Genomic DNA, 288,358 nt, shown 5'->3' on the forward strand with positions numbered 1-288,358 from the left:
GCAATAAATTCACAGTACCTGGCAATTCTTTTTAAGTGCTTATAGTTTTAGATTTAGGGGAAAAAAAGAAGATTTAAAGTTTAATACAGGGAAGGAAGATTCCATCTTACAACATCCTCTACCACGCCATGCTCCGTTCTGGTTACAGCCTCAGGCTCCTGTTTCCTATAGCACCTTCTATGCCCATTTTGGTGCCTCTGAGCCTTACATGTTTCATGTCTTCTCCCTTCTGTGCCCTTGTATTCCCTCACCATTTCTCTGCATGCTATCTTTTTTTTTGATTACCTCCTAGTTCTTTAGACCAAGATAGCTGGATAGCTGATCATCATCCTCTTTGTTCTTTTACCTTGAAACAATGTATATTTATTTACACAAGCTACAAAACTAGTCTCATAACTTTACATTTGTTCCTGTTTGTTTTTCCTTTGAGATTACCTACGACATACGGCATGTGAAATTTGAGGGAAACTGGCTTGCACTAGTAAAGCTGAGGTGTGGGCAATGAAACTGCTCTGAGACAGGGAGATAACTTCTAACATAGTTACAGCATGCTGTCTGCAGTTTCCTAATATATAGCTGGCTGTAGAAGCCAACACCACAAAAATAATTCTGTGAGTGTTTGCAAAATTATATATAGCATGAATTTGTTTTATATAGAAACATATTTATTATATGTTCATGGAAAGTAAATATGAGTCAACAAGACAAATGCAGGTTTGCTTGTGTTAATGCTTGAGGAAAGATAAGTTTAAAATACTGTTAAGGATCCAAATATCTAAAGCACAGAGATTATTCTCTGTGGTTATTATGTGTCAGGAACAAAAGACTGGTAAACGCAGAATTAGTAAACTGGTAAATGTAACACACTGATTGCTTTTACATAATATGATACAACTTAAAACAAATGATCAGTGTCTCCACAAATCTCTACCAGTGCTTTTCCCCAGCGACAATTAAATAGTATAACAGTATCCTTCACAGCTAGGAGCATGCATTCACAAGCAATGGCTTTGTGATAAAAGTACATCACATTTTAATTCTGCACCCAGATACTAATTTTTAGTGGTCTACTTTTTTGTAAGAATGGCAGCTTGAGCAAGATTATAGCAAGACAAAAACAGGAAAGTTTTCTGAAGTTTCTAATCTTGCATGCTTGATGACAGATTCAAAATCCTAGTGGCTTCCTCAAGCTAATCTTTTGTTCTAGGACACACCAGTCAAAAAAAGAAAATAATGCCATATGAATTACTTGGTCAATTTGTGCCATCCAACCCAATTTGGTTTTGAGGTGTAATCTCACCAAAAACATTTTCTAGTTGATCCACTAAGACTTTTTAAATCCCTAGGAATATTAAGCAAACTGAAAAAAAAGCACCTTCGAAGAAACTGCAATCTAAATATTCCATGAGAAGAAAATGAAGCAATGTCCATAAAGAAAACGAGCTGTTGAAAATAATTTGCTTAATTCTAGTTAAGATTTTCTCTATTAGTTCATATATAAGTGGGTAGGTAAGCAACAATACTGATGCAGACAGGATTTCTGCTTTCAGTAAGAAAATATCCCTGTATCATCTTGTTTAGCTGAGAAATAAAAGAGACCTTCTTTTATTCAGATCTTGTTATTTCTTTATCACAAGTACACTGGAATAAGGAAAGTTGCTTTTCCCATAGCTCTGAGGCAGAAAGAATGGGAAAATGTAAGGCAACTGTTCTCTGATCTTCATGTACATCAATTACATGCAATAAATTCCCTGCTGTTTGAGCACAGACAGAATCTCAAATGCACATATACTTTGGCTATTAGAAAGTATAAACCAAATAGTGATAAACAGTGACTATTTGTTGTTTAGATTTATTTTCTGAGTAATATAACTGGGTGAAAAAAACAGCCTAGTATTGAAGGATGTATCATTTTTAATCTCACTGCTTTGGCTACTTCCAACATCAGATAGAGTGTCATATTGCAATAATTCAAAGATCTCTCTATTAGTTTCTCTAAGCCTTTAAAGTAAATGAAGCTGTTACAACAGGAAATGTTAGACATGTTCTCTAATTCTCCTTAGGTCTCAGACCTAAATTTATTTTAAGGAGGAATTCAAGATAAAGTGCATTTTACTTAAATGCATTAGTCTTTTTAACCATTATTGTTTGATACACTATCTGAGTATTTTTTTCTTTCCAATGCTTGTAATAAAATTGCTGTTGCTCTCTTTCACAGTTCAGAAGTACTAGCAGCAGCATACGAATACTGTGAACTGCTACTTAATATTACCAACTTTGAGAAGTAATATTCGGTAATTACTTACATCCAGCGCTTAAATATATCCTACACTTAGAAAGGGTTAAGCAGCTGAATCAGCTGTAACAGTGTTTCCTAAAGAACAATAGAAAAATCATTAGTGTGTTAACTGAAACAATACCATACTTTTCTCTCTATTGTTTAACCTTTTGTCCACATTACAAATATCTCAATGTAGTTCTTATCTGTGACCTTGAGGGACTGTAGCTTTATCAGTGCTTCCTTTTAGATCACAGATGACCTTCAGCTGATATCATTGAGCCCTGACCTGCCTCAGTGATCTGCTCACACTGAATACATATGCTGAGCAGTGCTGGTGTGTGCAGTAGGGGTAAGTGAATTATTTACAAAAATTTGAGTTGACACCTTTTATCAAATGTGGAAAGATGAAGACAAAACAGCTGCTATTGCTGTCGTAAGCAATCTGCTGGTGATTGAATAAAAGTGTCAAGAAAATGGCTGCTTGATGGCCTTTTGTTCTCTCTCATCCAGCTTGATGTTAGTTTGAGCTGTCAGTTAGGAATCACGGCACAGTGATTTATCAATAGGCTGAGTGACCTTCTATTTTAGCTAGTGCTAGAGTGAGAAGACAGCACCCTCTACTGAGGGCAGGCTGCCTTTCCACAGGCAGAGCTATTATTCCTAGCAGCCAGTTATCACTTTCCAGCAGCAACATGAATCTAAAATAACATTCGCCTTTTTTGCCTTTGTTATATTTTTATCGACTCTGAAATGCTTAGCTGGGAAAGCTCAAAAAAGCTACAAACTGCAGGACAGATTCACAAGCTTTCTAACAAAAGGGGAAATAATAAGTAAATCAATCACTGGTGCTCAGTCAAAACAAACTTGCTGTAATTAGACAATGGAACGTGGAAATACAGCGGCTGCAAGACAAGGCCAATTTGTGGCTTGGGTTTGAAACGCTATGGTTATCTCAAACCAGATAATTCATGCATTACTTTCATTTATTCTATAGCTCCCGTTTTTACAGCTGTGTTCTCTCGCAAATATTCTCGCATAATAAACTGCTGTCTCCCATGAAGTTTTGTTGAACTTCGGGGACCGAATAAGCCCTTGGAGTGTTTGGCACGCAGCACATGTTTTTTCTAAGGAGCTGCTCCTCTTCCTCCCAGCACACGAGCTAGAAGCAAAATTTCTGCTCTCACTGGCTTTACAGTGACAATTGATCCCAGCAGAGGTTTTGAACTTTTGTCACTTCAGCCTATGCTTTTTGCTTCCCCACACGTGATCTTTCTGCCCCCCTCCATCCCAGACCCAGTAAGGGCCGACGGCAGTCTCCGAGGGGGTGCAGTTTCGGGCAAGGGTAGCCTGCAAGGAGCCAGATCAAGCTCTTTCTTCCCTTCCACTTTTGCCATGTGCTCGGTTTCTACTGCCCCAAGAAGGGAAAGACCCAAGGTTACCTACCACCATAGTATGCCTCAGTATTAGCAGCTAGCAAAGACATTTCTGTCAAAAATTGCTTTCTCGATCAATTCACACTTCTTCAGCTTCTCTTTATAGGTTTCAGTTAAATTTCAATTTTGCTCAGTTTTTCTTTTCCTTTTTAATAGACTTCTTTTCTCATGGTTTGTGGGACCAACATTCCTGCACTAGAGTGAGACAGTGCAAGGCCCCTCCTTCAAGTCTGGAGTAGAAGAGATCTTTATGGCTGTTATCAGCTGAAAATGGTAATTGTTGATACTATTAAACTTTTGTTTTTGCTAAGGCTAAAGTAATAAGTGATTTTTCTCTTGCCTTTTTTCCTTCTCTCTCTCTCTTTGTTTTTTTAGGACTCAGTTACCAGCTTTACACACACACACACACACACACACACACAGCCTTTTTTTTCTTAGTAGTGGAGAAAAAAGTGAGCCAGTGACTCAGAAGGGCTAGTATTATTTCCTCTGTGCAAGTACAGCTTAAAAGTAATTCAGTGAAAACAACTTTTCTTGCAAACTGCTGTGATAAGTAACATTTAAAATCCCAGCAGCTGCCACTGCAGTGAAACAAGTTTTTAATTTTTCTCCTTTTTGTTAATTTTGCACAGCAGGACAGTTTTTGTGTATTTGTTTCATTTTTTCCTTTTAGGGCCCACAAGTTAAACATGTTCATAGCTATGGAGTCCGGCTCAACACTCACCTATGCTGCTTCTAACCAGAGAGGATGATCCACATGAGAGCAAGTGCACCCTGGGTGACACAACAGAAGCACAAGTAGAGAGGACATCAGAAAAAAGTCAGGAGTAACTGAAGCCTGGGAATTACCTGACACTGCCATGGCCTGGGTGACTCTGTGAAGGAATTACAATGAAGCAAAGAAGTTTTGTGCATATTCTTCCAGGGCAGATCCCATAGTTAGACTTATACAGCAAGAGATTTTCACTGACCTATAGACCCAGATTCCAGGGCCAGCTCAGTCCTTGCCATTCAGTCCTAGGAAAGAGGACCCTTGGTGGCACTCAGTTCCTCAACTGTGTGAGTTTGGGCCTGATTAGGGAAACTCAGACTGAAGGATACCCTTGGAAATGCACAGAATATCCCAAGCTGACCGGGTACTAGAATCACAAGAAATATTTTCCTTACAAAGGGACATGAATTTCGAGGACTCTGTCCTAGTCAGACTGCTAAGGGCAGGTGTAGCCAGCAGTTGAATAAGGGGTTCATGTTCATGTTATTTCATTAATATGTTTTTCAAAAATTTTTTTTTCCATTTTTCCTTCATAGCAATTTCCTTCTCTTTCCTGGTCTCAGTTTCATGGACCTGATTTTCCCTTTTCATTTCTATCAAGTCAGAGCCAATGATCTGAATGCTCTGAAATCATACAGTTATGCTGGTGCCAGCCTGACAGAAATGAAATCAAACAATGGCCAACATTTTCTAGGAAGACAAGTGTCCTAGCTGAAGCAATCCTTTTGCTCACAAGATGGCTTACCAGCTCCGTACCCAGAAACACCTTGCTGGCTCGTTTGAAGGTTATTGAACTGCAAGCTGTGCATAGGTCTTAAAAGCAAACTTCTTTAGATCATGAGAGTCTGTAATAGGACATAAATGGACATTTCATCTATGAAATGTCTGCTTATACACTGTCCTCACACCACAGCTAATGCATCAAAACCTGAAATGGATTCTATGTGACAATTTATTCCCCTGGTTACAGAAAATGATGTCTTGTATTATCAATAGATTTTCTATAGTACTTACATGTTCTACTAAGATGTCTTGCAGACTTGTACTGTGAGCTTTATTACCCATTTATATTATTTCAATAAAAAGTGTTATAATATTATATATTTTCTTGTGTTTAAATAGTCCTTCATTTAATTTCCTTGTTGTTTAAGCACTCACATTATTTCTCTCATGCTTATAAAACTATAATAGCTGAAAAAAAATGAGTGTTGAATGTTCTAGCTGCAAAGGTCAGCAAAAGTATAAAGGGCGCATATCTCTCTATGTTGTTTGGGGTCATTTTGATGGGGGTAGTGTTCATATGTTTAAACAGTGATATTGATTATTTTCATAAAACATACTTAGTATCTTTCATTGAAGGATCTGAAGTCATTATAAAAGTATTGATGACAAGCACAACTCCCCAAGGAGATGAAGACTTCTAGGGTGTCTCGCCTGAGGCTCCGAGAGCACCAGGGCTCTTCTCACAGTGGGTCCCAGACTTGGGATGTTGTTTGTGACTGCAAGATGAAGCCTGCAAGGACATAGCAAGACAGTTTTGCAATGGAAGTGGAGGGAGGACTGTTTAAAGCACAGGTCCAAGCAGACATTTCTGGGGACATTTACATTTAGAAAGCAATTAAACTCCATTTTAACTTTGGAGACTTTCACCCCCAAAACATCTACCTCAAATGTGCGTGCATTATATGCCTCTGAAAAAATGCCAAAAATGCTTTAAAGAGAGTAAGATTTGACAGATTAATTCCTGAGAGATTCTATCCATACGAGACATGCTCCATCACCATCAAAAAGAACCTCCCTTGCAATTAAAATTGGGGCTTAGATTGTCTAAATGTAGGTGTCTATACTGCAGCTGTCCCCTGTGTAAGGTAGGGTTTTAAGCTCTCATTACCGTCAGTGGAAATCTAGGACCCCATTCAGTTACCAAATATATGTGTCTAGCTCCTTTTCAGCTGCCCTAAGGTGTCCAAGACCTCAGCATCTGGTGGGAAGACAAAACACAGGACCTATGGGAGACCTGCAAACTGCTGCAACAGCAACTGGAGGCTGGGCAGGCAACTGAAATCTGTGCAAACATGACTGAACTGAGCATCATGGACTGTTATAATTAGATGCTCTCAACTATAAATATAATGCGAGCTTAGAAACCTACCTCAAATGCAAACCTACCTCTTTGCAAAACTTTCCTAAATATTTCCTAAATAGTAGTGAGTTCCCTTTCACAGCACCTCTGGGAGATGAGTGTCATTATTCCCATTTTACAGTAGGGAATAATCACACAAAGAATGTGGAGCCCAAAGTATTCACTAGTTTGGGATGTTCAGTTTAAGAACAACAGGATCAAGTATTTACGAGCATGTAGCATTCTACAATAAAATTACAATTTATTTCAATTTCAGTTGTGAGCACTTATCACTCTTTAAATCAGACTCCAGACACCCGTAACACAAGAAACACACAATTATTGACCACCTGTTCAGTGACTTTCCAAGCATCCCACAGGAATTTCCTGACAGATGCACAGATAGAGTAAAATTCCCTATGGTTGCATTCAGCTCCCTTAACCATGACACCTTCTTTTCTTTTTTTGCAGTCTCTTATCTTGGCCACTATGCATGGGATTATTTCATCAAACTTGAACCATCTAGAAGTTAGCCCAAAGCTGGTTGTCATGTCTCTCTGTTGACAATAGAGAGATTGGCTGGATCACTAAACCTCCTCTGTAAAAGATAAAGGAGATGGGAGAGTAGGTGCCCATCTTTTCTTACTGACTATAGAGAGATCCCAGACTAGCTTAGAATAGGCACCTAGCATTCAGAAGACTAACTTCTGGTAAAATAAATCCTTTCTAGTATAACTTTTATTTTCTTTAAGAAAATAAATAGACAACAGCATCCTTCAGAACAAAAACCTGATGAATCCCAAGTGCAGGTTCACACTCTTAACTAAATACAGTAAGAGTTATGTATGTGGATCATATAAATAAAAATGGTTTCATAATGCATATGTCCAGTGGAGGCAAACTAAACGATAATCGCAGCTTTATATCAGTCTATGTAGCTTCTGAAAGTAGTTTAGTCACATTCTTTCAGCAGAGGTTTTGCAAGTAAAACCCTGTTTAACTCAGAGAGGGCATGTCCTTGTCTCAGTATTTTCTGTCATCTGTTATGTGTATTACTGCCTGTATTGTCACATTTTGTGATAACAATAAAGGCATCCACATTCAGTATCATTATAGAGGGTGTAATTTTCAATCCACAGACAATTAGTGCAAATTCAAAGCCCAGGTCCAACTCTTTGCATGATCAATAACCCATACATTTGACAATCCACAGCATGGCTAGATCACCTAGCTTGAATCCAAATTTTAGGGGTCCAGTAAACCAGTCCTACCATAAGTGCCTACGTTCTCTCTCTAGCTAGCAGAGAGAAATAGATGGTTTAGAGGATTGCTCCAGAGGGCAGTTCTGCCCACATAAATCTAGGCATCTGGATCTTACTCCACACCTGGAGGCCTGAGTCTGACCATTAGAATAACAAAAAAAGAAGTGCTTGACCCAGCCTTCTCAAGGAGAAAATCATGTTGAGCATATGTTATTGACACAACACTGAAATCTGTTGATAAATTCTGGTGCTTTGGAAAAGGCTGTCTCAAGATGCCATAACTGCTGACAAAGTCACAAAACGGATAGAGAAGCCAGCACAACCTTCAGAAGAGATGACAACTGAATGTCTGGAATGAAGGAGATATCCAACTTCAAACAAAAGTAAATGTGTGCTGTTCATTTGTCATTACATCTCCTATGTGGCTTTTGCAGCTTGGACAATTTACAGTTGCTGTATCAAGTGTCTTATCCAATGCCATATGTTGCCTTTGTACTTTTACTGGTATAAAATGATATGGTGTGCTCTCCAACAGAAAGATTTTAGAACATTGGCACAGATGTAGCATAAAAGTAAACTAAGGTATGCTGGTCTGAACATCTGCTGCCCCTCAAGATATCCACAACTGACTGCACAACAACCAGGTGTGCAATATCAGCTGTGAAGCTGAGGCATATCATCTGCATAAAGTGATAGGCCACAGCTGCAGGCTATCTCCTGTGGCAAAGAATATGTGCTCATGCCACCAAAATCAGAATAATGCAGCACAGCACAAAAGGTAGGAAAGCTGGTAAAGTGTTCATAGTGGGTTCCAGCTGAATATCTGCAAACACAATGCACCACAAAACCCATCAGTTTCTCACCAGTGAAATCCCCCAAGCTGACTCTTCATATATCAGAACAGTGGAAAACTTCATCAAACGCAGAAGCAGAGACAGGTAGGCCTTGTCAGGATTTACAAAAGACTCAAGAATGTAGCCCATATCCAATACAACGTTGTCTCTGTGCGCTCCATTTATTTTCTCTAAGACTGTACAAAAAAGTTGCAGCCAGAGTAATTCATTTCATGGGTTAAAAAAGTGAATCTTTCCCAACCTACAATATTTTTTATTTCACATTGTCTTCAATCTCTTCATGTGCAGGGATACTTTTCTGTCTTAAATCTCATGTACGTATGCATCATGACTTCTTCATAAAAGGACTGTTGAATAATATGTAAATTTTATGTTGTAATGAATTGGGTCCTAAGATCTTTAAAGGTCAGACACCTGATATAATACATCATGTTCTTTAATATCAACTACAAAATAACCGTAATAAATTTTGCCTCTACCATATCCTCACACACTGTTACCCACAAAGAAGCACCAATGGAAATGTGTCATTTGTCAAAACATGTAGGGAAACTGACATGTGTACAAGTAATTTTTAAAGTATTGCTAAGGTTAGGTGTAGTTATGCAAGTTACAAGGTTAACTTTAGAGGGAAGTAACACATTGCCAAGCCTGTTGCTCAATTCCCTAGCAAAGTCATAAAGTCACAAGGCTTTTAAAGACAAGATTCACATCTAATGAAATGCCTGTGAATTAAGACTAACTAACACAAGCTAGACACATGGCAAATTGAGATTACTGCTATTGATGGGGAGTAAACAAAACAAGAAGCTGTAACCAGAAAAACAGCTCATATAGGCACAAATTCAGTAAAGCCTTTAAGGACACACTTTAGGCCTAGAAGTTTAAACGTGTTTAAATACCTCACTGAACAGGAAAGGCATAGGCATATGTTTCAATTTAAGCACATGTTTAAATATTTAATATAAGAGGTATCAAGCAGTTTAGGTTCAACACTTATTTCCTTAGTGGAAATAACACCTATCTACCTTAATGTGCATGGGAGGAGAGGTGGAAAATATGTGAAATATACACCAGAATTCACATGCTGTTATGACTGGACCTGACTCCTTGGGCACACTGCAGCACCACCTGGTTTTTGTACTCTGCAATCACACAAAACTCCCAAAAGGGACAGAACAATCATAAAAAAGCTTGTGGCTCACTGGCAAAGTTTGACAAAGATAATGTGTGAGATAATTTACTGCCTTTTCACAGACTGCACAGGTACACAGCAAAGCCAAGAGCAAGCAGTACGGATACTTGTGGCTTTCTTCTGCAGACCAATTTGCATCTTCCATTCCTGTCTTTGAAATATGAAGGTAGTGGACCAGTTACAAGGTATGTGAGTGGCAAAACCACTGAACTATACTTTATAGAAATAATAAAAAATAGGAAGATCCCCTGACCCTCTTGAAGACGGAAGAAGGGAACTCAGGAAAGGATTGGATCGTTTCAGCACAAGAAAATATGTGTCCAGCCATGGGTAGCACTATCAATAAGGTTTTGACACTTAAGAGGACTTCTTAAGACAATAAACAGTTTGTTTTTGTACAATGACCAGCATAGTAAAATGCTAAGAATCTAGCTTATCTTCCTTGTCATCTAGCATGCTGCTCTTTGTATGGCCGGTCTTCCTTCCACTGATAATTTGAGAAGGCTTTTGCTTCAGACTCACTCATTTAAATTGAGATGCAGCTGATGCAGGTATCTACGCGAGAGCTGGGTGTCCAAGTTACAATCATAGTCAGTGGAAAGATCAGGGGCTCAATTCAGTTGCATACACAGCAGTTTCTAGTGCCACCGGAGCTGCTCCAGAGCATCCCAGCGAACCTCCTGCTCCTCTCCAGGAGGTCTCACCTGAAACAGAGCTAGGCAAGCACATGTGGGCAACTGAACAGGGCAAGTGACAACAATGGGAGCTTAAACACCAATCTCACATATGGATGTAGCCGTGTACATTTAGATAACGCTCTGAAGGTGAATCGCACACTTTCTCTTCAGTAAGACCTAGTTATCCAAGACCAAACTGTAAATAATAGCCTCCAACTAGACTGTCCTCCCGCTGAGAATATCCAGAACTCCACACCTCAGGGATGGTGAATGAACAGGCTCTACTTAAGTCAGAATGAATCAATGCTTCCTCATTAGCCATAGAAGAAGCCCTGATGACCAGCTCTTGGACAGCTGAAGCTAGGAGGAATGAAATGGATGCTTAATTTCATGCACTTCTTTGTTGCCACTCCTAATATATTAATATAATTTTATATTACTGATCTGATTCTATGGAGTTACAATTACGGTCAATGGCAGACAAACAGCCCTCGAACAGAACGCCCCTTTGAACGGAAAAAGTAGAAGTCCCCTTCGACCTTCTAGCAGTGAGACCAGAAATGCCTCAATAGAATCAGCATGAGAAATAGGGAAAATCAATGAGATTTCTCAGTCTGTATATTAGAGCGATTATACTTACTTACCGTGGAAGTCTTGCGAATATTAATCTGTTCAAGTTTGTGCAGCACTTTACAGAAAATGAAATGTGCAAAGTGTTACTTTTATACATCTTTCCTACGGCACTGCTTCTTCCTTTGATACAGGCATATAGCTAGCATGTATTAAAGAAAGAAGAGTTTCCCCATTACTGTAAAACAGATGTATAATACAGGGTTAGCACCTGAAGAATATAATTCTAATTTTGCCATTTCATAAAGAAGCCCTAATTCATAAATGTTAATAACACTGGGGAGTAACAGTCTTTCCCCTGGAGAGAGATTAGACCTTATATCATATTGTATATTCTTGGACACAGTTAAATCTGTCTTTTATTATTATGTATGTTTGATGAATTTTTAAGTAGATTCCGTTCCCCTTATGGAAAATATTTTCACTTACATGGAAAATTGGGATTTTAATATACATGGTACAAGGATAGTTTTTTAACCATTAACATTCTTGTTATTTTCTTTAAGGCACTGCAGTTCACTGTCAAAGTGTGTATATTTATGGCAAGTATTTTCACTCACACCATAGTGATGTTTACCACAATGTGTGGTGCACAATTTTCTAAAACATTTTTCAACATTTTAAATTAATTCTAATATAGGTTTATCAGTTCCTTGTTATGGTGCAGAACTTATATTAAATTCTGTGATCCATAAAACCTTTTTTTGAATGACACATAGTTTAGTTTTTCATTTAGAGGCTATAAAAGTGTTCACAAAAGTTATGTTGGAAAAAAAATGATTGAAAGTGCTAAAACACTGTACAGAATATAAAATCCTTTCATAGACTTTTTATGACACATGAAACATGAGTCTTAAAGGTTTAATGTTTCTGACTTTTATACAAGGCTTTTTAATTCTTGATTCCAGTTATGGTTCTGCAAATGAACTGTGACATTAAAAAGAATCAGGCTGGAACTGCCTCAGCTCTCTCTCTAGATGAGTTTCTCCTGGCCATGAAGGGTTCACATAATCTGCCCCACCCTGCCCACGTCTGGTTAGCACTAACTTGCTTTAGCAGCAGCGAAGTGTAAATCTTGCACTGCATTAAATCTGCTTAGCACATCGCATCCTACTCAAATTCATCATTAAGGTTAGGTGGGCTTATAAATTATTAAGAAGGGTGAAGTGTTACTTAATTTCCCTTTCTCTTAATATTTAATAGTGTGCTACAACAATTGGGCACGTGATTTAATTGACTGAATACAGAACTAACACTGATACATGCTCCAAATAAAGGGAGACAAAAACAGTTATTCTATTATGTTCATAGGAGCAAAGAAACTTGCACTATTGGGACCAGCGGAGGAACAGATTCTCACACCTTGCAGCAGCTAAGAGAAGCTGAGTGTTCACACGTGTCTATATAAAACCACTCTCCCAGCTCAGCGGATTTTCTGGACTGTCCACAGGAGTCGTTTCACACAATTTCTGGGCCCTTGTGTGGGTAGAAGTGTCACTAGATGGTAATTGTATGTGACATGCTCATGGCGAAATGCCGCAAATGACCAGGTTGGCGCAGGCGGCACAGCACACCAAGCACCTGAGGAATATATGCTGCCTTAGGGGCTGCTATCCAGGGGAAGGGCTGCAACCTTAGCCTCCTTGAAGCCATGTCTGCATAGGTACTTTGGATAAACTTTTTTTTTTCCTGAAAAGCAGGCCATTTCCATTGTCCCAAGGGTCAGTAAGGCATGAGAGTAGGTTTCATCTGACCTGGACATTTGCAGCTGCCTTTTTCAACATCTGTATCTCAGCAAGTTGTCTATACAATCAACATGGGAAAATAGGGTGTGCTTCATCCCGTCCTAAAACAAGCATGTTAGGTCATTAGCAGTGCCTATTTCTCTCCAGTGAGTACACAAGGAGCTAGGATGATGAGGTCAAATGTAAAGATAGATAAGGGTGTATAAGAGAGCTCCTGCCCTTCGCGTCACCACAACCCGATGGCACCCAGTTGAGAGATCAGTGCCTGCATCCAGTATCGCCATCCCTTGTCTCCATGTCCTACTGAGAACAGCCCTGGGCTCATGCGGAAATGTGCTGGGGCATATCCATGAGAGCTAACTGGTATGGTACCTTGGTCACACAAGTGGGCAACAGGGACGATTCTGGACTATGCTTGAGACCAAGCCCCAAACCCGTTTAGTTTACTTATATAGCCACAGTCAGAGGTTCCAGGTGAACAGAGTTAGATAAGAATATTCCAAGTTCTAACCTCAAAAATGCATACAAAATTGTCACTACAATTCCACACAAAACAGAGCATTGATTGAGACTGAATATTTGAGAACAGGGACACTTTTTCACTGGTACACTTTATTAAATAATGTTGCATTACTGGAAAACAGGCCACCCCTAAATTGTTAGAATTTCTATTATCACAGTACATAGGACCCCATTCATAGTTCAGATTCACATTGTACTAGGCAATGTGCAAAAAAGAATAAAAAAGGCTTTTCAAAAGGTCTTTGCATCAGATAAGGCACTGTTACACAATATCTTTTATAAGATTACATTCAAAATACTGTTGTTTGATTTTTTAGCCTTAGAAAACACAAAAGCAACAACAAAAAACAGGTTTCATTTTTTCCTATGCTTGTCAGAGAAGTAAATCTAGACTGCTGTTACTCAATAGGATACCTGGATTAGAATACAGGTACTTCTGGCATTGTAGCCTAATACTGCAACCACTGCTCTGTGTTACCTTTCTCATATTTCACAAACCTAGTCAGAAAGCACAAACAGAAAAAACTCACAAATATTTCACTGAAATATTTCCACTTCTTTTGCCTAAGATGCTTTTTTGTGTGCACACCTATTTCTGCTATTCAAGATTGTACCGTAAAATCTATTTCAATTTCTTTTACAAAAAACAATTGGCAAACAGATTTTCACAATATCACTATTGGGTTCTATTAAAGCTCTATATATGCTGCTACCTACATCACAACAGAACAGAATGCCTATGTATCCAAGTGCACAAATTACCAGCATTCTGCTGGTCCTTTGCCATGTTGGATGCCTTTAGCTTGTCAGTTGATGCAATTGCAATATTATCAGTAGATGGCATGACTGTCTGGAATTCAGTACCAATTTATTTTTGGGCATGATGGAATCAAAATATCCATTGTAGATTCTCATGCCTGCTTTGTACCTCATTACAAAATTATTATAGCTATAGCTATGCACGCTTAACCAATGTCACTGCTGTACACGCTGACATACACTAGTGGAAGGGAATCTCACTATCCTCTACAAGGCTCAAAAACCTCAGTAAGGGTTTGCTGGCTTTTTTTTTTTTAATTCAATTACCAAGTGGTAAAAACACATTTACAGCAAAAGTTAATAGTGCATGATTGTGAAACAGCAATCTAGTTCATGAGCACTGTGTCCAGCAAATGCTATGAGCAATGTGATTCAGCTGATGATGAAGAAAAATCCACTGCTCTTACCACAGTACATTGATCTATTCCAAACCAATTTTGTAATTCAAAAATTTGCATCATTCTCTCTGAAGATTTGGCAAGCCCATTAAGGGCACAGGGGACAGAGACAATTTATATCAATATTGGAAACTATTCCTTATTTTCATTTTGCTTTTTAAAGTTTTTAATTTAGCCTTTGTCTAGAGAATGTGCTAGAGCTGTGTTTGTAGGCAGAAATATTATTTTTACAGTGTGAATGAGAAGAAAAAAAAATAAAAAGCTGTAAAGTGTCATGAAAAGCTGTCTGCAACAAGGGTAATATTTCTCTCCTGACAGAAAAGCTCCGTGTTCTTTTTCCAAAAACCCTCACTAAACTGAGAAGCATTGATCCAGACATTTCTGTTGCTTCCTTGCTCCACAGGTTGATTACAAACTTCCTGAAAACTCAGAGAAGTTATAAATTTTCAAACAAGAGAAAAGCATATCGTTTATCCATGCCTAATGTGCAGCAGAACAGCATTTTAACTTACCTCATACCTCTCCCACCCACCATTCCCTGGTGGAAATCAGGACAGATTACAATGAAAAGACACAGAACTATAAGATAGCAAAGAGACTATTTTGCATTGAAAGAAGAAAGTTAATTCCTTGCCAAAATTCAGTAAAGGTGCCTTACCTGCCTGAGTGTTTAAAATAAACTATTTAGAAAGAGTGCCACAGATATGTAATGAATTACAGGTGAGAGGAAGTATGAGAGAAAAGTAAGAATAACAGCATTAGTTAGGAACACAGAACTAGAAGGAATCACCTGGGTTAAGTCCGCTCTTCTTCTATCCCAGAGGATAAATACTTGCTGCATAACCCCTTTCATAAATGCTCACTTGGCTCAATCTTTTTTGCATCTCCCTAATATATTATCTCTTTTACCATTTGTTTTCATGTCTTTAATTATACTTCCCTCCACATATTCTTTAAATTCATGTTATTCTAAAATTCTTTCAAACTTAAGTTTATATACAATATTGGAAGGCTAAACCAATAGGTCTGTGGCTGCTTGAATCTTTCTTTCCCACACATATTTCCCAAATTTAGGCATTACATTCGCTGTTGTCCTGTTACATGGTACCATTCCTAATTCGATAGATTGATTGAAAGCTATTGCTACTGGGAATATGTTGCCTATGCTTTCAGAATTCAGTTTAGTTCTGTGTTTCCTTCTTTGAATGTTCTTTTTATCTATCATTCACAGTTTCTGCTTGTTTCTAAAATTCTTTTCAAGACATCTAATCTTTCCTGTCAGATTGGGATATTTTCCTACACGTCTTCCTGTGTTCTTTGCATACAAACTCCAGATAATTTTTGTATTTTTAACTAAAGGAAATTCCAAGTCTCCTGTAGATTTGAGTGCCTGAGTCCATATGTAGTTGACTTCATTAACTAGTCACTTGAGTTTATTCAAGTTTGTCTTTTTTAAATTAAGATACTCAGCTACAGATATACTTTAGCTTATTCTTCCATGGAATTTAATTTGAATCAAATTGTGATTGCTTGATCCAAGACCAGCTCTTCTATGATGTTTTAATTTCTTATTGAAACGAAGTCTAAACTAGCACCATCTTTTGTCAGTTCAGGAACAGCTGGTTGGTACAAAAATTGTTAGTACAGCAATAGATATCTAAATCAAATATTACAGCAATGAAAGCACCATTTCATGCTCAGAGAAATATAATGTTAGAAATTATTAATGGCACTGCTGTGGTCATGATCTGGTTTTGTATGCAGAGGTAATAACTTAGCCTAACTAGTGTGGCTGGAAAAAGTGAGCTTTTGGACACATAAGTTGTAGAATGAAAAGAACAAAACAGAAGCATTGCGAGGATACTGATGTATGCATAACCTGAATAGCGCATGTAGTTCTGGACCCCCAGTCTCAAAAGGAGTATAGCAGAACTAAAAAAGAAATTGAGAAGAGTTGAATTGACCAGAATAATAACATATAGAACAGTTTCCATGAGAAGAACTAGCTAAACTAGGATCCTTCAGCATTGAAAAGATATATGAGAGGGATGTAACAAAGATCTATAAATCCTGAGTGGTGTGGAGCAAGTAAGCTGTTGCATGTTGTTCCTCCTAGTAAGAGGCTCAGAGGGTCTTACATGAAACTAACAGATCATGCTGTCAAACAGAGGATGTTTTTTCTTATAGTACATGGCTAAACTGTAGCACACCTAGCCACCAGAATTTTCTGGATGCTTAAAGGTTCCTTGGGTTCAAAAAGCAAATGGACAAATTAAAAAAAAAAAATCAGTCAAAGTCTAGCAAGCACAAAAACATGACCTTGGTCTCCGGAAGTCCCTGAGCTGCAAAGCGCTGGAAGGTGTACTGGGCAAGTGTCACCGTGTGTGCTTCTCTAGGCACTGACTGATGGCTATGTTCAAACACGGGGCTAACTGGGTTTCTGCTTCAACTCAATACAGCCATTCTTATATTACTATTACTACCACTCAATTTTATTACAATTTGGCTTCAAATGTATTTTGGGAAAAGTAACTCATAACTTTTGTTAACTGCAATTGAGGACTTTACACATTTCCAAACCTGATGAAATGTGTTTATATCAGACTCCTAGTTCTGCACCAGAACTTCCCTTATCATCTTTCTTTTGTATCATTTTGGGTCAGATTCCATATTTCCCTCTCTCCAGGAATCAGAGAAGATCAGATGTACGCTTCATGTGGGAAGCTGAACCTATAGGGTCACGGCTATAGGAGCCAACTAACAGAAGCCCAGAATTTCCTTCCCCTGACTCTGCACAGCTTACCACCCCCTTCAATATTAATCTTTTCCTGAATGATATTGTAACCTGTATATATCATTTTAAATACTGAAGAAACACACAAATTCTCATAAATATGGTGCCTGATGAAAGGCTGCTATTGCCTAGTAGGATCTGAGTCTTTCCCATGGTGCTGATCTATTTTGCTTGCAAAAGGAACTGAATTGATGTCAAAATCTCCAGGCCTATTCCAATGCATATCTACATCCACAAAGTGGAAAGCATGTTGGTTCTTGTGATAGTGGCACCGAGCTGACTAAAATAATATCCTTTTCACTGCCATTATACTAACACAATACAATTGGGAAATCGCTAGAGTCCCTATATTTAATTTTAGTGCCTCGGCAAATGATCCTAATAGCCTAATGGCTAGATGCTGCTGGTGCTAATGCTGTTCAATTGACTAGGTTTCAAAGTGTATCAATGAGTCTTTTAAGTATCCACCAGAGCTGTAAGGTTTCAGATTACAGCTCTTAAACTATATGGGATCTCTAATGAAAGAAGGAGAAAAAAAAAAAGGAATTGATAAAGTAGGCTAAGGCAGCAAAGTCAGCAAAAATTGTGCGGGCGATCTAGCTTCGCTCCATAACAGGGTGAGAACATAAATTACATTTGGTCAGTAAATAATACACCTGGGAAAGTAAGCAACAATGCAAATAATAATCCATTTTTTTAATAATTAAATCTTAGCTAGGCTCTCATTCAGTCACAATGCTGATTTTTTTATAGAACCATAAATATGATCATGGGATTTGTAAAAAAAAAATTGCCTTGTAGCATTTTATGAAAATTAACGCATATCCAGTATTGATCCTGATTTGTGCATGTTAAAACAAGCTTCCTTGGGTAAAATTTTCTTAAAGTCAATAATATGCTGTAATCTCATATGACACTAATAAAATAACACAAATGACAATTCATTTTTGTTTACTTGTCTCCTCTTTAATGGATTGATAAATTTTGTTAAAAGAAAAGAAAACTAGATCTTGCTGCACAGTAGGCATATTTATAAAACAGTTCTGATTGATTTTGGGGGTCATTTTTGAAGAAACAATCAATCTCCAGAATTCTTACTTGAACATATTTTAATGGCTTTTGATGTATGTTGTGCATATCACAGTCACCCAAAATGCAGCACTGAGGGTCCTAATCCAGCAAACACTTTACACTTGCTTCCTCCAAGCATGCAAGCAGTTCCACTGAATTCAGCGAGACACAACTGATTTCACACACTTCAAGCTGAGCGTGTGTTTATAGAGTCTAACCTAGAAGGAGCTAAGACATTACAGAAAACAATTCTGTCATAATCAGAGTTTATCTGTGTGTAATGCTAGCTCTATCTACTTTAAATTGCCCCAAATTAAGGCTATGGCTATTACCACTCCTCAGGTAGCAATATTTTGTAGCATCTTGGAAGCAGAAAAGGAAACGGTGCAAGTGCTGTCACAGAAGTGCTTAAAACTACGTGAGACCAACAGAACAACCTTGAGCCCACTCTTCTGCCAAAGACAATATTGCATCTCCTCAGTTATGGGTGAGAGAGAGAAAAAATAATTTAATTTACTCAACCTGTACAAACTGCTAAGGGGGAGTAGTGTTCAAGATGTTGAAATGCTTTTGAATTTTGTTAGTTAGGTCAAGTATTTTCACAAGAATAATTACTGGTGTCGGTGTATATTTTGGTGTTCACATGACAGAGCTAAGAGCTCAGCAAATGGTAAACAAATTAAAGTCTGAATAGGGTAACGGTACCAACCTGTCTTTTCAGAGCGGAGGTGGGTTTGGAACAGCATGCACTGAGTACTCATAAAAGAGTAGTTCTGCAAGCAGCAGAACCCAAATTCTTTATTTGCGTTACAAGGAAGAGTTCCCATGCCAATCTTCTGATTTCTAACAGCAAAACGTTCACTGCAGCTAAAAAGTTCACCTTGCCGCAGCAGGCACATTAACACACACTTCTTTGTCTGGATTCAAATACTTCTTGGGCAGGTGACAGTCCTCACACACACCCATGATGACATAATTCTCATTTCTTTAGGAAAAAAAGGCTAAAAAAGCATTTTCTGGACCAGACTGTAAAGCGCCATTGAGTTCAATAGAAATGTCCACAGACCCAGTCTGTGGATAAGTTGGCTACCCCTTTGCATTGACTAATGTCCAGACACCCAGGTTCCTATGACATTGTGTTCAGGTATCCCTTATCCCACAGTTCCTGAGATTCAGAAGTGACTGAATAATACTAAACAGAAAACAAAACAAAGCAAAGTTATTTCATTTTCTAAACACAGCCTCCTCATTTTTCTTTCTTTAAGCTTTTAATTTTCTAAGGACTGCCTTCATAGGTTTTGTACAGCAGGCGGGATATTGTCAATGCCTGGCAATTTATTAATAAAGAAATAGTAGTTGTTACAAATGAACAAACTCATAACAAATTCATAGTGCCACTACTTCTGAAACAATCTAGGAATGTTTTTTTAATTGACAAAAATGATTGAAAACGTATTATGTGTAAACCATATTGATATAGCAAATCCCACACCATCTAAATTCCAATTTAAACTGGTAAAGTTCTTTGGCCAACCACATTTTTGGCATTGCTCCTCCATAGCAAAAAGAGTTCACTCCAGAGACGGATTAACCTATACGCGTTCTGATACCTGTGGGTATGCATTCACTGAAATAACCTTCTGCCTCTTCCTGATCCAGTTTAATAACACAGATTATTTGAATTAACATTACCTAAGGACTGCTGTGCTTTGTTTTTGCCCTAAACAGCCCTGCTTCTCTGCTTAAGCTCCTAAAAATTCCAGCCGGATCTCCAATGTTCATTAAAACAAACACTGCCAATTTTATTATTTGCAGTTCTGACATCTCTGCCCTGAAACAAAAGGGGAGATTGTCTGCTACAGGAGACACCTGGAAGGTGCACAAAGTACAAAGGCCAGAATTCACAAGAGTTCTCGGTGTATGCAACAAGCAATTACTTCTGCTTTTGATTGGAGACTGTCAGCTTCAAACATGAGGCATTCTTTGGGAAGATTAGTCCAAATTACATTTTATTACGTTGGCCCGCTTGGATGGCCTAAACTTCATCTCGTTCTGATTCTAATGGAATTCAACCAAGGGCATTAATATATTGTTTATGACATGTTTGGAGCTCTTGTGTTATCAGCCTACATTCATGAGAGGAGCTTCAAACAGTATCAGATAACAGTGAGCTGGATGTTGGATGTTGTACAGCACAGGGGATTTTATCATCTTGTTGAACCAGTGGCAATGATTAAATTAAACTGTCTGAACAAAGCTTTTGCATGTCAGACTGTTGAATGGCGAAATGAAAGAGTGACACACTTCAAAGATCAAGGAGAGAGCGAGCTGGAAAACCATAGTTATGTAACTTCTTATTTGCTATATTGAATACCTGAACCATTGGCTGCCTGGGCTTTTACTAGCAAATAATCCGAACAAAACATTTTGTGCATTCTAGCATGAATTTACTACATCTGAAAGCCAAAATGCATACCAAGGTCTCAAGCTGTTGTTACTTCTCTCATCTCAGGGGGCATCACGCTGAATCTTATTAGTGTTTTCCTGCTGTATTTTGGTATGTTTCCTACCATATTTTGGTAAAATTTCCAGAAAGCCTGATTTATACCAATTTCCCTTATACCTTCTTTTCCATATTTGTAAAATCTAAAGGCATGATTTTTACATCTGTACTAAAATGAGCAATATGAACATCCATAATTTCATAGACACCAGCACGACTGTTTGTGAAAATAAAAATCATTCATGCAAGTAAGGGCCAAAATATCATGAAATGCAAAATGATTAATAACTTACATTACTTTTTAATGAAAAATAAAAAAGGGCTAATATAGAAAGATTGATTGAAAGAAAAGAAGGAAAATGACCTATGTGCCTCTCTTCCAAAGTGTGTGATTTCTGAAAATAATTACTTTTCGCAAATTTCATTTGGATATGTAAGTGTTTTTGAAGTGTACAACATGATTTACAGTACAGTATACCACTTGCTAATATTTTTGGTAGGAACCCAGATATCTTCTTTCTATCAAATCTCACATAAACAAATACTACTACCATTTCATCTATTACACTGCAATCTCCATAAAAAATGGCTTTATTCTAAAATCCCAAATAACAGAGCCCTAGATTTAAAATAAATAGGCTGAACCAGAATGCAATTTCTATCACAAGGCTTAGCTGAATCTTCATTGAGGATGGATTATTGGCTAGGTATTCAATTTTTTCTGTATTCATTACTAGCATATGTCAAACTTTAAGAAACAGCAGGACTGTTTCCTTTCATTTTATGCAGAACCCAGAACAGGTCTTGACCTTGTTCAGGATGTTAGCATAATATAAATTATCATTTTTTATCAATAATAATTTCATTCCATTACTTTACTTTGCACACTTAACCATGCTTTAGTATGCTTTCTGCATAAATAAAAAAATTTCCTTTATTTATACAGCAAGATTAATTTGTTTTCATGCGCAAAAATGAAAGCATCCTCATTTTTATCAGTGCTGTGACTTAGAAAGCATCTTCTTCAAAACTTGTAGTGCTTTTATTTGATAGTAATATTCTTCCTTCTTGTAGAGCCATAGTGCAATGACATCCATTAACATTCAGAACTAGAGAATGCTTTCAAATTCAAATCCACTTGAGATGGTACAGTAGCAGAAATGGAGCCTGAGGGAAAGAATTTTGAGAATAAACAGAGGACCAACCCATTAGAATATTCCACTGTGTATATCAGTTTTTATAATTGGGGATATGTATGTGTGCTTACATGTTTGTATTTCTTTGCAGTTCTATGAATAAATCAAGATTTAATATTCAGGGCAAAGAGTGCAAATCGTAGATGTTTTAGTGCAATACAGTCTTTATACAATAGTAGATAGCTGTCTAATCATTGATTTATGTTTGAGCATATATATATGTGTGTGCTTATGTAAGAAAAAATATATAACTTTCCAGAGATACCCGTTTATGCTAGACATTCCAGGAATTTCAAGCTGTGATTCATTATATGTATACACCCTACTTTTTCAGTCTTTCTCTGTTTTCATCATTAAATGGCACTACATATGAGACAACTTAAGAGCCATGCAGCATAAAATGTTGTGCTTTTTTAGAAAAAGTAATTGTTAAATTTTCTTTGCAAAAAAGAAATATTGTTCATTCCCTGAATGGAAGAAGTGCAGGCAATCTAATCAAATAATGTAACTGCTTTACTAAATAACAAGTCTATTTTTCTATTTTTCCAAACTATATTTCATGTTAATTTTTCAAATAATTATACCTAAAATAACTATTAAAATGCTGCTTTTAGTATTACACAAGTTTCTAGAGTGTGCTGAGATGAACAGCATTTTAGCGGAAGGAATGCAAGATGCTTTTCACTTTAATTTTAGTTCTGCTACTAGAGAAGGCCAAAAAACAGGTCTCATTATTCATGCACATATTCATGTAAGACAAGGAGAATGTGACCCATGTTGTATATCAAGTTACTAAATCACTCTGTGTTGTAGGGTTTTTTTATCTAGAGTATAGAATAAAAAGGCATAGTACTATGTTCATATGTATTTTTATTGTGTATATGCATATGTACATATGCACTATGCTTTGGAGTTTTATTCTTTTGCTTGCCTAATATAGGTGTTAGCAAGCAGGGTAAAGCATTGAATAGCCATCAGATGATAATAGTAGTTCAGTATTTCCTTTGGTGTCTTTTGATTATAATGTGACTTACTGACACTTTCTAAATTAGATAAACTTTCAGAAGTTTGTAGTGTAAGGTCCTCAGCCTGCAAGTATATACATATAACCAATCCCTCTGCACTCAGCAAAAATACTACATGAATACTGGTAGTTGAGTCTGTGAGGATGAAATTAATCTGATCAATAGTACAAGCCTGTGTCTAATTTAATATAAATAATTAGCAGATTAATATGATTTGATTTATCCATAACAGTAGTCTAGAACAGGTCAGACTGTGCCCGAAAAATGCATCTCTCCACCAACAATCAAGTGTGTCTATGGCAACTAGCTCTGTAGTAGACCTCAGTATGGTAAATGTGAAGTCAGTTAAGGTGAATTGTCAAGCTAAATATCTACAAAGACAGGTTCTAGCAAGAGGAAAATGGCTCTCCATCCTGTACAATTCAAATGTATGAGAATTTTTCTGTAGTTCACAAGGGAAAAATAAATATATTCAAGAGAAGACTGTAATCCAAAGGGAGAAGATGAATGCTTTCATGGGCTATATATGTATAAAATAATCCATTAATGTTCTTTGAGCCATTCAGTCCTTTTATAAATAGGTTTGCTTCAAATAGTAATAGTTTACTAATGATTTTCTAAACAGTGGAACCCAATATATGTGTTCTCCTGCAGATATAAAATAGAAACAGTGTTGTACTTCAGTGGTACAACATACCATGGAAATATTTCAGTTTCAGGAAAAATGATATTTGGGCTTCTTTCCCTATATTACTATGGACTTCCAAATGCTGCATAATTGTCTGGGGAAAGCCGCTTGTGAATTTCCTTTCTCCATCATGTTATTCCATACAAAGTCATGCAGACACAGGCTTAAAAAGTCTCGTATTTGCTACCTGGTAATTCATTTATTTAAGCCAGAGTCTTCATGCTTCAAACTAGTATCAAAACGGTGGAGTCTCATTTATTGAGTACAAGCCTCATTTAAGAGAGCGCTATAAAACATGACTTCTTGCAGCAAAAGGATGCATTCCTTCAGCTAGAATGTCTGAGGAGTCCATTCCCCTTCCTAACACCTAGGAACGTATTAATTACTCTTAAACACAGCTGTTAAAAGCGGTAACGCACCAATATAAAGCAAAGATGAAGGCAGTTAAGAGTGTGCAGAAGGAGCAAGGCAATATTTTACGGTCTAAACCTTGTGCTTGTGTTAATAGTTGTGGTCGGAATCCATCATCATGCATCAGCGCACGCCAGGTCGTATAGGAAGGAGGCACTGCTCTAACTGGCAGCCATAGCACGGATCAAAAGACCAGAGTGATATGCTAATTTGGCTTAAGATGAATAAGCATGTCAGCTGCAGCATTTTATGTAAAACAGAGCTTGTGAAGCTTTACAATCAGGTAGACACCAGAAAGGAATTACAATAATCCACCTTGGAGGTGACAGAAGTACTATATGGATTAGCATTTCAGCTGCAGCCTGAGAAAGTATTATCCTCCACCCAGCACCAGCAAACACATACATGACTAAAAAACACATTGAGGATGGCATGTAAATGACTACTAAAGAGCACAAAGAGTGAGATGACTACGATTATCTCTGGCAAAGGGTATGGAAAAAAATGTGGCTGCAGGCAACACTGGGAATCCACTGAAATACTTATACGTGGCTTTTATCTCCGTAGTATCTGAAACACCTTTATTTGAACGCCCTTATTCATCAGTGCGTTTAAACTGGCAACTTGAGATATATCCAGGAGAGCTAGTGGTACAACTCATAGCACAGGGGTGCAAGAGATACTAGTTCCTAAATTGCTCCAGAATGCATAGGTGGTTGCTGTGGTCCCAAAAGGGGTAAAAGGGTTATTCCCCCTATATTTGTTCCTGACATGAACGATACATTTTTTTTTCTCTTTCATATATATTTTGAGAATACTGTGTAACAACATTTCTTACCTCTTTACATAAAGATTACCATTTACATAAGAAGATGTAGTGAGACCACAAGTATTGTAGTCTCACTGCATGGCTACCCACTTAAAAAATGGCAAGTCACACAGAGAGCAGAGCAAGCCAGTGAACCTGGATTTGAAGTGGCTACAAATAAGCTTGTTTCACTTTCCATTTTAAACATTTGCACTCTAGGAAATACTTCTACAAATCTGGCTGTATGGTTAGGCCTCTATCTTCAGGTGAGATAAATTGTATTCTGTGCTGCTTACAGGGCAATTATTCTGGGCTTGGCTATAAAACCTGAAGCTTATGTTAAATGTGTATATTAATATTCTTGTGCTTCATTTTGTATTAACAAGGATTTGTCCTAGTGTCAGCGTACCAAATAATATTTCCTCAGGGAATTAGGTTGGACATGGTGCGATTCTAACTTACATCGTTAAGGGACTGCAACAGATAAAATATGAAGATTATGCATTTTGATAAAAGAATATATTTTTGCTTTGCTGGGATAGGTTATACCCAGACAGGTGTTTTACAGGACATTCCCCAAGAAACCGATTATCCTAATGCTAGTGAATGCCAACAGGCATTTTAATTGAGGAAATATTATCGCACATTCAGTGTCAAGTAGTTTAATGGTGTTTAACCAGGTGCTAAATAAGTGTCAAATACTAAGCTCCACACTTATAATACACAGGTTGGAAAATAAAGATTAAGCAGGTATATTTCACATGGTACATAGCCAGGCATATTCCCTGTACTGACTAGCAAATAAATAAATAAATAAATAAATAAGGCTTAAATGTACCGAATCTAAACCTGTGGAGCTAGATTCACAGCTTTGCTAACACAAGAAAATCATTTTACAGGAAATATGCAATGCAAACCCCACCAAAGCAGAAGGTATAGTTGCAGTGGCATTCAATATATTCCTGCAAAGTTTAGGCTTTATATTAATTTACAAAGAGCAGTTCAGTAACTATGTCAGTGTGCAAGCTGCACCAGCTTCATTACCCAGCCATGTCATTTTACTGCCGTTGTCTTTGCCAGTCCTCTGCCTTGCTACTCCCCTCCATGTGTCACATTTGAAACTGGCTTGCAAACTTTTTCCGACCTGAATCAGAAGCTGCACTGCATTAAAATAACTTTATCGCTCCTTTTCTTTCTTCTTGATTAAGATAAGGAAGTATTATAAATCTCTCCCTTTCTGTCTGACTCGGATCAGCAAATAACAACAGCATTTTTTCCCTCATATTTGGGGATTTCAGAACTCTTTAAATATTGGTAGGCTGTATAAGAGTTGGTTAAACTTCTTACCCTCCAGAGAATGACTCTTACTTTCCAAATGCATTTTGGGCAATCGAAATGCAGAACGTCATAATCCTAATCACCATTTAGGCTGCTTGGTATTTGTAACGTTTGTAACCCGAGCGTAATGTTTAGCTGGTTAATAGGCAAAAGCTTTGCATTGCTATGATGCCTGTGAAAAAAATACTCGGTTTGTGACAGATTTGGGCATGGGACAGGCTATACTACTGGCAGGGAAAATATTAAACAAATAACAAGTATCTCTTTCAAGGCCTATTTTTACATAGTTTACTCTAGACAAAAGAAATAAGTTTTTTGCAATAGTGCCATCTGGTGACTTTCAATAATGTGACACTCCAGTCCCATACAGTAAAATAGGATTCATTTTCAATGGTTATAAATGACAAGTTTGTAGCACAAAAGATGCCAGAAATATTTAGAAATGTCTTCATTCTCTTTTTGACTGGTAAAACATGAATTAGTGTAATGGATATTGATTGTTGGTTTGGGGTCAGGGAAATGCTCTGATTACATTCTGTATTTACAAACAGCAGTCAAAAGAGTAAGGCATACAAAATTATAGAAAATAAAAATACAAAAAATACATCATGTATTATATACATACACACATATACTTGGAACTTCAAAACAGCTATTTTGGTAAAGTTAAGGAAAATAGTGGTGTTGGAAGCAAAACTTAGGCATGAGACAACTAGTCCAGTGATATATATTTTAAAATATTCTTGAGAAATAAGAGAAATTTTGAAAGAGCACTAATTCATTCTTTTGAAAGGGGAATTGTGATGACCCAAGTAACTTAAGGCCAGTATGCATCACATAAACCCAGGGAAAATTAATGGAAAAGCTAATAAGCTGATATGGGATTCAATTAATACAAAATTAAAGGAATGAATGTAATTAATGATGGTCAACATGGTTTTGTAGAAAATAGGTCTTGTTAAACAAAACTTACTTTATTCTTTGATGGGATTATGAATTTGGTTTGTAAAGGGAACTGCATACATTTGGACTTTCATAGGGAGTTTTGACTTCAGGCTGCCTGACACCCTGTTTTTTAAAAAACGGCCTATGCAGTTTCAGTAAAAACTCCTTTCACAGGATTAGGAAATGGCTACATCTTCCAAAGTCCTGTTTCCAAAAGGAAGAAATTGTTGAGGCTTGTTCTAAATAAAGACAGGCCATGTGCATAAGCACACAGCTATGGCCATATCACATCATGCAAGAGCACACGCATGCAAGAGCACTTGCTCTGATTTTAGCAGGGTGCTGCAAGGTTCAGTAGTTGACCTGATACTGCTTCACCTCTTCATTGATGATTTGTAACTAAATTTAAAAGTTATTGCTGATATAGTTTGTAGATTACAAAAAGGCAGCACAAAGGCTGGCAGAGTGGTGAATGTAAAGACAAGACAGAAAGAAGGATTTTGAACCAGTCACTAAGGTGGGCCAGTTCAAATAAAATCCATTTTAATGTAGCCACATGAAAAGTTAAACAACTAGGAACAAGCTGGGCCATACTTAAAACGTGGAGGACCATGTTCTGCAAAACAGTAACTCCAGAAGGGACTTAAGGGATCACTGAGAACACGTCATTCAGTGGGAGCATGTGATTCTGGAGTAAAATAGTGAATACAACAGAGAGATCTCATCTCTGCATACAGCGTTAGTGAAACTGCTGTGAGATAAAAGGGAAGTCAAAAATAAGACAGGCTACAAAGAAGACAAGAATGAGGGTGGAGAGCAGAAAAATATGTTACAGAAAGGAAAATCCCTTCAGGTTATCAAAAAGAAGATGGAACGATGACTTGATTATGATAGCTCCCTCAGGAGAAAATCCCACATACTAAAGGGTTCTTTAGTTAAGAAGGGAAAAGCATAACAAGCAGCTGTGTACTGAGCTCAACGCAGATAAATTAAAACAAGAAATAAGGCACACAAAGTTTAATAGTGGAGATGATTAACTATGGAACAAACCAACAAAGGAAGCGGTGGATACATTATCTCTATTAATGTCTTCAACTCAAGAATAAATGTCTTTTTGGATATGCTTTATCTAAACATAAGTTATTGAACTCAGTAGAGAGGCTGTTGGGTGAAATTCAAAGGCTTGTGAAATACAGGAAGTCAGAGTAGATGATCTAATGGGAATATTTGCAAAAACTAATCTTAGCCTCAGGATACTAGTCTCCTTGGGTTACCTCTTCAGTCAATAGAGAGTTTCCTTTAGAGAGCAATTCAGAGACGGAGAATAACTTTAGTGCTATGATTTGTCCCTCTCCCCTGAAAGCTTGCCTCTTTCCACTGACTAGAGCGAAAAGCAGAGGTGTAAGGGTGGCTATCATCTGTGTTTTTCACTAAAAGGCCACCCCTCCAAAATCATAATAATTATAGCATTACAATATTACTAAATATTGAGGGAAAGGCTTAGTGGGTGACATGGGGGGGGAGGGCCTCTCTTTTCTCTAATTAACCCTTCATTAACCTAATCTGATTACGCTGGGAGCTACAACTTGCCCCAGAGAGAATACTGCCTATGGTGTAGCAGCTGAAGATGATCACGGTACTTCTTTCCCACTCCCTTAAACATTGTCATTTCAGAGAACTGCATCCTTCCTCCAACCCTGTCTTGTTCTGGAGACCATGGGCAAGCAACTGCTCTGGGACCACATTTGGTGGAGAGAGGAACGAGCTCCTGGCCAGAGGGCAGGTGGGATGATTCAGTCTGCCTCTCCTTCCTTTCCCTTGCTACTACTGGTAGTGGTAGGAATTCCCTTAATTCTAGAGGCTGCAGTAGGTATTTTTAAATTATAATGCTAAAATGGTATCAGCACATAAACATATCCTTACCAGGGAGGCATATCTTCCTAGGCTAGAGTGAGCCAGTTATTCACCTTCTATTCCCTTCATTGTTCCTTCTTGTCTTAAATGCTGTGAAACGCTGAATAACTGCCAAGAAAACCCCCATAAATACAGAAGGGGAAAAGCTAAAGTGGTTATGAACCACAGAGGGATGCAGAACTTCCTTTGGTGCAGTTTGTAAGACACCTTATGCAGCATTTATTATTCTGAATAAAGGAAAAAAGATGTCACTACAGATTTGCTTTCCATGCTGAAAACTCTCCCTGTTGTGGCTATTTTAGTACTATCATATCCCATTCTAGTAAGTTAGATGTATAAAAGACAAAATTTTAAGTGTCTAAACTTCAGTTTTCTCTTTTGTGAGCCAAAGTCATGCAACCAGTGGCATGCTTTTTTCATTCTTCCTTCTAGTTTTAAAATGTCTTAAAAAATAAATCAAATTGCACCAATCCTTCATTAAACTGAAATTGGATCCTAAAATACTGTTTATCAAAATCCAACCAAAACTAATAGAGGGATATTGTCCAAAGCCCTAGCAGTGGTTGTAAATGTTTGTCTGCCATCTAGTGGAATATGTAACAGGTTTCAATAACATTTATATTTATTCTCCTGCTTTGTGTTTTACAAATATTGAATTAAAACAAGTAGAGAAATAAGCATGAAAATCATAAACAGTAACAGTTCCCTCCTTATAAAATTCTTAGGCAACTAACTTGAATTGCTTCAAAGACAAAATAGTCTTTTTTAGTGGATGCAAATTTTTGTGATATAAATTAGGTTGTCAATTTGTTATTGGGGAAGCTGGATAGAAAAAAATGAATATGTTGAAAAGCAGGACAAAGCTCTGGTTTTTTTGGTTTTTGTTTTTTTCCCCTGAGATATCCAGTAAGTTTTTTGGGGGTTTTTTGGGCCAAACCTATAAATAGAGGCCAAATATGATTCAGATACCTAGTATTTGACACACCACAGCACAGTAATAATAAAAGGCAACTAAAGGTTGAATTTTTGAAAGAATGAAAGATATCGCTGGTATTTTCTGACAGCGTTACACACAAGATTAGCACACATATGCCAGTCCGTTGCCTACCTAGACTGCACATTGTAATGCTCCAGAGGTACCTGAGAGGTACATAAACACAGAAGTTTGTGCAGCAGGACACAGAACAGATTTGGTCATGCAGAGTACTGTGCAACCCCAGTCTTTCTGGTAGTTGTGCACGTATTAAGACCAATCAAAATAATTCAGTCAATCAAAACTATTTTCTGGAGAAAAATGAGCTTTCAAGAAAACTATTTACTGAAAAATGCCTGATTATCTTGGGATAATACTGTAGAAACTACTGCTTAAAAACTGGAAAACACTGAACTGCAGAACATGGAACCCCTCTAATGAGAGATTTAAAACTGGGGGGAGAGGAGAGAGGAAAACGGCAAATTGTGGCAGGCGTAGCTGGCAGAAAACCCAGTTCACAGAAGAGGAATGGGAGCACAGCACACAAAATGACCAAATATAACAGCATTTTGAATGAATACCTTTGGAGCTTTGGTAAAAAAAAATTTCATATGCTATTATTATTCCTTAATATTTTGATGAAGGAAAACAACCTACTTTTAACTCCAGTGCACACCCACAGGAAGGCTAAAGGATCTGCCCAGACAAAATTGTTTATGATGTCCTCCATTCAGTCACAGTTAAGATGAACAACGTACATATCCATTGCTGGATGTGTGCAATACTGGCTTATGGCCTGTATTCTGCTGTATTACGCTATTCCACTAACTTCAGTAAAATATCACATGGGCGAAGTCAATGGTGAATGTGGCTCAACAGGTCCAAAAGCAGAATGGTAACTGAAATGCCATCTAACCAGAGCAGGTTTGGGGATTTATTACTAATGCTGTTCTCAGAGTGAAAGGCATAGTCCTTGATATCACCTTGCAAATATAGGCCAGATTATCAGGCTGCGTACGCGCCATAGACATTTTTCTGCCTTCTGCGTGAACCCAGTTGTCCTCAGCCTGCGGGAATAAATAGCCACGCACAAAACTACGCCTGAGATGGGTTTCACACAAACGCTGAAGCTAAACAAAATACTCATCTTTGAACCGGGAAAGTATTGATTTGAAAAGATCCTGTGTTGTTGTTGGTGGTGGTTTTTTTTTTTTTTTTTTTTTTTCCCCTGTTTGTATCCCTGAACTAGTAGAGAATAGCTAGATATCTTCTACGGCCTAGTGAAGATATGTCCAGAAATTTTTGCTCGTAGCTTTACTTTAAAATGTGTAAGGTCAGTCGGTGCATGATTCCCCTTTAAATTCTTCCTTAAAACTTATATACACCACAGTATATAAGGGATATATAAGCTTGTAAGGGATTAATATCTTTTCCTTAAGTTAACACTTTCTTTATGACGCTTGTATCTCATCTAAAGTCTTAAACTTAGTGTTTAAGGTGCAAAGCGATGTAAAACCTAACTTGTTCACAGTTCTGCATTACACATTGAAAAAAAACAGTGCCGTGCTTTGAGCGTGACACACGTCCACTGCTCAGAGGAATGAAACTGTTTCTCTGTCCCTGCTTAGCTGACCCCTCTCAAAATTATTAGTCCTGTTCACAGTCCTGGCCCACTGCCCAACGACTGGGGCACCAAGGCCAAAAATCACTGCGACAGTTGGAAAAAAAAGAAAAAAAAACTTGTACCAGTCCTGGGCTAAGGAGAGGAGAAAAGAGCAGCCAGTGCCTTGAGAGAGACGCAGCTCGTGAGGGCAGTCGCTGCACCGCCGGGCTCCCCCTCCTGCCCCGCCACACAGCCCCATCGCGGCCCAGCCTGGAAGATCACCCTCACCAGTTACCATCTTCAAACATAACTAATTTTGGATCTGTCATACAGATAATCAAATAAAATCAAACTGGGATGCTCCTCGGACTCTTCTCCCTCCCAGTGGCCTTCTGCCTCCTCCTTCTCTGATCAGGGTCCTCCCTAATTGCTTCCTTTGTAAATTGCTATACGTCCGTGTTCCTACTGCCCAGTTCCTGTATTCTCCATCTTCTTTAGTGAAAATTATGTACAAGCATTAAACTCCTATTCAACCGCATAATGATGTCATTGAGTTCTTCCAACAGCTTTCAGAGATCTGTTTTTGTGAATTGTTTTTTCATTATACATAAGAATCAGAGGTAGGAAAAAATGAATATTTACGCGATGATAATAAAAGTGCTCAGACTCAATATATTTTAGGTTGCCAGTTTAGATTATTAACAGTTTTTTTATCAGGTAACATTTAAATGTCCCAGGAACTAAGCTTCCATTTATCTTTCTGACAGAAACATCACTGATATTTATCCTAAATATTCCTAATTTTCATCACATTACTTTTACTTGGAACTATTTTACACTCCCCTTCACAGACTCTAAAGTCAGAAGAAACCGCTATGATCTCCTGCACAGAGATGCTGTAGTCTTTTCTCCAGAAACGGGATTAAACCATCCATACCCTTTATAAGCATACTTAATTTCATTTTAACAACATCAAGCAGTAGTGAGTTTGCTGTTTCTCTAATAGGCTGTGTCAGTGTTTAGTTACCTTCATTCCTGGGAAGTTGTGCCTTTTTCCAGGGTATAATTTGCCTAATACCAGCTACTGACTCTGATATGTTTTGTCTGTTCGATTAAAAAATGTAGCTATCATATTTCTTTCCATGTTCAAGGACATATACATGGTGATTATGTTACTTCTCGACTTCTCTTTACGAAAATACACAGATTGAGTTCTTTAAGATTCATAAGGCCTGGTCCTCCAGTCCTGAAACAGTTTTATGGCTTTCATTTAAATTATATTTTTGTTTCCACAGTTTTCTCAAAGTATCAACACCGGGCCTGGAAGCAGTAATCAGACAGTACTATGGTTTGACTTCCTTACTTCTACTTGGTAAACCTATTTTCTGTATCAGAAAGGACCTCTTCTACAACTAAGAAATGCTTCCTGAAACCCTCACAATGGAGCAGTTATTTCTCATGGTTCCAAAAATTCTTCTTAAGGTAGTTTTTCAAGAACTGAGACTTTTTTTTTTAACATTCTTAAAGGGTTTTTTTTTTATATTATACCCCAAAATATAAAACAAAAGAAAACAGGGAACTACACAATACGTTTGTATTTCTATTGAATGACGCCAATGGTATGTTTGAAGTGCAAAGGGATATGATACAGGGACATGTGAGGGTGCAAGGTCTGCCTGCTGGGCTAGCACTGTAGAACAGGTGTGGGTATAAAGGGAACAATACCTGGCACAGTCCTGACTCTACTACCTACAGGAGTGATCCCTGAAATGATCTGACCGTAAAATGGCTCCTGAGTTTTGTCTGAGGAGTCAAAAGATATCCTAGGAGTGATCTGTCATGCATGCAGCATGGACAGTCAGGAGACCAGCACCTGGGAATTGAATGAAAGGGAGTATGATCCAAAACAACACTGGAGATGCGCCCAGAGTCTCCCATTTTCTAAGCAGAACTTTCATTTCTGTTTCCCAGAAATACTCTCTGATTTAGTTGCATTAGAAGACATCCTACTGAACTGGGACTACTCAATCTGACCATTCATATTACTTCTCCAGAGTAATTTCTCAGTTTGCTTCCCTTTTTATCCTCCGCAAATTCAGAAAGCAATGATCTCCCTATTACCACGTAGCTTAAGAAAAATATTGAACTGTGCTGAATAAAGAATGAATCCCTCCAGTACCTTACTAGCAGTTGTCTCCCTTACCGATTTCCTTCACCATGTGTTAACTGCATATAATCCAAGTGTTTCAATCAAGAATGTCATGCAGTACTATGCCAATTGTCCTGCATGAATTCAAGTATACTACATCAGCATCATCACCTTTCACACCTAAACTTATAAATAATAATAAAAAAACCTAACCTGCCACCCTTTTCAACCAAACAATGTTCAAATGGAATTCAGTATGTTGTCTTTTATTCCTTGCTGATAAAAACCCAAGTTCACAGATTCACTATTCACTAGTGCTGATTCTAGGTCTTCAGTTCTCTGTTCACTTCTGCTCTTTTAAATGTCAAAATTACATTTTCAGGCAGGCATTTGGTTCTTCGGAATTCTCATTTTTCCAAACTTTAATTAAAAGTCATACTTTTGGTTCAAAGAACTAATCACTTAACTCCTTTGGTTACATCTGCAGTACTAAAACCATCCTTAGCCCCAGCTCAGGCCACAGGTAGTAGTGTATGTTCCCACACTTCAGCATTCTCTCTCTTTAGGGCAGGCTGGCTACAACCACACTACATAGCATTTTGTCATTTGGGTCAGTGCTGATCCTTAAAAGGTTATTTTTGTCCATTTTTGTGGTTCAAAGTATCTGAAGTAATGAGGACTGTGTGACTTTCACAGCATGAAACTGTAAGTGTGCTTTAGTCTGTGACATAAAAGTATACAGGAGTGTTTGAAAGTGAAGTGCTGGAGAAGAGTGCAAGCACCCAACCTGGTGCAGGCTGCAGGGAGCAGTCCTGGGAGCAAGCTATACCCACAACAGCACTCACACTTATTTCAGACAGAACTAGTCAGTTCACTCAAAAAGTGGGTCTAGATTAAACCAGTATTTGTACAACTGGAGACCAGAAGGTGGAAAATAGTTACCAGACAAATATGTACGCACTTTGCATGGATACAGTTCTATTAGGTCAGGTGTCTTGCCCTGATGATCATCACCCAGCTTTTTTTTTTTCCCCCCCTCCTCATTTGTTTTTTTCCCCCTTGTTTGGTTAACAGACTTTCTGGTTACCCATGTAAATGACTAAGGACCTTGAACTCCCTAATGTTGATGGAGGCTTCAGAGCATCTTGTCTTCTTGTTCCACTATTCTATAATCCCCTACAAAATTATTTTCTTACTTGTTTAAATTTCTAAAATGTAACTATATAATTAAAATGCCACATATCCTGCTCCTTACTTAAAATGGTGTGCTCTCTGTAGGACTGGATGCATAACTGTACTTAAGCTCTGACAGACTTTCTGGAAAGGCAACAGCATTTTTAAGACAATGTTAACTCTTCCAGGTTCCCAAGTTCCAGGCTGTTTTTATCGACTATCTTACAAAACATGCATTTTCTTTGAATTATTCTTTACTATAACAAAAGGAAAGCACTCTATTAATTTCAATGTTCATCAATAGTGCAAGTATTTGGACAAAACTGATATATGTGACACTAAATATATTCAGTTTAAGAATGAGGAACTAAGTACTAGGCAAGGGTGGATTTTATTCACGGTCACCGAGAAGTAATGGGAATAAACAGTCAGTCCTTCCAACAGGTCAACAGTGGTGCTCCACAGTCTTTGCTAAGTCATGTACCGTTTAACCTATTCATAATTAATCTCAAAAAAGGGACAAATTGACAAAGTTTGCTGATGATAGTGTTACTGAGGGTAGTAAGACTACAGGCAGATTGTGAAGAACTGCAGAAAGACACATAAGACTGAGTGACTATGAAATAAAATGGCAGATGACATTCGTGGGGAGAAACAACCACAACTTCACATATTAAACAATAGCCTTTGAGCTTACCATTACCACTCAAGAGTAAGACCCTTTGGTCATGATAGGTAATTCCATGCAAACAGCTCAGTGCAGACTAAAAAAAGCAAAGTATTAGGAATTACTAGGAAGGAAATAAAGAACAAAAGACTAAACAGGCCAGTAAATAACTGTGTGGTCTGTCACACTTTGAATACTATGTGCAGTTTTGGGTCCCTTCTTTCAGAAAATAATATTTTAGACCCAGAAATGTTTCAAAGGAAAAGAAACATAAAAGCTGTGCCATGCCTTTGGGCAGCCAAGGAACATTTCAACTAACACATTTCAGTCTGGAAAAGAGGAAGTTAAAGGGGAATATGGTATATATCTACAGAATCATGACCAGCGTAAACATGACAGGTAAGGATTCATCATGTAGCAAATATTACATTAAGCTAGTGAAAGTCAGGTTCAAAATAAACAAGAAGTGTTTCTCTATGCAATGTACATAGATTGCTAAAAGCTGTTATTCAGGAAGCATTTTTGGGCCAAGGGAAACTGGACAAGTACTGCAAAAAGCAGCACTGGGGATTACTAAACAGACAAGCCTTTAGGAAGCTTAGGAAAGCCTAAAACTGAAGACATTTTTGGAAGCTGGGAAAAAAGGAAAAGTACCAGGTATGCTTGCACTGTTCTTATTCTTCCCTAAATACCTCCTTTTTGACTACAAAAGACAGGCTATTGGGCTAAAAGAACCTTTGGTCAGAACCTGTATAGCTATTCTTACATTTATCTTTTCAAGATTTCCACCTGGAGAGACACTTCTATGTTAGAAAAGGTATGTAAGTAAATAAGGAGCATAGATGAAAAGCATATGCCATTTGCTTGACTTCTTAAGAGTTAAATGTAGTAGAAGGTTGTGTGTTACAAATGCAACATAAGGCTTCTCAGCCATCAATGCTAAATTTCAGTTCATGTTTACTGAGTGGGGATGCTAATGAAACCATAGACTTTATTTTTATAGTACAGAGCCATTTTTAGTATGAAACTTCCTACCAGAGGGATTTTCCTTTTTTCTTCCCAGGAAGAAAAAGAAACTATCTTGTGTATTTTTTATTGGCTGTTACCCCAAAGCAAAAGCAAGTAGAGGTTCTGTTACACCAAGTCCCTAAAAACATTTGTTCTGCTCAGTATATTGAAAATAATTTTGCAAAGTATGCTGAGGAACTTTCTAGGCCACCACAGATCTGCCAGTTTGAAGAAACTGTCTCTCACTGCTTTCAGCCCAAATATTTGTTAAGTATCCAACCTTAAAAGCATTGCATTTGATTTTGTAAATATGAAATATTAAGTAAAAACAATGTTACCATTTAGCTCCATTTAATAGTGAAAATGATGCGTTTTTTGCTTTACATCTGTCACACTGGGTTTTTGAAACATACCCTGCTTGTATAACTCTGTACAACAACTCTACAGAGTGTATAAAACCAGTAAGTTTATACATGGAAAAAGGGCAAATGCAATTTACCCAGACAGGAACAAGAATTAAATATATTTTTTTCTAATATTGCATTTGCAAGTTGGTGTTAAGCATTTCAAGGACACAACCTGATTTCGAGCTTTTCCCTAAGTATAATGAAAGTTAAAAATACTACTGGAAATATATAAATGCAAAGTGATCAAGACTGTGATCTCAAGGGAGGTCATCAGAAGCAGTTTAGCACTCAGAAACCTGGTGATGGAGGAAGAGGGAGGAAGCACTAAAAAGAACATGCCCTCTGGCAGGATTTCAGAATGATTGTTTTCAGCGTATTTGCTAGTTTACAGAAAGCTTTCAGAGTTTGTTTCATAAATGATACTACTTATGAAACCCCCAGGCTGGTTATCGAGAAGCTTTATTCTATGCTATCCTATGCTTCCAGGACCGTCTTTCTGTAATGATGCTTTTGGCCAGGGTAACTGGAAATAATGGTAAATGATGTGGTGTTATATATATATTTTTCTGTTCTCTCTGCCAGCAATATGAAGCATTTTGCCTGCTTAATCAGTTTTTGTGGAGTTGTGACCTCCCTAGAGTTCATAAAATGTAAACTCAAAGTACAAAACCCCTTTTATTCTCCTCAAATAAGAAGTTTGACTTAATATTCCAGGTTCATTTCCATATGCGCTCCACCCTATTAATCTCAGAGGTTACTTTAGGTCCCATTAACAGCACTACACTTTGTGATCAACCATGAAGCCATTAATGCCAACAAAAAATTTGAAAAACTTGAACAACAGCCGAGTGAATACAGGAAAAGGAAATAGTTCTTATTAAAAAGTATAATTCTTGGATGCAAGGATATTGCACTGGATGGTAACATGATAAACAGTTTACTGTATATACTGTAAACACTTATTTGGTATCAGTGAAGATTCTTACTGCTGAATAAGTGGACATTCCTATATCAAATGACTGTTTTAAACACTTAGCTCTCATCAACTAGATCTGACACCCCTCATATGTGCTTTGACTAGAATATAGCCTTAATATTTTAGGCTATATTTTAATATTTTTAGTATTCAGAACACAAATATAAACTGTCTAAAGTGTATAAAATACTGTGTACTCTAGAATTCAAATTTACATACATCTCAGCATGTACTGAAGCTCCTTTCTGATCCAAGTTGAAAATCCACTTTTCTCAACAGTGTGAATTAAAAGGACAATGCAATATCCTCATTATCAAAAGTGCTTTATTTCTTACTTTCAAATGGAGACTTAAGTCATTAATTTCCTATACTCTAAAATCAAGTCAGGAAGGCCTTCATTTGTATCTTGTCCATAAAGTAAAGCTAAAACTGTACATGTAGTTTCACATCAATGCAAAGGATAAAAACAGAATAGATTAGCACTTCTAAAGGATGCACTTACAAGCTATACTCATTATAACTATGTGGCTACACACTGCTAAGTTTAGCAAGTGTGCAGTATTTTTCATGGTTTAAAAAATACTGGATGTAGAAGAAAAACAATAGCACTATGTTTACACGTTTCACAAAAATACCATGTAATAAAGAGTAATGAGATTATTGGTGGGTTTATCTTATTAAAATGTTACAATAAAGCTATTCTGTACATCATCCTTTTCAAGAAGATTACAGAAACATTCTGAAACCTTCACACACACTAACTTCATTTTGTATTTCTGATAGCAGCCAATCTTCAAATCCTCTGTTAATTCTACAGTTTGGCATTCATCTCATGAAGAAATCTTTTCCCATGTCAGCCTGTCATGTTTTCAGCAGCCTAGAAACAGAAACACTATTTACTGCAAATAAGCCACCAAAAGTAGACACCACGTAGATAAAATCATACATAAAGTCTTTTCTTATGGCTGTTTTCATTTGGCCTAAAGTACTTAAAGTCTAAAAACAAGCTATTAATAATCTTTGTAAGATGTGCAGTGTTGTTTTCCAATGAATACTTCTGTATATTTTTAAATACTGTCAACTCCCATTAGCCTTTATTAACATAGCCATTACTTGTTTTGCCTGTGTTAAATTTTGTGCATACTGTATCTGAGCAGCCTGTATATTGGACATTTTGCTCTAATGCATTCAAAAAGTACTCAGATGCGCATAATTTTCCTTCAGTTTACTTCTTTATGCAATTTATAATAATCACTACTCCCATTCATACCAGCTAAATTTACACAAAGCTTAAAAGAACAATATTAATCAAACAGCATAACTGCCAATTATTCAAACACAGTTGGCAGTCAATATTTTTGTTACTGTGTGACTCTAAAACCCCAATCAGTTGGCTCCAACATTGGAGACAGACATACGTAAATTTTAAGCCAGTTATGGGACAAACAGGCAAAGGATGGCAACGGGAATGACAAACTGGTAAAAGGGAAGAAACAAAACAGCTCCCACAAATACTTATACACACATAGTTAAACACATATATGCACATCTTTAAGCATGTACATGAATATAAAATATGTATGAATAAACAAGAGTTAGAAATAAGGGCAAAAACTGAAGAAAAAAGGTGAAAAATAGACTTGACTAGCATCCATCTAGTCAAACTCCCCCAGCTGAGTTTTGTAAGCATCAGAACATAGTCTTCCAGAAGATTTCAGAGATAGACTAGATGTAGATTTCCCCTCCACCACCACAGAAAGCAGCAAACATAAGAGACAGCAGAAAATAAACCATGATGTTTAGGTAGACAGTAAAGAATAAAAATCCTTTTGTTTTCCTGGGTGTCTTTTTTGAGAAGGAGGGGAGGGCATTACACTAATTGGCTTCTCTACAGGGAAATGCTAAGTTTTATATGTATATATATATACATATATATATACACACACACACATATATATGATATGCTCTTTGTATTTGAACAGATTCAAAGCACTGGTTAATGTGGTAAGAGCAATGGGTGAAGACTACATTAGCAACAGCAAGCTGCATGAACTTGTAGACAAGTATTGCTCCATATATTATTAGGCCATGAGGACCCCAATGTTGCAGAAATGAGATGTAGGCTGAAGGAGAAAGTAGGGATCTAGCTATGCCATGACAATATGGATGAGACAGCAAACGGTGGCCAAAAATGCCCAGAATACAACTCTTTCTTATACTTTTTTATAAGAGTTAATCTATATATTTCTAAAAAAAGTACCATTTCTTACTTCATATTATGTTCAGTCATATTGATTGCCTTTAAGGATAACAGTTCATTTCTTTGTTTTAAAAAGGCATCTTACATCTTAAAGTAATATTTATATGCTGAAGTAGCACATTGAACATAGGTCTGATTTTCTTTTGAAAACAAGTTATGTACTTTTTAAGCAACAGAATTACCTTTAGAGCTTCTGTAGCCTTACGCAGTTCTTTAATAACAGATGATAACGCTTCTGGATTTATCCCCTGTTCACAAAGCCGCACACAAATAGACAAGGTCTCCATATCCAAACCAGTGTTTAATAATCTTGAAATCTCAAATAGAACTGTGACACAAAAAAATGAAAATAATTTAGTCCCTACAGACCGTGAAGTTTCAATGCTCAAAAATCTTATTCATCAACATTTAATTTCTAGAGTAGAATCTGTGAATAAGGCAATTAGTGGAAAACCCTTGCAGTTTAAACCTCAAAAAGAACATTCATATTCAGCTTTTCAGTGTAAACCAGAAGCCACAGCTTCTAACTATAACTTAAATATCATACTTTTCTGGTTCAGTGAACTTAATCCTTGATAATGTTTTTTGAGAGACTTAAAAAAAATTAAGTGAGAAATTCAATAATTAAAGTGCTTGACAGTAATTCCTTATAGTCTACCTTTTATGTAGTATGTGCTTTTGAACTCTGGATACTTACTGGAAGTCCTACTTAAACAGACTGGAAGTCCGCTCTTAAAACCTAGGAGAACATCAGGAGTTTTCTCACCCTTCTCCTTCAATATCTGCACCTGGCTTTACCTCTAGCACTAACATTGGGTTAAAGTAAGCAATATCACTTGAACTTTCCATGACATGATTAAAAAGCAGCACCAAGTGTCAGTATTATTAGACATTTCGAAGGAGTCAGTGGAGTTCCAGGTAGCTTTGTGCAGGAAAAAAAAAAAAATCCTCTTCCATTACAAACTTTCCCCTAAAGACCCCATATTTTTTAATCTCGTCTACAGCTTTCATTATATGTAAAACAGTACAGTTCATTGAGATTTTGCTTCTGGAGCTACAGTAGACTCCATCCTGAAGCTACATCTCCAGCAATACCGATTTACTTTGTACAAATACCACTTACACTGTTTCTATGATTGAGCAAACCTCTCCAAAATTAGAAGTAGAAAGTGAAGTAGAATGTCTTTCTTACCATATCAGCATGGCAAGTCACAACTGTTCGCTTCACAGCTATGAAAACACTCTACTTCAGTATATCAAACACTGTAGCATAGCCTCAGAGTCACACCTATTCAGGCCTTACTAAAGGACTAACACTAGGCCTGAAGTACCCAGTCAACTCCACTGAAGCCACAGGGAAATGGCAGGTGCTATGAAAAAACCTCTGACTTCCACTAAATAAGTATGACAATGCCTCCATGAGCAGTTTGGATTAAGAAAACATGCATGTTTAAGACATGAAAGCAATTAGTCAGACCAAAGCCCTAATTACAAGACACAAAGCTTCCTTCTCCCCAAGATGGTTTTTAATTCCCATGGCTTGAAACCAAACCATTACAAATATATTACACATGCATTTCCTGCCCACATGAAAGCATCTTAAACATCCAAATAAAGCAACAATCTATTGATACATTTGTAATAAAAATAACACTGAACATTAAGTGATATAGAACTGATGAAGTTTTATTACAAAATTTACTAGGCATGTGCTATATGATCACTAGTTTCTAATAGGAAATATCTTTAGATGTTGAGGCAGCATGTTTGGCAGGGAGATGTATCAGAGTTTCTCCAAGAAAAAAATCTGAGCTCTTAACAATTCTTTTTTTTTTTTAATGACTCTACTAATACATTTGCTTCCGCTGTATGTTCTCTTTCTTATGCAGTAAGTTAAGCAAGATCCAACATAGACTTTTGAACAGTATAAAGGTCCCCAAAATAATTTAAGAGTTGATTTTAGAATTGAGTGCAGTAGGAGTTCAAGCATGAGAATATTTTTGAAACTCCCTAAAGTATATCTTTAAATATCAAGCATATAGGGAAGCCTATTTTTAAGTCAATGGAAGTTATTTTTCTTCCAGAAATACCTGACCTCGGAAGGAGATTAAATTGTGAATGCCCATTCTAAATAAAATGTACATATTACACAAAGCCTGGGCTCCCAGATTTAAAGGCTAGTACATTTTGACAACAGTTTTCAAAAGTCTTATTTTGTCTCCAATTCTGCATGCTGTCCCTACCACCTAAAATATCCCTGCAGAAATGGGGAAAGGGCAGGTATCAAGTACAGGCAGGAAAACTTAGTATCACCGTCCTTCACAAATAAACGTCTCTTCAGCTGCACAGAATGGTCTCAGCCTCTTGAAGCATCAAGACAGCTAGTAATCTAGCTAATCCTGCCTTGCCTCCAGTAGCAGGAAGCACAAGCTGATAGCTCAGTGGCTGAGCTGTTTTTTACACTAGTGCAAAACTCACAAAAGTCTTTGCTGAGAAATCCTTATTAACAGTAGCCATAACTGGATAACAAGGGAAGAATGTAAGAAAATAACAAAGTGATACCTCCCCTGATACCTCCCCAAACCTCTAGCCCCTTATTAAAGCATTTTTAAAGGGAGTCTTTGTATTTAACAACCCTCAAAGGATTTCTTGTTTGTAAACTTTCCAGTCAACCTGAAACACATGTAAAGTTTTGGCATCTGTTCCAATGAATTCCAGTTTCACAATTCATTAAGAAACACCACCTGAACCTGCCACCACCTGGCTTTTATGCCCCATAGTTGGGCTGGAAAAGACACTAACAACCGATCCTTATTCACCCTACTGATGCTGCTCATGGCTTATAGATCTCTAAAATTCTCCACTATTCCGAGTGCCATTTCTCCCACACTGTTCACCCATAAGAGTCAATTTTTTTGTTTCAGAAGCTATTCCACAATACTGGCTGCCCTTCTCAAAACCTCTTCCAGCACTACATAGCCTTTTTAAGAACTACATATTGAACTCACTGCTTAATACAGGGGCATAATAATGCTCTCCGTTTTGCCCTCTGTGATATTCCCCTACTAATTTAGTTTGCATTTCTGACAATAAAAGAACAGCTACCTATTACATCCCACAGAAACACGATATTGGGGTTAAGATCAGTTCAGAGGCTGCCATGCTATACACAACCCATAAGAGTTGGCTCTTTTGTTCCCTTCCATGTACTTTCCTCCCCCTAGTTCAAAAAGATGCACAGATACTGTAGCTTATATTAACCATTTCAACAGACAAGCAGAGAAACAGCAAATATATTTTCAAAAAAAATTATGCTTAATAAAATGCTTAATAGTTAAACAGATACACAAGGTCTAACAATGCTAGTACTACATGGCTGCAGTGTTTAAGACGCTATGCGTTACACGAAGTAAAAAAGAATCGGTTGTATGCACGAAACCTCTTCACAGACAAGACAGCTGTTTCAGTTAAGAGGCGGATAACGGCCCAGCAGCCTACGGAGCGAGAGGCAGACAGGCAAGGAGGCAAAGCCGATGAGTAGCGAGCTTTGCGACCCGCTCGCAGAGGCCAGGCATCGGCCGGCGGCCCAGCAGCCGCCCAGAGGGAGCCCGCCCAGGCCGGCGCGGCGTGAACACGGCGGCAGCGGGGGAACAGGGCGCCCCGGCAGCGCGCTGGTCGCCCCCCCGAGCGCGGCACAGCCGCAGGCACGCACCGTCCATCGTCTCTCGCACCGCGTTCAGGCTGGCGGCATTGCTCGCCATAGCGGCCCCGCCGCGCCTCGCACCCTACCCGGAAGCGGAAAGTGCCCCGCTCACGCTAACGGTCCCTTCCCCTCTTCCGTCACAGGCCCCACCCCCCAACACCACGTGACGCTTTAAACCGAACTCGCTCCCTTGCTAACAGGAAAGGCGAGAGAAGGATTTCGTTCGAATTTGTGGAGCGGCTCCCTCGGTGATTGGCCCGTTCGAGAGCGGAGGAGCTCTGCCATTGGCCTGGCGGGCCAGGCCGCGCGCCGTGATTGGGCAGCGAGGTCGAGGAGGAGGGGGTAGTTAAAGAGCCGCCCGCGAGCGGCGGCCGCGGGAAGCTTCGATGTAGGGAGAGCGTGAGGGGCGGCGGCGGCGGCTTCCCGGCGGCTTCCCGGCGGCTTCCCGGCGGCTGCGACAGGTACTTGCCTGCCCGGGCTGCAGCCTCGCGTCGCCTCACCCGGCTCCGGCTGGGGAACGTGGTGGGGGGCGGCGGGGCCCCCCGCCGTGGGCCCTTCTGCCCCGTCCGTTGCGGGCGGGAGCCGCAGCGCCCCGGGGCGGCTGGGGGCGGGCAGGCGGCGGCGCCCCTGCCGGGGCCCTCAGGCGGTCTGAGCTCCCGAGCGCAGCCAGCGCTCTCCAGGGCTTCGGGGCCTCCCTTTCCCTCCTCGCTCACCTCTGGCGCGGTGGCAGTGTGGGGCCGGCTCGCACTGAGGGGCAGTGGGGGGGGGGAGGTCGTCCCTGCGCTGCACGCGCTCCCGTAGGGCCTGTGCCTTTCGTGTGAGCTGCCTGCCAAGGATACATCTGGCTTTACCGCCGCTTTGTTTTCCCTCTGTGTGTTTTGGTTTTATTCTTTTTTAGCTTTTTTTTCCCATTATCGCTGTCTCATTTGGTTATTTTCTATTTATTTTTGTTTGTTCTCTATATTAGCCTTGCTTGTCAGCTTCTCAGCTCAGCAGTTTCAAACCAAAACTAGTTTCGGTTTTATTAGCCTTTTGAATGTTTATGACTCCTTAAAATGATCGATCATCTTCCCCCCCCCCTTCTCCAGGTTGACCTTAAAAAGTCATAATTCTAACTTCCTTTCCCCCCTGTACTTCTATGCACAGCTCTGCGTTATGGGTGACACGAAAGAAGCTAAAATGCAGATAACGCCAGAAACTCCAGGACGAGTTGCAATCCTGAACCCTTTTGAAAGTCCAAGTGACTATTATACCCTTCAGGAGCAGATTGTCTCCAGTCCTTCAATCTTTAAGTCAACAAAATCCTCATCTGTAAGATCTAGTCTTCAGTTGTATAACTATACGGATATAGTACTAATATTTTGAAATACATTGAAAAACTATATTTAGTGTATTTTTCACAGACTAAGCCAAAGGATTTTGGTGGCATTAAAAAAAAAAAGAGGCAGGGCTCTTCTGGTTACAGTAGTATGCTTTTTTTAATACTAACATTGTGTCACTCAGCCTTCCTTCCTTACTGCTAATACTGTGATTTTTTTTTTCCCTCCTTTTACTTTAAACAGTGCTAGGTGTAGCACTAGATTAGCATATATCTGCTAAAAGCCAAAAAGTGTTGGAAAAAGTAAATAATAGGCAGTTGTTACAAATAAGTGTGGTTGCAGTACTCTTGTCCCACTTAACAAGAGTGGAACAAATGCAGTTCCTGTTTACAAGCTAAGCAGGATGGATACAAGTAAAAAATAATTTCACTTTTAGTATAAGCTGTTTACATACTTATGGAATCATGTATTGATTGTGTAGATATAGAATATTCTAGCTGTAAAATACATTCAGGTGAAAGCACATAGAGTGAAAGCATTGGCTGTTCTACAATTTTCATTGTTGTTTTGATAAGCAGTGAAGGCAATGCTGTGCAGATGAAACTAAGACATGTTTGGTAGGTAAAAATATATATTTTTTAAACTGATATATGACCAGTACTTTGTAGTTAACAATATTAAGTGAAGGGGTAAAGCAGCTTTATTTCCAAGTTTGAATTGGTTTTTGTTCTGAGATATATATTTTGCATTGCCCCAAAGTGAGACATTTCTGGATGTGCGTGGGGCTGCAACTCCTAAGCCTCCTGGGAAATGTAAAGTGAAAAAGAATGCTGCTATATTATTTTAATATCTTGGATTAGGTAGTTGACACTGGGTTTTCTTGGAAACACAGTTTTGATCGTGGCCATCTAGAAGCAACTAAATTTTAGCCCATGTGCTAGATTTTTAGTAGATATGTCCCTCAGAAATTGAGGAAAAATAAATAAGTAACACCTCAGTTTGTAAATATCAGCTACAGTCTTCCATTTCATATTATCTTGTGAATCATTTTAATACCCCTACCAAGAACAGGAGGCCTGATTGACTTATTCATTTTTATTTTATTAAGTAGGTCATTTAAACAGATTGAGACCCGTATGATTGTCTTTGATGGAAAAAAATTATATGGAAGTTATGGTTGCATTGTTCCATAGAGATTTGTGCCATGTGGTTTTATTTTTATCTTTTTAGACTAGCAAGCATTAAGATGTCCATTTCTTTTTTTTAGACACCAGGAAAATTTAGATGGTCTATTGATCAGCTTGCTCTAATAAATCCTGTGGAAATTGACTCAGAAGATGTTCGACGCCAAGCAATGTATTTGAGTCATGCTAGGTAACTTACCATCTGTTTTTATGCAGTTAAGAAACTTGAATGCTATAATACTATTCTTTTGTTTTGTTGATATTTCATGCAACATTAAAGACCTTTTATTCAATTTTTTTTAAACATAGCAGCTATAATATTTAGATGAAGCTGCCTCTGTGTTATCCTTTTTCTGATGTTATAATCTGCAGATCCACTTTGCAGTTTGAAAACAAGCCAGGTACAGCAGTCAGTGGAAGCAAGAAAAATGTCTTGCCAATGGCTGTTACCTAGGTGCCTCTCTGGCTTCTTGTCACAATGCAATTTATCTTCCCAGAATATTCCATATTGAGACCTGTGAAGAGCAGTTCCTTGGTCTTTGAGAGTGCTGCAGAAGGGTAGAGTTTCTGGGAAAGCTAGACAGGACAGCCAGCACCCTTTCTGAAAGACCCAGATAGGCCTTAAATAAGAGGGAAGACCAATAAGCTTTCCTCCTTTGAGGAGATGATGATTGCTGGTTATTTGAAATAATTAAGGGAGCAATCTTTGATCTTGATCTCAACTCTTCTTTCTCTGAAAATAACTTCCATGGGGAAGACAAATAAGTAAGTAAAACAGGCTTGGTATTCATGACTCATATCTAAGGATAGTGTTGCAAACCAATAATGCAGAATGACGTGTCCAGTGAGGGTAGAGGAAGGCAAGTATTCCCATGCATTTCTTAGATATGAACTTGCACAAAGAATTACACATCATGGAATGAAGAACCACAATAACAGAATAATAAAACAGTCATTTATCCTATTTATGCCTAACTTTCGGGTCCTGTATGTGAGATAAAGCACAGATAGAAGGCTGGTATGGGCAAGGGTCTGCTGAATATGCCTATTTTTCTTACCATCTGTTACCATTGTGCCATTGTCTCTTCTTTTGAACACGAAGATGTATAAGAAGAGATAAGAATTTCTTGCTACAGTAGAGATATAGAAAGAGTATAACTGTCCTCAGCTGTATCTGTGGGTCCCATGTCTTAATGTCACAGTGTTTTTCCTAATGTCTGTGTAGGTTCCCTGGCCCTTCTCTGGCAGCCAGTTGTTTTATGACACTTAGGCTTTTTATATGTTACAAAGCTGTGTGTGTTTAGGGAGTTGATTACATTGTTGCTGGAAGTCTATTAGAACATACACAAGCTAATTTTAAATTAGATGGCTTGGGTAAGAAATCTAATGATGGTCAGTAGCATGGCTGGTATTTGTAAACATGCATTGTGTTAGTGGGCCCTTTCAGTCTGTCCCATAATTTCATACTTGCTGTGGTTTTTATCATTTGATATGACTAGAAAGAGGCTAGTTTGTGTATATATAGATTTGCTGTGGCCATGCTTGCTTGTTTCAGTGTAGATATAGGCTGAGATGGTTTGCTACTTAGTTATTTCTCTTAGTTACAAGCTGTACACAGTTAAGTGCTCTCATATATATATATATATGTATGTGTGTGTGTGTGTGTATATATATATATATATACACAAAATTTTGTATGGCAAATAATTTTCATCTCATAAATACTACTATTTTTGTGGAAACAAAAAAGCATCACAAATATAGCTCTTGATAGTGAAAGTTCCTGATAAAAGAATTCACTTGTCGAAGCCTATGCCTGATGCTGTGCAAGCCATATACTGCATTTTGATAATGCTTATTAGCATATTGTTTTCTCAAACAATTAGTTGCAAAGAAGAACCATAAACAAAAGAAATATAGTGTGCAAATACCTATAAATGTTTTGAGCTGTTAATTTTCCATTATTTAAAAAAAACAGTTTGGATAGCAGCCCAGTGTGAAAGCTCATGGGTACTATGCACAGTCTTGAATATGCATCACATGTAGACTTAGTTCCTTGCAGTACTACTGTTTTCTTGAAATAGGCATCAGCTATGTGCAATGCTTATTGTAGTAGCTAAAAAATGATTAGGAAAGCCTTCTAGCAGGCTACCTTAATTATTGAAACAGAAATGCATTTTGCTAACATGACAGCCTTGTCTACAAACTTTCCTCATTCGTTTTAACTTATACTGGTAGAAATCAAGTGTTTCTAAAACTGAATGCTATGCTACTATATATAAAGTATATATATATTTAAAAAAAATCTACACTGTGGCTTGCATACTGTGCGCCATAGTTGTAAGTATACTGTTGCTTGAAGCTGTATACAGGTCTAGCTTAATTTTATTCCTGCTGACTGCATATGGTCTTTTATTTTGTTATTTTCCTAGAGATACGCCCTTCAGAATGAGTCCTCTCACCTGCAGTGTCAGCCTAACACTTCTACTCAGAGCTGTTTCTCCAGTTCCCTTGTTTCTCCTCTGCAGCCTAGCTTGTAGAGATGCTTACTGCTCATGATCCACTACACGTAGAGAAGCAATGATTCCATGCTTATTCTTTCAGTACAATACATGCATTTTGTACGAGTATAGAACTGTCAATAATAATGTCTTTAGCCTCGTCCAGGCAGACATAGTTGAAATTTGGCATATCCAAATATTGCAGATCTATTCAAAATATGATTCCCCTTGAAGAAAGAGGGCTGTGAGGTGAAAGTTTTTGAATATATAGGTACATCTATATGTGTTTGTGTAGCAAATAATGTCTGTTATTTGACTTCTAAATGTAGGTACTTCAAGTGTAATTCAGGCATAATAACTATGCATGAAAGTATTGGGTGATTTAACTTTTAAGGTGATGGTGAATTATTCAATGCAAATTTTTTGTGGTTTGTAAACTAATAGTAACTGAAAGTGAGACTTGAAGGCGAACATTAAAGGCAGTATAAATGTAGAATCTCACAAGTTGTTTGAAGAAGGTTGAAGTGGCTACAAAACTTTTTTTAACTTTTTTTTTTAGTTAGGCTTCTTGGTTTTATTTTAATTGTTATTTTTGGAAAAGTGTAAGGGAATGTATCAGCTGATTCAAACCAAATATGATATTGTGTGTTGAACTGGAAGACCAACCATTTGAAAGGGAGAACCTTGTGCTGGGAAAGTAGGCTGTGTCAGGAATTTATAAGTATGCAGATTTTCTTCTAAGAATATCTTTTGTTGCTCTTTTATTCCTTACAGCTTTTTTTTTTTAATTCTGCTTGATTTTATACTGAGATTCTTTGTAAGCCGCATCTCGTTGCAACTTTAAAAGTAAAATGTATTTATATGAAAAGTTCTGTGTAACTATGTGGATTAGTTTGGGAACTCAGTTATGACTGAGTTTTGTTCAAATAAAAATACTTGATGATACAAGGAATAAATATAAGATCAGAAAATCTGTACCTATAAAGGTAAAAAAAAATTTCTGAATGTGAGGCTTACTTCATTAAAGTAATTATCTCAGTGCTTGTGTGTTTGTCAATTTACAGTGCAAAGTTACTGCATATAAAAAATACTGTTGTAAGACTTATGGTCTAGTATAGTTTCATATATCATATTTCACTTAAAATCTGTAAGATAACATGGATGGACTTTACATTTTTTAAAATTGTGTGATGGCTTTGATAATTCAGTTATTTTTCATTTGTTTTACTTAGAATTGATAAGGAGATGGAAGACAGAAGGCAAAAAGCCATTGAGGAGGTAATACATTTTTTTTATGCTATCAAATGTTGGTTCATTTTAGCCACTTACATTAACAAAAAAAAAAAATCCATGTTTATTACAGGATTTCAAAATTTAGGAACCTATTATATTTTACTGGTAAGTAAAAAAATAATTTGGCATCCTCATCCATTGCAGTTATAGTTGGAATCCATGTTGCTCTCTATCTTCTTTCATACACCTATTGGTCAAAATAGGAGATTATGTATCTTTCACGTTGGTTAATAGAAATGTTGCTGTAAGATAACTCTTACGAATCATTTTTATTTAATGATTGAACAAATGATAAAAATAACAGTTAAGTATTTTGTTTTCTCAGTAACTGTTAGTGTTAGGTGGTTACCACTGTCTTTTATTTGTCACACCCTTGAAAGTAAATCAAAATCTCTGATTTGTTTGTTTGTTTCTTCCAAAGTCTGTGTAGATGGAGGCAAGAATTTCTTTTTGCAGGATAGCTCACTTTTTTTTGGTTGCTGTTATTTTTAATTTTTATCTTTTACCATCCAGTTGTTTAGGAGAGACTGAAAAGGAGATTGCTTCAAATCTTCACTATAGAAATCTTTAATGTTGTTTCAATTTCAACTTAAAAAATAGGTCTTTAATAAGCAAGTCTTCCTCAGTGTTATTGACCTGTTCATATTATGTCATGTTAGTATCTGTTTTAGTGCCTATAAACCAAAAAAGTTCTTTTATGATTCTATAAAGATGCTATGTAGCTGGCCTGCAGCTAAGATATTCTGTTGTTTTAAAGCTGCATTAAAAAGGATATTTCTTCTTTGTGAAGCATAACCTAATGAATTATGTAGCTGAATGGTTTGAAGCAATGTCTGATAGATAAAAATTATGCCTTTACTAGTTGGATGTTTTAAGCTGAGTTTTAAGCATTTAGTGCGAGAACAGGATTTGCCATGTGTTTCTTAAAGCTGTGTAATAGTGTTCATCTCCTGAACTTTTGGTTGTTCCTTCTGGATGCAATAGCTGAAGTGGTTTTGGCTCAAACAAAAACTGAGTGTAGGTGCCAGTACTCATAACTGTTTTGCTGCTAACCACTCTAGCCAAATATACCAATAATATCACCAAAAACCTTGATAGTCCAGGTTTTTTTTGGTACTGCAGTGTCTCCCTAATGCTTCTGTGAAACAGCTCAATTGTCGAAGCACAACAATTTAGCAAACTGAAGGTTTGAAAAGAATTATGTTAAATTAGAGTGCAGTAATTATATTGGCATAACTGTAGGGACACAATTCAGTTTTATGAACAAGTAATTAAAGCGTTAAATGAAATTGCTGTATAATTTTCACTCTGCAGGCTTTTAAGATCTCAGGTGTGATATATGACCCTGAACATGGGGATCCTTTTCAAATCAAGTTATTCTTCCTTAACTTCTCTGGGCTTGAAATATTTAAATGTATTTTTGGTGTAAGGGATAACCTTCTTTATAGATTTTTTTTTTTTGAGATGGAAGAGTTAAAATTCTTAAAATATAAATCTGTAAGTAGCAAAAGGTATGACAGAAGTTTGTCTTGTTTGGGGTGCTAATCTAAATTTGAGTCTGCTTTTTTTCTTTTAAATGCTAAGACCAATTCTTTCTATTCTACTCTAGTTTTTCACTAAAAGACTCATAGTTCCTTCTCCTTGGACTGAACATGAAGGGAAGCAAGTTTCTCAGTTTAATTCAACTAAATGTGAGTTGTTTGTGTGTCTACCTTGAATTCTCTAGCTTTTGAAAAATTAGCAAGCACAATTTTTCAATCTCAATTTAAATTTCAAGAACAAGTGATAAAAGATGGCACAATGGTTTGGTTTCTAGCTGTTCTCCTAGTGCTTTCTTCATTTAAAAATCTGGTATTATTACCAAATTTCACATAATTTCCACCTTTTTGATCTTTTGGATTTTGCTCTTAAATCTTTTTTCTTTTATAACTTCCCTTGGGCTGATTTAATTTATGCATACAGCATTGCTACTTTGCTGGTAATGGCCAAGTCTTCTACTGCTCTCTTCTCTCTTAATATTTGTAGCTCTGATTTATTATTATTATTATTATTATTATTATTATTATTATTATTCTGAGTGCTTTTCTGCCAATACAAATATATGAGAAACCAAGTTCCATATTTTTCTATAAATTTTCATCTCTTATGTAAATTCCTGTTGTCCTCTCAGGCTTGCTGTCATGTTATGTAGGGTTGTGAGTTTTCTGAATTAATTTAATTTACTCCATTATTAGTTTTTATTACTGATGTTGTTGTTATTAAGTTTTATACATAACCAACAGAGCATATGCTAAGTGGATTAGAAGCTGGATAAATGTCAGCTGTGAAGTATTGTTTGATAGGAAATTCTTTAATAGGCATTTGGGGATTTCTGCAAGACTGGAAAGAGACTTAAAAGTGTTAACGTATTTTATCAAGGGGATAAAATTTGCAGATAAATTGAAGATAAATTTTGATGCAAATGGTCATATAAAGTAATTAGAAAATTTGTTGATAGTGTTCCATTAAAACTTTGTGTGTATGTAGTTTTAAATGGTCAATTTTAAAATCTTTGCTTCTAGAGCAAAGAATGTAGGCCACAATCCTAGAGTGGGAGTTATTTGTGGCAGAGTGAGCAGCATGCTAAAATGGGCTAGATCTTTAACCATATAAACAGGGGATGGAGTGGTAGTTTCTTCATCTTTGTCTTTAAGTCAAGACTGCATGATTTTCTGGAAATGTCTTTTGCTTAAACGGAGCTTGTTTGGCTAGGAACAAACTCGCTGCATTTTAAATGTCTTATAGGAGTTCACAGCAGACCATATGAATTTGGGGAAAATTGATGCTACTTCACTAAACGTTTTTGATTAGAAAGGTGCTGAAATTCTTGTAATCAACTATTACTGTAACCTTTCTGTAATACTCTTTTCTAGCTCTTCTAATTTCTCTCAAAGCTTGATACAAAAATTTTGCGTAATTGCACTAAATGTTCTAATTTACTGCCGTTACATTTTAAAACTCTATATGCAATGCATGTTTCAATTTAAGTTTTTATCTATTTTACAGGCATAGATCTAAATAACATTTCTCCAATTGGAAGACAGCTAACTTTGCAGCCTGGAAAAAGCAATGGTTGGTTAAAAGCAATGTCTGAAACTAGAGGTTTTCTTTGAAGACAAATATCCCTGTTTTTTTTTCTTTTGGTATTTTGTTTCAAGAAGGCATTGAATTTTCTGTAGAAATGTTTCTGTAGAAGTGTTCTTGAACTGTGTGGTGATAATTTTAACATGTATTTCTCATAGCAATGCAAGTCTATTACATTGTTTCTCTCATGTTTTTTAGAAGCAAAAACAAAAGGTCTCTGTTGTAGACTGTAGAGTGCATTTTTTTCCAACTCAATGTATGCATTTTTGTGAAATAAAAAACAGTGAATATAAGCATTAGTTACATTTATGGATAAATTACAGTTTGAAGACACCTCTGATGTGTTTGATCATTTTGGGTTAGAGAATCTTGATTCTTTTCTGCCCCAAATAAATAGCTGACATCTTAGGATGCCTTTTAAAGTTATTTCGTTTTACTTACATACATAATTTTTTTTCTCTTGGTTACTCTGATCTTTCTCCCGGTTCATTTTGAAACCCACATTTCCTCAGAGGTCTCTCTCTTCAGTTAAGAATGCCTCTCTAGAGGGTTGTATGTTACAACCCTTTTTGCTTGTCTCTAGGCCTGAGTGTGCTGCATATAGTGTTGCCAAATCAGAATCCTAACCCTCATTAACTCTCTTCTTTATTGCAACTGTAACTTTTAAGTAGCTCAATTGCAATGCATTTTAAAAGTGAATTTTTGTTTCTCTAGCTTTACTAAAATGTCAATGTAAACTAATTTTGTTGGTTTTATTCATTGCAGCTGCTTGTCAGACAATACTGTCTTTGCCCGTGGATTTTAATTTAGAGAAAATACTAGGTATGTTTCGTAATATCTAAATTTCATTATGAATGTATGAATAGAAAGTTTGTTTTATTGTTGTCTTTGGTTAGAAATGAAAGATCTAATCAAATATGGGAAACCTGTTGTGTGAATCGTAGTTTAAGTGAGTGTGTTCTTCTAAATAGTTATTGCTTTTTGCGTGGGACATTTGGCCTAAAATTGACACGACTAAATTGAGTGAAGACATAAAGACAAAAAATTATGTGGAGTGCAATTGGAAATTGATTAAGAATTATGAATGCAAAAAAGTTAGTAAACAAAAGAGTTTATTTGTTTTTTTAAAAGAGTGCTTGCTTAACTTAGAGCTCGTCTACTTGCAGATTGCTGTCTGCAGAGCTCATAGCCCAGCCTTGCCTTGAGCAAAGCTATACTTTATTTCCATGCCTTTAATTTAATTTAAGCTTTGGTGGTTGCTACAAGTTGTGTGGTGGTTTAAAAATAAAAAAATAAAAAAATAAAAAGCTGTGGCTGCTGAGGAGGAAGACAGATTCCAGAATTAACTGTCTGATTGTAACTGCTACATAAAGAAATTGCTGTCAGCTTCTCGGGCAAGAGGACTGGAAGCCTCTTATGGTTCAGATAGGTGAATAATAGTATGGACAGTTCAAGAAGTTTTTGGCTGCTTGCTCTTATTTCAGCATTCAAGTTTTCAACCCCGACTCTGCTGGTTAAGCTGTTTGTGAAGTTGGGTTTAACTCAGTGAACAAAATTAAAACAAACAGAAAACTGGAACTCTATCTGTTGCTTTAGGGTTTGGCCTTAATGAATGTTGCCATCAATGAATAGTTTGTAAATTCATGAATTGATAACTCTCTTCACGCACTAGAAATAAAATTAGAATAGAGAAACAAAAAAATTTGTCACCATAAACATCAAAGCACATGGAAGACTTGAAAGAATCTTGTCTTGCTTAGACAGTATAATAACCCCCTTTAACATTCAAAATAAGAATACAGTTTTGGAAAAATGCCAATAAGTAGATACTAATCAATATGAAATTGTTATTTTAAAGAAAGCAATAAACTTCAAAATTAGAGCATGACAGGCAGAAGTGGGACCTTGGTAGGCTTTAGGACAGAAAGGACTTTTTGTAATGATTAACAAGTGGTCCTTAGTAATGTATGGAGTAGGTACCTAGATTATAGTTGCTTGTTGTATTTGTCAATTGGATTAAATGTTTTAATTCAGTTATAAATGCCTGCTTAGTGGAAGGTTTATTTTCTTATATTCTGAACTTCTATCTGTAGATCTCATCTAGTGTGCTTTCTTATATACTGATCCATGGACACAGTGTGGACTTAGAGCTCTGTTGTAAATGATTATAATAGATTTCAGACCTACAGATCCCAAAACTTCTGACCCTATTCCAGAGCCTTTATAATGAAGAGAAAAGGAAATGGACTATATTGAGCATAATGACCTTGAAATTAAGAAGGGATTGACTATATGCCCCTGGAAAGTGATAACTACATGTTGCAAAGAGGTCACTGGTAGAAATTTGTACTTTTAAAACATCCAGTTTAAACATCTAGTTTAAATATGATTATCTGGTGAGACTGTCTCTCTGTTTAGCCAAAACTTTTCTGATGCAATTTTATTTGGAAGCTCCAGTAATATGCAACTTGCATGATTTTCTGTAATGTTCTCTTTACAAAGAATGGAGAGAGATACATGCATCTCACTGACTGCACAGGAGGGAGTCTAGGTACTGGTTCAGATGTTTACAGCTATTCTCTAGATTTTCAAAGCCAGCAGAAGAGTTTCCATTCCAAAAAGTATAGTGGCAACACACCCCTAATAACAGAAAAGACATCTGAGTTATTTTGATTCTCTGTAAAGAGGTAGCCAAAAGGAATTCATGGATAATTTAAATTACAAGGGACCTCTGGAGGTCATCTTGTCCAACCTCTAGCTCAAAGCAGGTCCAGCTTTGAAGTTTCATTTGGTAATAATAAATAGTTTTAGCAGATATAGTCAGGATTGATGCTGACCCCTGGAGTAGTGCTTTTAGTGAAAACGTTCCCAGCTTCTCAGGCAGGGATGTACATATAGCACTAATGGTTTCCATAAGCACAGACACAATGTATTATTAAGTTCAGGTCTGTAGCTGGAAAATTAATGCCAGAAGTCTATTCAATTTCTAGGTTGGCATTATGGGTTGTGGTGTTTTGTTTTGTTTGGGGGGGGGGGGGTGTTGAATGGCCAGATGCATAGTTTTCTCAGTTACACGTGAAGGAAGAGTGATTGCCACTGTACTTAGGCTGACCTATCTAAAATAGAGCTCTCAGCAAGATCAAAAGAATGGGTTATAAAATGAGACTAGGAAAAGCCTTAAGAAGCAGTAACTCGTAGACTACCTGGAAGGTAGAATTCATTAAGATTTCATCATCTTCTATTTGCTCTATGAATGATACAACTACAGAGGCAGCCATTGACCAACGGAGCATCATAACACAAAATGAAGCTCAGCTGTACCTAAACAGGATAGTTGCTTTATAAATAGCAATTTTTATCATAGTTGATGTCATAGTGACAGCCTGTCTTTCTGGGAATTACTTCCAAATGAGAGAAGTATTTGATTTTTAAATAGTAACATGCAAAATATTCTTTTCAGCTTGGCTAATGCTGTTAGAATTAAGCCACACTGTAACAGAATAGCTGAAATACGTTAAAGATGGCATCCAAAAAAGTTCTTACTGCCATTTTAATTTGGTTTATTTTTCCTTCCCAGAATTACACTGTTCAGGGAGGATTTCCCTGTCTACCATCTTTAGAGAGGAAAAAGGTGTTACTCTTGAACTACTTTCTATTGCTAATGTAAATCAGGAGTATGTATCTTAAATTTTGATTACAGGTCAGCATTGCATCATTAATAAAAGTGATGTTAGATAAATGTTTTTCATCTTCCCTCTTTATCTGGCATCTTTTTGCCAATATCATTTTGAAAAAAATGGCTGTTTCAGGTCATTCCTATTCAATCCATGTCAAAATGCAGGGAGGAAGGAGAGGATGTTTGCATGCGCTTGGATCATAAAAATTCTTTTCCATTTTCAGAACTGTGGTTCCTGGACTGTGCAGTCTAGGTAGTTTGATAACAACTGTTAAGTGTTGTCGTACTTGTATTAGCTTGATATTTGTTACAACCTTTGTGGTCAGGAAAAATGTTCTAACATTTTAGTAGAGTTTTTGTGGGTTAGAGGGTGTTTTATAACATTTTCTGTCCTTTTCAATGTTCAATGAAGCAAAAGTTACTGATCTTTTAATTTTAAATCATTAACTGTATGCAAGGGTCAGGTTTCTTCTTCCTGACCCTTCCTTGAACCTTTGGCCCCAGATTCAGCACTCATTTATTGTAGAAGAAGGGAGCAGGACTCTCATTTTCTCACTTCATTTGGAAACAAACTTTTTCCCCCCACACACTTTCAGGTGAATATTTTAGAACTGACGAATTCGCAGATCAGTCTCAGGAAAATCTGAGCTCTTCTTCACTCAGAAGAAAGTTGTTTTTAGAAGAAAATGGAAGTGTATCTGAGTGTTTGTCCCCTTCTCTGCAAAGTCCGTGCAGTAGTCAGCCACTTGGAGTGCTTTGTTCAATAGATATATCTCCAGTCCGGTGCAGAAGCCCTCTGGAAACATCTAGTTCAGTAAGTAGCCTTTTGGGGGATGGAGGGATGAGAGTGTATGTCGACTTAGCAGATACAAGAGGAGTACTTATGGCAGGCTTGTACCAGTTCTGTGTTCCAACAGGCTTCACAGGATGAATTACCATGGTTTTAGTAAGTTACAGCTGCTCGATGAGAGAATAGGTAGTAAATTAAAGTTTCTTCAAATTCCAATTTGAGAATACTTACGTGAATGGAAAATGTCTTGAAAGAGTATATATGAATATGATATATATGTATCACTGGTTATTTTTTATCACATATCAAATTATTATGTTGTGCTGCTATTCTTTTGCCTAGAAGAGATTGTGTTTTAATATATACTGTGCTGAAAAGCAAAGAGGAATTGATTCACAGTGCATGTAGCTTAAAGCATCTGGAATCCTTTTTTATGGTTTTCTATATACGTTAAGATTTGCTGAGAACATATGTGAGATCATTTCTTCATAAAATGTGTATATCGAAAAAAGGCCTGTTTAAATCCATGAATTACTTACTATCTACAATAATAGCTGATATGAACAGCTGATGTAATTGTTTCCCTTTGTTTGTAAACTCTTTTGTGATGGAAGAAATGACTCGGGATAGCCCTGTATGTTTGTTTAAAAGAATCTGTAAAACATGAACATCTGAACATCTTGGTGACAAAAGTGTGTTCTGAAAGCCTGGAAAGAATAGCACTGAGCTTTTCTTTAACTGAAAGTATGAAGAGCAGTATTTTTAAGGTGTTTTGTTTTTGTTTGTTTTTTTTTTGAGTTGTATGTAAATAATTTTCTTTGGATAGTTACTCCTGCAAGTCAGATTTTGCCTGTTAGTGCATACCAGTTGTGATTTTCATGTTTCATGTAAAACAACAAAGCCCAGAACTTCTCTAGGAAAATTTTCAGCTTTGTATGAATATGAAAAAAAATTCCTTACTTTCTTACTTCTTTACTTTAAAAGCAAAGTAAACATCTGCATTAGGAGCTCAATATTGAATAACAAAACTGCTATGCTTACAGTGCCACATAGACGGATATAGTCTTTGAGTTTAGAGATTCAGCAATGCAAGACATATTATAATACAAAATGGATTTGGCAATTCAACACAATCTCATGTTAAATGAGACATTGAGCTGATAAGCATATAATCTCTCTCTCCTCCTGTTGTAAAAGCTCTGCTTCTCTGTATAAGATCAAAACTATAGCATTTAAAGTCCAAGTGGTGATTTCTGGCAGATAACCATGTCATCGGCACCTGAAAATATGCAAATGCCATAAAAGGTATTAGGTCTATAGAACAAATTTCTCCATATCTTTCCAGTCCTTATGTCAGTGTGTTGAGCTATGATATTTTATAGATGTGGAAATGTTGGCAATGGTTGGGGTTCTTATCACTTCAGATGTTCATGCTGTAAGTATCCCTGAGCTGCTTGCCCCCTACAGAGGGAACAGGCAATATAAATAGATGTTTGAACAGAGTGCTGGATGCACTTTTTTCTTTCCATTGATCAGAGAATATAGATGAATAGATAAATGTCCACATAATGTCTCTTTTTAAAATTAAGTAAGAGGAATCCTACTCCTGGATAGACATAGCACAACTAAACTGTTTTTGGTGGTATGTCTTCATCTGTTTGGAGGCAGAAGTGCATGCAAAAAAAGCTACTCCAGCAAGTGTGAGACTTTGCTATCTTTAAAAAAAAAATCAAAACAGAACAGAACAACCTCACTATGGTAAACTACTGAAGGATTCCTATGACATAGTTATACTGCTAAAAGTGATTTTTTTGCAACGTATACTGAAGCAAGACCACAACTTCTATTCACTTTTCATAAGGAAAATTATTTTGTCAGTGTATGAGCTAAAAATTTCAGAAAATGTGGATTCCATAAAAATATAAATAGTGGGCAGTTTTCATCTGCCATGATATGAGTAGAAAGTTGGGAGATGAAATACTTGCATGTATTTATGGATAACATGAATTCACTGATTACAGTTCTTGTAGTTTTTTAAATACAATAGATAATATAGTTTTACTTGATATTATTTACTTGGTATTATGTGACAGTTTGGGTGGATTGCTCTTTCCTGTGTTGAGTCATAAAGTGCAAGTAAAAGGTTGCAGCTGGAATATTTAAACTAATGTTATTGTACAGGATTAGTTATTCTCAGTATTGCCATATTAAGCATTTTAATCAAAAAACTCCTTGTATATTAATCTAAGATTACACTGTGGAAAAAAAAATACATTTTTAATTTTTATTGTTATTGAAGGGTCAATTTTCCTCCAGTCCTATTCAAGGAGGAGCAAGGGCTTATAGTCTGGGGAGCATAACCAGTCCCACATTTCCAGAGGGGTCCCCTGCGCATAATGGTTCTCCTACTTTTTCGCCAATTGCTTTCCATATAAGAAAGACACCATTGTCAGGTATGGCTTAAATATATGTGCATTTTTCTTTCTTGATTTGTCTATTCTGATTAAAACAAAACAAAAAAAAACAGGTGTGTTTTTTACTTCATCACTGGAACTTTTTTCTGTTCAGAGGCAAGGTAGTGGGTCTGGCAAACCAGCATGCTTGTTCTGTATGACACATTTGCTGTTTAGCAGCAAAATGTCATACTTATTTGAAACAGTGAAGTGTATCTACTTGCAAAAAACAATTAAAACTTTTTGAAAAAGGAATTGAGACATCATAGGAATGAACACAATGTAAATTATTAATCCTGGTCTGAGGAGAAGGTTTAAAGCCAGGTGTCAAATCTAAGACAGGTCACAGTTCTAATTTAGCCCCATCTGAAGCATTTTAATCTGGCAAAGAATGTTTAGCTTCAGTTTTCAAATCGTGATTCCCCAAAGATGATTTGAAAGGAACTGATTTAACCAGCAAAGAAATCAGGATGATTTGTAACCTTGTCATTTCTCTAGAAAATTTCAGCATATAATGCTTCATACATTGCCTGGAAAGACTTAGGCCATATTTATGCATAATTTTGTTCTGATGAACCTTGTGGTATTTCAATACAATTGCACATAGAGACTGAGTAGGTGTTTTCCTACTTGTTTGATTTTCTTGAAAATTTTATTACTACTCAAAAATTTTGTGAATGCATGTGTTTATATTTATTCTGAAAAACGCCACAGAACCAGCCTGCATCTGTTTTTCTGCAAGAGCAGTGTGGTATTGCCGTTTGAAAATGCAAGGCCTTTGACACAGCAAACTGAGTCATAGGAAACAAGTTTGATGGTAAAAATGGGTCTAGAACTTGCCTTTATCATTGTAGGCTAAATATTTTTTTAAGAAGTCTTTGGAGCTGGGAGGCAGTGCTCTGAAATGCTATGTAGTTGCCTTTAATTATTCTAAAGACCTGTAGGCTGTTGTAGGGCTTTCAGGATGCTGGCTTCTACTCCATCTTATATCTAATTGAATACTTCTTTCTTTTTTTTTTTCTTTTTTTTTTCCCTCTCCTATGAACAGACCAAAGAAAATTTACATTTCGTTCTCCGGATATTCCTTCTGCTTCAAAGAGAATGACACCCCCAAGTACAAGAAGTCCTTATATAGATGGTTGTTCTCCAATTAAAAATTGTTCTCCTATGAGGCTTGGAGCATGTAGAGGAACTGGCCAGTATCAGACTTCTCTCATTAGAATACCATTTACTGTTGAAAATCACTGTGAGGAGGAGGAAGACAAGGAAAATGCATCTCCAGTAGAAGCTCGGTTCCCAGAAATGGATAATGGAATAAACTTATGTCATCAAGATGGTGATACTTTTGTGCGTGGTACACATCTAGTTGTTGCAACTGTGTCTATTGCACCAGATCACTCAGAAACTTGTGAACAAAGGTTGTCATCATTTCAGGATATAGAAGGCCTAAAGGAAAATAATACTGTAGATATGGCAGATGCAGCTGAACTGTCAGATGAGAACACTTGGATAAAAGAAACAATTGGCAATAGCAATGCACCAATGACCAGCTTTATGACGGGACTTACTTTCAGTATTGAGAACTCTCGCATGTGCATGTCGCCTCTTGCAGAAAGCAGTGCAATTCCTTGTGACAACAGTAGTATTCAGGTAAAAATAAAAAATTTTTTTTCTTATCTGTAAAACCAACTTGGCATACTATCATTTAATTTGTCTACCATTCTAGCCATAATTGTCTGGTTTCTCTTACTGGATGTGGCACACAGGTTGTATTGGGATTTTTTTCCATCTTTTCTTTTCTCCAGTGGAATTGGCATAACAGTTATAAATGATTTTTGTGTTACTACATACAGTAATAGATTTAACTTAATCCAAGCTACTTGAATTCTGGCTGACCTGTTTACAACCTGCTTTTGTTACTAACGGATATATCTACTTGGTTTGTGTGATTAAGTTGTGTTAATGAAATGTAAGTCTTATCAGGTATGAGAATTTGAAAAGTTTATTAGCAATAAATTGCTATACATTTTAAAGCTCTGTTTCTTGCTTTTAGGTAGACAGTGGCTATAATACACAGACATGTGGAAGCAGCATTATGGATACTGCTGGGGCTGAGAACAGTTGCAGAGAAACTGATGTGAATACACATGTGTTTCAGAATAAATCTCAGCTTCTCAGAACAAAGGTAGGAGTTACACTGTAGAACAAAAGTGATAGCTTTTCCACCTACAGCTTCTATTCCCTATTTTCTTCAGTTTCGGGAAGTTTGAGACAGACTGTCAGGCCAATAATGAGCCAGAGAGCATGTTCATTTAGTTGCATTTCAGATATGTGGAAAACAAGGAATAAATGCAGGATAAATAGAAAACTGCCCACAAAATTAATGTGTTGTATGACAGTGGCAAAGGTAGTTTCAGGGAAAACTGAGGTAAATGCATGAAAAATACGTTGTGATGTTGCTTATGGCTTTTGATGCATGGTAGTCTGTGGCCCTTATTTTTGTTTCTGTTGTTCTTACTGTCTTTCTGTTGCCAGATTATAAAAAGATTCAAGCAAGCCCATTCAGTACTGATTTCATTTTTGTATCTGGGGTGTTAACCACTTCCTTCCTACTATCATCTGGTGCAAAGATGTTTCATGGTAGAGAGTGGATTGAAGGTGTCTCATAGACCGATAACATCAAAACTTGACTCTGCTTACCTAGGAATTTGATTAGGATAGTTGTGCCCTTACAGGAAGAATAGGTACTTTTTTTTTTCCATTAACTTCCAGAAATACCTATTTCTTCTGAGGTCTTGTTCCTCAGAAGTCATCCTGTTGGACATAGGTTCCACAGGTGAGTGTATCCATCAGAATCAAATTCCTTATACCTGTCCTGGAGGCTCCCCAATGCCATGCAACTTTCCAGATATTACTAGAATAAATTTTCCCTCTTACGATTTCCTCCTGCTTCCTCTGCCACAAACTGAGTAGGTCAGGAAGTTGCTTGCATCCTGTACAGCATCTCTGATTCTTTAAGATATATTGTCCATGTTTATACTTTGACCTGTTTTCTTCAGCCACTGTTGGTCTTTCAATTACTAGATCCTGATTGTTAAGTCCAACTTTATAATTTGGATGAGGATTTAAGTGTGAAGGCATTTAGTGCTTCTTGCAACTTTCACAACAGAGAACCCACAGAGAATGGAAAGAAAAACATGGATTTTGCTGGCCAGAAGTATCTAGTTGGCTCATTCAGAGCATGTGTGCGCTAAGAAAATACTTTTGCTGACAGCACATCTTAAAAAAAGTGAGGAGAAAGCAATGTCTTTCATTTCTTTTTCATTTCAGAGTGGAGAGATGTGAGGCTAAGGCTAACTGTGACCTGAAATTTGCAGATATTAAGTTTGGATCTTGTTCTATTTGGGGAACTTTTATGAAAATGGTGTTAAAATAAACTTCTCCTTATCAACCTAGGAGTGTTCTGTTTTAAAACATAAGGACAATCAGTTGCTGAGAGCAAAATCTCCGGAGAAGCAATCCTGTTTTCATAAAGCAAAAAAGCATAATATAATATTTGGTCAAAATGCAACTTGCAACATTTCTACCTGGAAACATAACAATGAAAATCAAATTCAGGGATTTCACAAAAATGGTATGTAGTTTTCTGATTGAGAACTTAAATTGTGTTGTATAATAACTGTTTATTGTATATTACCTTAGTTACCTGGATTGTATATACTCTTTTGCTTCCTTAATACAAGTGTAATGAATTGTCTGGTATATATCTGGGGAATTTATAACTCATTTTGGTTTTTTTCAGGTCCCATTAAACACATTTATTAGTATCATTAAGTGATCCATTTGAAAACTGAGAATGGCTAGACTTGCTTGGTATAAAGATATAGTGATTTTTTTTTTCCTAAATGTGTTCCTTCTGTGATTAGAGGTAGATTCTTTGAGGAGGTATGTTGTTTTGAAAGTTTGGATATAACTTCAGCTTCAGGAGAAATACTTTGGACAGACTGACCAAATCCAGTGTAACTTGTATAGGAGCTATTGTAACTGCAAAAGCGCCTACATTTTAAGACACAACGCCTAAAGGTGTGAGGGAAACTTTTCTCTGGGAGAGAGGGTAAGAAGGGAGGATCAGTTTCGATTTGGATGGCTTTTTCCCTCATCAGGTTCGTTGTTTGGCTGCAGGAGTACTAGTACTGATATCAAGAAAACGTCAGTAGACGGGAAGGAACTGCTGGAGATATGAGGAGAGTGGGGTTGGGGAACAGGATGGGGACGAGTGCCTGTCAGTGTCAGCCTAAAGTAATGGTGAGGGAACTATGGCATGATTCTCGCTAGGAGAGAATAAAACTAGTTCCAGAGCTAGCTCCCTGTACCCTGCGTATGTTTTAAAGTAGGCTGCAAACTGTTAAAAATGGGTGTTTTGATTTAATACTAGGCTAGTCCTTTTAATTAAGGTTATCTTGGTGAACAGCTGAATGAAATTTCAATTCCAGTTATGGAAGTAATGTATATTTGCACAGTTAAAAAAAAAAGTTCAATTATCTTAGTAATAAGATAAGCTTTATGACAGAAGTGCCCTTGGCAGTTCTTTGAATGTTTTGGGGTTTTTTTCCCCCCTGGTTTGAGAGAAACTAGGAAAAGGACAGGTGACAGAAATTTCTTATTAGGAAAGTAGTATCTCTTCCCTTTAAACAAGAAGTTCTTAATCCTAAAAGTGTATATTCATTAGTTAGCTTTATCATGAGCTTAAATAAGATATACTACTGGTTACCTTAATCTTAAATGATAGTATTATTAAAGTAATTGTATTACCACTCATCTTGAAGATCACCTGACTCCACTAATGTCTCATAAGAGCACTGATTACCAAATTGATGCTTTGGTATCCTTTCAGAAAAACACTAGCAGGTACTATGAAGTTAATTGGTCTTAGTACATCATTAAGGAAAGTGTGCAACCTTTCTTCTATTGAAGTAAACAATTACACTTCTATTTCACTCTTGCATTGAAGTCCAAATTCTATTATACCTGCTTACAGAAATTATTAACATTTTTAGAATAGAAATACAGAAATAGAAATAAAATTTTTAAATGCCAGTTATTGCAAAAAGCATTAATAAAAACAAATTATCTTGATAGTGTCAACAAAACTGTCGATGACCAGAAGTCATGGAATGAGGGGGTCTGGAAGCCCCGACCTCCTAATCAAATCAGATTGGGTAAAATATGGTTGGATCTGTTTAAAAGAACCTTTTGGGATTTATGGATGTGAATGGGGAGGGGGAAAAAAAGAAAAAAGAAACATTTGGTTTCCAGCCCTACTGATTCAGAGTGGAAGAAAAGAGAGAAAAGGAAAACACTAGAGCTCTACAAATGTATAATTGTGAAATTTTAAAGTAAGCTTTGCTGGATTCATCAAAAAGAAAAGTCCATTCTACTAATTGTTCCAGTTGAAGTGGTTTTTCTTTCTTTTTATAGCAAGGATATCCAGTCCCAGGATACTGGATGGAAATTCTGCCTCCTATTCTGTTCAACAACCCACAGAAGTGCCTGTATCAAAGTGATTAGAGCATGGCTGATGAGTAGGTTTTATACATTAAGCCTGAAACAGAATCAGTATGATCCAAATTTGGAGGCAACTGACAGCATTTTAAAAAAACTTCGAAAGAGGAAATATGAACAGTATTTTATGGCATTAAAAAGCAGTGTCAGAACTGAGACTTGTGTACAAATGTTGTATGAATAGAGCAGTTCTTCAGAAGTTGTTTCATCAATACCTTACCAGTGATGGCTTTGGAAACAGTAAACTTAAACAGGGAAACACCATCAATAAAATGTCATTTAGTCTTAGTTCTAACATTGCAAAAAAAAAAAAAAATTAATTAATTTTAACCAACAAATCTGAGATGGATTATTTTTACTTCCATAACAATTTAATCAATATTTCTGTAATATGTTTTTGAGTAATACAGGGATTGATAATTAAACTAATGTCCTGATGAATTATCTATACTTGATCTTGAAACTGTGCCTTACTAAAACCTGGAAATACACTGAATTGGTAACTTTTAGAGAATTAATTTTGTAAACCAGTTTGGGTAGAGAAGAAACGTATACTTCTGGAAGAATGAATGAGTTGAATAGGGCATTCAAAATGTTCTTGGCTTTAGTTTATAAGGTTTGTAGTTCGAAAGCAAGACCCAAATTCTTGTCAGAGATTTAAAGTTATTTGTCACCTTGCTTCTTTTCTGTTACCCATGATAATTCACTTAACAATACCTAATCAATTGAAAGAACAAACTTCCAGAATGTGCAAAGGATTTATTTTTTGCAAGTGTGAGAATTATGAATACTAACACCTGTCAATGTAAAGGAGGAGATAGCAGGGTAGTCCAAGTTATGACCCATTTCTGAACTGTTCTGTGTAAGATGAGTGATTAAAATGTGGTTTTATTTTTTTAATTAAGCTTTTTGATTCTTTGTAGTGGTATGTTCAATGATCAAAGGCTTTCAAAGTGGTTTCAAATAAAGCAATCACTAAAATACTTAATTGCACCCTTCATGAGTTTTTTCTTAAAAGTAAGGGAAAGTTACCTCACTAACAGGTGAAATGAGATGTAAGACCCCTCTTCCCCCCCCCCACCATAAACTGTATGTGTTGTCTCCTGTTTTACAGTCTTCAAATAGATTATAGCAAGAAGGAATTGGAATTATTTATTTTAAACATAATAAAAAATATGCAAGTCTTCTTATGTAATCTTCTGATAGAGGAAATCTACTGTATAAATTATTGTGGAATCATTTGAACATTTGGTTTCTCTAGTTTTACTTAATGCTTTGGTTGGCACATATTGCACAAAATGGCCATTGTTTACATTAAATTAACTTCAGTAGTTTTAACAAGAGTCTTATAACATGGATAATAATTGTAAATTGAGTGATGAAACAGAATAAAGACCTGTCTCTCTCACATACCTAGGTGGTTTGTATTTAGTGTGGTGCTAGTTTGCAGCATCTTTCGTTTTCATGTTGCTGTCACGTGTGTATGTGTGTTTGGGTGTGTTTGTGGGGGGGAGTATTGGGAACAGGGAGAGAGACTGGGGACAGGCAAAAGGAGCTCCAGTATCTGGCAAGCTTTTGCTCCAGTATAAATAGTTCAATAGTGGTTTAACATTCTTATGTTCTATGGTGTTGAATTAAAAGTGCAATGCCAATTATAGTGCTCCATACATTTTTTTCTTAAAACTAGATTTTACTTTTAAGTGTCAGAATAAGCCTTTCAGGATAATGGTGCCAGGATTCAGAAGTGTCTTTCATAGAGTGTGTTTTTTCTATTGCAATTAGTTAAACATGTTAATTGTCTCCTTATGATGCCTTTATAAATACCTACTTTATAAATCTGATCAAATTCTTTGTAATGACAGCAGTCAGTGAACTGAGTAAATGTTGCCAAGTGGCAACCATATAGTGATCATCTTTGAGCCATTGATTAAAGAAACCACTGAGGAGTGAGTTGCTAGTGTAGAAGTTCATGAGTTATAATTCTTGATTAAGAATCAAGAATTCTTGATTAAACAGTCCTGGAGATTCCTGCAGAGCATTGGTGACAACTTCTTGACCCAGGTGGTGGAGGAGCCAACAAGGAGAGGTGTGCTGCTGGACCTGGTACTAACAAACAAAGAAGGACTGGTGGAAGATGTGAAGGTTGGGGGCTGCCTTGGCTGCAGTGACCATGAGATGGTGGAGTTCAGGATCCTGTGAGGAGGCAGCAGGGCACCAAGTAGGATCGCAACCCTGGACTTCAGGAGAGCAAACTTTGTCCTCTTCAGGGACCTACTTGGAGGAATCCCATGGGTGAGGGCCCTGGAAGGAAGGAGTGTTCAAGAGAGTTGGTTAATATTCAAACATCACTTCCTCCAGGCTCAAGAGCGGTGCATCCCTATGAGTAGGAAGTCAAGCAAAGGAGGTAGGAGACCTGCATGGATGAGCAAGGAGCTCCTGGCAAAACTCAACCAGAAGAAGGAAGTCTACAGAAAGTGGAAAGGGGGACAGGCCACTTGGGATGAATATAGGAATGTTGTCAGAGTATGCAGGGATGCGACGAGGAAGGCTAAGGCCCGTTTGGAATTAAATCTGGCTAGAGATGTCAAGGACAACAAGAAGGGCTTCTTCAAATACATCAGCAGCAAGAGGAAGACTAGGGAAAATGTGGGCCCTTTGCTGAATGGGGTGGGTGCCCTGGTGACGAAGGATGCAGAGAAGGCAGAGTTACTGAATGCCTTCTTTGCTTCAGTCTTTACTGGTCAGGCCAGCCCTCAGGAACCCCAGACCCTGGAGGCAAGAGAGAAAGTCTGGAGAGAGGAAGACTTTCCCTTGGTGGAGGAGGATTGGGTTAGAGATCATTTAAGCAAACTTGACACCCACAAATCCATGGGCCCTGATGGGATGCACCCACGAGTGCTGAGGGAGCTGGCGGACATTATTGCTAAGCCACTCTCCATCATCTTTGAAAGGTCATGGAGAACAGGAGAGGTGCCCGAGGACTGGAAGAAAGCCAATGTCACCCCAGTCTTTAAAAAGGGCAAGAAGGAGGACCCAGGGAACTACAGGCCAGTCAGCCTCACCTCCATCCCTGGAAAGGTGATGGAGCAGCTCATCCTGGAAGCCATCTCCACGCATGTGGAGGAAAAGAAGGTGATCAGGAGTAGTCAGCATGGCTTCACCAAGGGGAAATCATGCCTAACCAATCTGATAGCCTTCTGTGATGGAATGACTGGCTGGGTAGATGAGGGGAGAGCAGTGGATGTTGCCTACCTTGACTTCAGCAAGGCTTTTGACACTGTCTCCCATAACATCCTCATAGACAAGCTCAGGAAGTGTGGGTTAGATGAGTGGACAGTGAGGTGGATTGAGAACTGGCTGAATGGCAGAGCTCAGAGAGTTGTGATCAGTGGCACAGAGTCTAGTTGGAGGCCTGTAGCTAGCGGTGTCCCCCAGGGGTCAGTCCTGGGTCCAGTCTTGTTCAACTTCTTCATCAATGACCTGGATGAAGGCACAGAGTGCACCCTCAGCAAGTTTGCTGACGATACAAAACTGGGAGGAGTGGCCGATACGCCAGAGGGCTGTGCTGCCATTCAAAGAGACTTGGACAGGCTGGAGAGGTGGGCAGAGAGGAACCTCATGAAATTCAACAAAGGGAAGTGCAGGGTCCTGCACCTGGGGAGGAATAACCCCATGCAGCAGTACAGGTTGGGGGTTGACCTGCTGGAAAGCAGCTCTGCTGAGAAGGACCTGGGAGTGCTGGTGGACACCAAGTTAAGTATGAGGCAGCAATGTGCCCTTGTGGCCAAGAAGGCCAATGGTATCCTGGGGTGCATCAGAAAGAGTGTTGCCAGCAGGTCGAGGGAGGTGATCCTCCCCCTCTCCTCAGCCCTGGTGAGGCCACATCTGGAGTACTGCGTCCAGTTCTGGGCTCCCCAGTACAAGAGGGATGTGGCACTACTGGAGCAAGTCCAGCGAAGGGCCACAAAGATGATTAGGGGACTGGAGCATCTCTCTTATGAGGAAAGGCTGAGAGAGCTTGGCCTGTTTAGCTTGGAGAAGAGAAGGCTGAGAGGAGATCTTATCAATGTGTACAAGTATGTGAAGGGAGGGTGTCGAGAGGATGGGACCAGACTCTTTTCAGTGGTGCCGAGCGACAGGACGCGAGGCAATGGGCACAAACTGAAACACAGACACTTCCATCTGAACATGAGGAAAAACTTTTTCACTGTGAGGGTGACAGAGCACTGGAACAGGTTGCCCCGAGAGGTGGTGGAGTCTCCTTCTCTGGAGATATTCAAAATGCGCCTGGATGCAATCCTGTGCAATGTGCTCTAGGTGACCCTGCTTGAGCAGGGGGGTTGGACTAGATGATCTCCAGAGGTCCCTTCCAACCTCAGTGATTCTGTGATTCTGTGATTAAGATTTTGGTAAAAATCTGTAATATCTGGGATTGCAGTTTCTCAGCAGTGTGAGCTAGGAATTGGCACTAGCAGATGAGTAGGTCTATGGTGCTGAAGCTAAAAGGAAAACTGTTGTAATTCCAAGCAATTTGGAGGACAGTTAGCTGAAATGAACTTCCAGAACTCTATAGCTGCTCCCTTGAAGAAAGCTTGGTCTCCCAAGTCACTGTGGTGGGAGTTCAATGCTAAGTCAGGAGCATTCTTAAATTACTTTAGTCCTCACCTCACAGCACACAAAATATGACTAAGTTGTGACTAAGTAGCCAGATGAACTAAGCTTGACCGTAATGATGCAGTCCACCAAGGCATAAAACCTTTGTTTTCCGGGAAATTCTAAGTAGTGAAGTGCAACCAACGTCTTGGCAACATAGGCTAGAATCATCACCAAAACTTTACTTGTGTGCACTTCATGAAGTTGATAGTTTCCACCCTTATATTTAAGGCAGTTTATTTGTGGCTAAGCAGCAATCTTAAATTGCCTGAAGTTCTAGGACAAAGACTAAACACACTTATGGTATGGCTTATCTCTTCACTGTACACTGTGTGCATGCATGCACACATGCCATTAATCTAGTGTGAGAGAAAACTTTCTCAGAAGCTACTATAAGTTTACAGAATTTATCTTTTAAGAGCAAATTCTGTTCTCTCTTCTTTAGTACCTCAGAATTGAAAGGAAAAATTTTGCTTGTTACTGGCCTTCTTAAAAGAATGCAGTGAAGACAGAAAAGACTGATTTTTGTTTAGCTACAGTGTTTGCTGCTGTCCAGCCTTTTACAAAGAGGAGAGCTTGTTAATTGTGGTGATGTACCCAGCTGAAAATTTTGTGACTACTCGGGCACCTGCAGCAAAATTCTTCATGGGCTTACTTTTAAAGAACATAACTCAGGTTGTTCCTTGCTACTAAGCTATATAGGTTACCTTATCAGGATATTATCTTCAGAAATCCTTTATCTTACTGTTACTTGTAACTTTTATTAGCAACACCTTTTTTTAACTGTTTTCTATCCTAACAGCTTTGTGCTTTGTTACAGAAGGGTACAGTTAATTATTGTAAGGTTACTTTTGCCAGCTGTTGAATTCAGTTGCTTTTATCTAAGAAACTGAATGCCTAATGTAAATCTCCTAGCAATGATATTCTTGCTTTCTCCTTCTGAATGGTTATACTTTCAATTAGCTTCCTTGGATAAATCATGATCAAAGCGGTATATTAAATGATTGGCAAAAGAATGGTGAACAAAGGATGTAGAAGTGAGAGAGACTGAGTATTGCTGTGGTAGAGATGGGTTTGTTTCATTTTAAACCCTGAATCTTACCCCTTTGAGCATGCTGGCTCAAAACGAAAAGAGAAACTATCAAGCATTAGCAAAGTCTAATGGTTTACAGCATTACTGTATGGGGAAGGCTGCTGCTTTCAACCTGTTTTTTGAAAGTCAAGGTGTTTATCTTACCATTACAAAGTAACAATGGCAGTGAGTAAATTTACAGCAAAAATTGTTCCACTGAATACAGCAAACTGATTCTTGAATGTCTTCCACTAGTAGTGGAAACTTCTATGAAATTGATGTTGAGGAATACATAGTTGCTACAGTGCTGTATTCAAAAAAAAAATCTACATTGTTAGAGGTCATACAGGTACTTAATGCCAGATTTAAGAAAACAAACAAACAAAACAACCAACATCCTGGGAATATTCCTTCACTTTCCAGAAGTATTTATTTTCACCCATAAGACAAACTATAGACATGCTTGATTTGAAAACAAAATGTGCTCTTGCATACATACATGTACTTGTAAAAAAAAAAAAAAAAAATTTTAAAATCCAGAGTTCTATAAATTATTATGTATTTGAAAGTAAACATAAAATCTGTTTCTAGCAGTTTGTTTGTAAGGAAAAATATGTAAATACAAACAATTCATGTGTGAGTTTTTAATAAAATTCTATCCAGCTATTTTTGTAATTTCTTTTTCTTTTTCTCTGGTTCATTGCTGACACTTGCCTCTGTAGTTGGATTTGCAGGCACATCTTTTCCTGGTATCTACAGTAACATAGAATTAAAAGTCAGAAAAGTGTTAAATCAAAATTTTAGCTTATACTATATATATTTTAGAAATTAAATAGTTTTATGTTATCCTGATAAAACTTATAGAGGGTTTGTAGAAGTAAATTCAAAGACCATATCAACATCAGCAAATTCTTATAGTAGTCATCCAAAAAAGGGGTCTGCCATCATAAAACTATCACAGCTGAAGTAAAACCTGGGAAAAAAGTAGGGAGTTCTGTACAACAAACAGCACTCCTCCCCATTAATTTATTGCTACGCTTCTTTTGCAGCGGGTATGTCATAGGATTACACAGTGCTTTTTCAGTTGTTTTGCCATGCCTTAGCTTGCAAGGAAGTGGTAGCTGTGGAATGAGAGATGTGAAAACAGGACTTAAGGCAAAAGGCAGATTGAAGTTCTGCTGGTATCAAGCACAGCACCAGACAGTCTCAACACGTAGTTGGGGACACTGCATAGGGAAAAGGGATGTAGATTCAGTAGAAACTGGAAAAACTTGAAATAAGTGGAAGACAGACTCTACCTGCAATGAGAAGAAGCTAGAATCTAAAACAGTTAACACCAGAGAGATATAGCATTAGGATGTTATAGCTCTTACACCATTAGTGATAGATACTTTTACATGGTGGAAGTTTTAAGAAAGGACTGACATTTATATACCTCTTTATGCTCCTCAAAGAGCCAGCAATTGTACAGACTTCCCTGGGTGCCCTCAGAATTCTGAGCTACTATCAGTTACACAGTAATTTACTGGAACTAAAGAGAGTTCTACTGAGTTTTTACAGTTAAAAAAACAAACAACCCCCCCCCCCCCCCCCCCCACACACACAAAAAACAGAACTGTGAAATTCAAGAGATCTTCAGCAAATCTTTAGCAAATCATCATCTTTCTCATCACTGGAAATATAAAATTTTCAAGAAAAAATTTAATTCAAATTTAATTTAGAATCCTTCATTCTTTTCAAAAGTCAGTGAAGTGAAAGCAGATCTGTGTTTTGTTGAGAGCAGATATGAAGCAATCGCTACACTCTGCTGCTAAATATATAAGTTAAATCTTCAATTGTACTGTAAGATTACTGAAGGGTAATATATTTCAATGAGTCACAAAACCTGTGCCTTACCTTTGGTTCTACCAATACCATGCGAATTTTCTGATGTTGGATGTTAGAAGCATCTAACATAATGTTCACTTTAACTTTGTCAAATATACGGAATGTTGTGTCTTCCACAGTAAGTGATGGTACCTAGAAGTTCAAATTTTATATAAATACTTACTGCTTATAGTGCATCTTATTTTTATAAAAGCATATTTTTATGCAGAATTTTTAATGTTACATGCTAATAAAATTAAGACAAATTATAGTCATGAATGTCCAGTGTGTCCTGGTACATAGTATATGTGATTTTGCAGTACTTATTCAGATAGTTAGGTATCAATACCTAACCTTAATACCTACCTTACAGAAACCCCTTCCTCCTTCAGAACCTTTTTTATTTAAACAGTCTTATAAAGATGACCATGGTGGCAGTACAGATTCATTTAATAAACTTGTTTTTACAGAAGACTCCACTACCCTCCAAAGCCAGGTGGAACAGATTTTAGTCATTCTGATCAGTTACCAAATCAAAAAATAAAGGTAATTAAGAACAAACCTTATAAAGCATACCTCACTGTTGTAATCAAGTCTTGGTTTTGTTTTATCTTTTTCTTCAAAAAAGACTGTTCCTTCTAACCCGTATTTGGGAATCAGGACCACAATTGCGTTCTTTCTTACAAATAATATATATGCGTCTTCATTCACCTCTCCTTTGGTTTTGAAGAACAGCTACAATGAAAGTAATATATAAGAAGAACACTATAACATTCTCTTATGGATTATAAATAATATTGGCTTATGAAAGTAAAACATTCATGAGCAAATACAAATTATATGTAGTAATCATTACAAAACTTACATTAAAGCAGATTCAAATAATCCTATAAGCTTTTTTATAATACCATTGTAATATTAAGCATTTACCATATTTATAAAAAACAAAAAGTAAAAAATTCTCAAGATGCCATTATGCTTATTTTTTCCAGAACTAGCACTGTAATTTTGAAGCTTTTTACCAAAGAAACAGCACTCATGTTCTTAATCATTCCTGCAGACTTGATTTGTTATTGCCATACAACGTACAATGCAATTGCTATGACTCAATATTCCCCTCTCTTCCTTTAAAAAGAACATGAATTTTCCACAGTTAATCCTCACATCTCAGAACTACTTACCTGTGTATGGAATGCAACAGATGCTCTTTGTGCATACTGAGCCATTTTATGTCGGTAATTGAGATTTTTACAGAGATCTGCTAGTTTGTGTTTATCTGTAAGTTCTGGGTATGTACTGTCTGCTCCTATAGCCACTGCCAAAAGCCGATGTACTATAATGTCAGCATACCTGCAAAAAACAGATTAAATGATTGATGATGCATCAAAATGCTTTCTTAAAAAAAAAAAAATCTGAACATTATTTAGTTCTTATAGATGGTATGGACCAAAAAGCCTTTGTAATACTGATAGTCTGCTGCTAACTCTGTGTTAATTCAAGATCACATTCTCTTTGTTGACCAAAGATATACTCTGCTGAGGCAGAATGGACTGTACTGCTTTCTTCTTCATCTAATAGTAAAGAATTTTTATGCTTTACTACGAGAGCCCGTATTGTTGAAGGTTTACAAAGATGAAACAGCCTGATTTTTGGACTCAAGAATGATGTTTCACTGTGGCAGCTTAAGCCGCTCCCTCTTCCCTTTCACATGAAGTAGGCAAATTCAGTGTAGATTGGTACTTCAGTACCGTAGATCTTCAAAGCATAATTGCACTGAATTTTCCTGGTAGGTAACTTTTATTAGAACTTGAGCCAAGAACTTTTGAACAGGTCTGTTAGGAACTGAAATTTACAGTAAGGACACTTAGAAGCTCCACAAATTATCCACACGTATTGCATAGGAATTTCATTCCCCATAAGAGATTTCACTTGAAATGTTTAAGGAACAAAATAAAATGACAATTATTTTATTTAAAACTTAGCTATTTCTTGGTTTAAAAAAAAAAAAAAGTAAAAATAAACCAATTTTTAAGAGGCACCTTAATATGTATACTTATAAGCAATTTCATTATAATGTCTCAGGGAAGTAGTAAGTTTTCAATTAACATTGCTTTTATATGTAAAATGCAGTCTCCTTACAAGTTTACATTATGATAATATTTTGCAACACAGTTCCCACCTGAAAATGACTGGCCAAGTTCTGCCTCAGTCTCTTGTTGACTTATTAATCCTAAGTGGTCAAAAATGCACTTTTATGCCAGAGATATGCATTAGGGATATATTGCTCAATCATTTTTAACTTGTGAGTCTTTATCAGATCTTTATCAGGAATAGTCTACCTAAGAGTATAGAAGGAGTTAAATGAAGACAGATCACCACGTAAGCCATTGCTTTTCCAATTCAAAACTGAAGAACTTACGTAAAGTAACTGAACAGAAACAGCATTTTTTTAAATGGAAAACAACATAGTGTAAAATAGTACTTCTTAACATATAAATCACTTTCTCTTTTGTCCCCTGAAACTTTTCTAAAATAAAAGTACCTTCTAATGGGTGAGGTAAAGTGTGTATAAATAGGTGATGCTAAGCCATAGTGATGAAAATCATTATCCATTCCAGAACAGAAATAAACAGCTTGCATCATGCATCGAGTGGTTAAAATTCGCAACAGTGTATTTAGGTATGGGAAAGCAGGAGACTCAGCTTTGTCTAAAGACTCAGCTAATGCCTTTGCCGAATCTGTCTTAATTTCCAAATTCTGCAGGGAGGGGAAAAAAAAAAAAAAAAAGTCAGGCATTAGTGGCAAATCTTAACAGAGTATAAGCAGCAATACAACAGCTAAATCCACATTGATCATAACAGCGCAAGTATCATACCAGCTAAATTCTGAAGCATAGCCGACCTAATGGAATGGCATTATAAAAACCAACCAAACCAAAAAAAACCCCAAACCCATGCACATACCTCTCCCTTATTTTCATTAGTGCTCTACACATACAGTGGAAGGCTAAGTCAGTAGTCTAGGAACTCAGAAAAGGCAGAAGTTCAGAACTAAGAATCATTTTATGCTAATATTAACAAGGTTATCGTTTCTTTTAGCTAGCTTTTTTCCATCCCTTTACTGAATACTAAATCAGAAAGGATATGCAAAAATAATAATAAATGGTAAAACTATGGGGTGACCCACAATTATATTTCATTTGTACCACATTCAAAAATTTTCATCCAAGTACAATGTAAGCACTAATCAATCTTGTATTTCTGCCACAGAAGTTTTAAAACATATACTCAGAAAAATGACCTGTAAAACTGTTAGTATATGGCATTAAGCTTGTTCCATGTCGGCCAGTGATCTTTGTCAAAGTACAGATAGTGTGAAAATAAAACACATTTTTAATTTCCAGTCCCACAGAGTCAGTTTCATCACAAGATCAGTAGAAAGTTCTTTCCTTCATGCACTGGCAACAAAAGATTGTTCTACAGATCAAAGTATGTTTTTATTATGGTAAAGTAACTGAATGTTTACCAATAAAGCATAACAAAATTTTACCCCCCAATTGTATTGGTTCTGTCATACGAGTAGATAAAAGTAACTTTGGTTTTAGAAAAGGTCCTTTTCTATGCAGAGAAATTTAGGCTTCTGAGAAAAACAGTACTTTTTAAAATCATTTTCAGAATAGAAGGGAAATCATTATTCCAGGTATATAGCAGGGGAAAGTGAAATGGGCTGGGTTTTGTTCATCTAAAATATTACAGTGGTAAAATTTAGGAGTTTCTTGTACCTAGAGGGGGAAAAAAAAAAAAAAGCAGGGGTCGTGGGGGACAGAGTTTCAGGGAAAGGAATTTTTAATGCATGATCGTTAACCTACTCTAAAAGTTTAGCTCAAATGAGGACTACAAGGAATCTCAGATAGAAACATCCTGAAATCATTTTCCATTTCAGGCTTTGTAATTAAATCAGACTTTTTCCAGGCTATAACAACCTCTAGCTGATCTAAGGAGAGGATGGAAACTATAAACACATCTGAACACATTTTCTTACTTCCTGACTTTAACTGAGATGTGTTATTTGATGTGACTGACCAGTTTTTAAGTAGATCAATAGTGTATATGGAACCAGCCAAAACCAGGTTTATAAAGCACATCTGGCTTGGAGAGGAGAAACTTTTCAAAGCACACAGCAGTTACAATACAAAAGACTCAAAGAGTGTTTTGCTTCCTTTACCTGAGAAAGGGTCTTTAAAAAGCACAAGACTGATCCTTTCATCTCGAGATACAGATGCGTTGCTGCAAGTACTAGCAGTCTCAAAATATAGCAAATAATACACTTTGAAAATAATACTTTCCAACACTTATTCTTTGGAAAGCAGCTAATCAGAAAGAAAGCACAGCTTTTCATAATTAACTCACTTCATTAGTATAGTAAAAACTTGCCTTAGACTTTGCTGCCTTCACAAGTATGTCATAATTTGATGGGGGAGGAGCAGGATGTTTTCGGAGCAAGGCAAACTCTGAGAACTCATCATATATTTTTTGTGCTACAGAGATATTGGCAAGCAACATGAACTCTTCAACCATGGAATTTGTTTCTCTATCAACAGAAAATATTTTGTATTGTTAGAAAAGCATTAAATTATAAATTTGCTTTGAGTGCCTAAAGAAGAAGCATTTCCCCATTCTGACAATATTATAAACAGTAAACTCATGTTTTTGAACTTTTATACAAAACAAGTAGGCAAACATTTTTAAGCATAAAAACAACATAAATATTTATTAAGTTTCAAATGCTGAGAGGCAGAATAAAAAAATGCAAAGAAATACTCAAAAAAAAAATCACAAATTATATTAAAGAAAAGTGCACTTTAAAATGGCATTGCTATCTCCAAAGATACCATCAGCTAAGTCTCTTTATTTCTGCTGAAGTGATTTAATAGTGCTGTTCCGATATCAAGCATATTAAGTTTAAAAGCACCATGTTGCACAGCATAAAGTTATGAAAGTACAGATAACGGAGGGTAGATTTTGGCACAGAAACTGAGTAGTACTGAGAGAAAATAAGTATCTAGCTTCAAAAATTTGAATCACTAGCTCCCTTTCTAAACTCCTTTGTAAGATCCTCTGTACCACTCTGCACATGTGCAGTAAGTGCTCTGCTGTTGCTGCAGGACACCAGATTCCACCTCCTCTCCTTTGTTACTAACATTAGGAGAGCATCACAGATAACTCAGTGGGACAGCAAGAGTTAGGAACCTACCATTCCATTAAATCAGTAGTAAGGACTTAAATTCCTAAATGAAGCATATAGTTAAGGCTTGGGATATAAGAGATTTTACCAGTTTTTATACTTCATAAATAGTGTAAAATACACAGAACTGACTTTTCTAGGATTATTGTCCTGCACTAGTATATAAACTTTGTACACCCTTAAGTGCAAATTAGCTACTCAAACACCCCTTTCCCTTCAGTTACCTCCCTGCCCCAAATTAACCAGCTGAGGAAAATAAGAGGGCATACTTAAGCTCCTTAGTTTGTAGATCAATGGGATCGTGAGTTTCACTGTCCATGTGGAAACGAACTTCTGGTGAGGAAAGTGTTAAAGCTCTGGAAGACAGTAAGTGGAATCAATGAATTACAACAAAGCAGAAATGGCAACTAGGTTGCAGGCCTGGGAACATCATCAGGGTTTGATAGGAAAATGTAATTTAAAATTAGCAGAAATTTAAAATAAATATTTAAAGTTAGTGTTCAAATTAGCAGAATGTACAGTGTTGGCATACCTTAGCTAACTTCACAAATTTAAAATGCTACTTCTCTAGTTGTGTTTTTATAATGACTGCATGAGATCCATATTCCTGATTTGTTCTGCCAGAAGAAGGAAAAGTTAGCATTCTCAGTTTATATTTTAGGGGGAATGAAGATACCTATGTTTATCCAAATCAAAATGGCAAAACGCTTTTCTTTCAAATGTTTTTTACTGGAAAATAGACACAAAAGAACATTATAAAGTTTGACAGCAATAAATAGCCAGAAAAGAAAGGAAATAAAAGGTAACGGAGACACTGAATAGATTACCCATTATCAATTCTTTTCTTCTTCAGAATTTTTGCTAATTTGTTTAGTCCACGTAAGCTGGTAGTAACATCATCATTCATGCCTGCTGAATCAATTCTCATCTGTGCTTCAGCATATGTGAGAGATGCCTTGAAAAGAAAAAAAATAAAGACAGCATCATGCATAATTGAATAATGAACAGCAGAACATTCTTCTGTCTTGCAGAAACTGCAGTGTATTGTCAAAGCTGCTTCACAGCAATATGAAACTTTACATTCAACACCTAAATGCATGTCATTCTCAAAGACTAATGGTCAAAACAGGACAGATCCATGCAAGATATTCAGAAACAGCAGACATTTACAGTGTTTATGCTGATTATAAAGGTAGTTTATATGTTTGAGGTCTGATTTTCAGGAATGTTAAGCACTTACAGATTCCTGTTTTTAACTGAAAAATTATGGCTACCTGGTATATACAAACCATGTCCAGTGTATATCAACAGATTTATACTTAATTTCATAGCAAAGTAGCTCCACAAAAACATGACAACCTTGAATGTTTTGATCGTGTCCTGTTCTTTTAAATATCTGCTATATTTTAGGATTTAAGAGTCTTTTCTAATTCTAAGAAAATATAAATCAATCAATAGATAGAAATAAAGGAAACCTTAGTATCAAGCCTATTGATCACTGCTTTTGTAGAATGGTATCCAGCTTATTTTTAGAAAGATAATAATATTAATGTGACTAACCTTGGAATTAATAACACTCTTTGTAAATCTGGTTTTTAGAATTTCAGCCTTATGGTTCATCTCCCATATACATGAAAATGCAAGCCTATGAGAGAAAAAAATTATTAAAATCCACATATACACATTTGAAGTTTCTTGTCAGGATCTAAGTATGGATCATTTACAAATACCTGTCCACATTAGATCTCAAGGAACACAAGTTGGAGCTAAGTAACTCTGGAACCATATCAATTCTCTGCAAAATAAAGGATAAAAAGTGTGACTAGTTATTTGTTTTAATTTCATGACTTTTAACACAATAGAAGTTTGGAAATAATGTTATTGATTTTTCCATCACGAAAATGAGGATAAATACATTTTCAGATTTCTGAAAGAAAAGTATGCTACTTCCGAGGAAACTCATTCCAGGATCTATTTAATTATCAGTTGTTTTAGTCAAGATATTCCTGTAGAGAAATTGTGGTCTGTGAGAAATAAGTTATATTAAACAGGACTAAATGTACAGCTGAAATGTATACAAATCATAGGCAACAAGAGAGGTTTAGCTATCACAAGAAAAAACAGTAGAAAGGGCAAACCCAGATCATGTTTTGCAATTTCAGATCTGTATTAAAACATTAGTAGTCCAGTTTCAGAACTACATGTTATATATGCTTCAAACATAGGAGTTAAAGGAGATATTCTCTATTAAAAAATAATAGTATTTCTCCCTTTTGCTGAGCAGTCTGACTGACAGAAAGCACATTTGTTTTGATTAAAAAGTATGCAAATTAAATGCAGCCCAAATGATTCTACTGTTTTTAGGTTGCAGATAATGTCTGTACTCCCAAGAAATGAAAATAAAAGCAAGGAAAAAACCCAAACTCTTTATTTTACAACAATCCTTTTATATAAAAAACAATTACTTTTTCACACAGATACACTGTTGTTCCACTTTATATAAAAAACAATTACTTTTTCACACAGATACACTGTTGTTCCTCTTTTTGCTGATTCCTCATCCAAAGCATTTCCTGGTCGAATAAAATGACTGACATCTGCAATATGTACACCAACCTAAAACAAACAAACAAAGCATGACATTATGTATTTTATGAAACAGAAAAAAAAAGAAAAAAAAATCACTCTCAACATGAAAGAAACTTTCTAAAATCTCTATTTACAATCCAATTTACCCATCTCCAGTTACCTCCAGCATCTCCTATATTTAGTTATAGGAATATTTAAGTTATATTTTACTCATATTAAAAAATGAATAGTTGAAGCAATTATGCACAATAAGGCATGCATATGTTTAGTGAGAAGTTACATTTATTAGCAATGCAACTCTTGCCTGGGGGCCCAATTAACCTCTTCATATCCTTCAAGGCTCACTGCAAACCTTTTTTGCTTTTCTCTGTTTGCTAGCCCTTCAGTTTTGGGATTCTCTGCTATTATAATTGCAAATTAGTTTGTAACAAAGAAAACCTGACTAAATCAGAAAAAAGGGGAGCAAAGAGATGGTTTTAATCCACTATTTTTATTCCTAATGGCTCATAGTGACAGTAGAGTTCATACACCTGCTTCAAATTATGAGAAGTATCCTTTATGGATTTCAAGAGTGAAACAAATAATTCCATGATTGTTTTTAAATCATTCTTTTCCACAGTCACATTACAACAGTAGCTTCACTCTTTCTTCTGGTGATTCCTTATCCTAGCTGTAGATGTCCATGTTTATAGAATTTATATACAGCTTTAGCTGAGTACGTCACATTCTCACACTACATAGACAGAAACCAGGGTGAATTTAGAAGACACGGATTCAATTCTCACCTTTGATACTTGTCTAATGCAAGTCAACTCCCTTTCTTTATTCCTATCTCACAACTGGGCAAACATCATTAATTCCTTTTATAACTTATCTGGAGCTTTGCTCCTGTCATTTCCTATTGTCACTGCTGCACTGTTTGAAGAATAATTAATGACTCATTTGATAAGAAAACAAAATACCTCCAGATTTCCATTTTCTAGTTCTCTACAATGTAATGCATCATCAATATCTGTACAGCCAGGAGGATCCACACTACAAACACACAGCTGCCTTAAGTCCTCCCTGTATTTCATATCCTGAAATTAAAAAAGGAAAAAATAAGTTTAAGACCATATTATATATCAAAGTAAAAATTATCATTTGAGAAAGATACATTGGATAAGATTTTCCAAAGCAACTAAATAATTTAGGTTTGCTAGACTAGACCACTAACTTCTATACAGCTAACGTTAGAAAAGATAAATCCCTCCCGTCAGTTTCCAGGCTCAAAGAAAGTTCCCTGATGGTATTTTTTGTACATTCTAAAGCAACCATTTCCCATATTTAAGTTACTAAGGATAACTTGAAATTCACTTACAGCATTTAAAACAAGCTATTCTACAAACACCAATTTTTAACAAACCCTGTTTTTTTTTATAATTTCTTTTGTTTGACTAATTATTGGATTATACTGGGATATCTTATCTTCTCAGAATATCTAGCAATAACATAAGGACTGCCACATTTGGTTAGAGAAGTTACCCAGCAAGATGAAAAACTCTTAGAGATGATCTTACAATTGTTTGAATTGTAGTCTCTCAGGCAGAGAGGAACTTCATGAAGCTCAACAAAGGCAAGTGCAGGGTCCTGCACCTAGGGAGGAATAACCCCATGCACCAGGACAGGTTGGGGGTGACCTGCTGGAAAGCAGCTCTGCCGAGAAGGACCTGGGAGTGCTGGTGGACACCAAGTTAATCATGAGGCAGCAGTGTGCCCTTGTGGCCAAGAAGGCCAATGGTATCCTGGGGTGCATCAGGAAGAGTGTTGCCAGCAGGTCGAGGGAGGTGATCCTCCCCCTCTCCTCAGCCCTGGTGAGGCCACATCTGGAGTACTGCGTCCAGTTCTGGGCTCCCCAGTACAAGAGGGATGTGGCACTACTGGAGCAAGTCCAGTGAAGGGCTATGAAGATAATCAGGGGACTGGAGCATCTCTCTTATGAGGAAAGGCTGAGAGAGCTGGGCCTGTTTAGCCTGGAGAAGAGAAGGCTGAGAGGAGATCTTATCAACGTGTACAAGTATCTGAAGGCAGGGTGTCAAGAGGATGGGGCCAGACTCTTTTCAGTGGTGCTGAGTGACAGGACGCGAGGCAACAGGCACAAACTGAAAGACAGGCAGTTCCAACTGAACATGAGGAAAAACTTCTTCAGTGTGAGGGCGACAGAGCACTGGAACAGGTTGCCCAGAGAGGTGGTGGAGTCTCCTTCTCTGGAGATATTCAAAAGCCGCCTGGACGCGATCCTGTGCAACGTGCTCTAGGTGACCCTGCTTGAGCAGGGGGGTTGGACTAGATGATCTCCTGAGGTCCCTTCCAACCTCAGCGATTCTGTGAGTCTGCGATTTGCCAAACACCAATTTTTATGAAAACTGTAAGATTTTATTATCTTAAGATGTCTATCCCCATCAAACACAGTTTTAGCCAGGAAAAAAGAATAAATAAAAAAAAATGTGGAGGCCTTGTTACCATAGGAAACTAGGCTAAAAGCCCATCCTAAGACACAATGGTTTTGGACAACTTTTCTCCTCTATTTTATATTGCACAGCGATCTCCAGGAATGTCATAAAAAATTACAGTTCTATTTGAAGACGGCAGCACAGTAATTATTACAATAATTTAAAAATGATTTTCATTACCTTTTCTGTGATGCTCCATGGCATTTTTGGTAGGAAACTAAGGACAGCCTGGGAGAAAGGTTGATGGGGAACATCATGTTCGAGTAGAAGAACTTCTGTCTCAGTCTCTTTATCTCCTGCATTTCCTAAGTTCTTTACAAAATGACCCTAAGAAACAATATATATGCATATAAAGTCAGATTGTTTGACTGCTCAAAAATATTTAATTATTTGAGATGATTATCCCAAAGGTTATTACTGTATTAAACTACATAGTAGGAGTCATCTTTCCTTTTTCAGTTACTTTCTCATCTTAAACATTTCACTGACTCAGTAAGTCTGAACTTTGTATTTCCCTCTCTAGAATCTACTGACTCTTTTCCTGGAATAGTATTAAATTCTCCACAGATAAGACTACAAAAATTGTAAAGGTGGCAATTCAGTTTTTCCAGGAAAAAAAGAATTCCATAAGCAACAGAACAAATAAGGTCTAATTTTCTATGGATTTGTGTTGTCACACATCCTACTCCCAAATACCATATTAATTCTAGTTCCTTCCTCATGTCTCTCATCCCCTGCAGCAATGCTGCACTTGCCTTAACACTTTTTCTATATATTCCAAGTTCCCTCCATATCTCTAACACACAAGAGACACCTGTGCTCTCATTCATTATAAGCTATGCACTTGTAAACTAGCCAACAGGTACCCCTTCAAAACCTAATTATTATTCAACACGAACTGAAACTAGTGCCCTCGTTTTCTCTTCTGTCCTCTTGTTTATTTATAAAAAAAAACTTTAAAGAACTTAATTATCTATAACTCTGCCCCGTTGGCAATTTAACTGAATTTGGCCAATGTGTTTAACATTATTTGCCAGAATGCTAATCAATGAGTGGGATGAGCAGACAGAGCCAGAGCAAAAGCCTCATTTCTAGGATTCCAGGCTAAAACAAGGCAGTCCCTAGTTTGTTTAAATAAAGTACCTTAGTTAGCACGTATATATTTACTGAAGAAGTTGAGGACCAAACTTTCTAAGTATGATAAAGCATAGCCGTTTGGGGGAGGGGAGGAGGTAGGAGTGAACTAAATTATTCAGGGACTTCCTTAACTTGCACCAAAGAATGGTACTCAAATCAAAATTAATGTCAACACTTTTTGAAGTTACTCACTATTACCAATAATAACAAACACCTTACAAAAATTAGATAAATAAAAGTTCAGGAAAAAAAACCCTGCAACTTACATTAGGATACCTGGAATTCCTGGGCCAACCATCAATAGCAACAATTATTCTTTGTCCTTCCAATGTATCTGCTTGTCTAGTTTCTATTCGAATGCGAGGAATTCTGCGATCAGCTGGTGTAAACAAATGCCGCCTTGCCTATTAATAGATAGAAAAAGGAAAAAATAGTTTCTAATCTAAAATACAAATTCTGCATTTATAGTTACTTGATTATTGCCTTACCTCTTTGATCTGTGATTTAGAAAGCATGCCACAAAATGGTCTCCAGTTTCGCTTTATAATGCCCACTACTTTTCCTGTAGGTCTCAGCATGTTTTTGTTAACAGAAGCCTTCAGCTAGAAGAAGGGGTTAAAAACACAAAACTGTATTTGAACTCATTAAGTTAACATGTTTGACTACAGCAGATTTCTCAAGGCACAGTGGTAACATTTTATGTATCGCTATAGTGCCATAAAGTATATTATGACTTCATAAGCAGAACTATGCCTCCCCACCCACTGTCCTTTTCACAACTTTCAATATTTGTAGTACATAACATTACTATTTTTTTTTTAACCTTTATATTTATGGACATAACATGAGAAAAAAAGAAGAAAATGGTAGAAAGAGACTCTGAAGAAATTACATCTTCTTGTACTGTCTCTGCTTACCCTCCAACTATCTCCATTTTCTCTTCTCACTGATTCTTCCCGTAATTTTTTAAGAGCCTTTCTATTTATGTTGCTTTGGCAACCATAAAGAAATGCAAATATTTGTTGGACAGGGTACATGTGAGTGTGCATGCAAGTTACTGCAAGTAACTAAAGAATATTTTGCAACTGGTTCCAAATACATGCATTCACCTTAAAAGCTGATTCTCATTGTGATACAACATCTGCTCCTATTCCAGCAAATCCTAATCTGGACATCAGCATATAGCTTTGCATGATTACTTGATTACTCCTCAGTAACTTTTGGGTTCATGTAGTTTAACAAAATAATTTGGGAACTTATGACAGGGATTAACCCCCCACCCCCAAATTACAAAGTATATATTTTATACATAATCACGTATTTAATGCAACTGTGGGACTGTAATAAACGTTTATGTTCCCAGAAAAAAAAAAAAATCTGTGCTCACAATAGTTTTTAGGAATCAGTATAAAAGAAAATTTATAAATCTACAGCCTAGCAACACTCTCAGGGTATTGCAGATTTCATATCTCTTTCAACATAAGAGTCAACTAAAAAAAATTAACATAAGACTCATCTTTCTTGTTAAAATTACCAAGTTTGAAAGTTTTGAACAAGCTCTATAGAACATCTCTTTTCTGTGACAACAAATCTTACTCATACTGTAAAGAAGAGAGATAATGGGGAAAAAAGGCACAGATAGTATAAAATAGAAAGCCTCTTGTTTATTTCATACAATGTTTTCTTTCTCCTCTTCATTTTCAATGTCATCTTCATTCTGGCTGTCATCTTGCAGGACAACTGAGGATGGTGCTACCCATTCATCTTTTGCCAACAACTCCACAGCTACAATATCTTCATGAACTGCTCGATTTAAATGTTTAAGTCCTTGTATAATTATCTGGATTTTTTTTTTTAGAAACAAACATAATAAAACAAAATAAACAATAAAATGCAAATATTCAAGGCAACAGTAACAAAAGACACAAATCAAAGCAGTAGAATAGATGAGAATACACACACAACAGGCTCTGCATGCTAAAGAACATTTTATGGCATGTTTGTAATGCATTTTTCCTCTGCCTAGGTTTCTTTCAGTACTGATGATGTTATTTCAGGATTCCAATTTTCTCTATAAAAACAGTTGTTTTCCCAGACATTTCTTTTTTTCTTTTTTTTCTTTAATTCAGACAACCCTTCTAGTTTTGCAGGTTAGGGGCCTCCACAGACTGCTGGGAGATATGAATAAAAGAAATGGAGAGCCAGAGGAATGCTTCAGAGAGCAAGACTTTCTGCTCCAGCTGCTACCAGAAATAGGGAGGGAGGAGACAACTGCTGCAGCCTGGAAATGGTGTCTGTACAACAGTACCAGCAGAGAACCCAGTAAGCAGAAAGCAGGGTTAGATCGCTTGGAGGGGAACAGCCTGTCTACTTATCCCCAGGCATTAAAATAGAAGGGAAAAAATGCAAAAGAAGCCCCCAAGGGCTTGCCACAGTTCATCTGAAAATCCTCCTACAAACTTGTTTCTCTGCCTTTCACAATACAGTTCAAAACCAATTAAAAATGAAATAAACCGTGCTATATCCACGTTAATTGAAAAACTCATGACAACTAAGATTCAGCTTTAATTTATCCAATACTTTATTGAAACACAAAGTACGCCTTTAAATAAAGTTTTCACTTTTTGAAAGGGGTATATTGCATATTTCAGTAGTCGATATCCAAACAAACAAAAACAGAGGAAACAAGTAATGGCAGAAAAACATGGAAGAAGAAAAACTACTATAATACTCATTTCCAACAACGTATGTCACCAAGAAAGAATTTTATTTTAAGTCATTACTAAGGCTGGTTAAGGTTCATAGTGTGAAGTTAAAATGCAAAACTCACCTCTTTGTTTTCTTCAGCATCTCCATGAACCCAAACAGTAGCTTCAAGATAATTATCTCTGCTTGCCCTATAGGTTCCTTGGAGGTAAATACCAGATTTTATTCCTTGCTGTAATTTGCTAAGAGGAAGATGTTCCGGAAAAAATATTTTTCCACTCTCTATTTCTTTCTTTAAATAAAAAATAAAGTTTGTCAGTCCATTTCATTTGTAGTTATTCCAAAACTGAGCTCATGAACATGAAACTCAAGCTAGCAAACTTCAAATTTGTAACTATGGGTAGCAATGAATATCCACAATAAATAAAAATGACTGTTAAGTAGTAAGGTAATTTTTCTAATTAAGCATAACAGTACAAAGAACATAGAAGCATGACAATGCTGGGAACCCCTTTTCTTTCCTGTTTGCTTGCAGTTGCTTAAAAACATACTGCACAAGTGACATATGCTTTTACGTTTATTTGAATGTACTGTCTACAGTTATATACTTAGCGAAGAAAGTACTAGCATAGTACTGCATCATAAACAGTACGGCATACAATAGGAGCAGCTATATGAAACATCATGAAATTACATTACTGTGACTAAACCTTGGAGGTAGTCAGACAATCAATTAAAGCTGAACAAAGTTCAGGTAACCACCAAAAAGATCAACTCAGCCCTCCACTTTCTTCCCACTCTTACATATCCCACTCCATTTTGTTAGAATTAGCTCTGATGGAATAAACCTTCAGGGTTTTTTTGGTAGGGTTAGTTTTCAGCTGTATCAGTGTTATATGAAAATTTAAACCTTAGTTATGACAAACATGATGCATATGGAAAGAGAAGAGGTAGTAAACAATTTTTGAGCAGTAGCCTGCACTTCTATCAACTTAAGTAACCATAAAAACCAGAACTTCTGATATAAAACACTTCTGAAAAACAATAAATTAACACAAGCTTTGAAACAACATACATAAAACAAGTATCTAAATGATTTGCAGTCCAGGTTTTCATTTTAGTTCAATTGTTTCTAACACTTTTACTAAAATACGCTTCTAGTCAATTGTTACTGGTTTTGTCCTCACATCCGAGTTGTCTAACGCACCTGGCTTTTTGAAAATAACTAGCTGATACCTCCTAATAGGTATATAAGTAGTTCTTAAAACAATTTCAATATTTCTCTTTCTTTCAAGATGTCAGAGTTCAACTGTGAAACAGGTAATGAAGTCCAGAGTCTTCACTTTCTAAACTGACACTAGTAGCCCCCAATAGAGTCCAATCTTATACCGTAAACCATTTATGATTAATTTATTTTGTATATAAAAAAATAAAAACATACCCCTTCATCAGATATACAAGCAAGACGATCTACAAGATCAGGATTAGCCATCAAGCTTTTTATATACTCCTCACCTACAAAAGCATACACATAAATATTTATGCAAGAGATGCACACGATTTAAGTACGAGGACACTACTGGGATTATGTACCTCAGCAATAAATTAAACAACCATACACCACTTTACTTACATGTATAAGCAGTTATCCCTTCCTCCAGAGCTTTCTCTTTATTATTCCTGTCATTTGTTAGAAAGATAACTTGGATGTTCTCCTCATTTTTCATTTTCTTCAAGTGCTCATTGTACCATTTTACTGCTACCCGAATGGCTCTGTCATTGCGGTCATTAGAATTTTCTCCTTGCTCTTGCTCTATGTATGTTTCTCTAGAAAGAAAGAAAAAAAGAAAAAAAAACCCCAGCATATATCGATTGTTACAAAAAATTTTTCAGACTGAAACAAGATTGAGGTGCCAAAAGAATCACTGCTGTACCAATTTTTATGGTATGTGTAACATTCTACAGGCCAAGGAAGGGTCAAGAAACAGGAGGGTCAGGAAAAATAAGAAGCATTCCTTTCTAATAAAACCTTCTCACTGACGATTGAGGAGGACTGCAAGGAATTCAAAATGAACAGTTAGGTAGACCTATGGTATAAGAGCAGTGGAAACTACTTGAGAGCACAAATAAATTCAAATTTATTGCTTCTTCATTCCTTACAGCTTTCTGTCAAAAGATTTTTGAAACCTGCAACAGACTGAGCTGGCAAAGTTAATAAAGTATTGGGATATGTTTAAAAGGGACAAAAAACCAGAAAGGCATTATTCCATTGCTTAAGTTAACAATCTTGTCTGTAAACTTTATTCAGCATTTTAGCCTCCTTTCATAACAAAAAATACACATAAAAGAAAAAGAGCTCAGAGGAGAACAAAATGCTCAATTGGAATGACTCTTACAGGGGATTCCAGGAAAAGCTTGTTCTGTTGGCTACAAAACAGGTAAGTGCTCCACAGATCTGACTTGGAGCTGTCTTCTATTATAACTTCTGTATAACTTTGAGCAAGTACACTTTCTCACATACAACTCAAACTCAGCACTAAGCATTATTTTCAGAAAAGTAGCTTAGTAAGCTGTACTACAGGCCTAGTCCAAAAATTACTAAAACCGATATTGATTACAAGGGTTTTTGGCACAGACATATGGCACCTAAATCAAATAATAATTAATATTTTCATTTGCTAATCAAGAAGGATATCAAATGAATGCAATGGTTCAAAAATTTACTTCCAAAACTGAAATGTTACCATAGTAACAGCTGAATACAGGAACAATAACAAGGTTATAAATATTTTGAACTTATTAGCTAACCAGTGAACATTCACAATTCAAAGTTTCCCATTGGTTATAATGCAGCATAACTGCTCTTATACTCTTGGGAGTGCAAGTGAGAGAACGTTTGTCTTCTGACACAGAAACTGCTTGGCCTGAATAACTAATATAGTCAAGCAGATGAGAAATCTAATGTTTCTATAAAATGGAAAAAAAACAAAAACAAATAACAAATCAGTGGTTCCTGACTTTGAGCTCATTTCCTAACACCTAAAATATTTTTTTGATAACACTGAAAAAGTGAAAAATAACATGCAAAAGACCTGTCAGTCTTTTTTTTTTTCCACTCTGGGATTTTTTTTTGCCCTTGATTAGAACCATCATCTAGATGACTGTTTGCAGTTAAACAATAAAACATTTCTGCTAACCTTTTTTTTGTTTTCCTATATACATGTATATATTACATGCATATATATATAAAATATGAATATATATATATATGTATGTACGTATGCATGCCTATATTAATTATAAAATGAAAAAGCACCTGGATCAAGCAAGTATTTCCCAACAGGATTCCTTAAAAGTCTCAGTCTAACTTTGTTTACCTAGTTTCACATTTTCCAGTTCTGTTTCCCAGGTTCCTTTACTGGCCATTGGTACAGCTTTATTATACCCCACTGCACACCACCTTACCGATGATGTTCATTGGTGAAGGAATAGAAATGTTTTTCAGGGTTTGCAATCATGTCTCTAACTCGCTTGTATACTGGTGCACTCCGATTCCTGACTTCTTGTAAAACCGTCTGTAGCACAATGACATTTTTAATAACAGGATCTTCAAGTATATCAATCTGAGGAACAAAATGGAAATGAATCAAAATCATTATTTCCAGCTGATAAATGGACTTGAAATATTTGCTTGGTTCTTAATGCGTAAAAGCTAACATGAATAATGAGATGTGTTGTTTCTCCCTTTTCTTCTCACTGATGGTAAACTGAAGAGCATATTAAGCAGCTTCCTCCTGCTTGTAGGCAAAATGTTCAAGTGTACAACCTGAATTCAAGTATTCCAGCCTCCTGGTGACATGAATTTTGCTGGAGATGAGGACACACTCTGACTCTCACAACTCTGACTCCCACAAATGCAGCCCCAACATCTGCAACACTCCAGTCAAGTTTATTAAGGACTGGTCTACACTGGAAATTTTGTTCCTATGAACTGGGTTATTGCAAATTATAATCTCTGTAAACAAAACACATCTATGCACAAACTGACAGTAATCCAACAGAATATAAACACTGTCTGTCTTCATGAGTAATGCAAAACTTTGTAACAGCGGTCAGATATTATTTAAAGCCAACACAGACACACCTTTGCATTTGTAGGCTTAAGTTTTCCACAAACAACCCCATTGTTGTGCCACAATTTTAATTTCCACATATTCACATTAACCAAAATTCTGTTTGCTGCCCTTCACCCCTTTTGAAGCCCCAATTTCTTGAGGAAGACCACGATTGGTAGCTCTTTTTGGTAGCTCCCGACAGCTGTGGCATGTGATAAAGGCAAATGTACACCAAAGCTACATGCTCTTGTCTGGAGAAAAGATATGTGCTTGATTTCCTGGGCTTGTGTCAAGGAACTGTGAAAATCCAACTCCAAAAAACAGAGAAAACAATAACGCATTGAAGGGCATGGCTAAAAGAAATAAAAGCAATGTCAGGCCAAGCTTCTCCACCTCTGATGTTCCAGAAGACAATACTATGACCTAAAAGATTTAGAGACACGTTCACAGGGCAAGAAATTCAATGTTATTCTCTGTACAAGCTGGATGACTAGGCCAAATCTTACTGTTGCAATCCTGTTCCAATTGCTAGGTAAAACCTATTCTTGCTGTTACCAAGATTTCTTAATCCCTGCCGCCCTGGTTCATGGCCATGTACCCTGGCATGTTCACATTCGCAGACTGCTTTACAGCATATACAAACTTTGCCAACAGACAACAAGAAGTCCATGGATAACAACAGGCTGAACTTGCTGTTTTGTGAACAAAATCCTTACTGACAACTTCTGGGAAGGGTAACTGTCAGAACACAAGCGTCATGCACCTCTCCTAAGCAACCAATACTAGCATGAATTACCTCCTGCCTCCAATGTCTGTACAGGGCAATTCTATTTCTACAGATGTATTCAGAAACTGGGAGAGAGAAATGTCAAACACCAAGCTTGGGAATTCACTGTCTCACAGCCTTGAGTTCTATTGCCTGCATCGACTCAAACCTTTGCAGCATTAATGATGGATAGCAGAGAAAAGCTCATCCCATGCTTCCAGGGTGGTTGCTTTGTTGTACGTGGGATGTTTCTGTAGCCTTGACCCATCACTTGAAATCAACATCACACTGTAAAGAACCCAAGCCTACAACCACCTCCACAGAACGTAAGAGGTATTCAAGAAAGTTTAGGTTGACAAAAAAAAAAAAAAAAAAAATCAGCTGAAGATCCTGATCGCTGCTTCAGAGTCCATTCATTCTCTTTGCCTGACTTTCCATAACCATATCAGGAAAAGAAAAAAAAGAGGAAGGAAGGGAGGAAGGAAGGGAGGGAGGGAGGGAGGGAGGATTTTTCATTCCTATCGTTCAGGCCAGAATACCAATACCAGAATAACAGAATATAATCCAAAACCACGATGTACTTAGCGACGCTGGAGGCCTCCTCACCACCCAAGCGACGGCAGGGAAAGAAGACACGACCAGTTCAGGGATCAGCGGGCACGGTGACGGGGACACACGAACCGTAACTGCGCCGCGCTGCTCAACGCGCCTCTCCCAGGCCGGACGGGCCAGGGAGCTGCCTCATCCCGCCCCAACGGATCTCGCTAAGGCTCGAGCCGGCGGGAAGGCTCCACAGGGAGCACGGCCGCCGCCGGGAGCCGCTGACCTGGTGGAGGAGGAGGTTGGTGTCCGGCAGGAGGTAGTGCGGGCCGGGGCAGAGGTGGCTGGCGGCGCCGGCGGGCCGCGCCTCGAGGCCGGCGCCGGCGGGGCGGGCGCCGCAGAGGCGGCAGGCGGCGGCGCCGCAGGGGATGTCATCGCGCAGGTAGTGCTCGCGCACCACCTTCACCACGGCGCCCGCCCGCGTGCGCTTCAGGAACGTCCGCGAGGTCAGCATGGCGCCCGCCGCGCTGCTTCCAAGCCGCCCGCCGCCGCCACTCGCCGCTACCGCCGCCACACGGACTACATTTCCCAGCATGCGCGGCGAGGCGGGAAGTCCCGTCTCCCATCATGCCGCGCGGCCGAGCGCGGGAAAAGGCGCGGCGGTCGCCTTGGTGAGGGCATCGCCCGGCCCCGCCCGCCGCGAGGAGGTGGCCGGCCGCGCATGCGCCGCCGGGTGTGCGGCGCCTGGCGGAGGTGAGCGGCGGGCGGGGGCGGGGGCGCGGGCGCTGCGGAGCGGAGCGGAGCGGAGCGGAGCGGCCGTTGGTCCCGCTCGCGCCCCTGCTGTAACGATGCGCGCGGGGGGAGGGGGGGCGCGAGGCGGGCCCGGGAGCCGTGTGCTGTTACCGGTCGGTCCGCGCACCCCTTCCCTGCCGCAGAGGTGGGTACAGTGGCCCGCCGGGACGTACCGAGAAACTCCTGCCGCGATTTCCCTTGGCAGCGGGAGCGGGGAGGTGCCCTGCGGAGGCGGCAGCGTCCCGGGTTACCCCTCCCAGTATACCTCTCCTGCGGCGGGCTCCGCTGCCCTCGGGGCCGGGCTGCCCAGCCGTCTCCGGGCGCAGTGCCCCCTTCTTCTGTAGGTCTTTAAACAAGATCTGGCTCGTGAATTTATAGAAATAAATAAAAGCTGTGCTCTGCACCAAGGGATGGTAAAGGTGTGGGGGGCAGTTAGTCATCTCGCTTGCAGTGCTTTTAGAAAGTACTGGCAGATTAACCTGGTGAGAATGATGGGAACTACTTGTATAAACAAATAAAGGCGAGCATCAAAGTGTTTCTTTAGATGTTTTTTTTAAGCTACTATTGTCCTGCCCTGTATTGGATGTTCTCTCACGTTGTATGCCTTGCATGGGTCTCTGCAGTCTTCAGTGTGTGTTCTTCTGACGGTGTGAAAGGCAGGTGTGCATCTAAACTTAACTATAAAATCTTACTCGCAAGCTTGGTTCACAGAAGTGCTTGGCTTCGTGCAATCAAAACCCTTGTTAGTGAAATTATTTAGGAAGTGCCAGAAGTAGAGTCCTCAGAAAACTACCGTCTTTAAGGCTTTTTAAAATGTTTTTTTCCTAGGTGAATAAAAAAAAAATGTTAACACAATGCTGATAGGTTTTGCTTAATGGTCTTGTTTAACTGGTTAAGAATTTTCATAATGCTTTAATGCTGTTCACTTAATTGTTTTGATTTTTTGCAGTTCAGTCTTCAGGGGGCTCATCTGAAAGTATAACCAAAAAAAAAAAACTTTTGCAAATGGTGAAAGAAAATGTCACATAAAAGTGCTGAAGAAATCAGGAAAGTAAACATCTTTAGCTCCTTGGAGTCTGAAGATATTAGCTTAGAGACCACAATACCAACTGATGATGTTTCCTCCTCTGAAGAGAGGGAAGGTACTGTTAAAATCACTAAGCAGCTGATTGAACGGAAGGAGTTGCTCCATAATCTTCAGCTGCTTAAAATAGAATTATCTCAGAAAAACTTGATGATTGACAACTTGAAAGTAGAATATCTGACCAAGGTAAGAAATGTTATGTGTCATTCTTGACATAATCTTTTTTGGTGTCTGGTGCTTTTAAAGTGCTTTACAGACTTTAGTTCTCAAAAGGATATCTTTGAATTGCATATGGGGCATTCTGTTTTTTTATTTCCATTTAAAAAGAAAAAAGTTAATGGAGGAAACAGACACAGAAGACTTCGTGGTCTTGTCCAAGGTGTTATAAATGGAAGAGGTGGGATTGAATAGGATTCTAGCTTTTACTTTTCTAAAACAGAGGAAAAGGACCTGTCTGCTTACTGAAATGATAAATGATTTTTGTCCTTGATATAAGAAACTTAATGGGTTGTTAACCTGAACTTGAGGAACGCTGGAAAAAATCATCTGAATGCTATTTAGTGGTCTGTCAGTGAAGAGATGGCTAGAAGATAATGGCATGCTAATAGTAGGAGAATCTGTTGTATCCAATTTCAGTTAAGATGTGTGAAAATAAAAAAGGTGTAAAAACACTGCCACATTTGTGTGCAGACCACATTTACAACCTCCTGTACACTAATCGTGGTTTGCACTGGCCTGTCACTCTAAACTTAAGCCTAGTTTGAAATTGGTTGAACTAATAGCTATTTGACCAAAAAAGATCTAATTGGAGAGTGAAGTCTTTTATTATGAGTTCATTAGGGCAAAGTCCATATCGTGTTTTATGGAGCCTTAGCATATTTAGAGGTTTTGTTGAACAATCATGTTATACTTCTCAGGGCATGGGGCTCTCAATTTTTTTTTCTTTTTAAAATGCCTAATCTTGTTGCTTTTATCAAATAATTAAAAATATTAACAAGATAACTTTTTTAAATTTTATATTTATATTCTTTATATTTAGATTGAAGAGCTAGAAGAGAAGCTTAATGATGCAATCCATCAAAAGCAGCTATTGTCTTTAAGACTGGATAGCCAGCTGGCGTTGCAGCAAGAAGATGCTAGGTATGACGGAAGTAAAACAACAACAAAAAAAATTCAGCTTTAATATGTTATTGACATGAATTCATATTAAGTTGCATTAATAAAATGTGATTATTATGAACTGCTGGAATAAAATTACTTTTGCAGATTATATTGGTATTTCCATTCTAAACTTCTAGCTTATGGCTAAATTTGAATTCAGTACTCACTTGCTGAGGTTTGTGCATTTGTTTTGTTTTTATTAATACCTGGATTCAAAATCTGTTTGAAACCTGGAGTAAGAATTTTCTTAAAAGCAGTAAAGAGCACAAAGAGTAAGTGGAGGAGGAAGACTCTCCTTCAATTTAAACTGAACTTTTAATAACTCTATAGCCTGGTAGATGACTTGAGAAAGGTAAACGGAAAATGTTTAGCAGGCACTTTCACTTCCAATGAGGATTGTGTATTGGTCAGAAATGCTTTCTGTTGCTCAGGTAGAAACTGATTTTTCTTCTTAATGTTCTGAAATATTCTGAACTGAATCATAACTGAGAATAGCCTGGCTAGCAGGCTCCTTCAAATTATTTCATTAGTTGTTTTAACACTGTAATAGGATTGTAGAGGGAGAGCACTACTTAATAGTTTCATGTTACAGTAGAGGACACACCAACTTAAAGGATGTGACTAATTCAAGTTTGTATTCTGTAGTAAGCCTGGAGTAGTTACAGGGCTGTGAAGTCAGACCTGAGATCAGTTATAGCTAAGTCTTTCAGCTAAGAGCAACTGCCTGTCAGAGAAATGTCTCTAATTCTGTATCCTTAGTTGCACCAGGGTGGAATTTCATGTTTGCCTATATTTGAATTATCTGAGGAGTACTCAGTTTTTTGTTTTTTTTTTTTTTTACACTATCTAATGTTTAGCTGACTATTAAAATTGATAGATATAAAAAGTTTGAACTATTTTCCTTTTCCAAATCCTTTCACTAGTTGTCTTGCCTGTCTGTTACTTCAGTTTCCATCCCTGTTTAACAGAATCTTACACTATGTGCAGAAAATGTCCTTGTGTGACTGCTTTGGTGACTTATAGGGTTCTTTTTTTTGTTTGTTTTTTAAATAATGGGGCAGACATTGTCTTGTAGTAGTAGCAGAGTTAATATTTTGAATATTACTTTTTAAATAACCTAGACGCCATTGCTTTTTTTGAAGAACAGCTAAATTTGAATGAATATTTTCAAGAGTTACAGCTAAAACCTCCAAGAAGCGTAGGTCAGTCACTCTTGGTTCAAAAACAACAAAAAAAAGTGAAGTGTCTCTAAATGAACATCTATTTCTCTTGCTATATAATACCTTGTCACAATAATGACAGTTAAGTGTAGGTTTTTTAAAAAGAACCCAACTTTGTATGTTACGCTGAGTAGAAATTGAGAATGAAGGGATGTGTGTGGAATAGATAGTAAGCATGCCTACGCTGAAACTTGGGTGGCAAGACAGAAATTGAAGTTAATATTGCTTTATTTGGTGATTTACTAGTTTATTGGGGTTTGTATGGTTTTTCAGCAAGAAGATTAAGCTTTTAATGGATAAATTAACACTAATCTATAAATTAAAGTCAGCACATCTGGGGATTAATTGTCACTCCTCAGGTTCAGCTTGGTATTGTCAGTGACTTTGGGCTATAGTAAAGCAAAACTTGACTATAAAGCTTTTGGCCCCTTATATGGAGTCTGATACTAGTGACTGTGTAACTGTGGTGGTATACACTCCTGGGCTAATCTCCCTCTGTAAGTATTCTCCCTGTGTAAATGGCTCTTTTGCTAGGATGTTGTGGAGGTTTGCCATTTGCATTAATCACTACTTCGTGTCTTCTATTTTCAAATCAATCTTAAAGAAAACATCAGGCTCTAATGAAACAAGAAATGGAAACCATTTTATTGAGACAGAAACAGCTAGAGGAAACGAATCATCAGTTAAGGGAGAGGGCAGGAGATATTCGTCGCAGCTTGCGAGACTTGGAATTAACAGGCGATTGCTATGAGAAGCTCAAGTCTCTTCCTGAAGACCAGCTTTCTATTCCTGAATATGTTTCTGTGAGTATTGTTTTGTGTCAGTTTAAAATATAACTGTAAATTGCCTCTTATTTAAAATCAGAGGGACAAACCTGTAGAAGTCAATCCAAACTTCTAGAATTCTTATTTTTCCCCAGCTGGAAGTGAAGGACCTTTTTGCAGATGTGCCTATGAATCAGTCCTTTATGACTGGATTCCAATAAAGAGAAGAGCCTTCTAATTCCAGGCTCTGATGTCTTAGTAGAACAACTGTTGATGTATTTTAAGAGGGTGAAACGAATGGGATGTTTCAATTAAATGGTTGGCAATGAAATGCTGATGATGTGAAATAAAGCCAACTGAAAATAGGGGTTTAAAATTCAAGACTTGCCAGAACCACAAGTTAAGAGGGTTCTTGCAAAGACTCCTTCCTTTCTCTCATGTTTTTTATTTGGCCCTTTCCTATTTCTGACTACATGCAGGGAATAAAGTATACCTTAATTTTTATTTTCTCGATTTGAGAAGCTTGTTAATTACAGCTCATGGGAAGATTGGTGAGAGGAGGGCTCAACTTTCAATAAAAAGACAGTGCCTCCACAGATTGCAGGGCATGCCTGGAACATCCTGACTCACTTCTGAGAATGGAGAGAAGGATTTAGACACTTAAAGATGCCTCGGTTCAACAGAGTATTAGCAGTGTCCTTATCTATAAAGCTAGCTATTAAGGGAGCTGTAATTACTATAATGTTCAAAGGCTTAGTGCATTTGTGAAGGTATAAATATTATGAGCGTGAGTGCTCTTTTGCTGGATGAAAGCCATGGTATACTGTACTCTAGATATGCACAGGAAAGTGGAATTTATCATCCTTATCTAAAGGGAGAAATTCTTGGGAACATCTTTTTCAAAAGTTTCAAGACTTGGACTTTGAAAGTACTTGGAAAATTTTAGGGCCAAGTGATAAAACAGGAATGCCTAACTTGGGACCTATTAGGTCACTACTCCCTAGCTGTCTACTCTATCCCCTGCTCTCTGCACAGGTATTTGAGCTGTTCATCACTGATTCCTGCACCACCACTGTTAAAGCAGACTTTTAACACAAACTGGAATCCATGATGGCTAGCTTGAATTGGTGTGGGAGAAGCTCTAGCACTTCAGGAGTTGATTGATAGACAACTCAGAAGCCTGTGTAGCAAGGCAGGACAGATAGCAGGAAACCTTGCCAGCTGCTTCAAGTGTAAGTGAAGCTGTTGCAGCTCAGCACACTTAGATTGGATTTGTGAGTAGAAAGGAGTCTGGAAAAGATGTTAAGCGAGAGTGGTCTGCTTCTACCTGTAATCTACCTTTCTTTTCCTCTTGCATTCAACCAGTCAATGCTACTTTTATCTCTGACCCAAACTGCACTTCGCTACTTAGGTGTTCAGTGATGCCCATTTCCTCCCCCACAGGGATGCGCATGTCACTTTCTTCCTTTGAAGAAGCCCCTTTTTGGCAAATTAAATTTTTCCAGGAGAAGAAATGCTAGAGGTGAACTCTTTTCTCTCAGCTTCTTTTGGCAACAGCATCAGTGTGCTTACAGGCACTAGGAGGCTACAAAGCTGTTCTGCATATCCCGTCTATGCATCCACTTGGTTTTTGAAAACCAGGCAAAGGACTTTTAGGAAGAAACTAATTTTTCTAATGCTATTTTCAGCTTTGCTTTCCTAAAGAGGAACTGTGTATTTCTCAGGCAATGCTAATACTGGATTAAACTTCTCTTTGGCAAGGAAGAATTCTGTTTAGGGAACATCTGAGCAAGAAATTTCCAGACTTGAAGATGAAGACTCTTCCCTTGCCCCCCATTTATCAATGTTGAAATCCTTTTATGCCTGAAGGATAAAACGCCTTTTATCCTTCAAGTAAATGTATATATAATGCTTACATTTTATTCGAGAGCCAGTACACCAGACTAAGTGCAGGAAGTATTAAAATACAGATTTTGTGTATAAGGATATTGCAAGTTTAAAATAATAGAATTATAACAAATGTGGGGTGTTTTTCAGTTGTTCTTCCACAAAGGGGTGCTATGGTGACACGTTAGAGCAAAGACTAAGCAATGTTTATCATGGATGATGATGAAAGAAAAATGATCTTTTAAGTATCTTTTTCTTGAAAATGTGGTTTTGTTTTGAACTTGCATATATAAAACATTTATGAAAATGTTTTTAAAAACAATATGTAAAGTTTCAAATGGCATCAGGCCACTGAACTAGTAGAAATTGGTTGCTTGGCAGTTGAATCTCTGAACCTACTCAGTGAACCTGTGAGCCTCTTATTTGCTCTCCTGTATAATATTCTACATCTACCTTTTAGGTTTATTTAACCAATTCAGTCTTTGGAAAAGTCTCAATTGTTTATTCAATTTTGAGTAAGTTAAAAAGATAAGTAAATCTTGTCGTCTTTTTCCGATCCCTAAAGAAAGTGAGTTGTTAAAAATGATATCTACTAACTCTATTAGTTTTAATCACCATATCTTTCAGTGACATCATTTTGCTAACAACAGCTCATTCTTTTCTTTAAGAAGGTAATTAAATGAAGTTATATGGAATTAGCTGATTCAGGTAACAGAAGTCCAATTTCTTTCTCCACTCCCCCACCTGTCTCGTCCATTGTCAGCTTCGCTCTAGTTTTCATCAAAATGTGATGGGTACATTCTAAGATGTTTATAAAAATCACCTAGAAAACCGTGACTTTTTTCCTTATAGTATATCTATGTAAATTCATAATTTTTAGGATATGTAATTGTCCCTTAAATTCCACGTCAGTGTTTTTTTCTTTTTTGACTTGACAAGTGGCAATATGTGCTTCATCTGCTGAGTTACACAAACGCTTATGGGCCAGCAAGCAAGCTAAATAACAGACAAGAGTTGAGCTTGTGCTACAGCCTTCCCCTCTGTTGTTACATTAGTTTACAGTTTTTCTTACCATGGATTGAGTTTTTCTTGGGAAGGCTGTGCATATGTTTATCCTTGATACCTGTATCCCCTCTGTCATCTAGGTTTGAAACTGGATAATCGGTTTTAGTTATTGGGGTTTGGGAGGTAAAGAGACAGCCTGGTGGCATAAGTCAGGTGTCCTAAGGAATTCAGGTTAAAAATACAAAAACTTTAGGGAAAAGCTACATGTAGTTAAAAAAAAAAAAAGGGGGGGGGGGAGAGAGAAGGCAGTGCATTAAACAGTTACCAACTGGAGAGAATCAACCTTTTTGTTTCAGGAAAAAGAACTTTACAATTTTTGTGACTGCTGTTTGACAAAAAGTTAAGAGGATTTGATTGAAATCAAACTACTCAGTTTCAGAAGTAATCAGACAAGTTACAAAAGAATTCAGATATAAGAAAATTGTACTCGGCAGAAGCTATAGTTAGAGATTTGTCATACTTGCTCATTGTATAGCATGCACATTTCTGAAGTGTGCTTTTTTTTTTTTTTTTAAGCAAGTAGGTGCCTGTTATAGTTCAAGTGTAAGCAGGCATGCCAACAGATTTTTCTTCTTCCACACAAATAACATTAATGAACTTATAATAAGGTTGAACAGTTTTGGGGGGAGGAGAGTTGGAAAGAATCAGCAAAAATAGCTTGACTATTTAGTTTCATGGAAACCCATTAACCCATTAGAAACAATGGGATTTCACAGATACAGGTGAGAAAAATCAAATATTTAAGGAATAGAATACTGCAAGAAAAATAATAATACATTTTAGTAATGTATTGCAATGTAGATAATATACAGTTAGTTCACTTCTCAGAACAGAAATACAATTTATATTTTGTTTAAACAGTAGTATCTGAGTGGAATTTATAATTTGGTATTTTCAGAACATGAACAAAAAAGTTATCACATCTTATCTTGGGTCTTACTGGATTCTAGTTTCAAAAACCTATCACTTATGTCCTTTCTTTTATTCATTTTATGAGTAAACTTAGACACAAAGAATGCAGTATCCCTTGTTGCCATCTTAATTTTTTTTTTTTGTAAGATAACTATGCTTTAGGAAAGCTTGCATTGTTTTGTTAAAAGCTAGCTTATAAATGTAAAAGTATATTCTATTTTAGCTTATGTTTGTCTTGCATCTGAAAGTGAGAATGAAAAATAGATCTTGCACAACAAATTCAAGCAAGTGTAATCCTCAGAGAACACAGTATTTAGATTGTCTAGTAAGTAGTATAGTGTTTTTCTTCCTCTCTAGTTTTTCTTACTCTTTTGCCTTAATACTGATCTTTTAGTAGTATTGCATGCTTGGCTTATTGTGTAAAGCAAACTACACTTGTATTTACACCACAAATTTCCGTGACTCCTGTGTTTTCTAGAATTGTATGCTGTCAGTTATAAACAATATACCTGGACACTTTGCTGCTATTTACAGTTAGCACAACAGAGACCCTCTTTCTTTCTGCATGGAATTGTAGTATTAGATTGGTCTTGAACGCTTTTAATCTGTTTTTTTGCTTGTAGTCCTTTTTTATCATATATCAAACTATGTGAGTGATGGGGGGGAAGCTAGTGGTAATCTTCTCATGAAGATAATGCCTGTCAACTTTTTTTCTCACTCTCCAAAATAAACATTTCAAGTTATCAAATTAATGTGGGAGTAATAATCTGAAAGAGCGTGTATATTGAAAAAGCTCTCTTTCCTCTTTTCCTGTTTGTCTTTTACTGCTAACTCTATTTTTACTACAGCATTTCCTGATTTGTTCTTGTTTAGTAGAAATGTGCTGAAAAAGTTAGTTACATGATGCAACTGAACCTATATAACAGTGTTATGCTTGGGGTGGGGGGAGTAAGGGTGTTTCACTTCCTCCTGGCTATATGTTACCTCCATTTCCTTTGCTTGCTTTAGCATTTCTCTGGATGAAAAGGGAGCAGATTTAACATGCTGAACTGGCAGAAACAAAACTAATCTCTCTCCATTGCTCACACCCCCCAAAAATGCATGTTGGTTGTAGGTGGATTGGGTGTAGCAAGTTGGTTTACTGCTAATCAGATAGGCTCTAGAGTTGAAACAAGGATGAGGAAGGGACCATATGGATGCTTACGTCAGCTGTAATTTTTTAATTAGGCAGCCTGACTGGAAGCTGCTGTAGTTGAACATATATGTGCATCTTTACCTTTATTTTTCTTTTTCATTAGTTGCTAAACACAGATTAGTATTTCTTAGCTGCTTTGTCAAAGGCTGAAGAAAGCTATTGTCTTTGCTTTAAACAATCAAAAAAAAGTTATATGCACTAAAAATTGTTTGTAATTTATTGCCATAAAATGGAGTTTACTTGTTTGGGGATTGTAATAGTGCAACTTCGTTAGTCTCAATTTTTGAATATATATTTTGTTCTTTTAGATTCGATTCTATGAAGTAGTGCATTCACTAAGAAAAGAACTAAATGATCTACAGGTGAAAAAGGAAAGCCTAACAGAAGAACTAAATGGATACAAGGCCCAGCTGAAGTGTCTGACAGAGGTCTGTGTGCTTTAATTATGTCAACTGAAAAAAAAAGTAAATATTTCTTCAGCAAAAAATTTATACTCCAAATCATTACTGGATACATATAAGATATAATTTTTCTGGAACAGAAAACCTTTGAGTCTTCTGGGTGATGGGGGAGTGCTATATACAATATACACTACCCTGCATGATTTGCTGTTGAGATTTCTACTGATTTAAGATAGACTCATACCAGCTGTATCCTGCTTTTTGAGGGCAAACTTCAAGGGAGTGAAGGTGAGGCAGGAGATCCCTCTATGAATAGCTGAAGACACAATGACTGATGTAGGTTTTTGGAGATGGTGGTATCTTGGTGGTAATTTGCCTCACCTTTTGTTTTAACAATGTATAAATTCATTTTTTAGAATTCTTTTTATATTTTAATTTTCTTATTTCTATTTCTCTTAGAGACTTTATCTTATCTAAATATATTTCATTTTTGTTTTCAAAGAGTAAAGAAGTTGAAAGAGATATTTTGAGAATTTTGTTTTTAAGATATTTAGCAATATTTATTCTATCCTAACTCATATATAAAATACAGCTAGGATGTTGATTAATTTTTTAGGTCGGTTTTGCACGAATCTGGAATTGCAATAAATACATTCTGAGTAGTTGAAACTCTTACCTAAATCATGGTTGACAAGGGCTTAGATGCCACTGTCATTTTACTATTTCTGAAATTCTTATTCTATTACTACATCTTTCTTCCTTGAAATTTATTTATGGAATAACTAGGTGTAAAAAGAGATTCATTTATACAGGGCTATCTTGTGAAATTCTTAGTATTTGCATTTTTTTTATTAAATTCAGCAAAGAAAAAAGTAGTTGTCAAAATATCATGCTTTTATATACTTCAGTATTTTCTGCCTTCATCTTTGATCACAATAGAGCTTAATTTAATGATGCTAACTTTGATTTATGTAAGCACTTTCCTTCATTGTATGTCTAATGTGCTCTGACTTAAAAGTCTACAAATCCGCCTATAGAATTTTAAGATTTGAGTGATATTAGTATTAATTTTTGCTGCAGCAATTTAACTGGAGAGTAGATAATAATCTTGTGTTGGAATCTATTTTCTTGGTACATTGATGTTCTTTTCCTATTTGAATTTCTGTAGTTTTGTTCCTTCTTAACACATGGCGGCAGTATTGACCTTTCCAACTGAATTATTCTTAAAAACACTGTGGATTTCAAACTTTGATGTTGATAATGAGAAAGCAGCAGAACATTGCCCATACTGAGTTGTGGTGGTTGTGTTTGGTATTCCATTTGCATAGTTATGCTTAAATTGAGAGATTAGTGAGAACGAATACCACATTTAAAAAAAAAAAAAAAAAACAGACAAGAAATCCAGGTGTTGAAATGTCACAAGCAAAAAGGGACTTACAGTTAGTAACGAAGATGAATCTTTAAAAATTCTCAAGTTTCAGATAAGATCACTTACTATGATTCTTCCATATGCACTTTCTAGTTAAAACAAACCAAACTAAGTCTTCTCCTGTTACGTGTGGAGAGATCATGTTTTGGATGTTGAATGAAATGTGACCCGATACGCAGTATTTTGTGTATGGACAGATTTATGCATCTGGGTTTCGCTTCTAGCAATTTCACATTTGACCCAATGGCTTGATGAGATTACTGTTACAAGGTACCACAGCTTGTTTCTGATAATAAGGTAAAAGGAGCATCATCAATGAGTAAGAATACTTTAGCATCTTTAATATACTTAATAGACTAAAGCTAATATAAACAAGCATCTCTTGCAGCTTACTAAGAAATGGTTTCAATTTGTGCTGTTGGTGTAACTTATGCATTTGAGCTCCTTTGGTAAGCTCAAACATTCCTATGAGGAGAATCATCAGTGGGAAATAAAGCTCAATTTCACTCATAGTTTTATTTAAGCTCTCATATCCTTCTACTCTTTTGTGACACTCTACATTTCATATAGATGGAAGTAAAGAATATGTTTAGTTGCTGAAGTCTCTTCTTTGCCTATGATTAAATAAATATTATGTTCTTCTTTGAATCCTTCTACTGGTTCCCCATCCAATATTCCTTAAAATTTAAGCTTTCTCTAATAGTTAGTATTTCTGTTCACTATATAACTTATCAACAAAGTGTTTGTTCTAGGTTTAAGACTTTTTTAATATTGCAGATGATTTATTCTTCCTTTCTAATTATTTTTATATTATTATCAAGTACAAATAACATTAGCACCACCCTCTTTGGAGATAAAATACTATAATTTGACTTTCTTCTGTCAGTGTATCACCAGGAGCTTCCCAGAAGCAAAACCAGCTTCTGATGAGGGAGTTACCTTACTGAACATTCGTATCCTATTTTCAGGGTTATTTGGTTCGAAAGTGGTTAGAACCTTCCTTCGGATACAATTTACTTTTTTTGTCCCTCTCTGTCAGGGCTAAGAGAGTCAGAGAAGGCAATTCTGCATTCCTGTGTAGGAGGCATGGTTCTAAATGAAGTATTACTTTATTTTGGCTGCGAGTTGCTTGCCAATATCTTTTCCCGGAACTCAATTTTGATACAGTTTGTCTTTTTATCGGAGCTTCTTTAGTTATAAATTGTTCTGTATGGTTGCCATCAGGATTCACAATCTAATCTATAGTTTGACAGTTATCTAAAAGCTATGGTTAACTTAAAGTCAAAGCTGGGCCTTACGTAGATCTCTTCTAATGCCTAGCCTCTGAATCAGGATTAGAAACTGTTAGGTTTTGCTAGCTAAATCTAATTATTTTCTGAGATAAAGATTCCCAAATGGAGGAAAAACATTTGTATAGTCTTCAAAGAATGAACTAAACTATTCTATCTGAAGGGCCTGTGGACGCTAGATGCATCCAACTATTGCAAAACTGAGACTACTATTTTCGCTATAGAAACACAGTCCTCCTTAGGATTTCTTTAGAAGGTTGCACGTCTGTAATTTAAGACTTCGCTCTAGAACCTTTCCGCAGCCTCCAAAAGCTAATTCTTTTGATTACTTGGCATTTAAATCTCTCTGGAAAGGACAGATGAGGCCTTAGTCTTAAGTGAGATATATGCCTGCTTTCCTTTATTATTTATCTTTTTCTTTGCAACCTTTTCTGAACAGTATTCTACCAACAACAATTAGCTTTGGGCAGCAGTTTGATGTTTTCAATACTCAAGAAAACTTATGAATCTATTAAAGTTCCCTTTCTATCTGGCAGCCTCCTATGTTTCTTGATATATAGCTGTGACTTGCATAGACTGCTGGTTCTTGTTGACATGGATCAACTGGCTTAATTCTGTGTTTAATGCCATGCTTTCTCCAGGATCCTTTTCACTGAAGTGTAGACTCTCTTCAGGTCAGATCCAGAGATAAGGTGCTTTTTTTTTCTACTTTCATTTGCAGAAGAGGTACCTGGACCGAAGATTTTTTTTCTTTCCTTCTTTGCAGAACTTCCCCATTTTGAAGAAAAAAGTGTCTTGTTCTCATAAAGTAGCTCAACACTTCTGTTTATCATTTTTAGTGGCAGATAGTGTCCTGTCTACAATCCTTGACAGGTTACAAATTGCATATCAACATACTAGAACTTATTCATCCAGTTATGTATAAACTTCTTCCTGACATTTGGGCAGTTTTGTTCAATTTTTTTGGAAAAAAAAAAAAAAAAGTTGGTCAATAATATGTTGGTCAATAATACATGCTATGTAAACAGATGGAGGCAAAGTACTGTCTTTACTAAGGAGCAGCAGCTGATCAGAATAACTTCAGGGAATTGTTTATAACATTACAACACCATAGTAGTTTTATACTTGCCTAGGATTTAATGTACCTTAGAATACGAGCAGAAAACTGACCTGTTTGAGTGATCCTTTAAAGATGAAATTCTTTTAAATAAGCTTCTAAAAAGCAGGATTGCTTCTTCCATAGGCTTATTTGTGGAAGATATGAAGAAGTAATGCTACTTCTGCTTCACTGGATGACAAATCTATTCATTTCTGTTGTTTATCTTCTTATCCCTAAAGGTTTTTTGCAAGATCAACTATTCCCTGTCATGTATTCTGTCTCATTAGCTTTGTTCAGAAAATGTCATCCAGTTTTTGTACTCAGAATTTACATGTGTTTGTTTCAGTGACTGCTATAAACTGCTATCCATTCAAGATGCAGGATAAAATTGAAACCTAATACCAAAAAACTGAGGTCTGTAATTGGATCGTTAGTTTCTCTACCCGATTTGGGATTTAAATGGTGCAGATCAGGCAAGCTCAGAATGCTCTCACTTGAAACATTCACCTATCAACAGTGCTGGTAAATCAAATGGAAGCACTTCTTGGGAGGGACCACTCTGCATGAGCTACAGAAACCGCCTGTACTGGTTACTATTGGGTGCCTTGGACAGCTGTGTTAACAATTTACTTAAACAACGTTTGCCTGCCCATCTTATAGGACAGGTTCATTTGTTCTGACAGTCTCATCTGTCTGAGTTGGCACTCTGTGTAACAGTAAAAGTTGGTAAGAAACTGAAAAAAATCAAAATATTGCTGGCAAGATTGCCATGGATCATGCTCCTTGTGAATAAGTACTGTATGTCCTTTTAATTTTTTTTTAAGGTTTGTGGACTTAAATTGGTTATTTTTATTTATTGGTATACTTTCCAAGACCTCATTTGTGTCCTTGAGTACACTCTGTATTTTGATCCTTTTAAAAACTCCCTTACTGCTTCAGTAGGACAAAGCTATTCATCAAAATTTCAAGCTCTCTTGAAGATAAATTGAGAAGTAAAGCTGTTCCAGTGCAGAGATCTTAAAATCAGTTCAGAGTGTGTGACTGTTATAAACTAAAGTAACTTCACCCCTATCTAAATAATGCTTATTCTTACTACAGACAGCTTGATTGCATATATTTAAGACTTACGCAGAATTCTATACTTCTATAGCAGTATCTGCTACCTGGAAATACACATCTCATGATTTCTTGTGTTAGCCTGTAGACTGAATGTTTATTAAGGTGCATTGTTACATTTGTCCTGTGATAAAACATCTCTGACACCTAAAAGATGAGGCAATTGGAAAACTGACCTATGCAGTGTGTTAGTATTTGGGAAGTATACTGAATCTAAAAATATTTTTGTTTAATTATATGCTTAACAATTTGATACTTTAAGTAAGTCTTAGTATCACTTTTAAAAAGTAAATTTGACTCCCTCCCCATCCTGTGGAATTATCATATTATTACAGGAAAGTCATAACTGATTTATTGGATATAATTCAAATTCTATTTTAAGTCTCAACTGTTAGAAAGGACAAATTTTGTAGGTGTTTAATTGTTCTGATAATTGGTGCTTTAGAGCTATTTTTGTCAGATTTGTCCAGAGGCCTGCTTGGAAACACATCCACAGTTCATCAGTTTTATGGTTTAGGTAGTTGTCTTCTAGGTGCTTCTGTGGGTATTATTGTAAGAGCTTCAATAGCTCACCCTTTCCGCAAAGGAAATGTGCGTTCTAATATGGTATTAATAGAATGTCAGCAGCCATGGTATTAGCAGCAGAATGGCATGGGATATCACAGAAGAATCATATCAAAACTTAACTTCCAACTTGTGTTTAATTTTAAAGTGTCCTTACCAACGTACCTTATTGAAAGATGAGTTGTGCTTTCACCATCTATCAGGGTACTTGGACTTTTGCACCCTGTATTACATGTTTGAAATTCTAACACCTTAAAACATCTGACAAATGCTTTACCAATGTGGCAACGCCATCCTTAAAAATACTGGGTTATTAATGACTTTAGAATATGACGAGAAGAAACAGTTTTCTGTAGTCTTAATTTGTTTAATGTATATTGTTAATTAGGGTAGACAAAAACAAGCCATATACCAGTACATTAGGTTGAATAACAACCGTGTGTTTAGATTATATGTTCTTACAGATTTGCCATCCAAACTCTTCAGGAAAACTGAGTGTTTTATTGGGATTTTATTGTATTTTTAATTCTGAAAACTAAATTTTTATATTTGTCAGCAGAATAGTTACAGCATGATTCGTAGTTCAGTGAGCTTCTCTGTCATGTCTTATAAACATTTAGGTGCTTTTTTGAGAAGGTGTTCTGTCGGTCTATCTGTTCATGGTGCCTGTGAATTTTGGTCAGTGTTCTTTCTGTCTTTCCATCTCTATTGAAGAGTATTGTTCTGGTATTTACTCCTCTTACAAGCCATGTTTAGGAATCACTCATACATCTGTATAAAATATAGCTTTCGGTGTATTTTGAAAAATTATGCACCTATACAATTGCTTACTTGCTGCAAAATAAATTTATTGTAAGTGATTGGTTCTGTAGTCATGTCTTAAGGTAGTCTTTAGGCAGTAAGCAAAACTAGTCACTGGAGGTGAATGCAAAACCTGTCTGGGTGATGTCCCTTGGATATAACCAGATGGAGTTATTAGTTATCAAGCATCCACTATCAGTTACCAAGCATGCCACTTATGAACCATGGCGGAAGAAACAAAAGTCAGAGTCTTCTGAGAGGACTGTTTAAAAACTATATGTTGATTTGAGTATTGGAGCTTATGGATTACAAAAAATCCTTGAAGGGGAAGGTTTGATCTCTGAATGGAACCTTCTTCAGGGAGGAAATTACAGTTCAGAACATGCTTGACTCCAAATAAGAAATTTGGAGCCGCTATGCAGAGATAACAGTTAGTAAGAGTATTTTGCCACAGGATAGAACAGAAACTGAGAGAACTATGCACACGCCCTGACAGCATGTACACTTCAGTTTTAATATTGTGTGGTAATCGGACATGGGTTTTGTTTTTTAAATGTAATCTGTGGATTTTGTAAACTTTACAGGTAGTAATCTTCCTCTTGCTTTTAACTTATAGTTTTGCCTAGCATTATGTGCGATACAGAAGTGCATGATAAGCCGCTACTGTTTTATACTCCCAGAAATGATGTTTCTTTTTTTTAAGAGGCACTCCAAGAGTGAACAATACTAGCAGCCAAAGACAGGATTGATGTGTATATATTGAAATATAAGAGAGTTCAAGATGCTGTTAGCTAATTTAGAAAAATGGTAATACAAAGTGTCAGTTTGGAAGGAGGCTGGAGTTAGGTTACTAGGGAAAATGTCTGGAATGCCTGGATGCTGGGGGTATTCTCAAGTCTTTAATGAGCAACTGTTACTGTCTGTCAGTTTCCTGTAATGTAGGAGGATGTGCATTATTTTAGTGTGGTTTTTTTTTTTGCTTGGGTTTTTTGAAGAAATTAGTAAGTGCAGCATTTTGAACAAGCAAATAGTGTAAGCTTTGTGAAATTAAATACCTAGTTTGTAGAGAAGAATCAGATGAATGGAGTAAAGACCTCATATTAAGGTACGGTAATCTCCTATTCCCATAGGATAAGAGTACAATGCTTAAGAAGCTACCCCTTTATCTTCGAAAGGAATGACCAGTGTTTTAGAAGACAAATGCTTTTTGTGCGTTCACTTGTTCTAGTCTTTTTTTTTATGGTTCTCATAATAGTCTCTCAAGCTGTATGGGAAGGAAGAAAGGAGAAAATGGAAATTAATGCTGATGAGTGAATAAGTGCTCTTTTTCTTTTTTCCTTTTTTTTCCTTAAATGGACGAGAAAGTGTCTTCACAAGTAAACTTATTTGAAAATATTGTAAGGGTGGCATGACTGTAGGTTTGTAGACCACCAGCAGTACATTTGAGGGTCAGTGATGTATGAAGTTAGGCAAATGGACAAATGCATTAGGAAAAAATAGGTATGTTAATCAACTATTTAGAATAAGATAAAGATAAGTTCAGTGTCAGTATAGCTGCTTACTTATTGATGCCTGCTAGATTTCTAAAAATTGAGACAAATGAAAATACTACCACTTGAATATTTGTAAGTAGACTTCACAAAACAGTCTGTGACTGCTGGGGGGGGGGCGGTGTGTTAAATATCAGTGTAGCTGTTGTCATTTTAAAGTATGTGTTAACTTTTAGAGCTGTGAAGACGAGAGGAGGATTCGGTCAGACCTTGAGGTTAAATGTCAGCGTTTAACACTGGAACTGTCTGATACAAAGCGGATGATTCAGCAAGGTGATTACAGACAAGAGAACTATGATAAAGTAAAATGGTAGGTATCTCTATAGTTCAGGTACATACGAGTATTAACAGAACAAATCTCTAGTTCAGTCAGTCAAGGTTGCAGTTGCCCACCTCAAATATTTTTCCTTACTTGGATCCACTAATAGTTCAGTTATCCAGGATTGATATTCAGTCGTGTGGAATATCAGAGTCATAAGATGAGCAACACTGAAATCTGATGCATACGTTTATCTTCTTAAAAGCTTGTACTTAGGTACTTGCTGTGTTTTCAGAGTCTACTAGCCTGGCTGCAACTTAAGTAGGATCTGTTGATGCCAAATATCTCAGAACAAACACTATTTTTTACTAGTTTAATAGCTATCATCTAACAAGCAGCCCTGTGCCCTACTATGTGCTACCTGCACAGTGACATAAAAGGGAGTAGGACCTTGGGAATTAATATTAAGCAACTTAAAGTACCTTTGTAAGCATAAGACTGAAAGGTCTGTTACGAGAACCCTTAGTCAGAGAATCTTAGGTTAACTTCAGCAGCTTGATTTAATTGCCAGAATTTCCAGCATGTCTCTTCATTTTTGAAATATAAGTTTTGGAGTTCTAGCCTTTGCTTTGAATGCTGACCTCATAACAACTGCAAAACAGTGAAAATGGGCTTCTTTTAAGTACATGCATACACACATACTTCAGTCCAGCTTGCAAATGTCCTTTTCAGTGTGCTTGCAAGTTCAAGAAATCAGAGCTTTGGCAGATTTGTTGGGGAATGGCTCAAAATAAAGATTCTGAATAGAAAGCAGCTTGTCAGCTCCCTAGCTGTTCATATTGAACGAGCTCAGGCACGTTTATTGATCTTTACTGTGCCTCTAAGTCATTTAAAGGAGAGTCTGTCTTTTGGATAACTGTTCACAGCCATATGTACTAAAACAACCTTGAAATCTATCTGGAAGCTTGTTACAAATAGGATGGATGGATGCTATGGTTTGCTTCCCATGTGCAACTGCATCTAATAAGTGGATTGTAATAACTTTTTCATGTGAATGGCCCCAGTGTTTGACAGTGTGTATTAAAATAGTCTTGAGTTGAAAAAGGCATGAATAAACGTGCCAAAACTATATTTGAGAGAGTACGTTGTATTCATCAGAGTAGGCACAGATGAAGGGGAGGGGGAGAGCGCTATTGGCATGCTTGCATGAGGATATTTGGGAGCACTGCAGGAATTAATCACTTCCAGGTTTATTTCTGAGTAAAACTGTGGGTTTAAAAATCCTTTGCAAACTATGTCAAATCTTCTAGTTTTGGTAGACTACAAGGTATCTCAGTTTTTTAACACTATTAATATTAAAATGGTTAGCTTTCTTTCAGACTGCAAGCTCATACTGGCTCATTCATTCCACTCTTCTGACAGGGTCAGATACAGACATAGAGCTGCTGCTTTGTGCATGTGGAAACACTGTTATTCCGGACACCAACATAATTTTTGCAGCTGTGTCATGTATATTTTAAATATGAGCAGAGTAGTATAATTTCCTCTGGCATCAAGGGACTGTATATAAGGGAGAGGCGCAACTGAGAACAACTGTCCTTTGGTTTCTGTTTGATTAGGAAGATGGGAATGAAGTCACTTTAGTTTTTCGTCCAACTTTAATGTCTGCAAAAGATTCAAGGAAATGTTGGGGAAAGAGCATCAAAAGCTTGGCAAATTTAAAAGGATATACAAGGGAATTTATAATCTATTGCTAAGAGGAGAAATGTATAGCCCAAAGTTGAACTAAAGAAGAATACTAAGAAGAGGATGCAGTAATTTTAGGATAGGAATTTAGGATTATTATATTATAATTTAGGATTATTGCTTAAATACTTCAAAATGAAGAAAACTTTCTCATATAATAACATGCTGTTGCAAGTGATAAGAACTAAAAAACGTATTATCGCCTGTGATAATTGTCCTGTGAGTAACTGGACAAAAAAGTCGGTGTCATGAACCAAAAGAACAAAATTCAAAATTTGTAATTTAGTCAGCCTTCATTTCACTCTATGCAACTAATAGTTTCACTTCATTTTAACAGTGAACGAGATATATTTGAACATGAATTGTCAGAACTCAGAAGAAAATATGAAGTATTGGAGTTATCTCACAAAGCGCAAGCTAAAGAAAGAAATGACTTATCAAAAGAGGTAAACTTAAAGTTCTTATTTCAGTAATAATTTAGTTTTTGACCTTAGGAATCTGATTGTTTGCCTAATCAAATCTTTTGGGATCTCCTGTAGAATCATAGAAAAATTTAGGTTAAAAGGTCCTCAGGAGATCGTCTGCTCTGACACCCCCACCTCCCCCACTAGAGCCAACTTAAATCGGGTTGCTCAGGCTTTTGTCAAGTTTTGAGTATCTCCAAGGATGGAGATTCCACAACCTGTCTGGGCAACCTGTTCCAGTGTTTGACCACCCTCTTTGTGAACAAGTTTTTGTAATATCTAATTAGAGTTGTTGCAGCTTGTTTCTCTTGCCTCTTGTCCTGTCACAATGTGCTTCCACGAGTCTGGCTCTGTCTTTCTATATGTTCCGATTAGATAAGTGAAGACTGCAAAAAGATTACTCCCCTCCATCCCTCTCATCTGAAGGCTGGAAAAAAAAAACAGTTTTCTCAGCCCCTCCTTGTACATCATGTTCTGCAGCCCGTGACCAACTTGGTGGACCTTTTGTGGACATGCTGCAGTGTGTGAATGTCTGTCTGTGCTGGAGAGCCCAAAATGGGACACAGCACTCCAGCTATGGTCTCGCTAGTACTGAATTCAGGGCAGTAATCATTTTCCTCAACTTGTTGTCTGCACTGTTGCTTAATAAAGCCTGGTAGGCAGCTGGCATTTTTTTACTGTGAGGGCACACTGGCTTATGTTCAGCTTGTTCAACTCATCTTTACCTGTCTCCAAACAATATCTTGCCAATTTGGCCATAAAGTTATTATGGGAGACTGTTGAAAGCCTAGCAAAAATCCAAGTAAATGACATTCACTGCTGTCCCCTCATCCATGGAACCAGCCTTCTTGTCATGTTTATCAGGCACAATTTGGCTTTGGTAAATCCATCCTAGCTGCTTCCAATCACCTTTTGCATGGATATGACTTCCAGGAGGATTTGCTCCATAATCTTTACAGGAACTGAGGTCAGACTGACCAGCCTGTAGTTCTCTGGATCTTTCTTCTTGAAGATGGTTCCCGGTCATCAGGAACCTCTCCCAACTGCTATGATCCTTTAAACTGGATAGCAACCCTGCAATGACATTTTCCAGCTCCCTCCACATCCATCAGGTGCTTTCCACTTTTTCCTAGGTTTATGTACATCCCATTTTTCTGGGTCTCTAGCTCAATCTTCCTCTGCTTCACTCTTCTAAGCTCTGCTGCTAGGCTCAGGAACCTGGGAGGCCCGAGAGCAGAACTTGCCTGTCAAGGCTGAATGCTGCCAATATGCTCTATCCTCAAAAGAGGGCAGAACTATTTATAATTTATTTTAGCTCTTTTGACCACAACTGTAATTAGTAACAGTAAAGCAGAGTTACTATATGGATTATGTTTAGCTATGTTCTATAGATGTCTAAGAAAAACGTACATGTAGCTTGTTTTCTCTGTATGTCTCTTAATAAAGTAATAGATTAACTCTTCCTTCACCTGTCCTTTAGAGGTTAATATTGTGTTAGGAATAAAGCCTAGTATTTAGGACCTCTTCTTTCTATGCTTCCACTCCAGTGCTGCTTGCTTCATAGACAGGAACGTTTACTAGGTTGGTTGGTTTGTTTGGTTTTTAAGTGTTTCAATTGGTCTTTGCAAGTATTTCTACTGGGAAAATGACTAAAAGCCTCTTCAGACACTGAGGGTTTCCTTTTTTCTTTTTTTTTTCCACCAGTTTTTGTGGGGGGGAGAGGGGTCCAATGAGTTCTAATTCCAGTCAGGTCAGTCACTTTTTTCAGATCTCAATCATTACCATTCTGCTAGCACTAGTATTTCACAGGGGAATATATCTCTGCTCCAAAGACACTCAAAGAGCTAAAGACCTGACAGGTTGAGAGGGAAATGTCCCTAGCTGCACGCCCTGTTCATTAATTCATTCATTCAAGAGTCACGATGGTTCAATAATGGCCCCCACCAAGCACATGTGATAACTCTAGGGTCAAGGAACTAGGCAGAGAATGTTTCCCTATCCATTGCCTACCAGTTCAAGCTTCCATTTTTCAGTATCTGTTATCACAACTTCTGTATCTAAATTGTTCACAGGGAAGATTGCTTCACTGAACCCCCAGAATTAAATTATTCTCTGTAAGTAAGCTAGTTAAGAATGAATCCTCCAAAAGTGTCAGAATCACTAAGGGATTTTTTTCTTTGTCTGATATAGGTGTGCTTTTATAACAGCTATTTTGGAGGGAGAAAAGGACTTACTGAGTCTCCAGAAAGAAACTTCTGTTTCTGTCCTCATTAACTAATTTGCAGATGATTTGTAGTGCTATATCCAACTTACTTGGAGAATAAGACTATTTTTTAAGCTGGGTTTATGTATAGAAAATCTTCCCAGGAAGCACAAAAAGGAGTAAAGGAACAGTCGATCGGTTGTTCAGAATTAGTTTCCCTATGTGATACAGAAGGGACACTGCATGGGGAGGTTGTTCTTGACTTCTGTATTTGTCCAGGCAAGAATCAAAGGAAGGGTCTTTGAGTGTTAACGCTTTGGTAACTGAATAAATAAGACCGTTCACTCCCCAGAGGATTCAAGGGAGGTCATGTTCTTTAGGGTCTCTATATTACACAGAATCCCAGAATGTTTGAGGTTGGAAGGGACCTCTGGAGATCATCTAGTCCAACCCCCCTGCTCAAGCAGGGTCACCTAGAGCATGTTGCCCAGGGTTGTGTCCAGACGGGTTTTGAACATGTCCAAGGAAGGAGACTCCACAGTCTCTCTGGGCAACCTGTTCCAGTGCTCTGTCACCCTCACAGTGAAAAAGTTTTTCCTCATGTTCAGATGGAACTGCCTGTCTTTCAGTTTGTGCCCGTTGCCTCGTGTCCTGTTGTTGGGCACCACTGAAAAGAGTCTGGCCCCATCCTCTCGACACCCTCCCTTAAGATACTTGTACACGTTGATAAGATCCCCTCTCAGCCTTCTCTTCTCCAAGCTAAACAGGCCCAGCTCTCTCAGTCTTTCCTCATAGGAGAGATGCTCTAGTCCCCTAATCATCTTTGTAGCCCTTTGCTGGACTTGCTCCAGTAGTGCCACATCCCTCTTGTACTGGGGAGCCCAGAACTGGACGCAGTACTCCAGATGGGGCCTCACCAGGGCTGAGGAGAGGGGGAGGATCACCTCCCTCCACCTGCTGGCAACACTCTTTCTGATGCACCCCAGGATACCATTGGCCTTCTTGGCCACAAGGGCACATTGCTGCCTCATGCTTAACTTGGTGTCCACCAGCACTCCCAGGTCCTTCTCGGCAGAGCTGCTTTCCAGCAGGTCACCCCCAACCTGTACTGGTGCATGGGGTTATTCCTCCCCAGGTGCAGGACCCTGCACTTACCTTTGTTGAACTTCATGAGGTTCCTCTCCGCCCACCTCTCCAGCCTGTCCAGGTCTCTCTGAATGGCAGCACAGCCCTGTGGTGTATCGGCCACTCCTCCCAGTTTTGTATTGTCAGCAAACTTGCTGAGGGTGCACTCTGTCCCTTCATCCAGGTCATTGATGAAGAAGTTGAACAAGACTGGACCCAGTCCTGACCCCCGGGGGACACCGTTAGCTACAGGCCTCCAGCTAGACTCTGCACCGCTGATCACAACTCTCTGAGCTCTGCCATTCAGCCAGTTCTCTTAATCCACCTCACTGTCCACTCATCTAGCCCACACTTCCTGAGCTTGTCTATGAGGATGCTATGGGAGACAGTGTCAAAAGCCTTGCTGAAGTCAAGGTAGGCAACATCCACTGCTCTCCCCTCATCTACGCAGCCAGTCATCCCATCATAGAAGGGTGTCAGATTGGTTAAGCATGATTTCCCCTTGGTGAAGCCATGCTGACTACTCCTGATCACCTTCTTGTCCTCCACATGCTTGGAGATGGCCTCCAGGATGAGCTGCTCCATCACCTTTCCAGGGATGGAGGTGAGGCTGACTGGCCTGTAGTTCCCTGGGTCCTCCTTCTTGCCCTTTTTGAAGACTGGGGTGACATTGGCTTTCTTCCAGTCTTCAGGCGCCTCTCCTGTTCTCCATGACCTTTCAAAGATGGTGGAGAGTGGCTTAGCAATAACGTCTGCCAGCTCCCTCAGCACTCATGGGTGCATCCCATCGGGGCCCGTGGATTTGTGGGTGTCAAGTTTGCTTAAATGATCTCTAACCCAATCCTCCTCCACCAAGGGAAAGTCTTCCTTCCTCCAGACTTTCTCTCTTGCCTCCAGGGTCTGGGGCTCCTGAGGGCTGGCCTGAGCAGTAAAGACTGAAGCAAAGGCAGCATTCAGTAACTCTGCCTTCTCTGCATCCTTCGTCACCAGGGCACCCACCCTGTTCAGCCAAGGGCCCACATTTTCCCTAGTCTTCCTCTTGCTACTGATGTATTTGAAGAAGCCCTTCTTGTTGTCCTTGACATCCCTTGCCAGATTTAATTCCAAATGGGCCTTAGTCTTCCTCGTCACATCCCTGCATACTCTGACAACATTCCTATATTCCTCCCAAGTGACCTGTCCCCTGCAGTATTGCAGATAAAACAGTGATTTTAACTACTACTATTAAGGTAGTACTCCTCTGTCCAATTTTATAGATAGACATAGAGGTTCATTTCTTTCTTCATGTAGTAAACTATGTCTCTGTTCACTGTGGATGCACATATAACCTGTTACTTTGAGGTGGGGATGGATTTTTTTGTTGTTGTTTGGGGGGGGGCAGGTTGCTTGTTTTGTTTTAAGATACGCTTACACCTCACCTTCTATGGTGCTCAGTGGACAGATGGAGCATGCCTCTAAGAGTTTTTTTTTTTGCGCTATGAATTTTAAATTGCTTAACAAGTTGCTTCTTGTCTTCAACTTCATTATCTTTCTCAAGTAACTCTTTTGTCTTTTTATGGCTTAGATGGGATGAATTCTGTCTATAACATATACAGGGTGTCTTTATGGCTTTGGTCTGGGGGATGTATTTCTGATAAGCGATTCATCTACCACTGTCTTAACTTGGCATGTGACATCACCAGGAGCTTAAACTGCAAAATTTCTTGAAGATGATAATGGTACCTTTTGCTATCAGAAGCAAGGAGTTAGACCACTCAGCACTAGTGACCATATACTCTGTGGCTGCTCTTTGACAATATTGATCTCCCATAGGTGGAGACCACTGTCTCCCACACCATATTTTTTGGAGTGGTAAAGTTGACTAATCTGTAGCTCAGGAAAGCTGTTGCAGAGGCTCGCAAGATGATCATGTTTCTATTTTTGCATCAGTTCAGTTATCTGTAGCAACAGCATGCTAAACGAAAGTCAAAAGAAAGCATGCATGACCTTCTTTGCTCTTGGTACTGGTCTGGAACATCACCTTGTCTATCATAATCATGACATACTTCAGCCCCAGAGCTAGCAGTTTCACCATTTTTTTATTGAACAGTAATGACTCTTGGTGCCTGTAAACTTTCCACTGTTTCTGAGAAAGTCGTCCCCAGTATGATGACCAGTTGGCCCCAAAACTTGGTATGTTTCCTCTCTGATTCAGTACTATATTCTGATCCTAGTTTCTGTTTTGACATTGAGGAAGATTAAGGAAGATTACCTCTTTTCAATTACTAATTATCAGAAATAATGAAAATCCAGAAAATTATAATCTTAAAGTCCTTTTTTTGAATAGAGCTTCACCTACTTATAAGAGCATGTTAAATGTAAGTGTAAGCTGAGGTTTTTCAGTTCAGATGATATGCAGAAGAGAGTTAAAATGAAAAAATAAGTGTGTGGGGGGTGGGTTAAATGCTTGTTTTGAAGTTTATGTTGAAGTATTCCTTTAACCCCTTTTATAGCTGGCAACCTTACAACAGTCCCTTAACTTGTTGCAAAAAGATAAAGATTATCTTAATCGCCAGACCATGGAGCTTAGTGTTCGCTGTGCACATGAAGAAGATCGTCTTGAAAGACTTCAGATTCAGCTAGAGGATGCCAAAAAAGCTAGAGAAGAGATGTATGAAAAATATGTTACATCCAGGTAAAATACTGTGTTCACTTCTATCAGTAGACAAATTACTATTTTCCCTTGTTTCTTGGACAAATCCCACTTAAAACTTGCTGACTTTAGAAGAGCTAGTTTCTATCTGTGTAACTAGAAACAGTAAGAAAGCTTCTGTTTTTTTTTAATGTGTATTTATGTATTGGGAAAAACTGCTTTAAAGTTTTTTTTAAGTTTTGATATACTATCATAGCAGTGAAGAAATCCATTTCGAAAGTTTATGGCAACTATATTCTTACATGTATATAGAAATTTTTTGAGGTAGTGGAAATAAAAAACTATATTAAGCACACATTGCACTTTTTCTTTTTTTTTAAATGAACTTTATTTAGAACAATAATACTAGAAAGACATATTCTATACAATCTTTGGAGTGTAAAATATGTTTAATTTTAACAGATGTTTAAAGTAGGACGTAGTATGCAGTTATAACTTTCACATCAGCTATTCGAGCAATCAGTTTTTCATATCTCAGGTTCACTTGCACACTCCTTAATGCTAGCCATGAGAAATTAAGCGATCATTGTGTGCTAGCTGCAGTAGTAAATAGTGTTAAATTCTTATGCTATTCAAACTGGTATATGTATATGTTTGGGATGTTGAACAGAAAATACTATTTTATTCAGCTATGTGTCAAGCTAAATATGTAGTACTATACAATAAAATTTTGTGCCCTCATATAGATTTTTTTTTCTTACTAAGATTATCCAGATCATGTTATTTCCTGACACCTAGATGCCAAAGATATCATTTTAACGTACATCCAAAAGTTGCATCAAATGTTTGCCTGTGTGGCTGTCCCTAATACAGCCATCTTTCTGGTTAGCAGTGTCCCTAGAAAAGCAGCTGTGCTCTGAGTGAATGTCCTCTAGAGACAGAAAGTGTGGAGTAGGCTCAGTTAATCCCTCAGCTGCTTCCTTTTGTTTGAATTGACAAGATGGAATGGAGACAACATTTGTATATTTTGTGTTCTTGCATAACTGAGATGAAATGCACTATATGTGACTCTTCTGTAATACAACTGGAAAGACAAAGTGTTGTCTAAACGGAAATATAAAAACACTCTACTGAAGCTATCAGTTATGGAGTTCTGTCCCATATTGCTTATCAGAAGTCTTTTTAATATTAAGGATTTTTCCTTTACTACTGTCACTTTTTTTTTTTTAATTTACCTTGTGTGGATATACCTCAGAACAGTGTTCAGGTTAGAGATTCATCTGGAACTTCTTCATTTAAATAAATCCTTAAGGCTTGCTTTTAAATTGCGGTTTAAAAAAATCACGTAGGTCTGAGCAATCTTGCTCTAGAAATGTATTTGTAAGCATTGACTCTTGTAGCTAGATTCCTTTTTCTAGAAAGCCATTGTGAAACCTATATTGTATAATAATGAGGCAGAGGGGCTTTTAAAGAGCTCTCTTCATTTGAGGAACCTAGGAAGAGATGCATGTAGGTTGACTCTACCACATCTGGGGATACAATGCAAGCCTGCTTCACTATCCTCTGAAATATCAGAGGGATCTTGGTCTCTTGTGTTTTGATGCCAGATAAAGAGAAATTGTGTGACTCATATTACCTTCAGAGATCTTGATGCTATTACTGTGATTCTGTGATGTTACCAGATCTCTCTAGACATTAATGGTACTGTTGATTCTATTCATGATGTTAATCTTCATAGCACAGATATTAACTGTAATGGATAATCTAGGCGTATCTGCTCTCCTCTAGTGACCATTATTGTCTTCTGCAGAGACATTATGGCTTAGTAGAGAAGACAATGTGTATTAAGCATCATGTGTATTGAGCATCATGTATGGGATTGTATTGCAACCTGGGCAGCCTAGTTTGTATTCATGGTTCTGCTGCTGAAATATTGCAGAAGCTCTCCCTTCTTTGCTTGCCCTCCCTCCCACCTCCCTCACATTTTTTGTGTGCATCTTCTGAGATTGCATTCCATAGTGGGCATCCCTGCATATTCAGCAGTTTGAACCATCCCTCTCTCAGGTCAAATATCTACAATTACAAGTTTCTTGTGCAGAGCTCTACAGAATTTGATCTCTTTGTCAGAGAGATAAATTAGAGATTGCAACAGGGAGAGCAGGAGAAAATTGTATCAACTAATGGACATTCTACACTCCTTATAGCTACTTGGAGGAGACACCAGTTTGGGCTGTAAGTTTTTATTGACTGCATTTTGAAGAATTTGAGGCGTTTTAACGCTCACTCCACATCTGGATCTCTTGTGGTCGTTGTAGTTCATGAATAAATTAGATAAGGAAAACAAGCCCAAATTTTTAGGAATAAAGAATTATTCACCTTCTGATCGCCCTCAGAACTGCCAACATTGGGGCATATTTAGCTTAGTTAGAAAATGTTACAGATTTTAGGAAACTGAGGGATTAGGTTCCCTAACCTCTAAAAAGAGAGGCTGCATATTTGGTTGAGATTGGGGCAAGGTTAATGCCAACAAGTCATAGCTACAGTCCTTGGGAACCTTTAGGGAAGCACAGACCAACAAAAAAAAATCTCCCTTTACTATTTTGAGCACTTAAATTACAATCTGTACCTGCATTAAGAGATGCTCAGATCATGTCTAGTTTGTTTGGAGTATAAAGCCTTATGGATAATAGACCTGGAAGGAAGGTCATAAAGCTAGGAGAAGAGGACAAAACACAACCTGATAAGGCAAAAACGTTTTTAGTTACTGCCCAAACAGACCATAACAGTTGGTCAGGAATAAAAATGAAGGTTGTTTGCTTTATAGCAGCTCAGTTGGTGTTCATTAAAAGGCAGTGATAGGCAGTCAAGCTACACATTCAGAATATCCCCTTTTCTACACCATTTGTTTATGTTAGTCATCATAAAGATAAGTGTGATGTTGAACTGTCTTCTGGTGACATCACTGTGGGTGTTCAAGACTCTTTCAGATTCTTTTAACCTTCCTCAGTAAACTTTCTTGACTTTAAAACAGTCTTGCAGCAGGAGAGGAGGTCAGTTGTAGTTTCCACAATGATAGAAATTTCTCTTTGGTAAGTGGTAATGGTAACAGAAAATCTTTGCTCTCTAAATAACAAGAAAATGATAGTGGTACTTGATTTTGCATATGAGAGTTGTATCCCAAGGTCCTGAAATTCAGCATTCACTTTTTTCTATGTATTGAGCCACATAGCACAAAAAGAACACAGAAAACTTCTAATGGGGACCTTATATTTCAGTACAGCGTGGATTTTTTTGTTTATTTTTGTTTGTTTAGATTATCAACTTATTCATTGTATCAAAGATCTTTACAAAGCATCTTGCTAGGGTGTGGCACACTTGATAAAGGAAGGGAGATAAACTTACCTTGACAACTCAGATGAAATTCAGTGTGTCAATAAAAAGCAAACAGGAAAAACTAGACAGCTCTCATTCTGACATATTTAGATATTTTCGGGCTTGTAGGTAACATGAAATTTGGCCAACTCGGAGTACAGAATTCATAGAAGATGGGCTACCACACAATTCGGAATCCAAAAGAATCTGAAAGACTTTACTGTGGAGAATGTACTTCTCTTCATACGTATGCTTTTATTTCCAAATGTGTAATTTCTGTTAGTGACTTCACTGCTGATTATTTATTCTTGAACCCCAACTAGAGGATGTAAAATTCAGCATGCCTTTGCTGTTAAGTACTTGCAACAAAACTATGTGGGATTTTTTTTGTTTGTTTGTTTTTTCTCTGGGGGAGCGGGATAGTTTTGTAGGAACAACTCTTTACGGGATTCCTTGTAACTCCAGGTTTGTTGGCTGCCAAAGTCACAGAAACGTTGTCAATATTAATATCAAGTGAAACTTTTTTGTGCAGGAATCTTCTGATATTTGCTGCTTTAAAAACTTAAATAAAATAATTTGCTTAAAATACTTATTTGTCACATTGACAAGATAAGTATCCAGATATCATTTTTAGCTTCACAAATCTACACAGCTTATGATCTTCAGCATTTGCCATCATGTGTTGCCCCCACCCCCCTCTCCAGGTGTGGTGAAAATAGTATACAACAAAATCTTGTAGCATGGCATTATTATAAGTTAATTTACCATTACCCAGTGATGAAGCTAGAACAGTCTGCAAAGTGAGGACTTTTTTTAAGTGGTTAATTAATATGAACACTCACGTATAGGCTGACAAAGAATTTTGGCAAGTGTATTAAGTGTAATGCTGCATGATGACTCAATGTCAAATTACTTTAATAAAATAAAAAAACCCTAAGCAATATGCCATGAAAGATCTTAACTTATTCATGGTTAAGTTTTCAGTCTTAGTTTTAAGCTAATATGTATTCCAAGCAGATGAGGGGGGAATGAGTGAAAATTAAAATAAAATGTAAAACCGAGAAGTGCTTTGCTAGTACAGCTGTACCTGGAATTTTGATATTTTGGCCAATGTAGTAGTAATGCAGTTCATAAGAAATTCCTATTTTTTTATTTATTTCCAGAGACCATTATAAAACAGAGTATGAAAACAGACTGCAGGAGGAACTGGAACAAATAAGATTGAAAACAAATCAAGAAATTGAGCAACTTCGAAGCACCTCAAAGGAGATGTATGAGCGTGAAAACAGGTAGATAAAATGCAGGAAATAATCTAATTAGGGCAGAAATAGCCAAATATTCCCTTTTTTCAGGCAGAAACTGGTTGACTGGCTTCTTGAGGGGTGATCAAAATGTGGGAATTTAAGTTTAGTTTTAAAACTGAGAACCTTATAAAACTAATACAGATAGCATAATTTTTCTTTTGAAATAATGATTGACATTTGACATTGTCAATAAAAAGAATGGATTGTTAAAATGCATCTTCTAGATAAACTTTAGTGGTTTTGAGCTTACTCAGATGAGTCTTGTTTGTTAATTTATACAGAATATGTTGGTTTATCTCTCATAATGGATGGACAATAGTCCTGAAACTTTCAGGCAACCAGAAAGGAAGGAGTTGATTCAGAAGGTAAAGCAGAAAAATTGAGGAAAACCCATCGAAGATAGATTTATTTTTAAAAGGTATAAAAGTCTGAGATTGTTTACAGCATTATGATTTACAACACTACTGGTTTTCCTCTAAATTATGATAAAATCCTCCTTCAAGAAGGTCCTGGTCCTGCAAGAAACTGCATACTAAACTTTGTGTGCATTCTCGATGAATTGCATGGAATTGTGTGCAGTGTTAGGCACGCATGTAAGCCTGTAGGGATCTAAGGGCTTGGACTCTTGGTACTGTAATTTTTTTCAAGGGATTTTTTTTTTGTTTTTTTTTTTTTGTCATTACATGTTCCTTTTAAATGGGAGGAGCACTTAATGACTCATTATTAACTCATTGTAGGTCTCCTGAAAGTGACTTGTGTGGAGAAGGAGATGACTGTAGTAAAAAGATATTTGTGTCATCAGCGTCTCTTCTTTTAATAGGTAGTTTTGTTATTACTCTGAAGAGGGAAAAATGAGGAATGTGACTCCTGCTGTCTGTCTTCCATTCAACTGAAAGGTTCTAATTTAAAAAAAAAGACATCATTTTATAGTTTTGCAAGTGTGAATGAAATTATATATATGTGTGTGTGTGTGTGTGCGCGCACATCTGCACCACTTCCTGTATGCAAAACTAAGTTGAATTACAAAGAATGATTTGACTATTGGTGGATATCTGAAAAGTGTCCGTATATTGTTGAGGAATCTACCAGAGGATCCTTTGTTTGTCTGGAACCAATTTACAGAAGTTTTGTTCCTCGTTTTGAAATAATTATTTCTAAAATGCAAATTTATTAGCCTTAATTTCATATTTTGTGGGGGAAAAAAAAAGATTAGCCTATGCTATCTCTATAGAATTACTGAAAAGTAAAAGTAAAAAGTAAAAGTATTAAAAAATTCTGCCGTAAAACTGCTTTGTAGTCTGAGGTGCACCTCAATCATGAGATGTGCAACCCCAAACTGGGAGCAAAGCAGTTTGCAGTGAAAGTTGTATGATGTGATGAGATGCTGATTGACTGTGACTGAAAGTAAAGCTAAGATTTTAGTTTCATCTTCAAGCTCAAAGCATGGAATGACGAGACAGCTGAGCTAATGTGACTGAAAAGAAAGTTCTTACTCCTCATCTCTTTGCCAAGCCTCTTAAGCCTGATGTTCCCCTTGAATTTGGTGACATTTTACCCTTGGATGAGCCAGTTCAGGAAGCTGAACTGAGGGGGGAAGGGGAATCCAATAAAAAGGTGATACTTAGTTTTATTTTATTTGGGATTAGTTTCACTTTTCTGGTTGTCAGCATTGGCTATGTCTCCATTAGCAAACATGAGTGAATTCACAGAGCTACTGAATGTCTGCATGAGGTTTTACTTAGGACCAGATAACAGCTAATCCAATAACCTGGACACTATTTAGTAGTTTGAGCATGTTAGATCTCTCCTTGAGCACATCATCTTATTTCTGTCAATTTGAATAGAATTTGGTTTGTGTGCTCTAGAATTGTTCTGAGTGGCAATTGTTGAGAGGTTTGCTTCAAAAGCTAATGTAGATGCCCTTGTACTTCTGCTTCCCCTCCTCTGCCCCTTGTCCCACCTTTTTCTTCCATACAGGCTCATAAATGTGTAGATAGTGATCCTGTCCCATTTTAGAGGGTTACGCTCACTTGTATGGTAGGCTTGCCAGACACCTGATAATCCAGATGACCTGTAAGTGTAGCTGTTAGATATGCTGGTTTTACCTTTTAAAATCAGAATTGTGTATAGTTTTCAGATCATGTGAATACCTGGCACAATGTCACTAATGGCTGTCCTATCTCTATTGAAAGTATGTAAACAGATACATAACTGGGTCTCATTTGCCTTTTTTTATGGTTAAATCACATCTGTGATTTTCCTCTTGTTGACCGAGTGTACCTCATTGTGCCTTTATTCTTCTGTAGCATTTTCAATTGGCAAGCTATTCAGTTAAGCAAAACACTTTATTCTCTAAATGTGTGACTCTACTTCTTATACAATTTAACTTTTATTCCATTTCTACGACTCTTCAAGATACGACATTTCACTCCTCTAACACATTAATGCCCTTGACCTCCCACATGTTTTCTCTTAGGCACTTAACCATTATATAATTCTTAGGTTGATTCTGATTAATTAATAATTTCCGATGCATATGTATTACTTAACTGAGTCCAGGTAAGTATGGTTGATGACATTTCCTTAGTCTAGAAAATAAAGTCCTTTATCCAAAAAACATACACGGTTAGTGTGGCTCAAATGACCTAGGATAGCATTTGACATGGACTTAACAATTCTCCTTTTACCTCCATATCTTCAAAATTTGCCTTATACTCTAATTTCACTTTGCTTTAAGCCAGTTGTACTTCCTGAAAAAGCTCCCGTGGTGTTTTGGGGGTGTTTTTGTTTCCTGTGGTAACACAGGTATTACTGCATCTCCGCAGCAAATTCAGGTGAAAATCAATCTGCTTCCCCTGCCACCCCCACACAAAATCACTGCACAGCCACATAAATGAAGCGTGCTCATGGCATTGCTCAGGGGCAGGAAGAAAAAAACAACTGAAGTGGGCAGAGCTTGTTGCATATACATTAATGTTTCAGTTCAGATGAGGAATGTGGTTTTGAAGTGAAGCTCCCAGTTATCGCTGTTTGCCATGTTTTTGCTCACATCACACCTTGCGCTTGCATTTGCACTGGATTTCTTTTATATGAAACTAAATTGAAAGGTGTCTCTAAGAGAGCATCTAATACATCACAAATGGCAGTGGGTGTCCAGGACACAGGAGCAAACGTTTTTTTAAAGTAAAATCCTCTGAAGTGTTTATAGTGTAGATGTCAAGTCCTCAACAGCCACTGTTTTGCTCTGCAAATCTGCTGTTGCTGTGCTGCGCTACTGAATAATGGAGATACAGCAGATGAGCCCTAAGTGGTAGTTTCAGTTTATTAGGATGTTATACTACAGACAGACTACAGATTAACAGACTGTTACCTGTGTCATTTTTTAACACAAGTATTACAAGTGTTAGTTTTCATTCATATGGCACTACTCTGACTTGTATAAGTGAAATAGGAATAAGATAGTTTGCAAGTCTTAACTGATCCTTGGTTAATAAAAATTTGAAAAAAAATATTGATTGCAACAAAACATTTATGGTTTAATTTATGGTTCTCTCTTTGCAGATCAAAAATTATGTTAGCAATAAAAGACACCAGTGATGTGCAATAACCTACGTATGGTGATTAACTAGCCGAATTAGTTATATGTCGAAATAAGGATTTTATACCTAGCTAATCTCTTCTGGCTCTATCGTAAAAGTTCTTAATCTCCTCAGTTACTAGGAGGACATCATTTTCCTAGTTATTAAAGAAGTACTAAGCAAAAGTATTTGAATTATTAAATTCTGCAAAAAAGTAATTTACATTTCTAATATTCTGACTTTTTCACGTATTTCTACAAATGGATGGGTGGTTCAATCATTGTTTTCAGAACAGGCCTCTATAATGGATATACATATAGATAGGCCCCCTACTGTTCTAACAGGATTGGGGAAGGTAGTGTTAAAGTCAAGATCAGTCAATAATACTCTAATCTGAGAAGTAAAATAGGCTTCTTCCCAACAGATTCTTGATAGATTATCTTTTTTTGTTTCCTTCAGAAATTTGAGAGAAGCAAGAGATAATGCTGTAGCTGAAAAAGAAAGAGCAGTTATTGCTGAAAGAGATGCTCTAGGAAAATATGATCAACTCTTAGAACAGTAAGTATCTCTTAAAATACATGTCAAACTGAAGGGTTAAGTGTATTTATATCAGGAAACTTTTAGGGAGGATGGATGACTGGTTGGGCTTTCTGCAAAGAATAAATTGTATGACAAAAATTTGGTTTAAATGAAGTTAGAAATCTAATTTTAGTTTGTTTGTTTTTTCCTTTGCCAGTGCAGTAACACTGTGAATGTTTGATTCTTTTCCTTCAATCCTGTAAAGACATGCAAACATAATTATGCATCTCATAGCAAGAAGGTGTAATTCACAGTATGTCTTATCTTCCAGTAACCAAGCTCTGAACACTGCTGTTCTTAATTTAGTTGAAAAAATTGTTGAAAATAGAAAGTAATCTTTTCCAATGATTTCAATGAATACTTTTTGTAAAGTGTGGCTGGAGAGCAGTAGTTGTGAACTTTTATGCTTGCTACATGCTTTTGTTACTGTTGCCTCTACCCAGTCTTTCATATCCAACATATAAAATGTGTCTATACAGTTTTATTTATGTATTTATAAGGAGAAGGAAACTATGACTGATCCTCTGCTGTTTACAGGTAGTTTACTGTCCTTCTCTGCAGCACTTTAGTTTTACTTTTTGTAAATTTAGAACTGTTTTATTAACTATGATAAATTATGAGGTGATTCAGAACTATGGACAGTAGTCAAAGCTGTTCAGGTTAAGTTTGTTACATGTCCGGACTTAAATTATGTTTAAACAACATCTTTCTCAAAAATGGAAAGGTCACTTCATTAAGCAATGGTGCCATGTAGTCACCTACCCAAAGTAGCTGATGTGAATTTTTTTGTTTGGACATGTTTTTAATTGCAAATAGTAATCTGTTAAAATGCTGTTAACTTAAGCATGGACATGAATTAATTTAAGCCTTTATTTTTTTTGTGCTGAATCCTAAATTACAGTGGAGGTATTACTGATGAATTAGCATTACCCCAGCATAGGTGCAAAGAACTGAAAACAGACAACACTAATTAGTCATGCAAAATAATAAGGGTGGTTCTAGAGTAAAATAGTTGGATCAGAGTACCTGTTGTCCACACTATGCATTTCAGGGGTTTGACTTCAGGTTAATTCTAGTTTGGTACTGTGGGCTGAATGTTTGTTAGTGTTTATAATGCATTGTAGGTGTTCTTGGATTCTCAAAAAGGAATTCACTTAGCAAACTCTGAAATGACTCCACAATGCAAATCAAAGTACGTTAAGTGGAGGCCATCAGGAAATTTGTGTCAAAACTGATCTCTTAAACCAAACTAAAGTGCTAATGGAAATCCACCCTGTGTTTCCTTCTGATGAGACTCCTAGCTTTCACTTTACTATGATATGTGGGAGATTCAGAAGAACTTCCAGTTAGATATCGAAAATAAATGTAGCCAATGATAATTTGAGTATGCACACTTCCTTGTTTTTTATTTTTATATCAACTTTATAATTGTTACTGTATTTATTTTTAAAATTAAAAACCATGTAGGAAATATCTTTCAGTTCTGTTGTATTCCCACTCATATCATGTGTCCTGAGGGGGAAGGATACCCTGCAGTTAGAAACATAGGAAAACATTTTGCAGATTTAAAAAAGTAAGCTTTATGGGGGGTGGGAGGGAACCCACAAAATTTATTAATGTACCATGTCATCTCCATTATTGATACACCACGCCTTTGTCGTTCTGTAGCTTTTTGTATTGCTAAACTCTCCAGTTAAGTAAAGCTCTCCTTTCATCACTCTAAATAATGTGATTAATACAGTTTTGGGGATTCAGAAATGTAGATTATTCCTCAGATTATGCTTTCTTTCTTTTCTTTTCTTTTTTTTTTTTTTTTTTTTGGTCTGACTGAAACTGGATTTGTTTCAAAGCTTAATGCTTTTGTATTTCTGTTCAGGAGAATAAAAAACCCATACTTTGCTTTTTTTAAATGTAGGTCTCTCACTTTAAAACTCCCTTTTAACCATAGTACAAGTATCAAGACTGTGCCTTTTTCTGCATTCCAGATGTGCTTAATTACTTAAATGAGCTGCAAAGTAACAAACTGCAAACTGACATGATGAAATGGAATAAGTGCCTTAATTTATAAGGTCCCAAATCTTGAGGTTACTATGGCCTGAAAATGTGGTTCTGTGGAACAAAAACTTTCATAATATAGGCAAAACCCCCTAAGAAAAGTGAAGTGAATACCTGTGAAGGGAATACCTGTGTTGTCCAATTCCAGATTTAAGTGATTGTAAGAGCTAGTTCTACTTTATTGAAAACAAGGTGACTCATCCTAGTTGCTACTGGTGTCATAATCTGTATAAACAAACATGTTTGAAAGCTTCAGAAATATGTGGAATGTTGACTGGCCTGAATGGTGGTTAAGTAAAGCCCCTGGCAAATCTTGTGATCAGAAGTGTAACTAATACCCAATTTTCTAGTCAAGTGCAATTATTATCATTTTTCTCACTGATGTTTTTAAGATGACTTTTTGCAAACAACTGTTTACAAATGCCAATCAAATACTGAAGTGATAATACTTGTGTTATATTAATAAAGAATCTGCTGTTTCAGCCTTAAAGTAGATCACTGTATGACATGAAGACATAATTTTTGTTGCTCTCTTTGCCATTAACAGCTGTAAGTTCTATGTGAGAATGTATATTTCATTTACCCATGGCAGTATAAGAATTTACTGACTTTATATTTTGAGTTAAACCATGGTGCGTATGTCACACTTGTGTTCTAGAAAATTGATGTCCAGGTGGAGACATTTTCAGTTCATTTTAAATTGTTGGTAGTGTGATTATGACTTTTAGCTAATTTTTAAAGCTATATTGGCTCAACTGAAAGTGTCTCAGGGTTGAATCAGGCACACAATTCTATAATAATTTGATCTTCTACTATATTATGATGTATAGATACTAAATATGTTCTAGTTTTTCCATCTCAAATATTCCTGGAGAATGCTGATGCTGACTGCTAATCTCTTAATTAGTTCCCTTTCCAAAAAAGATAATTGAAAAGCAGAAGAAATGCAGCCTGGCTTCCTATTGCTTTTTATTAGTGGTTAAATTTTCTAGTTTCCAATAAAGGGCAAAGTCAAATTGATATGTTTTGTATGATGGGGTGTTCAAAGTGAACTCTAATGTCTAGTATGGGGTGAACTCATACAAGAGTTTTGCCTCAGGGGACACCTACTAGAGCCATTTCTTGTCTTTGTTTGTTTACTTCCTTTAAACCTTAAAGAAGCATCATTTCTTTCTCTAGGACTCCACTGCTCTATCAATGGAAGTTGGCTAATGATTTCCAAAATTACTGGGAACACAAGGGGCACTTTTGGGCACTTGCAGTGGGCACTGTAACTTTAGAAAACCTCAATTTTATTAAAAAAAAAAAAAAAAACCTATTGGGATTTAAAATTCCTGTCTCTCCTGTCTATAGGGTGTTAAGATATTTCTAATGTGTGCGGTGGTTTTTTTTTTTTTTTTTTTTTTTTTTTTTTTTTTTAGCTTATTTGAATGTGCACAGATGTTCAAAGGAAACTTTTAAAAACTATAAAGCTTCAAAAATTGTCATAAACTGTTGGATTTAGTAAAGTCAGGATGATGGCTACAAAAACAGCTTTGAGGTTTGTTGTTCAAAGATTTCAAAGGACCTTGGATTATTATGTAATAATTTCTGGATTAATGTATATAGCTCAGCTATTTAAAACTAGTATATGGATAATCTGCAAAAGGAAAAAAAAATAGGAGTATTTTTAATGTTTCTATTTAGAAGTACCTTTCTCAAAAAAACAAAAGAATGAAAGTCGTTGAAATTTGTTGATAGCAAGTGTGTTATGGTTTGCGGGTTGGGAGGAAAAAGTGTGCTAGTGTTTACCTATTTAATGTTTTTCTCTTCAGTCAGCTGCAAGCCATTTACACATTTTGGAGACCTCTTCCAATCTATCCATGAATTCTTATTACTTGGATCCTTTTTTTTTTTCCATTTTTTTTGTTCTTCATATTTATGCTATTTGTTTTTAGGACTCATTTGAAAGTGAGGTTAGTCTTACCTAACTTCAGTCATCTGTCTTAATCTTTGTAGATTATGGAGAGGGGTTGATCAATCCTTTTCATAAAATGGGTGTTTAAATTAAGTGAAATGAAGATTCCTGTACCTTCCCAATAATTGCAAATGAGTCTAGAGGACTATCTTAGATGAGAAGATAGCTGTAAATGCAAAGGAGCATTTATTTATTCAGTAAATTTATCCAATCTCTGAGTGTGCAGGAATCTCATGATTAGATTAACATTTATTGCATTATACATTTGTTGTTAAAAGAAACATTAAAATTAATTATTTGCCTTTCATTAGTATGTTTTCACAATCTTGATGTTGCTGACTGCAATCACAAGTTTCTAATCGTAACATGATTAAGTCGACATATTTGTGCACTGGACTTATTGCTAATACTTAAATAAGGGCCTATTTTCTCTTCAAGAATGTTTGTAAAAAATGAAGTTTTAAATAAAAGAAGATGTATGCCCTAATTTCTGGCCAAAGTATTTCTTATTGCTACAGCTGCTATAACCCTATATAAAACTGACTGCCACAGCCCTATACTCCCTAGGCACATCTGTATTTTTCGTGGTTGCTGCTTATGTGTATGAAGAGCTTTGGAATCCCTTGATTTGAAACACTGTAGCTCTTGAAAATTACCATCACTTTGCGCCGTCAGTTTGAATTAACTTCATTAGTATTTTCTAAAATACTTCTTTTGGTATAATTTTTTGTTGCTGTTTTATTCATTGTGACTTCTATAGTATGATTTGTATATGTAACTTTGACAATGCCTAGGATTCATATCAGAATAAAGCTGAGCCCTTTCCTGTCATTGTTAGACCTTACCTAGATTTCCGCCCTAATCAGTGTAACTACAGGTTTCCCGTTAAAAAAATACAATGATCTCATTCTCCTGATGAAAAAGTTGATTACAAGATGCAGCTAAGAGGGTAAAATGTAGATATCATGGAAACTACTGAAAGACACCCCCTTGGAAACTAGGAATCAATGCAAAGAAGGCAGTGAAAGGATGAGGAATAATATGATGAAGAAGAAGAAAAGCTCATTTCCAGGAGATTGGGTCTGATTCATTTCCAAGCTGTAGAAGAAGCAATGAAATCCTTAACAAAAACAATTCTGTGTATCAGTGACTTCCGCAGAAATGGTTAGGAAGACTCTTAAGCTTTTTTTCCTTTTCTTTTGAGCATACATTTACTAGGACTTTATGTCTTAATGGGTCATTTTAAGATGCTCTCTAAGTTCACCATCCTTCTACTATGTTTCTGCATAAAAAAAGTCTGTCATATCTCGAAACCTACTTCAGATTGCATTATAATGGGAATTGTCTGCTCAATTATCTGTCCAAAGATTCTTTCTGCCTTGCATGTATTACCTAAGTACTTTCCTCAAGATGCCTCTCTGACTTCATAAGAACCAAAAGATTCAAATCAAAAGTAAAATACACTGAGCATTAAAGATTAAAAACTGATAGTTTGAATTTGGAAAGCCTGAAAGACTAACATTTTTTTTTCCTTGGGTTAGAGATGACTTTTTCTGGTATGCCAGAGACCAACATGCTGGCTGTTAATTTTGGCACCTACTGTATAGTCATCAGAAATGAGATTTTCTTTCTTTTTTTTTTTTTTTTTTTTTTTTCAAGTGGTGTATAAGGAAAGCTTTCTGTCGAGCAGATGGCTGCTGGACAGATACTAATGAGAACTTGATGTCCAGGGATCTGTCCAAAGAATCTTTCCCGCTTCGTTAACATTTTGATGGGATCAGTGCATTATTAACTATATCTTCCTTGTAGAGCCTAATGATATTGGCAGCAGAGAGCTCAGCATAGTCTTGACTTGAGCTGTATAGGTATTTATATTTTAAAACTTAGAATTCATGACTTTTCAGGGGTTTTTTTATTAGCTATTTTTTTCCTGGAATCATTAACCAACTGGCAGCACTCACAGAAGTAATGAAAAATACTGTCCTAGAAAAGAAGACAGATAGAAGAATATTAAAAAAGGAAAAGTGAGTTTAAGTTCTTTTTCTAGTTTCTCTTTGTGGAAGGCAGTTTGGACATGTTAGTGAAAAACTGTTCAGAGTAGGCTTAAAGCCTTGGTATCTTCATCCAAACCAAGAGTATGTATTCTTAGTACTTTAGAGACTGGCTTTGGAGACTGATTGCTATATTTTCCTCAGTTAATTAGAATGCACTTTAATAACCAAACAAAAGGAGAAAATGTAGTTAGCTGATTTGATCAAATATATTGTAGTAGTGTTAAGAAGCCTGCACACTTGCTAGGGCATGCCTAGCAGTCCTTGGTTGTTCACTAATAAGGATTTCAATATTTGAAGATAGCATTCCTCCAGAATGAACAGCTTAAGTGCTGTAACCAGTCACCTTGTAACTGTCTTGAATAGTGTGTTCTAGGCAGAGAATTATCAGTACCAAGATTCATAGGAATGATATATTAGGGTGATGGCTGGCCTTTCTAAGCTTCATTACATCTGAAAGGCAGGCTTTTAAGTTTGCTCTGTTATCCTGGATGATATAATCAACATTTATATGTATAGCTCTAGAAACACTTTCATTTAAGTTTCTCTTGCCCCAGTTCCTAGGAGATAATTCTAACATAATAATATCTGAAGGATGGTTTGGGAAGATTATAACACCAACACATCCTCATATCATAAAGAGGTTTCTTAAGCTTGTAAAATACATGTTCTCATTTTACCTACTCATTTTCTGCTGGCCAAAATCCTTGACCTTAAGACTTGAAGATTAGTAAAGGCAAAATGTTAAAATTCTGTGATGGGTGTTATGCTGAGTACCTAAGAAACTCTTTACTATTCTAAGTCTCTAGGATTTTTGTGAGTGTGGGAAGATTGAAAATGTTTTGGTGTCCTTTAAGAACAACTTCCAAAGCAGTTAAAGCTCCTTCAAAGAGGCATTTTATGATATAAGGGTGCTGCTGCTTGGTTTTCATGTATTTCTTGAATTCTAGGGGAGAAACTTCCATGGCAGTCCATGATTGTGCTATGATTGTTAGTATCCCTCGCATATACACACACTTTTGTGATTCACTGCATACAACTTCTCATTAGTGATGAGTCCTGACAGGATGAGTGAACAGTAGCCTTCTGGAACTCTTTGCCAAGTGATGTTTTGGATGCCAGAAGTTTACATGGCTTCAGAGGGAGACTGAAAAAGATCCAAAATAAATTTGAGAATTACTTAGCATGTAGAAGTCATATCCAATTCAGGAAATTCTTGACCTAGAAACAGTTGGATTGTAGTGGGAGAGGATTAGGAAGAAATATAATGTCTGCAGACACTTTTCTTGCTCTTCTTGAAACGTGCTTTCCAGCCACTGTTAAAGACAAGATTTTCAGGCTACACAGACCTTTGGTTTGATACATTACAGCTATTCCATATAGGACAGAAGCTGTAAAACACAGTGAGAAATTTCTAAACTTACTTACTGTAGCTAAATAACTGTTTTCTGTCCATTTGAAAAGTCTAGACTGGATGTAATGATACATGACATAAATGAAAGCAGTTTTCTAAAGGTGAATTTAATGTGTGAGGGTGGGGGGTTTTTTTTCTTTTTTTTTTTTTTGATTGTTACATATATCAGTTTGGGTTATGTATGCAAATAACTGTTTTCTAGAGTGTTTCTAAGACATCTGTGCTTGAAGAATTAAACTTCTATGTGAAGCCCCTAGCAACATTAGGCAGCTAAAAACAGTAACCCTTCAATGGCAAATGCAAATAGAAGCTGCTTATAGGAAATGCCAAGTACACAATTTTTAGAATAGAGAAGGAAAACAAGTCATGAATAGCCAGATGACCATGAATAAAAGCAATAATTGTTAGTTGCATATGTCTACTAAAACTATATACTATAATTCTTGTTCAGAAGCTAAATTCTTCAAAGCCTGGAATCTTGTTTTCTGTATGGCTGTAAATATTTTGATAGTCACATGATGTCTGTTTACATAATACTATGTTTCAACTTAATATAACCATAAATTTCTTCCTTTAATAGTCTATTGTAAATAAGATAGCATATCGTAAATAGCACAACTGAAAATGCAAATCATTGAGCAAGCATAGGTGTAGGGGGGTGACTGTATAGCCTGATATGTAGCTGACACAAAAATAAGCACAAAAATATGCATGTGTGTTTAAATATACATATATATATGCGAGTATACACAAATCATTTGTCTCAAGTTACTGTGATTTTCAGTCACTTGTTTAATGCTTATAATTTTCTAGCATTTCAGCAAATGACTGGGATTATGAACGTTCTGTTGTATGATCTGACTTCTTTCACTTCCTTATTGCATTAAATGACCCACAGCCTTTTTTATTATTACTATTTTTAGGTGTTGTGTTTTTTTAATGTGGGGTGGTTTTTGTTTTTGGGGTTTTTTAAAGGTTTTTTAATTTTTTTTTTTTTTAAGTTTTTGCCTTAACTGTTATTCAAAATCGTCATTCTGTTTGTGAAATCTGGCATTGAGACCAGTCTTTAGATTGTCACTCCAACTTCTAGTATTCTATTGTTGGATGTTGGGTTGTGTAAAATGCAAGCATTATTGGCTAGAAGTTATAAAGCAAAACCAAAAAAAAAAAGTATGTATCATAATTCCTAAATTATGAATGGTAGGTCTTCTGTAAATGGTGTTTTATATGCATGTTTTCAAGGTGCTTATTTTCATATAAAAGTCAAAGCATCTTGACAAAAGAGTAACTACAGTTAAGGACAAACTAGACCATTACCACTATAGACTTCTTCAGTCCTGGTGCCTCAATAACCATGAGTTTTTAGCATCAGTGGGTGACTACCTTTTGGAAAAGCATGTGATGCTGTACCGTTATCTGGCCAATGAGCTCTTGAAGAGCAGTTTGACTAAATAGGTGTTTCTGTGGTCTGAGAAGAATACTACAGTTTTTTAATCTCATGGACTTCCTAGTAGACTCATGGGAGACTGAACTTGCATGGAGACTAAATTTTTTGAGAGACATCTCTAGATTGAATTTTGGCCAGACCTTGTCTTCTGCAGGATCTCATGCAAACTATTGAGAAAATGTTATGTCTAATTGGAAGCCTGTCTCTACCACTCCCAGCCTGGTCTTCACTTGCGTGGTGGTGATACCTGTTTCACATAAGTAACTCTTATGAATGGGGAAGATGCCAACACCCTGCTCCAGAACTGAGCCGGTCTATTTGACAAGTATTCTGTAAGCAAAGGACCCTCATACTGTTTTTATAAACACGCTACCAGACACTGCATCCACTGATGCAGCCAAGGTAGTTTAGGCTGTAAATTACAGGAAGCTGTTTACCTTTGGCATTAGTCAATCCAGCATTGAATATGCCTAATTAAACTTAATCATACTGATGACTTCCCAAAGAAGGAGGACTGTATGTTATTTATATGTAGCGCTAACAACTAATGTAACCACCATTTCAGTCCTTGCTGAGCAGAGAGGATGGATCACTTCCCTTGACCTGCTGGCAGTGTTATTCCTGATGCAGCCCAGGATACCATTGGCCTTCTTGGCCACAAGGGCACATTGCTGGCTTATTGTCCACCAGGACTCCTAGGTCCTTCTGTGCAGAGCTGCTTTCCAGCAGATTGTCCCCCAGCCTGTACTGGTACATGAGGTTATTCCTCCTTAGCTGCAGGACTCAGCCTTTCCTTTTTTTAAACTTCATGAGGTTCCTCTGTGCACATTTCTCCAGCCTGTCAAGGTCCCTCCAAATGGCAGCACAACCTTCTGGTTTATCAGCTGCTCCTCCTAGTTTTGGATTAATAGCAAAGTTGCTGAGGATGCACTCTGTCCCTTCATCCAGGTCATTGATGAATTAAGTTAAACAGGATTGGACCTAGTATTAACCCTTGGAGGACACCGCTGGTTAACTGGCCTCCAGCTAGACTTTGCACCACCCATCACAACCCTCTGAGCTTTGCCCCATTCAGCAGTGGGCCTACACAACAGTGGAGCCTAGTCTTCCTTTTGTTACTGATGTATTTATAGAAGTGCTTAACATCCCTCACCAGATTAAATTCTAAATGGGCTTTGGCCTTCCTGGCCCCATCCCTGCATACTTGAAAATGTCCTTATATTCCTCACAGGTTACTTGTCCATGCTTCCTTTGTATATTTCCTTTTATATTTGAGTTTTGCCAGAGCTCCTTGTTCATCCATGCAGGTCTGCTGCCCCCTTTGCTTGACATCCTGCTTATTGGGACAGACTATTCTTGAGCTTTGAGGAGGTGATCCTTGAATATCAATCAACTCTCTTGGACCCCTCTTCCCTCTCGGGCCACATCCCATGGGATTCTTCCAAGCAGGTCCCTGAAGAGGCCAAAGTCTGCTCTCCTGAAGGCCAGAGTTGTGATCCTGCTTTTTGCCCTGCTCCCTCCTCTCAGGATCCTGAACTCCACCATCTTGTGGTCACTGCAGCCAAGGTTGCCCCAACCTTTGCATTCCCAATGAGCCCTTCCTTGTTTGTAAGTACAGGGTCCAGCAGAGCACCTCTCCTCGTTGGCTCCTCTATCACCTGTATCATTGATGTTGTCACTGATGCTCTCCAGGAACCTCCTGGATTGCTTGTGCCTGGCTGTGTTGTCCTTCCGACAGATATCAGGGTGGTTAAAGTTTCCCATAAGGCCTAAGGCCTGCAAACATGAGGCTACTTCTAGCTGTCTGTAAAAGGCTCATCAGGTGGCCTATAGCAAACACCTGCAACAATGTCACTCATCAGCCCTTTACTTATAATCCTTACTCAGTCAACCCATTGTCCTCTCCTAGGCAGAGCTCTGTATGTTCCAGCTTCTCTCTTGCACAAAGGGTGACTCCCTCCTCACTTTCCTGTCCTGTCCTTCCTGAAGAGCCTGCATACATCCACTGCAGCATTCTAGTCATGCGAGCTATCCCACCATGTCTCCGTGAAACCACCAAAGTGAATCTGGAATCAGTGTCCAATGCCTAGTCAACCAGGGTGCAAGAGCTTGCTAAAACGTACCTGGATTCTGGATACCTGTAGCGTGGTCATGCGACATGTTAGCAGCATTTCTACCAATGTCACATAGCCACAGTGATACTGAGATGAATCACATTTGGGTCATAGGGAGACTGAAAGGATTGTAGTACTTTGAGTCATTTGTGATATCAGTGAGTGTACAGAGGCATACTTTTATGTTAAGAAACAATTACTTAAAAACAGAACTTTAGCAAGACCTAAGTGAGAGGGGAACATTTGTTCTTGGTGGGCCTCTGAGGGGAGCTCTCTGTGAAAGCAGATATCCTGGATAGCTGATGATGATTAGAAAGAGGATTTGTAAGTCCATGGTAGGAGAAATGTGGTGGGAAGGAGTAAGGACAGAGAACTTAGGAATTTGAAGAAGCCCAGCAGAGGTGGAATGGGTGTATATGAAAGAGTTGCAGAGGAAGTCTTCAAGCAGCAAAGTGTTTTACTAGTTCTCCTTATTCCCAGATAAAATCAAAGATGTTACTCATACGAACTTTCACTGCCCATCCCTTTCTTACAGTCCCTGTATGTTAGTAAGCTTTTTTTTTTTGTTAATTAAAAGGAAACTGAAGATGACTTTGCACAGACAATCCTGCATAATCCTTTTGTGAAACATGAAGGTAGGGGTCATGTGCATGCGCGCCTCATAAGTACTCCAGAAGCAAAAGATTGCCATAGCTTATGCCAGCTTCTCACTCACAAAATAAATATTCATATGGGCAGCATAACTTGAGGAACAGCTTATTGAAGGTAGGTAACCTCTTTTTCCATCAAGTGGCAGTATAGTTGTAGAAATAAGCATACTAGAGATATAATTTAGGTTCCTCTGAGGTGAGGCTTAGGCATTATGTAAAGTACTTACACATTTCAATCACTTTAGTCTTTTCATAGTGTTTAATTTCATAGTATGTGTAAAATGTAAATGTACATACTTGCACATGTAAACCTATTTTTATATCTCTTCTAAAATGTATATACTAGATGTATTGTCAAAACGCTGCAACTCTTAGCTGATACTTTAAAAGAAATGCTATAGTGTGTATATATACATATATATTCTAGCTTAAGCTTTGATGTGGAATTTGTCATCTGGAATGGTTTTCATGGATATTCTACTTGCTTCATGCAAGATGTTCATTGCCACAGGCAAACAAATATAGAAATGCACTGATTCATCCTTTTGTAAATTTTGCTGAATATTCACTATGATTTCTCCAGGATCTTAACATTCTTCCTCTCAGCAATGTAATCTACACTGTAAGCTTCAAGATGGTTCAAAAAGTTGCATGTTCCTATTTTACCTTGGATATGTTGCTGGGGTCACCAGAATTGGTTGGGTGGTGGAGCAGAGGGGAAGAATTTGTCCAGTTCAGATCCCTATGGGAAGGGGAAAAAGTCTTCCTAGTGCAAAATAGTATTGTAAGTAGATGAAATTAACTGTAAGCCCTAGTCCTTCTCTTGGATTCATACTCCCTAACTTCAAGCAACTTTCAGAGTATGCTTACTATGGATTGTTTCTGTAGCCAGTAGAGGAAAAACAGTGTGATCCATCTAACTCTTGTATGCCTGTGAAATGCCCAAATACGTGGAGTAAAGCCTAGATTCATACCTTAATTCTAAGACTTTGAGAGCTGAAACTGTGTGAGGAAGTATTTTATCTTTTGATCTGATGCATGTTCATCTAAGACATTTGTTTTCACAAGTAGTGTACTTTTTGGAAGCTTGTGGGGCTATATCCTTTATTACATTCTGTTCCCAGTTCACAAGTTGTGAAATATGGGTCTAATTTCTGTTTATGTCAGAGTTCTGCATTTTTTTTTCAAGTATTCTATCCACATAGATAGAATAAGCTGGTTAAATTTCAGGTTTATTTTCTTGGAGCCCGTCAACTACCTCTTTTCAATACAAGAAGAAACTTCTTAAAGTAGTGCATTTGCTACAAGGTATTTGCGTTATCAGAGTGTACAGATGAACAGAAGGTAGTTTATGTTTTCCAAGTTAGAAAACAGCTACCTTATGGTAATTTGTTTGCTGGCCATTTTCCCCTTCTCCCCCTCTCTCCCTTTTTTTTTCCATAAATAATCAAGTGCTGCTTTTGTACTTTGTCTCAAATGGTTATCTGTTTATACAAAACTGTATTAAACAGTTTTAGTTTATCCATTAAAGTAAGCAAAATGATAATTGCAACCTTTTTTACTGCTGAATTGCTATCTCTTGTCAAAATTCATTTGTGAATCATTTTTAAATATACTCTTTACATTTATCTTTGTAAGTCTCTTTTGTAATGCCAGCTGTCTAAATCTGTTCATAAACTTCAGTTAAAAGAAACATATTTTCCATGATTATTTTAAAATATAATGTTTACTGGAAGGGAAGTCTAGTGAATTCCCACAGATGAAGTGTGAGTGCATTTCTCCCACTTGTAAATGAGTTCTTATTTCCTACAGCACATATTCTGGTACCACAATGAGTCATTTTCAACATGTTTTAGTTTAGCTTCTAAAACATTTAAAAACTTGGCAGATACATGTAAATGAATGTTACATCCAGTGTTAGAAACTGCTTCCAAGTAATATTTTACTAATATGTTGACTGTGAACAGATCTTTCAGAGTGCAGAAGTGGCCTTTGCGATAAGCCTAAAAGCATTTGCACAGTTCTTTTTTTTTTAATTTCATTATTCAACCTTGGTATATTTCATTTTAGCCATTCTGTAAAATAGGGAGAATACTTTTTTAAAGGATTCTAAGGCTTATAGACAAAAGCGTTGTAAATGGAATATTTTAGCCAGGCAAGTGACAGCTTTCTTTTTGTATATGAACTGAATTTTGCAGTTTCATGTTGTTTTAGTTTACAACAATACAATTTTTGAAACAAATTGTCATCTGTATTTTAATGATATTTTTATGGTTATATATTCTATTCCACACTTTAATCCATTCCTTAATATGTTACCTTGATGGTATAAATATTAGAAAGAACTTGAGATGAAGTAGTTAATATGATCAAAAGGTACTTAAGAAAAATAGAGGTGGGGTGGGAGGAAGACAAGACTACCAGTGAATGGCAACACTGTCACCAAACACATTCAAAGGAAACAATGCAATCATCAGTGTTTCATTTGTGAGAAAGTTTATTTATTATTTAAAATATATTTGTTTTTTAAGATTTCCTATCCTGGCTACTGGTATCTGGAACATAAGTTTTCAGCTCATCTTAAGAGTAGACATCTATGTGTGGCTCAACTGGCTACATCAACTAGAACTTGCATACCTTCCTCACGTGTTGACACCTGTGCTTAGAAACACACTTACATTTCTGCACTCTGGATTTAAATTTCACCCTACATTTTCTGCAATTATTGGCAGCATTTGTTTTGTATACTATAATATGCACAACAGGGATTTCTTTGCAAGTCTGTGATTATTCGCTGTCCCGACTTTAACCATCTGTATGTTGTCTGCAGTGCAACATCATGTTATCAGTAAGTTGTTCTTACTGTAATAACCACTCTTAAAGATCTCTTTTTATTAGACTCAGAAGAAGATGGAAAAAACATTTAAAATATTTAAAACTTGGGTTGCTAAGATTTTCATTTTAAAAGTTTCCTGGAATCTCTTTTCCCTTAGTTGTGTGGAGTAACATATATAGGAAGCCTACTTCACAGTCCTTCTCCTCCCCCCTCCCCCACATTGGTCTTACATATATTTAACTCTTCTTCAAGAAGAAAAAGGGAGGGAGAGGCTAGGTTAGGGAATCAAGAGTCTAATTATTTTGTTAGACAAAGTGCAATACAATCTCCTCCTTCCATTGTGTGTAAGTTTTGTCATGCTTTCAGAAGGCCGATGATAAGAAAAGCAAAGGTAATAAGGAAGATGGGGGGTGGTGAAATACATAATATGAAGAAAAATGATAAAAAACAAAGGAGATAGCAGATGTAAAAGTTTTACTTGGTGGGATTCATCTGAAGGTGGAATATGTAGTGCACTTTGGGAGTCCTCCTCTTTGGAGGAGCAGTCTAAGCCAAGCAAAGAAAAACAGTTGCATGAAGGGATTGTGTGGGAGGAAGGGAGGGTGTTGGTTGATGGTAGTAGAATGTGTTTCTCTTTCTGCCCATCCACTTACTTCTGTATAGCTATTCCTAGTGGTGGAAACTGTAAGTTTTATTGAAGTTAACTAATTTACATGCATTTTGGTTACTACAAAGTGAACATCTTTCAGTTTTAATGTTTTCCAGATCATTGTTTGGCTAATACTTAACCAGAGCCCTTGAAAACCCCTTCTCAGAGTTCTTAGTTTGTACTGCTGTTGCCGAATTGTCTTCTTTCTGAAGTAACTTTTTACTGTTAGATGTTTTATTACTTTGGATGAGTTCAAGCACAAATTTCTGAGAAAAAGCAGGTAAGAGCAACGTGGATTTGAGTCCAGCTTTTACTGTGGCTGGCATCAGTCTTGTCTAAATTTAAGTGCTGGTACTGTGATGAAATGAATCATTTCTGTAAGGTACCTGTTCCTCTCTGTTAACTTATAAAGAGAGTCTATATGACTAGCTCAGATGTAGATGCCTACCTTATAAAAATCTGAGGCGAGGCGAGGTGTATCCTACCTGTCCTTTTTGGGTGAACTGAGTTCAGCATAACCTGGTTTTTCAAATTCACTTTTTGGAGCTTTTACACTTTACCATCATTCTTAGTGAGTCTTCTTCCCATGGAGAAGCTTCTACATTTAAGCATGTATCGAATGTTGATCATAAAATTGAATGATTTTGTTGTGAGGTATGATAACCTTTATTATTGAACCCTGCTGTCTTCCATGATTAGGAAGGATTTTCAGTGACAGAAGTTCATTGAGATTATGCAGGTCTACAGTTGTGATTATCCTCTACAGAGGATTAGGCCTGGTTAATGAAACCACAGAATGTGAGAAGACAACATGCTCCTTTAAAACTTTCAATTTTAGCTGTCTTGAAGATACTCTTAGAAAGTTCACACCCAAAGGAAGGGGAAACATGTAATAGCGTTTTTTTAAAAAAAGGAGAAAGGACAGAAAAAAAAAAGAATAATAACCATACTGTTTCTTTAATATAAAATATATGCAGATCTCTTTGGGTCTAAATGTATGCCAGCACTATTAAAGTATTTCATAACTGGTTAAAATGCAATTCATTATTGATCAGTGCAGATTTCGCATATGCCAAGTGTTTTCCGACAGTTTCTCATGCTGATACCTAGTGGCAAATTTCACTTTACTAGGCTCCACTGAAGTCTTAGCAATACCTCCTGTTCTCAAGCACCGCCTAACCTCAGAGACACTTAAAATCGGTTTGCACTCCAAGTTGGAGCACATCTAAATAGAGGTCCCTGTGCATGCTTGGAAGTCTCCTGATTTGGAAAGCTAAATGCTTATTTTGGTGTTAGTAGAGAGTTGCCTGAACTCTGCTCAAGTCCCTGAAGGGCCTGTTTTTATTAGATCATGGCTAACTCATTCAAAAGCGTTGAGTTCACTCCAGAACACTGTCAGAAGAGGACGTAATGGCAAGGCCTGCCTCTTTTGTAACATCTTAGTGCTTTGAGCGCTTGCCCAGGAAGTTCATGACTGACGTCCTTTCTGTCCTCAGTCTCCTGAATTATTTTAAACAGCTTTTGATGTTACCTGGAAGTTAATGTCAATTTGCCCAGAATTATTGGCAGCAAGTGTTGATGCACGTAATGCATGTTTTAAGCAAAGTATCAGAAAAGAGAAAAATTAAATATACTATTTTTTGTTTTTGAGAAAGCTAATCACACAAGTACACATATCATGAAAATAAAATTTAAATAAAACTTTAGAAAGACTTTTTTAGCTGTGTTAATTACCTTTTTGTATTTCTTTTTCCATTATAAAAATAAATTCTACAAATGTGAATATTGGCAATGAAGTTAAATGCAAGGCTTATAAACATAATTCTGAGAGTGAGCCTTCTGGATGATTGATTGTTTTGCCATCACATGTAACAATCTTTTCATAAATTAAGCTCTGTGACAGAAGCTGTTCTTGGATAGAATTTTAATATCTGTTCTAAATTTATTTTTTCCTGGTTTATAACCAGTAGTCCTGATGCCAGCATTAGTCTTTAAATATCTGTTGTTCTTCCCTCTTTCTCATCTTTTCACTGCTAATCAAATCTTAGTCAGCCTTTATTTTCCTAGATTGTAGCTTATCTCCCTTCTTATGAGATAGATTCTTTGTTGTCTTGAACATCCAAGGGGCACTTCTCTGCATCTGTCTTAATCTTGACCAAATCTTCCTTCAACACAGCTAACTGGAATTCTGAACAATGCCCCATATAACTTTCTGCAGTATCTTGTGTGATACCCTCATTTCCACTAGATGTACCTTAATGCTTCCTGGAATTGTATTTGCCTTTTGTATAGCTGGATTACATTGTCAGTTTATTTATTTTGTGATCATGTAATGCATTTAGATTCTTTTCCTCAGTGCAGTCTGTCTTCCAAGTTTCTGGATCCTGCCTAGAAAGAGCCAGCACCTCGGGTTTCCTAGCTGCGCTCTAAGTCCTGGTTTTGCATATGCGTTCTTTGTTTTTGTGATTATGCTATTAATGGAAGAATCTTTCACACTGCTCAGCAAATCAGAGAGGCACATCATTCTGTAAGATGTGCAATGTTGTTGCCTCCAAATATTGAATATGAGGTACAGCTGACCTAAGTGTTGGTATATTCAGCATGGGTACTGTACATGAGCTACAGATGTCTAAGATATCATTATAGTCAATGGAAATCTGGTAAGCACAGTCAGTAGAGTTTGCAGAGTTATGCAGCTGACCCAATAAAGGTTGCTGCTTAAGGACTGTGAGGAACAGCCCTTTTACTGTAGTGACTAGATTTCTGCCAGTCATAGTGGGGACTTAACTTGCGTGTGGATGCCTAAGCCTTTCTAAAGTTAAGTTAGTTGCCTACTTTTGTGGCATAACACCTTAGTCACTGAACAAACAAAATTACGGAGAGTTTAATGTTTTTATTATCCTTCCTTTTCATGCTTCTACTCACAACTCTACGGAAAAGAACTGTTTATAATATTGGTTTTGTTTTTCATGTTGTTATAGCAGAGTATTTCTGTTCTCAGTTTTCTTAAATGTACACAGCTGATATAGTGATAAAATGGTATAGACAAAAAATGGAGTCTTTACTACAGTAAAGAAGATATAAATAGTTCTATGGTGGTGTAGTAAAAGATAATGTCACATGAATGTCAGGGAATCTCTACTAGCTTAAGTCCTACAGAAATTTCATAAAGGAAGCATTTGAAGCATTTTAAAATTGGATTTAGCAAAATTTGGTGGATGTAAAATGCAGCTATCTTATGTTAGCAAGATAAGAGTAGATTGGCTCTAAGTAGGTTTTATTTCTTCTGTACTTTCTATTTAGCAGTTACTAGTTTAATTATAATGAAAATGTTGACTGAGGTTAATTATGTCTTTTAAAAATATGTAAGTTTTAATCACATTTGATTTGCTAATTACCAGTCACATAAATTACCCTTCTCTGTTTGTCTTGTTAAATAGAAAATAAACTGATCCTTGAAAATGCCTTTTTAATACACTCCTGCTTTTAAGAAAACAGTAGTATAAATTATTTTAGAAGTTCAAACAATAGTAAACATTATGCTCTATAGCAGATGTCAAAAGACCGTATTTTCTCTAAATTAAGTTTTTATATCATTAGGTTTTCCTTCCACTTGCCCACTACTGTTTATTATTGTACTGATATGTTATAGCTTGTCTGTGTAACAGCATAGAATTAAACAAGTTTAAGCATCAATTCTTAAATTCCCTCTTATGATATTAGTACTTAATATTTTTTTCCATAATATTTGCACTTCCAACTATTTTGCACTTATTTGCCTTGCCCTTCCTACTCCTCTCACTGCCCAACAAAATAAGCCTTTTTATATTCAGATTAATGCCAAGATGCCAGCAATACAGACTATAATGTATGATTCTAATTACAAACAGTGCATTAATTGGTGTGTCAGTGCACTCCTATGGAATGACTAATTCAGACAAGTTTATATATGTAAATATATGACCATTGAAAAAGGTTATCTTTGCTAACTCATGTGTGCACATTTGAATATAAATTTTCTCTATTTAAATATGGTTAGAAAATAGTCATTTTGTAATTACTGCCACATTAATTCTAACATACTTAATGGTCCTCTTAAAAACAATCTTCTGAAATTCTAAATTTTTTTTTTTGAGAATTAGAACCATGATATATTTCCCAAAATAAAAATTAAATTCATGAAGGAGGAACTCCTAAAATAAGAAAAAATATATATGTTTTTAAAAAGTAACTGAAATGTGATTGTGCTAAATGAAAGAATAGTTTTACTAGTGTGACACTGATGCATATAAATGTTTTTCTAGATTTTTATGAAAATTGTGAGTTCTAGCCCTATGGTGATTTTAAGTCAGTTAGAAATGTAGAATAGGAATTGTAAGTGCCATTAGAGCCCTGGAAACTTGAGTTCAGAGAAAGAATGGTAGCAGAGTACTGAGGATTGTTTACTTTTCTTGTTGTAATTCAAAGTATAAAGTCTGATTAAAAATATTTGCGATAGCAGTAGATTTTTTTATAGATTAAATCCATAAAATAAATGTGTATACAAGTTACAATTCTCCTTCTGATGCATCCATTTTATTTAATTACTTTCCTCTCTGCAAAGCTTGTCGCCCTATTTTTTGTCTTAATAAGAGTATCAAATGCTGCAGTAGACTGTTTATTAATCACATTGCATGCCTTATTTGATCATGATATGAGAGATGCATTGAATTTCTTTAAACACATGCTTTAGATTCCTATAGATCTGTAGTACAGTTGTTGAACATACCCTGCATTTTTAAAGAAGCAAAAAAAAATTGCTCGCATTCATAAAAGAGCTTCCAAGCCAAGAATGACAGATGCTGTTGCAGCTGAGAAATGAAGTGTTTTAGGAAATGACTCAAACGGAAGGTAACTTAGGTCAAAGTAAAAAAGTGAATTTAAGATGCCTTTATGTAGACTGGAGGTAAGGGTATTTGAGGTGTTAATGATGGTTATACAAACTGTCAAGGATTATATTCCCATTCAGTAAATCTGCAATATCTGAATGAAAAAAATATGTCTGGTTTCTGCTTTTATTAGTTTCAAATGCACCTAATTTCTTGTATTCCTCATTTTAAGTGAATATATTTGCTAAAGTTTTTAATTGTTTGTATTTTTATATTGTAGAGTATGTGTAAATGATAGTATACCAAGGAATGGTGAAGAGGGGAGTTGTCTGTACATAATCCAAACTTTTGTGGCAGGGGTTTGACTGTCCTGTGCCAAAGCAACATATTTGTCCTATTTTAATGTTGACATGATCATCTAGAGTCTTTAAATTCATTCCATATGCTATACAGAATAATTCACATGAGAGACTGTCATTTTTAGCAAGAATAAAAGATATAAATAGAAATTTGAAATGTAAGGAAAATTATTAAATATTTTGAAAAGGAAGAAAATTAAGTATAAGACTGAAGTACTGAGTTATATAACACTGTATATAACAATGTTGTATCCAGCATTAATATACAATACTATAGAAATAAAAGAGATATAATAGCACAGATTCAACAATATAGCACTTAATGTACCAAAAATTCTGGCACACACTATTGAGCTTAGATGACTATTTTGGTTTCTGAGACATTAATGGTGGTGTGTATGGATTTTCTTACATAAAAATAGTTGTTTGGGGGGTGAGAGGGGGAAGCCTATGGCATGAAAATATGTACTTCTCAAATCTGCCAAAGTTGGTGTCCTCACAAACCTACAAGAAAGCAGAGTATGATTCTGAAGTTGTAACAAGCTTTATTTTTTGATTAAGATAAATATTGTGTGTGGTGGTAAGGGGCAAATAACAAATAATTCATTTGACTTTAAGAGGAGATTTACCTTTGTATGTAAGCAAGCAGGTCCTGTTGAAGTGTGTTATGATCTGTGGCTAGGGAGTAGAGACTCATAAAGAATATTTACTTCTATTTTAGGAAGCAATTTTAAGATGGGATAAAGTACTAAATATTTTGTATCTTTCCAGTGTTGGTGTTGCAGGCGGGTTTGAATTAACTTGATATTTTCATGTTATTGTGAAGGGGTGAATTTCTCTTGAAAGTTCAAAGAAAATTTTTCAAACAGTTTAAGCTACAGGCCACTTCAAAATAATTCTTGTTTAGATTCTGACATGTATCTAAAATACCGTTTCTCTCAAAGCAGGTTTTCTGTACTCTTACCTACATATCATTTTAATTCAAACACAGATTAATTCAGGAAAGTCTGGTGTTTTATGTGGGTCAAACTAGCTGGTCTCAGTGGTTACTTTTCTCTATATCTAAGGTTATATATACATAGTTCATTGTGCTTTTGAATGTATCTGATCTAGCTTTAAACTAGTCAGCTCATATACTATTATTAATTTCAGCACAAAGCTCAGTGAAGACTAATTTACTGTTCTGCTTAGCTTATTTGTTGACTGGAGTCTTGGAAAATGCTCTTTGTTACTGACTCTCAGACTCTTGGAAAGCTACTGTGGCTAAAAGAAGTGCAAAACTTCATCCAAAAGTAACAGTTTTTTAAGTGAATTACTGATTCACTGTCTCCCATAGCATCCTCATAGACAAGCTCAGGAGGTGTGGGTTAGATGAGTGGACAGTGAGGTGGATTGAGAACTGGCTGAATAGCAGAGCTCAGAGAGTTGTGATCAGTGGCACAGAGACTAGTTGGAGGCCTGTAGCTAGCGGTGTCCCCCAGGGGTCAGTACTGGCTCCAGTCTTGTTCAACTTCTTCATCAATGACCTGGATGAAGGGACAGAGTGCACCCTCAGCAAGTTTGCTGACGATACAAAACTGGGAGGAGTGGCCGATACACCAGAGGGCTGTGCTGCCATTCAGAGAGACCTGGACAGGCTGGAGAGGTGGGCGGAGAGGAACCTCAGGAAGGTCAACAAAGGCAAGTGCAGGGTCCTGCACCTGGGGAGGAATAACCCCATGCACCAGTACAGGTTGGGAGTTGACCTGCTGGAAAGCAGCTCTGCGGAGAAGGACCTGGGAGTGCTGGTGGACACCAAGTTAAGCATGAGGCAGCAATGTGCCCTTGTGGCCAAGAAGGCCAATGGTATCCTGGGGTGCATCAGAAAGAGTGTTGCCAGCAGGTGGAGGGAGGTGATCCTCCCCCTCTCCTCAGCCCTGGTGAGGCCCCATCTGGAGTACTGCGTCCAGTTCTGGGCTCCCCAGTACAAGAGGGATGTGGCACTACTGGAGCAAGTCCAGCGAAGGGCCACAAAGATGATTAGGGGACTGGAGCATCTCTCTTATGAGGAAAGGCTGAGAGAGCTGGGCCTGTTTAGCTTGGAGAAGAGAAGGCTGAGAGGAGATCTTATCAATGTGTACAAGTATCTGAAGGGAGGGTGTCAAGAGGATGAGACCAGACTCTTTTCAGTGGTGCCGAGCGACAGGACGCAAGGCAATGGGCACGAACTGAAACACAGGCAGTTCCATCTGAACATGAGGAAAAACTTCTTCAGTGTGAGGGTGACAGAGCACAGGAACAGGTTTCCCAGAGAGGTGGTGGAGTCTCCTTCTCTGGAGATATTCAAAACGTGCCTGGATGCAATCCTGTGCAATGTGCTCTAGGTGACCCTGCTTGAGCAGGGGGGTTGGACTAGATGATCTCCAGAGGTCCCTTCCAACCTCAGCAATTCTGTGATTCTGTGATTCCCTTAAGTATTTGTCTGTATATATGTACATTCATACACTCAAGTCTAAGGTTTCTTTTACTTATCAGTTCTCATGCAAGTCAACTATAATTAACAATCCTGTGTTCTCATACTCCATGCCTTTCAACATCTAGCTGAGGACATAGAGTATGACATCCAGAGCTTTACTGTTACTTCTGCTTTCTTTCACATCTCTTGCGGTGTTACCTCCGCTTTCTCGTTGCAGACAGCTTTCTGAAAATTGACAGTCACGTTTTTTGCTTACTCTGCTTTGAAGAGGGAAAATACACAGTTTGTACGAGGTCCAAAAACTTTGACGAGCAAACACTGCTTCCAGGAGTACCTTCTGAAAGAGTCTGCAGGATCGTCAACAAAAACAGGCAACCTGGAGGCAGGTTCTGCTTTGAATCAAAAGTGACTTTTGGTGTTTGCTTCCTAGATTGCTCCCATGACAGAGGCCTTTTACCTCACCTGAGAACTTCATTCCAGTAGTCTGCTGATGGGAGGACAGTTTACATTTCAATATCCCTGAAGCTTAAGAGTAGTGAAAAATATTCACCAAATCTTCTTCCAGTAAGTTCAAGGTCGTTATATGAGTGATGATAGATAATACTATTTTCATATCGCTTACTAAGAAAAGGCAAAATGAGATCTCCTTACCTAGAAATAACTGACCTAATGGAATTGGTTCATCAGCTGACAGCTTTGAACACATTAGTAAATAGAATTAGCTGTTTCCAACTAAAAGTTAATAAAGTGAGGTGTGAAGAGTTAAGTGCTATTTTCAAAAAACTTGGAGATAACACCAGATTGATCGATCATTAGTCATCTTACCTTAGACACCAACAGGAAGTGTAAATCTTTTCTCTTCAAATTTGGACAAATCAGGAATCAATTTAAGAAGAATATATGTATTTTTTCACCTGGGAAAGCTGCTGTATGTTTTTCCTGCGTTGCTTTTGCTGCCCAGAATCATCTCTACAGTATATCCCCAAAGCTGTGATGGGTGGATTCTGCTAATGCCAATATGATTAATAAAGTTTTTGACTTTAGGATATTCTGCACAGAAGTTCAGGAAGCTGCTGGTATTCTTGACAATTTTGCTTTGAAATTGGGTCAGATTTGTCATGTAAGTCCCTTCCCTGGCAGCCAGATTGTTAGATTGTCAGAACTAGAGCGTTCCTGCTCAGCACAGGTGTTGTAGCCTGACAGGAGGAAGTATTCATTAATGTACATACATGGCTGAGTCAGTCAGATTCTTGACTTACTTTATAGCTAGTCTCATGACCTCTCTTGAGGTCACAGACCAGTACTTCATTACATACTGCAGTTTAAAAAGTTTGGCCCTATAACTTTGCCAGACTACAGCAAGAAGAATTCTTTTCTCCTTCCTTCTTCTGCAGTGAAGTTCTACACCTTGTATAGCTGCCGTGCTCTCATTTTGTGCTAATAGGCTCAGAGCTTTTAAATACCTTGATGTGTGTGGCAGAGTGATCCTAGGGAATCTTGATGTCTCAAAGCTTACTCACTGGATGCAAAATCTCTAATTTTTGTAATCAAAGTCTAGTAGACCCCGTGTCACAATGGGGTCACAATTCTGAGAATATGGGCAAAACGGACCCTTTTTAAAAGAACAGTCAAAGTATTTGACTGTACCCTGTGAGTATAGCTGAGACAAACATGCTTTAGTGTCATGTACCTATAAATACTGCATCCTCAAAAACAGTTGATGGTAAGCAGTCTTTCTTGTTTTCTAAAAGACTGGCTCCATCTTGAATTAAGGCAAGTTGAACTATTAGCCTAATAAGTGGTTTAGGTTGAGCTGTAGTGTCTGCTTCCAACCTGGTTCAGACTTTAATAATAATAAGAATGGAATGCTGAGAATAAAGCTGAGAGTGGAATAAAGTTAAAAATAGTATGAAAAAATATTAAACACCTCCATCTATTTAAACCAATTTTGAAGTATCCATGTAATAAAGGCAAAAGAATTACACATCACACAGAAAACAAGGTTAACTGAAGTACAGTCGTAACTAGACTTTTTTAATCTTGACCTAAGTATTTGCACACAATGGACAACTAGTATGATCAGGCAACAGTTCTTCAAATTCAAAGTTCTTCAAAGAAAAATGAATTTTTCCTATCTACATCTAGGTCTGCATTATACACAAGTCTTTCATGTAAACCATAAGAAAACAAAGGACTAAAGCCATATTTTAAGATGCTATTCAGTGGATGGATTACTTTACCATTATCAAAGGAGTTAATGTTAACAGTATGGCAATGTTGGCAACTTTTTGGCTTTTGTTCAGCGAGTACAAGCATTGCATCTTCATTAGTTGCTTGACAGATACAGCCCTGTTTTGGAGCTCCTAGCAGAGAGATGGATCATGACAGGAATGGAATAATGCAAGCACTGAACACACAGAGTAGTAGGAGCTTTCTCTTTCTATCCTATGATAAAAAGACATCCAGTTTGATATGCCATGGTCATAAAGTTAAAAAGAAAAGGTTATTTGATGATCTGTATGTACTCAAGTGGGATAGGGAATATTTGAAGATGAATAGTATCTTGCCTACTAGTCTCATGAGGGGAAGAAAAAAACAGAGATCCATTTTCAAGTCCCCCACAAGAAGAAGGAAAATGACATTTCTCAGATGTAGTTATTGCAAGAATTGTGATAGATGAGCTGAAGAAAGAATTTTATAAAAAGTAAGAGAGAATGGAGAAAATCAGAGATAAAATATGGAAATGAAGACAAAAATACGTCAGGGAGAAAAGAGCTGGACATAATTAGAGGAAGTAGAGACGCAGAAAACTAGACATGTCTAAGAATTATATGCACTAAAATAAATAAATTCTTTTTATTGTGCCTCTCAGAAGACCAGTGGTGGTTATATCACATCTACGAGTCTTCTTAACATGTGTACTTCAAACTCTTATTGCAAAACCAGTTAGTATCCCCAAAATTCATAAATTCTGACTTCCTATTCTCCTTTTCCAACCTAGATTTTGTTTTCTATTTTAGTTGCCTTCTACAATACTATTCCTCTCATTGAATAGGTTTCTAAGAAAGCTGTGTTGAGGCAAAGTTCTGTCTATAAAATTTTTGTTAAACTTGTCAGTTGTCTGACAAAATATGGGAAAGTATAATGTTTTAAAAGCAATTCTCCTGAAGAATGGAGACAGGTTGGAGCTCATATTTAAAATGAAATGATTTTTAAAAAAAGTTACTTCATTTTTTTAAGTAATTTATATTTTCATTTTACACACCTTAGCAGTTACTTAGGGATAATTTGATAACTAAAGAATTTCTGTATTGGGATAGGCTGCTATATAGAAAATTTATGATCATTAGACATTTTTCTGCATAGAAATTAAGGTAAAGGAGATTATTTTATTAGTGTTATAAACAGCATGGTGATGTTCTAGTTTCATTTAGTACTCAGCTTGAAGCTTTTAAGAGTGTGCAGAATGTCAGAATTTGTACCTTTTGTGACTGTACCACTTTGTCTTAGGCTGAAAGAATGCATTCCATATTCTCTTAGGCTATTGAGGCTATTGTCTATGCATATTTCTTATTCTTTGATAATATCTTCAAAAGATTCTGATTTAAAGGAGTTGTGCAATTCAGGAAAATAATTTTTAGAAGCCATATATGTTTCATATATACATAATGACATACATACCTATCTACAATTTAAGAGTAGTAATAAGCCAGCTTGTGCACAATATTTTATTATTTGATAGTTGTCTCTAAAACTGAAATGCAGTTGATGGAAGCCCTACCTTGTTAAAATCAGTATGAATGAAGAACTTCAACCTGTCTACTTTGTTTTATCAGTTGATTGTAACGTTACTGTGGTTCCAGTCACTATCTCTATCTAGGAGAAGATATTTCACATATCTTAGAGCTGAAAGAAGAATGATACAGTAATGCTCTGCTATCCATTGCTTGTCTGTTTGTCTGTCTGTCACTTTGGTGTCCTTTGATCACGTAATACTCTGCTCTAATAACTGTTACCATTATCCTGTCTTTCTATCCTTTGCTCTTCCACCGAAATTTCCCTGAGTTGCCCAGTTGTATTGAAGCATGTCTGATGACCTGCATTTTGCTTAACAGAACTTCTTTTAAGTTTTGTGAGACACATGAAAATCCATATATTTGTGGGCTTTTTTCTCAGTATAGTATTTATGTTAAAACAACTGCTGGGAGTGCAGATACAGTAGTCTACATTACACAATTTTTAATATTTTTTAATATTTTAGTAGCTTTTATGTAGCACTCAAATGCTAATAGAAATATGCAGAGCATCTTGTGTTCGGATACATGTCATCCCTCTTGTCTTTGAAAGGACAAAAGTGGTCTTTGTAAACAGTAAGCTCAGCATCAGCCAGCGGTGTGCCCTGGTCGCAAAGAAGGCTGACAGCATCCTGGGCTGCATTAGCAGGAGCTTTGAGTACTTTGAGGGAAGTGGTTATTCTTCTTTACTCAGCACTATGAGACTGCATGTAGAGCAGTGTCCTGGTTTGGGCTACTCAATACAAGAAACGGGCTGATCAACTGCAGTGAGGGCCACCAGGAAGATCAGGGCTGCAGCACTTGCCCTGTAAGGAGAAGCCAAGGGACTGGCACTTGTTCAGCCAGGAGAAGAGATGGCTGTGGAGGACCTAACAGCAGCCCCCGGTACCTACAGGGAGGTCAGCAAGAAGATGGAGCCAGGCTCTTCGCTGCAGTTCAGAGACAGTGGATATCAATTGAAACAGGGGAAGTTCCAACTTGGTATAAGGGAAAACTTTTTTCACCACTAGGACAGTCAAGCATCTCCCAGAGAAGCTGTGCAGTCCCCATCCTTATGGGTTTTCAATACCTGACTGGATAAAAGCCTGAGCAACCTGATCTGATCTTATAGCTGACCCTGCTGTGAGCAGGATGTTGGACTACCTCCCTCCTGTGGTCCCTTCCAACTTGAATTATTCAGTGATTCTGTTTTGCATTTGCATTACTTAGATCTTGTTTTTATGGGTAGTGTTATTGGGAAATAAATGGAAAATTATGCTTCAGGATACTGACCCCATGTATTTAAATTCCTTGTATTTCTTAAGTCTATGCAAATATCCCCCTTCTATTACATTAATTCTTATGGGGAAAATTGCTTTGCTATCCCTGAGATTGCTAACTATGCCACTCTCAGGAACACATCCTTGACAGATAACAAGGTATGCCTGTACTTTGAACTCTGCTTATCATGGAATGAAACCTGTTATGTGTGATATAAAGGACATACCAATCACTTGCTAAATTATGGCAGTTTGAACCCTAACCTTCTGACCTACTCCACCAATCTTTCTGTAAGGAAAATGGTGAGAGAACCAGTCTCTGATACAGTAGTTACATGTATCTTTTCTCTCTCAGATGTCAAAGGAGCTTTGTCTGATGGTTTCCCAGTTTTGCCCTATCTCAAAAGATTGTCCATGCTTCCTCATTTCTCTCCCTGTCCTTTTCTGGGAAGCTTCAATGATGACATTCCCTTTTCTTATTTTTCCTTGCTGATCATCTAAAAACCTCCTTTTTTATCATCGTTTAGAATACAATTTTAGTTTTGATTTTATTAATTGCATACAGTAGTTACATTTGGTATAAAGAACTTTTAAAGATCTGCATGTTCATTTCTGACTGGTAGTGTTTTTAGGTGTATGGCATTCCAGTCATTCTTTTTCTGTTTGTAACCGTCTGGGTTTTCAGTGCTTTTAGCATTTTATTTCTTAAAAGGGCAGAGACCTTTCATTATGGCTGTTGTTATTTATCTAACTGCCTTCTATCAGTTGTCTTGCACTGATTTTTTTTTTGTCTTTTTCCCTTGATAGATTTAAAAATCATGCAGAAATTACCTTTTATTAAGCATATTTTTGCATGTAAAATTATTTTCATGTATTTCATATTAGTTAAATCAGGGAAACAGCAGCGTATACAAGAATAACAGACACAGTGGAAGGCAGAGGATAAGATTACTGAAATTTACCCTTCTTTTTAAACAGTGTGGAATTTGTGATGCTTGTCAAGTGTAAAATGTGACCTGAATTTCATGATTCAGACTTATCTTTGTTAATCTTTGTCTCTCTAAGGTTGCTGTAAAAGTTTAAGTAAAATTGTGTGCAACACATTAAATTGCCTTATGCTCGGTAGTAGATTGTGTACAATACTACAGCATATCTGTATAGATGTTGCATGACATATTAAGATATTTTTTCCATAATGTATTTGCAATCCGATTTTAAATTTCTGGTGTAAACTGCTTATGCAGCCTAGTTTGTACAAAGAGTAATAAAGTAGTTTAAAGATTAGAGATAAAAGAAAAAAACTTATTTGCAATTTACATATTGACATGTTGGCAATATAAATCATGTATGTGAATGAAAAAGTTTCCAAACTTTGTCAGCATGGTCATCCAGAGAGTTTATTTCCTTGAATCTCTTGCCCTTTGTTCTGTTTATGGCTTAGATTTGACAAATATATAAATTTTCAGTAACTTATTTTTCAGTGTCCGCAGAGGTTTAAAGTTTGTGTCTTAAGATATATTTTAAAATATTGGTCGACAATCTACTAGCTACAGCAACAAGAGTTTTATGACTCCTTTAGGAGTTTGGGTTGTGTGTGTGTGTATATAAGCATGTGTGCACATGCATGTTTGGATGCAGTACACTCTTTTTCACAGTGCCAGCATGAGTGTGGATTGGTTAATTAAAGAAAAAGAAAAAAGGCTATTCCCTAAAGAGCTTTTACAGTGTATTGGGAATATTCATTAACTGTTTATCTCAAGAATCTTCTTCATGTAAATTTGGTGGTTTAGGAATAGTTATATCAAGTTTCCTTCATTATCAATCTTACATTTGTTTCAGCTAGTATCTTGAAAAATTACTACACTAGAATATTCAATGAAAGGAATGTTTGCAAATATGGTAAGGGCTAATTGTGAGCTGAGAAGGTCTATAATGCTACATCAGATATATTTGAGCCATTTAGAGTTTAAATGCATGCACATATTGACAGTCTGACAACTCCCTCAATACTAAATTAGCTTAGTGAGTAATAATCATTCCACACAGAAATGCAAGAAAGACCTGAAAATATTTATTTAACTGAATAGCTGAAGAAAAATAAGTTTTGTGACTAGAGGGAGAGGAGAGTTTAAAAAGATATCTTTTCATATAGTTCATCCAAGAAGATAAAGTAATCTAAGCAAGACCAAGAGTCTTTGCATAACTGTTGACTCTGATTTGTTCATTTGGTTGAGCTGCAAGGAATAATATTTACGATGCAGTAATAAAAATGTAATGAACAGCTTTTGTCATTTCCTAAATCCCCCAAATTTGTTGAGATATGTTTAATCCACTGCAACAGCAGTTTATTGTAGCTATGTTCCAGAATCACAAATATTGTTGTTATGAAAAAATATTTTCTTTAAGTAATAATAGTTATGGAAAAGCTAATAATTAGTTTAATGAGATACATTTCTGAATTATTATTGAAATTTTACAGTAACTTAAAAGAATAACTTTGAGAAGCAGAAAAAATGATCAAGACAGACAATTCTAAGTGTAAGTTATAAATTTGAAATTTAATATAGAATAGGATTAAAAATTGATACTTGCCTTGTTTTTTAGTGTAGGTGTTTAGATTTCCCATATCAAAACCTCCTGCAGTTGCAGTTCAAATTAATTATTTTATATAACAATTTTATATACATTATTAGGGAGTAAATCTCTCTACTTTTCCTTACCTTTTTGTTGATTTAGTACAAAATTCAGCTTTACTCATATGGTACTGAAGTAAACCATGAAATAAAAATACCAATTTTTAAAAAAGCTAATTGTTTGGGATGCAATGGGAATTCAAATAGAGAATAGTGTGCATAGAAAATTTAACTGAAGACATAAAGAGATTTTAATAAATATACTTTATATTTTTTGTGCTCCCGGATTAAAATATATATCATAGACAAAACCATAGTACAGATAAGGAATTCTTTTCAGTCTGTCACTTCAAAGTAAACTTTAAAAATTTGAAATATTAATGTTTGAGCACTGACATTATAGTTTAGGCAATGAGAAGTCTAACTATGCTTATTCCAGTGCTTGTCCAGATGCATGTTCCAGTTCGGTTCAGCATGTTTCTCATACTTTCAAGATTGAAGACCTTTGCCATTTTATGTGCTAGTGCACACAGATGCAGTAGATAGCTTTGTGCCGTGTGTCAGAGCTGTGCCAGAAACAACAGAACTGTTCAGTTTCTTACAAACGTTTTTGGCTTGAGATAGAGCTGCTGGTGTCTGCATTCATTTAGCTTGGCTAGGTTTTCTTTTGTTGTTGTTATACTATATTTTGATTGTTGTCCTATATTTAGGAGAAGTCTATGAAGTTGGTATTCCTACCTAGTTCAGTATCTCTTCATTTGGTTTGAGAGAACTTGCTTAATAGCCTATCTTTTTGAAAAAAATAAATCTCTTATCTTTCTTTGGGGTTATTTTAAGGTCTTAGTCAAGTGATCTTGTGAGGTGATAATTCTCACTTTGGATTCACAAATGATATCTCTGTGCCTACATCTCCTGAGGTACCTGATCTGGTAGTTGTTCTCTGACCAACATGGTGTTGGTCATTTATACTGATGATTTCTGTGTTAATTGTTCGTAAGTTTTTCCATAGATTTGGAATCCACCATCCCCAGAAACATAAATGAAGACATGTGCGTCTTGACTAAGCCTCTCCTAGGCAAAGAAAAAAAAGCAATTATCATTAAACTCCTAAAAATTAACTGGGTGGCTGTTCTTTTTATGTATCTAAAAGCAGAAGCCAGAAACCATTTTTTGAGGAGGAAAAAAGTGGAAGTATATCCCATCCCCTATGCTTATTAGTTTCTTTAGACCCTGTCTTTTTGTTAAAGATGTGTTAATGTCTCTATACTGATAAGTTCAATTAGGTTATCTGAGCAAATTTCCCATTTATTTCACTGAATCAAATAACAAAGGCGTAAACTTGATCAAGATGCTGATTAGTTTAAGTAATAACAGGCTAATACCCAGGCAAGTGACTCTGAGCAAATTAAACGTGCATCAGCAGCATTGAATTAACACAGAGCAGCAACCACATCCTGTTTCATTAAAAAAAAAAAAAAAATTACAGGAGTTACTCATCTTTTATACAATAGCCCAGAAATAAGGGCATGCTTTCAGGAAGTGGAAGACTGGGTTCAATGTCCGTTTGAGCTCTAGAATTGCAAGAAAACTCCGCTTGTGAGTGTTTATTATATGATTCCCATGACTGTAATATAACTATCAAGTACAGGCTAGGCGAGGCTAGGCTGAAGCAATCCCTACTATTACTCTTGAAGCTGCGTCGTAGTGCAGAAAGGAATCTAAGTTTCACACAAGCAATGAGTGAAAGGGAATATGATTGTGCAGTCCAGAGATGAGGAATTAAACATGGATTTCAGTCCCTGCCAATCATCATGGTCTAGCAGATATATCTAAATCACGTGCATCTTTTGGTAGTGTTAATTTTTCGTTTTTTGAAGAGATGGAACACCAGTCATACTAATGAGATTTATCTGGGTTTCCTCTTGAGTGGAATAGACACAAAGACAAGCATCTAAAGAAGTTATTTAGATGCACAGTAATTCATATTTGAATCCAAGAGCACACAACCTTTTAACCTCACTCCTTGCCAGTCCTGTTGTAGTTTCATGAGGAGAAGAACGGTGCAGCAGCTAATCTGTTTCTATCCCTGGCACAAGGTACAAGAATACCAGGGAAGTCTGCATGTTTTCACTGGCCACTGCAGGCAAAAGTGTCCAGTCTAGTGTACACTGGGGCCTTGCTGGGATAGAAACAATATATGGCTCTGCGTAATGAAGAGCTCTAGTTATTGCACAGGTAAATATGGTTTTAGATGCCCTGAGATAACTGGTAATGTAAAACATTCATTTATCTTGCTGAATCTGGATCTTCAGAACTAGCATTTTCTACAAACTGCAAGGTAGTATGTAGAAGTGTTGCCTTCAAGGAAGTTGTTTCAACAGAATGAGGATCAGAGACCAATATATAACAAACCTTAGAACGCTGCAAAACAGAAAAATCTGCTTTGAAGCAAGCAGCTTTAAACAAAGCTTCTAAGCTTTCTTTCTCAAACAGATTTTACTAAACCACATGCAAAAGTACTGTATGTTTAATTACTTGATACGAAGCAAATGTAACATCTGGCAAGAACTTGCATGTTAAATCTTGTTTACCCTTTAACATTTAAGCTATACGTTTCTGGAGTTTTTTTAATAGCAATCTAAAACAAGAATACTGTGCTGGAAAAAAATTTCTGAGTGTTATTTTGGGAAAATAAATTTTAAGTGAAAACTATTTCAGCAAAGGATTTTTTCATTGTTGAAACCATTTGTAGATGACATGCTTCATCTTCTGTTTAATCATTGTACTCTGAGATTTTTTTTCTTTTGTTGGAGATTTCTTGGTATTCAGTGTATTGTTGTTTTAGTCCACACTAGAAGCAATATACTTGATGGAAATTAATGAAGCAATTAATAAATGGTATGAAAGACTGGCATGTAAAGCTAGTGTAGCTATCTTCATTAAATACTTGTATTTCAATTAACAACAGTTTTCTTACACAGAATGTAGTAAGTATTAAAATCGACATTCATTTTGTGAAACTGGCCAGGTATGTGATGCATCAGATTCATAGTGCTACAGGAAGTGAGCAATAAAAGGATTTAAAAGTAGGGATCAAAATTCTTATTTTTTGAGTTACATGGTGGATAGCATGTGAACTCAATTCATGGAAAACTTTCAGTTGTTCAGAAATGCACCAACCAGTTTTTAGTGCCGAGGATCAAAAAGAGAATCAGTAAAAACAAGATCCTTCAAGTAGCCGTGTTGGAACTGGAGTCTTAGTTTCCCACGTGTATGGACAATGTATGTGCAGTCTAAAACATGGCTGAAATTATTTTAGATACTGACCAGTCTCTAAACTGCTGTTACGCCTTCTGTGACTCCAAGCAGCAGAATGAAGTGTCAGGAAAGCTCTCTGTTCTGTGCTTTCATACTTAGCTTTGGGCTCTTTGGAAGTGAGGAAGCCTGCCAGCCGGACTCGATGGCAAAAGATGAGGAAGTTAAACTGGTATTTGAATCTGATGATGAAAGAAGTATGGGTAGGACTTGAGGAAGGATGCCAAACTGTGAAGGTGGTACAGGAACAGAGAGAAAGTAGACCAGTAGAGGGGAGGGTATGGATATAAAGATAGGAATGGAAACTGAATAGGAGAGGAACTAGGTGAGAGGAAAAAACACATTCTCCCCAGTAGGAAGAATGTGACTAGAACTGGAAATCAGGAAAAATCTGGGCAGGAGCTGAGACAGAGAAGGAGAAGGGCAGGAACATTGGGAGATAGGTTGGGGCTGGAAGTAGGAGGTTTGCAATAGGAGAGGTCAGGGAGGAAAAGTGTAGTATTTAAGTTTTTCTACAGATTTGGCACTGAACCAGAGTACAGAGGTTTGTACAAATAGGAGAGTATATTGTAATTACTCTAAAGATCTTAGACCTGGAACTGACCCATATGTGGAGTCAGGATGATTTCACAACTTAATCCCCCCCCCCCCCCCCCATTTTAAACTTGAAAACTATGTGTAAGATATCTGCTTAAGAGCTGTAGGGTGGGTATAACATACGTTTGCAAAATTAAAAAGGGTTGATGCTGAGTTTTGTATAATCTTCAAAGGACTTCCTGTGGAAGATGTATTATGATGTAGTCTTTGCTTGCTTGGCATTCTTTTCTATGAACAAGCTTAATATTAGGATTTGATACTTCTTGAATGCTTAACTTTATAAATGTACTTGTCTTCTAATGTACTTTATTGTTCAATTATATCCAGTTTTGAGGTATACTGCTGAACAGCTCAGTTTTTGTGTATGGGATCATTGATGATAAAAGAGATGTAGTCTATTTCAGTTAGGTAAAAATAGATTAGACTGCTCTCTCAGTCTTTACAGGGTGCTTATAAGAATTTGGTAATGTTGTTATGTGAATCTCACTTCATACGCCTATATGACAGCAGTCTTTGAATAGCGCTGTCCATTAGTTTGGGCTGTGCTGATTGTGTCTTCTGTTTCCCCATCGAAAAACCAGTTGGATGCTACATTGCTCTCACAGTGTGTAGCAGTAAAGCAAACAAACATATATGTGTTTATATATGTGTGTGTGTGTGTATAAACATATATTTTATATTTCTCTGTTCAAGTTTGTATCTACTCCTTTTTTCAAAGGATTTTGTTTATATTTTATTAATTAAATTTTATTACAGCCTTGAAATATGCCATCTGCCTATTCAGGCAGCTGGGCCTTTATAATAAATCAGGGGAAAATAGAGTAATTATTATAATTATAAAGTAATAAAAGTAAAAGCAATAACAGGAAATATTTTATCAGAACTATAATAAATTCTAAATTAGTGAAAATCATTTGTTAATAATTATTTATTCTGTCCCATATAATCAGTATCAAAACAGCTTGATAAGTTACTATAGGTACTTCCTTAAACCAGGTTATTCTTAATCCTGTCTTGAACATTTACAGTACTATTAGTCACATTTCACTAATGCCCATTTCAACAGCTAACAAAGGTTGGTATTACATGTCAGACCCTAAATGAGCTTACTACCATTCTGTATTCTGTTAGCACAGTTTCTTCAGAGAAAGAGAATATTTGGAGGGATGGTTTTTTCTTCATAATATGAAGAAAATATGTGTACATATACATATGAACATACATGAAAGTCGATTTTATGATGATTTTACAATGAAATCCTTCAGTTTATACTCATTGTATGAGGGTTTCTAAAAGTTATTACATCATTATCCACCAGTTGCAAAAATAAACTCATCTTTGATAGAAGAATCTTAAAACCATCCTTACAAACCAAACAGAGCTTAAATTCTGAATATTCTCTCTTCTACTTTACTCTAGAAATACTCCTTACTCTAAAAATAACCTTTTTGATAATCAGTCTTTTTGATAACCATTGTGTGAGTCTTCTTTAGCAAGCTTCAGGCTTTCTTTACTGGTCATCCTGATGGCACAGAAATATGATGAAGTTCGGACCTCATTCCAAGTGTGTTCTTACAAGTTTTTGCACTTTTTCATTGGCTCAATTTGTGGTTTAACTTTCATTCCCAACCCCCATTCTTTTATGAGAGGAAAACTGCTCTTTCACTATATCAAATTTGCTAAAATTCATTGATGGGATAAAATTCTTTATACCTACATTCCACCATTTTTTCATCACAATACTAGTATTAAAGCACAGGATGGTTTTGTTCTGTTTTTCCCTAGAGATGATCTAGGTAGACTGAGGAATGTTTTGCCTTTGTGTTACGTGACTATATGTATGCATGTGCATACACATGCTTGTGCTGAAATAGCAGCCAAGAAGCTAGAGATAGTCTTGTGTTTGCTGGCCTAGTAACAGCAAATATGACAAAAAACTCTGAACAGCGCTACACTGGAGGAGTTGCTGGAGAGTTCAAAAGAAAACTGACTTTGCTAACAACATTTTTTCCTCTACCAACTTCAGGAAAGTGGCAAATGTCATTAAAGGAAGTGTAGGTTTCCATTTTACAAGCAAAAATGAATGTAATTATATGTTGCCAAGAGGGCATACAAAACTATTATACGTCAGTAGTCATGGACTGCACTTTAATTATATTTTTTTCAAAAATCATTGCCAGTGTAATGCATAAAATTGGTCTTCATAACATCACTAGTACAATATGAATCATGCACATGTAAGCTACTTAAAGTTTGCAGTACCAGAATTTCTGAAGTACTGTTCATGGTTGTATTGATAAGCATGCTCTGGAAGCACACAGCTCATTGAGTTACAGAATCAACAGAGGAGTATGGACACATTGTCCGTGCTTATGCGTATGTTTGCAGTGTGCAAGCTCTGTATGGAAGAGATCATTACACCACAGACCATTTTAGGTTCTGAAGCAATCTGCGGAAAGGCAGCATCATTTATTTTCTGTAGAGGTGCAAGGCATGAATTTGTTATTGCTAGTCAATAAATATGACTTCTAGATAAACTGCACATCAGATGGCTGGATGACATGCATTTTTGTGAAGACATGCTCATCTTCTAACAGAACAGTCTTCCCAGGAGTGTAACAATGTGAATAGCAGAACAGATTTACTGTCATGTCTGCAGCCTATCACGTACAAAGTATGGAGAATGTTACAGCGCTGAAACTGTTTTTGTGTGATAAAACGAAAATAGGAACATAGAGTCAGGGATAAATTATGAAATGCTTAAAGCATCAGCACTTAAAAAGCAGCCTCAAGCAATGCAGAATTGACAGCAGTAGTTGATACTAGATAGATAACTGGCATTTAGCAGTTTGAGTGCAGTACTTCTATTTGAGAAGAAATGTCATGCTAATATTGAAGAAAAAAATATTATTTTGACAAGAGCAATGTTTTCATGAATTCAGTAGGTAGAGCTTCCAATCTCTGCTCATGCAACCTGTGTGGAAAGAATCTGTGGTTCATGCATTGAACCACATTGCATTATTTACTCACACAGAAATGCCTACAGAGTGACTATAAAGGACGTCATAATGACACCTTTTTGTTCCATTCAGGTTAATTCCAGTGAAAATTGCTTCCTCTTTGTGCCTTAGAAACATTCCTACATCTGAAATCCTCAGGGAAAATATTTGGAGTAATCTGCTTGTTTTGATTAAACAATATCGGTCCTACCTAATAAAGATCAGGTGCTTAATAGAGTAGAATTGTGTTGCAACTGCTATTTAACAAATAACAATTAACATAACAGCCATATTGGGTTGGAGTTAAGGTTTATCAGTCATTCTAACAATTTGTTGTTAAGTGACTTTGTGTGAGAAGTAGTGTCTTGCATTTAATAGTTGTCAAAGGATTTATTTTCTGTGAGTTTGTTCACTACCCTCGAGTGTTGATTTTCAGCATCCACAGCATCCTATGGCAAGGAATTTCACAGCTTTCTTGATATACTCTGTGAAGAATGACTTCTTTGTTTACATTCTGCGTCTGCTAGCTTCATTAAATGTCTCCTCATTCATCTATTGAAAAATACAGTGAATAATTGATTCCACTTTTCACTCTCCTTGCCACTCATGATGGTACAGGCCTCTATTATTTCTCCCTTTTTCCTAGTCCATCTCTTTTCCAAGCTGTAGAGTCCTAGCTTGTTTAAGTAATTTCTTCCACACAATGCCACTGTATAATTGCAACATCATGGAACTGTGAAGCAACACAATGATTTCTATGTTTTCTCTGTTCCTTTCTTAGTAATTCCTCAGAAGTTGCTTTTGGCCGCTGTTGAAAACTAAACTGATTTTTTCATGCACTTAATATCATCCCAGGATCACATTCCTGAGAGGTAATGGTCAGCTAGGAGCTCATCATTTTATGTACATAGTTAGGGCAATTTTTCTACCTGTGATTTACTTTGCATTTATCTACTTTGAATTTCATATGCCATTTAATGCACGGTTTCATAAGGTTCTGCTGGTCTTCATATCAGCCTTGTTTTTACAGTCTAGTAACCTAGTATTCCATCAGCAAACTTTCACCCTTCTTTTTTGAGATGGCCTGTAAATATAATGAGCAGAACAGTTGAAATCTACTTCTAAGTGGAGCATTATTTATCTGTCACTTATAATCACCTTATAGATATATACTCAAGAATATACTTTTAGTAATCAATGTTTTATGAATATGAGTCATACTTCATTTCTGCTTTTTGAGAATCCTCATACTTGTGGCTCTGAATGATTATGGGAATTAAGAAACCGTTGTGGTCTGATGTTTCTTTATATTTTTGGGTAGGGGAAAAAGCGGTGTGGGGATATCCATCATATCCCAAAAGAGATATGCAGCCTTGATACCACTGAGGTCTAATACCACTTTTCCCTATCATATACAACAAGTGCTGGTGAAGACAGGAGACCCAAGTCTCCTTGGTATCTCACAGTGAATCTCCTCCATGTCCTCTAAAAGATTTTGGTGTTGTACATATGCAATGTATGCATTTGTGTACCCAGAATGAAATTCCTGTTGAAGTAACAATTTTTTAAAATAAGGTATACTGTAAGGTCATTTTCATTTGATTCTGTGTTAACCACATACTCAGCAAAGCCAGGGACTTAGTTTTCCACTCTTCTGTGCTTTGTTGTCATTATAGTATTAAATTTTTGAATGAGGTTTCCAAATATAGGTAACAATAGTTATGTATACTGATATTTATTAAACTCTTAAAAATACTGTATTCATTTCTGAAATCTATAACCTGTAGTGAACAGGACTAATGTATATGATCTACATGTATTCTAAGTTTCTTTTTATTTTTGAATCATCCTTTTTTTTTTTTTTAGGTATAGACAAATGCAACTTGGCACAGAAAGCAAAGTAGCTGAACTTCTTCACCAAAGTAAGTTAAAGTCCTTTGAAAGTGAACATGTTCAACTCATGCAGCAAGAAACAGCTAAGAATCTTTCACAGTGCCAGATAGAATGTGAGAAATATCAGAGAAAGCTGGAGGTATGTTATAAAGAGATACTTTACTGGGTATTGTGTAGTACTTTTCAGTTAGAGTGTAAAATGAAAAAAGCCTGGGGAGAAAGCAACATAGAACAAACATGGCTGAGGTAGTATTTCCACCAAGTTCTATGGAAGCAGAATCTAATGACCAAATTCATTGAGCTTGACTGATTCAATGGAAAACAAGATTCAGGGGAGAGGAAGAAGATAAAACAATGCCTCACAGAGAGATGTTGAAGACTTGTGCTCTAAGTTACCGGTATCCGTCACAAATAAATTCTCTCTAAATTTGAAACATCGGCATTTAGCTACCTTACTTGTAAAGAACTGGTCATTTGCTTGAGGAATCTCTCTAGTGGGCTGCAGAAGTGCCTCATTCTCTGAGGTATTTGTCAAAATAAATTGAAGGTTTTTAAAATAATCCATTTTTGTATTTTATAAGCTAAGCCCAGAATATCATTATCAAGGCAAAAATGGAGGTGATGGACCTTTTTTGCTGTTTTTCCTCATGAACAGAGCCTTGAAAGAAAAGGGAGGAGGAAGGAAAAAAAAACATTAACAGACAAAAGCATGGGGGATCATATGCACGTGGCAAGGGAAATCTGTATTTTTGGATAGGAGAGCATGTTTAAGAATTAAAGAATTAAATTGTTTTCTGTGAAAATTCTAAAGGAGCTATAGGGTTTTTTTTCTTTCTACGGACAAATAATTCCACTGAGACATATAGTAAAAGTCCAGACTCTTTCTATTTATCCTCAAGTTTAGACATGTCTGGGCAATTCAGATCTGTTTAGCAATTGTAAAGTCCAGCAGAACTAGTACTCCCAGTGCTGATGACCATAACCAGCCTCATCAGCCAGGATCTGAATGTTCCAATACAGACACAACAGCAAGAAATTACATTTTTATCTATCAATAATCTTAAAAACAAGAGAAGAAAGCAGAGTTTTGTAGCATGAAGTAAAAGAAAGAAGAGCCTTGCTTCTACTCTGTAATTCTCTTTCCAGTCTATAATTCCTTCTCACAAACATCTGAGGTAGTAAGAGCATCCTTCCAAAAAAGGAAGGCTACCAGAGGTGGCACTTGGAATACAGCCGTTCTTCTGCCCTGTCCAGTTTGTATCCCACCATCTGTTTTAGACATACACTGCCAATCTCATTTAAACCTGACAAACTGGACTTTGTGATATGATCTTGGGACTAAGGTTGCACAGGTGAACAAATTCTGATTTAAAATAAGCTTTCTCTGCTGAAGATTGGACACCTTTCCAATACTCAAAAAGGCAAATGGGATGTCATACATTTTTGAAAATGCATATTTGAAAGAATGAATTAATTCTAAGCTTGTAGACATAGCAAGGTCCAAGTCATTCAACTTTATGTAAATAGGATTAGTAATGTTAGCTGGTTTCTTTAGCTGTAAAATTTGTTCCAGAATTTTGCATCAATAGAAAGTATTTTTATTATATAATAATGCTATTACAGCTGCTGTTTTTTAATGAGCACACTATATTCACCATAATTGTTGTTATACAACTTAGTCCTCTTTCTCTACAGTAATGACAGACTGATACACAGCAGTTTTGTGATACAAGTATATATACTTATACATGAATGAGGTACTGCTTTAAGTTACAGAATTTTATATGTAGACAATCTTTAAAATTGACATTTAACCAGCTTCCACATCCTGATTAATAATTACTCTGAAATTTTATAGTATTAAATAAGACAATGCTAATGGAAAATTATTATTATTAATGCATTATTAGAAAAACAAATATTTAATATAATTTTTGAAGCAAGGATATACTGTATTAGAAAATACTGGGTCATTATTTTGGAACAGTTATGATTATTTTTAGTTCAAGCAGTCTCTAGATGGTGGGAAGTTTATCTGTAATGGCCAACATTTGCACAGGGGCATAATTTTACATAGTATGTTACAGAGGTTAGTCAGGCTTTCTAATGAAAAAGTGTGAGGCACTTTTATATACTGACATTATATCTTACTGGTTTTTGAGGTACACAACATTTTCTTAGTTTCATACCTGAATAAATTTGTTAGCTCTCTTTGTTTTTCTGCAACAACGTATAAATATATCACTCAAAGTGACAATAGTATTGAATAACTTCAAATCATCAACTATGTAGTATAGGTAGTACATTACAACAGGCTATTTTAGAAACTTTGCATATACAGATCTGTAATTATACTGGTACTATTTTTCAAATCACTTTCTAAAACTTAGTTTTACCAGTACTGCTGTTAAGGTGGCAGACTTCAGACTAATGTGCAAACATACATTCGATTTTTCGAACTCTGTCGTAGACAGTAAAGGGGAAGAGATAATTCAGAAGCAGTAACTTCTTAAACAGACTCAAAAGGATCTGTCAGAGATCAAATGTCAGCATCTTCTAAGTATGATATGTTGGATTCTACTGGATGCTGTGTCCTATAAAAGGGTCTGAACTTTCATTTTCTAGTGATAACCCTATAACAGAAGTACAGACATGCAAAATTCTACTAAGCCAGGTTGATATATTTTAGTGTAATAAATAATGTGAGAAAATTTTTAAAAGTTTATATTTCTGCAAGTATATTTTCAAGAGAAATTCACCAAATGGATATTTGCTCTAAAAAAAGTTTTGCTTATTGCTGATTTTGTAGCTGAGGTATGCATTTTAAACAAAAAAAATGAAATATTCCCCAATACATTTTCTGTTCTGTTTCCCAAAGTGAAATTCCCCTAAAGTTGATAAGTAGTTCTAGTAAAACTAGATTAGAAGACAGAAAGGGTTTACTGGTAAAGGTGCACAGTAAACACTATTTATCATAGACATTACGCTATATTGTAACAATGAGATTTCATCACATAATACTGTCTAGACATATACAAAGACTATGAACTAGTACATTTCATTTTTATTTTATATTTTAAATGAATGCCTTGTTAGTTTCTGACAAATTACTATAAAGTATCCAATTTATATAGCTAAGATTTTAGTCTCATTTTCTAGAATGATTGTAATGACTTATTATTAGAAATATATACATATAACAATTACATGGACTGCTCTCCTTTGTGAAATAATTTTCCTGAAGTAATACAGCATATATGTTCATGTTTAACATATTCTCTATTACAGATTAAAAGAACAGGTAACATATATAGTCTCCTTCCTATTCCCCAGATTGGAATTACCACATCAAGCCATCATTTTGTCATTTCAGATATTCTTTTGATATATCAAATATATAACTCATATTTTTGGTTGTCTCCTACCCAAATTAACTGTTCTTCTTTCAGTCAGGGTTCCTATGAGAAAAAGAAATATACAGTCTCATTGTGTGTGCGCGCACATGTGCCTCCCTAATAACTTCTGATCCTGGTGGCAATTTCAAATATATTTCATATAGTAGTTGAGGTCATAATTAAGTTCAGTGAAAATATAGTTAGCTAAAGAGACCATCTGTAAGTGCCCAGGATGAGGGAACCACCGTGGCATAAGCTTCTGCTTCAGGCACAAAGTCCAGTTTGTCAGGTTTAAATGAGATTGGCAGTGTATGTCTAAAACAGATGGTGGGATACAAACTGGACAGGGCAGAAGAACGGCTGTATTCCAAGTGCCACCTCTGGTAGCCTTCCTTTTTTGGAAGGATGCTCTTACTACCTCAGATGTTTGTGAGAAGGAATTATAGACTGGAAAGAGAATTACAGAGTAGAAGCAAGGCTCTTCTTTCTTTTACTTCATGCTACAAAACTCTGCTTTCTTCTCTTGTTTTTAAGATTATTGATAGATAAAAATGTAATTTCTTGCTGTTGTGTCTGTATTGGAACATTCAGATCCTGGCTGATGAGGCTGGTTATGGTCATCAGCACTGGGAGTACTAGTTCTGCTGGACTTTACAATTGCTAAACAGATCTGAATTGCCCAGACATGTCTAAACTTTGAGGAAGATAGTTAAATTTGAGTTATATTTCCAGTTTCTTTGTGGATATTTTTATATCAATATTTGCACATCAATTTCAATATGATTTCAATAACATGTTGATTATTTGCCATTCAGTTGTACTAGGTCACTTGCCGCTTCCTTTTCTCTTTAGAGATGTGCTTTCTGAAACCAGTACTCTTTTGTTAAGAAATGTCTGCAAAATATAAATATTTGATGCCTGCAGTATTTACTTTTGTTCCTTTTTGACTGAATTCTTAATTCTTTTAATTTCCTTTTTAAAATATCATAGCAATATACTAAGGCTTTTTTCTTATCCTTCTTATAAGGAGTTAATCTTAGTGCTGTGGTCACTAGTACGTTGTGGCTTAGCTACAGCTACTTCATGAACCAAATCTTGTTTTTATTTGGCTTTGAGCATAGAGTACTTTTGCTTCTTATGTATGCTAAAAGCAGGAACCAGCTGTTTTATATGTTGCCAAATTTTGTCCTACAAATTTATTTTATTAAGACAATAGATGAATGTTTTTATTTCATCTTTTTATATTTGAGTTGCTTCTTTCTCTAAGCATTGTGCATTCTTTAGTATTTTTAATAGTGATTCTGGTTTATTGCTGTGTACATTGTGCATATATTTCTGTATCTTGAGATTTAAATTCAGCTGTCATCTGCCTTCTTCAGAATTTATATTTGAGAAGTTAGTATTAAACTTAGCTACAGTACGACTTGATTATTACTTTAATCTTTTTTTTTTTTCTGTGCAACATATAGGTAACGACATTACTAACCAAGGATTTTGTCATTCCAGCTGGTTTTATAATATTTATTTTGTCAGTGTTGTTTTCTGTTTCAGGCACCATATTTAACTTAGCTTTCCTTTTAAGCCTTAGGTTTTTTTACAGACCTTCATAGCTTTTACTTTCAGATATGTGTCTTTTTTATTTATACTTAATGGATTAAGTATTTACATTAGTCTTGATTGCTAATTGTATGTTACCTCTCAGTAATAAGTAATTTGAGTGATTTTAAGTAATAAATAATAAGTACCTAGTATATCTTAAATACCCAATTTTGATAATCATGCATTTACCATTCTGTAAAGGAGCCTTCTTTTCTTTTTCAGTTTGATAAGTGAAATCTAAAACCAGTTAAACAACAGCAATAAATACATCTAGTTTTTTTTAATTACTGCGTATTACATTTTTTAGCTGTTATATTGCTTTCCTAACTATCCTTTCAAGTTCTTGTAGCTTTTTCAGAAATTCTTAGAATTACTAGGGCCTTAGTAGACTACCGTAAGTGACATGACCTGAGAGTGTAATCTGTGCAAGATAATATAGTTGAAAAAACATCTGTTTTTTAAAGTATTTTAGCTCTTCTTGTGCAAAAGTTAGATCAAATATGATGCATTATTGTTATGTAGTATCATATTGGTGAACCTGTTACATGTGTACTTTTACCTTTTTCATAAATAGCCATAAATCCTGAATTCCTGATGTGTTCTTTATTCATTCTTACAGGTCCTTACTAAGGAATTTTATAGTCTTCAGTCTTCTAGTGAAACACGCATTATTGAACTGCAAACACAGAATTCTGAGTTTCAGGCGAGGCTAGATACTTACGAAAAACTTGAAAAAGAGCTTGATGAGATAATTATTCAAACAGCAGAAAGTAAGTTCTGACCCAATTTATATTGTACTTTGAGGTGTTTCTGACATTCTGACAGGGTGTGTTATTTCTCATGGAACTTAGGAACTATCACACAGTGTCTGTCATTTTCCATCCTCCTGCCCAGCAAGTAAGATGAAGTCAGTAAAGGTTTTGATAGAAAATATTAATGACATATTTCTGAAAGTATTTTTAAAATGTATGAAGTTAGATGTATGGGTATTAAAAATCATCTTTTTTTGCATTTCTCTTTTGTTTATTCTAATCATTTGTTATAATTTAGATATGTTTTTTTAAGATTTTCTTATTATATATTTTGAATACCATGAAAATTTTTGCTGACAATTGTAGGCTTAATATTACAGTAGACAGAATGTGAATTATTTTGAGTAGAGTATGAAAAATTGTTTTTTCTTGGGTTGAATTAATAGTAATTAGATATAAGTAATTTCTTATGACAGATCAGTATTTTCTGAGTATTAAACCATGACTTAAACTCAGGTTTGACAGTGTTAAAGTCTTTTGGACTATTCTTGAAAATTTTTGTCCCTGGTTGGCAAAAGAACCAATGTCTGTCCTCAAAAATCAACATTCCTGTAAAATCATTTATTCTTTGGAGAATTCTATTGATTATACTCATATCCTAAATGAATACACAAAGCAAGTCCCTTCTAATTAGAAACTAAGACTCTAATCTTGAAGTCTTTTAGGCTGCCTGTAAACAAAGTAGGCCTTTTTAAGATTTCAAACTAATTCATGTCATCTCCTTGTCCTTCTCTCTTCCTTTCCTCCTCCAGACAAATGACAAATTATAAATAATATTTTTCAGGTGCAGTAGAAGAATGTTGTATAAGCTTTGTATGTAAATAGTGGTGTATAGCAGAGTATGTGATTACAGTGATGCCTGGATATCTTCAGTAACTAGACTGTACATATTTTATTAATTTTATAGACTCCAGCTTGTACTTGTTAGGATGGCATGACCACCCAAAGGTTCCAGTATGACCATAAGTATGTTTGTATATACATGCTTACATTTCAGTCAGTAACATGGTTTTTGAAATATATGGGTTATCTTGCCTAAGGAGTATTTATGTATTAATTCCGAATTTTTGGATATTATCATCATCTTTTTCTAAGGAGAAAATCAATTTCAGAATGCTATTTTTTGTTTACACAGGCTTACATTTTCTCATATGTCAGTAAAGATTTTATTCCTGCAGAAATAAATTATTCTTAACTTCTTGCTAAATGTTGTAAAGTATTTTATTTACAACTTAAGTTGCGTGCTACAGAATATCATTGAATGAAATGAAAGTTTACAAATGATCTCTGGTCTGTGAAAATATAATGACTGTTCCTCTTTTAAGTTCTGTTGCAGAAAAAAGGGGAGTTACAATACAATATTATTTCAGTATACTTTCTATTTAATAACTCACATTGGTTTTCCTTACAATTATTATAGAGTCTTTGACAATAAAAGTTAGGATTAAGACTAATTAAGGCTGAATTCCAGTCGAATTACTTTAAAATTGAAAGCCAAGCTCTTGCAATTGCTTTTAGTTTTCTTCAGAAGAAACCTTTTACTGAAATATTCTGTGTTTGTTCTTAACATCAAGGTGAACTTCTGTGGAAAACCAGAATACATACAAACATTTCTTTTAAAAAAAAATGTTGGAAGGAGAATAACGACATACTTTCCCCTGTGTCCCAAATGAAGCCTTGGCATTTAGATATCTTGAATAGCTTAAGATTGAAAGGTATCAGAAAAGAAGGAAATATGTTCATTATTTTTCACATTTAATGTGTTTTAGAGACACTCCAATCTACCTTTCAGAGAATGTAATTCACAATGAGCATTTTCTGTGGACTTCAGTGAGAATAAGATTTTAATCTTCAGTCCTGGGGCCATTTGTTTACATATCAATGCTATGTGATATTTTTTAATTCTTCTTGAGTTATGATACCTTTGCTGTTTTACACGATTTGGGACTGTTGTGGGGTTGGGTTTTCTGGACATTTTAATAAACTGTATTTGCACATGTGTAATGGCTTTTTGTCATATAATCATGTAAGCTTTCCCCCCCCCCCCCTCCTTTCGGAGAATGTGCATGTGGAAGATATCACTGAATTGTGACTTTTAGTCCCTCATCATTATGCCTCACTTTATTAATATTGAGATAACATGAAGCAGCCTATTCAGGAATCTATCAAGAATTTATGTAGCCACTCCTTACACCATCTGAGTGGTTTCCACATGAGATGAATAACAACAGTAAACTTTCTCAGTATCTGTTTCTTCTTCCTTTTCAGGAAGTAAAATCTTCCAAAAGTAAAATCTTCTCTTTGGGGTATTTTTCTTGTAGACTGGTTGATTTTCTTGCTTCCTACTGATTGGTATCTTTTCAAAAAAAAAAAAAAAAAAAAAGTGAACCTATCTGTCTCCTCACGATGGCACTTTTTTGCTAAGTAGTGTAAAAATAGGAGGTAAAAACACCTAACTTGTGAGATGTATGTTACGCGCAACAAAGACTGGAGAAGACCACCATAGGATGAATGACATAAAAGAGGATAAAACAAGCACATACTGGTACGAATATTATGTTGGCTTGATATCTACAACATATACAAATTTTTTTTTCCTCTTTGTCGTCAAGATTTGACATTTAAATGGATGCTACTGACAGATATGAATTTAGAGTGTAGGATATTATTGACACTTTTCTGAGATATACAACACTGAACTTGTAACCAAAAAGGATTATGACAGAGGCAGCTTAAGTGATTTTTATGTTCTTCTGAACCTGTGGTATTTCAGGAGCTGGAGAATTCCCTGTCATAACTAAGACAGTCTTGAAAATCTGAATTTCTCATGCCCTTGCACTGCCGCATCAGTAAACTTTATCTGCCATACTTGCTGGAAATTCTTTGTTGTTTTTTTGTGTAGCTAGACATATGACTATCGCAGGACCTCTACTAGAGACTTTTCATAAATGTGTTTTAAGAATCCATCTTTAAAATAGCATTAAAAGGGTAGTAGAGAAATGAGGAAATCAGTCATAGAGTTTTGCAGGTTGTTTTGAGGGGAATGTATTCTTATTTCCAGCAATTGAACAATAGGGAGAAAATGAGTCAGATAGGGCTTTCACATCACTTCTTAAATTTCTTTGTCCTATTCTCAACTGCCTGATTCACCAAAGCTGTTATGTGGTGCCTGGGCTGGTGTTCATTTTTGTTCTCTCCCTCTGCCCCTCTCTGCCTGGGATTTATAATGCTGTTTTCTGTTCTGTCTGATATGTGGTTAGCTGAGGTTTTACATATTATTTTAAAAAAAAAAGGCATTTCTGATGAGTGTTGCAAAGTATGTTGCAATCATGAACTGAAATATTAAAATCTGTATGCTTGTTAATCTTGCTGCCATTCCAATGTAGTTTGAATCCACAGAAATGTTTTCAGAAATCAGTTTTCTATGTAGGCAGAGATTATTTTGCATATTTTTACTTTCCTTAAAAATTAGTATTTAACTTATATCTTCACATATACATTATATAATATTAATTTGCTTAGAATGTAGGTAATAGATTAGATCTGCTTTTTTCAGGTGAGATACTGTTGTCAATAAATATTTAGATCTGTACAGAGCTGTTCAGCTTAGAGCATTTAATTATGTTGTAGTATGTTGTCACATAAAGTCTACTTTTGGAGGAAAACTTTTTTGTTTTGTGTTATAAATTACATGAAAAATGTCAGTGATTAATATTAGTTAAGTAACAAAGTATTTTATTTGAATTTTCATGATGGGTTTCTGTTAATATTAGAGGCTTCCAAGTTGTTTTAAGCATGTTGTTAGGGGTATGCAAATGACATAAGATCAGCAAGCTTTTTCCAAATGGTAGCAAAAGTGGAAACATCCCCCAGTTTGCTTCTGTGGAGGTGCTAATTTGAGCCATGGGAAAATCACCTCTGCACAGACAGTTGCTGTTTGATCAGGCATAATTGGAAGCTGTGCACAGCAGCAGTTTGCTAACTCCAAACTACATTTCTAGTTCAGCGTATGGGAACAGGAAGATGTAAGAAGCATGGGACAAATGAGGTGGACCTACTGACCGTTTATCCAGTTCATATCTCACCAGTTTGGCTATAAGGATACTATGAGAAACTGTCAAGGGCCTTACTAGTCAAGGGGTACAACTCCTATTGCTCTCCTCTTAGCCACACAGCCACTCATGTCATCACAGAAGGTTATCCGGTTAGACATAATTGCCCTTCCTGGCTGTTCCCAACCACCTTCTTGTCCTTGCTTGGATGAGGGTTTGCTTCATAACTTTCCCAGAGATTGAGGTGAGATTGATTGGTCTGTTGTTCCCCAGAAGCTCCTTCTTGCCCTTCTTGAAGATGGGTGTGGCATTTGCCTTCCTCAGGTTATCAGAAACTTCTCCTGATTGCCACAGTCTTTCAAAGAGGATGGAAAGCAGCCTCTCGATGACATCAACTTGTTCCTTCAGTAACCTCAGATGCATCCCATCCCATCCCGTCCCATCCCATGACTTGTATATAAGTCCAGTTAAGTACGTGACTGTACTTAGTCCAGTTGACTTAAGTACTCCCTAACTTTATCTTCCTCCCCTTCCTTATGAATGCACAGACTGAACTATTTAGGAAAAAAATAAACAAGCTAACCCAGTACTCCTGAATTAATCTTACACTGTTAGCATATATTTTGTGACTATATCAATAATGCAAATGTTCAAGGACACTGAACTCTTTTCCTTTACTTTCGCAATTCATAAGTCTTATGTTTATTAGAAAAATAAAAAGTGAAGAGCCTGCCAGTGTCATAAGAAGTAAATATATAGCACTGCATTACTGCTAATTGTGAATTAACTTGTTCCATTGCATTCCAGAAGGTTATGGCAGTTTATACCAATTGAAAATCTAGCTTCTAGAAAAATGTTTGTGCACATGTAGAATTATAAATAGAATTTCTTAGAAGTCTGTAACTTGCTAATTACATTCTTCAAAGGACATCTTATTAACAGCACCTTTCTGGAATTTTTTTGCAGTGGAAAATGAAGCTGAAGCTGAAAGGGTTCTGTTTTCATATGGGTATGGTGCCAATGTTCCTACAACAGCCAAAAGACGACTAAAGCAAAGGTGAAAAGTTCCTCTTGTATTTACTTGTTGAAGAAAAAGTGAATGAAGATGCATGTTTTGTTCAGTCTTAGAAAAAAACCCAGTTTGATTAGCGTAGAGTTTTTTAATTACTATTAAATACAAAGAAATAAGATAAAGAATAAGACCTGTTTATGTGGTTGATAGGTATAAATGAACATATAGATATTTTTCTAGCTTATTTTGACGTCTTCTTTCCTTGTCTTTCAGAAAGGTGAGTTTTAATTGGATAAAATTCAAACAGCTGTGAACAGATCAGTTACATTATTTAAATTTATATAATCAGAAATTTTTTTAAATAGCTTGCAAATGGCTGTAGTTAATTGTAACAAACTCAGAAACACAACTATAAGAAAATTAAGAAGCCCAAGGTTTCTTCAATTTAATAGAGCTTAATGAATAGATAAAAAGTCATGGGTAGGCTGAATGACATGACTCTTGATCAGACCCATAGTCGTTTTTAAATAATAAATTAATACTATGCACCATCTTTAAGAAATAATGTTGACTGTGTCAATTTGAATGGCAAAAAAAATCCAAAGCAAAAACAAAAATCCCACCACCCTTGGTGGACACACAAAAAACAGTATAAAGACAGGGCAGGCATGTAGCACAACTTCGCAGATACATTCCTAGCTTTTAGATATCAGTGTTTCAGGAGCTGGAAGTGCAATTTTCATCATGTATAGCTAGTTTTTACTATAAACATTTGTTTGTTTTTTTGCTCTCTCCCCCTCTGCTTTCTTAGTTAAAAAAAATATTTAATATCCTTTAGAACAGTAAGGTACTGACGAGAATTAACAAATAATGCTCAATTTATGTTGGAAACAAATATTTAGGGGACCACATACTGTTTCTTCTATCCTTTGTATTTGTTTTTTAAGGTAGGTGTTGTCAATAGGATTGTCAGACAGAGATCATAAAGATTCTATGTAGTACTGAACTATGACAACCTTAATTTGCTCTTGACACATTTATATTCCTCTTCAGATTGTTCCTTATAAGATATCTTTTTCCATTGTATAAAACTGGGGGAAAAAAAGGCAAAAAACTCAGCAAGCCTATTATATGTCTATTTTCAGAGACTGTTGAGAATTCTATAGAATCGTTTCCTAAAACTTCAGTTTCTTCTTCCTGTGTCAATAGTTCGGAAACTTGTCTGAGTTTCAGCATCCTTCTTTTTCCCTACCTTATTCATTTCAGTTTAGATTAAATAATCTATATAGAGATTTTGCTAGGTCCTGACCTAGCAATGGTGAATCTGATGATCAATATGCCGGGATTTCAAATGTGCCTGGAAGACTCTTTCTGAGCTTAGGAGCAGCTGTATCAGACTGCCCCTCTTTTGTTCCAAAAGTCATTGGAAGGTAAAAGCTGATCTCATCCTTCATTATGATGTTGGAGACTTCATGGCCCTTCTGCGGTCTTTACCAATTAAGAAAATTTTAAAAAGCAATACAAATTTGTGTAGGGTTTACCTGCTCCTGTTCTGACTCAAGAAAATTTGCCATGCAGAAAAAGAGTGTGAAGCCTTCGACTCCTAAGCTTCAAAGTAAAGTCTCCTTGAAACCAACTTCTATGTTTAGAGCTGTTAAAGAAACACAGATAAGTGTTCCACTCTCTGGGGTTGGTTAAGGAAAAAGAATCTATTACAAATGTGGATAATATTCTTCTTGAGGTCCACTGCCTGCTCTTTAATTCCAGACTTTTGGTATCCTAAATGAAGGACTCTGGCAAGTTCACAACACGCACTTCAGTGTCTAATTAAAACTTTGTGCTAAACCACCCACTAAGGCATAGTGCATGATAGGGTCTACACCTGTTTGCCTACTTGCCAGAAAAAAACTATTTTGTGACTTTGAACATAGAGGCTATGTCCATGCTAGTAAATTAAACATGCCTGGGAAGATTTTCAAGCACTGAGACCAAATGACATATAGCAGTACACTTCCATAATATTGAACTCTCAGCTGTTAGCTGCATGAAAACTCTGAATTGGCAATGGTTGCTGGTCCGTGCTGTCTCCTCAGCTGTGTTTGGGAACTGTCTGGGAGAGTGGCAAGTGCCAGAATGCTATGAGGGACACTGATGGTTTGCTAACTATAAATGATCACAGTCTTGAGCTCTGTGTAATTTTCTAGGATGGATGTAACCATTGTTTTCCAGAATGAGCTGTTTTTGTAGATTGCTCCCTTTGTTCCTTTGCTTATTCTAAATTTAAGCTGGTCAAAAAACATAGTGATAAGCATACTTCAAGCATGTACTTGTGGTTATCATTAAATACTTGCAAATTCAGGTCAAGTTTACTGAATAGTTTTAGCTGGAAAAATTATGGGCTGCATTCCCAAAGTTGACGTGGTAAGGTATCACTGTTTCCCCTGTACTCCAATAGCTAATGTATAAGAGCCCTCATTTGAGATATGTAGAAAAGAAAATGGCTGATGGTTTATGGACAGTATGTGCTGAGAGTCTAATACCTGGACTGGAGTGGCTCCTCTCTTCTTTCTATACATACATTTTTGAAAATTGTTACACATTTGACTGGAAGGATAGATTGTGTATCTAGAGCCTGTAGTTCAGTGGTTAGGGCACACTAAAGGGAGATGAGTATTAGCCCCATACATCTTAATGTTAGAGCTTTGAATTTCCCATGTCATACTTGCATAATAGGTTGGTGGCTAGAATGCCTAAACACAGAAGGGTTCGGTCATATCTTTTCTAGATATGTTTTTCGTTGAAAGTTGCCAAGCTGCTGAATCCTACAAAGGTGGCAGGATTCATTACAAGATGAAGACACATAAATTTAGACACTAGTTTAACACAGGGCATCTAACTACCCTTTATAATCAATGTAGATCTAATCAATACAGTCAGTGAAGTCTGGAGTATGTTTCAGCCTACCAGGCAGGTGTCCAGTGTAGACAAAGCTGTTCAGGCTGTACTGACTGCATTGAATACGACTATACTGATCATAATAACAGCTTAGGCCCAACAGCTATGTTAAATATAAGAGCCTGGATTTAGGCTATTCAACTGCAAACTGAATCTTCCCATAGCTATCTGTGGAACTATGCAGGTGAATTGATGATAAACTTTGATTTTGGACATGAAACATGAGAGGTTGGGTTGGACATGAAACATGTGAAAGGTTGAGGATCTATTTTTTTTATATTATAATTTTTTTTGACTAGAGTGTTTAGGTAGCTGAATAATCCTCTCTCTTCATTAATAAGTTCTTCTGTGGATCTGGGAAAGAGTTTATTTTAAAAAAAATTATGGCAATTACATATTTAATTACTTAGGATATTCAATGTTAGACAAGACAATTTCGTCTCTGTTTGGAAAATGATTAAGTATTACATTATTCATTGTTCCTCCATAAAATGTACATTAAAATGAATTAATGTGTATTTTTAAGAGGAGGCTGTTTATAATGATTCTCTAAAGTTTTTAGAAAGTAAATACCCATCTAATCAGTTGGAATATTCTAATCTGATTTCTGATACTATGTAATGTTGTGCAAATGATATAGGTAATCACTTTGGGAAAAACATACTGCAATGACATAACTGTGGGAATGTTATTTCAGTGCTGTTAAATTTGTAATAATTTTATTGTTCTTACAACTTTGACCATTCTGCATGGTTTCACTGCATAGTTTATGCATTAATATTTAAGCATTAGTGAAAAATTAAGGCAATCACATTCTGAAGTATAAATGTGAGAATTTGTTTTGCATATTTTGGAAAAAAATAAACTGATCATCCTTTTTATTGGCACAGTGTTCACTTGGCAAGAAGGTTACTGCAGCTAGAAAAGCAAAACTCACTGCTTGTAAAAGATCTGGAACATCAGAAGGAACAAGTAACACAGATTTCACAAGAGGTAATTTACTGCCACAAAAACATCCAATCTGTAGAGACTGTAAATATTGCAGAACAGCTGTTCATAAAATGAAGTATTTTCTAAGCAGTGTTTACTGTGTATTTGATGTCACAGAATGGCCTCATAATTAACCAAAACTTTATATTGAAGTTTTTCAAAGAAATTTATAATGTATTTTGAAACAAAGATCAAAAGAGGGATTATTCTACTGGCTAAACAAGAATGTAGGCTAGACAAAAGACAAAAGTTCTGATTTCTGAACAGAAGACCAGCTAGCCAAGCTAGTTTGTTCTGTCTGATAATTAATTGTTCAATGAATACCTCATTAATTTTGCACAGCTCTGGTCTTAAATCACTTTTGAAAATGTTTCTGTAAATGCTTTTCTACATTATTCAGTTCTTGAGTCTTTTGAATATACAAGTCTAGGGAATATTTAATATAAACTGCTAAAAAAGGATCTAAAATTATTTTTCTAACTATGTCATAACAAGTTTAATTTCATGATTATTTTAAAGTCTGTATGTAATAGCTGAAAGCACGTATTGTGTTCACATGGAGCATAATTGCTAAACAAGAATCAGTTTGAAATCACCCAGAGTTAAGTTAAAATAATTTTTGGAAATATTTTAGAGATTTTCTTTCAAGTATCTCTTAGGAACCAGAGAACTTCTAGGTTTGCTGTTAGATGTTGCCACCATATGGAATTTCTAGGATGACTGTTTCAGGAATGAAGCTGACAGTTTGATTTTAAAGCTATGGTAATTAATAACTAGGATAACTACACCAAAGTACTTTACAGTGCAAATACTTGCATTTTCTGCATATTGAAAAAATAGTTGAATGATTCTATAGTGAAATTTTTTAGAGAATTCATTTTAACCAATACTAAAATTTGTTATGGATTCTTCTTAGGTATATGTTAGTAATTTGTATTTGACTAAAATATACCTTTCAAATGTTCTTGACTTGAAAGCATCAGGAGATTGGTGAATCCAACGTTAGCCATTTTTTCACTATCATCAGTAAAACATACACTTTATTTCCCATTTGAATCTGTCTGGTTTCCACTTCCATACATTCTGTCTTACCTGCAGTGGATTTATATTTGCTTCTGGATCACTGGCAAAAGATTTACTACCAGTGACCTTAGTTTAGATCCCTGAAAAACTCCACTAGAACATCTTCACCTCATTTTTATTCTCCCATGGTCTTGTAGCCCTTTTTTCATTATATTGGTAGGCACTCTTTTGACCATATAATTGTAGAGTTTAAATCAGAATGTCATCCAGTAGCAAGTTCAATGTCTTGCAGCTAGCTAACCCACAGCTGCCCACTTTAAACTCTTAGGAGGTTAAATAATTTTTTTTAAAAACCTGTTTTCTATTAAATTTTTGTCTGTCATTCAAGTCTGAATGCTTCGTCAGATTTTTTTTTTTTATTTTGCATATGATGATTATAGGCCATTTTCTTTGATATCAATTGCCTCAGCCATTCTGCTTGCCATTCTGCAATAGGTACACAAAGATTTTTCACTTATTAATGGATTGGAAATGCTTCGTTCTCCTGTTATACAAACTGATCATCTGACTTCTTTTGAAACAGAGAACAGAAATATTTATTGAAAATTTCTGTGTTTTTTTTTCATCATTATATAAAGTTTTACTGTATCTCTGCCATAATGGGTATTGTTTGCTCCCATTTTACTTCATTTTAAGAATTGTTTGCCTGCATCAATGTTCCCCATGAAGTTCTAGCTTTTCTTGTTAATTTTCTGTATTTCATATCTTTACTTATATTGATTTCTGTCTTTTATCTTCCTTTATACATTTAAAGTTCTTTAATTTCTGTTTGTTGCCTTTACTGTGTCCTTTGAGCTAGGATAGATTTTTAGTCCAAGGTATCTTCCTTCTTGATTTTAAGAGCAAAACAGTTACTGTAGACTACATCGTGCTGAGGTAGCCCATTATCATTCTTTAAATTGACAGTTTGTTCAGTCATCAAAAAGGATGAAAAGGAACATGGCCTATATGACATCTGTGCTGAAATCTAGAACACAGATTGCAAGTTGCTTACAAAGTGATTGCACCAACTTTTCTTTTGAATTTGCATTGCATATTGTGATTTTCCTGCAGTACTTCAGATATTCTCTGTGGAGACAAAAAAAGAAAAAAGAAAAAAAGAAAAGTGGTTGCAATAACTACAGTGGATGCTTTTTCTAAGACCCTTTTTTGGACTGTCCTCAACCAATTGCTGCTGAACCTTGTAGAAAGGAATCATGTTGATCTTCTGGGAAAGTCCGGCATTACCAAGAAGAAAACACTGACTTCTCTATAATTTCATTCACCTGGTGGGAGTCTGATATAATGTGCTTGCTTGAAAGTTGGAACCCTATGGAAAAGCACAACTGCTCAAGAAAACTTGTCAGTCTTCAGTTAGTCCTATGAGAGTTTGTCCAGCTTTATTTGACTGTACAGGATCCTATCCATTCTCTGTCCTGTGAAATGGTGTTAAAAAAGAATTCTCCATTAAAGTCTGTCCTGTTTTTACTGTGTTGTATGGCAGTGACATGCAACGTTAAAGTAGGTATTTGGGCTTATTTCTTACTACAGGGTTGTTTACCATGTCTAGAACAAACAGAGTAAAGGAATTCTCACGACCTGAACCAAGAAAGATTTCTCCCAGTTCATAATAGATCAGTTTATTGCTTCTAAAACTCACTTTATGTTAATTGCAATTTAAGTAAATGGAAGGTTATAGATCAGCTCCTGCAAAGTAGTGATCTACAGTTACCAAACTTAGTGTCCAAACTAAATTTGGGGCATAGTAAATTAATTCACTTTGCAGAGGCTTATAGCAGCCATGCCAGAACTGAAGGATGACAGTCTCTTGTGTCTAGAAGTCTAGCATGGTCTTTGGGAGGCTTAATAAGCAAATACAGAGTCAGTATAGGGTACAAGTTATACCTGAAATTAAAAAAAATGTACTAAGCTGGTGCATTTGCCTTTCTGCTGAATGACTTTTGTGAGCTTTCTCTATGATGTTGTGTATGTACTTTTTGTATGCCTCAGTTGAAACATTTTTACCAAAAACATTTTTACAACTCACTCTGAGAGTATAAATCAAGATGAATAATGATGAACTACTTGAGCTTGATAAGAATGTATGTTGAGGCATAAATAATAAATGTCCAATTGCAAAGAATTAGATTTATCACTTAAAAGAATGACACAGGAATACCTAAGTAACTCCTGTATGTTAAGTCAGAAAGAAAATAAAGTTTCTTACAAAGAAAACCAACACTTTTGCTCAAGGGTAATGCTTAATTCATATATATATAATGGGTGTGTATATATATACAGGTATATATACACATATATAAATTAATAAAATTGATTAAATGCATTTATTGCTTAATTAAATGCATTTTAATGATCACTTCTTTTAAGTTTGTAGAAACCAATAGGCAGCAAAGAAGCACCATGGAGAGGGAAGGAATAGCCTTTTTTTTTTTTTCAGTTACAATTGCATGCATTTTAACAAGTAAAGTTTGCAAGAGGACAAATGAGTTAGCAGCATCAAACCAAGATTACAATACTGCACCTGTGTTTTCCCGGTAAAGTACTTTAATTCTTATCAGTGAGAACAATGAGAAGCTTCACAGTCACAACATCCTTTGAAAGTTCTTACACTCTCAGGAACAGGATTCCAAACAAGATGCGTTGGATTAATTTTATTTTTCCTGTAATGACTGCCCCAAGTTTCCATGTTCCATTTTTAGGCCATCCTAGAGATTAGTATTCCATGTCTTAAAAGGACCTATGTGTGTCATGTAAAAACACTATCTATCCTTTTTCTCAAAAAGATCTTTTTGATAACTTCTGCTCTCAGAAAACTAATAGCTTAATTTCTTATGCTTATGGATTTATTGAAGTTAATTAGTCTCTTCAAGAAAATGATTGCCCCTTGTTTTTATTTCCTCGCAATGAATCTGGAATTTCACTGTGGACTAAAATAGGTATTTTCTGAAGGAACTAATATATTTAAATAATATTTAAGGATTTTTTATCAGTTCTAAGAAGTGCATTGTTATTTTCTCTCTTTGCCACTTCTAAAACATAAGATGGAGTGTACTGTGCTTTTAATAAAGTTGGTAAGGTGAACAAGCAATGTTCTGTCTATATTCTGTTTTTTCTGTTTGTTTGGAACACCGGGAAATAAGACTGACTGGTCCTAAGTCTTACTTGGCAAATACAGATTGTTTAATCTATTCAGAAATTTTATAAACTAATTGGAAATCTTAGCCATCTTCAATTAAACTCATTCTATTAGACCTGTCTGTATCTAAACATTAAAAGATTTTAATTTATTTTAAACAATCTAGTTGATATTCTTGACTTCTATGTACTCCAGCTGCTGAAACTGCTAAATTTTGAAGTTTAGTCTTCAGTCCAGACATTTTTAGTGAATGATTTTGTTATTGCTTGAGATGCAAGCCATATCAGTTAATATTTGGCATTGCTTTTTAGTCCTGTTGATACTGGATATAGAGATATAGGTATGAAACATAAATAGGTATGAAAGTTCCTTTATACAAGTCTGGTAAACATCCTGTTGGACTTCTTAGTTTATATACAGTTATTGATTAAAGGAGAAGGGACTTTCCTCCCATTACTATTGCGTGTTTGTTTAGGTTCAGTTTCAGAGCTAAAAACTATTGCAAAGGTATACTATTTAAAAATGTCACTTGTGGTCAAGAAGGTGAAGAAGGAGAGGCCTTATCTATGCTCATTTTCTCATTAATGGAAGCTGTTATATTAAAACTCTTGAAATGCAGATTCAGCGGAATATAGAGATCACTAACAAGACTGCAGTGAAAATATAGCACAATTACAGCAGAAAAGTAAGAGGTAGTAACTTACTAGATAGTAATTGGGGATAATTTGTTGCATTTTTGGGGAGATAACGGGGGGGGTTGTATTATTATAATGAATAACTGTGCTTTACAAATTATAAAATTTATAGCAGTAACACTTTATTTTTTTGTCAGCTTGACAGAGCAAATTCTTTGTTGAATCAAGTACAACAGCCATACAAATACCTGATTGAAACTGTGCGACAGAGAGATTCTCAAATAAGTCTACAGAAAGAACATATTGCACAACTTGAAAAAGATGTCAGGTAATAAAAATCACTGTGTTTTATATTTTAAACTGTAAGTGAAATAATTTCTATGTTTATCATTAGAAAACAATATGCTGCTGGTCATAAAGCAGGAGACGTAGACACTGCATCAATGATTAAGTCCTGTCTTTATCCTGGAACTTCAGCATCTGTGATTTTCCTCATAAGGTCATAAAAGAGCCATTAGGCCTAGAAAAGCAGCAATGAAAGTCAGATTTTTAAAGGGGAATTTGGAGTTGCGAAGAGTTCTCAGAAAGTAGAGAAAGTTCAGATGCATGAACGGAAAGACTGACATACGCAAGATGTACAAAACTAAAAGTAAAGAAATGAAGTCAGAGAAAAATAATAGACCAGTGCACTAGCGAAGGGTGAAGTGTACTTTGTTCATAAGTACAGCAGACTTCTAGTGTGCTAGATCTTCTCTGATTTGCTGTTAGGTCCAGCTGCCAGAAACCTCTGACCACTGAGCAACTTCCCACCATCATACAGCTTTATAAACTGTGTTTACCATCTGGTTCTCAAATAAACTGTTATAAAATAACCTGTCCCATGTTTGCCAAAAAGTAGGATAGCTGTGTTCCAGTGCACTGGTACAGAAAAATTTAGTGTTTTAACTGTTAGATATTTCTCTGGTATCTTGATTTAGGACATACATACCAGCAGTACTCTACTGTGGCAAGCTGAGGTGTGCTTACCACCAGTCAGTGTTTCTATAAAAGAAATTGTGGTCTGACAAGAAACTATTTTTATCTGTAATGGTTTTATAGCAACCAAGTAATATTTACTTAGTATATCAAATGTTTTGTTAAAAAAAAAAATTCTTATGGTTCCCCATATTCCTTTTAAACTGAAATGACTAATGTTGACTTTCAGTTATTACAGTTTCATCTAAACTTTGCTACAAATTAAGAGCCCAGTGAAATTTTTTGAAACAGCTTAATCTCTTAGGGCTTTTCATACGTGTTAGTAGTCCCTAATTTTGATCTTCTTAACTCTAGATTTAAAAAGACATCCTAAGTTGCTAGCTGAGAGTCCCTTCAGCACAGGAGAAAACATTATCTGGTATAAAGCTGATGATGTTGGTCCTATGGTTTCCCATAACCATATTTGGCATCAAGGTTAGAGAAAGGGATTTCTAACAAGAGAACCACATTGTAGCACTCTTTTGCTATGAGGGTAGCCATTTGGAATCTACTGATGACAGATTTAAGTTAAAATATCCTTTAGGTGATTCCAGATTGTGTTGTGAACCAGTCTAGCTCCCAGCTAGCCCAAAACTGGTCAGTGGATCAGATTAATTTAAATAAATTAAAGATTATCCCCACCAAATATATGCCAAGTAAAGCTCTGCTGGATCAAAAGATTTAGACCAGTGTTCCTATCAGTCTTTCTTAGCTTATTAAACAGCATTATGTTGGTTTATATGTGGAATATTTTTCAGAGAATGAGTTCAGAGATTTAATGTTTCTCAAGGAGGGCTCTAAATTTTGTAGATAATGTTGATACCATTAATTAGAATGATTAGAAAAGTAATAGTGAAAACACTAAACAGGGTTTATGTAGCCTGGTTTCTCTTTATCTCAGAGCTGAGGCAAATGTTAATATTTTTTAAGCCATTTCAAAATATTGTGTTTTTCTCAATTGTTATCTAAAATTATTAGTTAATGTTTTCTTCTGTGTTAGCCTTTTTAAGTTGAAGTTTAATTTATGCTACTATTATACAAAATACATGAGTATAGTTAATTTTGCATAAAATACATGCATTAATTTTATGTCTAGAAAGCAATTTTGCAAATAGCTAATGTAAAAATAATGTTAAAAGTCATGTTCTCATATTGACTTTTAAAATAGTAGTTAGGGATTTTTTGCTTAGAAATTTTTTGAAATCTCATTTTTGAATACCAGATTATAGGTAAATAATGTAGTGTTAGTATTCTTGTGCCCTGACATTCAAGACTAGATGCTTTGTTTTTATCCTCACAGCTGCCCTATGGCTTGATCAAGCTTTTCCTTCTTGTGTGTTTAGTGTGCAGAATCTGTGGTGGAATAGTGTTCCCTTCATGTCATGTCTTTACCCCATCTGCCCATCAAAAGTGATGGTGGAGACTTGCAAAGCCATTGAGCTTGGCTAGTCTTTTGATATCAACTCAAAATTTAGGGTTTTGGCTCACAGGCTAAGAACAGAGACTGGAGATGATTCTCATTGCCATCATACCCACTAGTGCTAACAAGAGTATACTTTTATTCTACTTGCTCCTCAAGCACCGACATAAATCAACCCCGACTACTCTGCCTATACTATTGAATATTTCATTAGCAATGAATTTAGCCATAGAACTTCAAGAGTGTCAGCAGAACCACTATCACTTGTTCTAACCATGGGACTTCTCAGTCAAGACCCTTCATCACTGCTATGGGAATTTGGCACTTAAACTTGCCACTCTTCATAAGAGGTAGATACGATGGTAAGTCTGCTCTTGGGCCACTGTTTGGTCCTAATACTTCATCTTCTCGGAGGTGGAGGTGCATCACTAAATGTTGCTGTTAGGCTGTTTGCACTAAATATGTTTTAGTGTCAGAATCCCTGATTACTTCACCTTTATCGCATTGTAGCTCTGTTTCTGCATTACATAGGTCATGGATTCCTTAAGTATTCCTTAAGTCACATCTGTGTTGTCAGTACCAGTGTTCTTTACCACCTCTTCCTCAACTTGAATTTGGAGGGATCACAAAGGAGTAATTTGCTAGTGGATTTACTTTTTCAGATTTAATCCAGAATTGGCTTCCGTGCACTACCATGATGGCCACTAATCTTTTTAGAACCTATGCCTAAGGTGGATAGATTCCTGCAAATTTCCCAGAATGATGAGTCAGGACTTTCTTGCAACCTTATAAATGTTTTGCAGCAACCTGAAATACTTTATATTTCCTTGCATATTTAGAAGACTGTTGGTTACTATTGGATGTGCTTTTGGTTCTATGATGAAGTACACAATCTTGATGAAAGCAGCGCAAGAGCACCTACAATAACAATCTCCTTAGTCTGGTCTGAGGATGTTCTTGTGTTACACATTTATCAGTTTTGTGACAAAATTGCTTATAATGGTTTATAATGTGGTCCCTTGACAGGCAGCAACAATTGTGTTCAGGATTCTCCACACTGCATCAATCTATGAAAGTGTCATTTCTGACAGCAGTTATTTCCACAAGAAGAGTGGGAGATTCAGGCACATCCTTTTGATATAATATTCTTTTGAGATGTCCTGCCAATCCATCATAAGTTTCTTTCCAATGTGGTCTTCAAAGTCCGCTTTAACCAGATCAGCTTACCCGTCTTCTTCCATAAACTTCGTACCTCTGTAGCTAAGGCTGTCTTTCAAACCCCCTATATCAAAACATGTCTTTCTTTTTATATGGAAGTAACTGGACTATTCAAATAGTTTTCACGGATAATTTGTGTCAATAGCTGTCAAATTGAGAGGAAAGGAATGGGCAGATAGATACTAGGCTGAATCAGTGCCTGCAAGTAGCATATTCTGCCAGAGCTGGAGCTATTTTGGTAGCCTTGATGAGAAATGTTTCTGTTCTGGATGTCTTCAACACAGCTCTGTGGATCTTTAGCCATATCTTCAAAAGAACTACAAGAGCTATTGTAGCCGGGGTAAATGCGTAGTTGTCATGTCTGTTAGTTATTTGCTTGAACACCTTAGAGACCCATCTCCAGGTTATTACAGATGTATGACATTACTGCTTAGACTCACTCAAAGGTAAAAGGAGAGGTTATTGAGGTGTAATCAAAGCTCTTTCAGTTTTAGTCTGCATGGATGTTCACCGTCCACCCTGCTTCCCATTGCCCTTTGAATTGTTCGTGGAAGGCCGCTGTGCTTGCATTTGACAGCTGAGAGGGCTGAGGTGGTCCTGGGAACAATCTAGTTTGTATGCTTGTGCACTGAGCCGTCTGTCTGGAGACACACTTTGGATAAAAAATCTCTGGTCTTGAATGAAAGGGCATCTACAGGGTGAATTTATAGGTGGTCCACACATCTCAAATATATTCTGTTGACTGTTAAATAACCTTTCTTTTATGTTGGTTCAGATCGCACTCGCGTTAATAGAAGTAAATAGAGGTGGTTAATAAGAACAGTTGCATCTCTGAGGATGACTTCTACCTTAGCCCTATTACAAAGAAATCTCTCTAGTATCCAGTTCTTTAACCAGAAATGAAAACACCACATTTAGCCCTTCTTATGAAAAAAAAATGCCTTGCAACTATGTCATGCTGTGGGAAAACAAGTCTATGAATTTCATTCTTGTGTGTGCAGTGAAATAATTGTAGTCTTGGTACATAGTTTTCTGCTAAAAACATCTAGGATTATAAATAACTGGAGACATTAAACAGGAATTCATTCATAAAGAGAGGGTATTTATTTTAAATGTAGTTACTCAGATTTCTCAATACCGATGGCTGATTTTAAAAGTGTTTGGCTTATCCAAAAGCACTCCTCAAAAGCCTAACTGTGTGGTAGATCTAGAAGCAGAACAAGGATTTTGCTCATAAAAAGCTATGTACTGAAATGTTCCTTACCTAAACATTTTGGGTTCTCTAATTGCCATCCAAACATTATAAAGCTCAGCATACAGTGTCAGCTGAATTTTTCCCAGTCCAGAATTCTAGCAATGAGCTTTTTATGGAATATTACTGTTTTGTGAAATATGCATTATCTATTGAAACACTACTGCAATTTACCTGAAAATGCTCCAAACAAAATTTGTACAAATATATTTGTGGTTTTTCTACAAATGTGTGTATTCCGACCTGTATCACAACTTATAAAACTACTGCACTTTTTATGATTTTTTTTTTTTAATTTGGACACTACACAGGCCAGAGTTCTTAAGCCATTTGAAGCACTCCAATTGTAATCATTGAGCAATACTTTCATAGATGCCTTTATAAATCTGATATGGGGTTATTTAGCAGCACTATGAGAGATCACTAGTTTTTCATGCTATTCTCTTTTCTCTTCTAAATAACTTCTTTTTGCAATTTTTTCTACCTCTTTTTCTAACTACATTTGTTTAAAAAAATCCAGTTAAAACTTTCAAAATCAGCTGCCTATTCTGAGCTTATAAAATGGGTATGTTCAGTAATTATCAGAGAAGGGATAGTTGTCTATATATAATATTCATGCACATTACTTACCTACATTGTAGATTCAGTTTTATGTACAAAACCTTTATATATACCATTTTTAGATTTTTAGATTTGATTTTTTGATGGTAATGTTTGGATGTTAACATAAAATGCAGAAAATAACCCAAGATTGGACTTACGTTTTCAAATTCTTCATACTATAACATGAAAGTAACAGAAAGACACAATCCTTACTTCTTGGATCATTTGGGAAAGTGCAGTTTTCTGAAAAAGGAAATTTTTTGTCAAACTAAACAAGCAATAATAAAAACCAGTAATACATAAAACCATGTTTATTTAGTGTGTCCAGTATAAACATATTATTCAGAACATCTAATAGCAAAAGCTTTTTAATAGGATAGTAGCTAGTACATTTAGGACAAAGTTTTAAAAGATGGCTTAATTGCCCAAATTCAAAACACTTTAAAAGTCTGAGATTGGGAAATGTTAGTCTCCAGTCTCCAGAAAATCAAGTCGCCTAAGAATATCTTACTTACGATATCCAAGTACTTTGGCTTTAGATCCTGAGGAAAGCAAAACAAAATGAACCAGTGGTTGCTATAAGCAATGTGTATGCAAATGACAAGTGTATTCCATAGTAAGTCCTGCATTTCTGGACCCTGGATTCATACCTGCCTAGATCTTGAAAGCATGATGGAATGAAACTACATGTCCTCCCAGACATCCTGGTTTCTTCTGGATGGAAACAAAGGCGCAAGGAAAAGAAGTTGCTGCACTACTTTTCAGTAATTCTTCATCCTAGAGATGGGAGCCACTCTTATATGATGCCTCACAAAGGGCACCTTCCTCACACTCAGGATGGAGCAGTCAGTGACCATGACTGTTGGAGCACAGCATAATCTACGTTCTTCCTGCAGTATAAATCGCAGAATCCCAGAATGGTTGAGGTTGGAAGGGACCTCTGGAGATCATCTAGTCCAACCCCCCTGCTCAAGCAGGGTCACCTAGAGCATGTTGCCCAGGGTTGTGTCCAGACGGGTTTTGAACATGTCCAAGGAAGGAGACTCCACAGTCTCTCTGGGCAACCTGTTCCAGTGCTCTGTCACCCTCACACTGAAGAAGTTTTTCCTCATGTTCAGATGGAACTGCCTGTGTTTCAGTTCGTGCCTGTTGCCTCGCGTCCTGTCACTCAGCACCACTGAAAAGAGTCTGGTCCCATCCTCTTGACACCCTCCCTTAAGATAACTTGTAATAAGATCCCCTCTCAGCCTTCTCTTCTCCAAGCTAAACAGGCCCAGCTCTCTCAGTCTTTCCTCATAGGAGAGATGCTCTAGTCCCCTAATCATCTTTGTGGCCCTTTGCTGGACTTGCTCCAGTAGTGCCACATCCCTCTTGTAGTGGGGAGCCCAGAACTGGACGCAGTACTCCAGATGTGGCCTCACCAGGGCTGAGTAGAGGCGGAGGATCACCTCCCTCAACCTGCTGGCAATGCTCTTCCTAATGCATTCCAGGACACCATTGGCCTTCTTGGCCACAAGGGCACATTGCTGCCTCATGCTTAACTTGGTGTCCACCAGCACTCCCAGGTCCTTCTCGGCAGAGCTGCTTTCCAGCAGGTCAACTCCCAACCTGTACTGGTGCATGGGGTTATTCCTCCCCAGGTGCAGGACCCTGCACTTGCCTTTGTTGAACTTCATGAGGTTCCTCTCTGCCCAGCTCTCCAGCCTGTCTAGGTCTCTCTGAATGGCAGCACAGCCCTGTGGTGTATCGGCCACTCCTCCCAGTTTTGTATCATCAGCAAACTTGCTGAGGGTGCACTCTGTCCCTTCATCCAGGTCACTGATGAAGAGGTTGAACAAGACTGGACCCAGGACTGACCCCTGGGGGACACTGCTGGCTATAGGCCTCCAGCTAGACTCTGCACCGCTGATCACAACCCTCTGAGCTCTGCCATTCAGCCAGTTCTCAATCCACCTCGCTGTCCACTCATCTATCCCACACTTCCTGAGCTTGTCTATGAGGATGTTGTGGGAGACGGTGTCAAAAGCCTTAAATGCAGCCATTCATACTGTTAAATAACTCCAGGAATATTAGATCATCCCAATACAGCCCATTTCTCCCAACTGTTCACATGTGGTTTTTTTTTTTTTTTTTTTTAAGACCATTCAGCCATTGGAAGATTTTTTTCAACATAATGTTGTTTAATATATGTCTATATCATGAAGGTATTTCTACCTTACTTGGTCCTTGCAGATATGAATCTAATAAAGCTGTGTCTGATGACCCTGCTTTCTCACTCTGCTAATTTATTTATGTCCCTTTGCAGTATTCTTTCAGAGGTGTATACCTTATTTCCTTTTGTCTACAACAATGAAAAAGCATCACTGTTCCAAAACTATTAAATTTGAAGTCTGCACATTCTTTGGTAATTCTGTATTTACAGGGTTTATATGTATAAGAGAAAATACACACAGTGCTACTGACTGGCATAGCATAGCCTGACTCCTGTATTTGGCCATAAATAAAGTTAGGACAATATTGACATGACTGTACATGGATCAGTCATGTCATGTTGATTCAGAAGGGGAAGAAGCAGTATATCTAGAATAGGTTCTATTCCGTAGATGAAATTGAACCTTGAAAGCAAACTTCTGGTTAGTGATAAACACTGATGTATGTGCTTGTTAAGTACACTATTTAAGGCATACAAGAACTTTTTATTATTGCTTCTCTAATAAGTTTGTGAGTCATTCTCTAAAAGGATTGGTTTCTGCTGTTAGGAAGTATATAAAAGCTAAGAAAAATTGAAATATCAGTAGGTTACAACACATGAACCCAGGAAAAAATAGCACAACAATTTCATTATGATTAAAAATGTCACAGAAAATAAAATTCTTGAAAAAACTATCTCTGTAGTGTTTCACAAATGTTACTACTTTCCTTTTAAATAACTTTCAGTAATGCAACTTAAGCAATTTGGTCAAAGTATAAAATTTTCCTGAGAATTAATGAATGCCTAGAAGGAACTGACAGTCATAATATACAGTACAGAGCTTGTAAAGAACTGTCAGGAAATCCCCAGGGCAAAGAATGACATTGCTTTTTTAAAACAAGCTGATGATACGCAGCCAATTAAAGAAAAAGTTGATTTATTTCATTGATCATTTCTGGGAAGTAAATACTGGGAATATTAAAAAATCTGTGTTTGCAACATATGTAATTGCTCCATATTTTAATATGCTTTTGAATCTCATGACCTATATTCAGTACTGCGTATTTGCACTCCACATGCTGAGTTGCTTTTTGCTGAGTTGTTTATTTATATTATACTTTTTTTTAAAACCTATTTAGTTGAGTCATGATAATGGTGGATAATATTGACCTTCTAAAAAAAATCTTTGCGGCTATTATAACAAAATAGATAGTATATAGGCTTTATGAATGCATTAATCTAAAGTTTATTGTTAGAATCTGATGTTGGGGCTGAATGTGAAAATACGTTTAATTATATTGGAAGAATTGCTGCCTAGGCTTAGAATGTGTATGCTAAACATTTCAAATGTTCATATTCTGTAGCTATTAAAACAAAGGACAATTAAAATTAAACTTGACCTTGTGCTACAAAAGCATGCTTTTATGCTAAAACTGTTCTCATAACTTTGTTCGCAAAACAAACTCGATGCCCTGGATTCTCTTGTAGTATAAAATAATAAATGGCAAAAATAGATTTACAATTTCTGCAGAAACTACTGAGCTAAAAGAGAGTTGGAGTATGTTCTTCCTTGTATTTTTTATTTACAAATTTCTAAATACAGTGTTATTAAAACAGGTAGCTTTGAGGGAACAATGTGTGCTGCTATTAGTGATTCATTAAAAATAAATCAAAAAGTCATTTTTATATGGAAGTGTAAATATAGGAAACGTTACTTTTATTTATGAACTGAGCCCATTTTACCTAGAAGAAACCAATAGATTATAATAGAATGTTCTGAAAATATTTTTAAATTACCCTTCAGAGAATCTAAGAAAAAAATATTTTACGATGATTTTGAATAGCATTTCTGCTTGACTAAAGTAAGATTTTGTATGTATCTGTGCATTCAGACCCATTTATAAAAAAAATTCCAATGCTTGAACATATAGAAGGATCATTTGCTATATATACTTGAGCAGATTTTCATTGTTGCCAGTATTTAGCTTTAGAAAATGCATGTTTCAACCAGAATACAAGATTAAAAGAGATTATCTGTTGCTATTACTGTATTGCCTATCCTCTTTCTACCAGTCTTTTAAATAAAGAAAGGACAGCTTTGCTGCGTGTCAAGAATCAAATGGCAGCAGATTTGGAGAGACTTCTAAATCATCATGAGGTAATCTTCCTATTTTAGCATTACTACCATAAGTGTGTTTTCTCTCTTCTCCCTGTTAAATCATGGGAAAAAATTTGGTTTAGTTCAGTTTGCTTTGTTGTTTATTTTGTCTCTGTAGTTTTCAGAAACATAGGTGATAGTGTTTGTCAGGCACCCAGGAGGTTCTGAGTTGTACTCTGAGCTGCTGATTTCTCTCTGTCTTACTCTGGCCAGCGGACCTAGTGTCACTGTCCTTTCTTTTTCTTACGCATATAACAGATATGCCTCGCAGTCTTTAGTGTTTCGGCAAGGATTTAACAAGTATCTAGGTAAAGGTGATGTACTGATATACACTGCTTGTAATCTGCAAGGCCTGCATGTGCCATGGTATGCCCAGAATCTCCCACCACTCCCCAGTCATCGAGACCAGAAGCCTGGACAAAGCATTCCACAATTCACTTCCGGTACATACATCAGAGTTTTTTTTCAACTCCAGGATAGGATTTGGGGAGAGGAGACAGGATGGTAGGCACCCAGATTTCATCCAGACAAGAGTCAGCATAATTCTATATGTACTCACCTGAGTTTCATCCAGGCAAGGAGTCAGGATGCTTCTGCAATACGTTCTCAGATCTAAAAGTGGGAAGTATGTGAAGTCTTATATGTAAGTTAACTTTATGGGGATTCCCAAAGGCTTTTGTCAAGATTCCTCTCTAAACAATCTTAAGAGACTAAACTGTCATAGGGTTTGAGAGAAAATTCTTTTGCAGATTAAATGTCTGAAAAAAAGATAGAAATAAATGAAGCTTATCAAAGGAGTCCCACAGATAAAATGATCTGAAAAGGGGTGACTAGTGATATGAAAGTTTGCTGATGCTACAAAATATTCAGGATATAAAAACAAAAGCTGACCATGAAGAGTTGTTAAATGATCTCTCAGAGCTGCTGAATAATTTGGCAAGGACTTGCAGAGAAAATATAGTGTTAGTAAAACTAAAATGATTAATGTGATGAAAAACAGCACTAGCTATATGTAGATGGTGATGGGATCTAAATTACCTGTTACCTCTTCAGAAAGAGAAGATAGAGTCATTATATGAATAGTTCTGTGAAAATACCCTTTCAATTCCCAGACTGGGAAGAGAGGAGATGGGGAGATTCCTTCCAAGGGATCTGCAACTCCCTTTATTCTTTCTGTGATTGCATTATCACTCCTTATAATGCCATTATTTCTATAGAAACCTGATTATCCATGCACCTGACTATCCAAATCCCCTTGTTCACACCTCCAAAACTGTCCTCCTTCATCTGCTTCACTTGCTCTTCCCCCCAAATTCCCTTCTCAGATCAGTTCACCAAAATTACCATGAATTGGTCCAAACCAGTTTTTCCATGCTAACTAGTTACAAAACCGTTTTCTGTTAAAACCAAACCAAAATGATCTCACTGACAGCTGAGCCTAAGTGACCCTCAACTTAAGTGAAAACTGTACTCATTCTGTTCCCTGAGTGCAGGTCTCAAATACGAAAGGATCGACTGAAATAAAAAAGAACACACGTTTTTAACTTGTTTACTCTCTGTGCTGAATCACACTGGGTGGCCGTCTGATGCAGTTTCCTCCTGGAATAGTTTTTGCATTTAACACTCTGAATTTATTGTAGTGCTTGTGAAGAGTTCCATGCATTGAGATTAAAATAGTCTAATTACAGAACAGAGTGTAATTGAACATGCTTCTCTGTAATATCCTGCAGGTGTCATTGACCTGGCAGGATCATCTGTAGGTACGTCAGAAGTGATCATTCGCTGCCTGTTAGTTCTGATGTCTGAATCCACTCCTTATGTCCAAATTTCAGATTTAAGACTAAGTTTGAGTTTAATGTTCAATTTGGGTTATATTTGGGTTTGCTTTTTATTTTATTTTAGAGAAATAATTTACCTTAACACAAAATAATTTTTATGCAAAATTCAGCTTACTCTTTTTTTTTTTTCAAAATTGCAACATTATAAAATAATAGGCAGGGGAAAAATTCAGAAGTTCATTATTTCATTTATATTTTCCTAAGCATGCATTCAATAAATAGTTGGAAAAAATAAAATCCAGTGTGCTAATGTATTTGATGATCCTGATGATCAGATGACTCGTATCATAGCTGAATCACTCAGTAAAGATTGGAATATTATTTCTTCTAGCAAAGCAATCATCTGTTCTTGCTATTACAAAGAAGTAGTTTTCTCAGCTCAGTTATTTTTAAAGATGTTCAGTTATTTTTACAAGTCTTTTCTTAACTTGATTTGGTATCTTTGATATGGCTATGAAACTGTGTATACTGTTGGAGGACACATATGAGATAATAAGTAGTCTTCCCTTCCTAATCTCTTCACCTCCAGGAAAATCTTTCAATCAATGCTGATATAAAAAAAAAATTTTTTTTTAGTTTCTGTTATGAAGGAATATTTTCTAAAAAAAAGTAAAGACAGCTTTAGGGGTGTTTTTTCTTTTAAGCAAGGAATGGTTGCAGAACCAATCAATTGTACAAAATTTCTTTCCTATTTTTTGACAAATACAAAGGGGGAAAAAAGCACAATGTCTAATCATTCTTCTTTGGCACAGTGGCACAGTTTTGGCAACCACATAATTGGGTGTTCTTATTCCTGGCTAAGCTTTCAGATGATTCCAACACAGGATTTTTTTTTTTTTTTTTTTTGCTGATTCGATATTTCTGTGAATAATAGTGCACATGGTGTTTAATATAATATGTCAATCACATACAATTTCTTTATCAGAGTTGATGATTGCAGTGAAAATGAAATTTGCCTAAACCATAATTCCAAACACACTTTTTGAAAAATTTGGTTCTGAAATTAAACCAAGTACCTGGTCCCTTTTTGTGCAGTGGAGCAAACTAAATTATGAAGTCAAGAAAATTAATTTAAAAGTTTTATACATGAAATCCCCTGCTCTTTATTCGTATTATAGAAAAAAATTAAAGCATTTTCCAGGTAATTGATTTACAAGTTTGCTATTATATGAATAATGTGACATGAGAAGACTAATGACTTAGTTGTGTATTTGTATATTGTGCAATGAATTTTCTGAATTTTCGGTATGGTAGGCAGTTGGCAGGCTAACTTCAAATTAATTTCTTTCAAAATTTGCCATTCCTACCACTTCTCTCCAGACAGTGTGCTCCCAAGTAGCTATGCCTTGGGTGCCTAGTTCTAGGACTGTTGTATCAACCAACATGCATTGCAGCTGATTAAAGCCAGTTTCAAGTGATAAATAAAGAAAGGACTTGGCAATGTTTTGTAAGAAAACTACAAAATTTCTACCGTAAAGCTGTGTGACGTTCTTTAGGTCCAAATAACCTTAGTCCCTATGACTACCTATATAAGCTGTTCCTAATGTGCAGCCATATGCTGCTTCATGTCATTTCACCGCTTAAAATTTTCAAACTGCAGCCAGCAGTGCAAGCAAGGCTGCATGACGTAGGCCTTATAAAAAAGAAAGCAAATGCTTGAGTCTGAAAATGGCTTCATGATGAATATTGCTCTTACCCTTGGTGTTAAAAAATTAAGCAAATATTTCCAAAATGTTTACAGTTTTGTCAAATTTTTTTATGTATCTGTTAAAAATAGGCCATATTACTCATACCTAACAGTTTTACTTAACAGTGATAATGTTTTACAAGTCACATATGTAGAAAAGGATAGTTACTGAAAAGTAACAATACAAATTGCATATTTGAGGAAAGAAAACTGTGAAATGCTAGTGCTATGCAAAAGACTAAGAAGCATACAAATAAAAAAAAGTTATTTTTAGAAAAATATGTGAAAATAACAAGTAACATTCTCTTTAATTTGGTTTTGTGTTTATCTTTCCTCACTTCTGTTGATTCCTAATGCAACCTTTTATTTTTTAATTTTAATGCAGGCCTCTTACAGTAGTCTTACTTTTTAAAATTTCCCTGAAAGGCACTTAATTGTCTCATATATTGAAATCCTTGTACAAGATAGGACAACTTAGTTTACAGTGAATTAGTGAGTTAGCCTTTAAGTAGACTTCTTTACCACATTAATATAACCATTATAAAAATATGCAGAACCATCACAATTTCACAGTAAATATCCCTGCTGATACTAAAAAAAAAAAAGTTGTCTAATCTTGGACTAATTAAAACTTATTTTGTTTAGACAGGGTGTGCATTTTTAAATATGTCTACAGTCTGTAACTACTGAATTACAAAATCTGATAAAAATATGCATTATGGTTTTGAATGTTTTGTACATGCTATCATATAATATAATCACTCTCAGTCCTTTTTTGTTTAGTCATCGCCCATACTATATTGTCATTTCTTGTTAGGAATTACCTTATTTCCCTTGTGTTTGCAAGAACATTAGAATTCATAGAATGGATAAACCCAGGATATTCATAGTTAAGATAAATTGAAGTTTAAATATGTTAAAATTACAAGCAAAATACCAAAACAACCTTATGCTGCCTTAAGTGACAGTTGCAATAACTGTATGGTTTTGATTTAAGGTATTTCAACCTGTGTGGTCTTGGATTTTATTAACTCTTTTTAATGAAACGTTGGGGTTTGAGGGTTTGGGGTTTTTTTCAGTTTTATCTCCATGTCATATCAGTTGGATTTATAATCCTTGCTTTGGAGGTAATTATAGCATTTCTGTACATTTGTTTGTATAAAGAAATACTTACATGTGTGCTTAATCTTACTTTGCTTTTCACATATTTTAAGTTTGGGAGAGAAAAATTAAATATTTAAGTTCTGAACTATGAAAGAATTCATACAGGGCTCCTATGTGAGCTCTTTTATTACAGAAAAACTGACACTAGATATTATTTCATGTAATAACATAGTTCATTATTTTAAAATTATGTGGACAGAACTAAGCTAATTTGATGATGATTATATTTTACTGTGGAAAATTAAAGGCAAAAATGGTCATTTGACTATATGCATTCATAAAAGATTGGGTCCGTTCATATGGGAGAGAAATGGAAGCTTTTTTGAACTTTGGCCCAAATTCTTAATTTTTTCTTCGCCTGCTCTTTCCATTTTTTCCTGAATTAATGAGTAAATGAACGTGGAAAATTTTTTAATCTAGCTTCTCATTTATATCATTCAGTATCTGCTAGTAGTGCAAAAATTCCTTTCTTTATATGGGTAAGTCCAAACTTTACTATTTGAGAGTGGGTTCAATTGCATTACTGCAAGCCATCAGTTTCTAGAATCACGCTGAGATTATGTTATTAAGGGCTCCTCCTATGAAGGCTAGATCCTTCACTGGACTCCTTCCAACTATCAGAAGGAATTGGGGTATGCTGTATTGTGATGCTGTTTGTAAAGTCCTCAATACAAGATAGCAAGTACAGTTGTTAACACAGCCAAATTTTTCAAACGGTTGAAGAACCTAGGAAATTTTTTATGTATTATCAAGATAACCAGTAGTGTTTTTCATTGCTTTTCCAGATCCATCAGAAGCTTAAAACATTATTAGTAGGAGCAGGGGGTCTCCTGTTAATAACCTAGTAAACAGTGCTGATTTTTTTTAAAGAATATTTCAAATCCAGGAGTTTTTTTATTATTATTTGTAGTTTGTGTTATCTTTTTAATCAATCACACTTTTGACTGTCTAACTGTAGATGACCAAACCACACAAAGACTTGTGGTCTTGATTCATCCCACTCTTAGGCACTTACCTTATACCGGCAAATGATGACCTTTGCTGCCCTAATATCTCTGTATAATCAGAGACGCATGAGAGGAAAGCGTATTCCTTCAGAGAATAAATCAGGATGAAATTACATGTTACAGCTGAGTTGACCCAATAGCTAACAAGGCCTCACTTCTTTGTTCCTAGCTTCTTCTCTCCCTACATCTTGCACGAGCTCTGGCACTTCTCTAATCCTGCACTGAGACCATTCAGATAACAAAACAGAAATCTAACACAGCCAAAAACAAAGTGGAATTGCTTAGGTTAGCAGGTTGAATCGTCTTTGGAAAGGGTCCATCAAGCAAAAGAGCAAGTAAATATATTTATATGTCAATATTACTGGGGAAGGGGGGAAAGGCATTTTTTGTCCAGACCCGCAGAACACACTAGGCTTCTGTGCCATCCTTCAAGACTTTATCCTTTATTAAGTACTAAAGTTAGGTGGGATGAATCCCCTAAGTCTTTTTAGCTGCAGCTCTTGATCCGTGATTCCATTTATCTGTTTGTTTGAGGATTTTTTTTTTCTTTTCTTCCAACACTCAGCCTTTGAGTAAAAGAAATATTTACCATGAGTTCTGTGATCTTGGCATTTCCATTGGCTTTCATGCTTGGTGCAGTTGTTAATATTTTGGAACATCAGAAGTGCAATTTTAAGCTTTATCCATTGGCTTCCAAACTTCTGATAAAAACTTGGAAAAACAGTCTGCCAGCACTCAGATGTTTGGCAAGAAGCTTTAGTAATCATTTTCTGAGGTTACATTTAAGAGGTTATAAATTTGCTATGCTTTGATGTATGGCATTGTACTGTTTCTTCAAATATTTAAGATGCAGATTTATCATTGTAGAGTAAAGCAATAATGTGCAAAATCAAAGCTATTTAATTTAGCATTTCTAATTCTAAATGCAAAGTATAGAAACTGATTTCTAAATCTTTCTAAAATCAATCTAAAATGAACAAACTGCTTTAATGTAGAGTTGGTTATCTATTATTCCTGCAAAAAGCAGTGCAAGTTTAACAAATGGGGATTTTATTTTTATTTTTTAAATATAAGTAGTCTAGGAGGCATGAAAAGAAGCAAAAGTGAGACAGTGAGGTAATAGATACCAGCAGAAGGTTATTAAATAGGTCGTCTGCTAAGTGTTAAGAACAGTTTCAGTTTGCTTAAATATGGGGTTTTAATCTTAATTTACACTACTTTTTTCTTGTTCTAAAACTGCTTGAAATTACCTGTGTGCAATGCTCAGTAGGTCTGGCAATACAGTAATTTTTAATCTGTAGAATTAAAACTAACAATGTGAAACTGTTGTAGTAAGAAATAAAAGGATAAAATTTATGACATTAACAATGCAAATGAAGGTTGTTTCTAATATTCATTAGCTTCCTAGAACATAGGTGTTTATACAGACATGGTTAGTTATCAGCACATGAATGTCATACACTGGTAAAAAGATATGAAAATCGGCTGAGATTTTATCTCCTTTCCACATCTGTGCACTTGTGGTACATTAGCAGCTGTGCATATGACAGAATGTAAGCTGGCTGACCTCATCACCTGCATTACTGACACAGTGATGTGCTACTGTGCCAAAGCTCTTCAAGTGAAGCTAGCAACCAGAAATCAGGCTCTGGCTACCCACTGTGAGAAAGAGTAGAAAACTTGTAGCAGTAGTTTAAATAAACCTATTTGATATCAGTCAGTTAGATGCAAACACATGGGATTTGGTTGCTGTTTGTTTACTTAAGTCAGTTTAGCTTATGTCAGTAAATTGTTGTGTCACTTTAACAGAAGTGAGGGCTAAATCTGTCTTAATATCTGTGCCTGAATTGGTATGAATTTTAAACTAGGCTAACTTAAAATTTATTTAGGTTAGCTATTGAAAGCCCCCATTGTTTTTGAGTCATATTGAAGTATGAAAAGCTGCTGTTTACTGTTCTTGCTGCAAACAGTCTACCTAGGTTAGTGTTTAAATGTTGATTGCCTAAGTAACTATTATGTTGAATTTATATTCTAATTAGCAGGTCAAAAGCTTTCCAAATCTGATGTATAACTCACCATTTATCAGTAAGCATAATGTTTTTCTTTTACTTCCATGTATCTCTTCCCCTTTTCCAGATTTTCACTGTTTCTTAACAATATGTCAAAATAATCCTTTTTAATAACTGAATATTTATCTGGCCTTCCTAACTGTAACTAAACACCTCACAAATATTACAACTTCATGCAGAAAAGTATTATTAGCCCTGTTTTGTAGAAGCAGCAACCTCAACGAAAGAAATGGTTGTTTTCTCAAAACTCTACAGAGTCTGTGGTAGAGGCATGAGTTAATCCAAGAATCTGTGTGTCTTGGTGCTGTCTCTTAGTCACAGCCATTCTTCTTTCTTTACATTTTTCAGAGTTTAAAAGCCTGAAAAGAGAATCTTTTTAGCATTTATTTTTCCTTACTAGATACAAACTGCCTCTTTTGTTAAGTCTTCTAATTATATGTGAAGTGATTTTAATTTAGAATATCACAAATTCTTGCTTTGTATTCTTCTGAGAATTTACGATCAAATTTATTTTTTAATACTTGTCTCTTGAAAAAGCCATTTTCCAAAGTCCTGTGAGTATCTTAAGAAAAAAACTAACCTTTTTTAATTTTTAGTAGAATGGGTACTTTATATTTAGTTTTCACAAACAATATGCATACACCTATATACTACATGTACACTTTGGGATAATGGTGTTTAGTTTTGATCTTTATGCCAGGAGTCACGTTTATACTACTAAATAAAGGAAGGCCAGAGACTTATCCTTGTCCCTGGAACCAAATGGCACAGCCAGATTGCTTGCATACTGCCTATAACTATTGTCCTCTAGACCAGACCAGGCGTGTCCCCAGTATGTAGCAGTCTGGGCCAGTCTCCTTTGGGCTCGTGTGATGGTTTTTTTTACCTAACAGATGAATGTTATTTTTGTTGGTTTTTTTTGTTTTGTTTTTAATTCAAAATATCAGTGCAAAAGCTGAAAGTGATGTGAAGGCATATGACATGCTTGAGGATGCAAAGCCTGCTGGGATAGTATTGGGAAACTGTGTGGGACCAAAGGAGACAAATTTGGTGCAATTTTACCCATCCTGGCTCTTGGAAGCTGTTCCAGGAACATTTCTAGAACCATACTTAGATGAGAACTAGTTGAAGTGGTCCAAAACAAAACTGGGGAGCAAGCTAATACTTCTGCAGTGTACATTGTCAGGGTTCAGTGCTCAAGCTCAGTCCCTGGTATTATTCTGTTCAGCAATTCTGATATAGCCAGAGAGTCGTATCGTCTGGGTCATATCATCCTTAGTCCTTTATCAGCCACCTTTACAGAACTCTAGTTCTCTTTTCTTTATTTTCAGCTGGTTCAAAAAAAGCAGTCTCTTTAATAAGTCTTCTTCACTAGCTTCACTAGTACTTTTTGACTAGCTGAAAAAAGAAAAAAAATCACAAAAGGCTGGAGCTCTAATGTGAATGAGATTAAAAATGGAGCTTGTTTTGTTCAAGCAAACAGAGGATCTGATGGGGTACAAGAAGAGGAGAGAAACATAAGGCAGCATTGTGTAGGAAATGAGTAAGAATAGAAAAAAAGAACAAATGAGAGAGGAAGGTAAAATTAAGAACAGAAAACAGTTATTTCATTATCTTTAAAAAATGCAGAAGGACTAACTTATTTTTGCTTTTTCAATAAAATGTTGCCAAATGCATTTTCCAATGTGTATATAAGATTGGAGAGAGTCTGTATGATCCAGTAGGAGGAGCAGCTACTAATTAGACCTATTAAGATACACATAGTTTGTTGATGGCTCTAAGACTTCTCCAGAGCTCCTATAAGTAAACAGGCTAAGGATCCAGAGGATTTCTATAAATCTTGAATGCTAGGCTTTAAATATTGCTATATGAATTATCGGAAGCATTTGCGATTTGGTGATGTTGATCAGAAATTTTAATATTTGCAGAGTCCAGAGACAACTTTTCTTTTATTCTTGTGTTGTTTCTCTGAGTCTCAATCTACTAGATGGAGAATCAGGGACTCTGTGTGCTTGTACATATGCATCTCACACTATTATCCTGTACAAAACCCTATTACTTCTCAATTATCATCCCTTTATCTGGCCGATAAAGAAAAGATGGGATGTTTTTATTCTTTTTCTCTTTTGAGGAGATGCAAAGTCTCCTGAAGTGTCTGTGCTTCACCTCACTTTGACCAGTTGCTGTTATATTCATAACATGTATATGTTTATCTTTCTTACCTAGTGGTACCTAGTGGTACTCTCCCTAGTGGACGTCCTTTGCTGCTAAACTCCCTACTCCCACAGTTTCATTCCATCTTAGGAATGACCTTGAGGATTCTGGATGACTTTTGAGCATTTCATTATTAGTCATACTTTAAAGTATGGCTAATACTATCCTTAGCTGTAATTAAATTATGCTGAAGAAGATTGACTAGCAGTAACTTAGGTCAGAAAGCCAATGGATTGGATTTAGGAATTTTGAGAGTAGCAACAGCTGCCATCTGCAAAATCAGAGGTAGAGAGAAGTTCAGAGGCTCATAAAAAGCTTTGGAGTAGCAAGGGGGAGGACAGAACGTGTTTAATGAGGGATGGAAGCTTAGTGGATAAAAGGAGACAACTGCTTTGTTGGGGGAAGGGGGAAAGAAGGGGTATCGGTAGGGGTTGGGAAGACATGACTGAAAAGAAGTGATTGGTAACAGGTGCCTTCAAACAATCTCTAGCTCTGCTTCTTTCCTCTCTTTTCTGTTTAAAAGATTATACATGATAATGTCAAAATTATTTGTGTTTCCAAAGTGAATGACTTCCTGCTCATCTATGTGCTGCAACTTGTTTTATATAAAAAAACTGCTGATGTACAATGCTTAGCTCTCTTTTTAAATGTTAAGCCAGAGTAATTATCATTTTTCTTATGCTACGTTTATGTTCCAAGATTCTAGTTTCTATTAATGTTCTGCATGTTTTCTAAGTAGATTACAGGGACATTTCTGCATCACAAGTAAGCCCTGGAGCTATTCTCAGCTTAAAGCTTGGAGAAACAAAGTGACATTTACATTGCTAAATAAGTGTAGAGAGTTTCTAGCTCATATTTTACAAGAAAAAATATGCTCCTAAGCAGTATTTCTCATTTTTGTTATCTATTCTATTGATGTCAAGCTTTAATTAAACTTGAATTCCAAATACTACTGAATTTAGGAAGAAGAAGGATTTAACAGTTAGGTACATTCATTTTTTTTCTTGGAGCTCTGCTGTTCAGAATATTTTTCCAGTTTTTATAGATATTCTTTGAAGAATTATCTTTCCATTTGCAATGATAGACACTAAATGACTGTGTGCTAAGTAGTGCTTTCTACTCAGCAGTTTATTTTTTTTTAGTATCTTAAAAACCATGATAATAAAACAAGGCTTAATAATGTCAGTTAATATAAATATAATATGAATACATTTTTGCTCTCTTGATAATAGAAAGCTTCATAGGCAAAATACAACACATTTATTTGGGTTAGGGGATTGGCACGTGTATTTTAAGTGATAGGGTCAGTTGAAGTGATAGACATTTAAACAAGAAATTGTTGTCAGTAGCATTTTCTAAATATTTAACTGATGCTTAGTTTTGTTCACTTTTCCTGTGTTGGCTATGAGTCTTTCAGTCATATTCTACTAGTTATCTAGCTGTGTAAAACTTTTGCTTTCCTTTACTTTATGGTAGTATTTGAATAGTACCAAGAGAAATTGGAATTTCTATGTAAGAAATACAAAAAACAGGGAGAATCAAACTATGTTACTCTGCTCAAAAAGACAAGGTCTTCTATGTAATAATTTATGTTAATAAGGCTGTTTTGACATATTAATATCTTTTGCTTCTATTTTCTTTAAGTAGAACTTACTAGAAAGCATACTCTTTATTAAACTTGAATATGACTAAGTAAACACCACAATAGCTCAAATTAAAAAAATATTTTGAGAATTAGTCCTACTTATAATTACAAATGTATTTCTGATCTTTAGTAATACAGAAAGTGCAAAAAAAAGTTCAAAATTTGACACACAAATTCCAAATTATGAGACAGATTATTTCCTCTGTTTTTCCTAAGAGATTAGAAAGATTTAACTGTTAAGAACAAATTGCAACATATAGTTGAAGTAGGCAGAGGTTTTTATGCATCCAAAAAGATAAAAGCCGTTCTCTCCAATGACTGGGCCATTTTATTGTTGCTACAGTTCTTATGCATTTACTTCTAAAACTGGAAGTAATTTGTAGATCTATATAGTCATAGATTTATCAGTTCACTTTAAGGTTTTATATGTACTGGGATATAGAGAATTCCTGAAGTAACTCTGTAGTGCAGAGAAGCTATCAACATCCTGCATATGGTCTGGCATCTTTCCATCACCCAGTTATCAGGTTCATTTGTTTGATCAGGACATTTCATATTATCTTTCAGTTTCCAGTTTTTCAATGTGTATCAGTGTGTGCCTAAGATGACCATATGTTCAAATCTCGCACCAGAATTCTTGCTGACTGCTGATATTTACAATGCAGCTGCAACTGAGGATGCAACTATGTCAAATGTGCTCTGCCTTACATGAGGGATTAAACCATGACTTGTTGTGAGGTTTTCTTAATTGCATAGGTGGATGTTAAAATCTAATTTGAGATCTGTTATTTATGTATGTTCTACTCGTAATAGGCATGAGCCCAGAAAGTTCCACTGTTGAAGCCGAATTTGCATCATTGATGCCACTGCATCTATCCATCTGCAGTCATAAATAGTGGAATAGTGGAATGGACTGACTTACCATTTGCTTCCTTTTGCTCTCTGCTACATCAAAATGGAACTTTTATTGTGTCTTTCTTCTCTTTCATACTGTGTCATCATTAATATTAATGTCTAGTGTAGTTGATTGTGTGCTAATGATGTTAGTCTTTTTAATACTTCCAGCCAAAAAATGGAGACAAATAATCCTTTTCAGGCTAGAGCCCTTCTCTAGCTGTCTGGCGAAAATAAAGCCCATGAAGAACAGTTCTAAAACAGTTCCTTGTGTGAATCATCAGTACTTCTTAAGAGCAGATATTCTCAGTAGTACTTTTACTTGAGAGAGTCTCATTCCTGAATAATGACACATACGTGTCTCCTTTCTCTAAGTGCACTCGAAAGTTAGAGTACCATACTTAAATTTTTTCTTCACAAAGTGCTGTATGCAAGGCATTGCAGATGTTGAAGGGTGGGACCAGGTTATATTTCAGTCCTCTGTTTTGTTTTCTTCAGAAATACGTCAGTGACTTGAGGTTCTGTGCCAAAAACCTGTGAAGGAGGCTCAGTTTGTCTACCTCCATTTTAGTTGGTGATTTTTGATGGTATTAAACTGTATTACCAGTGTAAAGATGATCTGAGATACTGCTTGTCAAGTCAAAGGACAAAGCAGAAGAGACTGACATTGCCTAATTTTAAAAATCTACACTGTAGATTTTCACATCTGAAAGTCATCCAGGGCTTTGTACTGAGAAAATAAAAATAGGCATATGTAGGGTGTGACTTATCCTCATATCCTCATCTAAAATCTGCAAAATGAATTTTAACCAATGAATTTCTCAACAGTAGCTATAGAGAGGAGTTAGACAAGCTAGTTAGCTTAGGTTTAAATATTATTACTGAAGACGTCTAAAGTTCAGTATGATGAAGTCCACCCAAGTGTTTGGTCACATGCTCCAAAGCTGAATTGCAGCCAAAATTCTCACAGAGATCCCTGTCTATCTTAATATCAGCTGTTAAATGATATGAGTTTATTTTTAACACCCCCTTACTCCCACAGAAAATCACAATAGGAATTGAGGAGGGATTCAAGTAAGAAAATGTACAGTTTTCATAGAGAGCACTGTCCTTAGTATTTTCTCTACCACCAGCTTATATGCCCATCAAGCTTGAGCCTACTGAACACTGAGGCAGAAGGCTGTGAAACCAGTTCCTTCTGAACCACACCGCCCCACCCATTTCCTGATTTAGATCCCTTTCTTTCAAGAGGGACACATAGGAAGTAGAAAATGGTCTTTTTTTGAGTCCTCTCAAGAACATTTGGATATTGAATGAGAGCTTTTAATTCTTGAGAAGCTGAGAAATTAATCATGAAATACACTCATTACAAAACACTAGCAAATGGATATAGTATTCTTAAATACTATTTTGTCTTAGATTTCTCAGATTGGTATTCCTTCACATAGTTCTGATCTCATTTTGAACTCTGCTTTTCCCTGTTATTAGCTGTTGTTTGAAGACTGCAGCTGCCTAAATTACAGAATATGTAGACTGCATAGACCTAGCCTGAACATGTTTTTCATCCCAGTACAGTTGTCTTCCCTCACTTGCATGTGCTATTGTTATTATCATCATCATCATCATCATCATTATTATTATTATAGAAGTTAGTGTAGCCAGAATGGTCACCAGACTGCTTAACTCAGACCTACTATTTGGCTGAGTCCAGTCACCAATTCAAGTTGCAGTGTACTAAGTCTCTCTTGAGGCAATTTTTATCTGGCCCTCTGCCATGCAAGAGGGACTATACACTCCAACTGTTCTTGGTCCCAAAGACAGTGCTGGAATCTCTCAAGTTTCTCCAGACTGGATGCATATTTTTATTTTGAGGTACAATTTAACCACATGGGGACCATATGGCAGTTAAAGCAAAGAATACCAGCTTTCCAAAAGGATCTCCTTAACATATAGGCTTTACTCTTAAATGGTACACAAAACCTGCAGATTAGGGGAAAAAAAAACATCTGAAACCACCATCTTAGTGCTTTACTCACAAGTACTGAGAGATTTTAAGTTCTGATTAGCATTTCTGAGGACAACAAACTTCTATTGTCATAACTCCTTCAGTTGATTTTTTGTTTTTGATTTTGTCAGTCAAATTGGTTCTCTTGTTTAAAGAGCATAGCATTTGTCACCTATTCTGTGTTTCCATTCTTTTACTGGGGATTTATACTGTTGTCTTCTTTGGAACACTTGTCAGTCATCAAAATGCAATGGTTTTGCCACAATCAGATTCATTTTCTAGGATAAAAATTTCTTGTTCAGCTTCCACAATAGATGTCCTCTGCTTCAAAAGAGAGTTCTAATCCAAGGTGAAGTTTGCAATCATAAATTCTATTTGTAAAACTAAAAGTAGAAGAGCATTTGACATGGCAAAGGTTCAGTCAATTTTTTGTGCCTCTGTTAGGGTCACTTCTGCTTTAGAGGATATATATCTGAGTGTGCTAACCATGTGCTTTACTATATGAAAAAGGAGCCAGAAGTCCTGGACATCCATTGGCTGCCTTTGTGACACTATTAGTGCTATGAAAAGACATTAAATTTACCATCAGAATGAATTATCTTCAGTCCAGAAAGGTAGCTATCTCCTCCTACTGAACATTTTCAACTGTTCAGTTTAACCTATGCAAAGTTTCTTTCTAAGATCACTGTACAGAGAATGTTTGAAGGTGCAAGACATCTCTGCCAAAAGATCATAAGAATTGACATTTATGTAATTGATTTCTGTAAGTCAGTTGCTTTTTCTTAACATTGTTATTTTGCATCTGCTTCCAGAGCGTGATATATAAATATATATCATTTTAATTGCTTATATAAATTTATATTACATATTATATTTATTATAATTATACACATACACACACGTAATGTTAAGTGCCTTTGCAAACTGAGTGCACAGAGATGATATTTTTCTTGCTTTGATTATAGTTCTATGACAGAGACAGAAGAAAAATGCTCATACTTGTCGAAAATCCACTGAAAAGAAATGGAAAGGCTTTCTTGATAAATACCCATTGTGCTTAATGCAGGCAAATTTTTCATATCCTTCGTCAATTATTTGCTTGATAAGACAGCATTCCCTTTTATGCCTCAATCATTTTCTATATTAGGCAGTTCTTTTTTATTTTGTTTGGATTATATAAGTTATTATTTGATTATAACATTTAATATTATACTGATTTTGAATTTCTGTAGTAATGAATTAGGAAAATGTAAGAAGCTTTTTGATACATATATGTTTAAGGTAGTATCAGTAAAAAACATGTTGATAGAGATCCTTTTATAGTATGCATAAATCCAAATACATTTATATTTTATAATGCTGCCGCTTATTTTTGCATTTGCTCTTCTCTAGCCTCTAATTACATTGCTAGTTGATTTAGTTGAAGGAATCAACTATTATCCTTTGTATTCCCAAACTGATCTTCAGTCTCTGTTCTTCTAGGTACTCTTTCAATTATCCATAATAAACAGGTAAAAACAATTTTAAATAAAGTATGATTTATTTTTACTTGCTTCAAGATCAAACATCATTATTTACTCAAATCTCAAATTATACTGAAATGTTAGTATGCAGGCAGCATCCAACTATTTTGCCTTTTTTACTTCACATTTTAAAAATGTGTCACATTTTTGGTTTGTTTCCTTTAGGCCTGTTGTAAAGCTGTATGTTTTTGATATGGTATACAGTTTTTGCAAGCTGTGAGAGTTCCACATCCATCACAATGAGAGCATTCAGCCTAATAGATTACTGAGATATAATTAGAAAGAAAAATCCCCAAATAGAAAATATTTTAATTAAAGAACACCATGGAAAATATTGGTGCCTAATCCTTTGCTTATCCTAAATACATTCTTTCCTTTTTCTTAAAAAAAAAAACTGTTTGTATATTGGCACACAAAATTCCTTTGCTATTTTTAGTTAAGTGTTGCTGAATATCATAGTACAAAAAATAAATGGAAATAAGCAAATACGTTTTTCTGAAACTGTTTATAATGTAATAGATGCTACCTTTTTTCACCTGCAGCTATGTCTCTCGTATTGTCCTCAGTCGATTATTCTGTGCGTTTATCTTGAACTCTAGCTACTTACTGGTTATGTATGCAAAAATTTTAGTACTTCTTTTATGGTTCAAATAGTCTTAATTTAAATGTGTATAAATGTGCATAAATAAGTGGAGTACAGGATGTTAGATTGTTCTAAACTGTGAACCTGTATATGTTTAGGAAGACTTCCATGAGTAGATGATCTATGGTGTTAATGCCTGTTCTAAAAGTTCTTTTTAACACAGTAATTCAATACTTCAAATATTTATGCAAGGTGAATTATGAGTGCACATTGACTGTTCAGGATTAAAGATGTTTTAGGTGAAGTAGAAGGAAAAGTTAAAGCTGAGAAGAGAAAATTATAAGCAGTTAGGTGAAAAATGGATTCAGTTTATAACACCTAAATTTGGGCATCTAAATGTAGGTGTCTGCAGTGAGCTACACATCTTATTTCCCTTTATAGACAATTGCAGTCTAGTCAGTATGGTTAATGGTGTTACAGCACGATTCAATGACGTGCCGGTGAGTGTCCACTTCTGAGTGAGTTGAATCACTCTCCAAGCTACACTGTCTGTAATGGAAAGTTAGATACCAAGCTCACGTGTAAATACTTATGTTTAGACATGTAAATTTAGGTGTTAAAAGCTTGAGTTGAATCCCACTTAATGTGCCATACAGCTTACTACTTTGTTTTTTGGCATTTGTACTGGTAGGAAGGACAGTTTAGCATTCTTAGTAAAATTCATCAGGTTTTGGAACATTTAGTAAGGATGGTATATCCCTGATATTGTTTGTGTGGGTGACATTCACTGTATGTAAGTAGTGTTTGGGTGCCAGCTGCAGATTTTTTCCCCCCTTTTCCTACCTTAACCCACCCTTTCTTGCTACCTGCCTTGTTTTCTGTGTGTCTCCATTGCCTCATCCCAGCAGAATACTGCGTAACTGGGGAGTGGGTGCTTGTGTTCCCAAACTTCTGGGCAGTAAGACAAGCTATAAAGCCAGTGTGGAGAGGGGCTGTGTGAATCCACTCAGAGATATTAGTATTCATAGCTCTCCCAAGGAGAACTGTGGTTTTGGTTCTCCAAAGTCAAAGCCCTATTCAGCTAGCCTGGCCTGTCTTTTTTGTATGTCCAAGAGCCAGTGCAGCAAGACTATCTCCACAGAGAAATAGGGATGTATGGGGCTTTAGCAATGCTGTTTCTTCAGTGCACTAACTGAAGTGAATGCTGTAAGTAAACAGTTTTACGTCACTGCCTTGATATAGAACTGTGGACTTCCCACAGTAAAAACTTATAAAAATTTAACCATCCATTTCTGCTCACGTCTTCTGTACTTAGTTTATCCTGAAACTAATACATGTCTGTCTTGTATGCAAACAAAAGATTCTTCCACTCCATCTTGATCTCTATACCTCTATATTTTCCCTTTCTTCCTTCACAAGATCCTATTCACACTGAAACAAGTTGCCGTATTTCTGCTACACACAATCTGCAGAGCTTCTTTCACCCTGCTAGCTTTCTAGACCAACCTGCCACTTTTTGGATTAGAAAATATCATTAAATTATGGTAGCATGCTAACAGTACCAGATAGTGCTAATGACTCTTTGTTTAGAATTTAGAAGTGAAGGCTTAAATCTAAGAATTAAGATTCTGAAAAGGAAAAGAGGAATCTAAAGAGATAAGATTAAAACTACTGCAGTTCAAAACAAAACTTTGTTTTCAGTATTCACTTAGTAGAAATCAGTAAATCTTTTGCAAATGTGTTGGGCCAGTTTTCTTTACTCATTTAGCAATATACATAAGAATAATTCTATTGAATTCCTATTCCTAATTCTGTTGAAGTTTCCTGTGGAATTTTGCCAATCTTTTTAAGGTCTTTTTGAATAAATATAAAAGGATTTTAGGACAAATATTAAGGCAACTTTAGCTAAATTCTCGTGGTAAATTTGACTGTGATGCAAAATTAATGTGTCCATTGTGGGATAAATTGTCTTCCCCACTCTCTGTCATTCCTTCCCATAGCTTCCTATTTGAAAATTCCCCAGTCACAGTGGAAGCTCATATGTGAGCTGACGTTCCACAGTCTATTCCAATTCTGAGAAGACACAGGGCTGTCAAGTGTAAGACAGGCTCTGTGAAGTAGAGAAGACCGTAGATTGCTGAGTGGATCTTGACATGAGAATTTGACCCTACATATACAGGTTTCAATTCTGTTTCTGAAATAAATCTGCATGACAGTTTTGGGGTTTTGCCTTGTTCAAAGGCAAACTATTTGGTTGCTGCAACTATTTGGTCCACAGAATAACCAAGTTTAACTATAGGAACAGCACTTGTTAATGTCAAAACATTGTTTGGGTACAACTTAATCTCCTTTGATGGTGTACTTATTTGTTATATGCCTGCTTGAGTTATTTTCATCAAGAAATTCTGTCTATGTGTCGCTTTGGCAACATCTTTGCAGAGTTTACAGCTTTGAAAAACATGTTGGCATCAACTATGCAGTCCTTCTAAACAGCTGCTCTGCAGTCATGCCGTTTTAACATGCCACCACACATGGCTGAATTATGCAAATAGTTAATATTAAATGACTGAGATACAAGAACAATTTGTACACTTGATAAAGCTGGTCTGTGGAGTGTAACATCAATTCATATAACTGAATTAGTGTGGCACAAATTAAAGACAGCAATAGACAAAGAGAAGGTATATGTCAAGAATGTTTTAAAAGGCTGAATTTTGTTAAATTAGTTTTTAATAATGCAAGGAAAATAGGATATGTGTCAATAATTTTCTGATGAGAGTTAAAAAGTAAGATATAGCAAATGTTTGTCATTCAGCTATAAATGAGTTACACTGTTCTGGTTGAGAGATAAGACAATGTTAATTATAGGAATACTAATAATTTAGCAATACTAGATGTTTGTTGAAGACCACAGCATTTATAAAGAGCAAGCAAGCAAAAACATTAACAGTTAAAAATTGTAAAATTGTTTTAAACCTATCTTTGAAAGGCTTTCTACTGACTTTGCTGTTTTAGCTCTCCAATAATAAATTGTTAATTGCAAGGTGGAGGTGAAACAACAGATGAAACACTCTAACTTCTGTAACTTATTTTATACTACTTATATCTGTTAAATATGGGGAAAGAAAATGTTAGAGACTATGAGAGGCAAGGAGACAAAAGAAGATAGCCTATTAAATCAAAAAAAAACACATTTTTTTCCTTTTCTCACTTTACTGAACATTTTCAATAATCTGTTTTTCTTCAGGTAAGGAGTAAGAAAAAAATTATTTTCTAATGAATCCAGATTGTTTACAAAGCGAATTATTAGAACATCCAAAAAAGTATGCATTTCTGTACCCTTTTTTCTTTTTTTTCCATGTTGAAACTTTCATTTTTCCTTCAATTTCTTTTCCACTCTGATATGTTTTTTTCTGTTTGTTTCTTTGTTTCTTTGTTTCTTTGTTTGTTTTTTGCTGTAGGTCCTCCAAAGTCTTTCCATTAATAGATTTTTCTTTTTTTTCTGATCTGTATATAAATACATTTATATATATTTCTAGTAATGTATTTATAAGACTTCTACGAAAGACCTAACCCTCAAAAAGTACAAAAAATTTATTTTACATTAAATGGAAGCATAAATTAAAAGGACATAGTGGGTTCCTTAATGCGTGATGAATATTATCTTTTACAGCATTTAAGCATTACAAAATTTGAGTTGTATAAATCTTGTGTGCCTTTTTTACTATGTTCCTTTTATTAGTGTCTAATTAGTAATCATTAGCAATGGCAAGCAAATGATCATTTTTGTTACAGTTACTGATCCATTTAGAACTTTAGTTTGATGAATATAAATTCATTATTAACAAATAATCATTTTAATAGGCTCAGATGTAATTTTACTGAATAACTTAGCATTGTCTTTTATCATTTTACAGGAACTAGCAGTAATGAAACAGGTTTTAATTAGTCTACAAGGTAAATGCTATGAACAGAATTTACCTCAGTCTCATACTGATGTAAAAAGTGTGACTGCAAAAAGCAAATCAAGCCCTTCAATAAAACTGCTACCAGATCATGAAGAAGAAAATATATTTACACCTAAGCCTACATTATTTGTAAGTACTATAATTAAAGAAAGTGACATAAGCTTTTTTTGATTATTTTTGCTCACTTTTAAAAAAGAAAAAAGTGGGTTCATAGTTCAAGGAGGTACATAATTAATTCATCTGAAATTTTTTTGCTCTTTATGGCAGTGGTCAATGTTAAGGAGATAAATTGCTGTGTTTAAGATGTTATTTTGCTGTTCAGCTGTTTCTACACCTTAAGTTCACAATAAACAAGAATTTTTTAAAAATGTAATTATTATAGAATAAAAAGTGGGTAGCAAATCAATTTTTCCATATCAAACATTTTAACAGGTAAAGGGATCCACAGAGTATACATACAATTTTAAATCTACCATGAACATATATGAGTTGAGCATGTATATATATGTATATTGTGGAGCAGGAATGAAGAAATCGATGTACTTATGTATTTTAATATTAACATATATGTCCAGGATTGATATCACCTCTGTTATTAAGGATGCCTGATATTAAATACTAAAAAATTTCTTTTATACCTTTAGAAACTAAATGCTTGGATTTAAATACCTCAAGTTGTCTGCTTTTACTATACGTTATATTAACTTATTAGTGCCTTTAGTATTCTTTGTTATATGAAAGCTTCAGGAAAATAGTTCAGAAGGTTTTTTTCAGTATGGCTGTCCTAAACCAATAAATTTAAGAGGGATAAGGACCAATGCTGAGTCACAGACCAAATCATGACTTGAGTTCACACTGCTTGAGGCTACCTTGTTCTAGAGTAGACTAGCTGTATCCACGCTGCATAGCATTTGACCCCTGACTTTTCCCTGGGACTGATATGGTGTTGCTGTGGTTCAAAAGTATCATTTTTTTGTGGAGAGCTTTTTAAATTTCAAAGTGTCTTAAATAATGTGAGGTTTGTATTGCAGCACATCAGGATATTGTTCTTATAGTGCAAAATGTAAGGGGTAGTTGTATCTCCTGGGTGTAATGTGAAGGCATACGGGGATTTTGAGAGTGCAAAGCATGCTTGGACAGTGTTGTGAGACTGTTCAGAGGTAAGAGAGACAAGTGTAGTGCTATCTTCTCCATAATCCTTTTGGTAGTGCCAAATCATCCATAATGTCCAAACTTTTTCTTTGACGGAGCTATTGAATGATCTAAAATGGAGCCAAAATTTTAACTAACAATTAGGTTGTGTGGATCTAGGAAAAACACCTCTACATTTAAAAATTCTTACCAAATTTTCTTTGAAAAACTAGCATTTTCAGAGCTTGGAGTAGGGAATTGAAAATGGGCAGATGGCAGGGTTTCTTATTAGATAGGGAGAGATGTTAATAGTCTTGTGAAAATCCTGCCTTATTTTGGCCAATTTCTAGTTTTTTTAAAGTTTGGACAAACAAAGCAGACTGACTTTTGTAACTGAAATCTTGAATATGAGAGAATGGTGGAGATAAAAATGTGATGAGGAGCCCCAACAATAAGATCCATCAGACTGAAGTAGATTGAACATTGGTTATTAAATCTTCGAGGAAAAGAAAGAATAGAAAGCAGATAGAAACAACTAGAAAGAGACAAGTTTAGGGGCAACAGGCAAAAGAGACATTACACATTAAAGCAAGAGATTATACCCAACCTTGAGAGCAGAATTGTCCTTACTTTGTTCCTCCTTCACTGTTTTAATTTTATTTCTCTATATAAACGTCCACTGAAACTGCCACAGGAATGTCACACAGTCCTGACTGTGTAGCAGTAGCCCACAGGACTATGAAGGCAATGAGAAGTAACTCACAAATAATTCTCTGCAATTAAAATACGTTCTACACTATCAGAAAACTGCAGAATTCTTTTATTTTGAATTTTTACTTTTTTAGCACTATATTCTTGCATAAAGTGTTGGTAAGTTATGGTATGGTATACCTAAGATCTCTTTTCCAGGTTCTATCCCATTTTCAAATGGTATGATGCAATTTAAAATGAAAGCTATTTATGGTACAGTTCATGCATGTTTTCATTGTGATAGATATTTTAAAACAAATCATTTAGTTCTTACTGTACAATCTGCTTTTTGTACAATCGCTACTTTTTGTAGCGAAGTTTTAGTACAAATACATAGTAATAATAACTTTAAATGCATATTTTTATTTTCAATTTATTTGAATTTAAGCAAAGCTCTCAATTATCAATGTGAACTACATAAGAAGAGACTTCAGTGTAGATGGCATGTTCTTCTCCTGACTTCCACTCTGTCTCACAATTAAAACATTCTTTATTTCACAGACAAATAAGGAGGCACCCGTATGGTACAGGAAACTGCAGCAGAAAACATCACCTTAACACTTTTCCAAAAATATTGAAGATAACCTTTTGGGGAATCTTTCTTTGAAGATATTTTCAGCATAATCATGTCCTTGTTACCATAAAGGCAAACAACTGTTTTATTTTCAACTATACTTTTATACCTGTAAAACAGTCTTACGCTTCTTAAAATAATTTTTAGATGTGTCATTTGAATAAAATGTGTGGAAATAATGCATGTAATGATTTTACTAACATATATTTGAATTAAAAAAAAGATAAATAAATGCTAACATATTATATGCATTTATAACATGGACTATTAAAGGGCTTCTTATTCAGAGTGTTCAAATGAATGCATATTTCAGCTTTTTTATATTGTTTTTCTTGGATACTGTGTTTCATGCCAAATTCCTTGCAACTATTCTGTCTCATAGAAATTTAAGAAGTATACATGAATTAGCATCAGACTATATCCGACTTTCAATAAAGAAAATTCATGTCAGGTGAAAAAAATATAAATTCCTAATCAGTCCTGTAGTTTTGTCTTTTTTTTTTTTTTTTACCAAACAGTCATTAAAAGTCTTCTGAAAAAGCAATAAAATATAGCCTAATTATCAGCTCTGATACTTTATGGGCTAGATACACTTGCTCTAGTCTAGTTACAACAGTGTAAAAACAATAATAGAACTCTGATGTGTGTGTTGTAGTCATGTAAAGGTGAAATAGATAATTTGCCATTTTTAATTGTATCAAAATAAGCACCATCTTCCAAGAATGCAGTCCATTTATTCATTCCATTGCACTGCATGTTTAGTCTATAGCAAAAGTCTCTAATAATACAGACCATTTTAAAGCACCTCTGATTGCTTATGCTAAATTTTATATATAACATAAATAGATGGTATTGTTTGAAGTGACTGTACACTGAAAATATTGCTCAGATTTACATGTAAAAGGAAGCTCCCTTTTTTCACTTCCCTCTTTCCCTGCCAGTATCTCTGCAACTGATTCATTGGTCCTTGCTGAACATGAACAGTAACTACTTGCTATATATAAATACTGAGCTGTATCAAGCTTGTAATTCCTAGATATGCCTTTCTCCATTATCCAAACAGCAGTCTGAAGCAAAGCAATACTTCTTTTATTCCAGGTGTGCTTCAATTTCTTTATAATTTTTTCTAATTCTAGGAGAGTGAGATAAAAGCACCAGCACTGAATACTGCATAGCTGTAGCTGATTGTTGGTTTAATAATGGCTAGTGAGAGAGTAACTTCTGATATTGTTTAAGAAATGTAAATAGTTAATAAGATAAATTTTATTTACTCCCAAAAATAAACAACCAAAACGTCCTGAATACTCAGCTTTAATTAGTATGTACAAAAAATATGGAGTACACTTGTTGTATTCTGCTTCATCTTTTGATCAAAATTGGATACATATCGGGAAAAAAGATATTACTGAAGTGATAAATATTTTGAATGCCAAACAGGTTTATGTGCTAAAGCATATTACAGGATTAAAATTTTTATGCTTTAAATGAGGGATGCAAAGTATGCAGGTGGAAGTAATACCTTATTAGACTTAACTGATGTTCACTGGAAAAAAATGCACAGATCTTTGGGCTCAGAAATCTATCTGTATGGACATTCCTGGATAAACCTTGGTATCATGAAGTCTAGGTTTTTATCTAATTTATATTTTTAAGTGAATTAAATCATTAAACATTTTTGTTTTTCAGGTGAAACATCCCATATTGCAGATATGAATTTTGTAATTTTGTAATAAATACTTCTCATGATTCACTGTCCCTAGCTTAACTTCTCAGACTGTCCTGTTTGTCTGTTACTAGCCAATGGTTTATAAATTGTATTATCTAGAAGGATTGTGAACTATTTTAGATAAGAGACTAGCTGGAGTCTAAGTATTCACATTTGTTCTCCCATAGTATTCTTATAGCCAAATTGATGACATATGGACTATAAGGTGGGTAGAAAATTGGCTGAACTGCTAGGCTCAAGGATTTGTGATCAGTAGTGCAAAGTCCAGCTGGTAGCAGCCTACTATAACATACTAGCATCCCATAGCATACTAGCATCCCTGAGCAAGTTCAAAGACAATACCAAATTTGGGGGAGCAGTCTATACAGTGGGGGCAGGGCTGCTATTTAGAGGGACCTTGACAGGCTGGAAAAATGGGTAGACAGGCACCTCGTGAAGATCAACAAAAGCAAATACAGAGTCCCACATCTGGGGTGGAATAACCTGGTGCACCAGTACAGACTGGGGCCAACTAGCTGGAAAGCAGCTTGGCAGAAAAAGACCTCAGGCTCCTGGTGGACAAAAAGTTGAACATGAGCCAGCAATACACCCTTGCAGCAAGTAAGGCCAACCACATCCTGGGCTGTGTGAAAAAGAAGGTCAAGGGAAGTAAATATTTCCCTCCATTTGGCACCTGCGAGACCACATGTGGAGTGCAGTGTGCAGCTTGGGGCTCCCCCATTGAAGAAAGACATTGACATATTGGAGCAAGTCCAGCAGAGGTCCACCTAGATGGTCAGGTCTGTACCATATGACATAAAGGAGAGGCTGAAAGAACTGGGCTTGTTCAGCCTTAAGAAGAGAGGGCTGCGAGGGGATCTTCTTCTTCAACTACCTAACGGGATAGTAGAGAGACGACACAGCCAGGCTCTTCTCAGAGGTGCATAGTGATAGAACAAGAAGCAATGGACATGAGTTGGAACACTGGAAATTTCAACTGGCTATTATGAAGAATGTTTTTACTGTGAGGCAGGGTGGTCAGACACTGGAATGGGCTGCCCAGAGAGCTGGCGGAATCTTCATCCTTGGAGATACTCAAAATTCAATTGGACAAAGTCCTGAGCAACCGGATCTAATTGGACCTCATTGATCAGGGGCTTGAACTAGGTGATTGACTTTTACCCTTCCAACCTAAATTATTCTATGATAATATTTTTACTAATTCCAGGTAGTGATATTGATTTACTTCTCCACATCCAATAGACACAAAATTTGTAGCTCTTCCATGGAAATGCAATATGCAAGAATATTTTGATGTTTCCAGAATGAAATATGCTTTGTAAAATACTGTGTCCTCCAGGCAACCTGATTTTCTAGGAAGACTGACAGAAAATTAGGCTGATTTCTGGTGAAATTTTATTGACATGCAAGCAGTTCTTCAGATGACAAAGTGAGATATTCTGATACAAAAAAGTTTTTTTCAGAAAATTGCTGATAAGGTCCAATTTGAAATTTGGAAACATGAAAGTCAGTGTTTTTCATATATAGATAGTGCATACTTCTGTTGGTAGATTCTTTTAACCCATGTAGTCCTTGTGCAAATCTGCTCAATGTGTAAAATTTTTGCAGTTGAAGACTGTGTTTTTCATGTCTCTTCATTAAACTCTAAGGCTATAGTTAATTATCTAGGAGGAGACCTTCTAACCTTTTCATATGAAAGCTAGAATGTCACTTAAATATAACTATTCAAATGTAAAATGCCCTACAGCAAAAATTAATGAACCTTCTTGCTCCGTAAGTAATGAAAAGGTTCGGTTGCATTATCCGTACAGCATTTTTACTGATGTTATTTCCCACAAACATAGTTGTCAGATGAATTATTCCAGAATTCTTCTTCATGAAATGGTCTTTGCAGTTCCCCATTGTAGCAGGTCTTGTGTCGATGATCTGTGAGTCAAAAATAATGAGGTAAAGAGACATTTCTAAGGGTAGTCATGCATGTAAGCAACTTGTGACTGAAGTGCCCAACCCACATAATCATCCACAGTTCCTCTTTTTCAACCCAAAGAGAGCAAAGAAAAATGTCCATCCTGTATTACACTTCTTAGTACATTAAGTTGGTGTTACTTAAGTGTTAAGTTTCATAAGTACATGGGTTGAATAGAAAGAAGGAAGGACAGTCAGTTTAGAGCAGGTTAGGATTTTTTTTTTCTTTTTACAGTATAATTGCTCTCTCACATTTCCATCTTTTGCTAGAAGCAAAGTAGCTTCTAAATCACCAAGGAAATGGCCTGATCTGGGAAAAAAAATCAAAAACATGAAATTGCTTTCTTTAATAAGGAGCTAAACTCTCTTAAGGCTTGTGTGCTGTATCCTGTGATCAAATTTCATTGGTGGTGTTGTTTCTAAATATCTTCTGTGCAAATAAATGCTATGTAATTGGGATTTGTAGCCTTCCTACCCTTCAAAGCAGTCTGTAGAAAATAGTGGTGAAACCTTGGAAAAGAGGAACGATTGTAAATTTAAATATTAGTTGTCTCAATATTTGTCAGTTTCTCTTGGATAGGATTTGCCACCTTCCCACTTTCACTGGTATTTTCAGTTTCACTTATCTTTTTGTATGACATCTAGTTCCAGCAAAAGGGAAGACTAAGTCTACTAAACCTCTCACATTTGCAAGACAGTCAGGTAGAATTTTTCTGTTCCTGGTATGCATTCATCAACTTCCACATCTTCGTAGGAGCACTTTTGGTAGAAGACTAGAGAGCATGAATTTCTAGAAACAATTTATTACTTTTTGAAGAAGTAGTTAGTTAGATGCCTCAATCAATTGTCAATCTTTTCCACATTTTTTACATGAAAACAAATTTATACACAACAGTTTATCTGTACCATTCTCTCATATCTTTCATACTCGTTACTCTCATTGGAGAGGTCTATTGAGGGAAGAATTTTTCTCCCTGTTAACATTATTTTTAATAGAACACATGCCAGACTTTACAAAGTCAAAGAAATGTATCCCTGGTATTTTCTTATACTAGAGAATATAGAGGATCTGTATTCATTCTTGACCTTTGAAAATGAAACAAGTACCTCTAGAAGATCAAGTTTTGCTTAGTGTCTTTGGAAAACATTATCCCCTTCTTAAAATTCCCAGGATTGATTGGAACTCTTGACCTTTAAAATGCATGCTTCCATAGCTTAATAAGGCAGTTACACTTAGGGTATTTCAGAGTGAAGCTGGGCAGCAATCAGCAACAGTACTAGGTGCTAACTCATGGTGGGACAGTGTTGCCAGAGGAAATGGGCAACAGTTGGGAATTATGGAAGAGCAGGGGGGATACTGCAGAAATTCTTAGCGCTCAGAGTAGAAGCAGCTAGCGCTCTTCTCAGATGTTTAGACCCTGTGTATCTCCCCTGCAGCTCTTTAAGCCCTCTGCTGAGAGCATGAGAAGTGTCAGCTTTGTTCCACAAAGGTCATTTTGTAGAGTTCCTTTGGGGTTTCTTTCCTCAGTGGTAAGTTTTGCACAATGGTAAATAGATCTCAGTTGACCGTAAATACCTGTATTTTTCTTTTTTTTCTTTTTTTGAGAGAGACTCCTTTTTGTCAGGACATTGGAACTGAGTTCAAATAAATGGTGAATTTTAATTAACTTTTCTTTTGAAGGATGAAGGAGGCAAAAAAAAAATTTTCATCCCTGTGAAAGTGGGAAATGGCAGAAGTATTAAATATAAAAAGTTAGGACAGATCACGGAAATATCTTTTACTCAGAAACTTACATGTTTTCATAGATCGTGAGCCCCTTTTGAAGATATTGCAGAAATAACCACTGTAAAGAGAATGCGGCTTTGAATGAAGCAATAGAATCAACTTTGTTTGACCATGAATAATTGAAGTCTTTGTGTTAATGCTTCTTTTAAGGAGTAGTGGATCAGTAAATGTAACTTAATTGCAGGAAAAGTCTTATGGATGGAATTTATGACTGCATTTTAATGAAAGTCTTTTCATTTTTCCTTCTTGGTTAAATAGAAGAAGGATTACTTAGATTATTCAGTGTTGCAGCTGAAACTGTTAGCAATTCCCAGTGCTCCCTTTTATCGTGATTCTAGAGATACATACTGCAGCATGCAAGACTTTCTCTTTTGCTTCCTTATTCACATCTTTGGAAGAATTTGTTTCTATATGCATCATTATTAGGTAGAGCCTAGCAATGTAGTGCTTGACTTTTGTGAGGAAGTTGTCATCAAGAATTTATATGTGGATTTTAAACAGGATTATTCCGTAAGTGCAGAGGCCTTTCTAAAAGAAAGAGTTGGAAATATTCCCACTGAGTTCTCTATCAGAACTGGAGGGACAGTCATTTCTGTGCCCGAACTTTCTAATGCTCTCCATCACTGCTGTAGTGCCATACATACAGGAGACTTGTCACTCTGCATTTCAGAGGCGTATGATTTTCAAGCACACAATTGCCAGTACCAGTGGAGCCATGTAAATGGGGATTCACAAGTTGTCATCTGGAGCTGTGTTTAAGATGTTCTCATATAAATTGATATCATTCATCTTTTCTGCGATCCTGTGGAAAGTATAAGGAAAAAATGCAATACTTAGTGCAGTCTGTTCCTCCCATTGCTCACCTCTCTCCTTCATGGAGGTTAAATAATTTTGGTGTATAAATAAAACTCTATTGAATCTTCATCCTTGGATATTTAAAAGTAAGCATTCTGCAAGTCCTGCAAGGAGGGTTAAATCCTTTCTTTTTGATATGTCTTCAGAGATCCGTATTCAGATCTCAGGTATTGATAAGGCAACATTTAAAAATGATTAAGGTCCTCTGCTTACACATTAATCTTTATTTTATTAACTTACTATTTAAATAGTAAGTCTCAAAAATCCACTGAGTATTTATGAGTATAGTGCTACGTGCTTGAAAGTGGCAACAAGCAGTAAAGAGAATAATATGTCAGTGACTCGAGTCTTACTGAATTAGCACATTCCTTGTCATTTTGTGCTGTTTCCTTCATTATTGCAGTAATTAACTTTGCAGAATTGCATTTGTTCTATTTAGCAGGGGATGGAGAACAATAATAGTGTTTACCAACAGCAGGAGGGAGCTTACCTTCCTTTCTCAACTCTGCAAAATCTCTACAGGCTAATCTTAATGCACAACTAGGCTGCCCTCCTACACAATGGAGACTGTCTGAAACCTAAATCAGCTGATAAGATCTGTTGTCAATGAAAACTGAATACCCAATCCTATGACATATAGTGTTTTTTCATTCTGACATGCCATTTCAAATCTGTACAGGCTGAAACCTTTTTCAAACATTTTTACACATTGATAACAATTCTCATATAGTTGAATGAGTTGGAAAGTATTTTTAATCCCTTAAAACTGTGCAATTACAGAGAAACAAATGATGTAAAGTTCTCATGTTTCTAGCTGTAACATCAAGAATCTTCCATGATAATTTGCTATTGTTCTTTTGTAGTTATAAAGCAAAATATTATATATATGATGTATACATTTTAAACATAAATTTAAGGGAATTTATTTTTTTACAAAGCATTTTTCTGTGAACAAGAATGTTTAAGTTGCTTATGGTTATGAATGAAATGAAAATAAGGTATCTTAAAATTAATTTTAATTAAAAATATAAAGGTTACTGTACTGCATCATTTTTGTGGGTTTGTCTCATCCACTGTCCTGTCTCCAAGAGTTGACAGGTTCATGACAGAAAGGTGCAAACTCCCTGTGGGCCAACAGTGGACAATGTTGTATTTACTGATCTGAATGATAGTCCTAATTTTCATATAAATGTCCAGTATCTGTAATTTGCAAACTTTCAGATTCATTGGATGTCTATGGAAATAAAAATACCTGATCCACCTTCTCAGCTATGTTTTTTATTGTTTTTATTTACGTATTCTTTCACTTAAGGTATTTTCTCTGTTCTTATTATTCATATTTTACTTTTGAAGACAGAAAGATGTAACTGCAAGGTTCTTAAAACTCTGCTTTGCTGCCACTCAACCATGGAGGTACCAGAAGTATAGATATGCCTACATTCTCAGTGAACACCTAGAACTGTCGTAGTCATGACAATGACAAGTCCTATTACTAGGTTGTAGGTAAGGAGATGACAGTAGCAACACATTTTGCTCTGTATGAAATACATGGGGTTTGGCAATAAGAACAAGTGTGATCCTCAACATGTCTCAGTATTTATTGGACCAGAAGCTGGAACCCAGGTCTTTTTACAATCACTGTTCTAAGCACTAAATGATAGGTGATGCTTATGTTCACTACCTTCCTTTACAAGGGCTACTTGAATACATAGTGGAACAGTCTAAACAGAAGGAACTGGCAAAGATCTCAGCTCCACAGTGCTCTACAGTAGCTACACTGGTTATGTAGGACATTTTTTTCCAGTTCCCTGGAACCCGGTCATTCCCCTTGAGTGTTCTCAGAAGTTAACTTTTGGACAAAAGAATGACAGAAGCATTTCTGAAGAAAGGAATGACTGTTCAGCTTTGGAAAGAAACAGCTAAGACAAAATTTAGAGTTTTCAATCTATTAGGCCGAGGTACCTCCTACAGGCTATATGAAGCACTAAGTACTGACAGGGTACTGAATTTAATATACGTCTCTTCCTTCTTCATTTCCTATTGCCTACTTTAAAAATACTGGTTTGCTAGTTTTTATTTATCGCATTCTTAGGCACCTAACTTTATGAAATATATAAGGAACCTTGAATTCATCTTAGAAAGTGTGGATACCATGACTACTTCAACACTCAACTCTTGCAAAGCTTAGCACTTTTCATTTTTAGGTTGCCAGTAAGAGTAGATTTAATCTAATTCAGCAAATTATGGGTCCATAGCAATTAGGAAAGGGTGGATATTCAAAACTATAATGCAGTAATGTTTAAAAAATATTTGTAAAGGGGAATTCCTTAAGTTGAGTAACTCTGTGTGAATAGGCAACTTCTGTGGCCACTGTGAGGATTACTTAGCTTTCCATTAGCAGTGTTATTACTCCTGCATTCAAAGAAGAGGAAAACAGGCATTGCATCATACTACCTTTCAGTGCAGTATTTTTGAAAGAAACACTGACATGGGACTAGTTTAATAGTACCACAATGTCCTTGGGTTGAAGAACATAGAGCTTTTTTTGTTCTTCTTAAATTAGATACCAGTAAAGCCTATTGCCACTATTTTGTACTATAAATAACGTCACCTGGATTGGAAGTGCCGCAATGGATCATTGCAAAATGCTTCTGCTGATAGAACACTGTGGACCAAGCTCACCAATGGTGTAACCCTGCTGTGATTAATAATTACCTCAAAGGTGATTTTCCCTGTGTTCACATAATTGTTTTAATATAAGATTTAAAATAACAGAGACGGATGCAAATGTGTATTGATGAAAGACAGTTTGTGCAATTGCAACCTGCTGTGTTCACGTGAACTGGCAATGCTAACATGAAGTGGAAGGAAAAGGGCTACCACGTTCTTTGTCCCTTCCACTTTTCGTTCTTTCCCTTTCCAGTAAAGCCACATCTGATACAAAATCTAAAGTTTGGAAAACTGTAACACTGCATGGTGAAGCACTTGAAAATAAAACATGTAGAACAAGCTGTGATTTTTATCCTGTTCCTGCCAATATATGCATTTTACTATTAGTTTGTTTCTCCTGTGCAATAAAATAACAGATTTTTTTACAGGTTACATGTGACTCTGTAGTATCTTATGGCACTTTGTACCCCATCCTGTGTGCCAGATTTATAAATCATTAGGCCTTACCCTTTAATTGCACGGAAGCAAGGTTTTCTAATCACTAAAAAAAGCTTTGTATTTTGTTACTCTGTCAAGTTATCCATACGCAATCTAGAGAGAAAGAAACCTTGTTGTGTTAAAAGATTGAATCAGCTACTCTCCTTTATCTTATTTATATCTTTCAAGGAGCACAGTGGTTGAGACGTGTGGTTAAAGTCTTGCCTCATCCAACTTGCCATATTATTTATGTGTTTATGCATAAGCTGGCTCTATATCTTAACCGAGCATGTTATAAACCAATCAGGTAAACATTATCTGAAATGGACTATATATTCATGTACTGCAGTTTTCCATACTATAACACAATAGACCTAGACCAAATTTTAATTTAGTCATCCATCAACAATAACAGTTATGAGCCAAATGTGAATATTCTAACGCGAACATTTTGATCTACAGCAGCTCCTGTAAAAAAAATCTTTAACAAAATATCATTAAAATGGGGAAAGCTTTTTCCTCTGGTTCCTTGTTCTCAGAGCAAACATTTCTTCTTTTTATTTTTTTTCTTTTTTAATACTACAACAAAAAGTGTTTTCAGGAAGAAAGAAATGATGAAAAAGTGAACTTTTAAAAAGTGAGTAATATATTACAAGTGGAAACTCCAGCTATATTGGTTGTAACATAGATTACTACAATTTAAATCTCTCTTTTTGGAAAATAGTATCTTTAAATATAACTGGATAAATAAATAGTCATAAAATAATACTATAATAAAGCTGGATTTAGTATTTTACTTAATATTGTGTTGCTATGTTTTCCCAACATGATTTGTAGAAAGTAATCTGAACAATACTTGAAGTCGCAAGTGCCAATATTTTAACAGTGTTTAATGTTTTTCTCATTAAAAAATTACTTACTTCTGTGAATCAGGCTCTAAATATTTTTTAGAAAGGCAGAAAATCATGAAAAAAGCAACATTAATTGCATAAATTATACCTGTGTTGCATATTGTTTAACATAATACACTATTTAGCCTATGTCCAAGAACTGAAATTAAAACATTCTAAAGAAATGTGAAATTGAATGCATCTTCAGCATATGGAAATAATACAGTTAGCTAAACTAAGATGAGAGCTGTAAGTATCCTACATCACTGGAGATTTCACTTTCTATAACATCTGATCTGACTTTTTTACTGGATTTATTACTGACGTTGCTTTTTTGTGAGGAAGAATATTTCTGTGTGTGTGCACTTGGCCACACGTATGTCAGTTCTAAAGCCCTGTTGTGAACAGGAATATGAGTCATCAGTGATAATCACTGTCATGTTTCCCCTGTCATCTTGTTTCTAGATGGTTGCAATGTTGGGAAATTAGTTGTTTTCTGACTGTGCCTTACCTAACTAAATGAAACTAGACAAACCGTGTGAAGACAGTTGCTTCCTTGATGGGAAGAGTTCAGCATGAGGCAAACAGAAACCATGAAGGAGGATGCAGCTGTGCCTTTTCATTACAGTACACAATTAGAAATACACAAATTCCCCCATCCAGTGAACTGAATGTAGTCATCTTCTCTGTAAGCCCCCAAGTGAACAGGAAATAGGACTAGTTTTTGTGTGCAGGTTGTATTGTACAGCCATATTTTATCAGGGCTGATTAGATTTCTCACAGTGGAAGACTGGAATCTCTGAGACTGGGAGCAGTTGGTTCATGCAACTTTTCTATGGGTCAACTAAGACCTTGTGATGGCCACTAAAAGGCAGCAGTAGTTCTAGTGAGAGTTTGGCTTCAGTGGTAAGTCCAAATACACTCTCTGACTTTTGGAGTGTTGACTAAGATCAGGATTTTAAGCAGTCTTGTCACACAGTGACATTCCCTTTCCATGATGTGATTGGGGTGAAAAATTCAGTATACCTTCAGAAGCTTTCATGGGAAACACCTTTCAAACACCTGACTCTCCTTTCTACTGCAGTATGAGGTAGGCTTTTGTAATCTGTGCTGTTATTCTTCCTGATAAGCAACATTCAGTTGTTCAGCCCTTTGTTAAAACAGATGTTTAATGTGTCCTCAGTGGAGTTCAATGATCTCTTAGTCTTGAGGCAGATGCATGGAAAATCAGTACTCATTATGGATATTTTGGGAAATTATGTGCTGGTTCCTAAACTTCCTCTTTTCTAAAAACTGTCAATCAAGCTACAGGATATGTTGAAAAAAAAATGTAATGGTCATCTGAGTTATTACCCTTATCATTAAGCAAGAGAAAACCCTGTTGTAATTCTAATATCCTCTGACTGAGTGAAAATGCTGCTGCTGCTGTTCCTGATAGCAAAAGGTCTGGTTCCTTCCAACTGTTATTTTCTCCCTGGGGCATCCTGTTAAATGGACAGGAGGTGCTGCCTAGTTCTTTGTGCTCCACTGAGTTGGGGATGGCTCCCCTGAATAGATCATGGAATTGGGGTTCCCAACAGCAAGAATAAAGCAACAAAAACACGTTATCGGTTTATTTCTAAATCAGGAATTCCTAAGCTGTTGTGTGCATGCCATTAGTGATCTATAAGCTACTTCTGAGTGGTTCTCAAATCCTAGTTAGAAAAGATGATCACTCCCCTGCATCAGAACATAAACAGTGACACTCGAGCAAACTCACTTTAGAAGAGCTGAAGATTGAAATTGTCTAGGTTTAGCTCTAGCCATTCAGCTCCCAGCCTTGGTACATCATTATCTGATAGCTCAGAGAATTGATTCCTATAGTTTTGCTCCATGTAAGCTCCATATTGCATATAAGTTTTAAGTTGCTATTGAAAAGATCCTTCTAAACCAGCAGCTATCAGTCTGTGAGCACATGTTTATGAACTACTAGGAGTCCTCAAGAGGTCACTAAGAAAAGCAAGCCTATTGGTGGTAAGTTTAAATTCATTATATATGCTTTTGTATCTAATAAAGAAAATGGGGCCGTAATTAGGAAAGACTGAAAACTGCATTCCTAAAATGAGCACCTAAGTTTACTGCAAGATCAATAGAGAAATAAGGCATTTGGAGGGAATTAGTATCTGCCTAGATCTGGATGCCTACCCCTCTCCATTTATTATACATGGAGTTCAGGCATGCATCTTCAAAAGACTTTCACTGCACGCTTAAAAGTAGGTGCAAGCTCTATGTCTAAGTGTGAGAAAGTGGATTTCACCCACTCTTGAGCTGTGGATATAAAAAAGATTAAGCATTTCAGTAAAACACTCCCATCAGTGCCAGTTACAGTATAACATCTCTATAACTACATGAGTTTCACCTGTAGGCATCTAAGATTTATATCCTTCTTGGCCATCTGAGGAATTCACGTTGAGCTCACTAGCCATCAGGAACCTCAGGTCCTCTTCATGATCTCTGTTTTGCAAAATATTGCCCATATCCTGTGCATACAGTCTTTTTTCACAAAGGTATGTCCTCACATCTAAATTGGAATATGTACTATTTACAGGCACCCAAAATATCAAGAAATCTAGGGTTCTGTGTTTCAGCATGTAGATTTCCCGCCTTCATTATTTATTTCTCCCCCCCCTTTTAATCTCCTGAACAAATTCTGTCAGCACTTATGTTTTCTTTTACATCTTTAAAAAAGTAAATAGCTTGTTATTAAGAACCTATCCCCATAAGACCTTATTAGAAATGCACCAAGCTGGCAATGTTCTATTTGAAAAAAGTTGAGACTTGTCATTTAGTATGTTTAGACAAAAATGTTGAGCTGAATCAAGTGATCTACTTAACAGAAATGTGCTGCATAAACACTGTTATCTTTTGTGACCGAATTTATTCAAAGCTATTTTGACAAGGTCTTGTCAAAGCATATACTCACTGGCATAAATTATATTATCTTCCTATATTAATAAATCCCTGCATTGACTATAATCATTCAGCTGTTCAGAATTAATGTCACAATGCAAACTTATAACTACCTGTATCATTTCATTTACATTTTGTTTTAATATTGGTCCAACTCTAGCTTTCTTACTGTCTCTGGAACATGTCTACTGTTCTAACAATTGCTAAGTATTAATCCTGAAAGATCACTGACCAGCTTTTTTAAAATTCTTGGTGTGAAGTTATCCAGACATACTGATCTAAGAACATTAATATTAGCCATTTTAATATACTCTTGAATTACTGCTGAAATAGAAAATATTTTGTCATTATCACATGATACAAATGCATTACCTACTCTTTCCCAAATACAGCACAGGAATATCTAGCCCATCTTTTCTGCATGCTTATCAACAGTTCTATCTCTTTTATCTAACAACAGACAGTTGTTGGAATTCTTAGTACATTTTAAAGAGTCCTTTTTAGCTGTTCTTTTCTATGCAGGTCATTGAGTTCTTACATGTCTTTTTTCCTCCATATTATTTTTTCTATAATCACTACTGTCAAAGTTATATTCATCATTACTTTTTTTTTCTGTTGTATCTATATTATAACTGCCTAACAAAATGCCCTCTAAAGAGGCTGAAATAAAGAAGTTGTTTTTTTTGAGAAGGGGTGTTTTAACTTGCCCGTGTTTTCTGATCTGAGATCTATGTAGACTTTGAGGCCCATCCTCAATACACTTAGACTCAACCTAGTTATTCACTGACGACTGTTTTAGCCTACTTTTTCTTTTGGCTTTGTAAAATTGTTCCTTTTAAATCATCAAGTCAATATCTTTGTATTTTATACTTTTCTGTTGATTACAACCAGTATGATTAAATAATCATTTCTGTGATGTCCACCAAAAGCTCCTACTTTTTTATCAGTTTTCAGATCTGATGATTATGAACTTGTCTAAAGCAGGATTCTTCTATGTATGTTGGATGCAAGAGTGTTTGAGTAAAGAGTTTACCACCTAATTTTAGAGATTCTGAAGACATTAGTTCTGGTAGGATAAACTCTCCTGCTTCATCACTAAGGGTGTAGCTACATGACACACTGAAATTTAGATTCCTGCTCTAGCTCTGATTAAGCTAGTCCAGTTATCACAGGGAACGTAGCCACACAGGGTCATTAGCTTCTCCTTATAGCGAAAGTGGTCAGTCAGAGTCCCTTTAGTGCTGCTTGTAAGGGCTGGTCCTATTGTACTATGTAGATATTATGCTCAGAAGTCTCCAGGATCTTCTTTCAGCACATTGTAGTCAGTTGATTAAGGGGCTGATCCTTTCACTCCCTAATTGAAGGAACACAGCATAGGCAGCGAAGGACTTTTTCTGACCACATCCCTTAATTATTTTTATTCTGAACATCAGAATTTAGCTCCAAATGAGTATTCATTGCCTTACCTTATTATGCTAAGGGATTCTTAAACAAGTGTTTAGCCAGACTATTCCTCTGCTGTGCCAAAGTCTGTAAAGGCTCCATCTCCCGCGTGGTGGACCAGCATTTCACAAAACCCAAACCATTCTATGTTATTTCTCTAATCAGGAGACTTCAGCCAAAATATGCAGGTATGCCAATTTTACAGTGTTAGCATTTGTTAACAAATTTTTCAGCATAAACACTCTGAGGCCAAAAATGCTTTCTTTAATAGTAAAGAATGTGATTTTGCCTCTCATATTCTAGCAGTTAAACACTAGTGCAGGACCACCCATTGCTAACAAATGTTGCCAATGGCATTTGATCTCAAAAAACAGGTAGCTTCAGGTTCCATAGGTGAGGCAGAAAAAAGAGTGGTGGTAATTTCTACCAAAATCCCCACTTTTCTAAAAATCATAGATGTGATTTTCCAAGTATACATTTTAATCTTGTGAAATTACACCGTGTACAGATTTCCATCTGTACTAATAGTACATAAATGATTAAATTACATGTTTAAAGAGCATGCTATTGTAGCTTCCGACCCTACTATCTAACAAGTCAGAGCTGAGAAGCTGTATGACAACTGATGAAAATCCAGGAGACACTAATGTCTTAAAGATGAGTCAGTGACCTGCTGTTCTCAGAAAGGCCTGTTGTAATAAACTGTCTGAAGTTCAGATATATATTAAACCTATAAAGGTCAAAAAATTGGACTGGAAACAATAAAAGGTTTTTATGTACTTTCTTTTCTCAGATGGGCTGAAAATATTTCATACATACCTGAAACCAAGAAACACGAGGCTGTTACTTAAAGTTTTTAAGACTTCTTAAAAATCTGAGTAAAGATGTGGTTCAGCTATTGAGTAAGATGTCTTGTTTCCTCCAGACAGGTTGATGATTCTTTATTCAAGAATTCAAGTAATGAGCAGTTGAAGTTTCTTGAAGCATCTGTTCCGCCAAGTCAGCACTGGCCTTGATAAATAGAAAATCAAACTGATGCATACAAGTGTATACACACATGCTCAAGTTAAACTTACAAGGGAAAATACTTAAACAGATCTTTGCATAGACAGATTTATATAATTAATCTGTAATTAGGCTGTATATGGTGGAGACCGACTCAGGTCAAAACACAGAAAATACAGGCATGGTAGGATCTTTACCTGTTGCTGCAATGATTTTTTTCAGAGGTTACTTGTGGGTAAGTTTACATGCCTTCATTTAGATGTCACAAACCTTCACTGCTATTCTAACTTACTCATTTTACATTGAAAGAACAATATGTTTAGCTAAAGGATTAAAAACAAACCACAAGTACAACGGCACCTGGGTGCTTTTACTAATCTTAGTAAATTTCAAACATAGCTTTAAAAGTCTTGCCTTATCTTGAACTGGGTAAAAGAGAAGCTTGCATACACCACTTGTTTTATACTTGTCTTTATTCAGCTTTGCATTAGTGAGTCTCCTTTGACCTGTAGTAGAGAGGAACTGGTTGTTTTGCAGGGTTTACATCCTTATATTCTAGAAAGCTATCAAATTCAGTCCTCTGATACTGGAGTCACTACGTTCAGGAGGTTTCTATCTGACATGTTGTGCAAATTCCAGTAACAAAAAGGTCAGGAGAAAATATACTCTTCGCTCCCTGCAGCATGGCAAAGAATTCCTGAAGGATTCTACTGGGAAGAAGCTTTTACTCAACTGTCCTGGGGTATACAGGGGGATTGGGAAATTCAAACACATTTTCTGTACATGTTTCACAATAAAGCCTTGTCCAAGAGCAATTGGAGATACTTTTCTGATTGTAAGACTTTGCACACTGCAACAGAAAGGTGGAACTGCACGGCTAATGAATTGTTTAGAGGGGAAAGAAGTCCAGACATAGTGTTTTTGGGTTTTTTTGGGGGGGAGGGGGGGTTGTTTGTTTGTTTTTTTTTAATCTAGAATGCCAGGCTGAACTAATCAAGAAGTGCCATTTGTTATTTCAGGAAGAATATCCTTTTCTCTATAGGGTCTATCACGATATTTTTGCTGAAGTGAAATGAAAAATGGCAACCAGGCTTCCCTTTGCAGGAGAAAAGGGAACACCTATGTAAGCTAATCCTGAAATACCAACCGATAAAGGTACACAGCAGTAGGCTATCATTTTATCATTTTCCACATTCACTTTAACAGAAAGTCACCCTGCTACATTCCTCATTGTGGTGGTGCTATATTATGCAGCACAAGTGACATTCTCAAAGCCTGTCATGAGCTAAGATGTAGCTTGTAGCTAGTGCAATCTTGTTTTCAGTGGAAAGTTAGAATGAGAAAAATGACTTTCCTGAGGTAAAAGGATCCTACTGGCTGTCTTGTGAAAAACAGAAAGTAAGAAGAGAATCATTTCTTCCCTTGAGGAGATGTATTCTAATGAGTGGCCAAAAGTACAGATGACTACTGATTTTGCAAGTGGATTATTTATTTCCACTTCTCTAGTTAGTTACATGAAAAAATGAAGTGGATATTGCTGATTCAGGACAGACCTCTGAATGTGCTAACAGCTCTTGAAATTATTATCAGGCATCTAAGTATGGCTTAAAGGCCGGCTCATCATTATGAAACAATTTATCCATGTCTTTCCAGTCCTTCCCTCTCCCTCCAAACAGCGTACGTGTTTAAGTCCCCCCAAATTCTGACACTTTACCTCCTCACAAGGACAGTGCCCGGTCTTCCCTCAAGTTACATGTTGTGTAGCCTATGAATTAGGAAAAAAAGAGGGCCTGTCTACTTCTCCTCCCCCATTCCGCCCATCCTGAACTCTTTTGCTCCCAACCATTCTCCCACAAGGCAACGCAGTGATACGCCACTGCCAGGCTTCCAACTGCCTGGAACTTGACATTTGTTCTTGTTTTCTCCTGTCTTCCCTAATGGGTATAGCACTACTAAGCAAAGAGGAATGCAAAGAACAAGAGAGTTCAAAGTAATTGAGTCTACATTCATTCAGAATGTCTGGATCCTTGCCCACTCCGAACCTGGAGCATTTAAATAGTTTCAGAAAATTTAACCCTTTTTTATTAAACCTGGTAATGCTCTTTCAAGTGTGGAGTATTGTGTTTCTCTCATCAGTGACTAAATACATTGGAAGGTGTTCTTCGTATGTTCAGCTGTAGGTGCTTACCACTAAACATTTTATTTCCTTTTTTCGCTTAGTTGGACAATAATCTTTATATTTTTTCTATTATATTCTATATTCTATAATATATACATGTTTCTTACATATATCTTACATAATATATATTCTACATATTGTATAGTATAATATATATATTATGTAACTGCTTTTATAAGATGCTCAGAGAGCTGCATTACAGAGGAACGATCACTTACAGTAATTCCCAAATGTTTCTGCCGAAATTTGTATTTACATAAACAGAACTATGCTGGGTTTAAAATAACTCATTTGGCTTTTCTGCTGCAAATGAGTCTGTTAAAGTATAAACTTACTTCTAACTCTCTCTGCAAAATCAGTGAAGAAATAGAAACATTTTAAAATGATTATAAATGTAAACTTGTATTTTTCTGATGATTAATTATGAACTCCTGTTTTAATTAAACCTTAATTTAGGACATGCTTAGTTGTTTATTACTAATTTCAGTTTGTAAAAAAATAAATAAACAAACAGCATAAAATCTAATATGAATGGAAGTTATTAAAGCATGATATCAAATCATTTTTGACTGGATCTAAACATTCTTTTAGACTGTCTGTAATGTAAATAGTGCAGCACTGTGTAGGTCAAATAAAACAGTGAATCTGAGTAGGAACAACAGTTAACCTGGCTTGTCTGGTTAAATGTTAGTGACAATAGAAATACTAAAATAAAAAGTACCCCTTAAAAATAGTATACTCTTTAGTAATCTTCCATTGACTGTTGCTTGACTAAAGACTGTAGGACTGGGCCCATGATTAGCACAAAAACATGGAGAAGGGATTGTATTTGTTTACTTGCAGTTCAGATTTAATTACATCCTTTTAAAAAACTAAATGCATGCAGAGCCACTTCTGAAAATGTTAAGTATATACAGAGCTTTACTCAGTGATGCTGTTCTAATTAAGTTGCCAAAGTGTTTGCCAGAGCAGGCCTTTTATAAATGTATAGGTATATAGATATATTTGTACATAAAACAAAGCAAAACAAAAAAACAGCTACGAAACTATCTGTTTATCATTCATTTAATCAAATGGAGGTAAAACATAATTAAAGTGTGCAAGTCTCAGAAACATTTCAGTTACTACAGCCTTACATGTTACATAAATGTTTGAAAGTTACTTATATATGTACTACATGAGATGCTGCCTAGCTCTATATTCCTTCTGGACTTTTAGGAAAATTACAGATGAATTAAGTACTGGATAGCATAGCACAGTATTATTAGTTTTGCATTTTTAAAGCTGTTAAGAGAGCACTTGATATTGAATTTGTCGTTTCAGGGGGGCACAATCATATCTCAAAGTCTAGCTGGATTTAAACAGGGTTGCATGAAGGGCATTCACACAGAAAAACAAAACAAGGTTTTAAAATCCGTTTGTTAACACACCTGGTTTTAAGCTGGAATGGAAAAAAAAAAAGAAATATCAGTGAGGAGTCTTTGGAAAAAAGGATACAAAAGGGATACAAAAGTTATATATTGTATGAATCTGAGTATGTATTAGTGCTGGATTGAAATTAGTCTACATTATTTTAAATGCTACGCTAAAGGGAGTAGCCGGATCTAAATTAGTAATAAGAAGCATCAAGTGGCTACATATTGCTAAACAGACAGTTTGTGTAAAGAAATGTTATGCTAAACTCTTTCCTGGCTCTGTAATTGCTTTCCGTACTCAGACTCCGAACTCGACTCAGATTCAGGCTTGCCACGGACCTAAAGACAAAGGGGAGGGGAGTGAAAGGCTGACCAGAGAAATACTTTTCACGTTTACAGAAAGTCTTCTCTGAAATGACAAGGGATAAATGTGGAGAGGGAAAGGCTGCTAACGTTTCTGCAAATTCACAGATTCTCCCCATACAAACCGGGAGTTGAGGGCTGGCACGGAAGATGAAAGGAGGAAACTTTTTTTTTCCTAGGCTCCACTGTGGGCTGTACTTGTCTCATATAAACCTTGTCTTGTACTTGTCTCATATGAAACCTTGATTTTTGGATAGAAAGACAGTCTCCCTCCTTCAGTTAAATATGAGGGAACTTAGCTCACTGCCTGATGACTACAACGAAATATGTTCTGTGTCGAAACCACACCTCAAAACAAGTAAATAGACGAGAAACTTGTCTGAGAGGAAAAAAAAAAAGGCGAGAGAAACAAACAATTGTCCCTATCTCTTTTCCTCTCCCCTTCTTCCCCTTCTCTGATCTATTTTTATAATAGCATTTTCACAGTAATATGGTGGAGATGTATATTGTAATACTGAAATTTATTAGCAGGAGGTTTTGCCTTCAGGACAAAAAATAATAAATTTGAATGACTGGTTTTAAAACCTTTTGAAGATGAAAGGTATGAAAGACGGTTATTTTAAAATGTCTGCTTCAGAAACGCTTCTTTAAAAGACTATAAATAATGTTAAGATATTGAAAGGGACCTCGCCAGACCGCTTAAACCGCGCGTGTTGAAAGCCATCTCGCACTTTGTTACGAGACATTCCCGCGCCGCGGCTGGATGTCCCCGTCCGCATAAAAAATAAAAAATCATCAGCATTTGTAAAGCGCCCGATCCAGGCAGGACTTCCGACGATTGAAAATAACCATCGGACACTTTGCCCGCTCCGCCGGGTACTGCTTTCCCCCGAGGTACTCGAGTCACAGCTTAACGGCAGCTGTCAGGAACAACCCGGGCCGGGTCTTCCCTCGGCGTCACCGCCCCGCCGCCGCCGCGGTCCCCAACGGCCGCTCCGCGCCGCGCGCGCCCAACGGCCGCCCCGCGCCGTCCGGTCGGTGCCGCGCCGCCCGTGGCCAGCGCGCCGAGGGGAGGAGCCCGCCGCGCTCCTCGTAGGCAGAGCAGCCCGCAGGACCGGCCCCTTTCCCCGGGCTGGGTGCGGCGGGCGGGGGGGTCGGGGGTGGGGTAGGGTGAAATAGAGGCGGGCATGTGTCAGTGGATAGATACCCTTGGCCAGGTACAGGCGGCGGCACTGAGGACACTGGAGCTGATGCGCTCTCGGGCTGGGGCTCGCGGGGAGTGAGCGCCGCGCAGTTGCCACCCCTGCCGCAACCCGGAGCCCGCCGCCGGCCGGTCCCCGCCGTGTCAGGGCGGCGCAGCGAGGGCGGGCAGCCAGTCCGTACGCAGCCGGGAGCCAGCCCGCCTCATGGCCACCAGGGTGCTGACCATGAGCGCCCGCCTGGGTCCCATGCAGCAGCCCGAGGAGCCGGTGTTCGCGCAGCTCAAGCCCGTGCTGGGCGCCAGGGAGGCAGCGATCTTCCCCGGAGAGGATCTGAAGCAGCCGCCGCCGCCGCCGCCCCCCCAGCAGCAGCAGCAGCACCCGGGCGGCGGCGGCGGCGGCGCGACCCTGCCGGCGGAGGAGATGGTACAGGTAGGCAGGGACCACGTCCCGCCGCCGCCGCCCCCGTGCCGCGGCCGCTGTGGAGAGGCGCTGGGTGGGGCCGGCAGCGGGGCAGCGGCGCGGGGCGGCGGCGCTCCGCCGCGTGTGGAGCGAGGGCAGCGGCGCGGGGCGGCGGCGTGGCCGCCTTCCCGCCGGCGGAGCGCGGCCGCGGCGGCCCGGGGCGCGGCCGAGGCGGGCGGAGGCGGCCTGGGCTGAGGCGGGGCGCGGGCTTCGCCGCCCGCCCGTCCACACAGCGGCCGGGGCGGGGCGCGGAGGGAGCCGGGCTGCCCCTGCGAGTGTGTTGAAAGCTACAGCTGCTGCCTTTGCACTTGCCTTGCAGCAGAATTAGAGCAACCGCCTGTCTTCCTCGCCCACGCACAGAGTCATGTTCAGTTGGGGAAGGGGGGGGGGACCGGGAGAGGGGGGACTTCCCGGGACTTTCTGCCCGTCCAGAAAACTGTTTGGAAACGGATCCACATGCAAACAGCTGGAAGAGCTAAAAGCAGAAAGCGCCAACCGCAACCTGCTTTTAGCACACAAACGGTTTTAATTTGAGACTCTTATTTCCAGACCTTGGCTCTTTCACTGAGCATAAGTCGCTCGCGCGGTTTGCCGTGGCCGTGCCCTTGCGTGGCGCAGATGTGGCGGCGCGGGACGAGCCGGGGCTGGTGGCGGGGCCCTTTGCAAAGTGGCGCCCGCTCCGAAACGGAGGCCGGGGCGCTTTGGCACCCCCCCCCACCCCCCGCGCCCCGGCTGGCCTGGCTTGTGAGCGGCGTTACGGGGCGCTGTGCGCTAACGCCCCGAGCTGAGGGCAGCGATATTTCAGGCTCTGCGTTTCGGTGATATCTGCTGAAAGAATAAATAATTCTGTCTTCAAAGCAAGCTGCCCGTGGCTTCTAAACAAGAACTGGGAAAAGTAGCCTGGCATGTTAGGGCAGATCTAGATCAAAGGACAGGGAATGCTGCTTTGTTTGTTTGTTTTGTTTACTGGTGGTCTTTGAAGAAAGGTCTTAAAATCCGCTTTTGAGCAGACTTGCTGTTTGTCAGCTGCTTTCTCTTTTAGGGTGCTAAACGGATTCGGTATGAGTGCGCTCTTTACAGGGCAAGGGGGAATGTAGCATTTGCCCACTGGAGAGTGCATGATAAATGTTTTGCTGATGACTGTACCAGTAATGTATCGGGCTGTAGCCACCCACGGATTCCCTAGCACCACTACACTAAGGGAATGATTTCCCAGTAATTAAAGAGCTCTCCTAGGACTGAGACATGAACAGGGACATGTTTGTCACGTTATTAACCAATTATACACTGCATAGATTTTTTAAAAGTGTTAGTGTAGTCCCAGAAACACTTTAAACAAACACTAATGTAGTCAACCTGTCTTTTTTTTATTCTGTATTATTCATAACTTTACACTTTGGTGTAACATTTATAACTTTCTTTTAAGCATGAAAAATCCTAGAAGTATAAAATCACATATACATGTACATATATAAACATTGTTTGAAGTATTAGCATTCAAATAGCCAGCTGAGGATGTGGCTTTTGGAGTTAGCATTTCAAAGAGCAATGCGTGAAACAGGCAGTAACCTTGTTAGAAGAGTGAATTCCAAAGTACAAGATCTGTAGATTAGTCATACAACCTATCATTTTTGTATGTAGTACTCTGCTGTACACATAAAAGACGAAAAGTTTGTCATACGCTAAAACATTCGCTCAATCTTAATATTTGTTCTGCATTAACAACTTGCGCCATATTTTATCTTCTTATTTTTGATGTTTTTGATCAGCATGCCAATTATAAAAGACAGTTTTTCATTCGTGTGAATTGTTTAAAATTTCCTTTATGGGTGACTAGCAGTTGGCTAAACAATATTGTTTGTTATATTCAAAGTCTCACGTGACTTGCATGCCATCTTGTTTGTTAGCTGATAACAAATCATGTGGATTATCTGTTTTGTTTTTATAGACAAGATGTGAAATGGAGAAATATCTGGCACCTCAGCTTCCACCCGTTCCTGTCATCCCTGAACATAAAAAATACAGAAGAGACAGTGCCTCAGTTGTAGACCAGTTTTTCACTGACAGTGAAGGGTTGCCTTACAGTATCAACATGAATGTCTTCCTCCCTGACATTAGTCACCTGAGAACTGGCCTGTACAAATCTCAGCGACCATGTGTGACCCACATCAAGACAGAACCAGTCACCATCTTCAGTCACCAGAGTGAAACTACTGCCCCTACCCCTGCCCCTACTCAGGCCCTTCCTGAGTTTACCAGCATCTTCAGCTCTCACCAAACTCCTGATGTGAACAACATTTTTATCAAGCAGGAGCTTCCTACTCCAGATATTCATCTTTCTGTCACACCCCAGCAAGGCCAGTTATATCAGCTCTTGAGCTCACCGGATTTAGATATGCCCAATACTACTACTCAGGCAGCCGTAATGGACTCCCTTAACAATGTTTCCATGCCGTCAGCCATGGCAGGCCTTAACACACTCTCCTCAGCTGTTCCACAGACTGCAATGAAACAGTTCCAGGGCATTCCTCCGTGCACCTACACGATGCCAAACCAGTTTCTTCAACAACAGGCCACTTACTTCCCTCCTTCACCCCCAAGCTCAGAGCCTGGAAGTCCAGATAGACAAGCAGAGATGCTACAGAATTTAACCCCTCCACCATCATACGCCGCAACTATAGCTTCCAAGCTGGCAATTCACAATCCGAATATACCAGCAACACTGCCAATAACTTCCCAGAATATACAACCAGTCAGATACAACAGAAGAAGTAACCCGGATTTGGAGAAAAGACGTATCCACTACTGTGACTATCCCGGTAAGCAGTCCGTTACAGAAAAGCATGTAATCCCAGCTCTTGTAATAAAAAAGTGTGAATAAGCATAGACTAGGTATAAATGGTTCTCTTTCGCTGTAGTCTGCCTGGAGATAATCAATTCCTTTCTTGTTAAAATAAGATTTCTCCTCTTCAATGTCTCATTTTTTGAGATGCTCTTTCAGATTCTTTATCTAATATATTGTACATCAATTTTTTCCTTCATGTCATTTCTTACTCTCTTAAACTCCTAAGCTCATTTTCTCATGTTACAAAACTTAGACTCTATAGGAAAAAAAAATTACAGCCTTCTCTAATTTAAATCAGTGTGGCTGTCCACCTCATGCTCTCACTTTTCTAATACCAGGGATGGACCAGCAGCTCAATTTGTGCAAAGTGATACATCTCAGTTTGAGTCTGTTGACACTAAAAGAATCATTTCAATTCCTGGTAGCTGAGGCCATGGCTGTATCTTCCGTGTTATGAACAGAGAATTCAGCTGCCTGGAAAAATCCATTAAAGCTGCCTTTGAAAATTGTCTACAGATAAATTCCCTTAAAGCCTATCCTTTTCTTATACTGAACTGGAAGAGAAATCTGATTCTGTCAACTGTTCTTTCAAGTAATATGTGATCCCAGATATAAGCTGTTAACACTGTTCTGAACACATCTAGAAAATGCTGCATTTAGCTGATCTCTCCCTTAATAAATATAATCATGGATGATATATCATCCACTCAGTGTGCAATATGATAAATGCCTAATGAAAAAGTTATGTACAGTCATGAATAGCAATGGTAATGGTTTGAGCAGATTCTTTAGGAAATTTTGAAAAAGTCTGAGTTGTAGGGTGGACAATTTATGTAACAGGTGTTACTGTATGTGGATTGTAGCAGCTATTGTTTTATATTACATTGCAAGGTAGTGTCTACCAGAAACATATTTTGTTTTCCTATGTAAAGCAACATAATTTTTTTTTCCTGTATAGAGCAATGTCTCCCTAAGAGCTTTCTATATTAAATTATACTTTTAAATGATTATGCTGCCAGAAGGTTGTAAACTTAAATATTTCCAGATAGTACCTCAGCACCGAATGAAGAAGTTTAAATTTAATCTGGAGCATTCCTGTTCTCAATCCTGATATGTTTGTCTTCCTTTTTATTTTCTTTTGTTTTAGGCTGCACAAAAGTTTATACAAAGTCTTCTCACTTAAAAGCGCACCTGAGAACTCACACTGGTATGTACTCACTCTCTCAATGTCTCTTGTTCATTAATGGGTTGTTTATCTTTTGAAAAAGCAAGTGTGTTTGATTTGCCATCTTTTCCCTGTTTTTTACAGAATGGTGTGGGTTCAGGCTGGCAGTTTAGTTAAGAAAGCTTTCTGGTTTGGTCGATAAAAAGTAAAATTGCTTTTATTGTTAAGGCAATTTTGTTAAACCTTTTACAATACACAATTAAAAATAATTACAAACAAAAATGGTGAAATTCTCAAACTTAAAATGCTTCGAAGTAAAAATAAATTTTTTTCTCCCTGCAGATACTGAAATAAGCATAGTAAACATGTTACCATTTTCAAGACCTGTCAAAATAAGTAGAATTTTCTGTTTTGGGCTTTCATGTTGACCTGTTAGAATTATTTAATCTTATAATTTTTCAGAAATTCCCAAGGTATCTCCAGTTGCTTTGTCCTTAGCATTAAATGTGCAATTTTTTTACAGTAAGTTGTTTTATACTGAAAAAAAATCATTTCAATTTCTTATTGGTGAAAGACATTAAAATGGATGAAATGAAAATGAAAAGTGTTAGTGTGTAACATTTGTTTTTGTACCTTGATCAAATTCTGCCTGCAGCTATAGACACAGACCCAGTTTATGGGCCTGCATTGAGCTAAACTCAGGACAGAGCTTTGCTTATACATGCATACAGTGACCATATATTCGAAGCACAGCTATTAGGGGAACCAGTCTGTTCAAAATTGTAGATCAGCTTCAGCAGAAGGAATGAAAAGAGACGGAGATGATGGGAGAAATACATAACTCCCCAACAGCATACTTTTAAATTGTTAGGACAGTTCTTTACTGGGATCTTAATAAAAAATCTATCATGCTAAATCTTTACAGTAAAAAGCACATGACTTTTTTGTAAAGAAATCAAATGAGGAGACTACTATTCTTGTTCTTAAAACTGAGAATGAAGTCAAACTCCTTTTATATGTGAATCTCAATTCTAAGCAATACAAGAGTCGCGTTTCAAGCAATTCACTTATTGAAATAGGCTGTCAGCTCTATGGTGGTGCCGTTCAAGTAGTGGGGTTTCACCTAAGTTTAAACCAAAAGTCAAAACAAAACTTAACATGAGCTATGATCTAGCAAAATGTGTTTCACTATCTCTGTGGAAACAAAGTCTTGTATTCAGCAGCTACTTTGAATGGATCCTTGGATTATCGTAAATAAACTGAGTATCTGTAGGCTAAATATTACTATGGAAATTCTGTTTTGATAAATGAAACAGTTATCTCTGTTGCAGTCACAGTAAAAGTTAAAAACAACTGTACAGAGATTACTACTTTACATTAGCAATAGGCTGAACAAGAATGCTGTTACAAATATTTTGCGATATATATCATCACTCATTATCAGCTAGCTTAATAGGAATGGAATATTTTCATGAGGCTATAAACTTGACTGACATCACAGAATGTAACACCATTGCTCTTTAATAAATAATCTGTAAGGTAAAGTGGGTGCAATTTCCACTCACACGTTTTAGCCAGCAATTAAATATCAGTTTAAAATATCTTGCTTGCTATTACACAATGACTGTAGGAAGAGAGATAAAAACAAAGCTTTACTCTAAAAATGAATGTTACTTAGTCATTGTTTGAAATCCATGCTTTTACTTTTTAAAATCAGTTTGTACCTGTTTTCTATCTTGAATAGTGATGACTGTAAGGTTTATAAAGTTGCTGCTTGTGTGCACAGAAATATGTATCAATCACATCACTAATGTATATTGCTTAGGGTCAATAATGTTTATTGTTGATTTCACTTTTTTACATATAGATATTTGACCTTAGAAATGTGGCTAAATGTGCAAAGGTCAGAGAAGCTGATGTATTCATGGAAACAAGAATGTTGTTTTAGATAAAAATCTAGTGAACATAAGCAAGTCTGTAATACAAAGGGTCTTCTGGGGAGGTGAATGAAGGGATAAACTGTCTAAAGCTTTAACATGCAAGAATGTGAGTCCATATCCTGTTACCTGCATTATTTCAGAGTTTGGATTAGTTTAACTCTGCTGTATATTCATTTAATACTTGAAGATTTCCAGTACAGATTAAAATCTCCGTCTTTACATACACTTGAAATATGTCTTAATACAAGTAAGATTGCTCACATACCCAGTACCACATAAATCAATTAACTGAATATTAACGTAAATGGACACAATCCCAGGGAAACCCATGAAGTTACACTGGGGGCCTAGTTTCTTCAGGAGTGAACAGGAATTTTACTATTGATCTGAAAAGAGAAGGACTTGATACTGAGGGCTATGTTTGTGTGTGTTTTTGTCTGTACACAGTCCACTCTCCGTGCACCCCATCCCCCCAAACTATGAATTCATACAGCGCTATTGAGCTTTGATTCCTTAAAAAAAAAAAAAAAGTTTATGAAGCCTTTACCTTCAAAGTCTGAAGTGTCACGTAATCCATTTTAATAAAGTTGTGTGTGATATTCTTTCAAATCCCTTCAGGGATAGCAGACCTGTTTATCTGGCTAAACCCGTTCTTTAGTAATCATGGACCACTGAAGTTGTTTTCTCCTTATTCTTAGTTTCTTAACAATACCTTTTAAAATTGGCTGCAGTCTCTCTCTCATCCCAACCAGTCCCCGCCCTTCTCAGCAATCTGTCATCTTAAAATAAAAAAGCCTGCAGCAAAGTTTGTCTGCCATTAAAAGTCAAGACAGACCTTATGGTTTTCCTTTTGTATTGGAAAATCTCAGCCTTTATACAGTATTTATTTAGCAGTCTTTCTCTTCTGAATGGCTTTGACTGAGTTTAATAGATGTTCTTTGAGAACAAACTTAAGGGAAATGTTATTTTTGAAAGATGGAATGTAGGCTATAGTCTTTTTCCAAATTCAAATATGAACACCTTGTCAGACTTTATAAATTACATTTAAATAAAACAGTAAGAAAAGGACAAGAGGAAAATGTTTTGCATTTTTCTTCTTAGGTGTTTCTAAGGTGTTTACCTTACACTAAATCAGATAGTGTAAGTTGGTTCTGATTTAATGGAATTATGCCTGGGCTGCATATTCATGCTTTTGCTGTTGATTTGGAATTGAATACTCACTAAAGAACTAAGCAAGTTTAATGTATTTGTTCTAGTCCCTGAAGGAGGCATCCATTTTTCTTTCACTAGAGATTGCTTTAGTGTTTTTAAATTATGAATTTTAATTGTTGATAAACTAGTAATCCAAAAATTTAACACAAACAGCCAGCCTGCAAAGGTACACGACATTTTATATCCATCTCTATGCAGTTCTGGAGCAGATATACAGTACATTTGGGTAATATCTTAAAGCCCTTCAGTATGGTATCTTAACTTGGGACAAGTTATTCCTGAAACAGGTAAAATGATATTCAATATGCTAAAGTGTTTGTTGGAGCATCTTTCAAAATAGATTGGATTTTTTTACTTCTTGTATCAGGGATTTTCTTCTAAAATAATTTTAACCTATTAGTCACAGAACAAGTTTAGTTTCATAACTTGTTTTGTGCAACTAGTGTATATAATGTGTGGAGTTTCTTATGCATCTATTGCAGGCTGCTCCACGGTGAAGTTACCTTAAAGTACAGGCATGACAGCTTTGTATACAACTTGAAAAACATGTTGAATGTCAGTGAAAAGCAGTTAATTGTGTGCTGTAGATAAACATCTTTAGCTTCCTTTTGTGATATCTGAATATATATGTATATGTCAAAATTTTTTTTTTTTAGAAACAGCAGTCCTATAACTTCTCCTGTTATGCTTCTTTATATGTAAACATTTTGGACTGTTAAAGTGGAGCCTTTATATGTAAGTACCTGGAATATCCTACCTGTAAACTGCAGAAGAGCTGTTGGCTCCAGGGTGTTTATTTTATTTTTTTTTTTATTTTTAATTTCTGTGAACAGCTGCACACTTCAGAGTTGTGTATGGTTTTAAGAAGAAAACCTATCATTGTTTAGAACACATCAGGGCACACACACTGAGGACGTTTTCCAGCTGCATATTGGTTTTCCGTATACAGAGTCTTTGTACAGGCATGTTCTCTGATCACATGGTGGGTTTGCCATTAATAGTTTCTAACATTAACTGCAGAACTATTTCATCTCTATCTATAGATCTAGTTAGTATTTGGTGATGGGAAGTGGAAGCCGAGATAACTCAAGAGAAATGGCATTTCTCTGAATGAGATGCACTCAAAATACTTCCACCATCCCTAATTATTTCAAATGTTTATGTAGGCATGGGACAGCTGCTAACTTGTGCAGCTCCTCAAGGTGTTAACATTTTATTTTAATTTAGATCTCTGTCTCAATAGATCCAGAATTAGACTGTGATGGTCGCTCAGAATTAGAACCAGTCGTGTGCAATAGACTTTAGCAGTCCTTCGGACTTTGTGCTTTGAATTTACCATAGCTGTATATATATATGTGTGTGTGTATTACAGGTGGTTCCAAATAGACTTGCCCAGGAATTCAGGATGCCTATTATATGCCTGTTGTTCAGAAGGAAAGAGAAGTGGGAGTGGACTCCTACTGAAAAAAAGCACCTCACAAAAACATGTATTGATTCAAATCATCCCAGAGAATTAAGGGAAGGATTTTGCTCATGTTGTACTAATGGGGAACTGAGGCCCCAGAAGATTCCGCCTTGCTCATGGTTGCAGTGTTCTGTGTATGTAGCAAACCTGATCCTGGAAAAATCTTTGGATCATGAAAATAGCTATTAAGTAATGTTTCCCTAAAGATTCGGTTTCTTTAACCTGTTAAATGAGTCAGTTGCACAGATTCTACTTTAAGGAGATGTCTGTAAATGCCATCATTGATAGACTAGAATAAGGAAGAATGGAGTAGAGTTAAATAAAAATGTTGTGAAAGTGCATTAAAGTGCAGTGTTGCTAGACTGCTGGAGAGTATCTTGGTATCTTTTATTTATGAATTCTGCTCAATCCATTAGTTGCCTGTGTGAGAAATGGAAGTACATTATTTTTCTGTGCAAACCACAGTTTGAGGGAAAATAATGCATTTTCAAACCTTTCATGAATGATTGCAGACCTTTGCATTAATTGATTTGGTTCTTTATCTCTAGTCATTGCCTAAATGAAACAAGTTTGAATGTGTTGCACTTCTTTGGATAAAGTCTTAGCAATATAGGCCTAAGTTTTAATCAAATATTACTTCATGGTGCAGTGTCTGGTGTTCAGTTTTTATAAAACAGTAATTAAATTCCAGGGTGTCAGATGAGGGGTAGTCTTGTTAGATTTTAGATACTTAAAAGCCTGATACCCTGATATTTTCTTTTTGATTAAAAGCTTAGAAAGTCTCTCTAAGCATGAAAGCTTAAAAAAATGTTTTTTTCTGTCAATTGCTCCCTGAGAGGATTAAACTTCAGTTCCAGGATATTTGATTCCTGATAAGGAAACTGTTGACCTAAGAGACTGGCTTTAAATATAGTTCATTTTGAGACTGCCCTACATACACTAGTATAGTCCAAGATTCACAGCAATTGCCAGTGATTAAAACTTTCCATTATTTGATTAGACATTCTGTATTGTAATTAATTTCTGAGCTTGACTCGGACAATTGACTCTCCTCTGGTTCCATGGAATATATTCTGAGTAGACTGTTGTTTGTTGTTTGTTAGATGACCTGCACCTCCCATTGGTGAAAAATTAGAAACATTTAAGTAATGTCCTAGTTTAGTCTGAGTATCTTGGTAGCAGCATTCCTGTTCTGTCAGACTGCATTATTTATATTCAGTGATCTCTAACAACTCAGATTAAGGACATATTAAAACCTTTAATTTTGGCAAGTGTACAGTGCTTTGCTTTTAGTTCAAGCAGACTTTAATGTATTGCTTTTTAGTTTTTGTGTTCATACAGTAGATGGAAATCTTGAAGTCTACAATACATGTTTAATAAATTCCATTTTAAGAGCACCTCTTATCTGACTGTACAAGAGCCAGTGTTATTGGTATGAGAGCTAAAGAGCTGTTCTTGCACCACAGGCATGGATGAGGAAATGTATTCTTCAACACAGAACTTGTAGACACAGCCATGCACCCCAGATGGCATGGATTTCTTATAAATCTACTTAAAAAATTTCCTTTCCTCTTTGTTTGTATATCTCCTTGAAGAGATACCACCTCTGTTAAGACAGAATGTTATGCCAGAAAGAAAATAAACCATTTCACAGGCCAGTCAAGATTCCCCTGTAATCCTTGAACTGCGTAAGACAACACTTAGCAAAATAAGAGTGCTTCAAGCATTGGCGGAAGCTTTGAGAAGATAATGCCTTCTGCGTGTCTGTAGTCAGAAAGTGAACGATGCCGAACTTTTTAACTGCCCTCTTTGCTTGCCAAACCATCATTTCTTTTTTCCTGTTCACACTTTTCTTAGAAAGAGATCAAATACTACTTAATTTATCAATGATTAGACATACAAAGTGCAACGCTCTGTTAGAGGATTCCTTAAAACGCTGTTTGGTTGTGAAATAGTACTTAATAGTCACCCTCTAGTCAGCACTAGACTTAGGCATAGACTTTTTTTATATCTTTTTAATGCGCAGTATATGTTATGCATTCTTATCACTGGTGGCCTGGTGGACTTGATACTCAATTTATTTCCTCACTTTTATTTACTCACAAAATAAGCTTGACTTACTTTGACCTATTCCAGTGCACCAAACAGCTTTTAAGCAGCTGAGGGGCTCATTATTTTGAAATTTCAGCTTTCCATTCTTTCTCCAAAAAAAAACTGTCCTAAAAAAGGCAGAAAAACAAACTGCTTTTAACAATGACTACAATGCTTAGTCAATGACAGAATGGAGCTCTAATATTAGGTAAACTTTCAGAGCTAAAAGCTTGTTTTGAATGAGTTAGACATATACCCAAGCAACTATTTTCAATTCCAGTCAATCTAAAAGGGATTGGAGTTTAAAACTGTGATGCTGTAACCTAGAGGAAAGCTATTTCAGGCAAACTAGAACAGGGAAAAAACATCTAATTTGTTATTTTTTTCAAATCTTTGAGATTATAGCATGGCAGGGACCTAAGACAACTGATTTTAAGATGTGAAAAACTTGAAAACAAATACACCGAAAACTTTTAGAGACCATAAATCTTTCTAATAATCTGTTTTAAAACTGAACCTACCATAGGTAACTACTGCTAAGATTGCTATTGTGCAGTAACTTCTGCTTTTCCTCCCAGCTTTCTGTCACACCTAGCTGAACGTTTTTTAAGGCCAGACGCTTGCCACTAGGGAAATAATTCCAAAGAAGCAAACTGTTTAATGTTAGTATATTGATTGTTTTGAAATTTTCCCCAGAAGCCAAGCTGGCCTGCTAACCTGCTGCTTGGACTACAGTTACTTATAAGCTGGACTTTCTTTGAGACTAGCTTTCTGGTGTTGTCAGACTTGTCAGTCTTCTAGCTCCTGAGAAGGCAGATGCCAGACAGTGATATGGCAAAGAGCAAACCAAAACGTGTTGTCTTTGTTAGTGAAGCAAAAATGGCATGCATGCTTCCGTACAAAACTTCAAAATGGATTCTTTCCCCACCCCCTTCTCCAACCTCAGGTGAAAAGACTTTCCAACAAAACAAGAAGGGAAATTTCATCTTCTAGACAGCTATGATACATACTGTCTTTTTTTTTTTTTTTCCCCCTTATTACTCTATCATGTCTGACACTAGCTTTGAAATGTGCGACCTTTGGTGAAATTCTGGTCCCTTTTTAAGTCACTTTGTAGTCATCATACCTGTACTGTGAGACCTTTGGAACACTTTCGGCATTCCCATATATTTCCATTTAACAAGAATCTGTGTACCTTACTTACAGTTGCAAATGCTTAAACAGTTCTCTTATGCTCTTTAAAGTACATAGCATTAGGCTATTTGCACATAATGAACACAGCTAATATTAAAATGATGGAAAGAATGAGGGGGAGCCTGTTTACTTTTATACTCTTAGGAGCTATAATCAGATGTCTTCTTTTTGGAGTCTGAAAACAGTGCTGCTTTTTCTTCTTCAAAGAAGCTCCCAGCTCCCAGCTCTGATTGATAGAAATTAAGAGAACTTGCAGACGTTGGCAGTAACCTGATTTTGTCATAACTGTGTTTGGATTTCTGCATATGAATACAGTTGAATACTTTAGATTTGAAAATCTGGACCTCACTGCAACTTTGTACTTAAAGGAGTCCATTCTAGTAGTGAATTGCAGAAATAAAGTCACACCACTCTTTGGTGAAATAAGGAAGCTTGTTTTCTTATTAACCAGGAAATTCATCACTAATCTAAAGGTTTTTAATGACTGTTTTTCTCTGAACAGAACTTTAAATAGAAACATTTTCTTGAACAAGGACTACAGTTATAGGAAGCAGGTGTCTTCAAAACGACCATCAGCCACCACATTGGTGGTTCAGTACCTTAACCAGATGACTATGGCAATGACTGCCAGAGGATAGAATTAATATTAAAAAGACAATCGGTGTATTTTTAAATGATTCAGTCCCACAAAGATATATTAAAATGAGAAGAGCTAACACTGTGTGGCTCACTGGTCCACATAATTCTCTTGTGGTAGCAGCAAGGATCCCAAACCTTGGGATCTGCCTTGGGATCCAAAGTTCATCTATTGAAGTGCCTAATTAGTTTAACATGTTACATGGCACTTCTCTTATAGACATCCAGACATCTTTTTGATATCCTGGCAATCTTCCAGCATTATTATTTCTTTAACAGATGAACAAACTACAAGAAAAATAGTCTCGTTTCAGGTTAAATTCCCTTATTTCTTGCTAGGTGCTTTCTGTAGAAGAAATTCCAAACTAAACATTAGTGCTTGAGACTTCTGTGCTCAAGTACAAACCTGTTTCTCATGCTCTACAAATGTATTTTTTTAAAAACTGGAGAGTGGATACATATTAGCAGTTCAAGAACTTAAAATACATTTTGTGATCTATAAGCCTAGCAAAATATTTTAAATCAGTGATATTGGAAGGAGGTTATGCAAAAATCCAATTAAACTTATGAAATCCCTATCCTGTTGAAGTATAATTTAAAGGAAAGCAGTTCTGTTTCCCAGAAGTGCTGTGTATAATATTTCTGGCTTGGGAAGAAAGGGTTGGAGTGTGCTATTTGGCTAGAAATCGGTACCAGCTTCCTCCATGGTGTTTTACTTGAACAGTGTTGACATTCTAACAAATCCCGTGGAAGCTCCCCTGAAGTGGAGGAGTTAGCTGTTTTTTTGCTTTTACAGTGAAATATCTGTTTGATACAGTGATCATGTTCCAGTAACTGAGCTATATTACATTCGTATTTGATGACCAATGGCATTCTTGGTTTAACACCCTATAGAAGTTCTAAAATGCTGGAGGAAACCCGGTATTTCTGAAACTTTACAGCTACTGTATTTCACACAATCATTAAAGTAAACAAATCTTGCATTGCTGTGTAGCCAATGAAAATAGTGGATAAAGGGTTCAGTGTCCCTTGTTGTGTGTACTTTTTTTAATAAATCCTCAACCCTAGATTTCTCAGTGCTTAAAGTCAGCATAGCAAAGAAGTAGAATCACTTAAAAAAAATGTAACAGAAGGCTTTTTTCCCTTGCCACAGGAACTTAGACCAATTTCTTATTTCTGCTAAATGACAAAAAGCATGTGTATGGATTGAGAGAGAGAAAATATTACTGGCTAGTTGTTCTTCTGCTTTCTTTAAAGGAGTGAAAATAATCTCCACCTTCTTTTTCTTGCCCTCCTTCCTCCTTGCCCAAAAGGAAAACATTTGAAATTGATTCAGTTCTTAAATAGAACTTTCCAACGGAAACTAACATTACAAACATAGATATTCAGTATTTTACCCCTAGGATTTATTCAAAATAATCTGGGCCTCTATATTGGCACTAAAAATACATTTTCCAGTTCTCACTGTTAGCCAAAGCAGGGGTTAAAAGCAGCATTTTGGCTTTAATTTCTCACACATAAAAGTAACACTGTTAAAAAAATCTGTGTAAGGCACTGACTTGTTCCCCTCCATGCATCCCCTGAGCACTATTCAGTTTAGCTCAGGTCTGCAGAAGTCAGCCAGAAAGGAGAACCAGCACTTTTCTGCCTGTTCCAGTGTCACACTGTATAGCTTTTCCAGTGAGTAACACTATTGTCCGTGAAGATTCATAATTGTGGCAATGACGTAAGATGAGATGACAACTAAAGTGGGATGAGCTACTGTAGTTTCCAGATAGGTCTCTGGAAACCTGGGTCACCTGGAGTTTGATGGAGGTCTGGCCATTGAACTCAACAGGGTTTGAATTTTACATTAGCTTAGAAGCTTTTGTATCCAACAAGCCACACAGTTCACTGCTGTACTGACTAGTGGTAGTTCATATACTGTCGCTCTTCATACTACACAGTGCTGCTGCTCACAGAATAAAGTTAGAATAGGAGGACAGCAGTTTTGTTTGGACTTAAACAGGGTCAGATATTATCTATGCAGAACAATTTTTGAGATATTTTTTTCACTGCGATGTAGTGGAAGCCTCGGTGAAATTAGAGATACTTCATATCTCCAGACGCCAAGTTTAGAAACTGATTTAAATCTCATGGGCTCCATTCTGGTCCGTTCCGCTCTACACATTCCTAGTCTTTCTTTTGGTTAGTGTTATTTGTCTACCCTCTTCACCATTTCTCTCATTTCCTATCTAATTCTGCAAAATTTTTAAACAAGTATTTGGAGTATACAGAAGCCTCCCTATATATTTGCTCTCTTTGGGCAGTTAGGATGGGGGGGTTGTCACAAAACTGGGTGTTGACCACTGAGTATTATATGGCAGTTTTAAGTGAAAAGTCTTCAAGGTAGGCAAGAAGCTTTTATAGATTCATCTTATTGAGACTACTCTGTATTTAGGTTTAAAAATTAATTTTAAACAAGATGATAAAAACATTTGATTAAAAGAGTTTAAAGCCAATACAGGGAAAGAGGGGAAAGATGGGAGAAAAAGAAGGACATACCTTGACTTTAAGTTAGATGTTTCGAATGCAAGAGTAACACATTTGTGCAACTTGTACGTGTGTTTTATCATAAAGCATTTTCAGCTGATCTCTCTAGCGCTGTGTGTATGGATCAACAATGCAGTCTTCTGCAGACTTCATTATAGTTAGACCAAATTTCAATACATTAATGATGACAAAAGATCCTCTACTGAATAAAGATCTTAAATGTCATTCTGCCATGAAGACCAAATGTGATATCTCAGCTGGCTTCTCTTATATTAGAAAAGCTTTATGCTTTATGAAATTTTTTAACCTACAGTATGTTTTGTGTGGAGCAAAAAAAAAAATCATATATGGTAGATCCATCTTCAATCATTATCAGGCAGACTAAATTCAACTATGACAGAAATTTGTAACAAATTGTGGTCTGATTTATCAGAAATCAAATAGTTTTGGACTCTGTGACAGGTGATTCCAGATCCTAAGTTTGTTTTTCCTAAAGGATGATGTTTCCACTGTGATTTCAATAAATCCTGGTTGTCGTGTATGCAGAGAGGTGGTGGTTGTTTGTCTGATTGTTTGTTTTTTCTTGTGGAAATCTCAGTCCAGTGGTGGATGTGCTGCCAGTATGAAGTCACTTCCCCCGTGTGAGCAAAGGGCTGAGTCTACTTTTAGTAGTGGATGGGAAGTTACTAGTTAGTTGATCAGAAAAAGCAGTAGAAACTCACAGACAAAACCAGTTTTATAATTTCAGCTAAATAAACATGTAGAATCTCTGAAGTACTTTATTGAAGATTCTCAAATGGTGTTCTGTGTGTAGCTGGTGTAGAACAAACAATCTGATTGCAGGGTACTGGTTTCTGTTTTTTTTTTTTCTCCTGTGCTAATCTGATGATAAAAAAGGGAAAAGTAGCTACTCTGGGGTGCTGTAGGATTGAGACTGTGAGGGTAAAGGTCTGTGACCAAATGGAGAGGGAGAAGATTTGTAAGGCATGTTGGAAAGAATTTTTAGTAAGCTCAGCCTTGGCCTGATTCTGCTGCAGATAAAGGCGCTGCTGAGTGCTTTGCTAAGTTCAATTTTCTTTCTCTTTTTAACTAAATGGGTCAAATTAGTAAACAGCATATAGATAGCAATGGAATATCCCAATTTAAAGGTGTTTTTGTCAACCAGTGTCAACCAATAGCCAATAAATAGGTCATTTACCCTATTCATGTATATGAAGTTTGTTTTTAGGGTGACATAATGTCCACACCAGCTCCTGAGCAGGTGTATGTACACATGTAAAGTTCTGTTTTCACACAGAAGTCATCTTAACTTTGTGGCTTCATGTTTCTTCCATTTCAGCAAACAAATCTATAAATTATAGACATACTTAAAATAACTCATTTACAGTTCTAAAATGGATGAATGCAAGTATTTTGGGTGTTTGTGCCAATGCATTCAAGTCTAGCTGGATACTTTAAAGTTGTATTCAGTGCTTCCTTAAAGTAGCAGGTTTTCAGAAATGCCGTACTCCCCTTATGTCAGTATAGACTAAGGCGAACAGCAAACACTTGGCACCTCTTAAAATATGGCTATTTAAGCACCTATTTCTAGATGTTCAATTCTGAAAACTGGGGTTTTGGGCTTTTTGATGCTTTCTTCTGTATATAGCTAGCCCACACCAGAATACCACAAGATTTTATTGCCCCTGACATTTTTGAAAATATTATCCTAGTTGCATTTGTCACACAGTGTGCAGCTTTATTTACACATCAAAAGCTCTTAAACAGTAATCTTTCTTCCTATTTCAAACTTACTCTTAGAAAAAGTTCAGTATATCTTAATTTACCAGTTTTTAAAAATTGCAAATGTAAGTTACAAGCTAGTCTGGATTGTTGTGTGAGACTGCTTTCTTCTCTACTCCCTTTCATATTGAGATGAATATGAGGGAGTGTATTGCAATCATCGCATGCATTTTTTTTTTTTTTTGCCTCTGTGACTATCTGTATCATAGCCGTCTTTAATTTGGATAAGTAATCAGCTTATGTTTGAAAGTTTCTTAAGTGGTATAATTTTACCAAGGTATTACCACAGATTTGAGAACAAAATTATCTGAAAAAGCAAAGAGGGGACAGGCCTATTAAATATAGCTGTTAATAACTAAGAAATGTCAACTCCTGTTGGGTTGTTTATTCCTCTTTAAACTGAACAAGCAATGTAATTTCAGTATGATCTCACATCAGTTTTCTTCTGAAGAGTGACAGCTGATAGTCTAATGTCTCTGTGTTCTCTGTGTTTCAGGTGAAAAACCATACAAATGCACGTGGGAAGGCTGTGACTGGAGATTCGCTCGTTCGGATGAATTAACGCGCCACTACAGGAAGCATACGGGGGCGAAGCCCTTCCAGTGTGCTGTGTGCAATCGCAGCTTCTCTCGCTCTGACCACCTGGCTCTCCATATGAAGAGACATCAGAACTAAAGCTGGACTTGTCACTGAGGCAGTTTTATATCTATGCAATTTCCTATTGACTCTCAATTCACAACTAAAATTAGTTTAATTTTTGACTATGGATTATCCATTTAAAAGAAATCTCAAAAGCAACTGGAAATGTATATTTTGTATATTTATGCAGAAAAATGGAAGACACTGTATCACAATACCAGAGTGTTCAGTTGTTTGTTTGCTCTCATAATGTATATGGCTTTAGTCAGCAGGTTTCATCTCTTTACAAGTATTATGTCTTGACACATTGCAGCATTATACACTTTTTTTCTGTTGCAGTGTTTTGACCAAAGCACTGTCATTATTGTGACAATGTTTAATAAATGAGTTAATGAGAGGCTGCAGGTGAATGAACGCAGTGGAAAAGCCATGAATTGTAACCCGTCAGGTTTTTACTGGACATATTTAGTACTTGTGGGTTTTTTTAAATGTTAAGTCGTTCTGTGGAAAAATATATAGAAAAATTCATAAACAGCCATAGAACAAAACATTTTGTTCTGTATGTTGCATGTTTGCTATGACAAAGATTTTGTAAATATGCAAATCAGCTTTTTAGGTTTAATACAAAAGTTTTCTAAAAATCATCTGAAAAAAGCGGTTGTTTTGCATTTGATAACACGGCACATTTACAAACAAATTTATTTAAATACCTCTCAAAACAGTACCAACTTAGCTTTATTTTTCTTAAGAGAAATGAGCTAAGCATTCAGATGTTTTGTACCTGTTAACACAAACGGTGTGCACTGAATATTCAAAGCAGGATTTTGTTTTCAGATTGCTCAAAAGGGCAAAACACTTAGAGTGAACTGTAAAGTAAATGTTGGAAGCTTAAATAATGGGGATAGTTACAATATTCAGAATGTTAAACCTCTTACTATAAGCTAAACTTAGTATCACTTTAAAAAGAAGGATTTAGGATACAATTTTCATATACGGACATGTTAAACTGGTTCAGCACCAGTATGATCCAGTTTCATGTGGATATTGCATGTAATTTACTAGAAGGTAAAAGACACCGTAATTTTATTTAAAATTACAGTGCAGTTTAGTTAATCCACTGTTCAGATTGACACACATAGGGCAAAATTTACTGCCAACATAAGTAGTTGAAACTCCATTGAAGTCAATGAAGTGGTGCCCTTTTATGCTGGTGATGACTTTGATCCACAGTGTTCCACCTTGAAATAGTAAATGAAGGGCCAAAGATGAGGTTATACTGTGTAGGATTTGGCCAGGCAACACGAGAAAACCAAACAAACCTAGTAAGTGTCTGGAGTTCATAAGCCGTAATATTAAGCTGTCAACCAAAGGGTAGATTAAGAATCAAAATACCAAAAAAGGGTCTTGCAGGAAAACCTAGCTTTGTTAAAACTGTTGTTTGTCTTTATTTATTTGTGGTATACAATAGACTCTTTTTTTAAGACAATTTTACATATACTTGATAAATTATAGTTTTGTTTGTTATAGTTAGAAATGTTGCTCTTAATGTAAATAGTTGACAAATGATGTAAATAATTTTGTAAGGCTTCAAATGTTTATACGTGGAAACACATGCATAAATTGGTTGCTGTTTTGCTTCTTTTGCCTCCCCCTACCTTATTTTTGTATTGTGGTATTTCCTATGCAAATGATGGAGCAAACAGCTGTATAGTTGTAGAATGTTTTGAGAGAGAATGAAATGGTTTATATATAAAAGACTTTTTTTTTTTTGCAAAATAAAACAAAGTGCCTAATGTGTGTGTGTGTGTGCGTGCTCTGTGGCTCTTGACAATGAATGATCTGTGGTTTTGCATTATGAGCTGGAAATCATAGCAATATTAAGCTAAGAATGTATGCTCTTCATATCAGGGGTTGTCTCTTTGGAAAGTACCTAGCACTTCTGCATCCTGCCCTGATGAAAATAATAAATGCAGAGTGATACGTATTACTTTATGGTGCTTTTCTGCCATCAGAACATTAAAAGAAGTATGTGGTAGTCTGGAGGCAATTACAATAGGCCATCCACAGTAGTGTGATAGTAAATAAAAGGTACACATTGGGTGCGTACAAGAAGTACACGAACTTTCTCCCCCATTCAAAATGGATAAAAGCTATTTACACCCAACTACACTGTTGCCCAACAGAATTTTCTCCCCCCACAAAACATTCCTCTGTCGTGTCCTATAAAAACAAAAAGGTCCTGTAGGAGCAGTGTAAGTGCCCTCCACAGCCTTGTCTCCATTTCAGCATTCGTCCCTCAGAAGACAGAAGTATAGTTCAATTTAAAAATTCAAGCTAATGTGTACTCTCAGATCTGGGCTTATATCCATGTCCTCACCCTTTCCTCCAAGCTTAAAGAGAACAGACACACAGAGCTTTTTAAAAAAAAAATCAAATTACAACCAATAAACATTTCATTTTAAATTTCATTTGCTATTTCAACTTATAAAAAAGGTAAAAAAAATCAACTGCCAATTTATTCAAAATTTTCTCTAAAATGTAAAAATGTAAACTCTGCCTCCTGAATCCTTTCTTAAAATTTTCAGTTCCTTCGTTACAATCTGTTTTTCCTCAGTTGATTTTTCTATCTTAATTATCCCCTTCCACATCACATAAAACCGGTTCCACGCATTATCCACACACTCCATTTAGAAAATACCTAAGATAGATAGCATTAATAAATTCAACAAAGTCCTAGTTAATTACCAAGAAATTTTGCCTCCATCTAACATAACTCTGTACAACCGCAAATATGAGAGAGATGTTTTGGAGAATATGGAACAATAATTCCTAAAAGCATTACGGTAGCATTATCCGCTTTTTGATCCAGCAATTAGAAAAAGTGCAGAGTTCTTTGGAGTGTTTCTGTTAGGAGGGGAAATTGCCGATGAATTCAGTAACCATTTATGTGCTGTTATTGTAAAAGAGGGTTACCAGAGCTTATTTTTCTGAATGCAGGATAAAGTAATTAACAGCAGTGTGCCAGGATATTCAGAGGTCTGAGCCTGTTTCTCTCAGCCCAAATGACTCATGTTGGATTTGGGATCAGACTAGTGGTGGTTTTAGTAGCTGTTTCTGTTTTTTTGTAGTGAATCTTCACTCACTCTGTGTTTTGTCTCAAGTTTGTAGATGAAGTCAGTTCTAGTTTCTGGGTTTCCCATATTTTTTCATAATGAGAAGCCATTGATTGCATGGTTCGGCCTCCTAAGTTACCTCATACTTGTTTTAGATGTTTCTGTTGCTCAGCTACTCGGTTGCATAAGCCCACATAATGGCTTCTTCATTTTAATCCTGAATGAAAGGCCATAATTAGACCCATCTATTTCAGCAACGTGTAACCTAATATAAACAGAAACATACACAGTAGACCTGTGTACATTATAAAACTAAAGGTAGAGAAGCTTTCTTTACTGACAAGTGCAGGGTATTAATACAAGAGTCCAACATCATGGCTTATCTCAAAATCTGCAAGAAAAAGTAGTGTCACCATAGCCAACACACGGTTCATTTAAAGCACTTAATGCAAAATTCCCCAGGATTCTGAAGCAACTGTCAAATTCTACTCTTAAATTCTCATTCAGCACTCAAATTATCATTCCATATGAAGAGGGGAAATCCAGTTGACTAACTGGCTTTTCTAGTGACCACGTGAACACATTGTTGTCCTCTTTCCTGGGTGCCGAGTTTCTTCCTGTGGTTTTTATATGAGTTTAAGGCCTGTTCCTCCATAATTGCCTCCATGCTCACATGGGGATCTTGGGGCCTTCATTATAAGGGATCCTTGCAAGGATCCTTGTTTTAATCTGTTCTGTAAGGTGCCATGAGGCTCCACTGTGCTATATAACTGCAATAATGGAGTTTTGCTGTTGACCTTCATGAAACAGAGTCTAGCTCAACAACTGACTATTATCCAAAAGAATGTGGTGAATTACTCATGTGCTGAATAATGTATCCTGGCACTTTAAGTGTATTAAGACTGAGGGAATTTATTGGCCACTGTAAGTAGCAGAAGCAGCCCAATGGGTATGCTTTTAATAAAGAGACTTGCATACTTTGTTTGTGTTTGCTTATTCCTCTTCTACTTCACCACTAACCATTAGGTTGTTATTGTCATCTGCTGTGTTTCTAGCATCACCTCAAATGTTTATTGTTTGGGATTTGGGTTTTGAGCTGGACCACTGGAGACTTATGGCAGACTAGGCATGAAAATCTACAAAGTCCTGCCATGGGAAATGAAAGTACAGTGTTCTCAAAGATTTTCTGATCTTGTTATTGTGCTTTTTAAGAATAGCTAGTGTTTATATATAAATATATATGGAAATATATATGGAATGTGTGTGTATGTGTGCTTGTCCATTTGAATATTCAATTCATGTTTGAATTCTGGTTAATTATTGCTTTGGAAAATGCTTTATCGCAGTGAGTTCCACAGGTTAGTGGAGGAGTGGAGGAGGGAGGAGAAAATGAATGTTCCTATGTTTTCTCAACAATTTTCCAAACAATTGGGGAAACTTTAAGCTTGCTTTTCCCTGCTATGCACACTGGAGAAAAATGTAATGGTGAAATTCTGTTTCCAAGGAGTAGCTTATTTCTTTCTTTTGATGTCTTCTAAATTTTATTTCAGAGTCAGAAAGAGAGAAACTGAGATAGAGAGAGAGAGATGTGGGGAGAGAAAAGAGGAATTATATTGCAGAAACAAAGTTAATTCATACTGAAAAATAAATCCTTCAACTAGGCAAGCTAAGAACATGAGTTATTTCTTCAGGAGAACCTATGTAGGTGGTGGTAGGCAGCATCCTGAAACGACATTTCAGTTGCACTTTGTCTAAGCAGGATTCCTCATCCTTTCGCACCACTTCTCCTTCCCGGTGTCTGCCCAGGCCCCGTTTCTGCTGCCCATTAGTGTCAGGCTCCTCTGCCTGTAGCACCTGTCCTTGGCTGGCCACGGCTCATCATCACAACCTGCACCTGTCGTGCAGCGCAAGCTGTAGGCAGTGATTGCTGTCACCATTTGAGGAGAAGGCGAAGTGCAGAGGAGGGGATGGAGGAGGAAGCAGGGTACTGAGCACTGACCAGGGACCTGAGGAATACAACCTGGAAGTACAACGGGTCTCCTGTGTTTCGAACAAATTTCTCTCCATTTCTATTTTCACTTGTGTGACTTTCATTTCTGACTAGGACTGTAAAAAGCCCGTGGAGGAGCAACACAGTGTCACATGAACCTGGAAAGAAACCTCTTCCTTGCTGCTCATTTTCTTTGTGGCATGAAGAATAGTAGAGCTGCTTGTTTGCTTTCTGCCAGTCTCTCTGTGTTGTACTGTATAACTGGGGCAAACTTCCTTTTTTCTTTATGTACAGTGCTTGTGTCAATATATAGGACGCGCTATAACTGTGTGCACAACGGCATTTGCACCTAGTGCAATCTTTTCCAGTGCGGGTCTCAGAAAATGGATGAGAGTCTTTTCTTTCCCATGGGACTAAGCAAAGGCATGTGATGCTGAAGGGGGATTCTCATACTTCTGAGGCAGCAACTCAAAAATGTTCAGCTGTTCGGCATGGAGTCATGGGGTTTTCAGCCCTGCTTTTTGTGCTGACCTTCCCATTTTCCTGCCTCGCTCTGTTTTGCTATAGTAGAGTTAGTTCAACAGCTTCAGCTACAGGAAGCTTTAGGAAAATGTGGTTTGCCTCTTTCTCAAGAACTGAGGAGTCACATTGGCTGATTTGCCATCTTTTCTGCCTGGGAAATCAAAGTCTGAAGTCTCTTCTAAATAATATCCCCAAAGGCCATTTCTCTTCCTAGCCTCAGTTGTTGTTTCTGTTTATACTTGTTTTGTTTAGCTGGCTATTGTTATTGTGGTTTGTCATCATTTCCAACCCAATGGGGTGGATCACTAGACCAAAAAAAGGACGTAGGCACCCTCAGAGGGACCAGAATCCCAGTCTCCAAGCTCCCAGGTCAATACTCTAACTGCAAGGTTGCAGAGTCATGCTCTCTTCGGCTCTCTTTTTCCAGTCCCATGAATCCTGTGCTCTCTGCTGCTCAGTGGGCTCGCTTTGAGGGGGGGGGGAAGCAAACACGTGACGTCCTCACTGCACCTCTGAATAGCCCACAACCTGGCCGTTGTCCTGGGAAGTCGGAGATGTTGGCTTTCAGTTTGTTCGGGCCGCAGGAGTGGGCACTGTGTTTCCCGTGTTTTACTTCGTCGATTATTGTATAGAAGAGGGCTGCCATCACCAAACTGCTTCCAAACAGTGGCTTAGCAAAGAAAAGCAGTGGCATTTTGTGGGGAGCCTAATCCTATACATATGCCGAAAGTGAGCTAGAACAGTGCTTATGACAATAAGACCCTCAGAGTATTTAGGCAGGGGAATACCTAATTTCTGGGTCCTGAACAAGTACAGTGTGAGCCAAGTCCTTAACAGTCTGAAGCCTAAGATTCTGCCGCATACGCAGAGAAGCACAGCTTTAGGACTCACAAATTTATCAGCATACAGAGTTTAACTTGTAGGGTTAAACATTAGCAGTGCAAAGGTATTCTGGACTATACGCTTACATTACACCCCACTTTAGGTGCTAAATCCTTTTGGAGGGGATCAGATCTGATGCTTTGCTGCAGTGAGAATAAGCAGTGTGCAGCTTTGCTAACTCGCATGACCGGGGAAGGCTTGAGAAATCTGTTCCTGCAGATGGTGCTGGCACCAGAGCCAGCCTTGAGGTCTGGGTCTGTAGGACCAGCACTGACACCTCGTATCACGGGTGTAGAACTGACACCCGGTGGGAATTGCCAGGTGACGCTGGGCACCCCGCACACGTCAGGAACTTCCTCAGCTGATTGAGATGACTTAGTGAAATCTGATTTAATTTGAAAAACTGCTGTATTTAAGTATGACACAAAAGAAGACATGAAGTCTGAGCGTATCACTCTCAGGGAGATTTTACAAGTAATTGGATTTCCAGCTTTTAATCCATAGTCTCTCCTGTTTTGTTCAAATACAGCAATCTCCCAAGAGCAAAATTTATGAGATTTCTACTGTGGAAGATGCCAGAATTCTGGCAAGATTTAAACAATATTTGCTCTGTAACTGACTATCAGTAAGACCCTTACATAGTCCAAAAATTTCCTCCTCAGCCCACCTCTCATGGATCCCTTAAAGGAACACTTCAGTTCACAAAGTGCTGGTAAGAAAAAGCAATAGTAATGTGTTCAGATATGCTTGAAGTTGAAATCAGTTTGGCTTGTTTTTTGTTCTCACTGTTCTCAGCTAAACAATGAAATAGCAGCAGTCTTCTTATACAAATATTTGCCTGCTATTACTGAATTTACCTGTGGCTTCCCCCCCCCACCCCAAAAATTAATAAATCATTGTTTTCCTAACACTGCATTTGGTTTTTCTCCTGTGCTGTTATCAAACTAGAACTAAGAATCATTCCTCCTTTGAAGACTCTTAGACAAATGGGTAAGCCAGGCTAAATGTCCCCAGGGGAAAACTTACTTCATTTCTGAAACATTAACAACAGCAATCAAATGAAATGTGAGTATTTTCAGAGTACATACTGTGCCTTAGGACATTTAAGCTAATTTCTTGAATAAAGGAACTTTTCAGTAACCTTAAAGAAGCATACCCTGAAAAGACGGAGTTCTGAGTATCAGCTATTTCTGGCATGTACCAGCTGCATAAAAATTAAGCTCAGGGGACCCACATATTCCTCTTTTGTCTTCTTTATAAGATTATTTTCTGTATTTATGTTATTTAGCTTGCACGTTGTAGCTGATGGATGTTCCTTAATTTGCCTGTGACGGGTATTGCTGTTTTGTGATGGTCCCTTAGAGGCACCTCCTGCTGTTTCTTCTCAGTGCTACTCACTTCGTCACTGCGGTGGGGAACAGGAGTGCTCAGGGTGTTTGCTGAAGTTTGTTGAGCTAAAAGGATGATGACCATATGATCAGCCTTCAGCTTGTTTCCATCATGCAAATATTGCCTGCCACCACTACCATGACATGCACGGGTCAGTTCACCTTAGCTTACCTGGAGAAACAGCTGGGGCTGGAGTATTTGCTGATAAACCCGAATTTGCTTTATGCTCTTTTTGCAACTATGGTTCTGCATGGTTTGGCCCGCGCCTGGACAGACACCTGATTTAAGTAATTTTCCAGAGCTCAGTGTAACTGCAGAAAGCTCATATCTGCTGCTTCTCAGATTTGGGGGTCTTAAAGCCACCAAGGCATTAGAAAGATGGCCAAATGTTATTTTCCCTGAGTGCCTTGTCCCTGGCATCAAGCATAAATACTTGAAAATACACCCTTAGCACTTAATGGAAACAAACTAATCTCAGAGCCAAGGCAATGCATAAAATAAGTCTACAAGCAAATATATATGTATATATCGGGAAGTTGCCTAGTCAGCCTTCTCCTCTCAATGGCATAGCTGTATAAGCATTAACTTTGAAAAGCCATAGCTGTGTCTATAGTAGTAAATTAAGCATGACCGGAACGGTTCTCTGGCGCTGAAGCTGTTGGAGAGGGAAAGGGATGCATCCATACGATTCATCTCTCCTACCCTCCGTGCCCGGCATACAAACTGCTTATTGAAAGCGGCCCTGGCCCATGCTAGCTTTTGGACTGTGTTTGGGAATTGTTTGGGAAAGTTGGCCGAGCCTACGATGTGCCAGGCACTGTGCTAACAATTAAACAATATAGACAATTGCCTTCCAGTGCCTGGGAACGTTCCCCGGCACTGTTTAATTTACCAGTATGGATGTAGCTTTGGAATTCAAACTTTGGCAGATTCAGCTCAGCTTCCCCCCAACTTTAGAAGGAGGGAAACAAACAAACAAAAAAAATGACATTCAGGGGAGCAGTTCTGCTGCATGTGGTCCTTCATAGAGCCTGAGAAATATGCAAATACACAGGCTCTATTGATTTGCTTCAAATTACTCTGCATTGACAATAGAATAAAGACAAAAAGCAGAAATGACCCAGAAAATTGCCTTACTATTAGGAAAAAGGAAAAGGCATTTCATTTTATTTTGTTTTATTTTATTTCATTTTAATCTATTTTATTTTATTCTATTTTATTTTCTTTTATTGAGTGACAGAGCTTGAGGAAGAAGTCTAGATAGGGAACTAAAACAGGAGTCTCCTTGGGGAGCTGCATAGAAAATAGGGGAGGAAATGTGAGGGAATGTTCTTTTTTAAAAAAAAAAAAAGAAAAGAAAAGAGAGTGAGAAAGAAGGAGACAAAAGAAGAGGTCTAATCCCTTTGAAACCTGTAGTTTTATGAGAGCTTTGTCCTTGGGAGCTGTGCGCCAAAGATGACTAGAGCCGCTTCGGGCTTTGCAAAATTACTACAAACATAAGGTGAGTGGCTTTATCATAAAATTGGAGTGGCCATTAAAACTTCAAAGGAGACGTGTGACCTGAATTTTACCTGTCACAGTCTGGAGTATTTATTATAGGAAGATTTGATTCCTTTCTTTAGTTAACAACCTGGTACTCACGTGAGGTCATGGGCCAGATTATAGTTTTCATTGGTGGTATGACAGATTAGATGTTAATATTTGATTGCTCATGACCTTGGCAATCCATTAAACCATTGGACAGGTGAGAGCTCAAAAAAAAAAAAGGTTATTTTAGGAGTGAGAGCATATTTCTAATATCCGAATGTGGCCATTGTGGTAGCTTTCCATCGACTAACAATTAAACAGGTTGACCGTGAGGAATTCAAGACAATATGTCCCTCAAGGGATGCTGGGAACTGTAGTCCCATAGGGGCACCGTCAAGCAGCACTGTTGCCCAGTTGCTGGGCAAACCTGGAAATAAAAATAAAAATACCCCAAAGGAGGGACACCTTCAGTGGTCAAAATGATAGGGAAAGACACTGTGATAAACCATCTTTCCCTAGCTACTTCTGTGTATTTTTCCCATTCTTTGTCCTCTCTCCTTTATATGCTGGTTGACTCTGCTCGACCCACTGCGGTTCAACACGTTGTTGTCTCAGACACAACGCCCCTTCCCTTCGCTCTTGCCGGGCCGCCAAATCAGCTGCCCCGTCATTTGGTCACCTCTTCTACTGCCTTGGCTCTCTCTTGTTTTCAGCCTTCTCCTTTCACTCCTCCTAAACTCTTCCCCAAAAGACAGGTCTCCCTGTGGCTTCCCATTTTCCCTTCCAGTGTTTTCTGATATTTCACTGCCTATCTCTTCCCCTAAGAAGTGCTTGTGATGGCCTATTTAAAGGAGAAACTGCTGCACAGACCTTTGGCATCCCAGTCTCTTTGCCTTACATCTTAGCAGGCAAATAATTACTGCATCTGAGTGAATATACTTGCCTACAGTTGTATTTATAAATAATCAGAATCATTTTACTAATATTTGCATGAGACTGAGATGCTTATTGTTTTCAGAGAACATGACAATAATATTTTAACAGAACTCAACTCAGATCCTCCATAAAACGGTTCATCTGCATGTTCCAAAGTCAGTTAAGTAACATATGCAACATTATAGCTGAGGAAATAAGAGTGGTGAGAGACAACTTGATTCAAAGACACAGTATGACTGTGGCCCAGCTGAGACTAGAACTCATGTGTCTTGATCCTGAGGCAAATACTAATCCTTACAGCTCTCTGCATATAATTTCATAGATCTAGATTCAGATTCAAAGTTGAGATTTAGTGGACTTTAGGTGTCTAATCCCAGACGATGGCCTGCTTGTTAGTACTGTCCTATCTATTTAGGTACCTCTACGGGCAGCCTAAAACCAGTGGTCCATTTGCTCGTTAGGAATAACGACGGTGGAAGCCAGCTTTTGCGTAATAGGCTTGTGGGTAGAATATTTTCCCAGGGACTGAGAGGTGCATGAGACCTTTTAGATTAGATCTCCATTGAAGTCATCACCAATGTGGCATCCCTAGTGCCCTTGCCCAGGCAGACAAGGTAGTGTACAAAGACTCTTTGGAAAGGGAGATTTTATGAAGGGAAAACTGGGTTTGCATCAGCTAACTAACTCAGAAGCTAGTAACTGTTCTGGTGTATTGAAGTAAATCAGAAATGGGTGCAAATCTGGATAAAAGTTTGAGAATCTGAAGGAAGTATGAGGTCCTGTCCCATAGGTGTCTTGATTTCAATTGCAAAATGATGTTGTCTGCAGACACGTCTGTGACAGGACTGGCTCAAACCTCTTCCAATAGCATGATTAAGCTTGGAGATAAGGTTGCCATCTTTGAAAGCAAAAAACCTCAAACCAAAAAACAATAGGAGCGTAAACCTATTTCTCTAACTAAAAGCCAGACCCTCTCCATGACATCCTCTCCTCCACTCCAAAGTGCCTGAGAACTGCAGGTCTCCTGGGCCTTTGACCAAGATCTCTCAGTCTAGATGGATCCTGATGGATCTCTGATGAATCTCTCCTTACCTCTGCAGCTACTTGAAAACCCACCAACTCATCCTGTCCCATTATCTCCCAGTCCTAGCTCCAGATCATCCCGATCATTCATGGCCTGCCTTTCTCTCCTTCCTTTCATCTCCCACCCCATGTTGTGGTCAGTGGCACTAAGCTCAGAGTGTCTGAGTGCATGGTAGGATGTCCGCCCTAACTGAGGCCATCTTGCTCCACCCTGGTACCAGGGAGACCCTTTGCTCTTCCAAGACAGTGAGAAACAGACTCAACCCCTTCTTTCTCCATTCCTCCATTCCACTCCCTTGGCTTTCTCACACCACACCACTACCCCAATCCCCTCAGATAAGAAAAACTCAGGATTAAAGTGTTTCGCCAACAGCTAACAAGCCACAGCAAAACTGTCCTGGCTGGTTGGAGACCAGCCAAACAGCAACTTGGTGGATCATGTGTCATGGGTACTTATAGAAATGAAATGTCACAGCACTCAAATAGAGAAGGAAGATTTGGTCTCAGGCCACAGAGCGTAAAAAAACTTTATTGGAATCTTTGCTAGTTGAAACTGATCATAAACTACTTATTGTCACTGCTAAAAGGGACCTGGCAAGCGTCTTGCTGGGAAACAATTTTTTTTTTCACTTATAAAAGTATGAATTGCAAACTGAGAATCAGCCTGAGTAAGACTTGTGGAAGCAGATAAACTGTCTAGAGCACCTGGAAATAAATACAGTGGAATAAAGTCCAGAGCTAGATTATTTACATGGCAATTTTATTGAAAATCCTGTCTGAAACAAAATATGGAGTGTGACTGCTGTGTATAAGGATGTGATACCAGAAAAAGGAATTGAGGCTTTCATTATAGCATTTCTGGAAAAGTCTATTTCCAGCTTTTATTATCAATGTAAAAAGACGCTCTTACAGCTATTAGGATTTTGTTTTAAGTGGCCAGGAGAATGAGTGCTAAAGTATCGTAGGAAAGAAGAGTATTTTAAAGAGTAACATGAACAGCCTGAAAATATATAAGAAAAGTGTCATAGACTAGGTTCAAAAGAACAGAGAAATCTGTAAAGCCTTGACCTGTGTTTTTGATATATAACAAGTAAGTGAGAGACTTCTTATTAGGTATTTCAGGTTAGGCCTAGAAATAAAACAGACTCCTTGACCCATATAATCATAAATATATTTAAACCAGGTGCAAAAGTGTGTATAATTCTAGACCATTATTCTCACTTCTCTGAGAAAGTTTTGCTAGTAAGCACCACAACTAAGCAGATGATCATGCACATCAAATATATTTTTACTGGAAGTGGTATATCCTAATGTCTGATTGTGTATCACAGGTTAGGCAAGGATTAAACTAAAGGATTAAACAAGCAGTGAAAAATGTTATAAAAACTAAGTGTTGGCTGCATCCAGCTTTTCATCTGATGTCCGTCTCCTCGTACAGCCAGCTCCAGCCTTCTCCCAGGACTCGCTCACTAAGACCTGGCCTGTTTGCACAGTTCTAGTCTCTTGTCCTAGTCAGACCTCAGTCTGTCCCAATGCGTAGTCTTTCTGTTTGGCTACTCCCTGTCCAGTCTGTCCCTCCCTTCCCAAGCCTGAATCACAGAATCACAGAATCACAGAATCACTGAGGTTGGAAGGGACCTCTGGAGATCATCTAGTCCAACCCCCCTGCTCAAGCAGGGTCACCTAGAGCACGTTGCACAGGATCGCGTCCAGGCGGCTTTTGAATATTTCCAGAGAAGGAGACTCCACAACCTCTCTGGGCAACCTGTTCCAGTGCTCTGTCACCCTCACACTGAAGAAGTTTTTCCTCATGTTCAGATGGAAGTGTCTGTGTTTCAGTTTGTGCCCGTTGCCTCGCGTCCTGTTGCTGGGCACCACTGAAAAGAGTCTGGTCTCATCCTCTTGACACCCTCCCTTCAGATACTTGTACACATTGATAAGATCTCCTCTCAGCCTTCTCTTCTCCAAGCTAAACAGGCCCAGCTCTCTCAGTCTTTCCTCATAGGAGAGATGCTCTAGTCCCCTAATCATCTTTGTGGCCCTTTGCTGGACTTGCTCCAGTAGTGCCACATCCCTCTTGTAGTGGGGAGCCCAGAACTGGACGCAGTACTCCAGATGTGGCCTCACCAGGGCTGAGTAGAGGGGGAGGATCACCTCCCTCGACCTGCTGGCAACACTCTTCCTGATGCACCCCAGGATACCATTGGCCTCCTTGGCCACAAGGGCACATTGCTGCCTCATGCTTAACTTGGTGTCCACCAGCACTCCCAGGTCCTTCTCGGCAGAGCTGCTTTCCAGCAGGTCAACCCCCAACCTGTCCTGGTGCAGGGGGTTATTCCTCCCTAGGTGCAGGACCCTGCACTTGCCTTTGTTGAACTTCATGAGGTTCCTCTCCGCCCACCTCTCCAGCCTGTCCAGGTCTCTCTGAATGGCAGCACAGCCCTCTGGTGTATCAGCCACTCCTCCCAGTTCTGTATCATCAGCAAACTTGCTGAGGGTGCACTCTGTGCCTTCATCCAGGTCATTGATGAAGAAGTTGAACAAGACTGGACCCAGGACTGACCCCTGGGGGACACCACTAGCTACAGGCCTCCAACTAGACTCTGTGCCACTGATCACAACTCTCTGAGCTCTGCCGTTCAGCCAGTTCTCAATCCACCTCACTGTCCACTCATCTAGCCCACACTTCCTGAGCTTGTCTATGAGGATGTTATGGGAGACAGTGTCAAAAGCCTTGCTGAAGTCAAGGTAGGCAACATTCACTGCTCTCTCCTCATCTACGCAGCCAGTCATCCCATCATAGAAGGGTGTCAGATTGGTTAAGCATGATTTCCCCTTGGTGAAGCCATGCTGACTACTCCTGATCACCTTCTTGTCCTCCACATGCTTGGAGATGGCCTCCAGGATGAGCTGCTCCATCACCTTTCCGGGGATGGAGGTGAGGCTGACTGGCCTGTAGTTCCCTGGGTCCTCCTTCTTGCCCTTTTTGAAGACTGGGGTGACATTGGCTTTCTTCCAGTCTTCAGGCACCTCTCCTGTTCTCCATGACCTTTCAAAGATGGTGGAGAGTGGCTTAGCAATAACGTCTGCCAGCTCCCTCAGCACTCGTGGGTGCATCCCATCGAGGCCCATGGATCTGTGGGTGTCAAGTTTGCTTAAATGATCTCTAACCCAATCCTCCTCCACCAAGGGAAAGTCTTCCTTCCTCCAGACTTTCCCTCTTGCCTCCAGGGTCTGGGGTTCCTGAGGGCTGGCCTGAGCAGTAAAGACTGAAGCAAAGGCAGCATTCAGTAACTCTGCCTTCTCTGCATCCTTCGTCACCAGGGCACCCACCCTGTTCAGCCAAGGGCCCACATTTTCCCTAGTCTTCCTCTTGCTACTGATGTATTTGAAGAAGCCCTTCTTGTTGTCCTTGACATCTCTCGCCAGATTTAATTCCAAATGGGCCTTAGCCTTCCTCGTCACATCCCTGCATACTCTGACAACGTTCCTATATTCCTCCCAAGTGGCCTGTCCCCCTTTCCACTTTCTGTATACTTCCTTCTTCTGACTGAGTTTTGCCAGGAGCTCCTTGCTCATCCATGCAGGTCTCCTACCTCCTTTGCTTGACTTCCTACTCATAGGGATGCACCACTCTTGAGCCTGGAGGAGGTGATGTTTGAATATTAACCAGCTCTCTTGGACCCCCTTTCCTTCTAGGGCCCTAACCCATGGGATTCCTCCAAGTAGGTCCCTGAAGAGGCCAAAGTTTGCTCTCCTGAAGTCCACGGTTGCGATCCTACTTGGTGCCCTGCTGCCTCCTCGCAGGATCCTGAACTCCACCATCTCATGGTCACTGCAGCCAAGGCAGTCCCTGACCTTCACATCTTCCACCAGTCCTTCTTTGTTTGTTAGTACCAGGTCCAGCAGCACACCTCTCCTTGTTGGCTCCTCCACCACCTGGGTCAAGAAGTTGTCACCAATGCTCTGCAGGAACCTCCAGGACTGTTTGTGCCTAGCTGTGTTGTCTTTCCAGCAGATATCGGGGTGGTTGAAGTCCCCCATGAGAACCAGGGCCTGGGATCGTGAGGCTACTTCCAGCTGTCTGTAGAAGGCCTCATCGACTTCCTCTTCCTGATCAGATGGCCTGTAGTAAACACCCACAACAGTGTCACCCATGCTAGCCTGCCCTTTGATCCTTACCCATAAGCTCTTGACTTGCTCTTCATCCACCCCTAGGCACAGCTCAATACATTCCAGTTGCTCTCTCACATAAAGAGCAACTCCACCACCTCGCCTTCCTGGCCTGTCTGCTTCCCATTCCCAAGATTTTGGTTTGAGAGCCCTCCATCTCATTGTCTTTTCTTAGTCTGTCCAGTTCTCCTTTATTCCCAAACTGTTTGTCAGGTTTGTCTCCATCAGCAAAGTCCTACTGGTTTCTAATCCTCCTTAGGTCATTTAGTTGTTTTCTAGACTGTTTGCCTGTGTTTACAGCGTTGGACCAACGAGTGCTTCCCAGTTTCCATGTCTGGATGTGTGTTTAGTCATACCCTGGCTCCACGCTGGGAGAGAAACCTGGTTGTGTGTGCTGGATGGAAGCTGCAGCATGTTCCCACAGGCCCCTCAATTCGGATGACTAGGAAATGAGGGCCCCAAGATATGCTGTAGAGCAAGTAAGTACAGACGCAGCCGCTGTTTCTCAGCTAGCTGGCTCCCTAGTCCCAGTTCCCATTCCAATTTTCCATACCTCAGTCATCACTCCCTGTGTCCACACCCAGCCAGCCTAGATTTCTGTTGCCTATTTTGGGTCCATCTCATAAAACTTCTCTTCCCAGTGGATCCCATTCTGACCTTCTAATCTGATCTTTATCATCTCAACATTTGAATCACATCTCTGAATTCTCTTCCTGCTGCCTTGGATCTGGCAGCAATCTCACTGAGGACACTGGAGAGACAAGTTTCTTTCTCTTGGTTCTTGTACCCCTTTCCAGTTCTGACTGGCCCTTAAATCATGAAGAAAATCTGCTTTTGCTTAGCTCAGTTGATCTGTAGGGACAACCAGTGCTTGGGTCTACAGGGGCCAGGCTTCCACCTCTAATCTGAAAGGGATCCTACAGCCAGGTCATAAAAAATCTCATGCCAAATGCTTTGCCATAGTGCTGACCTGCGTGTGGGCAAAGGATTTGATTTTACATATTCAGTGAGACCAGATTCCCTGCACAGGTGATCTAGAAGCAGATCAGCCCAGGCCTGCATGCTGTGCTGGGGACCATGCATGTGCAACATGGTCACACGTAGGGACTTGAGAGAAGTCCAGGCATGTTCAGTGACTTCACATGATTTTTGCTGCTACAGCCAAACAAGTCTCGGAGCAGGTGCAGGCCTCAGATTTTCAAATTTTTTTAATTGCCCAAATTTGGGTGGATTTTCACAGGGGCAGGGACAGGCACAGAACTAGGTTTGCCATCATTTCTAGACTTCTGAGAACTGCCTAGAAAGCATGGGAACAGAAGACTTCATAAAAAAAGCTCAAGAAATACTTTCTATTCCAAAATGGCCAAAAATGTTCTCAGAAGTAGCAGGACACCCCCCCCCAGCTAGAGGAAGACACCTGTAAAATTTCAGGACAAATTGTTAAAGTTTCTTAAAATATAAGCAGCTGAGAGCAATCCTACCTCAGCTGGGAAATCAGCTGAGAGCAATCCTACCTCAGCTGGGAAATGCCTGCATGTGTGCTCTCGATGGACTCTAAAAGGGTGGGAGAAAGAGATAGAAAGCAAAGAGCAGAGTGGATAAGGCAGTGCCTGGAGATCTCAAAAGGCCAGAGCTTTGTGGTCTTCACTCTAATCTTTTGCTGTTGCCAGGAAGAGACCTGAGCACAAGCCACCTTCTGTTCCTCTATCTGATCCCTCACTGTTTAGTCACCAGCCTGACACTGTGTCCCCCTGGAAGGAGCAGACCCATGTGCCCTGACCACCATGCCTCTATTCTAGACATGCCTATTTCTGAGCTGCCCACTTGATCTGTGGCTGCATCACAGCTGCTATTACTCCAAGAGTCACTGTCTATATCACTAGCTAGCTTCAGCCTACACTCAAGGACAGGACCATCTGGTGCTGTGTATTTTTGTTAGCCCAGGACACAAATGCTTTGCCTTTCAGCATACGATCACTCTGTGGGGCAGGGTGCTTCTGGGAAGCGCTCAGCTTTCAGTATCCCTAATATATATTTAAATGAGTTCTTTAAATGTTGATCTCACCTTCTGATCATGGCCTCTGAGGGATAGCTCGAGGGCAAAACTCTCAGGATCACTAGCTGTGCATTCAGTAGGATCACTGGGGTCTGCTCCTCAACCCTTCAGCTCTATCTTTTGGGGGTAAATACGATTGCTAACTGTGATTACTCACACTGAGACCTGCTGGGGGGTGTCTGGGGCTGCTGTTGGAGCAGCCAGAAGCAGATACGCACCTGCATTTTGCCTCTTTCTAGAGTCAGGATATGGCCAGAGCGTGAAGGGGGGCTCCATGCATACAAGTGTTTCAGTGACCTGCCAAATGTCTGGCGAGATATGCAAAGGGTTAATTGCTATATCTTTTGCTTCCTAAAGTGTTATCATTCATAGTTTTGTATTTCCCCCTTTTCCAAATGCCTCTTTCCTTCAGTTTGTTGCATTCAGAGTTTTTACACTTCATGTTCTCGTGTTGGTTCCTTGACTCCTTTGACGGATGTGTGAACGTTGATGGAGCTGTTGAAGCCTGAAGTCCGAACTGATGCATACAAAACACTGTGAAACAGCCCAGGTCACATACCACATCCAAGTTAACCTAAATCTCAGAACCAAAAATTCTTCTTAGTCCTCTGGCTAGTACTGCCAAGAGGACCTGAGACTTACAGCTCGATGTGTCAGATCAAAACCGCAGCGATTTGCAGTCTTTTTGTTCCATGGCTGTATTAACTTCTAGTCTGACTTGAATGGGAGAGGTATTCTTAAGACTGCTTTTGTTTATTTATTTTCAGATGTGCATACCACAAAAATTAGATTAAGGTTTGGATTTTGTCACGGCTGTCTCCTGCAAAGACTGGTTCTGTCTGTAGCAAGTAGTTTCTGTAGGGTTTCTTCTATTAATTACATGCTGCCACCCACTTATTTCCTTAAGGCAAATTTTGCATCCATGATTTCCCTATGAAGCTTCCTTCCTTTAAGGTAGTACGTCTCTAAGGTGGGCAAAGTGACAGCATAGAAAAGGCTTTTACAGTCTGGGGGTCAAAATATTTTTCTTCTGCCCCATGGAGGGATGGAAAGTGCACAGACTGTGTGCCACAGAGCATTAATTTCCCCTGTGCTAATGCTGTAAGCAATTGCAACCTGAGGTCACAGTGGAAGAATGCAACACTGCCTCGATCCAGCAATCCCACATTTGTTTGACTTTACATTTGTAAACAGGGAGAAGCATAAGATAAATATACAACACTAAGGAGATGATAACTTGGAAATTTGTTAACATAATTTATTTTTTACTGGCTGAATGGCAGAATGGCTGAGGCATCTTGCTAAGAGGCCAGAGATGTGAGTGCAAGCCTTATGCGGACTATGGTTAAAAGTCACTTATTGTGACATTTGTAAAGTCAGAGATGGGGGGCTTCCTACAAAAATGCTTGGATCACATGAACCTCATGGGCCAGCCACACACCAACAGATCTTTCATGTTGGTGTAGATGTTAGTCTCACAGTGCAGGGTCTTGCTGATGACTTAGTGAAGCGTGTTGACTCACAGGAAGGATTCCTAAATACCATTGCTACCTATTTCCATGCGGAAACCTGAAAACCCTGGAAACTGTGCTTCTGTGATAACTGAAGGTGATCATAACCGCTAATGAATTTTTCACTGTTTTATATTAGAGATTTGCTGATGCAGGGCCTTTGTTGAAAACTTTCTTTTCTTCCCTCTCCTGCTTGGTGGCTCTTATTAGCAATAGCACTGTGTTTTCTTTTGTTTCTGTTTCTGTTTCTCTCCCTGGCTTAATGAATATTTAGTTATTCTGTTTCTGAGGGATGAGACAAGCCATCCGCACGCCTCAGATATCCCAGGCTGATGGCAAGGACATCTGGCAGGAGGTGCGAGATGTGTGTTCCCCTCCTCTTGCCTCCTTGGGCAGAAGAAGGAATCGAAGAAGTCTCTTCAGTCTTGAACAAGTGCTTTAACTGCGAGGTACTGAATACAGGAGAATTTACTACAGTGTCCTTCCTCAGCCAGGTTTTGTGCTCGTTGTCTTACCTGCTTTGTGTGCTCTGAGCCCTGCAGGTGAGACAGGTGGGGGAATGGCTTGTGTGCGGATCCCGTGAGGTCTTCACCGCCGAGCTGCCCAGCGCCGTCCAGCCCGCGGCCCTCATGACCTTGGATGCAAGTGTGTTAAGTTCAGTTTTTATCTCTGTTGTTTTTTTGAACCCTTCTTATTTTCAGGAAGAATTACAGAGACAACAGATGGAATTTACAAAAATATTACTTAAACTAGAATAATGCAGAATAAAATCTTAGGAAAACAAAATTAAACAAAACACCCTGCTATGCATTTGTGGGTGGAGAGAGAAGGTTTGGCTTGTCTTTTCCCTTAATGTTTGCTAAAACTTCTTTCTATGAGTGTTTTGCCACTCAGATTGAACTTCCATAAGTGACAAAAACTTCAGGAAATTAATCTTCTTGAGGTCCCCTGTCCATCCCCTTCCTCCAGTGAAACCCACATGCCCATGAGGGCTCTGCCTTTTGGAGTTGTATCTGAGGCCTCTTTTTCATCTCTCTGTGCTGCTCAGGCAGTGCAGAGCAAGGGGAAAAGAGCTTTCCTTGATGGAAGGTAATCCCCTCAGGTAGCATAAAGCTGGTATTGTGAATGTGACACTGTGCTACCCACTCGCTCCTTTTGCACATTAAATGCCGTGGCAGTGGGGTGTACTGGGCGGAACAGCTAGTGCTCCTCTTGCTTCTGGGCCAGCAAATCGTTAGTTACTGGACTGCTGCTCCTTGTGCAATGGAAAGCATTTGAGGGCTTGGTAGAGCATCTCATGGCTGCAGAGGCCCCTGAAGACCATCTTCCCCTTCCCCCTTTTGCATACTCTGAGTGTAAACGGGAGCGACAGTTCAGCCTTTTCACCTTCCATAGGCTGTTGAAAGGAAAACAAAAACATTTTTAGCCTTTCGATTGATATCTTCACTCTGTTTCTCCGTCCCTGCTCTCATCTCCCCCATAATTGTGTCAAAGGTTTGTTTGGAGCAGTTGTGGTTTAAAAACTGGAGAAGGAAATATTCTGCTTTGACAAAACTTGCATCAGAAAAAAGGCCCTTGCAGGATGGATGTCAGCTCATTCTTTGTGACTTTATTTACAAATATGGTTCAGGAGCAGAAACTGAATAGAGAAAGTGTTTTGACAAATATGTTGAAATAGTCCTCCTTTGAGACAGCTGGCTTTGAATTTTCCAGCTTTCTTTTCCAAATACAATAACTTATGAGCTGACTTTGTTTTATTTTCTGATTATTTAAATTGTGCTTCTTAACATATACTGACTTCAAAAATTGTATCAAGTCACACTGTATGTTACTTGGAGTAACTGTTATTGGAGAATAAAGGTAGACATGTACCAGAATTGTGTGAGTTATTTGGAGACTATTAATACAGGCAGACTTTATTATACTGCTAAAGCAACAGGGACCTATACCTCCTATGGCTGCCCTTCCGTTCTTTTTATCCTCAGATTGCACAGCTGGCCTGAGCTGAAATAAACGTTATTCTGAGTAGCACAAATAAAGCTATAAATCCCCATGTCAGAATTTTAATGTCTAACATTTCCATGCTTAAAAATGTGCACCCATTTGCTTCAAATTTTTAAAAGAAGAAAGTATGAATGTAAGTGTTTGTATAACTCACAGTTCCCCACTTACCGGAGCTACACAGAGGCCCTGATGAAAGTTATCATTGAACAAGATTTTTAGCCCTCCTAAGCACACTAACATGACAACTTAGGTTGCTAAGAAAGCCTAAACGCTCCTTAAATAAAACTGAAAGGAAGCTGTAGCACCTCTGCTTAACAATAGCAAACAGAAAACAGTGAGAGCACTTGACGTTGAAAATTTAATTTTCGTCACCATGTTTTTATCTGAGCTTAGCTCCTACTCTTAGCTGATAAGGAATAACTAATCATGATTTAAGCATTTCTTCAGACCTAGCAACCTGTTGAACAGCTTCTTAATGTGCCTATCAATCACTTGGAGATAAGAATAGTTTGCACTCATAATAGCTAGTTGTAAAAATAAATAGAAGTTACTATAACTAGTTCAATCAACAATGGGATATTTGAGGTCAGAGTGGAAATAATCAAACAGTAAGTATGAATAGGCTGTAATTTTTCTGATTAACAAATGTTTTGCTTGTCATGTGATCTTGAGAGCTGCTCCTAGCTTCTTAGAGGACTAAAATACATTCCAGAATGTATGTATTTACATTAGGTGTTAAACAAACACATGCACCTACCGGTTACTTTCTAAAGCTATCTGTGCATATCAAGGTTTTCTTTTTAAAAGTGTCTTCATCCTAAAGTTAATTTCTCAACAGGCCACTCCACAGAGCATCCAGGATAAAAAGGGGAAATCTAATAGTGGGCAGAAACTACTACAGAATACAAACTACAAATTACTATGACCTACAAAACAAACATATTACTCACATCTCTCTGCTACATTTGAAAATATAACAGCAAACAGGAACATATTACATCTCAGCACTAGTTGCTGATCAAAATAGCAGTGCCCATATATAACTACTAGCTGTGTGAGAGGAATAAGAACACTGTATATATGTATATCTATATATGTATATCTATATATACATCTAAATCTATAACAGCCACTCTCTGAAGACTGCAGAGACAGACATTATGAATCTAACATAGGAACTCTGAGCACTTTCTGGAGGCATGTGTCTTTGCCAACGATTATATAAAAATCATAAGCCCCTAACTTCAGGCATTTTCAATAGCATCTCTGTATCTAACATTGTAAGCATAAGGGATCTGCATATAACCTCTTCTGTCCTCAAATGTTGCCTGTGCAAAAATACAAAGTCTTCCACTATGTCCTGTAATGATCAGTGCAGTGATTTCAGTCAAAGCTAAAGATGCCTGGGCTCATACACTGTACTCATGTGCCTGTGGTAACATATACAACCTGGAAATATCTGTGTCTTTAAAAGATACAGAATCACAGCGTCACTGATGCAGGAGGGGACTTTGGGAGGTCTCTTGTCCTACCTCCAGCCCAAAGCAGAGTTAACTGACCTCAGACCGGGTTTCTCAGCTTGTCCAGTTGGGTCTTGAAAACCTCTGAGGCTGGAGACTGGGCAACCTGCTCCAAGGCTTGATTATCTTCAAAGTGATTTTTTTTTCCTTTTAGCCTGTCTGAACCTCCCCTGTTTCAATGTATGGCTCTGGTCCCTTGTGTTCCTGCCATGCTCCACCGTGATGAGCCTGGTTCTGTCTCCTTGCTGACCTCCCCGTAGGTACTGGGGCTGCTGTTACGTCCCCTGCAACCGTCTCCTCTCCAGGCTGAACAAGCCCTGGTCCCTCAGCCTCTTCTCATGGAGCAAGTGCTCCAAGTGGAATTAAATTGGTATTGGAAATCCATGTGTTGGTAAGAAACTAACTACAGGATATTTGCTCTGTCCGTTGTTTTTTTCTTCTAACCTTGTTCGTTCTATCACATAAAGAGTGACAGCACCTGACAAGTCAACTTTGGGCCTGATTCTGCAGGGCGATGAGCACACACAACTTCTGTATGTATAACACTTCCCAGAAGCCAGGCCTCTGTTAAATACAGCAAGGGCGTTGGCTATTATTTGGTGTATTTCAGTACGCAAAAAGAAAAAACAGTCAGGAGAGGAAAAAACACAAAAGAGCATTTAAGAGGAGAAATTTGCTTAAAGACCATGGAAGGGATAAGATCACTGATGTCTAGGTAGAGCAGACAGGACTTCAAATACCATGGAATCATCTTGAAAAAAACCTCTGGAGCAGCAGATTGCATGGAACTCTATTTACCACACAGGATCTGAACCAGTTTTGTTTAAGGAAAAGATATGTTCAAAATGAGATGTTGTGACTACTTATCTATCAGTCACTTTGATGTATTTTGACTTATATCTTTAAATTTGATCACAACATAGGAATACAGCAAAAGTAACTTCCTTAGGGGCTGTTTTAAGAAAACAGAATATGACAAAGAAAGAGATGAGAAAATCTTCAGCATTGCAGGCAGTTTGACTGGAACATATCTTTTCAAAGACCCACCCAATTTTTATTTAGGGGCTTCAGATGAAGAATCCTCTTGATCCCCAAGTAGATTATTCCATTTGTTTATTACTCTGATAGCTGAAAAAATGAGATGTGTCTGTTCTTTGAATATCTTCCAAGGATCTGAACACAGCAGTTAGTGCAAATATGTTCATTCAAAGGGATCAAAACAGATTTTATGCAAACTTTCCAAGTTATTGCTTAGATCTTAATTGTGAGAATTTACGTTATTTTGTGAGTGTCTGTGTATTTGATCTAAAGTACAGTCTGCCACTGTTCACTCGTTTCATGTTTCATAAACTCAGTAAGACCTGAAAGAAAATTAAGTGGGAAACTGTGAAGATGCCACCGAGGACAAACATAAATATAAAAGATTAGCTCTAAAAAAATGCGTACTTTGGAAAACATACTGAGTAAACTTATCACTATTTATAAAAACCACTCAGGTCCCCAGTAATATAATTCTAAAAAAGGCCTTTACCTCCTATAAATAGACCTCAGATCCTTAACTACTTCTAAGATTTTAAATGGCTTACTTTGAAATATTGTATTATTTTGAAAATGGTTTTGTTTGTTTTTGAGACATCAGTAAGGGGTTGTTTAAGGTGTCAGTAACGGCTGCAAAGTAATAACTCCTATTTCAATGCAACAGCCGAGCATTTGTGACATTTAAATTTGTATGAGTTGCAAGTTTAAAAGTTTAGAGCCTTCCTGTAAGTACTGATAATAAGGAAATGGATTAAAGAAGGAAAATACAGAACTTGCTGAACTTGTCTCTATTTTAAACTGGAAGGATTATATCTGACAAAGCCTTTTGTTTTAAAGTAACCACCTTACCAGCAATGAGAACATATTAGGTTACTTAAAGGGCCACTGACAGCTCCAAAGAAACAGAAATCCCTGTGAGTTAAGGATGCTTCAGTGTCTGAAAACAGGAACTGTGTTTCAGATATCATTTGCTGCTTTTGCTCCTCCCCTGTCAACGTGCTGCGTTCACCAGGTTACGAGTCAATCTGAGAAGGCACAGAGTAGAAAGGAGACAGAAATCCTTTTTCACCCATGTTAGCCTGTTCCCCTTTGGAGAGCTGGGGAAAGGTGGGAGCCTGGGGGAGCAAACTGCCTAGCCCATCCTCGCCCCTCTGGGAGAGGGAACCAGCACACGGCGATGGGTACTGCTGTGGGAAGCTCTTGTAGTTACTCCTTGCTTCTCTCAGCAAGAGGTAGGGAACAGCGTAGGAATGAATTACACTTTCCATTTTGATGAGTGATTTTTCCTTTTCCCTTACGAAAATTACAGTTCCCTTTTCCTCTCCTACTGCACGCACCTACTTTCAAACGGTGGGAAAGGTTGTTTAAAAGCATTGGAAAAGTGGGATGACCTCCCTTGGACAATTTCAGAAATCAAGCTACATTTTAACTGACATTTTTTGAGGCATTTTGATGGAAAAACTGGGCGTTCTTGGAATCTTTGAGCAAGGATCACAAAGCTCAGAAAATACCGTTAACAAATAAAACTCTACTCAGTCTAGATATTTTCTCCCTTTTTTCCTCCTCCAACTAAGTTTAGGGCCTTGCTGATATAGGTTCTGTACAAATGGAAACCAAGGACTTGAGTCAGGTGCCTAAGCTGAGATGTCTGATGCCACCTGAGGAGCCCTAGAGGTCTGGTGCCATTGGACATCTCAGGCATCCAGGGCATTTCCATGGGGCTGTCATTGCACCACAGAACTAGTGGGACATTTGTGTCATTTTGGAGAACACGTGAGATACCTTGCAGCACCTAGGAAATCAGTGGAGACCAGAGTTCGGGCAACTGAGCTGAGCCCTAAAGGGCTCAAAGTTGTAGGCACCTAAAGGTAGATGTCTCGCTGTATGTATGACCCGAGTCAAGTGTCCAAACCCCCAGCATGGTCAATGAAGTTTCAGCCAACACAGTCAGTGGAGTCTGGAGAGCTATTTGGCTACAGGGGTCTCCTTCACTATGAGCTGAATTGCTCTGCAGGCTCTACTGTACTGACTCTATAGACGATGAATAGTGAGAGTATGCATTACTGCAGTTTTTGTAGAAGAGTTTTAAATGAACTGCCCAAGTTTACACTGAGCCCTGCAAAAAAAGCCAGAAATCATCTACAGTCATCAGTGAGCTGAACTAAACCTGAGCCAAATTTTGTTTCTTTCTAGCTAGAGCTGAAACTGAATGGTTAATTTGAAATCTTTGTGATACTTGGATGGTATGGGAAGAAAGTCTTTCCATATACTAATTGGTGACCGCAGAGACCGGTTCAGCTCGCAGTGGTTTGCACCCTCCGGAGGCCTGCACAGCAGATTGAGTCTCATCTCCTCGTGTCCCTCCACCTGGCCCACCAACTCATGCAGCGCTAGTTCTCACTCCTGAAGAGTAGTGATGATCTACTGGGGAGGGAAAGAGGTGTCAAAGTCCTTGTCTCTGCTTCCTTGCTACATTGTCCAAGGTATTTGTGCCACGCAAAGCAACATTTTCTCACCAGTCCTTACATCAAGGGAACTAGTTTGCAGTTACCAGTTAATGAATTGGCCTGATCTGGAACAGTTTCTGTGAACATGAACCCCAACTGGAATCAGTTAAAAAAAATACTGTATTTAACTCTTGGCTGTAGAATCTTGGGGTTTACTCATTGAGTCTTTCCTTCCCCCTCTCCAAGTGAATCCTTTTACGCAGGAGGGAATGAAGTTAATAGAATTTTTATTTTGCTAATAAAAATTATAAACGTTGTCCTTGAAAAAAAAAAGGAAAGCTTTAAAACCATGATATTACTTTATTTAGATTTCTTGTTTTTCTTCTTATTTTGCCAACTCACTCATGACAAAGGAACCAAATGCCTTTCTACTCATTCATTTCTTGTGGGCTTCTCCATGAATGTTGGGGTTGTGTCTCTGTCATCTGGACTTCCAAATTGTTTCCCGTTCAAGTTTTGTGTAGGGTCAAGTGTGCTTGAGTCTCCTGTTGGGTACCTTTAGGCAGTCACGGCAGAGGTGTCATTAAGATTAACCACCAAAATCTGATTCCCAGTTAAAACTGAAAAAAAAAATAGATTGGTGAATCTATCAAAAGATAAAGTGCAGTTTATTTAAATGATTCTGACAAACAGTATATCTGCAAGGAAGAAATTTCAGGGGCCTTGTGGAATGGCAGTTTTTGCTGTGTCTTCGAACATTGGAAAACTGACATGTGCGTTAACACTGCGTGCTTGGTACAGATGTTTGGAACCTTTTCCAGAAGGAAGTACCTGAAATATGACACCTTTTCCATGTCTTACATAGTTCATGATTTAATTTCCCTTCTGAGTAACAGGACTAGATGCTGTTATATAGCAATGTGGGGCCCCAGAAAATATCTACAAAATGTCAATTAGGTTGTCCTGTTACAACAGTAAGATATGTCAGTTTGCCTTTTACAAACTGTGAAACATAACCAAAAGCTCTCTTACTATCTTATTATTTATTCTAGGTTTTGTAGTTGCACATAGTGGTAAGAACATGGTTTGTACTGTTATCTAGGTACTAAACAAATTAGGCATAAAAAAGATGGGCCCTGTATGTAAATTTGTCAGAATAATAGCACATTTTAGAAAAGCTCGGGCATTCTGTGTTCCTGGGAGAGCTACTGACACTTTAAAGATTTTTATCACACATATATGATTTTAAATGGCTAGAGTAAGAGCGCAGGAGTTCCATGCTCAAGAGTTTCTTGATTTTTTCTTGAATTTTTTAAAGAGATATTAATATTCTCTCATTTAAGAGTAAAATGTTTGTGTGTATCTATCTGCATAGACACAAGAAGCTCTCTCACTAAGGCTTGTGTTTCTGTACCTCCTGGTCATATTGTTCCCAAGGGACAGCAACACCCAATTTCCCGTAGCTACGGAGTCTGGGAAGGAAGGTATGGGGAGCTGGTTGTTCGGGAGGCTGTGACATGGGCATATCCAGGACTGGGACCAATAGCTACTCATCTCTAGAAGGCTGATAAGAATATGGGTTGTCAGTGGTTGATTTTAATCATATCAGATTGGACTTCTTTGGAGTAACGGATTGGGGCATGCTGTGACTGTTTTTTTCCCACAAATGTTCTGATGGCTCTAGAGTAAAAAATGATTGCTTTATCATATACATATATCAATGCTGCATATTGCATTATTAATAAACACCGTGTTTGACAATAAGTCTCACCAGAAATGAATGACTTGGGATCCATATATTTTTCATTTGATAAATTCCATTTCTGAAACAATTTGCAATTCTTGGTTCACTGAAGAGCTTTCAAGCTGTGACTGCAAAGATACCAAAAATCTAATTGCAGCCTACACAGTTCAGTCAGACTACATTCTAAGGGTGTCTTTTGTGAATCAGGATAAACTGTGAAGCTTTTGTGGGGTAGGAAGAAAGGATTTTTAAAGGATAATTAAAGTTTATTTCTATGTGAAATGCCATCCCTGACTAAAATATAAAACATTACATTACTTCCAACCTAACTGTCATCCTGGCTTTGCCTACTCTTACTTAGATAAAGAGAGATGTCAAAAACATGCAAAATACATGAAACATGACCAAAAACTAGAGTTGCATGTCTGCCTTAATGCTGAATCTTCCCACTTCTAAATTTAAACTAATATTTCCAAAATACATTTGTGAATACATTTCTTATTAAAAAGCAAAGAAAAATCCCCCATATGGATAGGCTTCAAAACTCCCTAATTATTTTTGAATCTTGTTACCGTCTGTCAGATAATTGTTTGATCTCTCACTCTTTTAAGTCAATGTCAAA

General features: G+C 37.1%; 4 protein-coding genes across 10 annotated transcripts; 3 read left to right on the forward strand and 1 right to left on the reverse strand.

The window, feature by feature from the left end:
- The first annotated feature begins 44,689 nt into the window (after nucleotides 1–44,689).
- On the forward strand, nucleotides 44,690–67,211 carry BORA (BORA aurora kinase A activator). Of its 2 annotated transcripts, XM_067292660.1 has the most exons (13): nucleotides 44,690–44,783; nucleotides 45,469–45,633; nucleotides 46,909–47,015; nucleotides 50,559–50,604; nucleotides 52,229–52,310; nucleotides 53,665–53,730; nucleotides 54,508–54,564; nucleotides 58,015–58,232; nucleotides 60,508–60,661; nucleotides 61,710–62,311; nucleotides 62,715–62,846; nucleotides 64,118–64,295; nucleotides 66,140–67,211. In XM_067292660.1, the coding sequence occupies exons 2-13, from the start codon at nucleotides 45,478–45,480 to the stop codon at nucleotides 66,223–66,225; spliced, it is 1,884 nt and encodes a 627-aa protein (XP_067148761.1). In that variant the 5' UTR covers nucleotides 44,690–44,783; nucleotides 45,469–45,477; the 3' UTR covers nucleotides 66,226–67,211. The 2 variants fall into 2 exon arrangements, with proteins under 2 accessions (XP_067148761.1, XP_067148770.1); XM_067292669.1 differs by lacking the exon at nucleotides 66,140–67,211 and having other exon boundaries at nucleotides 63,992–64,201.
- A 5,133-nt stretch (nucleotides 67,212–72,344) lies between these two features.
- DIS3 (DIS3 homolog, exosome endoribonuclease and 3'-5' exoribonuclease) lies at nucleotides 72,345–94,002 on the reverse strand. Its single transcript, XM_067292682.1, has 21 exons — nucleotides 93,690–94,002; nucleotides 91,448–91,605; nucleotides 89,616–89,809; nucleotides 89,424–89,497; nucleotides 88,107–88,274; nucleotides 86,952–87,116; nucleotides 85,765–85,878; nucleotides 85,543–85,680; nucleotides 84,320–84,466; nucleotides 82,610–82,726; nucleotides 81,573–81,674; nucleotides 80,789–80,853; nucleotides 80,619–80,703; nucleotides 79,886–80,013; nucleotides 79,328–79,414; nucleotides 78,248–78,404; nucleotides 76,357–76,571; nucleotides 74,996–75,164; nucleotides 74,391–74,549; nucleotides 73,845–73,967; nucleotides 72,345–72,701 (listed from the first exon to the last, which is right to left on the reverse strand). The coding sequence occupies exons 1-21, from the start codon at nucleotides 93,996–93,998 to the stop codon at nucleotides 72,612–72,614; spliced, it is 2,964 nt and encodes a 987-aa protein (XP_067148783.1). The 5' UTR covers nucleotides 93,999–94,002; the 3' UTR covers nucleotides 72,345–72,611.
- On the forward strand, nucleotides 93,624–222,662 carry PIBF1 (progesterone immunomodulatory binding factor 1). 5 transcript variants are annotated; one of them, XM_067292695.1, is made up of 18 exons: nucleotides 93,624–93,704; nucleotides 95,145–95,465; nucleotides 96,319–96,419; nucleotides 98,265–98,463; nucleotides 103,792–103,911; nucleotides 111,909–112,042; nucleotides 114,075–114,183; nucleotides 120,022–120,203; nucleotides 124,697–124,822; nucleotides 128,875–128,973; nucleotides 168,313–168,478; nucleotides 173,953–174,103; nucleotides 179,164–179,254; nucleotides 183,055–183,157; nucleotides 188,206–188,336; nucleotides 197,780–197,864; nucleotides 218,411–218,590; nucleotides 220,844–222,662. In XM_067292695.1, exons 2-18 carry the CDS (start codon nucleotides 95,214–95,216, stop codon nucleotides 220,898–220,900), a joined length of 2,286 nt encoding a protein of 761 aa, XP_067148796.1. In that variant the 5' UTR covers nucleotides 93,624–93,704; nucleotides 95,145–95,213; the 3' UTR covers nucleotides 220,901–222,662. The 5 variants fall into 5 exon arrangements, with proteins under 5 accessions (XP_067148796.1, XP_067148818.1, XP_067148811.1 ...); XM_067292706.1 differs by lacking the exon at nucleotides 93,624–93,704 and adding an exon at nucleotides 94,124–94,156; XM_013951348.2 differs by lacking the exon at nucleotides 93,624–93,704 and adding an exon at nucleotides 94,235–94,340.
- Nucleotides 222,663–241,854: 19,192 nt separating this feature from the next.
- On the forward strand, nucleotides 241,855–261,598 carry KLF5 (KLF transcription factor 5). Of its 2 annotated transcripts, none has more exons than XM_067289684.1 (4): nucleotides 241,855–242,270; nucleotides 244,249–245,119; nucleotides 246,293–246,352; nucleotides 259,659–261,598. In XM_067289684.1, the coding sequence occupies exons 1-4, from the start codon at nucleotides 242,046–242,048 to the stop codon at nucleotides 259,835–259,837; spliced, it is 1,335 nt and encodes a 444-aa protein (XP_067145785.1). In that variant the 5' UTR covers nucleotides 241,855–242,045; the 3' UTR covers nucleotides 259,838–261,598. The 2 variants fall into 2 exon arrangements, with proteins under 2 accessions (XP_067145785.1, XP_013806793.1); XM_013951339.1 differs by lacking the exon at nucleotides 241,855–242,270 and adding an exon at nucleotides 242,804–242,822.
- The last annotated feature ends 26,760 nt before the right edge of the window (nucleotides 261,599–288,358 follow it).

The sequence above is a fragment of the Apteryx mantelli genome, chromosome 1 (assembly GCF_036417845.1).
Source record: "Apteryx mantelli isolate bAptMan1 chromosome 1, bAptMan1.hap1, whole genome shotgun sequence".
Taxonomy (NCBI): Eukaryota; Metazoa; Chordata; class Aves; order Apterygiformes; family Apterygidae; genus Apteryx; species Apteryx mantelli.

Excerpts from the sequence above, each read along its gene's own strand:
- PIBF1 (XM_067292695.1), top strand. The coding sequence starts at position 95,214 with ATGTCACATAAAAGTGCTGAAGAAATCAGGAAAGTAAACATCTTTAGC. Across the intron at positions 96,420-98,264 it reads TTGCAGCAAGAAGATGCTAG|AAAACATCAGGCTCTAATGA; the intron begins GTATGACGGAAG and ends TCAATCTTAAAG. Across the intron at positions 128,974-168,312 it reads TATGATCAACTCTTAGAACA|GTATAGACAAATGCAACTTG; the intron begins GTAAGTATCTCT and ends TTTTTTTTTTAG.
- BORA (XM_067292660.1), top strand. The coding sequence starts at position 45,478 with ATGGGTGACACGAAAGAAGCTAAAATGCAGATAACGCCAGAAACTCCA. Across the intron at positions 53,731-54,507 it reads GCAGCCTGGAAAAAGCAATG|CTGCTTGTCAGACAATACTG; the intron begins GTTGGTTAAAAG and ends TATTCATTGCAG. Across the intron at positions 64,296-66,139 it reads TCAGGGATTTCACAAAAATG|CAAGGATATCCAGTCCCAGG; the intron begins GTATGTAGTTTT and ends TTCTTTTTATAG.
- DIS3 (XM_067292682.1), bottom strand. The coding sequence starts at position 93,998 with ATGCTGGGAAATGTAGTCCGTGTGGCGGCGGTAGCGGCGAGTGGCGGC. Across the intron at positions 85,681-85,764 it reads CTAAATCACAGATCAAAGAG|GCAAGGCGGCATTTGTTTAC; the intron begins GTAAGGCAATAA and ends ATCTATTAATAG. Across the intron at positions 76,572-78,247 it reads TGAAGGCAGCAAAGTCTAAG|AATTTGGAAATTAAGACAGA; the intron begins GCAAGTTTTTAC and ends CCCTCCCTGCAG.
- KLF5 (XM_067289684.1), top strand. The coding sequence starts at position 242,046 with ATGGCCACCAGGGTGCTGACCATGAGCGCCCGCCTGGGTCCCATGCAG. Across the intron at positions 245,120-246,292 it reads CCACTACTGTGACTATCCCG|GCTGCACAAAAGTTTATACA; the intron begins GTAAGCAGTCCG and ends CTTTTGTTTTAG. Across the intron at positions 246,353-259,658 it reads GCACCTGAGAACTCACACTG|GTGAAAAACCATACAAATGC; the intron begins GTATGTACTCAC and ends TCTGTGTTTCAG.